The 280,979-nt window shown below is 42.2% G+C and overlaps 19 protein-coding genes, 1 long non-coding RNA gene and 1 gene segment (V, D, J or C); 13 read left to right on the forward strand and 8 right to left on the reverse strand.

Annotated features, from left to right (window-relative positions):
* The first annotated feature begins 1,103 nt into the window (after positions 1–1,103).
* Positions 1,104–5,068, forward strand: med6 (mediator complex subunit 6). Its single transcript, XM_041953566.1, has 8 exons — positions 1,104–1,156; positions 2,372–2,531; positions 2,833–2,924; positions 3,275–3,357; positions 3,489–3,597; positions 3,738–3,853; positions 3,989–4,016; positions 4,336–5,068. Exons 1-8 carry the CDS (start codon positions 1,135–1,137, stop codon positions 4,464–4,466), a joined length of 741 nt encoding a protein of 246 aa, XP_041809500.1. The 5' UTR covers positions 1,104–1,134; the 3' UTR covers positions 4,467–5,068.
* Positions 5,069–6,165: 1,097 nt separating this feature from the next.
* pcnx1 (pecanex 1) lies at positions 6,166–40,898 on the forward strand. 2 transcript variants are annotated; one of them, XM_041953931.1, is made up of 36 exons: positions 6,166–6,448; positions 7,980–8,194; positions 11,002–11,107; positions 13,564–13,600; positions 15,012–15,077; positions 15,178–16,911; positions 19,202–19,331; positions 20,885–21,078; positions 22,828–22,921; positions 23,719–23,776; positions 24,423–24,655; positions 25,409–25,562; positions 25,838–25,870; positions 26,896–27,067; positions 27,691–27,801; positions 28,001–28,092; positions 29,190–29,299; positions 29,753–29,858; positions 30,023–30,115; positions 30,322–30,472; positions 30,700–30,841; positions 32,159–32,336; positions 32,600–32,708; positions 33,033–33,162; positions 33,265–33,323; positions 33,472–33,687; positions 35,145–35,398; positions 35,492–35,722; positions 35,941–36,041; positions 36,295–36,445; positions 36,548–36,778; positions 36,865–37,139; positions 37,296–37,474; positions 37,953–38,383; positions 39,178–39,318; positions 39,630–40,898. In XM_041953931.1, the coding sequence occupies exons 1-36, from the start codon at positions 6,296–6,298 to the stop codon at positions 39,768–39,770; spliced, it is 7,011 nt and encodes a 2,336-aa protein (XP_041809865.1). In that variant the 5' UTR covers positions 6,166–6,295; the 3' UTR covers positions 39,771–40,898. The 2 variants fall into 2 exon arrangements, with proteins under 2 accessions (XP_041809865.1, XP_041809867.1); XM_041953933.1 differs by having other exon boundaries at positions 24,438–24,655.
* Positions 40,899–42,006: 1,108 nt separating this feature from the next.
* lgmn (legumain) lies at positions 42,007–53,755 on the forward strand. The gene is made up of 14 exons (XM_041954563.1): positions 42,007–42,102; positions 42,444–42,602; positions 42,839–42,936; positions 45,185–45,266; positions 45,408–45,490; positions 45,599–45,674; positions 46,669–46,731; positions 46,907–46,973; positions 47,568–47,686; positions 48,668–48,757; positions 48,974–49,177; positions 49,367–49,537; positions 50,644–50,711; positions 51,831–53,755. Exons 2-14 carry the CDS (start codon positions 42,465–42,467, stop codon positions 51,871–51,873), a joined length of 1,302 nt encoding a protein of 433 aa, XP_041810497.1. The 5' UTR covers positions 42,007–42,102; positions 42,444–42,464; the 3' UTR covers positions 51,874–53,755.
* Positions 53,756–54,581: 826 nt separating this feature from the next.
* On the forward strand, positions 54,582–61,110 carry chp1 (calcineurin-like EF-hand protein 1). The gene is made up of 7 exons (XM_041953509.1): positions 54,582–54,984; positions 55,387–55,459; positions 56,687–56,767; positions 57,398–57,525; positions 57,635–57,696; positions 58,417–58,539; positions 59,459–61,110. The coding sequence occupies exons 1-7, from the start codon at positions 54,918–54,920 to the stop codon at positions 59,510–59,512; spliced, it is 588 nt and encodes a 195-aa protein (XP_041809443.1). The 5' UTR covers positions 54,582–54,917; the 3' UTR covers positions 59,513–61,110.
* A 7,115-nt stretch (positions 61,111–68,225) lies between these two features.
* Positions 68,226–72,930, forward strand: LOC121618398. Its single transcript, XR_006007439.1, has 2 exons — positions 68,226–68,509; positions 69,131–72,930. It is a non-coding gene; the product is annotated as an uncharacterized LOC121618398 (long non-coding RNA).
* A 1,466-nt stretch (positions 72,931–74,396) lies between these two features.
* On the reverse strand, positions 74,397–76,918 carry oip5 (opa interacting protein 5). Its single transcript, XM_041954538.1, has 5 exons — positions 76,667–76,918; positions 76,033–76,099; positions 75,596–75,718; positions 75,214–75,295; positions 74,397–74,654 (listed from the first exon to the last, which is right to left on the reverse strand). Exons 1-5 carry the CDS (start codon positions 76,836–76,838, stop codon positions 74,571–74,573), a joined length of 528 nt encoding a protein of 175 aa, XP_041810472.1. The 5' UTR covers positions 76,839–76,918; the 3' UTR covers positions 74,397–74,570.
* Positions 76,919–77,276: 358 nt separating this feature from the next.
* Positions 77,277–80,881, forward strand: nusap1 (nucleolar and spindle associated protein 1). Its single transcript, XM_041953529.1, has 12 exons — positions 77,277–77,430; positions 77,610–77,678; positions 77,773–77,985; positions 78,236–78,371; positions 78,614–78,703; positions 78,812–78,924; positions 79,016–79,066; positions 79,180–79,352; positions 79,710–79,873; positions 79,970–80,086; positions 80,173–80,281; positions 80,404–80,881. Exons 1-12 carry the CDS (start codon positions 77,356–77,358, stop codon positions 80,489–80,491), a joined length of 1,398 nt encoding a protein of 465 aa, XP_041809463.1. The 5' UTR covers positions 77,277–77,355; the 3' UTR covers positions 80,492–80,881.
* ndufaf1 (NADH:ubiquinone oxidoreductase complex assembly factor 1) lies at positions 79,681–84,045 on the reverse strand. 2 transcript variants are annotated; one of them, XM_041953531.1, is made up of 5 exons: positions 83,877–84,045; positions 82,711–83,250; positions 82,128–82,313; positions 81,829–81,903; positions 79,681–81,703 (listed from the first exon to the last, which is right to left on the reverse strand). In XM_041953531.1, the coding sequence occupies exons 2-5, from the start codon at positions 83,245–83,247 to the stop codon at positions 81,563–81,565; spliced, it is 939 nt and encodes a 312-aa protein (XP_041809465.1). In that variant the 5' UTR covers positions 83,248–83,250; positions 83,877–84,045; the 3' UTR covers positions 79,681–81,562. The 2 variants fall into 2 exon arrangements, with proteins under 2 accessions (XP_041809465.1, XP_041809464.1); XM_041953530.1 differs by having other exon boundaries at positions 82,711–83,253.
* A 361-nt stretch (positions 84,046–84,406) lies between these two features.
* Positions 84,407–94,269, forward strand: rtf1 (RTF1 homolog, Paf1/RNA polymerase II complex component). The gene is given in 18 exon segments (XM_041953888.1): positions 84,407–84,607; positions 86,268–86,378; positions 86,564–86,714; positions 87,764–87,965; positions 88,065–88,182; positions 88,831–88,942; positions 89,032–89,170; positions 89,273–89,450; positions 89,591–89,673; positions 90,388–90,475; positions 90,569–90,676; positions 90,765–90,842; positions 91,043–91,164; positions 91,480–91,537; positions 91,978–92,055; positions 92,157–92,258; positions 92,960–93,074; positions 93,215–94,269. Coding segments are annotated over 18 exon segments (2,151 nt in total). The 3' UTR covers positions 93,322–94,269.
* A 678-nt stretch (positions 94,270–94,947) lies between these two features.
* On the forward strand, positions 94,948–100,555 carry golga5 (golgin A5). The gene is made up of 13 exons (XM_041953925.1): positions 94,948–95,107; positions 96,002–96,661; positions 96,955–97,161; positions 97,244–97,463; positions 97,548–97,671; positions 97,771–97,974; positions 98,125–98,295; positions 98,570–98,698; positions 98,797–98,895; positions 99,041–99,260; positions 99,690–99,789; positions 99,956–100,019; positions 100,105–100,555. The coding sequence occupies exons 2-13, from the start codon at positions 96,010–96,012 to the stop codon at positions 100,183–100,185; spliced, it is 2,271 nt and encodes a 756-aa protein (XP_041809859.1). The 5' UTR covers positions 94,948–95,107; positions 96,002–96,009; the 3' UTR covers positions 100,186–100,555.
* A 1,170-nt stretch (positions 100,556–101,725) lies between these two features.
* On the forward strand, positions 101,726–108,041 carry pccb (propionyl-CoA carboxylase subunit beta). The gene is made up of 15 exons (XM_041953211.1): positions 101,726–101,986; positions 102,946–103,065; positions 103,181–103,249; positions 103,346–103,402; positions 103,584–103,697; positions 103,921–104,031; positions 104,300–104,408; positions 104,708–104,828; positions 104,942–105,023; positions 105,122–105,245; positions 105,491–105,598; positions 106,007–106,107; positions 106,673–106,771; positions 106,855–106,954; positions 107,088–108,041. The coding sequence occupies exons 1-15, from the start codon at positions 101,741–101,743 to the stop codon at positions 107,207–107,209; spliced, it is 1,683 nt and encodes a 560-aa protein (XP_041809145.1). The 5' UTR covers positions 101,726–101,740; the 3' UTR covers positions 107,210–108,041.
* Positions 108,042–108,719: 678 nt separating this feature from the next.
* On the reverse strand, positions 108,720–153,132 carry stag1a (stromal antigen 1a). Its single transcript, XM_041953210.1, has 32 exons — positions 152,994–153,132; positions 122,768–122,988; positions 122,347–122,467; positions 121,925–122,080; positions 121,544–121,640; positions 121,389–121,465; positions 120,951–121,155; positions 120,297–120,448; positions 119,758–119,831; positions 119,471–119,594; positions 119,175–119,273; positions 118,955–119,034; positions 118,689–118,796; positions 118,363–118,477; positions 117,917–118,034; positions 117,584–117,687; positions 116,764–116,856; positions 115,744–116,037; positions 115,556–115,626; positions 115,204–115,372; positions 114,164–114,256; positions 113,784–113,958; positions 113,533–113,672; positions 113,018–113,119; positions 112,722–112,870; positions 112,198–112,326; positions 111,910–112,112; positions 111,653–111,821; positions 111,159–111,275; positions 110,961–111,075; positions 110,748–110,828; positions 108,720–110,350 (listed from the first exon to the last, which is right to left on the reverse strand). The coding sequence occupies exons 2-32, from the start codon at positions 122,794–122,796 to the stop codon at positions 110,327–110,329; spliced, it is 3,783 nt and encodes a 1,260-aa protein (XP_041809144.1). The 5' UTR covers positions 122,797–122,988; positions 152,994–153,132; the 3' UTR covers positions 108,720–110,326.
* An 8,264-nt stretch (positions 153,133–161,396) lies between these two features.
* Positions 161,397–166,540, forward strand: slc35g2a (solute carrier family 35 member G2a). Its single transcript, XM_041954596.1, has 2 exons — positions 161,397–161,499; positions 165,159–166,540. Exon 2 carries the CDS (start codon positions 165,185–165,187, stop codon positions 166,538–166,540), a length of 1,356 nt encoding a protein of 451 aa, XP_041810530.1. The 5' UTR covers positions 161,397–161,499; positions 165,159–165,184.
* Positions 166,541–169,425: 2,885 nt separating this feature from the next.
* LOC121618902 (pentraxin-related protein PTX3-like) lies at positions 169,426–171,871 on the reverse strand. Its single transcript, XM_041954540.1, has 2 exons — positions 171,659–171,871; positions 169,426–170,206 (listed from the first exon to the last, which is right to left on the reverse strand). The coding sequence occupies exons 1-2, from the start codon at positions 171,786–171,788 to the stop codon at positions 169,575–169,577; spliced, it is 762 nt and encodes a 253-aa protein (XP_041810474.1). The 5' UTR covers positions 171,789–171,871; the 3' UTR covers positions 169,426–169,574.
* Positions 171,872–175,900: 4,029 nt separating this feature from the next.
* On the reverse strand, positions 175,901–183,112 carry LOC121618503 (endophilin-B1-like). The gene is made up of 10 exons (XM_041954015.1): positions 182,825–183,112; positions 182,469–182,610; positions 180,453–180,581; positions 180,101–180,234; positions 179,826–179,918; positions 179,339–179,422; positions 179,211–179,234; positions 178,844–178,933; positions 178,442–178,542; positions 175,901–177,756 (listed from the first exon to the last, which is right to left on the reverse strand). The coding sequence occupies exons 1-10, from the start codon at positions 182,879–182,881 to the stop codon at positions 177,102–177,104; spliced, it is 1,509 nt and encodes a 502-aa protein (XP_041809949.1). The 5' UTR covers positions 182,882–183,112; the 3' UTR covers positions 175,901–177,101.
* Positions 183,113–184,184: 1,072 nt separating this feature from the next.
* On the reverse strand, positions 184,185–203,810 carry atr (ATR serine/threonine kinase). The gene is made up of 48 exons (XM_041954016.1): positions 203,758–203,810; positions 203,518–203,609; positions 202,988–203,140; positions 201,978–202,891; positions 201,725–201,867; positions 201,006–201,176; positions 200,755–200,918; positions 200,379–200,531; positions 200,009–200,207; positions 199,667–199,923; positions 199,334–199,530; positions 199,051–199,151; positions 198,670–198,841; positions 198,144–198,299; positions 197,790–197,984; positions 197,216–197,311; positions 197,031–197,120; positions 196,337–196,432; positions 196,072–196,202; positions 195,557–195,700; positions 195,250–195,343; positions 194,162–194,287; positions 193,837–194,043; positions 193,466–193,579; positions 193,238–193,353; positions 193,031–193,151; positions 192,675–192,812; positions 192,421–192,589; positions 191,996–192,162; positions 191,299–191,463; positions 191,080–191,171; positions 190,810–190,901; positions 190,513–190,690; positions 190,184–190,369; positions 189,612–189,771; positions 189,206–189,385; positions 188,521–188,663; positions 188,288–188,385; positions 187,903–188,132; positions 187,129–187,263; positions 186,680–186,880; positions 186,317–186,460; positions 185,924–186,074; positions 185,665–185,821; positions 185,406–185,559; positions 185,092–185,243; positions 184,822–184,927; positions 184,185–184,675 (listed from the first exon to the last, which is right to left on the reverse strand). Exons 1-48 carry the CDS (start codon positions 203,808–203,810, stop codon positions 184,502–184,504), a joined length of 7,827 nt encoding a protein of 2,608 aa, XP_041809950.1. The 3' UTR covers positions 184,185–184,501.
* Positions 203,811–205,223: 1,413 nt separating this feature from the next.
* pls1 (plastin 1 (I isoform)) lies at positions 205,224–213,242 on the reverse strand. The gene is made up of 15 exons (XM_041954048.1): positions 213,155–213,242; positions 211,853–212,013; positions 211,635–211,764; positions 210,776–210,908; positions 210,250–210,331; positions 209,071–209,236; positions 208,279–208,421; positions 208,093–208,188; positions 207,225–207,420; positions 206,961–207,039; positions 206,210–206,324; positions 205,950–206,083; positions 205,700–205,823; positions 205,464–205,597; positions 205,224–205,362 (listed from the first exon to the last, which is right to left on the reverse strand). Exons 1-15 carry the CDS (start codon positions 213,222–213,224, stop codon positions 205,224–205,226), a joined length of 1,902 nt encoding a protein of 633 aa, XP_041809982.1. The 5' UTR covers positions 213,225–213,242.
* Positions 213,243–218,661: 5,419 nt separating this feature from the next.
* Positions 218,662–229,576, forward strand: LOC121618897 (glycogenin-1-like). The gene is made up of 7 exons (XM_041954536.1): positions 218,662–218,803; positions 221,925–222,060; positions 222,175–222,349; positions 222,685–222,847; positions 224,386–224,512; positions 225,465–225,702; positions 227,455–229,576. The coding sequence occupies exons 1-7, from the start codon at positions 218,662–218,664 to the stop codon at positions 227,620–227,622; spliced, it is 1,149 nt and encodes a 382-aa protein (XP_041810470.1). The 3' UTR covers positions 227,623–229,576.
* On the reverse strand, positions 229,393–244,945 carry hltf (helicase-like transcription factor). 3 transcript variants are annotated; one of them, XM_041954532.1, is made up of 25 exons: positions 244,886–244,945; positions 242,135–242,337; positions 241,844–242,010; positions 240,372–240,517; positions 240,113–240,198; positions 239,692–239,763; positions 238,562–238,753; positions 238,133–238,207; positions 237,968–238,028; positions 237,795–237,858; positions 237,450–237,517; positions 237,279–237,326; positions 236,996–237,106; positions 236,810–236,901; positions 236,387–236,530; positions 236,014–236,146; positions 235,753–235,888; positions 234,885–235,064; positions 234,605–234,720; positions 232,591–232,772; positions 232,315–232,437; positions 231,685–231,797; positions 231,329–231,509; positions 230,780–230,860; positions 229,393–230,586 (listed from the first exon to the last, which is right to left on the reverse strand). In XM_041954532.1, exons 2-25 carry the CDS (start codon positions 242,330–242,332, stop codon positions 230,443–230,445), a joined length of 2,913 nt encoding a protein of 970 aa, XP_041810466.1. In that variant the 5' UTR covers positions 242,333–242,337; positions 244,886–244,945; the 3' UTR covers positions 229,393–230,442. The 3 variants fall into 3 exon arrangements, with proteins under 3 accessions (XP_041810466.1, XP_041810465.1, XP_041810464.1); XM_041954531.1 differs by lacking the exon at positions 244,886–244,945 and adding an exon at positions 243,618–243,724; XM_041954530.1 differs by lacking the exon at positions 244,886–244,945 and adding an exon at positions 242,791–242,901.
* LOC121618896 (serine/threonine-protein kinase PAK 2-like) lies at positions 243,779–256,503 on the forward strand. 3 transcript variants are annotated; one of them, XM_041954533.1, is made up of 15 exons: positions 243,779–243,999; positions 248,962–249,155; positions 249,249–249,355; positions 250,086–250,233; positions 250,326–250,342; positions 250,452–250,565; positions 250,765–250,888; positions 250,975–251,038; positions 251,239–251,287; positions 251,495–251,607; positions 251,802–251,919; positions 252,931–253,030; positions 253,157–253,353; positions 253,682–253,819; positions 254,189–256,503. In XM_041954533.1, exons 2-15 carry the CDS (start codon positions 248,978–248,980, stop codon positions 254,273–254,275), a joined length of 1,554 nt encoding a protein of 517 aa, XP_041810467.1. In that variant the 5' UTR covers positions 243,779–243,999; positions 248,962–248,977; the 3' UTR covers positions 254,276–256,503. The 3 variants fall into 3 exon arrangements, with proteins under 3 accessions (XP_041810467.1, XP_041810468.1, XP_041810469.1); XM_041954534.1 differs by lacking the exon at positions 243,779–243,999 and adding an exon at positions 247,096–247,227; XM_041954535.1 differs by lacking the exon at positions 243,779–243,999 and adding an exon at positions 248,615–248,747.
* A 10,707-nt stretch (positions 256,504–267,210) lies between these two features.
* LOC121618837 lies at positions 267,211–269,483 on the forward strand. The segment is given in 2 exon segments: positions 267,211–268,798; positions 268,989–269,483. Coding segments are annotated over 2 exon segments (369 nt in total).
* The last annotated feature ends 11,496 nt before the right edge of the window (positions 269,484–280,979 follow it).

The following is a 280,979-nucleotide window of genomic DNA, read 5'->3' on the forward strand; positions in this document are numbered from 1 at the left end:
TATTTTGTGCTCCTTATCTTGTATGTCTTGTATTATTACAGGCAAAAAAAACTAATGAACAATGACTCATTTTATCAGATTTCTCTCTGTCTCTCTGGGCCTTCCATGCAAGTTCATTTGGAAATTGGCAATATTTCAGCCTCCTTAAACAGAATATCTTACAGTAAGAGAACATCAACCCCTCCTTCCACTTAGATATTCCTCTTAGTCTCTTCCTCTTATCTCAGATTGGAGGAATGCAGTCATCTCTACTCTGATGAATCAGATAAAGATCATCCAGCTTGTCGGCTCTTGCCCGAGCAGCCTGCTGTTCCCCCTGATTGCTCGCATTGGACAGACTCATGACAGGCTACAGTCCCTAATGACAGGCTATGATGTCATTTGGACCTGGATTTATGCAGGGTAATAGCGTTATGAACCTCTATTATGAAGGGGAGAGCAGACAGCTAGGTGATGAATACGGCCATTCTTTTTGCCCTGGCAAAAGAGCCTCTCATTATGACCACCATTTCATCAACAACACTGGAGTGCGTGTAAGCTTGTGTATTCACCATGCTTAAATCCATCTGTCCCGTCACACTCACAGGGCAGTGAACAACTGTCTGGGTGTGTCTCTGGAATTCCAGCTCTCTGGAGCAAATGCAGCTGATCAGAAATAAAGTCCATGGACCATGAAAGCTATTACATATGGCTGATTGCGTAATGCTTCATCTGATGCTTGTTTGCAAGATCTTTAATAGGGTTCTAGAGTTGGGCACACATGCACAAACAACATCTCTCTGATGCAATTCAATTTAATGGTTTTTATATGAAATTAGAGTTTGGATACAATATTGCAACAGTAAATACAAAAATATAACAAAAATTAATGATGACATTTGAATCAGTGTGCTCTTGAGTATCTGTGATTGCATGTGTGGCTTATGGGAATATAAAAGGACAGGATGATTATAAAACAGTTAAAATCAGTCCTTTTTGTACACATTTTCTCATTTACTAAAATGCCTTTGATACACTTTATTTACGCCCTTTATTCCGATTTAACTAATCAAAACGTTTGAGATGACGCCATCAATGTACGACCTGAAGCATAGTGAGGATGACGTACTCCTTGTGGGACAATTTGTTTACATCATGGCGGCGGTGGACTTCAGAGGTAGCTAAATCGCCGTTTTTATGTATTTGCTAGAAAGTCATTTACAGTCATGTTTTGTCCTGAAATGACATTCAGCGAACCCGTAATTTACGCGGTCTATTTGAACCCTTGAGATAAAAATTGCTGCGTGTATTGGCTTTTGGCAGGTTTCACATTGTTTAGTGCTAAAAGCTAGCGTTAGCAGCGATTAGCATCTCGTCCGGTTTGATTAGCATGTCGGCTAATTGTGCTAATCCTTGCTGACTAGCGGAATGGTTAATTTCGTATTGTAGACTGCCTGCTCAAACGACGGAATATTGGTTGTATAAGAATCACTGCAATGTTAGTGGTAGAGGGTGATGAATAACATAATACAAACAGTCACTGACAGCTCCGTTACTGTTAACTACATAACCACGGAAGATAGTAACCTCATTTCACTATTTTTTTTCGGTAACATGACTGGTCTTTGGTGTTTTGGTACTGTGCTGCCTAGTTGGTTGTAATTGACGGTGAGTAATGGCAGCAGCAATCAAAGGTTAAGCCGTACCGAGATGTAGGAGGGAAAACTATTTAATTTACAATTTACTTAATGCTGGTAGAAAATTGCAAGAGTTCATTTGTAAAAAAAAAAAAAAAGTTGGAGACGTCATTCTTAAAATTAATAAACCAACACCGGTTTGATATTTTCTTGAAAGCACTCTAAAAACATGATTTGTAGGGGGAAAATAGTTATCAAAACAATACATCACTTTCATTAATATTACGTGAGGTGCACAAAGAATCCACATTTTATTTAAAAAAGTAGAAAAAAAGGGCATCATTTGCACATGAAACCAGTAAGAAACTAGGAAAGATATGAATGCAGTATAAGATTTGATATGGCTTGATTTTGTTCCACCATAAGCAAAATACACATAACAGACGTATTCAGATATTCACAAAACAAAACCAAAGCCTAAAAAAAAAAAAAAAAAAAGAAAAAGAAAAACCAAGACTCAGCTAAATCAAAGCCTTTTTTTGTTACACTTTTGAAAAGAGACCCATCCATCACAACCTGAGGCTGTGATAATGATGATGTGTATAACAACATCAGTGCCTGCTCCATCCATGCCATTAAAGTGTTCAGTATAACCCAAGTATCATTTTGAACCTTGTATGTAACCAGTGTAAATGCAGTAAAATTGACCCGCCATCAGCTCAGGACATTAATTACATTTTTCGTTCAATTTGCAGACAACCTTCTCGGGATATCCTGGGTGGACAGCGGCTGGGTACCAATTCTTAACCCTGGAAATGTACTGGACTACTTCTCTGAGAGAAGCAACCCATTCTACGACCGAACCTGTAATAATGAAGTAGTGAAGATGCAGCGGCTTACCCTGGAACATCTGAAGTAAGTTTATTCTACATAGTGCGTTTGGTGTTACTACAAAGAAAGGTGCACATAAATGAAATTTGGAGCGTCACATTAAACTAGGAGTATAATCGGCTCAAATATGAGTGCATGCATTGTGGGATTCATTGATTAAAAACCATGGAGGTTGTACATTAACAAAACCAAATAAAACACAGATGTAGTTATTAAGATTTGTTCTGTTTTAAAGGTCAAATGTATTTTCAGTAAGAACACACCAGCAAATTTGTGGTATTAAGTGACATTTGGAAAACAAACTTTGTTTCTGTCTTATTTTCAGTCAGATGGTGGGAGTGGAGTACATTCTTCTTCATGCTCAGGAGCCAATTCTTTATATAATCCGTAAACAGCAGAGGCAGTCACCAACACAAGGTGAGCATTGTGGTGTTTGATTGAATTTTCAGAAATTGCAATTGTGGCATACTGCTCAGTCAGTGTACAACGGCATCTGTATCACTGCTTAATGAAGACAACATTGCCTTATAAGCAGCCTATCAGTGATACTGCGGACCACAGGTGTCCTCCCCATCATTAGGCAGCTGTGTAAAAGTATTTAACCCATAGTACAGCAACAGATATAGTTATTTTATTTAAATACCACTAACTAGATTTGTGATTATATGAACTGATACTCATTACTGTCACAAAAATGGTAAGACCCCCCCCCCATCTTGCATATGAGGAGCTTATTGCTACTTCTGCTGTATGTTTTCATACTCCAGTGATTCCCATGGCTGACTACTACATCATAGCAGGAGTTGTTTATCAGGCCCCAGATCTGGGAACAGTTATCAGCTCAAGAGCGGTGAGAATTGATTGTATTATCCCATAAAATACACTTGGAACCATGTATTGTAAAGGCTGTTAATAGTGGATTTTGATGTGTGGAGTTGATAAGGGGTTTATTCTGGGTGACATCAATCATATCTGTTTTAGCTCTCTGCTGTCCACGGAATCCAGTCTGCTTTTGATGAGGCCATGTCATATTGCCGCTATCACCCATCCAAAGGGTACTGGTGGCACTTCAAGGACCATGAGGAGAGAGGTTGGTTTTGGCAGCTCATTTAATATAGTTATAGATGTAATAGTTCCTGTAATGATATCACAGACTACAAGAGCCAGAGCAAAATGTAACTAAAATAGCAACTTCAAGTTTAATGTGATCAACAAAACTCTTCTGTACAGAAAAAGCCAAGCCCAAGTCTAAGAAGAAAGAGGAGCCGAGCTCAGTGTTTCAGAGGCACCGTGTTGACACACTTCTTTTGGACCTCAGGTCCAAGTTTCCACCAACATTCTACCAGGTACGCTATTTCTGTTAAACTGACTGAAGACAAAAATCTTCTTAGTCTTTTAATTTCAAATGTCCTATAATTAAAATTGTTTCATGCTAGTGTGATTGGATCTAAGTAATATTGTTTATCTTTCTGCAATTTCAGCCGAAGCCTGGTGAGAAGCCAATTCCAGGTATGATCTTGAAATAATTAAATTTTATTCCAATCCCAAAGGTACATAATAAAGTGTCAGTCTGTGGGCATGAGCGTTAACACTGAAAAGGCTATACACAGGGTGTATATTTGTATATTCAGTCTTGGTATTTGTTGCTATTATTAAGATGGGTCTATGTATAATGACAGTGTTGTTATTGTGTTGTCTTTCCTTTCAGAAGTTTAGATTTGAAACCTGAAGTACATGGTGTTCACATTTTGATGCTGGTGTGAAGGTAGTTGCATGATATCCCTAAAATCCATTCCTTTTTCTCTAATTGTATGCTCTTGTATTGCAGTTGAGGTGAAGAAGGAGCCTGAACCCCCTGCAGAAACTGTAAAACAAGAGGAAAGGGAACCAGCCACAAAGTCCTCTGCCCCAGCTCCACCAAGCAAACCGCCTCCTGAGAAGAGAGCAAGGCTACAGTGACATTATTCTCACACTCTGGGAAGATGGAGCAAGGACATGTATAGTCCTACAGCACTAACTGAAAGAACAGCTTGGGAGTATTTTTGCTCCCTTTCCACTCTGCTCACTTGATCAGTTTACAGGATGCTAAGAATGAAGTGCCACAAAAACTCTCATGCAGTTGCTTGTCTCAGTGCCAGGACTACTTTTACACTGTAACCTTAGTCTTGTACACTTGATAGTTTTGGCATCATGAACGTTTCAGGCAGCTGTTCTATGGACAAGGGTTAACTGCTTGATGTCAGCAGGCATTTAGCAGTATTTGCTAAGGATGAGGTTTTTCGATGATAAGCTGACCTCAGCATCAGTGTCGGTTTACTGCTGACATCAGCATAATATTTGCATTGTAGTGACTTCAGAGGACAGTTTAATTTCTAGTGTGCTTTACAGGGGGATGTGTCATAAAGCATTATCTCATCTGAAAAGCAAAAAGCGTCTTGACTTGAGCACCTCTCTTTAATCACAAACACTTTAATCTTTTTTTGTGTGTTTTTCTATTAAAATGTATCAGCTACTGTGTCCTGATTTGTTTTGACTGTTGACTAGTAAAAGTCTTTGCTGATCACAGTTGTTCTGTCAATCTGAACAAAACATCATCTGAAATAAAATACATTTGTAGCTGACTCATGATCAACAGCTCATATTGTAAGGCATTTATATCAGGTCTGAAGTTAATTCTCCCTTGAGTGCCTTAGTACTCTGAACAAACATGATCTTCAGTTGTGGAAAGTAACATTATGCAAGTACTTAAAAACCATTTAGAGGTACTTGTACTTTACCTGAGTAATTCCATTTTATGTGCCTTTATACTTACATTTCACCACATTCCAGAGGGAAGTATTGTACTTTATACTCCACTACAAATACCTGACTGCTGAGCATACTGAATTTATAAAGAAACATTTTTTGTGAAAATGCAAACGATAAGCTTATAAAACACATTGCATTCTTAAAAATTAATTTAGTGGTTTCCAAGCTTTTTCATTTGTGGCCCCTTACAAAATAAGCTGTGTCTAGTTAGGGTCCTTGATATGTTTAAGATGTATATGGGTTGCTAGCAGTACCATCAAAGAGACATTTGTCTTCTAAAGTTTCATTTCAACCATTGTCTTACTCTCTTATTATATTGTTTACTTATTTATCATATCTTTTTATTGATACAAAAACAAAAAAGGCAAAGATTGGAGAAAGGTACAAAAGTAAAAATTTAAGTAGTTTTCTCAATACTTCCACCACTGTCTTGGTTTTAATCTTACAAAAAGGTATATATTACGCAGCAAATGGTTTTTAAAAATGAGACCATACGACCAGCAGGTGTCGCCATTTGGTCATATTTGGCTCGAGCTCCTAATTGCTTAAAAATCCATTTTATGTCATGCATCTGTGCTCTTTGAAATCACTGCGTGGGGTCAAGCTGAGGTCAAACGTCCAGAGTCGCGAAGGAAATATGATTTTTCACATCGGAGACTAAGCGGACGACATAAAGGGCGAAACCGATTGCAATCATCATTATAATTTGTTAGATATGTAGTGTGGATAGTAGCTGCCGATGCCACGAAGAAGAACTTTCTCGCAGGGCGTGGTGGGATAGGAGTCTCCTCTGTGGAGGACTGGAAACAGTGCCCCAGCTGGCTGGCTAGCAGCAGAGAAGATGGCTGCAGAGGGGATTCTCAGGCCAGTGTCTGAAAACATAGCACCGTTTGTCACGTTTAACGACGACTAGCCAGCGTGTCACCACGGTTGTTCCGTTGGTCGGTTCCGCTCGGATTCGTTGGAGGGGATAAAACAACATGGGGTCGCAGACTCTACAGATCCTGAGGCAGGGGGTCTGGGCTTCAGTCACAGGCGGATGGTACTACGACCCCGATCAGAATACATTCGTCAACGCTTTACATCTCTACATCTGGCTGTTCCTGCTATGTTTCCCCTTTACACTTTACATGGTGAGCTGTGTTGCCTTTTTAACCCATTTACGGTTCCTTAAGTTCTGTTTTTGTCATGACTGTTGACAACGCAAGTTGCCATACCAAGTGTCCGTTAGGTTAGCTGCCACAGGATACTAACGGTCGGTCTCAGTCTATTATCTGGAGCGCAGACAATGTAACGTCCCATTAAACTAACGAAACACCACGGTATATTTTAACTACACTCAAAATATTTTAGAAAACCAGAAGGTTGTCGGAATTCTAAGCAGGTTAACCGTATGTAAAAGACAAATTTAACAAAATAATCTATAAATGGCTGCCCCCTCAACTGTTACCATCCACCAACTAGATTGGACCAGAATGCTCTTTTGTTAAAATTGTGTGTTTATCAAAGTGATTCGGGTAATATCCGTTAAGACATAAACAGTCGATTACAGTGTGCCAGGCTGTAACGTTAATCAGTGAAATTAATTCCCCCACCCCCTCTTATCTAGTTGTTTTCCTCCTGTCGGTAGTGATTTGCGGTATCACCAGTTTTCAGAAGCTACCAGCTGTGACTGCAAGAGCACAGCTGACAGGGATGTATCAGTAATCTGGCAACTTTAATGTCCGAGCAGCGGACTCAATTGACTGGCTGGCTGCTATTTGCTCAGTCCATTTGCCACAAGAGGTCTTTGTTTGCCTGTTTGTTTTGCTTTGTGTTTGCTTTTGCTCAGTGATAGCTTGCTTCCTCAACTATCCAACAGGGCTTGACAGATCAGTATAAGTCAAAATCCACTTTCGCACGTTACTTATGGCTTTTATGTCAAATAATTACTCGTTATCGGCTCTCGGCTCTCGAATAGAGATACGTTACAGGAGGGGATGAAATGTCAGCGAGTCATTCTTTGTCAAACACATCTCTAATGTGCTCAGGTCAGGAAATGGCTGTTTGCTAAGCATACTAACTTCTATAACGAGAAGCTGATGTTCCAAATCAGTTCGTGGTTTCAGTTCTATTCTTGGATTTGGTCAGCCCTGTGGTTTATATTGAGCCACAGGTCTGAGTGCTGCTGCTGTTTGTAATAACTGCAAACAGATGCAGCAGGATATCTCAAGGACAGCACAACGCAGAAGATGGAGCTCAGACACCTTGTGGTAAAATGAAGCCTCCTTCCTTGGCAGCTTCCCTATTAAAAGCACATTAAAATGATAATTGAATGCAGTAGTTTTTAAAACGCTGCCAGTGTGCATCACAAATAACTGGCACAATGGGCCCAATGATGCATTTTATTTTTCGTTCAGCTGTGTTTGGAGGAGCTAACTTGGGCGCACTAGTTGGTTGCATTTTCACAGGTTTGATTAGTGTTGGCGCTTCATCTGTCGACTGGCATTTTTTTATGACCCAGTGCCCTGAAACAAGACATTATTAAACTGCCTACCTGTCTCGTTGTTTGTCAGGTGCAGAGGTTATTGTGCTTGTATGAGCACAGTCAGCATCAACCTGTTCCCTCTACAGTATTAGAAATGCCCCTTTTAAGTTAACTTCTGCTTCTTTTTCTATTTCCAGGCCCTGCAGCCAACCATGGTGATAGTGGGAATCTACTGTGGTGTAATTGCTGCCATGTTCCTGCTGCTGAAGACGGTGAATTACCGCCTCCACCATGCCCTGGATGAGGGGGAGGTGGTGGAGCACCAGGCCAAGGAGAGTCAGGGCAGCAGAGGTGGCACCGAGGGGGCTAATGATGGCGGTGTCACCCGTGGGGAGGACAGCAATGGCCCGGGGTAAGTTCATGTCTTACACAGCCAAGTGGTGGATTTGATATCTGGAGATGTGGAACAAAGACGTTCCAAGAGTTTGACTAAGCTGCTCAGATGATGAGGCAGACAGAGTATTCTGTAAAGGCTGTGTAGGAGCATTATTAGGTGGAGGACATCATTCTTCTTGATCAGTGATGGTGAGAAGTCACATGGAGCGTGATTGTGGAGTGAGTTGATTCATTTTAAGGTGAGGTCATCTGGAATTGCAAGTATAGCAGAAATAGCAGTTGAGTTCAAAGGTCTAGTCCCCAAGTGGTGACGTGTGAGAAGACACAGGCGGCTCCATGGAGAATCAATGTATTTCTTTAAAGGCATCACAGCAGCAGTGATGGGGAAAGTAACTAGTAACTTTTTTTTGTTTCACCTTTATTTGGTAGAGAGAGAGAAAGAGAGAGAGAGAGGTATCCTATGCAACAAATGTTTTAGGCTGAGTTCAAATTATTCAATGATAAAATACAATTCAAGCTGAACTACCAGGGCACCCCAAGAGAAATAGAAATTTTGGACCACAATGGCAAATGTAAGTTTGGAAAATAAAGGGTGCAGATTTTCATGAAAGAAACACCTCCAACTGTTAAGCATGGGGGTGGATTGATTGTGCTTTGAGCTTGTGTTGCAGCCAGTGGCACGAGGAACATTTTACTAGTTGAGGGAAGATTGGATTAAATTAAGTGGCAGCAAATTCTGGATGCAAACATCACAGAGTCTGTAAAAACAGCTGCCGGGGAAAAGAGAAGGGCTTCTACAACAGGATAACGATCCTCAACACACACCACAATCCACAGTGAACTTCCTCAAGTGCTGCAAGCTGAAGGTTTTGCCGTGGCCCTCACAGTCCTCTGACCTTAACACCATCCAAAGTCTGTGGATAGACCTCAAAAGAGCAGTGTAGATGGGTAAAAAACCATGAGGACACCCTGGGAAAATTGAGTTATTTCCTGTTGAATTGCTGTAAATTCAAAATATTTGTCCACACTATGGCTTGTGCTAAGAAGTGTGTTAATGCACCACAGGAGGGCTGCATTACAGGATTATTGCTTGGTTTTGACACCGAAAAGCTGGCTTCATTTATATGAAGTACCTGAAAGAGTTCTTTAGTAAACAGTGTTTCTGTTTACATTCTGTTACTCACCAAAACATGTTTGTATCCTTGAGGCTTAACAAATGAGTGGAATGCATTTTCTTTCTGATAAAACATTTTCAAAGGCAAGGTATTATTTTTTGTTTTGTGTTTTTTTTTTTTTCTTTTCTTAAACCTTTATTGTGTACATTTGTGTGTACTTGCCTTCATTCTGCTTTTGCTTGTGTGTTGGGGTCTTTCCTGGCGCGTTACAGCCACTTGTAGGCTAGTGATATACTGCAGTGTGCAACAGTTGGAAGGAACGTGTATCATGTCACCCACGTGCTTGCGTGCAAGAACGAAAAAAAAAATGGGGCCCACTCGTAAAAACATCCCTCCAGAGCACTTCTAGTGGTCAAAAAACTCAACAGCGTACCTTTAAGTTCATTTCTCTTTCCGTTGTACCCAGTATGATGCTGGTTTTTCATTTATTCTTTTAACGTTCTACCCTGCTGTCATGGCGCTTGCCATGCAGAACCTAACCTTGTTTGAGTGCTCTGTGTGTGTGTGTGTGTGTGTGTGTGTGTGTGTGTGTGTGTGTGCACAGACGCATGAATATTGTCTCATAGAATTACGTGATAGAATTTGTTATATTTGTTATTGCTCTTATGCGGTAGGTTTCTTTGTAGCATAGATGATCTGAACAAATTTTGGAGCGCTTTAATAGATTCCTTGTTTATTTATGTTGTGTGTCTCATCTCAAATATGAAACAATATGAAAGAACAATAACATCAACAGCTTACGAATTACACATGTTGAAAAACTAATTTACATCAATCATGTCATCAGTTACCATTACACAACAAGTACTGTTCCATATTAAAAACGTACAAAATAATACGTTACCCCAACCCTGAAAGCCAGGCCTCCGTCTTTTCCTCAGTCAAGAGGTTTAGCCCTCATTCAGAAGGAACAAAGGCCAGTGAGGTTCCAGCGTTTCAGTGCCCATGACTCGAAAAAGTGACTCATATTCACATTCCAGAGAGAGTGCTTAGCAGGACGCTGAGAGAGGGGAAAGGCAACAAGAAGAATGAGAGCCTGCGACCACACGAGCAGACGCAGTCGCAGCGTTGCCCACACATCTGGAGTTACATTCCAGGTTGTTTGAGTTTACAGTAGAACAGACAAGCCAAGCTGAAGTTGATTAAGGTGTTTTTGCACCACCGCCCACTCATTTTCCCCTGACTGGTCCTTTTTTTCCAGTCTCCGTTCAGCCGCTCGATGTGTTGTAGTTCATTACTTGAGTGTTTGTGTTGTGGTTTGACCCGTTATGAAACAGTTTTGGCATATGGAAATGATTTATAGACAATCCCTGGCAAGTTGTTTGTTTCGACATACCAACTGGTTAAACAAGCACGTCCGGGCTAAATATAGGCCTGGAGAAAATGTGCATGGATGCTTTCATCTGTTTTCACTCCTTCAGTTAATTTTTCAAAACCCTTATAAAGGATGTGAAATACACGCCTGTTGAATAAAGTTACATGAGTTTTCCTCTGAACTGAGTCAGGACACAAATTACATACAGCACATCATCTGAACAAGATGCATGGCACTTTTCACTGTGTACCATCCGTTCAGACTCAAGGAGGGGAGTGCACTGTGCCTGTGCTGATAATACAAGTCTATGCATGTGCTTGTGTGTCTGTACAGGGACCCTGGAGGGGGTATTGAGATGGCAGACTTCATCAGGCAAGAGACTCCACCAGTGGACTGCAGTTCCAGGAACTCCTATATTGGGATGGAGTCTAATCAGCAGGTAAGCAGAGCACTTATGCATGCTGTATACCACACTGTGTATATAAGATGCCCCATATTATAAGACCCACTGCATTATTTTATTCTTTTTTTTTTTTTTTTTTCATTTTTAGGAAGACTGTCAATGTACTGTTTTAGTTTGCTGTCAAACTGTACATCTTGTCTGCACTATATTCAAGATTCAAGATTTCTTTATTTTCATTGAGCATGACATGTCAATGAAATTTGCATTGCAACCCCCATGTTAGAAACAAGATAATAAGAAAGATAAGAAAGATTATAAAATAAAATTAAGATACTAGAATAAAATAAACCAACATGCAGTAAAAATATTTGGAAATGCAATTAAAAATATACCAGAAATGAAAATATACTAAGACAATAAAAATATACTAAACAATAAACAAACAATAAAATATACCAGTGAAATGTACCAACAGAATAAAATATACTAGTAAAATGTACCAATGGAATAAAATATACCAGTGAAATGTACCGACAGCAACTGAAATATACTAAAATGTATATAAACAATAAAATATACCGATGAAATGTACCAATATACTAAAATGTATACTGAATGCAAATGGCTGACCATTTAGTTAAGCGTGTGTGTACTTAAAGTACACAGAAGGTGCAGGTGCAGGTGGAGTTCTCACAGTCTCTCACTCCAGTGAGGGGCTGCTGGGGGTAATAGCTCTGACAGCTCTGGGGAAGCTGTCCCTCAGTCTGTTGGTGGTGGTGCGGATGTTCCTGTACCGCTTTTCCTGATGGAAGAGGTACAAACAGTCTGTGGCCCGGATGGTTGGGGTCTGTGGCGCTGGATCTTGCCCTCTTCCTGACCCGGCCGTCATAAATAGAGTCTAGGTCAGGAAGGGGGCAGCCCACAATGAATAAAATGGTGCAGAAATGATCAATTCATTAATAATTTGCCCAACAGAAAAGTGATTTTGAACAATATAATTTGTAGATTAATAACTTCAGTCATTGATCAAGAAAAATGTGTCAAAAATTTGTCTTAAATGGCTGTTGCACATGTATGTGCAGTATACCTCAGTAATTTCCATTAATGCGACATCTGGATCATTCAGAACTTCACTTGCTGAATGTTTATTCACAAAATTGTTCTGTGATTCACTACTTGTGTAACAAGTGATAATCAGTGAACTACTGCTACACACTATTGGGAACAATATTTAATTATCACATCAGATCATGCATTGACAATTGAACGGATGGCCGACAGTTGTTTTTTCCTACATCTGTATTAGGGTGATTTTAACTTGACTTATTAGCACAACTAAGATATTATAAAAATGATTTCTAGAATCTGTGCCCTACTGTGCGTTTAGAGATGTTTCTGGTGGAGCGACATGTCTGCCTGCTGAGCCCTCTTAAGCACATGTGACGAGTGAATTTTAAATCCTTAATTACAAACCAGTTTGCCGTCACTTTTCCATGGATCTGACACCCTGCATCTCCGTTCTCCATGAGCCTGCTCGCCAAAGCTCTGCCCTCCGTAAGAGTAGTTATGAATATGATTTGGATTGTGATATTAAAGAAAAGATAATGACGTTAAACAGAACATAATGCTGTCATATTGTTGCACCACTGTCCTTCACTAGCATACATCTATTACATAGTTTGCAGATAGGCGTATATTATCCTCACGCTGACTTTGGCATCTGGGTAAAACCCATAATATCCTGAAACACATGTTTGAAGATATTATGGGTTTTTCTTTGACACTAAGACCAATTCATCCATGCTGGCATTTCACTGGCGGTGCTGTGACGTAACTTTCCCCACCCCCCCTAACTCTTGACACCCCGTGGCATTCAGATCGCCTATCAGCAATCTCGAGTAACCACGATTGGACGATATGAAAATAGAAATAATGGCCCAGCCTTAGTGCTTACTGTGTCCAATCAGATGTGCACACAAATAGCTAAGAGAAACCTAAGGAATAAGAGTGTAAAATTGAACTGTTATTGCCTGACTAGAAGAAGGAGCTGTGCGTGTGCATGCGAGTGTGTGTGTGTTCTTAAGGAATGACCCTCACGTAACTTGCTGTCAGCTGATATCTCCTTTAATATTCAAAGTTATTTAGCCGTTTTATTCTGTGAGATATATTTAACCTCTGAATCCCCATGGGTGCTGTGTTCTCCGTCTTTGTACTGTGTGTCCTTGAGTCGCTAATCAGCCAGCATGTTCTCCTCAGCTGCTGTGTAGTGAGTGGGAAGGGAAGCCAAAACTTCTCTCTGACAGTGAAGAGGCACCGGCTGTTTGTAATACATGAATAGTGTCTTCCTTTGGATGTTGTTTTCTCTGATGATCACATGCCTTGTCAGTTTGCCTTTATGAACATTTTGCTCCAGAATTTTTTTTTGATATCCTTTTTTCATAATCTTTTTCAAAAGACAAATTGCTCGACTTATCTTTTTATTCAAATTTCAGATTGCATCCGCCCATGGAAGAACAACAGTAGCCAAAGGTAACTATAACTGCCTTGTTATGTTTACTTAAATAATTGTTCTCTGTGCGTATGTTTGCCTGTGTCCAGACCTTTGAACCCACCAGCTCCACTGAGTGGACTGATTCACCTGGCTTCACGTGATGAAACAGCGCTTTCATTTCTGAAAAAGCAGATGATCCAATAAGCGCTGCGGGGGACTTAAGATTAGCCAATCAGTGCCACGGGTGGAATCGCTGTTGTCATATTGTTGTCAAGCTGTGGGCTGGAACCAAGGAGGAGTAGTAACAACAATGGTGACTATAGACCAGATAGACGCTGCTATTGAGGCTGTTGTTTGCCCAACATTGTGGTTTGTCTGTATTTATTGCTCTTAAAATCTCAACAAAATCAGTACGTTCACACCGCTACGCATCAGTATTGACTTAAAACGACATTAGATTCAGGCAGATACGTTGGTCTCTAGTGATTGGTCAGGGAAAATTAAATCCCCCTCCCCCATGGAAAACAGTTAGAGTGTCAGACTGAAGATGGAAACAGAGTGGAACAAATTGACAGTTTTGTATGATATTGTCAGTGCCTGTGTAACTCCACTCATTTTAGAGTGAAAAAAACTGAATTGCACATTACGCTTCTACACTTTGGCTTTACAGCCTTCTTTGTGACTCTGATGTATTTCCTTTTTGTGGGATCACCACATCCCTGACCATGATCACCCCAGCTGCCTGGGAGATGTAGTCTGACTCAGCGCTATCATGACCTCAAGAGTCACACCAAGATGAAGCAGCTTTAGATAGACACTGAAAAAAGTAACACAGTGTAAGACCCAGCATGGGATGTCATTCTACAGGAGCTCTTTATTGGAATACAGAGAAGAAGATAATAAATGAACTTGTAGTTTTGCTTTTGGGACTATTGTACTGTGTGTTGAGTCTTAGAGTGAGGTGGCTGTGTCGTCTGAATAATTCAGTGACTCTGTTCGTTGCCATTCTAATTAGCTGACAGTTTGCGATGACAGGAAATGGTCTGAAGTGGGACAAGGACTCTGCTGGGGTTTAGCATTTTAATCCTCTTCCCTTCAAGGATTCCATCCTCTCAGACTGTCCATCACAGACTCCCAGGAAGTATGACCAAGCAAGACTTGCAGGATTTGAGTGATTGCAAAGAACATCATTCTAAACCATTACATCTTTGTACAAAGGTTATCTTGTATAGCCATTAGGGCATTTTATTTCCATTATATTTGGTTGTTCTAGGTATTCAACTTCGTCCACCTATTGCAGTAGGGATTCTGAGAAGAAGGCAGGAGTATCTATTTCTTTATCCTCTGTGGAGGCCAGTTATGTATGGGTTCCCAGGGTTAGTGGTTGGGAATTTATTAATAATTGATTAAACATGTCATCCCTTAATTGCTTTCTTTCTATCTTTGCAGGAGATGTGGGAAAGACTTCAGATGACATCAGTTTGACTCTTGTTGAGAGCTGCAGCCATGATCATGGTAAACAAACGTGGCGTTCACACACTACCAAAAAACGTTCTGTTACTACCTGTAACATTCCAACACCACCCTAATGTGTATTTTCTTTGTCTCCATTTAGATCTGCTATCAGACACAAAGATGTACTGCCTTGTTCCCAATGACTCCTTCGCCTCCTTGCAGCCGTCAACCTCCTTGTGTCCTTCCGAGCTGTCCAGAGAGCCTGCTGATCTCTGTAACTCTGCTGCTTATCACTTCAGCCTGTCACACTCCTCCTGTGACACAGAGGTGACCACTCATGCATCCATGCAATCTCAGACCTTTAGGAAGGAGCTCCGTTCTCGGGGCCTGCCTCGGACCTCTAGCTCAGCGGGTTCTGCTTTCCCTGACCCGTGTCTGCCAGACTTTGCTCTATACCCTCCACCCAGGAGAGGTGGCCTTGACCCTGTGTCTGAGCTGGAGACTGCCAGACCTCACAGGCCAGGGATGTGTGGCCGAGAGGGGGCAGAGCGGCTGTACCAGCAGGACCAAGCTGTGCCCTCCACCTCGGGGATAGAGTGTTATAGGCATAAAGAACCACGCAAAGTAGCCCGCTCGGCCTCCAGGGAGGCAGGGGAAGGTAGCTCAGGACTGTACCAGGTGGAGGTGGGTGGTGGGGGGAAGGGTTCTGGTGGAGGAGGGAAGTCCCTGGGAGGGGAGCGCAGTGCTGATAGCCTGAGGAGCCTGAGTACTCGCAGTAGTGGCTCCACTGAGAGCTACTGCAGTGGCACAGACCGGGACACCAACAGCACTGTCAGCAGCTTTCACAGTGAACAGACCAGTTCTACACATGTGGAGAGCCTGCTCTCACTTTCAGGTGATGAACGTGTACGTGACAGAGGAGATGCTGTATCTGCTTCTGCAGGCGGCAGGACTTCTAGCCTCGGCAGTATTAGCTCTCGAGGTCTTAGTAACCTTCCCTCCAGGGAAGCCAATAAAAACCCTCATGCCAATGAGCTGATTGCTAAACAAACTGCTGACACACCATCCTCTGCAACCCAAGAGCTGGTAGAACCTGGCAGGTGCCAGGAAGAGCCTGGCATTAGGACCAGTGCTGATGGCGCAACAGGTGTAGCTGCTACGGAGCAGGAGCAGACGAAAGCTGACATTCAACCAAAATCAGCCAACATTGTTCAGAGGACTTCCTCCCTGTCAACAGGGCGCAGTGGGCGCCGGCGGACCGGCAAGAAAAGGGCAAGTAGCTTCGATGCCAGCCGTCACCGGGACTACATATCTTTGCGTGGTATGGCCAAGCCTTGTAGTGCTGTGTTTACGGGGGGTGGAGAGGAGGACTCCAGTGATCAGAGTGAACTTAGCTGTGCCTCAAGTCTCCACTCCGCCCACCACCTAAGCACAGACAGCACATCTAGCACCACCTCCCGCTCCTGCCACTCACCAGAGGGCTGCTACAAGGCCCTGAAATCCAAGCACACTGCAGCCAATGCAGCCTCCACCTCCTCCACAGTGAAAGCTGCGGCAGGATCTGAGGCAGGAAGGGAGAGAACCGGAGGGAAGCGGCGCACCTCCCGCCGTATCCCCAGCACAGGCAGTGCCAAAACGCATGCCAGAGTGTTGAGTTTGGACAGTGGTACGGCTGCCTGCCTTAATGATCCCAGCCGCCTAGGAGCTCCTGCTGGGCCTCGGCCCCTTACCACCTCCAAGTCAGACCTGGAAGCCAAAGAAGGGGAAGTCCTGGATGCTGCATCCTTGCTGGGTCGGGCCTCCCAGCTAGAGTCGGTGACCCGCTCCAGAAACAGTCTGCCCAACCAGGCAGCTTTCACTGAGCCTCAGGATGCCACTGCTGCTTCCCTGCGGGGTATGTACCACACACAGCGCTCTAACATACTGTACACATTGCTTTCTGTCTTATTTACTTCCAGTCTTTGATGAGTACTCCACAGATTGTCTTTCTGTCAGTTTAGTGATTCTGCATCTCAAGAAATTTTGTGTTTAACCCTATGTGCATTTAACATTACTGATAACTCACACGCACTCTATTTTGTGAATTATCAGCAGAACTGTATTATACTGATATGGGCCTAGATAGAATATATGCACTATTATTAGCCGGCTTTTGTTATTTTTGCTTGCTTTGCAGATTCGGATTGTTTAAGTGGTAACACACACTTTAGCTGGAAACCATATATCATGCTCGCTTTACTGGATAGCTGCTTTCTGGCCTATTAGCAGGAACATAATGACAGAACTGACTAAACTGATTTGTTTGGGGTGTAGTTGTCCAGACATTAGGCCCCACAAGTTTGTGTGGGGCTGCATAAGAGATGTTGTCTGTCTGTCTGTCTGTCTGTCTTGCTCATTCAGTGTAACCATGGTGAGTTTCCATGGAGTGACAATTCTGACCCAAGCATAGTGTTCCTTGTGTATATCACTATTAGCATGATGGCACAGAGTGTGCTTTGTGCTGAGGTTAGACAAACAGCAGCTCTCTTATTAGTGTCATACACACTGAGTCAAATAGACATTCCCTACGCCATACTCGTTTAACTTGCAGACTAATTTCTTCTATTTTTATATATAGTTCTTGTCATGGTTCTTGATCTTTGGCTTGTACAGTATGTGTTATGGACATTTTCCCTCTTTTTTGTTGATTCCTTCTTAGTTTTCTAGACCGTACACCTCCTGGGATAAACCATATTAGCAGCAGAATATGCCTAGGCATGTCAACTGTTGGCTGGAAAATATTCTGTAATTAGTGTTTGATTCTCATTTGATTCCTGCTGTTTGGTTTTTTATGAACCTGACTTCGGCAAGGTCACAGTCAGTTCCATATGGGGGAATTCATTGGCATTAGAGTTAAATCAGTTAAATACTGTCTTTGACTGGACCTGGAGTTGTCATTATTGGTTATTGGTGGGAATTTTATGGACTTGGAAAATGTGTGTAAAATTAAAAGTAACTACACACCTGCTCAATTTAATATACTTGAGAGATTTGTCACTACAGCCTGACCTGTTGACGCACTCCCAGCTAAATTTAGCCAGAATTAAGTTAGCTTGCATTTACTGAGTCATTTTGATTCAATAGTTTTTCTGTATGTGGTTCTGTTACTCTGTATTTAGCATGTCACAGATGAAATTTGAAATTATCACAAGAATAAATTTCTTCTAAAGTTCTTCTGCCCTTGGCCCCATTCCAGAAGCCCTCCTCCCTCCAGGTTGCCCAGTGGTAATGCTTTAAAGCAAGTCTGCGTAACATTTGCTGAACATCAACCACTGTTGCCACAAGTCACAGTGACGGTATAATGTTAAATTAAAATTCAGCATAACAGAAGCACAAGCGAGTCATACAGTCAGCAGACTGAATCAGTAATGGCGGTTAAACAGCAACATCTATTTAAAGTCTGCCAACATTAGCCACCATGAGCTACTGGTCACGTCAGAACAAGTAAAGCTGTAGAAGCAAAGTCCCTGTGTGTAGCTAATAGGGATGGGGTGTGATTTATTGCTTCTGAATTCAACTTATTTGTGAAAAATGTGTTATTTCTTCTTTCTTCTTTACTTTAAAGGAACTGACTCAGGAGGATCTTGGGTAATTCAATGTGCCATTATCCTTTAATCACCACTTGTGGCCACAGTGGGTGCTGTCCAGCAAAAGTCATAAAGCTCGTTTTGAATGCTACATATCTATCTCAGAAAATGCGTCACAGACATATTCAGACATGTGTTTCAGTACTGTTCTAAGATTATTTGTGTGGGATTTGATAGTGACGGCAGAGACACAGACAGGAAATGAGGGAGGTAGCAAAGGGCATGATATGCAGCAAAGGCCTCCAGCTAGAATGGAATCGGGGATGTTATGGCTCAAACTTCAACCACTAAACCACCAGTACAGCACGCCCTGTTTTGGTGTTGTTCTGTCAGTCATGTTGCAGTGTATGTCTTATTTCTAAATGGCTGCTCCTATTTAGGGGTGAAACTCTGCATTAGCGGTGTGAAGTTCAAGCAGCAGGTTTTGCAACTGCTGTTGCTTTGTTTATATGTCGCTGCAATTCTTCATAGCACATGGAAATACTAATGTCCACGTAAAGCTCTCAAAGAAAGGAAACATCCAATCTGACTGGCCAATGATGTCTCTCACCATGACAGCCCCAGGGAGTGAGGAGACGGTCATATTTCGGCGTGAGCGTAGCACGTTTCGTCGGCAGGCGGTGCGGCGACGACACAACGCAGGGAGTAACCCCACCCCACCCACCTCTCTCATTGGATCTCCTCTCAGGTACGCCATGCACGGAGCTGGGAAGCCTTTCTGTCGTTGTGTTGCCTGGTGTGAGCATGTCACCAGCTGGCGCTCTTTCCTGTCCCACATCACCACCAATTTGCGTCTTCTGCAGTGCATGACATCAAGCAAGACATCATCTATCAGTGGATGGGTGTCTCCACTCTGCATGTGATGTCTGTCGTCCTCCTTTTCTCAAGACCTCACTTTTTTCATCCGGTTATCATGCGGGCTAATCTTTGAAATACCACGTTTTGAGCACGGATCAAAGAATGGAGTGTTTACAAACTCAGAGGCACAAGGCCGCAAGGTCTGACGAATCTGCTTGGCTGACATACTGTCTCCCCTCAGAACTGCGCATGATTCGTTCAATAATACAGACGTCCTGCTGTATCACATTGCTTTGCCCTTTTGAGCGACCTTTCTAAAGAGAGAGATGAAGACGATATTGATCATTTTAAAAATCAAAGGTTTAAGTCTGTCCCCACAGGAATATACTGTGTTTTGTTTTTAATTGTGAGAGTCTTTAGCTGCTCATTGATTGATTTTAAGACACCTTCTACACTAATTTTGTCTAACACAATAATTCACAACAGAGATACTTTTCTACATTTTCACTTATTTATAATGGTGATACAATTGTTTTCCTGTTGTTTCTACGCTCATTCTTGTTGCAGTATCTAAATTAATCTTTTTTTTTTTTTATTGTGGGTATCCTGCCTATGGCACCCTTTTAGTGTGCTACCCTTATCAGTCCATGTCGTAACGTTAAGTGGGATTGAACCTTGAACACCTCAGTCCTCTCTGGACAGACTTGTGTTTTAATCCTTGCCGTCCAAGATGACAGTGACCTGACATGATTGATTGCTGCACTACAGAATCCTTCAAATGTCTCTCCTGGGGTTGTAGCCTTATTAGACAGACCATGTCGTAACAGGAAGGTCACAGGTTCTGTCATGGCAACGGCTAGTATTCCTCTGCTAGGAAAAACATGCATTTGCATGATGTACCCCAAGGGTACAAACACTATTGGTAGATTTCTCTAAAAAATTAGAAGCATGGAGAGTCACTTCTGCACTGCTTGCACTTTGCTTTATAGCCTTTAGAATTCTAAGGAAGAAAAGTTTTCCTCAACATTTTATAAACAGGCTTCACACATCACAAACCTCATCCATACCTGGTGCCATCATGGAGGTCTACCTGTAGTGTGCGTGTATATGCCTCTTCGGCAGATTGCTAAAATTGTAGTTAATGTTAACATTAATTGTAGAAAGCAACATGGTGATGATACAAATGGCAAGAAACAGATCAAGTGTATTTGCTATAATGTCTGTTACATAAAGACACCAGAGTCAACACCTGTTCACAGCCAGGTTGTGGGGACCTCCACTATGACAACCAGCTTGTGCGTCACATCCCCTGAAATCCTTCTATTGTGAAATTGCTCTATGTGTGTCACCCTCCTCCCACCTGTCATAATGTTGTATATCAACAGTACCCCTCTGGCCTCCATCACTTCTCATTTCCTCCCCTTCTCCCTTGTCCCCCTGCAGTCTTCAGGAGGCTCTCAGCCAGGCCTCCCAGCCTTCTACTTCCCAGGTGAAAAGTCAGCCATCCAGAACCCCGTCCCAGGTGACCGTGCTGAGCACAAGCGCCTCCCTGCTGGCCAGGAATGGAAGCACACACCTGGAGGGTTCTCAGGACAAGGCCTCAACCGTGGGCGCTACCAGCTTGCAGGACGACTTCGGTAGGGAGCGCATGAAGAGAGCTGGATGTAAACATAAAGGAATTTCTCAGGGAAGAGATTTGGATTGGTAGTTTGTGCAGAGGTGGATTTTTCACTGTTTTTGGCTGTATGCCTTGATTAGAAAGTTGCTACAATGGCTTTGATGGTTTGGAATTGCTTGAAGAGAGCTGGTCACAGATATGACTGTTGCAGGCAGTCATAGCAGAGCACTATTATCCACGGTCGGTGGACTGACGCAGTCAGTCAAAGCCGAGCACAATTATCCATGCTCCATTTATCTCTGTCGTGATATTGTGTCTGTAGCTAATACTTGACCTCACTTGGATGTTACCCTTTGATCACAGCATTCCCACTCCGACTGCTGACAGCATTGATTATGTTTTTTTTAGGTATCCTTAGGATGTCAACGGTTGTAAAGGCAGAGGTTTTGTAAGAGCTTCCTCTGAACCACTGGTGAATGGATTACGACTCCTACTCATAATTTGACCCAGAGCAGATTGCTGTTATGAGGAACTTAGTGGACGGAGTTTGTGTGTTTCTGTGCTTGTAATCTCAGAGCGTTAAGAATTCTTGTGTATCTGCATATGATTATACTACTTTGACAGGGTCTGAGTTTATATACAACCCTGATGCCTGACATGAGTTTATTCAACACCTCTGGTCACATTAAGCATGTTAAGAAAATATTTTTCTTTCTAGTTCTTTGATGATTTCTGGAGGAAAAAATGCCTTGTGCAAATTTAACTTGGGTCCTTATCAAATATCCTTACATATCTGAAGTAGAGGAATTCTTGAAAGTTCATTTTAAGTTGCACAATCATCTTAGTTATGAAAATAAGGAAGTATGCCTTTATTGGTTTTTCATTTACAGACAGGAGGAAAGGAGTGTTTTGAGATACATTTTCTACTAAACTACGGAATTCTTATAATATTTGCTGATTTCCACATTGGACAATATTATTGGGCAACATAGTTTCTCTTGGTTTATTTATGTATGTAACAGCTTTTGTCATTTTCCCAACATTTTTAATAGCCAAAATGTTATTAACATTAACAACATAAAGAGTTTGGATTGCATTCACGGTTTCATTAGCTGAGTGGGGGCGGTGTTACCATCACAACTTTTTTACATTCCCCCTGGACTGCCAGGATCATGCAGTATATTAGGAATTTTAGAAACCTACTTCAGATGTTTCTCGGAACACCCATTAGCACATTACTTTGGACAGAAAAAAGTAGCATTGTAAGACAACTCAAAAAGGATGTTCTGTTCAGTCAGACAAAGGTGTAGTACCCTTATCAGTCCCTGATAAGGTCAGTAGAGGTTGTTATGTAACTTGAATTATTCTCATAATCTGTGAGGCACTGTATGCAGGATTTGTGTACGTTTTTGTTGAGTTACTATAGCTGTTGAGCTTCATGGCTGCTACATTTAAGTCCCGTTTTTGTGCTTTCATCACAGGACTAATTGCAATAAAGTTCCACTGAAGTAACAGAAATACAATGGGAGCAATCTTATTGCTGTTCAAGACGAGCAGGAAATGACTGACTTGCTTATAGCCTCTTTGGGAGGAGGCACATCCACTCAATGATCCCATTAGCTCAGATGAAGACAGCAGTATTACCAAAGCTATCAAATTCCCTGCATATAAACCTGTAGTTTGATTAACTTATTCCCACAGACAAAATCACTCTTTGCTCATTATTTCTGTGGATTGACTTTGCTCTTCTCTCTCTTTCCTTTTCCAGGAAAGCTCACACCCTCCTTGTATGAGGTTGGCGGGTGTGATATGTCCCTGGTCAATTTTGAACCTGCGACCAGACGAGCCTCCAATAATGTATGGTTAGTGTCAAACTGATAATTCGTCTAATTTGTTTAGAGGGATTTCAGATGATAAAATACACCCTCTGGCTGCTGTAATGAGCTTGTTGTGTTTTCTCTTAACACAGCTGTCTCTGATTTTTAACGTCTGTATAAGTCTTGACTGGGAACAGATAATTCCATCAATAGAAGTAATTTTGTGTTGAGATAGCGTCCACTTGCTAGATAGGTAACATTAATATCTGATCAGCTATACGTCATCGTGGCAGCGGCATGTAAAGCATGTCAGGTTATAGATATAATACATATGGTAGTATTGCAAGGGGTTGCATATGCTGCTTGCTACTTAGCCAGACATCATGGTAACATTTACTGAGCTTTTATGCTTGACTCTTTTGTTAGGCTAAAGCTAAGACAGTTAACTCTTTCACAAAAACATATCCTTGAAATCAAATATGAAACATTGGCTGTTTTTAAATGTGCTCTATAAATGAACCGACTAAACCTTACTTGGGTTTATCTAAATGCACACCAAAAGCCTATTTCTTCTTCTTCATATTTTGTCCAGTAGTCTATCTGAACGTGTTCTCGAGATTGTTGTTGCATGTTTTGCCATTATTTGTGCAGTCCATTCTCCACAGGCTTAAGCTTATTTTTATTAAAAAAAAACATAAACATGCATACAGTACAGAAGCATAGCAAATAGCTTTTTGGCTATTTAGTTTGAGGTCACCAGGAAATGAATCATGATTTAATACAGTAAGTGCGGCAGGTGCTTTTGTCTCATCAGTGTGCTCATTTTGTCTAATGCCCTGCAGGGACACCGACTCCCACCTCTCCAGTTCTACCTCAGTTCGCTTCTACCCTCATGACCTGGTGAGTACCCAACCTGTGTGTGTGTGTGTGTGTGTCTGTGTGTCTGTGTGTGGAAGAGAGCTAGACGTGCAGTGAGACACAGAAGACTGACAGACTGAAACACTGGACATACAAAGACAAAAACAAATAATGACTTTTCTCTTATGCTTGTCTGTTTTGCATGTTCCTGCATATTATTCATGCCAGTCAAGATTGAACACGTCTCGGGTGGTTTTCCCCTCTCCTTTTTCTTGCACTTTCTTGTTACCTCCAACCAAAAGCCATTTTTAAAATCACTACACTGATTACCAGTCGGCTCCAGAACAGATTTTGCAATTGCTTTTATTGGAGGGGGATTTTAAAACCCTTTACAAACTGACACCTACATACTTATATGATATGTTCTATATGAGCAAGAAAGGTGAATATTTGATCATCTGTTTCTTGCTTTTAAACCAGTTTTGCAACCAGAATCCAGATGGCTGGGAGTAGGTGGGGTGGTGGTGGTACAGTCTTTATCCTGTTTAACAGCCAAAACACTCTCTGTGGAATTTACAGAAAACATTTCATTCCAATGCATTCTCTTTGTATCCAGTCTTAACTGTTCTTGTATCGCTATCTTTTAATACATCTGTTTACTGTTCTTGTTTAAATGACCGTGAGACAGATCTCCCTCCCTCAGATCCGTCTGAACCGTTTGCTGACGATGGACCCAGAGCTGCTGGAGCAGCAGGACGGAGATCTGAGCCCGGAGCTCCAGGATGCACCACTGGGACAAGAGGACCCTGCAGCCACCGCGGCCACTGGCAAAGCCAGGCAGTACTATCGCTTGTGGCTTCTGCCCTTCCTCTGGGTCGGCCTGCACTTTGACCGGCTTACCCTGCTGGCACTATTTGACAGGTAAGACCACCCAGCTATCTTCAGGTTTTACTAAGTCCAATGCAGCTTTATGCTAAGGTGCCCCCCTTGAGTGACACCGGGAGGCTGATTCATGTAATGCAGACTAATGTAACAACTAATGCAATTTGTGACAAAAACTGAGATACCATTACTAACACACAAACTCCCATGCATGCTACTTGCAATTACAAAAGTAACGTACATCTCTACTTTGGTCTCAGATTTCACATTTTTCAGCTTGAACCTCATGTTATTGTTTAGACTAATAACACAGGTGCATTTACAGATTCTACAGATATAAATTCTTACCAGCACAACATAACCATTTATTTAATCAGGTCAGACCCACTGAAATTAAGGACAGTCCAAGATGGCTGCGGCACAGTTTCCAACTGATGAAAAGCAAAAGAAACAGAAGTCTGAGACAGCATCATAGAGCAGCCAATTTACTAACAGATTAACCACCCATACTTTTAACTCACAAATACGTACAGGATCCTGAAATGTCACATTTCTCTTTGGGCTGTTCCGTAGAGATAATGGATGTGTAATATAAGCTGTTATATCCGCCTCTGTCTAAGTTTTTAAAACCTGACATGAATCAACAGAAATCATTCATCATCTCACTCAACATTATCATAACCACATGGTGTCTATGTTATTGAATTAATTTCTGTTCAATAGACCTCTTATGTATATATATATTTTTTTTGTAATATCCTCGTAGGCTGACTTTCCTGCTTTGTGTTACAGGAACCGTGAGGTTTTAGAGAACGTGCTGGCCGTTGTGCTGGCTGTCCTGGTGGCCTTCCTGGGTTCAGTGCTGCTGGTCCACGGCTTCTTCACTGACATCTGGGTCTTTCAGTTCTGCCTTGTCATTGCAAGTTGCCAGTATTCCTTATTAAAGGTGAATACTTGACTTAGCAGCACAGCGTTGTTAGATTTGAAACTAAAAAGAGAAAGGGAGAACTGTTGTGTCAAATAAGCAGTTACATTTTTAACTGGTGTTTGATGTGACTTAAAGGGAATTCTTAATGCTCAAAAAATATTTAATCCATTAAATACTCTGAAATGTTTGTATTAAAGTAGGAGTACATGTTTACTAGAAGTATGTCAAGACATTAAGTGTATAATAATCAACATTATTAGTGAATTCACTGGTGTCTTTCTTTATTGTTACAGAGTGTTCAACCAGACTCCTCTTCCCCTCGACATGTAAGTAATTATCACTCATAAATCATTTTTCACACTTTCTTATTTTGGGGAGTTTTCAGCCTAAAGTTTATGCTTATATATTTAGTCTTCTTTCTTTAAAAAAATCAATAGAAAAGAATAAATTTTCTGTCATCTATAATGTGACCCATAGTTATTACTCAGTGTTTTTTTTTTTGTTTGTTTCTGTTTTGGTTCTTGACAGCGATGTTGCTTTTCCCCCGCGAGTCTTGTGCGTCCCTCCTTCCCTTGCATCAGTAGCCTGCTCTGAAACGGCGTCTTTTATTAATGCAGCTCCTACTCAGCTGCAGGCACAAGCTTTAAATAGCTGGCCAGAGTTTGGACCACAGCACACTCTCTCACTCTTTGTCTGCATCTCCCTTTCTCTCCCCCTCTCTTTCTCCCTCCTCCTCTCGCGCCGTCCCCTTTTCCTTCACCTAATCTCACCTCAAGGACTTCTTTCCTTCCCTTTTCACAACAGTCTTTACACATTTTGAGCAAGCCTGGTCTACTTAATCTGATTGTTGGTGTGTAAACTCGTCAGTACACCCTTTGGTGAGAAGCAGGGCAGCTCATTGCCTCTTGGGCTGAGACCTGCACGCTTCTCTCTCTCTCTCTTGTGAAACCTTACACTTGATGCTATTTCTGTTTATACCTGTGTCACTGTCCCGGGGCTCATATGACACTGATACCACTGAATGAAAACTTTCTTTAGGGATAATTCTTAATAGAATGATCATATTATTTAGTTGTGCAGTTAATGTTATTTGTTGAAATGCACAGTGGATCACGAGGGCACACATTTTTAGTATTGTAGGGCATGGTGCGAAGTGACTCCTAATTTTGGCAGTATCATGCTCCAGAAATAAGAGGAGAGCCACTTGTAGTCTGAAAAGTAAAATAGCAGTTTGTTATTGCTCCCTTTCTTCTTATTTAAATGTGCTGAATACTGAGTTGTACTGAACCACATTGGGAAGCCCAGCTTTTATAACGAACCATTTGTTATTATCATACCCTTGTCCCTGCAGGGCCATAATCGTATCATAGCATACAGCCGGCCTGTCTACTTCTGCCTGTGCTGTGGCCTCATTTGGTTGCTCCACTACGGCAGTCTGAGGACCACTTCATCCCGCTTCACGCTGTACGGAGTCGCACTCACCAGCTCCCTGGTCCTCGCCTCTGCCAGGGACCTTGTCATTGGTGAGTGTACACCTCTGTGCATTTATGTGCAATAATGATATTCATAACAACTCCCTTTGTTTGCATGGCATTTTACAAAGTGTGATACAGGGAAAAGCAGACCAATACAATAAAATAGCAAAAATGATAAAGACAATACGAAGGCAGGGTAAAAAAAGAATTTAAAAAACAAATTTAAAGGAAGGCAGTGAGGTATCTACATTTTTGACAGTTTGACTACAGAAAACACAAAAATGATACATCCACTCCTTCACATTGTTTTCCCAACACAAAGACAATTTGAGCTGTGGAAGATTAGAAGTGCATTCACCAAAATGGTTGCAAATTGCAATATGTATATGAGCCAAAATCTCTCTTCTCAGCAATGGTCATTTATCTGAAGAGTATTAAAACCGCCTTTCAAACCGCAATCAACATTAATTGCTGCAGTTGCCCTGGAGACATGCAACTGTGCACCAATATGTACCAATAATATTTGTAGCTTACAGTCAAAAATGCACAACTATGAACACCAAGTCATTGTTATCAGCATGGATCTGAACCCTGATGTATATGAATAAAAAGAAAATCAGTGTTTTCTTGTGTCACACTGACATTACTGACATGTGTGTGTCTCGCTGCAGTCTTCACTCTGTGTTTTCCCATCATCTTCTTTGTGGGGCTGCTGCCACAAGTCAACACGTTCGTCATGTACCTCTTTGAGCAGCTGGACATCCATGTGTTCGGGGGCAATGGTGAGTGACTTATAGATGTGCAACTTCTCTGCAGGAGTGACTTTGACCTTTACAGAATGAGACAGTGACTCTCCATACACTTGCCTTATATATCATGATATGGCAGGCGTCATAAGAGTGCTGATTTGCATTCTGCCTGGCCTAGTGCCTGTCAGGTTGAGTGCCCTCATTGCTGACATCCTCTCTGTGCTCTCTGCAGCCTCTACAAGCCTTCTGTCAGCACTGTACAGCATCCTGCGCAGCATCGTCACCGTCGCTCTGCTTTATGGCTTCTGCTACGGAGCTCTGAAGGTGAGTGCAAAGCAAACTAAGATGCAGTATCATTAACGAAATATATCATTCAACTGTAATTAAATGATAATCTTATGGTAGAAATGCACTTTGAAATTATGCCTTTTACAACCACCACTTCACTTCCAGGTTATAAAATTAGAAGACCTCTACATTATGGCAATGTGTAAAATTAAGGTGTTTGAAGACCCAGCAGAATTCTCTCAGTATTGCTGCTTTAATGATGTCAGAGCAAGTTATTGCCAAGAAATATTCTTGGCAGAGAGCAAGATTTGTTTTTTTCTTTTAACTCACTTTGTTTGCTGTTCTTTTGAGTGATACCAACAGTTTATGTTTTGATGTTTTGAAGATGATAAACAAGAATATCATCTTAAACTTAAGCAGTCTCTGCTAACCAGGCTGTATTTGTTTTACAGTACAGTAAACCTCTGTTCTGTGGATGTAAACAAAAGCTCAGCTATTCAAGCTGAAACCGCTGTTTTCCAAAGAAAATGAACACAACTAAGAGTCTACCATGCTGATTTTTAGCAGATACAATATTTACCATGTTCTCCACCATAGTTTGGGGTGTTAGCATGCTAACATTAGCCAGTTAGCACCAACCATAAGTGCTGAGGCTGATGGGAATATCATTAGTTTGGTCAGAAATTAAAATGTTTGTACAAATAAAAAAAGTGTACCTGTTAGTGGTACTAGATGAAAAATGTAAGGAAACATAGAAGTTCTTGCAAGTCATTCTGAGGGGGACCACTCTACACCAGAAAATATCAGCATCATGGTGGTTCTAGAGAAAACTCAGGGGATCACCAAGGTCATAAGGATACATTGTCTGGGACCATGAATGCAACATTTCATGTCAATCAGTCCAGCAGTTTTTGAGCTGTTTAAGCCTGGAGTGGTTGTATATATGTTTTCCAGAAGTGATTATACACAAAAAAAAACTTAAGATATCCTAAATCATATGTCCGGCCACACATTTCTACAATATTTATGAAATCTTTTTGGCATGATTAAGTCCTACAATCATTGTAGTTATTGGCAAAATAGAAAATTTAAACATTCTCTTTCTTAAAAGCTTCTCATTCTGTGTTTCTCAGGAGACCTGGGAGCCTCATCACATACCTGTGTTATTTTCTGTCTTCTGTGGCCTCTTGGTGGCAGTGTCTTACCACCTGAGCCGTCAAAGCAGCGACCCTTCTGTGCTCATGTAAGTTCACGGCTGTGCACGACCTTGATAGTCCTAAATAGTATTTGCAGTATCTAAATTGCGGAGACTTCCCAGAGAAATGAATAATGACATTCGGATATTTGCCTCAGTCTGTGTTAAAAATTCTGCCACTGATACTCATGTGGTGAACTCACCTGTTTGGCACAGAAGCAGGCAAAAATAGATCATCAAAACTATTTTCCATTACCTGCTTGACCCACGTCCACTGGAAAGAGTAATCGTGACTTTTCTACTTACACATAAAGCTGTGGATTCCTTCAGACAGGGATTTTCTAAGCATTTCAAAAATGCAAAGTTCAAATAGTTTGAAGCTGCTTCACACAATGGTTGCAGTGTTGCCAGTGAGTGATTACGCATTCCCTCTGAGATAAATCACCCCCAGGAGATTCATGCTGTTTGAGCCAGCTAATATTTTTGTTTCTTGCTTTATAGTTCGCTGATACAGTCAAAGATTTTGCCCAATTTAAAAGACAAGAACCCAGAGGATCCTCTCTCAGAAGTGCAAGACCCTTTACCTGACAAGCTCAGAGCCTCGGTGGTGAGTTGACCTCCATCATTTATCTAATTAAAGCCATGACTGAGCAAGTATACTGGAAGTGGGATCCGGTGTACAGTTACATTTCTTAAAGCTGCTACAGTAAAGGGGGGTTAGTTTTCCCTTTTTTCTAATCTGACGCCCTGTGTGTTTTATTGAATGCACAGAATGAGCGTCTGCAGTCTGACCTGATTGTCTGTGTGGTCATTGCTGTCCTTTACTTCGCCATCCATGTCAGCACAGTGTTCATTGCACTGCAGGTACAGTAAACATTTTCTTATCATTCAAAGAATGATCTCGGCCTCTTGTTTTCAAAGAAACTTTCAGTTATTTTTTATTGATCTGACACTCACACAGTAACAAATGATCAAAGGTGATGTCTGCTGCTTTAGCAAACAAAAATTACATATGGTTACATAAATACTGTACATAAGGGTTCATTTCCATTCACTCTGTGTTCCCTCAGCCTTTCCTCAGTTATGTCTTGTATGCACTGCTGGGGACGGTGGGCTTGCTCACCCACTACCTGCTGCCTCAAGTCCGCAAGCAGCTGCCCTGGTACTGCTTCTCTCACCCTCTGCTCAAAACGAAGGAGTACTATCAGTTTGAAGTCAGGGGTAAGTACACTAAATCACAAGTAGTGACCAGCAATACCCCTCAGTATCACTATAGTGTTTCCAAATCTGAAATTTTATTAAGCCATGATGATGATGAACATCTAACTTTCTGTGCAGTGGAGAAGGGAGACACTAGGTGTTCAATTACTTTGATGTTTAATGTCAGTTGTCAGTATCAGCTATGGCGTATCTCACAATATGTTAACGTCACCTGTCTCTCTCATCAGATGCGGCTCATGTGATGTGGTTTGAAAAGCTTCATGTGTGGCTGCTGTTTGTGGAAAAGAATGTTCTCTACCCGCTCGTCATCCTTAATGAGCTGAGTGGCAGCGCCAGAGAGCTCGCCAGTCCAAAGAGACTCGACACTGAGTGAGAATTGTTACTATTTTCAAACATATTTTTATCTAAGCTAAGCAAGCCAGCTGTTGGCTCTGGCTTTATATTTACTGTGCAGATATGAGATTCATATAATTCTTCTCATCTAACTCTCATCAAGAAAGCAAATATATGAATATTTCCCAAAATACTGGGGGTCCTGACCCCACTAGTCTCCAACGTTTCACAGAGGGTCGTAAGACCTTCTTGGTGTTAAGGTGTGTAAGAAAACCTTTTGACAACACTTTATATAAAGGTACACATATTCACCATTAGCTAGTTACTTATCAGCATGCATATTAGTAGCATATTAGTAGCATATTGGCTCTTTATGTCGTTATAAGCACCGCTTAATGTCTTTGTCTGCATGACCACATGCTACAATTAATATGCCATTAATTAAGAGTTTTCCCTCAATACCCTCCTCATTACTGCTTATTGATAGAAAGTGAGGAAGTTGTTGTATGTAACTTACAATCTTAATAACCTATCCCTGAACTCCAGAATATAGCATTAATGACTGCTTTATCATGACTAATAACTTATTTGCATGCTAATAAGCAGCACAGTTAATGGTGAATATGTGGCATCAACCTTTTCTAAAAATGTACAGCAGGCATGTATCTCAGAATTTCACTAAGTTCGGTGAAGAAAACAAAAATAAAATGTTGTTTTTAAAGTTAAGATTATTATTTAACTGATAAACTGAACACAAAATCTCTCAGTAGCCTCATCCTGCATGATAAAAGTACCCCCTTAAAACAACCAAAGAGCTTAATAGAGCAACAGCCAAGCAACAAGAAGATAACACTGAATTTGTCACAATAGAAGCCTATTAAGTATGTATAATTGGAAAACAAAACAAAACAAAACATAATACAGGCAGAGAATCGTCTAAAAAGTTCCTAAAACTGTCAGGAAAACTCATCTATGATGCAATATTCACATGGAATTATCTGCTCAGAATTAATCCAAGTCACTCGTTTTACACAAACTTCCGGCAGTCATTTCATTCAATGTTTGGGTTAATTGCACAGTTTGTCAGTTGTTCTGTACTGTTATTGTTATGCATCGAATATCTTGTGAAATATCTCTAAAATATGTCACTCAGTCAGGGGTCAGGGGTTTACTCAATGATAGAAAATGGGTCTCTTAAGGAGGAAGGCTTAAACCATTGCTTTAATTGACAGGTAGCTTACAACTATTTTATAAATAGTTCAGAAAAGCTTCTAATATATTTGTAAGGTCTAATGGTTTCATCATGACACACGCAACACCCACACACTGACGTTGTTCAAAATCGTCCTCCAGGGTCGGCGCTCTGATGATCACCGTGGCAGGCCTGAAGCTGCTCCGTTCCTCCTACAGCAGTCCTACCTACCAGTATGTGACAATCCTCTTCACCGTCCTCTTCTTCACCTTCGACTACCGCCATCTGTCCGAGACGCTGCTGCTCGACCTCTTCCTCATGTCCATCGTCTTCAGCAAGGTGAGAGGAATATATGATGAGTTCTGTACTGATTCTGTATAAGAGACATTGTCATCTGAAATATTGTAACGTAATACAAATAATTCATACTGCCCACATTTGTTTGCGCTAGTCAGGCCAAAGTATGAGTCTTCTTATTATGCAATCAAATGTTTTTGTAGTTAAAGTCTTTATATGCAGCCCCTCGTATCAAAGCAATTATTTGTACTGAAGTTCACTGCGTTCTCCTCCTGATTTATTTATTTGTGTATTTTTTGTTACAGATGTGGGAGCTGTTCTACAAGCTGCACTTTGTCTACACCTACATCGCCCCCTGGCAGATCACATGGGGCTCAGCCTTCCACGCCTTTGCTCAGCCCTTTGCTGTGCCTCGTATCCTTTCACTGCTGTTTTTTTTTACCAACACATATACTACTGTACACTGACTCATCGGTTTCTTGCTGTACCACTGTGGCACTGCTGTAAATCCTGCCTTTGTGAGGCTGATAATGTTTTGGTTGATGCTGTTCCAGATATGTTTTCAATGTTGTGTTTTTGTCCCTCTTCATGTATGGAAATGAAGGTTGACAAAACATTAGAAATCCTGTTGTGACTCAACTGTTTATTCAAGCTCACCTTTAACATATGGATAGCAGATGCTCCATATAGCAACGCTGACATATTTTTTTTAGTGCTCCTTGACGTGAGCCCGCACAGACTCTGCCATGCTGTTTGTCCAGGCTGTAGTGTCAGCAATCTTCTCCACTCCCCTCAACCCCTTCCTGGGCAGTGCCATCTTCATCACCTCCTACGTCCGTCCTGTCAAGTTCTGGGAGAGAGACTACAAGTAGAGAAAAACGTTTTAAAATATTATTCCATGTTCAGTTCTAATACTTTTTCTGCGAATATGCTTCCAAAGTTTTGGTTTTTCAATCTCCTCTGTTTACAGCACCAAGAGAGTTGATCACTCTAACACTCGGCTGGCCTCTCAGCTGGACAGAAATCCAGGTGAGGGCATCATTGTCCTGTTGTTAAGCTTATTTTAGCAGCACAAAGCATCAGATACTGTTTTCCGCACTGTTACACTTTAAGTTGAAATTACTATTTTTTTGCCTTTCTTCCTCTCTCCTTTTTTCATCATTCTTTCCCTCTCCAGGCTCTGATGACAACAATTTGAACTCCATCTTCTACGAGCACCTGACCCGTTCCCTGCAGCACAGCCTGTGTGGAGACCTGCTCCTGGGCCGATGGGGTAACTTCAGCACCGGGGATTGCTTTATCCTGGCCTCCGACTACTTAAACGCCCTGGTGCATCTCATTGAAATCGGCAACGGCCTGGTCACCTTTCAGCTCCGAGGGCTGGAGTTCAGAGGTGAGACGGTCTGTGTGTGGCACAGATAGAAGAACCTGGTAACAAATTTACCAGGACTCCAGAGTTTGGCTGAGCTGCCTGTGTAATGAATGAATAAATGTGAGGTAGTCAGATAAGTAGGTAAAATATTTAAGAATTGGAACAAGTGTCAAGGTGAGAGAAGTGTCCTATCGTGCCCCCAGTTACCTCCTATTATTCTGTACTTTAGCCAGTGCAATCAGTCTCACTAGATATTTGCAAGTAATTAAAATAATTATCAGGACTGATTTGAACCACCTATTTGCAAATCTGTGACTACGTTTGTGTTCTTCCTACATTCTTAGTAACAACTAACTTGTTTCGAACTACTAGGCACTCATTAGGTTTTAATGGTGCAACCCAATTTAGTAAATTAGTAAGGACTTGAGTCATGTATAAAATCGTAGCAATACGCAATAAGTCACTGTGGCATCACAAGCTGATCTGAAATAACAGTTAAGGCTAAATGACATACTAAAGTGAACTGTTAATTTCATGTTGCCATTTCATGTTGCTATTAAAAAGCATTTTGTCATGTACTATCATGTTGTCAGGTTAGACGTGTCAACCATATCCCATTTAGAGTTTGTTTGTAACTCTAAATGGGTCATACATTAGCAAGCTAACGTTAACAGTCACACCTAGCAGTTACTGGGTGTAAATATTTAGTAACTACTAATCCATACATAACAGCTGGTTTGTGTGGTGCAATCAGTTTTAATTTAGTGATGCAATATGTAAACTACATTTAGTAAACCGTTACTGAACGTAACAGATTCTGTTTGGACAGCAGGTGTAAAAGGCTTCTGAGGTATGTTTTTTTTTTTTTTTTAACTTTAAAGTACTTCAAAATCAACTCAATACTCTTCAGCTTCAGTCTCCAAATCATATTTGTACACACTTAATAAACTTCCAGTACCTTTTTACCTAGCCGGTTGAACTTGAACAGAACAGCTTCGTCATTCGTTTTGGAAGAATGAGGATCACTAACCAGATGTCCCTCATTCCAGCATATTAACCCAGTCGTGCTTTATCTTCCTGTTAAAAACACCTGTGTGTGCTTTATCAGCATGACCTCAGCCACAACAAACCTGCTGATGCAGGTGCATGTGACCCGCTGTTAACTTTGTGCAGGATGGGAGCCAATCTTCAGAGCATGACATTCATCCCCAGCCTGTCACAAACTTCTCAACTGACACTGTTGAAAATATAATCCGCTTGTCTTTTTCTGTGTCAGCATCTTTATTAAACCAGTTTATATGTTTATCATTCAGACGGCTCAGTGGAAAAATTACTCTGTGGAATTTTCTGTCAGTCAGCCAGTTGTTATAGTTGCTGGACAGTTTACAGAAATAACCTGGATTCTCCACATAAGTTTTGATCTGACCTTTGTTGTGTATAATATTCTGTCTTTATGAATCTGTCGATATTTCCCACAGGAACCTACTGCCAGCAGAGGGAAGTGGAGGCCATCACCGAGGGGGTGGAGGAAGACGAGGGGTGCTGTTGCTGCGAGCCGGGCCACCTTCCTCACATCCTGTCCTTTAATGCTGCCTTTGGACAGCGCTGGCTGGCCTGGGAGGTGCTGGTCACCAAATACGTGCTGGAGGGCTACAGCATCACCGATAACAGCGCCGCCTCCATGCTGCAGGTGTTCGATCTACGACGCATTTTGACAACCTATTATGTCAAGGTTAGTGGGTACCGTTGTAACTTTGTCACTTTTAAAATGGACCACATCTTATTTGTATGTGATCTAAGTGTATCATCCCTCTCCTGGTCCCAGGGTATCATCTACTATGTGATCGCTTCACCCAAACTGGAAGAGTGGCTGGCTAATGAGACCATGAAAGATGGCCTGCGGGGATGTGGAGAAAGGAACTACGTCGACCTGGATCCCACCTTCAATCCTAACATAGATGAGGACTATGACCATCGACTCGCAGGCATCTCCAGGGACAGTTTCTGTGGAGTCTACCTGGGCTGGATCCAGTATTGCAACTCTCGAAGGGCCAAGGTAATTAGTGGATTATTGTTCCCTGAGTGGCAACGGGAATACTGTGGATTAGTCCATTAGTTTAGCTGCCATTAAAACAGATAACACTCAAAAGTCAAGTGAAGAAATAAATGAGTAAAGAAAATAAATACACGTTCTTAATAGCGTTTTCTGTTAAACATCAGCACCAAATGGTATTTGAATGTCATGAATCCTCCTTGTCTCTTCTTTGTTTGTAGCCTCTGGACAGTGAGAAAGACTCAGCTCTGGTGCTGCTCTGCTTCGGCCTGTGCGTGCTGGGAAGAAGAGCTCTAGGGACAGCTGCCCATCATATGTCCAGGTTATTTAGTAATCTTCATCATAATAAGTTAACCTTTTATAATGCTTTAAGGGCTGAGTGAGAGTTCACTTATGTAGGCCAACAAGAAGATGCATGGTTATCTGTGCTAAGCCACATATACACGCATGCAGACACATACACGTTTTCTTTCCGTCTTTCCCTTCTGTCTGTGCTCTGAATAAATGTTTTTTTAAAACCTTATGAATAATGACTAAATTATATGTCCTCCTGCGACCTCTTCTTTCCATCACAGCAATCTGGAGTCTTTCCTTTATGGACTTCATGCATTATTTAAGGGAGATTTCCGCATCTCCTCAGTGCGAGACGAGTGGATCTTCGCAGACATGGAACTGCTCAGGAAAGTGGTGGTGCCTGGAATCCGAATGTCTCTCAAATTACACCAGGTGTGACGCCGCAGAGCTTATGATTGATGCCAAAAACTTCCTTTAGCCTCATTCTCACTGTCAGATTTGATCTGTATCAAAATGTTGCACTTGCTCTTTTAGGACCACTTCACGTCCCCAGATGAGTACGATGAGCCTGCGGTTCTTTTCGAAGCCATCTCCACCCACCAGCAGAACCTGGTCATCGCTCACGAGGGCGACCCGGCCTGGAGGAGCGCTGTGCTGTCCAACGCCCCATCGCTCCTCGCCCTGCGCCATGTCCTTGACGAAGGAACCAATGAGTACAAAATCATTATGCTCAATCGACGATACCTCAGCTTCCGTGTCATCAAGGTAAGAACTGCAACAGATGAATATTCATCTATGCTTCTTTGATTGTCTCTATTTCTCAGATGCGATACTTGACCTCTGTGCTGCAGGTGAATAAAGAATGCGTCCGAGGCCTTTGGGCTGGGCAGCAGCAGGAGTTGGTGTTCCTGAGAAACAGAAACCCAGAGCGTGGGAGTATTCAGAACGCCAAGCAGGCTCTCCGAAACATGATCAATTCTTCTTGTGACCAGCCCATCGGATATCCCATCTATGTGTCTCCGCTGACCACCTCGTACTGCAACTCGCACCCCCAGCTCGGACACATCCTGGGAGGCCCTATCAGCATCGGGAATATCAGAAACTTTGTTGTCAGCACCTGGCACAGGTTTGTTGCTCTCTGTTGTTCAGTGTGGTGCTCGCACAAACACAAACTTAAGTGGTAAATGTAGTAAAGTAATGTTTTCATACTGCCTCCCTGTGACCTGCTGATGTTTCCTTTTTTATCTTCAATAATAGATCATGTTCAAATTTTCTTCTGTAGGTTACGGAAAGGCTGTGGTGCTGGCTGTAACAGTGGAGGGAATATCGAGGACTCGGATGCAGGGGGGCTATCCTGTGGCAGTGGGAATGGGACGGGAGGCGACTCTCAGCAGAGCTCGGTGTCGCAGGGTGGGACCCCTGGCCCTGCCCCCTCGCACTCGTACCAGCCACACACTCTGGGTGAGAACTGCTGAGCCTGACAACCAATAATACTATGAATACCATGACAAAAACCTTTTTGAGTTCTGTTAAACTAAATATATGCTTAAATTTCACCGCAGCCAACCTTAAAAATGAACTTAGATATACTTGTTTTGAGTTGTGCCAAGTAAATTTGCATCTAGGAAACCTCAGGGACTCTAAGAGGCAAGTGTCTGAATTTACACATACAAGTTGATTTACTCATCAAGATTAGTACTACTCAGTTTAATGAATTTAGGATGTGTAGTTTAAAAGATGAGGGTATTTCATAGGCACAAGCCACTGAGTTGCATGATGGGACATATAGGGTCCAGCATTTTTGGAGCTTGACTCATACAAGGGACTGAAATTCAGGCCTCTGCTCTATCAATGTTGCCCTTTTTTTTGGCAAAAGCTAAATCACTGGTGTATTCCTGTAATTTCATGTGCTCTATGTCTGCCCTCTCCCTGTGTCCAGGCACCAGTCAGAGTTCCCAGTCTGTTCAGTCGGGTTTGGTACGCCACTCTCCTGCCCGAGCGTCTGTTGCCAGCCAGTCATCCTCTTACCGCTACAGCAGCAGCCGCCACTCCTCCCTGCGCACCTCCACCACAGGCCTGGAGCCCTGCCGACGTTCCTCCACCAGCCAGCTGTCTCTGCGCACGCTCCCCACCTCCCTGCAGCTCCGGCTGGGCTCCACATCTGACCCCGCCGGCCCCTCCGCCTCCCTCTCCAGCCACAGCATCCCTCCCTGCAAACGCCACACATTGGTGGGCCTCCTGGGCAACGACGGCCTGTGCAGCACAGTGACCGATCCCCTCAGCCAGCATCATCACCATCATCACCACCCGCAACAACACAACCCCACCGTCTCCACCGTGCGCAGAGATGACATCTCCTACAGAGTGCAGGTTTGTTAATATTATGCAAAAATAAGATGGAATGAAATCATGTCCAGAAAACACAGTTAGAAAGTGAAAGTTAACAGTTTTAGTGTCACACATTAATCTGAATCACATACATGAATCTGTACCTCATTGAATGAAAACAAGTTCAGCACCAGCAGCACTGTTACCTCAAAAAATGTTTTTTACATACATTTACAGCCTTCACAGTATATATATTTTACGGCAATGTATAAACTCTTGAAAATGATATGACTTCAATTATTAAAATACAGTAAGTCAACAGACGAACAGAACAAAGTGAACTAGTGGAAAAATACAAAAGACAAAATATATAAATACAAAAGAACTCTGTTACAGTTTTAGAAACTTCAGTTTTCACTTACCTGTGAAATATCTAATCATCTACTCAGTGGATTGAAACACACTGGTGCAGACATCGACGGTGCATTGACGATGTATCCTACTGACTTTGGTGATCCCAGCTTTTTATCTAGCGCCACCATGAGGTCAAGATTTCATTTTCATCCTCATGATCCTCGGCTGTAGTCTGACTTGAGTGCGAGTCATCTCTCTCACTCTCTCTATCTCAATTTCTCTTGCCTGTTATGTCCCTAAGATGTCAAATAAAAGCAAAACGGAGGTTAAAAAATACTTATAAGACACCTGTGCACTTGATCTTATTATTGCTTTATCATACAAATATGTGCAGGTCAGTCATCTCTTTGAGTAACTACCCTCAGTCCTGCTGTGATGTGGTTTTGGTGGTTTTATTCTCATGCATCTGTGATGTTGCTCAGATTGTTGATGTCTGTCATGTCCTGGAGAACATCAACTTGTCGAAGCGGAAGGAGCTGCAGTGGCCTGATGAGACGATGAGACTGAGGGCAGGACGGACCTGCTGGAGGGACTGGAGCCCCTTAGAGGGCATGGAAGGACATGTAAGTCAATATCAACAGCTGCTCACACATCAGTGTGAACATATTTACAATTGCTTATTTTGGACTTATGGACAAATAAATATAAATGTTGCTGTCAGCTCACACACACACACAGAGACACACACAGTGCCGCTCTCTGACCTCTTATATATGCTATAAATGTGATTTTGTTACGATTATCTTGTTTGTTCTCGTGACCTATTTTTATGCTGTTAACACCCTCTGTGACCTACCTGCTCCGTAATAAACGCTTCATAAATATGATTGGATGCTTCCTTTCACAACGCTGCCTCCTCTGTTGTCCTCTGCAGGTGATTCACCGGTGGGTGCCTTGTAGCCGTGACCCAGCCAATCGCTCCCATATCGACAAGACCATCCTGCTGGTACAGGTGGAAGATAAGCTAGTGCCCATTATTGAGACTGGGGTCATTGAGTTGGGTGCAGAGGTTTGAGACAAGCAAGCATACACACACATCGCACGCACGCTTGCACGCACACACATACACACACACACACACACACACACACACACACACACACACACACACACTTTTGTGTGAAGATGAAGCCAGACCTCCCTGGCTTTCAGCAGGACGCAGGAGCCTGCAAACAAACAGGAAATGGGAGCTCTCCCCCCTCCCCTGTTCCTTATCGCTGAGGGGGAAAGGAAGCCAGGGAAAAGTGCAAGCAGAGGCAGAGTATACATTCATCCAAGATCCTTTACTGCATCAATACACATCCACAGTATCTGCCTTGCTTTGCGTCTCAGAAATGCTGCATGACAGTAAACAACCCTTAAGTTAAGTTAGTTCTTGCTACTGGTAAATAATTTCTATGCATTTCATCGACTATTATGTTGGCAATTCTGACAGGGCTGAGTGTAAAAGAGCGTGTGGAGATTTTTTTTTTGTGTTTTGATTGTCTTTAAATAATTTGCCAAATTAAGCCTGGTATTGAATATCTGCCATGGTTTCATACACATGAAAGCTTTTTTTTTTTTTCGCTGCCAAGACGACAGAGAAAGTTGTGGTGCAGAACAGAGTGAAGTCGGAGACCTGACGGTGCTGTGCTCAACAGACTCCTCTGTTTCATTGTTGTCATTCCGTTTGGATTACTTTAAATTTGCAAGATTACTTTGCGCAAAGAAAAACAAGAACTTGCACTATAATTTTTGTTTTTTAAGTTACAGTGATGCACTACACTCTTTAGATAATATCACGTTTTATTTATTACAGACTCTGAATGGCCATGGTTACCGATGCCTTGGGAATGAAAAAATGCAATCGTCATTCTGTTTTCAGCCATTTTTATTTTACTATTTTATGTTTGATAAACTTGAAAATAACGTTTTACTGTATATGATTATATCTATATCTATATATATATTTACACAAATATATATATAATGTCAATGTATAAAAGATTTTGTTTTCAATATTTATTACTGTGAACATGGTATTTACACTTTGTTACTTTTTTTTTTTCCATTTTGGGACAAAGGATAATGTATTAAGGACCATTGGTTGAAAACAAGATGCCGAATTTTTTGATGGACTGTTTCACTATTTAACTTAATTCTTTTCTATATGGAGAAATAAAAGTTTGATTTATTGCTGACATCTTTAATACGTCTCTTCTGATTGTCTATTTATAATTTTACTGAATCGTCATAATTTCGGGACCAGTGCACAGTGAGCTCAGTCATCAAAAGGGGCTTCTGGTAAATATACAAAATGTTGCAGGAGAGACAAAGTTTAAAATGGAAAATTCGAACCTGTGATTAGCAGGTGCAGTGACAGTGATAGGGGATTTTATGGGTCATCAGCTGTGGTTATAATATTTTTATGGCACAGTGCATCGTGGAAATCATATGACATTTCTTTATTGTGTGCTCTTTGAAAGGTTATAGGGAAGTGTGTAACATGCTGCAAAATTGAAAAATCATGCACCACAGATGTAACGTAAATCTGTCTTACAACTGTTTTCTAAGAGTATTTTTCCCCATTTTATTACAGCCCTAAAAGTAACAGCTGGCCTCTCAAATTCAAATAAGCTCCACTGGTGTGAATGTGACAAAATTCTTCTAGATAATCACCAGATAACAAATACACTTTAAACAGTACAATCCATCATACACAAACACTAAATGATTTAGCTCCATAGAATAAATGAGGAGACTTGAGTTTTCTCTCAGGTTGCCAAAGACAGATACATCTTTTGTTGCTTCCTCCCAAGTTGTAGGGAAGTTTAGCCTCATATGTATGCTGGAGGGTTTCTGGACATTTCTCTGAGTGTCTTCACAAAAGGTAAAGGTCAACCACTTAAGACTGAGATTTCTTCAGGAGCTTTAGCCAAATCTCAGACAAACATCATCCTCTAAAGAAGGCCATGAAATGATTCCTGAAGTCCTGCGTTCAAAGGCTCACTAATGTATGTAAAGTATCAGGAATAAAAGTTTATTATGCAGAAAAAAAGCTAATTGATGGCGTTGTATTGTACACACATAAATATTATATTCTATGATTATTATTAGTGATGCATCAATGTGTAAGTAACATTTTACTGTTGCAGCTGCTCTCAGTAAACATACAACCTCATACATGTCAACCACGTGACTGTTTACAGTGAAGCACCGCCTCCCGAGCTTTCTGATTGGCTGCTGCCGGAGAATTCCTATCAACTGTTTTTCCCGACGTCAAATATAAATGTCCCACAGACTCCTGCTGAGCATGTCCAAGTAGTTACTTCACGGCGGTCTCTTTCGTACACCACAGCAGAGGAAAGGTAAAACAACATGCTTGCGTCTGTTTTAAATGCCGCTGGGATTCATTTCGGATATTTTAAAAAGCTTTGTCGCATTCTTAGCTTTCTTTAAAAAAGACCATCGCTTTGTTAGCTTGTTGTGCTACCAAGTAGCTAGCTAGGTTCCGAGAATGGGTATCATCATGTGATATCCAGGCTGTCAGGTGGTGTGTTTGTGTTTTGTTTTGTTTTTTTGCTAACCTGTCGTTATTTGTCGCCACCTCGCAGTACAGCAACAACAACGACCACAACAACAACAGCAACTTCATTCTAAGGTTGACTTTAATAAGGGGAGCATTTAAGTGTCCCTGTCATCCATACAGGACTCCCACACAGGCGAGGACATGTCCCGTTCGGTCTTCCTCCTCCTCGGCCTGAGTCTCGGGCTTGTCAGTGCGTTTCCTTCCCAGCAGCCAGAGGGTGGGAAAAACTGGGTGGTTATCGTCGCCGGCTCCAATGGCTGGTACAACTACAGACACCAGGTGAGAGGTGTGAAACGGGGAAACTACATGAAACTGTTGCTACAATGTCACCTTATCGTGTGCAAACTGTGTATGACTCAGTTGTTTTCTTTCATACTCCGCATTGGGTTTTGATAAGATCCACTTTACCTCCAGATAAGCCACTTCCCCTTCACCATGCATGCTTTCCCAGATTTTATCCAGCCTCTGAAAATGTGCAGCTGACCTCCAGTTTAATGCTCTTTTCCGTCTCTCAGGCCGATGCCTGCCATGCCTACCAGATTGTCCGCAGGAATGGCATCCCGGATGAGCAGATAGTGGTTATGATGTACGATGACTTGGCACAAAATGAGGAGTGAGTTGACATTTTTGTTTCAGACAACAGTTGTTTGTGATAAGACACTTCTTCTTTCCCCCGAAGTGTTCAAAAAAAAAAAAACCCACCGTAGTTTACTTCCTTTAGTTGATGACTTTTATTCCTCCCTGATTGCAAGTTAGCAGTATATGCAAATAAATGTCAGCCTCAGTTATACAGAACATAGTTCCTAAATGTGGTATAATCCATGCTGGATCATGCGTTTCAGTTAAAAGGTTTTAATCACTAATCTTAAATTCTTTATTACTGTTAAAGCGTTGTTGTGTGTGTTTTTGAGGTGCTGTATAGAACTAAGCACTAAAGTTGATGAGAATGATAAAGACCTTTTTAAAGGCATTTTAAGCAATCTTTATTGTTGGTTCTAGTTTATTTTTTTTGCTCTGAGTCCTTTAATATTGAGTATCTGCTGATGCCAAGTCTGATCCGGTAGTTATACTTACTGAAATGTTGTTTAAATATGTATCTGACACACTGAAATAACAGCTCTAGCTGACTAAATCTGACACACCTTATTTTCCGGTGAGCTGACTTGATCCAAATAACAGAGGTCCTGGTTCAAATCTAATCATTTCATAAGCTTAATTATTGATATGAAAGATGAATGTATAACTGGATGATGACATGATTCACTAGAGAGGAGATGTATCACTCTGTCGGAGCTGTTGGAACTGCAGAAACACTCAATGCAACAGTGTACAGCAGTACAACAGAGTGGAGGTTTCACCAACTTTGGCTTTGGGAAACTGTGATAGGCATTTTTCTCTATTTTCATTGACCAAACAATTAATCAAGGAAAACAAATCAGCAGATTTATTGCTAATGAAATTGTAGCCCTATTTGTAAACCACAGAATAATCACACACGTGTTGGTATGTCTCATGTGGCTGTGGCATGTCGGCCTTGTGCGTTGTCAGGCCAGCACCAGTAACAAGTGGTCAAAGAGGCCCAGTGAGAGGAGTCACAAGGAACTAATTTTTGTGCTCCATCCGGACTTAGACTTACATTACTGACATGGTGACTGGACAGAAGCGCAGCAGTGAAAGCAGATTCATCCGTTTCAGTCACTGTGTGTAACAGTGATCCATAGTAAGACAAAGAGGTGTCTGACTGTAATGATTGGCTACTTCTGCAGGGCCAGTGTTGACATGGGTAAGTTCACTAGTCAGTGCCCCAGCTGGACCAATTAATTCATTCTCAGTCATTTACTTTTTATATTTCACTATGCTACTGTGTATTATCAACTTAAACCTTTCCTGAATGATAAATTCCTGCTCAAATTTATCAAAAGTTAATTATATGTGTCGACGAAGGCTTAAGCAGAATTTAGAGGCAAGAGGGAAAACGATATAAGATCTGCATGAAAACTCTCCCCAAATAGTTGCCAGGGTTGAACCCAACATTAATTTCCATCATGTATCAATCAGTCTGTATGGCTGTTCTGATGTCATTGACTATCTACACACTTTAGTGTTGGCTGATGGGTCCATATATTGAAATACCTCAACATAATGTAGGTCAAGTTTTAGAGAAGTTATGTAACATTTATTGTTTTACATCCGTACCAACATGACGTGATTGTCAACGATTATAGGGTTTGTGGTTAATAACTAACTTGTATGTAAAACGATGCAGGCAAGAGCTCGACAAATCAATGACCGCTTATACTGATATCAGAGGCTTTTTCAAGTTTTCACAAGAATGATTTTCATGGATTTAATGCAAAATGATGCTTTCTATGATGGAAATAATTTTCATGAATTTAGGGTTGCAAGTATTTTCATTATCGATTAATTTGTCAACCTGTGTCGCTAATCGTAATCTGTGTATTTTCTCAATTAGTCGTCTACAAATTAAAAAAATAGTGAGAACAGTGTATCATGGTTTCCTGAAGGCCATGGCGGGGTCTTTTAAGGTCTTGCTTTGTCTGGCTAACAGTCTAAAACTCAGATATGTTCTGTTTACAATCATATGAGGCAAAGGAAAATTTCAGCTGTGCATTACTTGTAATGTTACTGTAACAGACCAGATTCTTACACATTACAGTCATTTGTTGTTGAGAGTTACAGACAGCAATCCTGCAGTGAAAGGGGAAAACATGATCTGCCGTGGAGCTGTCACCTGATTAGTGAATCATTCATGTGCCGTCCTGTCATCATTCCGTTCTGCAAGTGGTTTGTCAGCCTTTCGCACTTCCTTCTGCAAATATGAATCATACTTTTGTTTCCAGGAACCCAACCCCTGGAATAGTGATCAACAGGCCGAATGGCTCAGATGTGTACGAAGGAGTTCTTAAAGACTACACTGGAGATGTGAGTGCGTCGGTGCTAATGTTTGTACAACAACAAATCAAAGCTGCTTGTGCAGTGCTTTTGACATTCTAACAGATCGTTTGAACAGACCTTGATGTGTAAAGCAAACTTTTCTGACTTCTAACTGGGTGTTTTCTGCAGGATGTGACACCAGAAAACTTCCTGGCAGTGCTGAAGGGCGACTCCTCAAAGGTCAAAGGTGGCTCTGGAAAAGTCTTAAAGAGGCAAGAGATGGTGTAGTGAAACTAGAGATGACACCAGACATCAGAACAGCACAAAATCTGCTTCATCAAGATTTTTTTTTTCTCACCAAGCTCTCTTTGTCTTGGCAGTGGCCCCGACGATCACGTGTTTGTGTACTTCACTGACCACGGGGCGCCTGGTATTCTGGCCTTTCCTAATGATGATGTGAGCACTTTTCTACTTCCTGCTTTTGCTAATGTTTACTCATGAGCGTACTGCACCAGAAAGATAAGGTAGTTTTCAACCATTAAAATAAACCAGGAACTATTCTTATGTTGAACCTGTTTTCTCAGATGATTATATATTTGAATACCTTACTGTGTGGAGACACACAGTAAGGCGACATAGTCGACAATGACATGTAGAAGATCAAGAGCCACATAGTCTCCACATCATGGGTATCTTTTGGAATTTGTTGATAAGACACCAAGACAATTTGTAATACCAAAATTGTCCTTTTTTGACACTTATTTTAAAAAATATAAACATGATTTTCTACAGAACTCATTCACTTTGGTTGAGACAGAAATATATTTACAGCTGCCATCACGAGGTTAACTTTTTTCTGCTCAACATTTATTGGATGGATTGGTGTGAAATTTGGTTCGGACACTCAAGTCCCCTTCAGGATGAATTATCAGCCTCAGCTGCAGTTTGTGTTTAGTGCTAATTAGCAAATGTTAGCATGCTAACACGCTAAACTAAGATGGTGAACAGGGTAAACATGACACCTGCTTAACATCAGCATGTTAGCACTGCCACTATGAGCATGTTAGCATGCCTAAAGTAGCATTTAGCTCAAGCTAGCTATGTCCTAGCTAAGTACAGCCTCACAGAGTGGCTAGCATGGCTGTGGACTCTTAGTTAGTTAGTTCATTTAGTGCCAGCTTGGTACTTGACAGATTTTGATACCAAAAAAGTGATGAGGTCTAAATCAAATGTTTGTTTTTTTAATCACTTATAATGTTTGTTTTTTGTTTTTTTAATGTCCGTTTGTTTGCCTAAAGAAACCTACTGGGCAAAGAGACATAACTGTAAAAGTGTGCGTTTAATTATTCACAAGTACACCAATTATTGTACATGTGTTGCTTGTATGTGTCTGTAGGTACCTACTCTGAAACTGTGAAATTAACTGTCTTTTTTTGTCCTTTCTTTGCAGCTCAGCGTTAAAGACCTCCAAGAGGCCATTACATACATGCACGAAAATAATAAATACGAAAAGGTACATGTTGTGGTGTTGTTTTTTAGACCTTTGTGTGGATTTCATGACCCACATACTTTGGGGCACGTATACAATCAGGTTATGATGTAGTTGTGCTTACAGATTAGATAAAAAAACCTGTTATGGTCTTTTTTTTCACAATGCAACATCCTTCCTCCTGCACAAACATCCACAGATGGTGTTCTACATTGAAGCATGTGAGTCCGGGTCAATGATGAACCACCTTCCTGCTAACATTGACGGTGAGTTGAACTTTACCTCATCTGAATCACTTTCCAGTAAAACCAAGAGATAATGAAGCTGCACCGATCAATACAAAGTGTCAATCGATGGACTCCTGAAACCCCCGACAACATGAACTTGACTTTTAATCTGCATTTGAGGTTGAACTGAGAAACAACTAAAAAGAAAAACTCTGCCAAGAATCACCAGTGTATCCTCATGGGATTTCTGTAAGGAGATAAAAGACTTTTTTAGCTTTTACCTAATTTTTTTTACATCCTTTGTTGTGTCTGAAGAGACTGAAGCCAGCACTGCATTGTGGTCATTTGTGAGCCCATTCACTTTGCCACGTGCTTGGCCTCATGGACTGCAAGGTTCTGGTTTTATCCTGTGTAAAGAGTTTTTACACACTTCCCTCTGTTGAAGTTTTTTTTTTTTATTTATTTTTCTGGACTATATTCACTTTTGAACATGCATTCACCTCTGGTTGAGTTCACAAACTGTCCTTTTGAGCCTCTCAAGCAGACATGTGAGTCGTGTTCAGGTTTGCCTACTGGAAAATTAAAATGTTCTCCCAAACTATCAGCTAAGATGAGAATGTCTGTGTTTTTCAGTGTATGCCACCACAGCAGCCAACCCTCATGAGTCCTCTTACGCCTGCTACTATGACGAGAAGAGGATGACATACCTGGGAGACTGGTACAGTGTGAACTGGATGGAGGACTCTGATGTGGTGGGTGATGTTTCCGTTGTTGTATTCGACTTTTCAGTCTTGTTAAAATTATAAAAAGTTGGTCATATTTCACATTAATTAGAATAATATTAATCATAATCTTTAAGATCTCACTGCTAACCTCAGTGTCAAATGCAAATAATCTGCTGTGATGGCTTCACAATAAAGGCAACCTGTTGTGCAGCAGAAGAAAATGAAGGATTTACGATAGCAGCAACTTGTGCAGCTTTCACACACACACAAGAGCAACATGAAGCAGTGAGGCTGATATCAGTGAAATAAGACTTCAATCTGTAATACCGGATTACTTGCATGTCTCATTGTGAGTGTGAAGGCAGTTTGAATCCAACACAGAAAAGGCTGACTCCACCACTATCTATTATTTAACAGCAGCTAACCCTTTAACAGTTCACCTCCCTTTCAAGTACTTTATTTTTTTTTTAAAGCAACAGATTAACTGCTTTCATAGCTTACATTGACTGATATTTCTGCTTTCTACAGTCCAACTGACTTCTACTGCATTCAGCTCCTAATCGTTTCCATTGCATGCAAAGATGTATTTTCTAAAAATTAAACGGTAGTCATACCACTCTGTTGCAGACTGATATCAAACAGTACAACAGCAACACAGACAGTATGAAATCCATTGAAGGTGTATTTGCTGTTCCAAACACCTGGTGTCAAAACGGCAGGAAAAGGAAGTGGTGAATGTTTCCAACAGCAGCTACAGGGTTTGTTTTTAACCAGCAGTGTGGTAGCGGGTAGTTTGCATAAGCAGTGATGGCCCCCGTGGGCCTCTAGTATACAGTACAATCATCCCAAACCAGAAACTTCATGAACAGAACACAAATAAGTACCAAACACACTGTTTAATTAGTGATATCTGAAAACTTGCTGTGTGTTTTGGTACTATTTCATTGCTTATTTTATCAAACAGTCCTGTTTGTGATGTCTTTTTTTTTTCTAACATTGTGCTTCCAGGAGGACCTGACCAAAGAAACTTTGCTGAAGCAGTTCAAGATCGTGAAGAGTCACACAAACACCAGCCACGTCCAGCAGTACGGAAACAAGGTAAGAGAACGACTGAAAGAACACATGAACTTCCCACTATGAGCTAAATACTGGTGATTTTAATGTCTGTTGCTGGTGAGTTTGTGTGGCGGGAGGGGGAGCTGCTGTTCTATTTGACGTCTAGATGACTGGCAGAATTGTGACGTGGAGGAGAAAAAGAGGAAAAAAATGTTTCTGCCCTTATTTTGATGCTTGACTTTCTTACTTTCTCTACAGACTATGGCCCACATGAAGGTTATAGCGTTTCAGGGTAAACACAACAGCCAACCTGCTCCTCCAATGACCCTGCGGCCAGTTACAAATCCTGATCTGACCCCGAGCCCCGACGTTCCTCTGGCCATCCTCAAGAGGAGGATGATGGCCTCTAATGATATTAGAGTTGCAAGGGGGTTACTGATGGAGATCAGCACCCACCTCAAGGTAAAGACTCACAAAGCCCTCTGCTGTTTTAACTGTCGTAGTATGTTTCAGGTCCTCTGTGGATGAGGTTTCAGGCATACCATGGAAATCAGATTTATCAGGAAGATTCACAAACTGAGCCTTTACCATGGCGGCTCTCACGTTACAGACTTCAATGTGTGAACATTGTGTTTGTGTGTGTGTGTGTAGGTCAGGGAGATGCTGGCTGACACTATGCGCCAAGTGGTTGAGAGTGTGACCGGCAATGTTCTCAAGGCCGAGGAGGTTCTCAACGAAAGAGCCGAACTCTCCCAGCATGAGTGCTACAAGGCTGCCTTCACCCACTACAAACACAACTGCTTCAACTGGCACAAGACTGAGGTAGAGCTGCACACAAGGATCCCTTCTGCACACTTTAAACCAGACCAGGGCCATCTGGTCCAGATTGTGAAAGTGTTGGCTTTCATTGTGATGGTTGATTAGTCACAGTTTTGGCAGGATTCATCTGGAGCTAATGGTTGAAATTTACTCACATGTCCAGGGTCTAGTTCTGCTTAAAATGAGGAAAGGCCAGATCTGTTTCACATGCTATTCATCAGTGGGTATTAGACGACCTACATTCTTTTTTCTGTGTTTGCATTCAGCAAGTGCAGAATGAGTTGGAGTTCGTACTTCATGGAAATGATGTTCTCAGGTGTTACGCCTTAACACATTAGGCCTCGTGCAAGAACATTTTTTATCTTGTTATAAACTCTTTTCTGCGAGTGCCTGTGTCCTGAGTCGGTTTCACTAAGCTGTCTTAACTACACAGACTTGGAACTCTTAAATCATTCATTTTGACCTGATAAATGCCGCCTATTTATGAGCTTGTGCGTGTATAAAATAAGGATATCTCACAAAAATGTAATAAAGTAGTAAAAAGAAGAATTTCTCACCCCAGAGTATCAAATCCTGCTGTCAAATGTCATCAAATGAAACCATTCAGTAATGTATCAGTGTTAGTGGTTGTACTGGAAATATGAATACAGCTGCCAACAAGCTATCATCAGAGCAGCACTGTGACACACGTAAAGAGGGAATAGTGTGACATGAAAAAAAAATGCAAAGATTTGTCAGAATGAGCCCTGTCAGTGTTGTATCACTATAATATTGGACCATTATTATTGAGGCATTAACATGTAAACAGTACTTTAATGTTATAGCTGTTTGAGGTGCAGCTGACATTAAATGCTTTTTACACTTTTGAGTATTTAAATCTATAACACAGCACCATATTTTCTATACTTGCCACGTGTTTTGTGTGTAAACTCTTGATCTGAAAAGTAGCTAATATCTATAGCTGTCCCTATTCCCTTTTGTCTGGAAGTGTTTGACATTTCGAGTGCCACAAATACAACAGGGGAAAATAAACTGTGGTTGTGAACATGTTACTGTCACCGGCTGTGGGGATATTTCTGACACATGTGACATCCTTTTTGTGTTTTCAGTATGAATACGCTCTGAGACATCTATACGCTCTGGTGAACTTGTGTGAGAGAGGATACTCCGCTGACAGGTACAGTATGGTCTGCTTCCTACTTAATAAACCACTTTTGTTTTCCTATTTCTGTTGTCTTTGTGGTTTTATGATTGCTCCATCTCATTCCTCTGTGCCATTGAGCTCCATTGTTGTCCAAAAACTATTAAAAACACATCAGTGAGCCACACTGTTATACTGGGTAACACGTTCCTTTATTTAATAAAGGGAACTACTGTAGCCATGTTTGTTGTAATAAAGTTTATTACAACAAACATGGGTGCCGTTGTTTATTTTGAGTCAGTCCCACATACGCCATCCTGCTGAGTGAAATACTTGCTAGTGTGTATTACTCCACAGCTGGAAATAGTCCCCAACAACACCTTTTTTTTTAGATACATTTGCTCAACCCCACAGCGTCTGGCTGTTAAAGGGAATTCATTTTCAAAAATAAAAGTACATATTCATGACCTGTTTTTAAAAAGGTGTACATCTTCAGTAAGAATGAATGTGCTGAGAGCTACAGATGTGCTGGGGGAAGTGGAAAGTACTGAGAAATGGACTGACACATTGCAGGTTTTGGTTTCTGTATGGGATTGTGACAGTAAGAAGAATATAGAATATCATCAGCCTTATCCTGCAGGAAAAACATTTGCCCAGTGTTGACTTTGATAGTACACTGCTGCTAAAGTGCCAAATATATGCCAAATTTATTATTATTAGCCGTAGTCTGAGTAGTCGTAGTAGTCGTTGTTGTTGTAGTCAACAAATTCAAGCTAAGGTAATATCACTGCAAGGGCAGAAGTCAAGTGTTCAGTACAATAGAGAGAGAGGGTGAAAAAATATTTCTGATTTCATCCTTGGACATACTTTACAGATTGTAATCCCAAAAATAACAGTGTCTCAGTGATTCATTCATGGTCACAGACAAAGCCTATAACTTTTGCATTAAAATCCACAGAACTGTAACAACACAGGTTGTTACTGCTGGTCAGAGAAAAAAAAATCATTTGAAGGCATCATCTTGGGCTGTGGGCATTTTACATGCCATCCCCAGTTAAACTAAAAGCGATTTCTAAGGCAATAACAATGTGAAAGTCTTTTTGTTTTTGTTACTTGACACAGAAGCCAATTGTGTTTTGTTGTTTCACTCTGCAGCATCCAGCTTGCCATGGACTCAGTGTGTCATTTCCACAAGTAAAAGGGTTCCTGCAAATCCATGAAAAGAAGTCAAACTGCTCCTTCCAGGTCGAGAAGACGGAGCTTCTCTTTGCACTGCTTAAGAATCAATCGGATGTGAAGTCGACGTTATTTTATCAACACACTAACACTTGTGGGTTTTTTTTTTTTAAACTTGTTTTCCTTTTATTTTCCTGAGAACTTTTAAACTTGTTTTATGATGAGTTGCACTGTTGCTGAAGGGCTTGTGGATGATATTTTACTGATTCTGATTTATTTTTAGGACCATAAAATAGACAATTATAACGTGGAGTTCATGTAAATTTGTTTTGCTCGCAGCATGAATGAATGTTTGATTGACATGTAATGGACAAACCACTATAAACATTGAATGTTTGTCGAGCCTCAAGAGACTTTGTTGTCACATGGGGATCTTGAAATAAATATGACAGAGCAAAAGCGGAAAAAAAATGACTCATTTCCAATGGTTTTACCTTTGTGGATGTGTGATGTATTATACCTTACTATCAAAATGACACATTTTTTGGGATATTCCACTGGAAGTATTCTTTACACATTACAGTGTTAGTCTCCGGAAGAGGATTTGTATGGTGACCAAATAATTCTAGCTAAGCCTATTTTCCTGTGATCTAAACCCCTTTTTTAAGTGTGCTCTCCTCTTCCTGACAGACAGTTAGACCCACACACATCCTCGAATACCACGAGCCACTGTCAGCTTTATGGGGATTTTGGCCTCCTGTGAGCTTGTTTTGTTTAATACCTGATACATTTAACAGGATATTTTCTTCTGTGAGAAGAGTTTTAAAGAATATTTAGTGCCTGATCCAAACTGGGAATCATGCTTACCCACATGATAAATATCCTCTTTTTCCCCTTGACACAGTGTGATTTCTTGATTACACCTTTAGAAGTAAACAAAATACATGGTGAATAGTTTCCTCAGACAAGACATAATAATACATGTATACTCCTGTGATTGCATGGTGATAATAAGAATAACCACCAATATAAATGAGATTCAAATGAATATGAAAAGGCTTGCGTTGGATTAAAATGTGTTTGCTTTATAAGTGTTTGGCCAATCGGCACTTGAAACTAAGTACAGCAGAGGCTCAGATGGATTGGATTTTGGAATTGGAATTTTTTTAAGGTCCCTATGATCGTTTTCCTCTAGCGCCACCATGAGGTTCAAATCTATGGTTTTGAGTGACACGTGTCTCGACTGGGTGAATTGCTGTGATATGAGGTTCATGGATGTCAGGATTAATTGTAATAATGCTGGTAGTTCCTTAAGTTTTCATCTAGCACATCAGAATTTCAACCAGTCTCGTAAATTTTTATGATTTAAACTGTTACTTTTGACCAAATACTAGAAAAACTAATGCCATTCTTTACTAGTTTACTACTTTGTGATTAGTTCTTGTGCCACAGATTTGGCTGACTGGAGATTTTGATTGACAAGTCCACAGCATCACACACGTCAAACAAATGCTGTACTGAATAATGAAAGCCCAGAGGAACTAATGAAACTGCGACATCTAGTGACGACATTTTGACCTACAGCTTAAATTTTTAAAACAGCATGAATCTGTATTGAATTTAAGTGGATGTTCTGTTTTTTGGACTTTCATTTCATGTTTGGTTCCATCATCCTACCCCTGTATTTGTTGGTTGATTTTTATTTCATAATTTTTCCTGTTTATTTATAACATTTGCCTTTTAATTACCTGCAGTGTGTAACGGATATTTCACGTTTTATCATTACATATGGAAATTCATTAGTTGATGTTTGCCTTTTCATTATTTGTCCTTAATATTTATTATTTGATGATGTGGATATTCATTCACATAAATCCCCACTCAACTCAAAAATATGTTTTGCTTATATGCACTTCAGCTGCGTACATTGTGTGATATGAATAGTACAAGAGTGGACTTCTCAGTGAAAAACAAGGACAACAAAGCTGAACAAAGATATGTAAAAAATACACATAGAACTATACATGCAAGTATGTGAAAAAAGTTGCATGTATAAATATATGTAAAAACAACAACGACCAACAAGCAAACAAATAAATACTGAATGGAAATACATGAAGTATGTAGTTATGTAAAGTTTATGTATATATACATGTACTGTAAAACTGATTATCAAAATTGCTTTCAATTCATAGATTCTATATTTCTAAATGAGGGATTTGTAACTTTAACTTGTTGATGGAAAAACCATAACAGACACAAATTATTATTAGTAACAGGGTATTTCGCCTGGAGTGGAATCTTTCATTGTTAAGGTAATGTTTTACTTGAAGAGCTTGAGTTTTTATCATTAGATGCGATGATCGACTGTTGGAACATGAATTTCGTTCAACATTTGAAATCAACAGCCGACCAGCTGTTACGGTTTCGATGGTCTCCCTGGCAGAATGGTCCCCCACTACGCAGCTAGCTTCTCTTTAGCATGACTGAAGGAAGTCTATGAACTTTCAAATGGACGCTGGAAACCACTCTTTTGAATTGTAATTGTTATTATAATTTGTAACATTGCGGATAACGTGGTATTTAAAATTAAAAATATAGCTAGCTATAGACAAGGCAGCTGCTTCAAATTTTAAGCAGGCAAACGACTCTGCTACCCAACTCCGTAAAGACCGCCCTGCAAGGGTGGCGGCCTCATTTAGTACCTGCCCTTCTCTTAAATCAGGAAGACAACCTGACCGAAACCTGGGTTGGTAACATGAAAACACGACCCAGCGTAGTATCGTTAAATCTCCACTAGCACAACAGACTGTCCACCGATATCACCGGGAGGACAATAAACGGCTGCCTGGATTAAACTCGAGCTGTCACGGCGTTGTTAGTGCCCAGCTACCTCACAGCAAGTCGACTACTACGAGTGGAGCAGCTTTTTTTTAGCTCGCTACGTTAACGTTAGCCTGTTTGCTAACTTTAACACAGGTCCGGGTCGAGACTTTTCACAGCTGGCTAGGTTGCGCAAGACGGCTAATAGGTCTGCTGGTTTTCAACACCCTTGAACATTTCACAATGGGCTCCAGAGCGTCAACGTTACTCCGAGAAGAGGAGATCGAAGAAATCAAGAAGGAGACTGGCTGTAAGTTGAGCTCGGGCTAATTCCTGTGATGAAGAGACTGTCACACATTAGCTGCCGACTGTACTTAAACATCTGTTAACCACCATTCACTGCTGCTAGCCGGTTAGCTATTTGAAGCCTAACCTTTTTTTGTGTGTGAAATCCCTGAATCACGTAACGCGATTAAAAAGGAAGTTGGTTTTAGTGTTTTTTGTATTGCTTCCATCACTGCTGTGCCTCTTGGCTGTGTAACAGGGTAAAAGTGCACACATACTAACTCTGAACATGACAGTTATTATCAATGACTTCTGGAAGTGTAATGAGCTCCAGTATTTAGGTGAAAAGTAATTTCGCCTTGAACACTATATACCTGCTATTTTCTGGTCGTCTCGTGGTAAAGTCTTTGTATCCTCCTCCCCGCAGTCTCCCACAGTCAGATCACTCGCCTGTACAGCCGCTTCACCAGTCTGGATAAAGGTGAAAACGGCACACTCAGGTAAGCAATAACATGACCACCGTTGTGAAAATAAACACATTAAACACCAACCACAAGCTGTGGCTGATTAGTTTGGTTCTTTTACCAGCCATTTGGCATCTTACAAGCCAAGATTAGCAAAGAGGACAGATTTGTTTCTTTTTAAATGAAGAAGGCTGCAGGTTATTCTTGCATCATATTGACTTTGTGTGTGTTTCTTCCTTTTTCACTAAGTTTTTGCAGTCATCAACAGGCAGATAATTGTGATGTTCAGAATTACAAATACTAGAAATAAGCTGGCACAAAATGCTTTTTTTTTAATTAAATTGTGCATTAATTGGTTTTAGTAATTTTAATAATAGTTGTAGTAATTCAATAGAGTGATGACACTGTATTGTCATCAGATCAATGATGTCAGCCCAAAGGCATCACTCATTCTCACATGGCTTTCATTGTGATCGATAAGAGAGCTTTGATGTAGCTTCTTGTCTGAGGGCAATCAGATTTTGAGTATTCAGTTGCGATCTCAGTGTGCCATTTCTGCGGTTTGTGATTAACTTCTTGCTCTATGGTTAGTCTGAGTAGAACAAGCAATAGGTGAAGAAAAAAGTAATCATTAAGGCTGCTAACACATTAGTTTAAAACTTGGTTTGGCACAGCCCTCTGATTTGGCAGCAAGGGTCCATTTGCAGATCAGTCTCTCAGGGGTTAAAAAAAAAAGATCTCTGTACAGATCTTCTGAAAGACGTTGTGTTTACACATCACAAATTCTTGGTTCCGCTTGTTCTTGCTCCAGTGTTTAAGTCACAGCACACAGTTGGGTACATTCTCATTTTTCCCCAAGGTGACTTTCTTAACATTCATTCGGTTCTTCACTGAGAATGAATCCTCTTTTTGAGCACAAGTATCTTGTGTTTAAATTAACGGTGTCACAACAGTGAGATTTTACATACACCTCAACTGACCAACTTCTAGTCCCACTGATGCACCAAGGAACCCTGACTGACAATTTCCAGAATAAATTGCTTATTAAATAGATTAATCACCTCCTCCTGTTTTCATTAGTCTGGTTTTAAAGAATGATGTGGCCGTATGACCATTGTAGTGTAGTTTCTTTTCTTTTTGAAGTTGCTCACAGTGTTAAGATCTGTGATGAATTGTTTTAAGGTTTTAAATGAACATTTCTTTTGGTTTCATTTCTTAAAACACGTGTTGGAATTATATTTTGATCACATCTCCTGTCTGCAGTCGAGAAGATTTCCAGAGGATCCCAGAGTTGGCCATCAATCCGCTGGGAGACAGAATCATCAATGCATTCTTTCCTGAGGGGTGAGCTGCCCCTGTTATTTGTTTGCTGTCTTTGGAAAGCTTGTTGTTGTTGTTTTTTTTCCGCAGGAGTATGCATTATAGGTTTGAGTCACAACCACTACAAAGCTGAGCGAGGCCATCAGGCTTGTGGCCACTTGAATGCAGACTCAAGAGGCCCAGTCTTTTCTGCCAATTCCATGTTTGAAAAAAAAAGTCACCCGGGGTTTTTGACCACCGCTGGTTCTGTCGGTGCATTTGGCAGTTGCTCGGCCGTTTTATCAGTCTGAAAGTTGAAAACCAGATGGTTTCAGATGTATCATTAAAATCCAAAAAAGTCAGATGTGTAGGCGTCTTAATTTTAGCTGTGGCGTTTAATGGTTTTTGATGTGTTCTTTTTGCTCTGCTTTTGGCTTCCTTGCTTCAGAACAACATAGGAATAGAGTTGGAGCGTTTTACTCTGTAAAATGGTGTTAGGTTACAACTTGTGAGTTTTCATTGTGTTGCTCACACAGCTAATAAGTATGAAGGTAATCTGAGCTGCCACAAAGAATCAGTGGTGGCTTCTTTTGTGTCTGTTTTCCAGAAAGGCTTTTTCTCTCTCTCCGTTTGATGTGCTGTGTAGTTATATTATTCTCTGTCACTGGTTTTTAGAGAGGACCAGGTAAACTTCAGGGGCTTCATGCGGACTTTGGCTCACTTCAGACCAATTGAAGACAACGAGAAGAACAAGAACGCAGCTACCAGCGAGCCACTCAACAGCAGGACAAACAAGCTGCTCTGTGAGTGTAGAGCTCGGTCACACGGGCGTGTACGGGTGGAGATGGTGAGCAGTGACATGACCATTCACCGGATTTCATGAAGTGACTTCCTTATGTTTTATTTTCCCAGTTGCTTTCCGTCTGTATGACTTGGACAGAGATGACAAAATCTCTCGGGATGAGTTGCTGCAGGTGAGTGGATTGGTTTGTCATGTCAATAAGAACAACTGGCTCACACGATAAGTTAATCAGCCAGATGTTGATTAACTAGAATTGAGAGATGTCTTCTCTTCATGGAAATTCATCATTACTACCTCTGAAAATATTGGCTGTTCAGTCATGTCACGTGGTTAGCAAAGGAAGAAATGCTTTTGTGCAACATCCATGTCAAAATGCTGTACAGAGAGAGGGATTTCCATGTTGATGACAAGACTTTAACCTTGTGCTGATAATGAGGCGACATCTCACCTTAACTGCAGGTTGATTTCCCAGACAGTCTAATATCCTGTATTTTGGCTTCCCTCTGTGTTATTTGTTGTCCCTCTGTGAAGCCATCTTGGTTTCGGTAACATTGTGTGACCTGTAATTACTATAAGCTCGAGGTTGAATGACTCAGACAAATCTCTTGTTTTGCGCAAAACACTTGTGCGTGGCATGCGTCATGTGATGCACAAACCTTTAACACTGAACATGCAACTCAAAGTAAGGTTTGTTCGCCTGCAACTTCACTGTATTTCTAATCGTATAATTCCTACAGTCAAGCATGGCTGCTGTTTACTCGCCATTTAACTGTAATAACTACAAATTATCTTGTCTAGTGCTTAAAGCTTCAGCTTTAACATTATTTGGAAAACAGGAAGTGTTTACTGGTATTCATTAACCATGAAGGGACTTTTTGTTCATTCTTTACAGGTCTTGCGGATGATGGTTGGTGTAAACATTTCTGACGAACAGCTGGGCAGCATCGCTGATAGGACCATACAGGAAGCGGACACAAATGGAGATAACTCAATTTCCTTCAATGAATTCATCAAGGTGAGTTTTTGAGCATCTGTTGTCTCTGGTGTACTTATTTATGCTACCGCTTCAAGTGTTTCTACTAAACTACTAACAATATAACAAATGCTATTTGAAGTGTGCTTTTAATGAAAAGCTCCGACCATGTACCACTACCACGAGCACTTACTGTACATTTTTAGCATTGAAGGCCCCAGTGGGACATAAACTAGAGCCCAGTAGTGGCTACAGATAAGAAAAAACATATTCCAAGGACGCATTTTACACAGTACAGGATGGCTTTGCATGCGCACGAAGTAGAACGTGTATCCTTGTTTTCGATTGAATGAGGGATGTTATTGGGAGCAGTGAGCGGAGGGAAAGCCAGGTAATAATCTTAGTTCTCCTTGTTTAACAGTCAGGACACGTCAGAGGAAGAACGAGGTCCTGAGGTGACGGTTTAATTCAGAGGGCAGTCTGATCTCATAGTTTACTTCAGTTCAAACGTGGGACGCTTCCTCTAGTAACTATATTTTGGGGAAACGTACAGTTTGTTTGATTGCCGATTACAGTGAAGAGATGTTTATTATAGACAGACTTCTAACATTAGGTTTCTTGCTTAGATTCGTAGAGTCCCGATGTGGAAACCTGATTTGTGCGTTGTTTGAAATTGTACTTGGTTTGATGAGGAGTTATTTTCGGTTGATTTCGGTTGATCCAAGCTTTGGTTTTCATTATTTTTTGTATTATTTTCAACACACAGTTTCTTCTGAATAACTGCTAACAAGCAGAATGCAGAATGTTTCAAATTGATTTAAATATTGAGACTGATAGAAGATCCACGTACTGTTGAGTTCTGTTTAAGCCTGCCAGTAAAATTGTCATTCCACGTTACAGGACCCCAACATAAGACGCAGCAATTCTTAGTATCTAAACTCTCCTTTGATTGTCTCCTCAGGTGTTAGAGAAGGTGGACGTGGAACAGAAAATGAGCATCCGGTTCCTGCACTAAATAGCTTTTTTGTTTTCCCTTCTTTTTTGTATAAAAATTTGAGTAGAGCTTCAACACAACAGTTGATGTCAGAACACAACCTCATCCAGCTTCTGAGCAGGCTGCTGTGGCCCACACACTACGAGTTCACGCTGTCAGACTAAGCATTAGGTAGATAATGTCATAGATCTTGAGTTTCTGCCTTTGCACTGCTCTGTAAACAAAGGGAAAAGTTGCGTGCCTTGGGTTGTTTTATGCAATGTCACCTCCCTGTGTATTTTTTTCCCCCCTGTAATGGAACATTATTTATTAGAAAACTTTTAGAAGGTCACAGTTAGTACCACTGCTGTTCTCCTTTCACACGAAAAGTGATTTTATAGCACGGTACGTTAAGGCTTTTTGCTATTGCAGTGAGTACGTTTATTCTAAGTTTACTCATGCTATTCCATGGATATTTAGCACATGCTGTGTCTTTGTCCATATACATATGCAATGGTTCGAAGTAAAACTTGAAAGATGTGTGATTCCACTTCGAGACAGACAGTGTTTTTAAAGCTAACAGGATTTTATGACTCCTTTTCTTTGACTTGATGCAGAGCAAGTCAGAGCAGCCAGACAGGCAAGTTTGTCCCTTGAAGCAAAGCAGGACTGGCTCCACAGATTTTTGTGTTTAACTCACTGAAGTGCCATGACTTTGGTTCCCCTTTGTAAGTTATTATCTGAACAGTAAACAGGAACCTATGGCTGTTTGTTTGTTTTGTTTTGTTTCATATGGGTTAACCTAGCTACTGCCGATAGATTCTAATCATCTGTTTCAATTGTTGGACTTCAACCAAAGCAAGTTTTACCCTGTTTCAAAGCCTGAAGCCACCCGGGGCCTGTTGGAGCCACCGCAGATTCATCATTCATCGTGTGAATAATGTGATATTCATTTACAACTAAAAAAGGATTTCACAAAAAGTTCTGCTATCTCTTTGGCTAGTGTGTGCGTCTTACCTATCACCTGTTCTGCCAGGTAACCATAGAGTGCTTTTGTAAAATGGTATCATGAGGCTATTGTGCCCCCCGTGGCCTGCTTTCAAAAAGTTTTTACCCTGATTAAGTCGTCATAAAACCCCGGCTAGCAGTGTCAGGCCCTGTGGTGGAAACTGGGCTGCGGACCAGTTAGTTTGTAGACCTAAAACAGGTAAACTCATGATGGCGTGCTATGCTTCTATTTATATGATCAGTCTCCTGTGGCTCAGAAAAAAAATGTGCTTGTTGATTTATGCACTGCTTGACATCTGTCTTTCGATCCCCCCCCCCCCCCCCCCCCCCCCCCCCCCCATTGACTAATCCTAAATGCTAAAGAGAATCAAATGCATTCAAAATATATTTTCTGTACAGGCTAGTGTACATGAACTGGTGGGCAGATGTCTGACCCTTTAATGTTTAATGTGAGTTTGTTAAATCATTACAAGGACACCCTCCAGCAGCGGAGTGCAGGAAATACAGCGTGACGATTTCATCAATCATTATGTGATTATCAGTCGGATATGATTCACATGTCTTGTGACGTTGGTCTAGGTATTATCAAAGTAATTCATGAATTTGATTTAAATAAAGTAAGTGCCATGCTTGCTTTGTGTCACTGTTTGTAGCTGTGGTTTTTGATGGCCTGTTTTTTCTTAGTCGTCTGCATTTGGTTTTATTTTAGTCTTTAGGCTGCGCGAACACTCATTATGTTAGGCCGAAGTCTTGAATTAATCTTTGAGATGAGAGAAATTCAGCTTGCACAATATAGACATGAAGACATGTAACAAATGCAGGCAGAATCCAAAGTTAGCATGCTGACATTGTGGTGCTTTTAGGTACATTAAAACCCATGGGTTTGTAGAATGCGAATGAATTAGAATAGGGTTGCAAAGTTGTTTCCATTATTAATTGATAAGATTTTAAAAAAAGTTCAATTTAGTGAGTAAACATTAAAACGGTGGCCAGCAGTCCAACAAGATATTCACTTTACAATTAAGCAGCAAATTCTTATATCTTTAAAGTGAGAAGTAGCAAACTGTTGACAGTTTTGCTTTACATTTTTTTTGTCGATACACTTACCTACGCCACACTTAAAATAACTTCATTAATGCACGGATTTTTGTTCATTTCGGTCACACCTGCGTTCAGTTAGGGCAGGGGTCGGGAACCTTTTTGGCTGAGAGAGCCATGAACACCACATATTTTTGAATGAAATTCCAGGAGAGCCATACAATATGTTTAAAACTAAAAATACAAGTAGGATATTTCGATGCAAATGCAGCATGGCGTGTGTCGAAGTGCCGCTTTATATTTGACCGCTTCATAGATGCAATTTTATCATTGCATATTAGACCCACAGCAGAACCAGCTTTCTCCACAATGGCAAATTCCTCTGTCCATTCCTGCTGAAAAGTACGATACTCGTCGTCTTTTTTTCTTTTAGCCATCTTCTCAGAAGCGTGTCAAAAATTAGTTAGCTGACAGCGGGATTAACGACACTGTAGTGCGCCCGCTATCGACCGCTATTTTCGACAGCAAAATACGGCAGCCTCACTTAAACAGTGCCTGTCACTACCCGATCTGCGTTGCCTCATCTGCGTTGCCTTTGAGATTGATGGATGGATAGATAGATAAATAGATAGACACAACGACATGTATGTTTGCCACTTTCCCACTGAAATGACTGCGACCGGCTTTCTAGTCGCTGGCTCGCGCGTGCGCAAAGGATTTGTCTGCGAGCCAGATGCGGCCGTCAAAAGAGCCACATCTGGCTCGCGAGCCACTGGTTCCCGACCCCTGCTTTACAGCAACAAAGAGGCATGATCACAGGACCTCTGTGCTGCCTCCCTACACTGGCTCTCTGATAGATTTCCAAATGGTTTAAAAATGTATTGCTTACATTTAAAGGTCTATAATGGTCTTGTCCCGAAACCCATTTCTGATCTGTTGACCTGGTACGTGCCCCCTTGATCATTAAGACTGGTGGATGGAGCCCTGCTGGTTCCTCGCTGGTCTCGGTTTATAAGTGAGGGTGATGGGCTTTAGCTATCAGACCCCCACACTATTGGCACAACTTGCTGCCTCCCAATGTTCCCTCTAAGCTGCGCGCTTGTGCAATCGCGCACTGCGTGAACATACTCAGCGCACAAGAAAATCTATGCAGCGCACAAAATAAAATTCAACAGAAACGTATTAATTAATATCTATATTTAGAACTGATATAATGTAGTTTATTAGACCAATAATATTGTTTTCTGTACCATTTTGCAACGTAACTCAATGAGCGACAGGTGTCCAGCCAATAATACCATACAGTTCACTTACGCTACGCAGCCTATCATAGCATTGACAGTGTTTGCATCATGTGCCCTGCCCAGCTAACAACAGTGCAGCGGAGTGAAGAGACGCAAATGCTAAGCCCTTATCATGGCGAAACGAACGGGCAGCGACATATCAACTCATCAAGCCAAGGTAAAAAAGACATGCAGTTCTTTAAGCATCCAGAAATCGTCTTGAAGTGGCACATTTGGACCAGCTGATGCGCACAAAGTCAAAGCAAGAAGCAGAGGAAGTCATCGACTTGGACAAAGTGTACAAGCGTTGGAGAAGCGAGAAGGACAGACGCGAACAATAAGGTAAAATTTAACACAGATTTGTGCATATTCTAGTGACATATATGTATTAATCATTAAATGCTGCTACTATTTGATAATGTATGGGCAGGGTTTCCGCTACACGTAATTCATCGTGTCGCACCGCCACGCCTTCAGAATGATGATTTTTTTTCCAGATTTAAAACAATTTTAAATGGATATATATGAACATATATGTATATGTATATACATGATGCAAAATGTGAGTGTTTTAATGTGAATAAAACTTTATGTCTGAGAGGTGTGTGTTATTTCTTCCAGAACATGACCCTCACCCATGCCACAACTGGACCTTACCCAGGCCACAGCAAGACTCTTCCTATGGTTAAAGCAGGACTCTCACATATAACATACACATCTCATGAACAACGATATTTTTGTCTTTTTCATTTTATGTGGGCAAAATCAATTATATTAAAAGTAAACTAATGAAAATTGCTGCTGTAATTTGATTCTTTTAATAAGCCATGTAACTTGCTATGATCCAAGGTTTTGAACAGGCGTGATACTGGTGTGTGGCCACAGCGTACACATCTGATGTTGCTCACGGTGGTCCTCAGTGTGCTCGGGGAGCTTGTGTGTCTGCTCAGACACATGAAAAATTAGGGGGAACTTTGCTGCCTCCTGAACTCTTGATTCTTTTAAATCTCATCTTCAAACTTTTCTTTTTGTGGAAGCTTTTGGGAATGTTTGATACATTTCTGCCTCATCTGGTTTTATTTTGAGTTTGATTTTGTAAAGCTGTGTGTAACATTGTTATGAAAGGTGCTATTTAATAAAGTTAATTGTTGTATTATTATTATACATGCATTTTTTCTGTAGTGTGGAAGTCAGTGTCGTATGCCAACACCTCTGGCATCTTAAATCTCCTGGACTTTTACCTGAAAGGCAACTCCTTGCTGACATCCTCACCTTCTCAGCTTGTTGACGTGATGATATTATGATTACAGCTCACCTTGGGACGACACACCTATTGCAATAACTGAGCTGATCTATAAGACTCAGTGTTTTCCCCCCTTTGTCTTTTTTGCACCTTTCATTCATTTTGAATTCTGACCTCCATCCAGTTGCAATGAGAGTAACTCATTCATGTCGACTTGGTTGCGACCTAAGCAGTGTGCATGTGTTTCAGCTGAAAGACTGTGAACTCTGCTCTAAAATGTCCATGCAGCCAATCACACAGATGCTGTCATTAACCTGCACTCGTGCTGATTTGGTCAGCCGGGCTGTCAATCACCGCTGTTCTCAACACACCAAAACAACCACTGGAATATAAAGTAATCACATCTGTGACCTTTTTCTTCCTCTTTATAATTATAAGACACACTTTGGTTTTTCTGCTACAAGTCCAATAGCTTTATTTCAGGCTGTTAACAATCCTATCTACACAAACAAGACACTTTTGCCACCACCTAATTCCATCAAGTCAAATACAATTTGTATTGGGTTTATTTTAAATTTGTTTATTTTATCGAAATGATTCGTTCTTTGGAATTACATTTCATTTTGTTTTTGGAAAAAAAAATCATCAAATTTCAAAAAATAGCCTCCTGCAGCTCTTCTTCTTTGTCTTCTTCTTCGTCGTGAGTTGGATGTTTTCTTGCGTCGGTTGTTGGATGTCTTTGTTCCTTGCTGCCTCTTCGTGGGCCCATATTTGGTCTTTGACCAGCAGCATCCGTTCCAGCTCTTTCTTTTCTTTTTCCCACTGCTCTGCTCTTCTGGCCCAACTCTCTGACAGTGTGGACAGCTCCTCTTTGCACCTGTCTCTGTCGTCTGAGAGCTCCTTTCTAAAGCTCTCCTCTCTCTCAGAGAGCTCCTTCTGGTGGCTTCGTTCTTCTGCTGCCAGCCGCTCTCGTAGTTCTTCGCAGGTCGCTTTGCTTTGATTTAGAGCCGACTCTGCGTCAGTCAGCTGGGCCAAGGTGACGATGTAAGCATTGGTCCGAGCTCGTCTTTTCTTGGTGGCCCTGCTGATCTGTTTGTCTTTCTGCACGAGGACCTCTTTCAGCTGGCTCACTTCTGCCTGCCACTTCTCATTCAAGGCTGTCACTCCACTGGAGGCTTCGAGCTCTTCTACAGAGGCTCTCATCCTCTCGGGTTCGTCTTTGAGGAGGCTCTGATTAAGAGAGACCAACTCCTCAGCTCTCTTTTTCAGGTCCTCCTGTAGCGCCCTGCGCTCGTGGTTCCAGCTTTCGATGGCTTCCTCATGTGTGCGCTTCAGATCGGTGACACGTTGTTGCAAATAGCCGATCCATTCGTCCCTCTCGCCGATCCTCTTGATGGCATTCCGGAGATCGGCCTTTAACTTTTTGTTCTCCTCCTCTGCGCTGGAGAGTTTCTCCCGCAAGGTCCTTCTGTCTTCCAGAGGCGACTCCTGAGCAGAATGAGCAAAAGGATGCCGCTGTCTCTGGTTCGAGGTGTTTACCCATCTGCCACTGTCCTGTCTACTTGCCATTGCGGTTAATGTTGTTCTGAACTGATGATCTGATGTTCTCAAAAAAAAGCTAAACTGTCTCTTAATCCAACTAGTCAATATTCCAAAAGTGAGGGACTGGCTTCTTGGCTCTGGGGTGCCTAAGTATAGACAGTGACAGTGACATCAAAGATCAAGGTATGCCCATATATGGAAGTTGACTCCGCCTTAAAAAGAATGCACTTTTGAAAAACAAACAAAAAAAAGTGCATTCTTTAGACAGAGGGACCTTGCGGGAGAAACTCTCCAGCGCAGAGGAGGAGAACAAAAAGTTAAAGGCCGATCTCCGGAATGCCATCAAGAGGATCGGCGAGAGGGACGAATGGATCGGCTATTTGCAACAACGTGTCACCGATCTGAAGCGCACACATGAGGAAGCCATCGAAAGCTGGAACCACGAGCGCAGGGCGCTACAGGAGGACCTGAAAAAGAGAGCTGAGGAGTTGGTCTCTCTTAATCAGAGCCTCCTCAAAGACGAACCCGAGAGGATGAGAGCCTCTGTAGAAGAGCTCGAAGCCTCCAGTGGAGTGACAGCCCTGAATGAGAAGTGGCAGGCAGAAGTGAGCCAGCTGAAACAGGGCCTCGTGCAGAAAGACAAACAGATCAGCAGGGCCACCAAGAAAAGACGAGCTCGGACCAATGCTTACATCGTCACCTTGGCCCAGCTGACTGACGCAGAGTCGGCTCTAAATCAGAGCAAAGCGACCTGCGAAGAACTACGAGAGCGGCTGGCAGCAGAAGAACGAAGCCACCAGAAGGAGCTCTCTGAGAGAGAGGAGAGCTTTAGAAAGGAGCTCTCAGACGACAGAGACAGGTGCAAAGAGGAGCTGTCCACACTGTCAGAGAGTTGGGCCAGAAGAGCAGAGCAGTGGGAAAAAGAAAAGAAAGAGCTGAAACGGATGCTGCTGGTCAAAGACCAAATATGGGCCCACGAAGAGGCAGCAAGGAACAAAGACATCCAACAACCGACGCAAGAAAACATCCAACTCACAACGAAGAAGAAGACAAAGAAGAAGAGCTGCAGGAGGCTATTTTTTGAAATTTGATGATTTTTTTTTCCAAAAACAAAATGAAATGTAATTCCAAAGAACGAATCATTTCGATAAAATAAACAAATTTAAAATAAACCCAATACAAATTGTATTTGACTTGATGGAATTAGGTGGTGGCAAAAGTGTCTTGTTTGTGTAGATAGGATTGTTAACAGCCTGAAATAAAGCTATTGGACTTGTAGCAGAAAAACCAAAGTGTGTCTTATAATTATAAAGAGGAAGAAAAAGGTCACAGATGTGATTACTTTATATTCCAGTGGTTGTTTTGGTGTGTTGAGAACAGCGGTGATTGACAGCCCGGCTGACCAAATCAGCACGAGTGCAGGTTAATGACAGCATCTGTGTGATTGGCTGCATGGACATTTTAGAGCAGAGATCACAGTCTTTCAGCTGAAACACATGCACACTGCTTAGGTCGCAACCAAGTCGACATGAATGAGGTGAGATTTAAAAGAAGCCAGAGAGTTTCATCGTGTTGAGGGTCTGATAGCAGAAGCCCATCACCCTCAGTCATAAACCGAGACCTGTGAGGAAGCAGCATTTCTGCAAAGGCCCACAAATAAAGCAGAAATAGTCACTAAAAGGTGATGTTAACTGTAAATTGACTGGCTGTTGGAGGCATACAGCCACGAGGTGGCAATTCCAAGTTTGTTCTGTTGTGATCAGCACAGAACCCGATGTTAGAAGCTTCTAGATGGGCTTCCCTGTGGGTTGAAATACACGATAGCTGAGGAATTTCATTTATTTTCCTTTTCTGTAATATAACAGCTCCTTTTTGTAACATAATTATTCATGGACGGGCCTGTGGTGATGTTGAAATCTCTTTTTAAAACTAGGAGCAATTGTACTCAGTTAAGAGTAGAAAGTGGTTCAAGGTTCAAGGTTCAAGGTTCAAGGAGTCTTTATTGTCCCTGTGGGGCAAATTGCTCTACAGCCAGCAGTAACAAAAACCGGCAACAATCACAAAAAAACAACAACATATTGCACAGAGAAAATAATAGATGGGACAGTACATTAGTCAGTCACTTGTTCAGAAGACCTATGGCAGCAGGGACAAAAGAGTATTTAAGTCTGTTGGTCCTGCATTTTGGCAGGATGAACCTGCGGCCTGACGGGAGCAGCACAAACTCACCAACCAAAGGGTGACACTCGTCAGTGAGAATCGAGCGGGCCTTATTCAGGGTCCTGAGCTTGTACATGTCAGCGAGATCATTGAGGTGAATGCCTGCAATTTTGCTGCACACTCTCACTATTCCCTGCGTGTGTGTTACATACGGAAGCAAATCAAATATTACTTTAACAATAATAATGGTAATAAAGGAAAAAAAGATTGCTTCATATGGCTTTTCACTGTATTGTATAATGAAGTAACTGGCATGCCAAGCTCAACACTGTATAGGGGCAGTAAAAGCACCACAAAGTTGATTGATTAACTGTCACGAGAAAAGAAGAGGCACGTCCGGGGCGGGCTTTAATTTTGAATGACAGGTATCTGACACAATCGTCGCACTCTTCCGTTGGCTCGTAGTAACAGAGCGAAAATGGCGTAGAGCGGAGGGTGTGCGGAGAAGGGGACGAGGGGACTCTCTCCTCTCCGGGATGTAAGGAGGGAGGAAAGCGGGCCCGGAGCTTTTCGGTTTATTCTTATCGAAATGTGTCCTCACACGGTGCCCGGAATACAGCCGCCATGCGTCCAGTTTGAGAGACCTGAATGTGTCACCGTAGAGGAAGAAATCCCCCCTGGCTTTTGTTTACCATTATGAGCGTCTGCGGCTCGAACCACAGTGAAATACCTCTGCATCGTTTCGGACCAACGCTTCACACCAAGGTCAGTGCTTTTCTGTCATGCCAGACCTGTGGACAAGCTTTAATACGTTTTTTTTCTGCACATTTCCTCGATTTGGGAATTGGCAATACACTTAAAAGGGAAAATTCACTCTTACATGAAATATACATAACGCTAGTCCAGTGATTTTACACACTAAATTCAATACAACATAAGGCAACTCTCTTCCCTAGCTGGACGTCTTCTTGGCCTATGACCAATCGATATCCCCACTTCCATGTTTTTTTTTAAAGATTTTGGATTTTTGATAAATGATAAGTTTTTGAAGTCATTTTTCAAGCAAAAATACCAAACATCACCTGGTTTCTGCTTCTTCATTGTGGATATTTGCTGTTTTTTGTATTCCTGTTTATTTAATTTTATTTTATTTGATGGAACAAGACATTTGAAGATGTCACACTGGGCTTCAGGAAATTGGAACATGTATTTTCACTATTTTCTGACATTTTATACCCCCAAGCTGTCACCATAGGCAGATATCTAGATGACATAATTTGTATAGTCTTGTCTGTCTGCTCAGCTGTGGGAGAGACTGGTTCAAATTCACAAATGAAAACTAAACTGTACAATGATATAGAAAATATGTGTGAATTTTTATTCTAGGATGGGTTTTCCAGTCAGTGCAGTCATGAAAGCAGCTGAAGCTCCAACCGGAGCAAGATCTCCCTTCAAACCGGCCCCAGCACCAACAGATCACTTCCACGTCCGCCCATACGTGTGGAGGTAAAGAACAAAGAGTCACGGTGGAGATGACCCCTTTTGGGCCTTTGGGACACGGGTGCCCTCCTTCCTGCTCTTGCTGGGACATTGGCCCTCTCTCCTCCACAGAATCCCCCACTGTCCTGGCCTGTTTCTGCAGCATGATTATCCATCAGGACATCTGCTAAAGATGGTGGGCTAATGTGACTTCCATCACGCGCAATATGACTACGTCTACATGCAGCCAAATGCCAGCTTTGCTGTCACTAAGTTGTCTGAAAGAAGAGATGAACCGGTCCATTTTTTTCAGTTCTGATTCTGATTCAGTTACCTGAATGTGGATATCTGCTAATAGCATTACCAGAGCTGTTGTGTGTAAGGTTGCATGAGGCTGTGTTAAAACCACACAGCACTTCTTACTGAAAAAGAAAAAAATACATAGAAATGCAGTCAATTAAGATTAATTTAAAACAGTTTTAATTGAACTGTAGGTTAAGGAGGCCTCTCATTCCAACAGGTATAGGAGTGCAAATTGCTGTGGCAACTCCTTTATTTATTTTGACAAACTGGAACAAATGCACAGAATTGCATTATCCCCTATTAGGAAGTAGATTTCTATTCATTCAAAAGTTCAGAAGTATTAAGAAAAATTCAAAAACAGTGCAATGGTAAATTGACAACTTCTTCGTAAGGTTTTTAAAGTGAATATTTTAAATAAAAGTGCAAGAGCTGTGTAGAGAAACAAATATCTACACTATCAAAAAAAAGTCCAATCAAACAAGTGATCTATAAGTAGGCTTTGGAATCTGGATTGGTAGCTGGATCAGTGACGTCAGTCTGATATCTGATGAGTGAATTACACCAGGACCAGGACCAGACACCGATATTGAATCAGTTTGCTTCCAACTCGATCTGAAAGGCTGCAGTGTTTGAAAGTCTCCCATCATTTGGTCATTTTCTGTCGGATTTGGGTTAGATTCTTATCAAGCTGCATATAAACGTAGTCACTGATGCTTCCTGAACAAATCCCCACGCGCTCTGTAATTAGATCAGAGCGCTTTGATAATGAACAAACTGCCCCCGTTTCCTGGGAAGAAGGTAACGACACAAGATACTGTAGCAAAGATCAAGGCCTGTGATTAAATTAGTTTCATAGGGTGGCTTTTTTTTTGTTTGTTTTTTTTTTTGCACTACCTCATCACCATGACAAGTCCAGCAGGAGCGAAAGGGATCGCGATCAGTGCAAGTAACTGAATGGTTGTCAAGCGCCACAGCAGTTTAATATAGTACATGATTTCTGGATGAATCTGGCTTTAGTTTTAGAGCATTTACTTTCAGTTCAACCATTCTGAGGAAAACGCTCAAACTGTGGTCCCCTATGCATCTGTTCTAAAGGAAGGTAGTAAAGATGGTGTTTTTACTCCATGCTTTTCATTTTTGCACTTTAGGTTTATTGTGATCTCCTTTGTCACGTCTGCAGGTTTATTCACAAATTGCAGGTAGAAGCAGATTTGGCGGTATTCCCCCTGTGACTTAATCCTTCAGATTCCTAAAAATCTGCGTTCTTACAGTATTTAAAGTTAGACTTTTATTTTGAAAGTCTAGTCCACTCTTCCTCCTTTAGTATTGCTTCATTTGGTCTTTGTCTTTCTTCTCCTTTACATACCTTTATTTAGTCTTTCCCCCAGATATGTTCTCATTTTGTCCTTTCAATGTGCCAACATGCATTCTTTACATGCTGCAGGTAGAGACTGAATTAAGCATCTGAAATAGATCAAAGAAAATAAATTAATCTGGTTTTCCCAGCAAACTTAATCAAACATCATGCTTTGTCTCTACCTGCCATTTCTATGTGTCCAGTAAGTTGGGAGATACCAGTGCTGAAATAGTGACTTTTATTCCTTTAATCGAAGCTTAGAGTGGATTCATCCGAACCTGAAGGAAACCCTGGTCTCATTACTTTATTTTGGCTCATTTTTACATGATTTTTATGAAAAAAAATACACATTTACCGGGATTTGTGCAATATTTGATCTTAACTGTCATGTTGTTGACCAAACTGTATATTGTATAAACAAGTGACTAGTTGTTTGAAAGCAACAAAATCACCAATGTCTTCCATTAAGATATGTATAGACTCATGTGCATTAGCTTATTTAGCGGGACTGTGGTGCCAACATTATAGTAGCCATGCATGACCAGTAGTGATGCTTGCTTCATGAAGAATAGTGAAATCAATTTCTAGGCTAAGCTGGAGCGCAAGAAACCATTTCAGAGAAATTAAGGGCGGCAGACTGACGTACTGCACCTTTAAATACGCCACATTTAGACACAGCCTTGCCCTAAAATCATAGACTAATGCAAGATCTCCTTTTTGCTCAATGTCTTGGGTGTAGAATAAGTTGCATGATTAAAATACAATGAAAGTGTGACACAATCAGGGTATGCAGTTACTAAGTATTGATTCCAGTGGCTTCATACAGGCGTATATACTCAATATAAGTAAGAGCTTTCTAACAGAAATGCTGTGTGTTCTTTGGATTACTTGTCTGAAAAAAAAAAAGCTTAAGAGGTGACCTAAATTGTATTCATGCACTCTCAAGCATCAACAGTATTTATTATGCAACAGCCAAAAAGCTCCCATAAAACGAGTCTCAGATGTGACAACGATAGAACCCTTTATATTAAGAGTAGTACTGCAATCTTAGATTTGGATATAACTGCTCGGGATCCGACGTAGTGTTTTAGTCCTAGAATTCAGATCTCACCATGACATTGTATTGTACATAATACCTCATAGTTTGGGGATTCAGAGCGATATATTTTAATCCATAAAATTGTATTTGATTAGAGTTTTAGAAGCAATAACCTACAATAATGCATGAGTTTAGTGCCAGGGTGTAAGTGTTAAAAGGTAGCGTGGAAAGGATTTTCCCTCCCTCTCTTTTATGCCTACAGTAGCTCTATCTATTAGTCTCTTTTGTTTTGGGAGTCGTGTAATATTTGGCTTTAGAATACAGTATCACTTATGAAGGTTTGGGATACTTCCTGCAGAACAAGGTACATGTGAGGACAGCTGTAGCATTGTGTTATAACACTGATATAAACTAAATACGTATATTTTTCAGACTAACTTCCCTGCCTTGTATTCTCTGAACACCAAAACAATAATCTAAACCAATCGGTACATGAGAAATGCTTTAAATATCAGTTCTTGTAGCATTTTTACATCAGAATCCACCCTTCCTGTAGAAATATAGACTTTCAGTAACTCTGTGGCTGCAAAGGACTTACTGAAGGAACTTGAGACGCACTTTCTCTCTATGTACTGACTTGCACCGTCATCGTCACCATCCTGTCTTGAATACTGTGTTCTAAAAACCCTGTAATGCTCTCTGTGGGGATTTATAATCACGATTTATAAGCAAGTAGGCGTCTAGCAACATGAATATATGGGTTTAAAAAATATGCATGACTTAGCAGAATAACGAATGATTTGTATTGCATGCAATAATCCAACTTTGTAATGTGAATGAGTGTAATTAGGCTAATGAAATGTTCATATCAGATGTTCTGTGGCAAGGTGACAACTTGGGGAAGGTTGTTTGACACAACAGCAAGCATGCTGAAGTAGCTTTGATCGTCAGCTGTGCTTTTTACCGACTAAACTGCACCAAAAAAAAAAAAAAAGAAGTAGCAGAGAGTATTTTAGAGTTTTAAGTGTTTCTGCTCTCACTCTCTGTTGTGACAAACATGACCATGGCAGTACAGCCACAGTGCAGCTGAAAGACACCACTCAACCTTTGTTCCCATGAAAAAATAAATATCAAAAGCTTACGTAAGATGATTAATGACATTACTTTGTTGATCAACTTTTCCACTGAGGAGGTGGACTGTGTAGAAACTATGCACTCCAGAGGGAGGATATGGGCATGCTTATTATGTGTGAGCCTCTTGTCTGGTTTTGTATTAACTAAAAAAAAAAAGGAATCTGTATCAGAAATTCAGCAATAAAATGCAGCATGGTGCCAGTTGGATGGCTGCGTGTTGATGTTTCCTTTCAGTTCGGGTGCTGTTATGGAATGAATGACTTAAATCATCTATGCAGGAGAGCAAAAGACTGGAGCATCAGGAACATCCATGTGAGGCCGTAATGCTTGTTACACTCCAGCAAACAAAATTAAATTATCATTAAATTGTTTCTCCACACTAATGGAGCACAAACATATGGCTATGTTTGTGCTCCATTAGTGTGGAGAAACTCACAGCAGCTCGCAGCTCACGAGTATTTTCATTATCGATTAATCTGAGAATTACTCTCACAATTAATTGATTTATCATTTAGCCAAATTGTGAAAAATGCTCATCACAATTCCTCAGAGCCCAAAGTGACACCTTCAGATTACTTAACCAACAGTCAAAAACCCAAAGGCTCACCGCTGTCATAAATGATGAAGAAAAGCAGCAAATCTTTACTTTTTAAGAAGCTGGAACCAGCAAATGTTTGAGATTTTTGAAAAAAAAAAACAATTATCAAAATAGTTGCCAATGATTTTGCTTTCGATCAACTTACTTGCAGCTTTACACAAAATAAAGTTTGAGTGATTCTACAGGAACGTCTGAATATATTTATGTATTTGTATTTTGAGTTCAAGATTCAGGGAATGATGCTTATTCACTTTCTTTGTGAGAGTTTGCAAAGATGAGAAGACTGTTCCCCTCTCGTGTCTGTATGGAGCTGGAGCCAGGAGGCAATTAGCCTAGCTTAGCACAAAGACTGCAAGCAGGGCTAAACAGCTAGCCTGGCTATCGTAAAGCCACAAAACGTACCTACCAGAACCTCTAAAGCTTGCTAATTAACACGCCGGCTGTTCAATCCCATCACAAAATCAAATTGTGGTTTTAAGGGGAGTTACTGTGCGGAGATGCAGATAAAATCGGATATATGCTCCTCAGTCCATACATCAAAATGAGCACATATTAACAGTGATGCTGTAGTTCCTGTGTTTCCCAGTGGTGCCATAAACATATCAGTTTGTTCTATGGTTTGAGAACCTGCTGATGTGAATATCACATTGACCAAAAATTAAAAGCAATTTCACTCTTTGAAACCATCCTTCCAAACACAAACAGAACAGTCAGAGTTTTTCCAACATGTTTTAGTGGAGGAGCAATCCCAAAACAGATCTCATCACATCTTTAAAAAAGCCAGTATCTCATATCTTGTTTATATACAGATGACTAATTAACAATAATTTACAACACAAACTAGTCCAGCAGAGGGGTTGGAGAACACATGCTCCCTAAACCCAGGACTTGGTTCAGACTTGATCACTTGTGCACACTATTGACTTGTTCCACTCTGATTGGCCAGTCTGCTCTTGATGTGGGACATCTGATCCAACATCACTTCAAACTGTTGTCTCACCTGCAGAGGAAAGAGACAGATTTGTGCTTTCAGAAGAAGGCATTTGAGTTTGTTGCCCAAAGCCTGCGTCATTCCCGCGTGCATTTTCTCAGTCACAGTCGTCCTTTGTCATGCTCGTACTTTTGAACACGTAGGAAAACATCTACAGGTACAATTCCAAGGGAACTGGCTTTGCAGGAATGCTGTTTAGCCACTCAACCACAGGGCTTTTTCATTACAGCCGAGGCTGATGGATTACAGCCTAAAATGTTGCTCTGGTGTTAGACTCAGGCGGAACTTTCACACTTAATTACCTGTTTCATCAGCTCGTACGCCTCAGGGGGACTAAATTAGTCTTTTGAAGTACTCATCATATACAATTATTTAATTAGTTGCATAAAAATGGCCAGATCACGCCGAGTAAATGACCCTGTTGTAGAACAAGTAAGTGCTTATCATACATACTGACAGTACTCAGGTTATTAGATTACTATGAAGAAGAAAATGAAGCACCGCAGTTGTACATGCAGGTATTGATCCTCATCGTGACAATAAAGAGTATCAGAATTTGCCGTCTCACCTCATTAATGCTTTCTCTGACAGGCTTAAGATCAAATGTGAGCGTCGACGCCTTCACCATAGAGCTGCTGTTGAGGATGTAACTGCAGAGAAATATATGAAAAGGGAGCTTTGAAGGATCAAGTGATGTGGCCTAAAGTCTTTTCACACCAACAGTATCTGTCGAATGGGAAAGAGGAACAGCTCAATAATGCACCGTCTGAAAATCGTGAGGAAATCAGCTGTTTGATTTCTAACCTGGGCTTTAAAAAAAAAAAAAAAGCAAGTCACAAAATGGACAACGCTCATACGGCTCTTGTTTATTTTAGCCTCTCCGGACGGCAGTAAGCCTGTACACAAGAAGTCAATATGCTTTGTGTGCTCACAGAAGCAGCAGAGCTTACCAACTGATGTTTGCTTTGTTGAGGAGAAAGATGGAGCGAACCACGGCCAAACGCGGAGGGGCCGAGTGAATAACTTTCCCCACAGCAGCTTTGCAGCCGCGGCATTTTAGAGGACTGTAGATGCTGAAAGCAAACAACAGCAGTGAAAAGAAGCAGGACGCTGACATAAACAAGCTGACTCAATCACAGCCAGTAACCTGGAGCTGACGGGGGAGGATAGAGGGTTTATGTGTGAATTATGCATACAGTAGACTGACGCATGCAACCGCTCACTGTGTGCCTTGCTCAAGGGCTAAGTCTAAGGTCCTTCCCACAAGGTCCAAGAAGTTGCAAAACAGATTCCCTCTACAAGAGCATAAAATTTTATCCAGTTGAATATATATTTGGATATATTTGCAGCTCTCCAAAAGCAAAAACAATATTGTTTTCTGACTCACCAATTAGCCATTTCCCCTTTATGTCTTGACTCAATTGGATCACTGATGACCACATCATTGGTTACTCCTGAAGGGAGACAAGAAGCAGGTATCGATTAATGTGCAATTGAGATTAAACATGATTATCACTGATGCGGGGAGGGTACAATAACCCTGCAAAAGACAAATTAAAGAACATACCAGAAGACAATTTAGCAAAGGTAAATACAAGAAGACATTTCACAAAACAAAGTAGCAAAAATACAATAGGTTTCACATAATAAAACAAAATCATAAAAAATTGCCAAAAAACACCAGTTAATTGAGGTACCTCCATGACAACAAAGCAAAGTCCATCTACTGAGAAAGACCATAAAATGTGGTTTCAAACTGCAGAAAAATCTAGTAAGTGGACCTTGAGTTAAGATTTTTTTGTCAGAAATGTCACTTTTCTGTATGTGTGTATGTATTTTGCTCCTCAGGGCCACCATAATCTCGACCCGCCCACCAATAGTCCACTCACTAAGTTACACTACAGACACATAACAGGCAAATTTACCAACATGAGCCTATTTCTTAATATCTGAAATGCGCAAACAACTCGTATGTTGTTTGATGAGTCAACAGTAAGCGATGAGAGATGAAGTGGACTTACTTAGACACATGATAGAGTCCATGCATTTGATCTCCCCACAGACGCCGAGGGAGTCCCCCAAAACAGTGTTGCACTGCTGACAATGGAGACTCATCCGCTGTTTGTGTTCCGTCTCTCTTGCCAGCTTTACATCGGCGATAAATTGCATTAAGAGGCTCCCGTCAAATTCCATGTTAGTAATGTTTTACGGAGCCCAGCTTGCTAACCTTATTTCCCCGCTTGTGAATTTGAACTCTGGCTGAGAAAGCGAGCTCTTTCTTCTTCGATTGTACCTCTGCGAGCTGTGACGTGACGTTTCTCGGTGTAACACTGCCACCACCCGGAGTAATGTGAGAAATGCCGAATTACTGCCAATTAATCGTCGTTGTTAATATTCAAACCAATGCGAGTGAGTGCTAAATAAGCTTATGCTTAAACAATTATTTATTTTACTCATTTTAAACGAAACATTAACCGTTGGAGGCCAGATGGCTCATTACATTATGGGCAAAACGCTAAATGTTTCTTCGTTCTGATTGGCTGATAGGCACATCCGGTCGCACACAGGAGCCAATCAAACGGCCCTTCTGCTGTGTTTTGAATCGGGGACGTTGTAACCGCCAGGCGCCGGCACAGCTCACATTGCGAGAGGATCTGAACGTGTGTATGCGGATTTCTTCTCACGAAACAGAGTGAACTTTCACAACAACATGGATTTGGACTCCATGAAATATGCAGAGTTGCGAAGCCTCGCCAAGGAGCTCGGGCTTAAAGCAAACATGAAGGTAATGAATTTGCCCTTTTTAAATGAACGTAGCGATGCTTGTAGGTTGCTGTGAACGGTTGTTTGATGGGGTTTGTCCAACTGTATTGTGTGAACAGTTATTGCAAGATAATGTTTGCGTTTGCCTGTAATGGGGGCAGAATATTGTAGTAACTAGTTGACATTTTTGCTGTAAAACAGGCCGACAAACTCCTGAAAGCCATCAAGCAGCATTATCAACAAGAAACAAAGCAGGAGGAGGAAGGGCAGGTAATCCTGGTCAATGAGCTGTTTCACTTCAAGATCATTCTTCAACCATGCGTTTGTTTGTACGTATTTGATGTGTTATTGTGATGTTCTGCAGGGGCAAGAGGAGAGTGTCACTGCTGTTCAAGATGATGAAAATGCGACACAAGACAACACTCAGGAAGATACAGATGCTTCTCGCCAGGAAGCAGTTTCCAGCCCCACTGTGTTTGTCACACGTCGAGGCAAACGAAACGGTTCCAAGAGAAAGATCTCTGATCCCGAATCAGTGACCGAGTGTGATGCCAAGTTACCTCCAAGTGCTGCAGAGGTATTACACATCATAATGTGCTCAACACAAATACATGACGATAACAGACGCATAACTAAATAGCATGTAATGAACTCCCTTTATGTATTAAAAACATCCTAGCATCCTAGTGCATGTTTTTATGCATGCATATCTGGTTCAAATATGCAAAGCTGGTACCAGGATCCCTATGCTTGGGGTTAATTTGTTGCAGTGTCAGTGTTTTGCATTCATCAGGACTAAAGACTTACATGACTGTTCTTCCTTTAAGGGTGACACTGAAGGGGCCACTGCATCCCATGGCGCTAAGAAGAGAAAAGTGTCCTCTTATCAAAGTGGAACTGAGGCCACTGGTGGTGGACAGCAGGCTGACACCAAGGGTGAAGCATCTGTGCATGGCGATGCAGGTCAGTAGTGTGGTTTGGTGAAAGAGGATACCGACGAAATGATTAATCATGAAAAATATTGGCAGATTCATCCATAATGAAAATAATCATTAGTCGCACCTCAAGTTAATGTATTCTGCTTTGAATAGCTTGTTCTTTTTTAAGCTCTGTGTGTTTCTGTCTTTTTCAGAGATTCTTGACTTTAACAGTTTAAGATCATATACCAATCCTTTAATTGACATATTTTAAATGTCTGTGTCCAGAAAAAGCATCAAAAGTGGCCAAAGCCTGTAAAATCCCTTGTTACCAAGGCCTCCATTCTAAGACTAAGACATTGAAGCCCGTCACTCCCAGTAAGTTCCTCAGTTCTTGTAGCTCTCAATCTCAGCTCAGATCCGTAAGGACGTGGTTTTCACCCTAAAAAAAACCTCAATGATTTTTGTAAATTGTCTCTTTTGTAGACTTCAAAAAACTCCACGAGGCACATTTTAACAAGATGGAGTCAATCGACTCGTACATCCAACGGAAGAACAAGCAGATGGAGACTTACAGAAGTTCAGTTAAAGAACTGAAGGTACTTTATTAAGAACATTTTAAATGTTATATCTGTAAGAACTCGATGGATACTTTGTTTTTTTTATTTATATTCCATTTTATTTTTTCAGAATCTCTCAGACAAAACAAAACTGCAGCAAGCTGACGGCAAAGCTCAAGTGGTAAGCATCACCGCCTGCTGAACGTCCATGACTGTGCAGACACCACAGCTGTAGCGTATTAACTCCTTCCAGAGTACAGTGAAGGTGAACACCTGTGTGCGTACATTCTACAGAAGGCGACCCGTGCCTCCATGTTCAGCCCTGTCCCGGTGAATAAGAGAGCAGCTGAGGACAAGCGCAGACACACTTTGCTCTCGGCCAGTAAAGCTCCTCCACACAAACCTGCAGGGAAGGAAGTTGTTCCATTCAGACCGTCTGTCCTTTCTACTCGCAGGATCAACGTTCGGTGAGTCACTCTTTCTTGATCTGGGGCAGCAATTAAGTTCAATAGCCAGATACTGATCACTCTTCCAGGAGCTTTAACAAGTAACCAGCCATTGCTGCTAAAGTTTTTTTCACTCGCTTGGCTTTAATTCTGGTCACTTTAACAGATGCATATTTAATTTGCAATTAATTACAAATAAAAGTATAAAACACACATTTGTATAAAAGCCTCTCCTTTTCTGTATATTATCTGTATATTAAAGACTCTTTGTCTGTTGATCACTGTCAGAAAAGCTAAGGCAGCTTGAATGCTTCTTACTGGCGCTTTATTTGCAGTAATCAGTGTGACGCTTCAATAACCAAATGTTTTCGTACGCAGGTTCTCAGAGGCCACTCATGACAACGAGTACAAGAGGTCTATGGTGAAGACGCCAGCACGCATGTCGCCCTGTGTGACCTCGAGCACCCCACAGAAACAGGTTGCTGATGGAGGAAAGCCCAACACTGTCAAGACCCCGTCTCTCTTTGTCACAAAAACTCCAGGTACCTTTTGTATTTTTGAATGATTTCTGCATTTGCCCACCGATGTTAACAGAGTGAGGAATGATGTTTTTATTTTTTCCCCCCCGAATCCCAAAGGACCATTCGTTTTCACCGGCAACACAAGTACTTCCACAACCCCCGGAACACAAAAGAAGCCAAACTTCGATCTGAAGGCGAGTCTGTCTCGTCCCCTCACCTACAAGCCTCATACAGGTACAAAGCCACCTTTTGATTCCTCTGCTTCTCCTAAATCAAGCAGCAGTAGATGGACGAATTTGTGATGGTTTATTGTTTTATAGGAAAACTGAAGCCGTTTGGAGAGACCAAAGAAAACACGGAAGGAAAGAAGCCGCTGGCCGGTGTCAGCTCGCATCAGAAAAACTTCAAACAGCACCAAGTCCAGACAAGGTACGTCTAAAATGAAAGCACATACCGGAGGATATTGATTCGCCTCCCGTAACAATTTAGTCTCACATCATCTCTTACCATCTCCGTCATCGTCTCTTATGGATAATTGTGCCTTATTTTAGGGGTGACAGGAGAGCAAAACACATGGAAGACAGGAAGCAGAAGAAGGAGAGCATGCTCGGAGCAAGAAGAGGCCTTGTCATGATGTAAAAATGTCGCGCTGTTTGTAGACATCTGTACAGCATGTGGTTCCAGTGTAAATATTTAGCCATCTGCAGCTGACCCATTAATTTCTCTCATTTTAGGGAAAGTAGAGAAGCTCAAATTTTCTGCTATCTAACCTACCATGCCGTGTTTTTAGATTTGTCTCAGACATTAGAATACTAACACTTTGTAGCTCTGAATGATGCTTTTACTTTCATGTGTAGAGAATCGATGTCTTTTTGCTGCATTTCAAGCTGGTACTTTCTTTCTTAAAGATTTTATGTCCTTGCTGTATTTTTACTTATTTTTGGGGGAAAGACTGTTAAAAAGACATTTATGTACAAGAGTTTCCTTGTCTGCATTCTCTTTTTTAAATTAAAAGTGTTACTGCAGATTTCCAAACCCCTGTGTCTTAATTTTTGTCCCTAAGTGTGATTTGATGTTGAAATGAGGATCATAGAAGGAAGTCAGAAGTCCATGTTCATAAAGCATTTCAGTATATGGAGAGAAACTGGAATTCTCTGGATGATGACTTAAAATATTGCTCAAATATTTAAGAAAATTCATACAGGAAAAATAATGGAACATTATGAAATTGCAGTTTTTAAGCTAAAATGACTCTTACTGATTGGATTTGAGTAGGCAGAACAAAAAAAAGTTATTTATTAATGTTATTAGGGAGAGTGCAGGTAAATATAAGTTTTTCCTTCTTCCTGCTCTGTTCTCAGTGATGGAATATGTTGATTGGTTCCAATGTGTCTTTTTTGGGGGGGAAATTACACACTAAAATGAGCGAAGTAAACTACATGTGACTAAAATTAACAATTTAATCACATTTGCTTATTTTTATGACCAGAAACACAACTTCTGTCAGGTTTTTATCCAAGTTCTGCAGGTATAAAATGGCTCACAGTCACTGAAGTGTCAAAGTAGAAGTCCAAGAATCCAGACATGAATTATCAGGAAGCATTACCAAGATTAATTGATGCCGTGTAACTGATGGTCTACCACAAGAAAGTGGAGGGTTTCCGTATAATGCAGCAATTATTCAATAACAGTTTGTCTTCAATCTGCCTCTCAGACTTCGGGATTCCTCTTGTACACCTCATAAGCAAACTCCTCAGTGTGTGCGTAATCTTTGCAGACACCAATGAAGTCAATCTCCAGCTGGAAGGGACCTTCAGCTTTATCTCCCAAGGTAAATCCAATGGTGTTTACCTGTAAATACAAAAAGGAGTAAATATAAACTAAGCAGGGCATAAAAAGTTCAAATTTATTAGAATACCACAGTTACAGGTGAAAAAAGATCATTTATTTATGTATTCAGGTCCATGTCAGTTTACCTTGTCCAGCCAGACAGGATGCTGATCGTCCTGTATCCTCCCACGATTTGTGAGGAAGAACTTGGAGAAAGGAATCTGTAAACGAGAAACACGTGAGTATTACAACGACTGCTTTCACTTCATGAGACTAAAGAAAGCCATCAAATATTCAGCAACTTTTCCTAAAAGTGCAACAAAAGGCCTTAAGAATGTTCTCCAAATCCTGTGAAGTTTCCTCTGGCAAATCAACATACATATATCATGGCACCTCTTTGTGTCAGACCTTTTGTTTTTAAGGGTTTTCTATTTTTTTTGCTCACCTTGACATCTTGCCAGTAGGGTCCTCCCCTGGTATACAGGAAATAACAGTACATGTCATCTTTCTGGTGAGAGAAGTACGTCTCGGTTGCAATGGTGATCATCCATGGACGGCCATCGCCACGCACACGCAAATGCAGGGTGTTGAAGCTGGTCCAATCGTAGTGTTTTTTTCTATCAAATGAAGCCTAGGAGAGACAAAACGTTTGGGTGTTAACTTTGAGAGCTGAAGAAAGTCCCAGCTACAGGCAAATGCAAATTTAATTAACTCTTTAAAACTGTGTCAATTTTGTTTTCCAAAGCCTGTTTTCAAAGATGTCTCCTCATTGGCCAAGAATACAGTTCTGGTGGAGAAAAACTGCAGCCCATTTATTTAAATACTAAAAGTAGTCAAATTTAATCATATTGAGTCATGAAATCAGCCTTATAAAAACATCTTCAAGGTTGCTAAAACCTCCAGATTTCCAGAAAAAATACCAAGGACCTCCTGAATGGCCCCATGGCACTATTACAGTAACAACCGCATTAGAAGTGAACGTATGATTCCACAGAGTTTCGGAAGAAAAATAAAGCAGAGCAACCAACCAGCAGCTGCTGTGAGCGCATGGTGCAGTAGCCGCTGTAGCGTGTTTCCCCGTCCCGTGGAGGAGTACAGTTCAGAGTCCCATACAGAAAACAGGTGTTATTGTTTTTGCCAAGCTTCAGGTGAACCTCACTTTGGCCTCCTATCTCATGGTCTGAGGACAGCGTCCACTGCTTCAGGCACTCTGGGCCTCTGAACTCCCATATCACTTGGTTCTGCTCCAACATGTGCTCAAGGATCGGTTTGCCCTGTGGACCAACCCAGCGTTCAGAAAACTCCTTTGTCAGCAGAGTGATGTGCTTCTTTATCCCCTCCAAACCCTTTGAGAGGTCGAAATTAATCTTCTGCCATGGAAACTTGTCTTCTTTGGGCTTGCCGGGGCGTCTGTATTCGCCCTGCATCACAGCTCTTGCGGGCACAGTGAGCGGAGTGATGGAGTCGAGGAGCAGCTGCTGGCGCTGGTGGACGGAGCTCAGCAGCCTCGCTGAGGGGAGACGTGTGATCTTTGTCAGAGACATTTCAGCTGCGAAATGGACCATTCACTGCTGGGACACATCACATGGAAAAGTAGCATCATTACACTCGAGTTACAGGGTAGTATTGGATTATCAGGTTTCTTAAATTTACAAAGAGAAGAAATGTTACTCAAAGTCTTATTCAACTGGTTGAGAGGTTGTGATCAACATGTACAGTCCTACATTGTTATGTTGTTAAAAGAAACATATTTCAGACTTGGTGTTCAGCCTATTGATGGTCTGCTTATTTCATTGGCCCTGATCACACTTGCATCAATTCTGACTGGACTCTTTGTTAGTGATCAAATGTATTAATTGTTTTTCTTTATGACTTACTGGGTGGCAGACTGTTCCGCTTCACTATTTTCCTCCTGAGTTATGTGTTAGATTGTGTGTTAGTCATGTACTGGGTGTCTGACTTGAGTCTCTTTGCATTTGCTGGTCTGAGCTTCACACATAGCAGTCACACAATTATTGAATAATAATGACAGCAGTCGTCAATTACAGCCATGTTACATCACATGTTACAAAAAATTTAAATATGTAGCTAACGCTACAATGCGCGACCATGGCCGTCTGGCGTGAATTATTTTGAAGACCAAACAGTTAATGTGACAGTGAATACAGTGTTAGCATAAACTGTCTCTACTTACTCTGCCCATGTTGTACCAGAAGATATTTGGATATTTCGCCAACTTCGATTCTTGTTTTGGTTTGACTAAACCATCAAATTTGGTCTTCAAAAGACGATTGTGGATTGAACCGACTCACAAACGGCCCGTGTAACATACTCATTTACAAATCCAAGGTTGTCCGGATCCGCACAGGAGAGCCAGCAGAAGTACTTGTGCTGCGTTCAGCATACATTCAGAGAAAAATGTAAGCCAGGGAGGCGAGTCAACCACATGGGACAACAGATTTACAACAGTACAACGTTAAATTACCGAGGCTCTTGAATGCAGCTCTCGTGCACCAAAGATTCCTGTCCTGACAGACACACTCACTGCCAATATGTAGTTCTGCTCTCGGCTAACTGTCAATGTCCTCGCAAGATGGCTCAATGTTTTTCTTTACTTAAATTACATTATTAATTAATATGATGAGCACAAGCATAAATATGCATTTTATTTCACAGACAGATATATAAAATCCAGCTGTAACTATGGCATCAATACGAGCGCGCATGCTCAGTACTGCCTTTGTGTGGTTGACTGCAGAGCCAGCTAGCTAGGTAGCAACGGCTAACCTCAAACATTTAGACGACACAGAGGTAGCTAGCAGGTTAGCCGTGCAGCTAGTCATGGTGAATGTAAAGAAACGGAAAGGTCGGGTCGTGATTGACTCTGACTCTGAGGACAGTGCTAGCGACGATAATTTAGATCAGGTAGGTGCGCATTTTTTCATTCTGTTGCCACGGCACCGCATATTAAGTTGTCAACAGTTTGAGGTGAAGCTAATGTATGCTAACTGATTGCGCTGTGTTTGGCCTCGCTTGAACAAGCTGAGAGTGGGCCCGTCTTATTTACAATCCTTGCTTCCTTTCTCATGAAATACGCCGTTCCCAAAGTCAAATAAATTGCTAGGTTTTCTCAAGTATTTCTTGGAGGTACTCAAGACCGATGGAAGTGTATATGGTTGTACAGAAAACAGTGTCTTAGCATGAACCAGCTAAGTTATGCTAACGTTAAGGTTACATTCCGAGAGGTGCACTCAACGCTAGCAATCATGCAGTATTATGTTGCCACGAAAATGCCGCGCCAATGGCCTTTTACTGGTTTCGAGTATAAGCTGCTTGACCATGGATTGTTGGGGAATGTGATTGTTAGCTCACGGACTACACGAGAACGGGATATGTTTGCATGGACTGGAGCCGTAGTGGAGTCGCACTTGATTTAGCTCGAAGAACCTTATCTCCCGAATGACGTCATGGGCGCAGAGCTGAAGTTCTATTTCGGTGTTGTTGTCAAACAAGCGTTGGCAGGCTGACTGAAGAGCTCTCCAGTCTAACATGTCGGGCTGAAGAGCTGCACAGGACTACTGTGTCAATAACTTTGATCACCATTAAACCCCCATGTACATTACCCGGCAGTACACTGTGGCACCAGGTGACAGGTGTTAGTGCACAACCAAATAGTTGGTGCTCAGAGACAGCCCAGACACAGGTAGTGAAAAACAGATGACCACAAGAATTGAGAGAAGTTCAGCCAGCCTTGTTTAAGCTTGGTTGCGCAATCATCAGTAGGGTTGTTCTGAAGAAGAGCTTTTCAGTGCTCTACAGTTGTGTTTTGAGATGCATATTCAGATCAAATGTTTGCAGTATTGAATACAGTTAAGTGCTGGAGTAGTGAATTTGAGGTATGGATCCAACTTTGTCTCTCCCAGCCAATGCACAGTACCTATCTGACTCGAGTGCTCGCTTTGTGCACATACATTTTATGGGCTTTGTTATTTAGCCTCATATTCTTGCTTTTTTCTATGATCTTTTTCAGATGTATTCAGGCCCTCTTCAGAACTAGCATTGTGAACCATCATTCTGCATAAATCCCCATGAGACAAGTTGCTGTTCACACCTGCCACCAGAATGTGTTTTAATGACCACTTATGGCAGGATTTTGCTTCTTTGCTCATATGTTATTTTACCTGTGGGAAGCTGAGCGCTATGAAACAAAAATACTCACTCAGCTAGTCAGGGAGCTTTCAAACCAGTGTCTTGCAAACCAGCTGTGTTTTGGAAGATTTTCCTGCTACATGCATATTACAAAGGTGATTAGGCTGTGTTAAAATATAATCAGTGGCACCTTCACTCTATATATGCAGCCATATGGATCTCACTTCTGAATTTTCCTTGCCAGTTGGATACCAGTGCTTCCTCCATGTGGTTTGGGTTTGTTTACACCTGTGTTTAGAGATGCTTGCTCGGGATTGGATCATCCAGGATGTGTTTAATTGTCAACTGTGAGCAGGGCTACACATTCCCGCCTTTTCCACTTCATACTTTTACCGGGTTCTTTTTCTGAACCATATCACCGTGATCTCATTTTCAGGAGCTCTTGTCTTTGGCAAAGAGGAAGAGGGTTGACTCTGGTGAGCAAGAAGAACCTGTTAGCAAACCTGCAGCTTCTACAGACTCCGAGACATCTGATAGTGATGATGAGGTATGACAGTCCAGTTTGGGACATAATCTAACATTGAAAATACAGTTTGAACATCTCACAGTTTTTATTTAGCTATCAAGCACTTTGAAGTTTACCAGAAAAACATTCAAAAGAATAGACCATTATTCTTTTTCAGTTGGTGCTAGTTGTTAACCAAACATTAATTGTTCACTCTTTTTATTTAGTGGACTGTGGGTGGCACCAAAGGCAAAAAGAAGGTCAAGCAAGGGAAAGGGTCTGACAAGAAGAACGCTACAAAGAAGAAGGTTAATAAAGCAACGGCGTCTGGCAGCTCAGATGGAGACAGTTCAGCAGAGAGCTCTGCACCAGAGGAGGGTATGTTTTCAGTGTTTGTGTGAAAAACATGCTTCTAGGCTTACTTAATTATTTCAATCATTTTATTTCAGAGAAACCACAATCATTTCAGTAACCAGGTACGATAACAGCTGAGCTTTTTGTGGTGGCAATTGTACAGACGTCAGCTAACATCTCAGTTTCACGCATCAGAAACCGGCACACATGTCCTCAAGTTAATGACATTTTATGTAAGCACATGTGCAAGCACACACTGGCGGAACATATTCTGAAGTGTGGATTACACATATCACCAGGGTGCCATGTCCAGGTATTTCAGGTGGCTGAGATTAGATGACTCACTCACTCATCCTCTTTATCCCATCTTGCACGCAGTGTAATATCTAAGATGTTGTTTCTGTTCCATTGTTCTGCTATACACTGGGTTGACATGGTAATGGAAAACCTGGAAAAATCTTTGAGAGAAAGTTCTGGAGATTTGGTCAAAATCCAGTACAAGTATTCAAGATGATTTAAGATGTGGTTGGCAAGAAGAAATAGCCTGTTTATGTTAAATTGATTTAATTAATTTTAACAAAACAACAAATAACGCAAACTGTGAAATTTAATTAGCTCTGTAACATATTTAGGAAAATATTTAATTTAAATTTAAATCGCCTTCAATTTGTACTCCATATTGGTGCCTTATCATATTAGTCATGTTGAAAAAAGCTGTTTTCACCACTTCATGAAACTTGGTCATCGTTATCATAGCAAGTAGCTGTAAGGCTGCCTTCACTTTTCAGTTTATAAGCAGTTTGACGTCAGTACCATTTTAGCCACTTGTTAACTTTTTAAAATTCATGTCTCACCACCAGAAGTAGTACATAAAATCTTTAAGGTGATGTCAAAAAGTGATTTAAACAGAGCACAATAGGGTAAAATACAGGATTATAATTTGGTTGGGCTTAATGGAGCTGAGATGGGGACACCTCTACCCTGTAGTGTCGTGTTGGTGTTACTGCACGCTGCAGAACTGAAGTCAGCTGAACGACTGCCGCTTGTGCCAATGCATCGCTCTTTATCTTTAGGTGAGGTGTCCGATTCAGAGAGCAACAGCTCGTCGTCCAGCTCCGACTCGGACTCCTCTGAGGACGACGTGTTCAGGGACGGCTACGACGACGACTTGATGGGAGATGCGGAGGACAGAGCTCGGCTGGAGCAGATGACGGAGAAGGAGAGAGAGCAAGAGCTGTTCAACAGAATCGAGAAGCGAGAGGTGCTAAAGAGACGGTAAGTGGTGGTGCAAACAACAATTATTGCAATCGGTGGAATCTCATCTCTCAACAAAGGACTTGCCAAAAAAACAGAAACGTTTGTTTGCTTTGACAGTTTTGAAATTAAGAAGAAGCTCAAGACGGCAAAGAAGAAGGAGAAAGAGGAAAAGAAAAAGAAGCAGGAGGAAGAGCAAGAGAAAAGGAAGCTATCTCAGGTTCAAGACACACAAGTGGTGAGTTCAGGGACATTTTAAACAATATTAGACGGATATTGTACAACCCCAGCTCCAAAAAAGTTGGGACGCTGTTTGAAACATTAATAAAAACAGAATACAATCATTTGCAAACAAACTGTTCAGCAGCAGCAGTTTTACAAAGTCTTTCTGAGCTCATGTGAACGACTAAGCCTTTCCAGGATGATCATGATACTGTCACCTGTTTCCAATGAACTTGTTTACCTGTAGAATGTTCCAAACAGGTGTTTTTGGAGCATTCCACAGCTGTTATATGGCTTTTGTTGCTCCTGTCCCAACTTGTTTGAAACATGTTGCTGCATCAAGTTCAGAATAAGCAGATATTTACAAAATCAATAAAGTTGATGCGGTAAAACATTAAATATATTGTCTTTGTACTGTTTTTAGTTGAGTCTGCGTCAAAAAGGATTAGCAAAATATCACATTCTGTTTTATTTATGTTTCACACAGAGCCCAAGCTTTTTTGGAATCAGACTTGTGTACCAGAAATGTGTGTCACTCTGCTTTTCTCAGTACTCATTGCATTTCTTTTCTTATTGAATCAACATTAAGGTCAGGCTAATGTTGTGGCAGTATCACACCTTTTCTTTATCCTGTGTGTGATTGTAATATCTCCCCTCTCTCCAGGTCATGTCACACAACAAAGAGCGACGGTCCAAACGTGATGAAAAACTTGACAAGAAGTCCCAGGCCATGGAAGAACTCAAAGCTGAACGGGAGAAGAAGAAAAACAAAACAGGTGGGTGTGATTTTACATCTTTTGTGACATGACTGATGTGACGCGTCAGTCAGGTCCAAACGCTGACGTTTCATCTCTGTGGTGAGCAGCGGAACTGCTAGCCAAACGACAGCCCCTGAAGACGAGCGAGGTTTACTCTGACGACGAGGAGGAAGAGGAGGAGGACGATGACAAGTCATCAGTCAAAAGTGACCGGAGTTCACGTTCATCGTCTTATGATGATGACGAGTAAGTTTGATTCTGCTCCTTGTGTTTTAAGCAGCACATTCATTGCAGGACCTCCCTTTTCTCTTGATGTAAAGTAATGTCTTGGCTGTGTTCCGCTAACAGAAAAGAAGAAACTCCACCAAAGTCGCAGCCTGTGTCTCTACCAGATGAGCTCAACAGGGTCCGTCTGTCCAGGCACAAGCTGGAGCGCTGGTGCCACATGCCTTTCTTTGCTAAGACTGTGACTGGCTGCTTTGTGAGGATAGGGATTGGGAACAGCAGCAGTAAACCAGTTTATAGGGTAAGCTCGGCTTCTGGGTAACATTTCTTGCACAGTGGTCAATATTGGACCGCAGTGTGCTCTTGTGTAATGGCGATGATGAAAATCTGGGCCTCTTTTATCTTGAAGTTTGATTTAACATTAGCCTTTGTTGTTGAAAGGTTGCTGAGATCGTGGATGTGGTAGAGACGGCGAAGGTTTACCAACTGGGATCAACGCGAACAAACAAGGGATTACAGTTAAGGTAGGTAAACAGTTACGGATACTTATACATAATATATCAAGAAGCAGAATCCATCTTCAGGCATTGATTAAACCCCTAGAAACTCATACCTGTTGATCAAAATTACATTAAGAAGTTTTTTCCATGAAAAAAAAAAATCCCTTCATGTCTGACCTTGGCTTGGTTGTAACTCTACACCTTTGCCTTCATGCATTATGCATGGTTCTAAGCAGTCCCCGCCTTTATCTCCACCCACCCCTCCACCTCTCACCTGCAGCTTTGTCTCTGCTCATCGAACACACAAACCTCATCAGCAGCTGATCTTAGCTGTCTGTAAAACTGGTATGAGTAATGTTTGTAGTTACTTTCTTCAGGGATGTTCCTGAGTCCTGTCAGTTTAAGTTATATGTCAAAACAGCGCTCTGGAAAAAGGCGCCTGCAGGAAACCGTTTGGCTCTCGGGTTTCCAGATCCTTCAGTAACACATGAAGACTCACATTTCCCCTTTTAAAACCTTGCAACCCAAAGCAGAACACGTCTCTGCTGTCGTTCTGAAAATGGTGAAACTTAGCTTGCAAAATACAGATGCATAGCTACACCTGGCTTCTCCTCTGATACCCCTCGTTTGACTGTAGCCTCACCCTGCAAGTTAACAGGATTGGCTCTTCGGGTACGTTAGTTATTAGTTAGTTAAAAACATCATTTTCATTGGAAGGTGATTGTGTGTCTCCCTCAGGCATGGTGGCGACACGCGGGTGTTCAGGCTCGAGTTTGTATCGAATCAGGAGTTTACAGAAAGCGAGTTCATGAAGTGGAAAGAGGCGGTAAGTGAGTTTTAATAAAGCAAAACATTTCATCTGTAATGTCATACATGATACAAATTAAAATTTTGTGTTTTTTTTTTTATTCCTTTCCAGATGATGGTTGCTGGAATGCAAGTACCGACTCTTGATGAAATCACCAGAAAGGAGCAGTCCATCAAAGAAGCTCTGAACTATAAGTTCAATGACAAAGACATAGAGGATGTGAGTCTGTTTCTCCAGCTCTTCATTGATTTCTCTGGCTTAATGTATTATACAGTGTAACAAAAACGTTTGTCTTTGCATGCTGCAGATTGTTAAAGAGAAGGACCGATTCCGAAAAGCACCTCCGAACTATGCCATGAAGAAAACGCAGTTACTCAAAGATAAGGTAAAGGAAAATAACAAAATGAAAATGATCATTAATATGTTAATATGATAATCCACACAAGTCATGAAAAAGTATCCAACCAACCAAGGTTGAACATACACAGTGACACCAGCTGTACTGTTCACAAATCCATCATAATCCATCAGGTTTATGGCTGCCCGACTGCTGTTCCTTACTCATTTTATTTGTTTTGATTGAAGGCCATGGCAGAAGAGAGTGGAGACGGTGAAAAAGTGAAAGTGATCCAGGATGAGCTGAATGAGCTTGAGGAAAGGGCAGAAGCACTTGACAGACAGAGGACCAAGAACATCTCTGCTATCAGGTACACCGGCTACATCTATGAATGTTTTTAAAATCTCTCTGGAGGTACTCTTTCCAATAAATCCAGTCCCAGGCTTCTGATACGTGGAAACGTGCGTACTGGAAAAATGGAAAGAAAAGGAAATTACGTAATAACTCTTCCACAACATCTCCCACATTCAAACAATACAATACAAAGAACATGGGACAAAAATATACCTGAGGATTGGTTCATGTCATATTGTTAATACACAGCTGTTAAAGTCTTTGATTTGTAGCTGACTGTGTTTTGAGACAGAATTGTTGTTGACTCTTAAATCTATTTTTCATCATCCAGCTACATCAATCAGAGGAACAGAAGCTGGAACATTGTTGAATCTGAGAAGGCTCTTGTGGTGAGTGTCCACGTTTATGCTTGTTTGGCTGTAATGATTTTTAATGTTGAGCCTGGAATGTTGAAAAATACGTTGGAATTTAAAAACTGTAAAAAGTTGCTGATTAATGTACGTATTTGTGCTTTTATGAGCAAAATGAAAGCTGTGTTTTAAAATATAAGATGTGTGACAGTGTTCAGTCATGCTGTGGTTCTCTGTGGTGCACTCACAGCAGTGTATGTGTGGAGTTCTGCGTGTCTTAACGTAACATAAGCACCTGGATGTTCCTGTAACATTGTTAGCTTAGCACATTGCTAAGCCGTGTGGTTTCAAACCACCTCACCTGCTGTGTATGAAAACAGTTCTTGTATCAATTGATTTTACTGCAATTTTGATCATTATGAATCCTTTGGTGTCTGTTAAATAACCAAATTTTTATTTTCTTGTTTGTTTTATGACAGGCTGAAGGACAGAACGCCAAAAACCAACAAATGGACCCTTTCACTCGAAGACAGTGCAAACCCACGATGGTGTCCAATGTAAGATTTCTGTAATTATTTCACAAAGCATGTTCTATATGAACAATGTACTGGACACTGCTGAATCTAACTTTGTCACCCTGTTCTTTTTGGTTCTTTAGGCCAGAGACCCATCAGTCCATGCAGCTATTCTTGCTCATCTGAATCAGAAGTATGGCTCGGGGTCAGCAGCAGATCCTTCTGGCGCAGAGAAGAACAAACTGGTAAGCAGAGCGACTACCAAGGCCTTTTTCAGACGGACTGATTGTATCTGCATTGACTTTAGATTTCAAAGTGTCTTTTGCATCCCTCGCAAGGTGACACATAATGTTAAATTCAGAACATCAGAGCGGCTGAGCAGAATCCATGCTGCTACTAAAAGAGCGATACAGAGGACAACACAGAGAACGACAGTCCTCTGTGTTGCACCATGGTATTTTTTTGTGGGGCGAGATGATGGATCTTCATTTCTCATGATTCCATGTTTGAAAGCTGTGTCACCAACATACATAGTTACAGACGTAGCTATGTCGTTACCGCAGCAACCCATGCAGATCGGATTTGCATGGCCAGATGTGGCCAAAGTAAAAAAAACAATGCAGACACTTTGTCTTAAAGATCTGATTTGAGAAACAGATCTGATTTGCGTGCAGTCTGAACAAAGTCTAAGCGACTTGTGCTTTCCTATAGAATATTTTGGAGAGTGAAAGCTGAAGTGTTTACTTCTTTCACTTGTTTGTCAATCGTTTGTCAAGCTTTAATATCAGTGCTTTTGTATGAATAAAGACATTTTTAACAGAGATTTGATTTAATATAAAGCAAAGGAATGCGTGAATGCCAAGCAGAAAATCGCTTTCTACTTTGGCAAAGGTAAGTTTTCTTCTATTGAAAGTATCTAAACTTGCAATTTTTACTCTGTTTACAGGGTCAAGCAAACCCAAAAGACAAAGATGTCCCCAAGCCAACCACTGACCTCTCAGAGGACTTGTTTAAAGTCCATGATTTTGACGTTAAGATTGACCTACAGGTTCCCAATGCAGGTGAGATGATTTTCCCAATGCATTATTTCACTCGCTCAGCCTGGATGTAGGTTTTCCTTCGCTGTAATACAAAGGTTGTCGTTAATGTTAACCACGTCACTTTAGAAACAAGGCGCATTGATATTGTTCTCGTTCTGCAGAAGCAAAGTCACTGTCTGTGAGCTCCAACGCGCTGCCGGTGAAGGACGGCGCCCCCCGGAGGTCCCTCAACCTGGAAGACTATAAGAAGAGGAGGGGGCTGATCTGATGCGGCCAGTCCATCATTAAGAATCCACATTGCATGTGTAGTTGGCTGTGCAAGAGTGTGTGCGTGCGTGTGTGCGTGCGTGTGTGCGTGCGTGTGTGTGTGTGTGAGAGAGAGAGAGAATGTTTGAGAGTGTGAATGGTTGAGAGTTTGAGAGAGTGACTCCCAGAGGGTGTGTGTTTGAATGTTGATACAACAGACTGTTTATCCAAACACAGAGGAAATACTGATTGAGCAAAGACAACATTTTTCTCAAAGGATCTCTCTTGGTAAAAACTTGTCCAGATATTTGTTGTTTTGTTATTTTTGCATATTCACACACATACTCGTATACAGAGTTGTGTTTTTTTTATGTATTTAACTTCTTTCCCCCTCTTTTGGATCTTCTGGAGCCCACTCCTTTGTTTTTTTGTTTTTTTATGTTTTTTTTTTTTCTGAACGGACACAGCGCTTCAGGATTATTACTTTGAACAAGGACACTATCTTAAGAGTCTTAGACTTTTGGATCATCTTGATATTACTGGACTGGATATCTAATGGAGCTGACCGGCCTGTCCCCACCAATAACAAATTACTGGTGTAAATATATCCTTATTTTTAACAGCCTCGTGAGTGTAGATGATCACCATTTCTGACTCAAACGTGATGCCGGCCCTCTATGACAGATGTGACAAGTTTGGTACATGTCAACTGGACATTTTCCACTTTTTAAGTCTTTGAAACAACCCAATTTAAGAGGAACCATTTTCTATGGCTGGCCTGGTTATAAAAGTGTTGCCTAATTTCTGTTATCCTCTGTTGGTTGTTTATGGAATTACTCCCCTGCCCTTAACTCCCAGAGCAGATTCTATGTGTTATCGATTGTGTCCATAGTCAGTTCCTGTATTGATGTGGCATGCCATGTAAATATGCATTTTGGAGTGAGTGCGGAAAAAATAAAGAGGCACTGTTTCATAACTTCTTTGTCAGTCTGTCTCGTTTCTGATCTAAAGGTGAGACTGCATTTACACAAGTCACCTGCTGAGGTTGTTATTTTATCTTTTTAATTAGCTGGAAGCATGGAATTTAATTAACCACACTGAAATGGCCTAATTTCATTTAACTCATGCTAATGTAATTGACTGCTTTTTGTCTAGGTTTTTGTTTAAATGTAGGATTTTCTTCATACTCGAGTTGTATTCTACTTCACTGTAGTTAACATAGTATCCATTACTGCACTAAAAATGTCAACTTTAAAAAGCATGAAATATTGTATGTGTAGAGACATTAAAGAAAATAGTTCTCAGGCTTTGTGTGCAACTTCATTCCTATTCAATTCTAGCATATTTTTATTAAGTATTTTTGCTTCTAAAATACGAGTTAAGTTTTAATGCAGAAAGTATAGTGCTCAGTCTGCTACTGTTTCCATTTTATGGCTCTTGATAATAAAATAGTTTTTGAAATAGTGAACTGACTCTTGCAACAGGATTTTGTATCTGCTTGTTAAGTGACAAAAATGCACTGAACACCACATCAGCTTTGTTTACCAGTGCCTATACTGGCTACTCTGCATTTGAAACCTCATTGGTTAGTTTTTGATTAGGCTTTTGTGAGGTCGCTCTGTTGTGGGGTCCTTCCTTGCAGCGCTTCCGGGTCCACGTATTGAGAAGATCATCCATATCCTCTTCGACATATAATGACATTTGGCCGTATTAATCCAAACAATACTTCTCTTACATGTTCACCGGTTAAACCCCGGCGGTAGCCAAGTGACCTGGGACATTTTGACATTTGGACGTCGTTTCAAACGGTACGTTAGAGTCTTTCTTTAGTGGTCAGCTAGCCTGTTAGCTTTAGCTTTAGATGGAGTTTATGCTGTGTTGTTTACATTCGTTTTATGATAACGCAGGCACAGCAGCTAATGACTCTTGTAAGAACTTTTATGTCCATATATCTGTACCAGAAACAATGCGGTGTCGTTATAATAACTTGCTGTTAGACTAGTTATGACTGTTGAGTTTTTGAGCGACCATGCTAGCTTTGCTGAAATGGTGTATTCACTGGGGAATTTCTGTCCTGAGTGGAGTCTCTCAGGCTGCTTACAAAGCCTGCAAGATTCTCAACTTAAGCTGTTGCCCTAACGTTATCTTAACCGTATACATATGCTATCGTTGTTCCCACCCTGTTTGCTTAAAAGGGTTACACTTCCAGTGTTGGGTAATATTTTGTTCTTGCCCCTACTTGGTAAATTTGTAAGTTCTATGAGTCACTTTGGACGAAAACGTCTATTAAATGAATGTAATATAAAATTAGATGCATAAAGAATAGATGTAAACTGGGGATAATTCACGGTGCAGATTTGGAAATGGCATGTTGTTAGGCCCAGAGACAGTCAATAAATACAAAATATAAGTATATATAATATAAATGTTTTTCCATGTTATTGGTTAAAAAAAGTTTTTTGTGCCTGTTTATGTTTTATTTTTTAACCAGACTTTCTACTGCAAATTTACTCAGAAAACAATGTTACTACTTTGCAGCTAACACGACTCACTGATTTCTTAGGGACATACTGTTAATATGAGTGTGGAAGTTGTGTACAGCATGTTTTGGATATATTGAGTATAACCTTTATTTATGGGTTGAGGATCTTGTTCAAGCGCACCTCAGTGGTGGTAATTTGTTGTTATGTTTCTGCCATTAGGATACAAAATGTCTTGGTTTGCTGACTTGGCTGGGAAAGCTGAAGACTTCCTGAATAAAGTGGACCAGGGAGCTGCCACTGCCCTGACCAAAAGTCAGGCAAGAACATCCTCCTTTTCGTCATCGTATGAAGAAGAATCAACTGTCAAACATGAATACAATACTGCAGGGTACAAGACCAATGCAGCTGTGACACATCACACCTATGCATCCTCTGATGATGCACCGAGCTACATCTCTGCAGCAGCTGGCAACATCAAGAGATCCAATGCAACCCTGCTGGCCAGTAGTGCCAACATAGCCAGTAGCCCCTCTGGTTCTAGCAGTGCCCCCAACTCTGCCAAGACCTCATCTGGCTTTGTGAGGCCCAAAAAGAGCGAGGAGCATGTGGACGACGACATGCTCTTTGACTTTCTGAACAGCTCGGACCCTCCAGTCAACAACAGGAGGGATTCAAGGAGAGAACTTGTGAAAGTGACAGTTCCGGTTGCGGAGGCCCAAAACCCAACACCTCCTCTTTCCACCACTCCCCATACCATCCCCTCAGCCCCATCGACGCCCCCCTCAACCAGGGGTGTATCCAGGGCGTCTAGCATGAGCTCACTGTCTGCTCACAGCATCAAAACATCAGAGGAGAGCTCTGCTAAAGAACAAAGCCACGGTATGACCCTACATATTACAGTTGCCATTGTTACATTGTTGGTGTTGGAAAAAGGGTTTCTGTTTATACTGCCACTCTGTTGTGATAGTGATATCGAAAGATTATATTTTGATAATATATGTAGATATTATTACTGTGTTATTATTATATAATAATATACACAAAAGAGTCCCACATGCAGCCATAGTTCCTGTCCTTATGTACATAGATTTTATGTCCATATTCTTTTCAGATGTTTATATGTGAGTGGTATTTTTGTGTGTTTTCTCTTCACACCCACTTGGCAAACACAGATACACCTGAGAGTTCCGACTCAGGCTTGGCTGTCCCTCAGGAGTCCAGCAGCCAGGAGCCTCCTCCTCCTCCTCCTCCCACAGAGGAGCCACAGAGCCAGATCTTGTCCAGTCTACGTCTGGAGAATCAGCTGCTACGCAGTGAGGTGGCCTCCCTTAACCAGGAGATGGCTTCAGTCATCCAGAGAGCAAAAGACTTACAAGATGGTAAGAGATAAAACAAGACAGGATGGCCTACTTTTCTGCACCTCTCACTCTGTATTGATTAAGTGGTTTTCTTCTAACGTAGAATTGAACCAGACGCGTCTCCGTGCAGACAAGTGGAACTCAGAGCAGTCTCAGACTGACCGGATGATACGGGAACTTCGGTCACATGTTGATGACCTCACAGAAGCCCTCTCTGCCAAAGACAGTCAACTTGCAGTCCTGAAAATCAGACTTGATGAGGCCGATCAGCTACTGAAGTCCCGCTGTGCTGCGCTGGATGAAGCCCAGAAGGAGAAGTCAAGGTACACGCCTGTGACCACCTTTTGAAGTAAAGATCAGCTTTTTGTGAATTGCTTTAGATAGTATTTTCCTTGTTGGGTTTTTAGAATTATGCAAGACCTCACAGAAGGGAGCAGCATGCAGTCCCAAGCTCTTGAAACGATACAGGAGAGGCTGCGAGAGGCTGAAACGGCTCTCAGGAGGGAACAGGACAGCTACAGGCAGATGCAGGTGCACGTGATGCCATTCATCTTTCTTTATATATGATAGTTAGGTCTACGCTAAACACATTATTTGAATCTTCCTCTTAATTCTTCTGTTCTTGTGCAGAGTGAGTTTACTGGCCGCCTGTCCAAAGTGGAGGCTGAGAGGCAGACCCTTGCAGAGACGGTGGCTGCGGCAGAGCGGCGAGGTGGAGAGGAGAAGCTCAGGGTCGACGACCTCCAACAGCAGCTGAAAAGTGCCAAAGCTGCAGCTGAGTCTGCCAAACAGGAGTTACATGACTACAAGCACAAAGCCTCACGCATCCTTCAAGTAAGACTTGCTGTCTTTTTCACACGTAGCATCAGCATTTATTAAACTGTTACAATCGTTTTTTTGTCCTTTTGCCACTCTTCCTTTTTTTAGTAGGCTTCTTTTGATAAGCTTAAGCTCTATTTGATCATGTTTTAAATGGTCCTCTAGTCCAAAGAGAAGCTGATCAGCAGTCTGAAGGAGGGATCTGGTCTGGACACCCTGGACGGCAGTGGGGCCATGGCTCTGGAGCTGGAGGATCTGCGTCATGAGAAGGAACTGCAGAGGGAGGAGATCCAAAAACTACAGGGGCAAGTGCATTCACTTAGGACAGAAATACAGGTGAGATGCTATAAATGGCAGAATGTGTGAGCAGAGAAAGTGTAAATTCAAAGTAATCTGATACTGTATTGATCCCTGTGTGAAAAATCCTGGTTAATGGCTCCACTGGGAGGTGCCTGCATGATGTAGGGTGCTGTGTACCTCCTGCAAAAACAAGCATTTATGTCTATTGTCTAACTGTGGTGGAAGGTTATTGTTTATGTACAGCTGCAGCACCTGCAGCTGATCTGCCATTGATTCAGCTGGACAAGGGAGACATGTTTCTCTCTCCCAGGATTTGGAGAATCAGGCCCTGACAGAGGCAGAGACATGGCGGGAGCAGCATGTGCAGTTTGAGGAGCAGCAGGCCTCACAGAACAGAGCTAAGCAGGAGGTGGAGGCTGAGGTCGAGCGCTACAAACAGGTAGGAACAGAATGAGGATTTCTTAAAATGGCATCTATAGAAAAATACAAACTCTCACTGACTTTTTTTTCCTGAACTATATTAATATTTGATCATAGGAGCTGCAGTACTTAGAGGAAGAGCAACATCGAGCCAAAACCACTCTGCAGAGCAGAATCAAGGACAGAGAAGATGAAATTCAAAAACTCAGGAACCAGGTCAGTCACTTTATAATTATTCAGTGCATGTAAATGCAGATCCCCCTGGCCAGGGCTTGCTTTGGGAGAGAGAGAAGCTTGGCTTATGGAAAAAGCTTCTGAATTTACCAGTTTGACAAACAGCCTTGATGATGTGCTCTTCCAGCTGACCAACAAGACAATTAGCAACAGCCAAACAGAGCTGGAGAATCGTCTCCACCAGCTGACAGAGACCCTGATCCAGAAGCAGACGATGCTGGAGGCTCTGGGCACAGAGAAAAGCTCCCTGGTCTTCCAGCTGGAGCGTCTGGAACAGCAGCTGAAGAGCACTCAGGGAGGAGAGAGTGGAGGTCCAGCCATCAACATGAGTGGTCTAGAGGGTCCAGGTAGGAGAGGGTTAAAGGGTTTTGTATTTTTAACACAGGTGATTTTCAGGGTAGTTTCATCAAAATGTTAAAATTTGAACAGTGCTATCATTTAAGAGATTAAACTGATATTTAAGTTTTCAGTACATTCACAAGGCCACAGCAAACCAGAAAGACTTTTAGAACATATTTGATAAAGAGTTGACAGTTACTTTGGGAATTGAGTATTAAAATTCATCTTTTGCAGATGTTTTCCACAATTTTGATGACTTTGGTCGCTTCTGATTTGCCGATCTGCTCATTATTGCTGCAATAACACTGGAATATATTAACACACGCACATTTATAAAATGGACATGCTTTTCTTTTGTCTTTCTGTGTTTTATTTGGCTTAATAGTTCATCAGATTTCATGACTCACTGTGTCTTTTTCTGCGTGTTGTGTTTTCAGGGGCACGACAAAGAAACACACCAATCCTCTTCAGTGATCACGACAGTCCAGGAGTGTATGGCAAAGTACGCAAGGCAGCCAGCACCATTGATCGTTTCAGGTAACGTTTCCCAGGAGTGTTCCCCCCACGTCCCCCCTCATCATTACTTTAATTCCACTGTTTTCCTGTGTGAGATATGATCCTCCCCTCATCATTACTTTAATTCCACTGTTTTCCTGTGTGAGATATGATCCTCAATGATAAATGGAAAGTGTTGTCATTTCAGCATCAGATTGGGCATCTTCTTAAGGCGCTACCCTATGGCCAGAGTTTTTGTTATCCTGTACATGGTGAGTATTTGAAAAAAAAAATCATTTTTTATGTTGAAGGACACTGCTTAATCAGAGAAATGAACATTTCAACTTCTTTTTGCAGGCGGTACTGCACTTATGGGTCATGATTGTTCTCCTGACTTACACACCAGAAATGCACCATGGTCATCCTGATGGACGATAGGACGCATGAATTTTGCAGTTGGGTGTTAAAAGATGTTTGTTGTACGGCCTTCAATGTAAGGATGATACAAGCTGCTAGAATATGGGCTCCTGGTCCTGACTCTTTCCATTTTGCACAGAAATGCTACAAATTAAAGACATTTCCTCTGACATATTCTTTATTGTTTCCATCTTAAGATTGACAGCGGCATTGGATTTTAAAATAATTATAAAGTGACAGGTTTATTGTACTGGTGGACTGCTGAAAGGACATTAAATCAAATGTGATCTCACATCTTTTTTTCTCATCATCTGCTTTCAGACCTCTGTTCTCTTGAGAGATTGTATTTAACACTGTGTAAAAAAGTAAATCTTTTAATAAACGAGTTAGAAGAAACAACACAGCCTCACACTTTTCTAATTAACTGAGCCACAAAACAATGGAAAGGGGAACCAGTTTTTCTCATAGAAGTCAGTTGTTTGCACTATTCTTATTATTGTATTGTGGGTAAAATTTGTGTCAAGGAACTCATAACTAACACATTGAGGAGTGGACAGAGTCAATAAGAATTATGCAGTGGGGCAATCCTGAAGCCTTCATCTCAGAATTATCAGTAATGTTATTGCTAATACTCATATATGTTTACTTAATTAATAACTTAGAGTATTTATGGTACAATTCCACTAATATAATCATTTTCTCCATAACTGATGCACGACCAGGGATCGTACCGCTACTTAAGTAGAAATCCGTAATCACAAAAATGTTCTAGTGATTAAAAAACCCCCACAAACACTACAAATATAACATCAATCAAGTTAGGCATGCCCAAACTATTCCATCAGGGGCCATGTGGCTGCAGGTTTTTGTTCCAACCAATCAAGAGGTCACCTAAGTATCAAATTATAGGCTATTTAGTACATAAACATCGGTCAGTGTTTATTTCAGTGACATTCCAGAGAAACTGAATTGCTCCTCAGAACAAAATGCGTTGATTTCAATTACAGTGTATTAGAACAACTTTTCTCATTGGTTACAATTTCTGTCCTGCTTTTATAACCTTATCTATATACTAACATGTCTGTTTAAGTCATTATTAACACAATTTACATCTGGCTCTACAGGGGAACATATTACTCTCATTAAACATTGCCAAAGTAATTTAATGCTGGTCATGTGTTGGAGAGTTTATGCCCTGTTTTTAACCTGTCAGGCAGCCCTTACTCCACAGTCCCCAGCGAACTCTACAGATAAAATTGCGATATTCCCTTGTATTGTACAGGGTTAGGGAATTGTTCGGAATTGAGAACTGGATATTAGTAAAAGAGGTCCCAATCTAAGAACAAGGTGTACCTGACAAGCGAAATTCAGGGAACCTATATCGCTTACATTAACTTTCCAGACGACAGGCCACGATGAACGACAGGAAAACCCGATCCCCTCCAGGTCCCGCCCATCCGGCTTTGCTACGAATTCCTTCTTCTTTATTGGTTGTGAGAGCTCGCCCCCCGTTCGCTATTGGCTCAAATCTCTATCTTTCACTTCCGCCCGCTGTCAGCGGAGAACACGCAGGGCAATGATGGCGGCTCTCAGTGTGGCTCGAAGCAGTTGCGGGCTGATAAACGGGTTGAGGGCATCTTTCAGGAGTTTAGCGCCAGTGAAACATGGCGCAGTCGCCGCCGCGGTGCCGCAGACGAACCTTTTACGAGACTGTCGCTGGTATTGTGTCAGCCACCTTTCCGTCAAGGAGAGGATTGACAAGAAACGGAAGGCGGCGCTAGTCGGGGGAGGTCAGAAGAGAATAGATGCACAACACAAAAGGGTAAAGTCAGCTAACATTTTTTTTTCTTTTTTTGCCAACCTGCATTTATGCTAGCAGGTGTCCGTAACTTGAAGTTTTAAATACTCACACAGCTGGAGTAGTTGAGTGACATGTCTGGCTCAAGGGCTTTAAATCAATGGTTGCTGCTGGAGTGTTAATTTTTCTCCTCACACACTTTTAAATGACCTTTAAAATCCCACTTTCTAGCCTGGCGAGGGTTAACTGTTGCTCGGTAACCGTTAACCCATCGTGATGAGTTCCAGTGCCCTTGAGAAAAGTACAAATCCTGACAACTTCAGGAAGCTTTCGTTCGCAAGATTAATGTTGATTCTCCTACATATGTTCCCGCAGTTATTTATGGAATACACGATGGAAGTATCTGAAAATAACATTTCCAGTGTCCAGTGTGACAGCCCAGCGTAACCTAACCTTTTCCACATCTGTATTGTAATATATTACATTATGATAATAAAGTTCATGTTACAGTTATAAGGATGTTTGGATGTTACTCTGTTTTCCTCAGTGAAATCCATGAATATTGTCAGTACACTGTAGAATTTGGTGATAAAAAACTTTGTAGAAATTTTTAATTTGACATTATAATGTCAAAATATGAAGTGATGTAGTCGGTTTTGCAGGGAAATGTTGGATAAATTATTTCAGGATATAAAACAGAATAAAATGTCTGTTTTTGGGTAATCCAGCAAATTAAATACCTGGAAAAACTCATAAAAATGTGATGATAATATTATTAAGCATCCATTCTAAATGATACAAAGGGGTCTAATACAACCAGAGGTATTAAAGGAACAGCATCCGCGGTTTAAACAATATGGCAATATTGCTGACAGTTGATAAATCGGCATTGTGTCATGGTGTATCTGCACAACATGCAACCGTAGTGTTCTTTCTAGTGTTTCTCTCTTCAATGTGTGGTATCTTGGTGGTATGTGTTGCAGGGTAAGTTGACAGCAAGGGAGCGACTGGAGCTCCTGCTGGACCCCGAGTCCTTTGTGGAGTCGGACATGTTCGTGGAGCATCGCTGCTCTGACTTCGGCATGGAGCAGGATAGAAACAAGGTAGCGGGTCGCACGACTCAGCAACATGACGCTTTATCCGCTGAGAACGAGAAACCGTTCCCTCCTCTGGGATTTGAAATATGTATCGTCACATCTTTGTCTCTCTTTGTCATAGTTCCCGGGTGACAGCGTCGTGACAGGCCGAGGCCGGATCAATGGCAGGCTGGTTTATGTTTTCAGTCAGGTACGATGTGTAATTATGTGCAATTAAGAATCCCTCATTGTGGCAATACCTGGCAGCTTGTTTTCACCTGTGTCGTATTCTCTCTGTTTCTCCCAGGACTTCACAGTGTTTGGTGGCAGTCTGTCTGGAGCTCATGCACAGAAGATCTGCAAGGTAAACAAAACTGAGATGCTATTTTCCCAAAAAGCAGCACTGAACGTCTTTTCCTTCAGTAAAGTGTTTGTCACCGATGACAGTATTACTTAATGTCTCTGTGTGTATTTGTATGTTGTCAGTGGTTCTTCCTGTGTGATCTCAGACTTTCCAAACACTCATTTAAACTTTCTGTGCTCAGATTATGGACCAGGCCATGACAGTTGGAGCCCCGGTCATCGGGCTGAACGACTCTGGAGGAGCTCGGATCCAGGAAGGAGTGGAGTCTCTGGCTGGTTATGCAGATATATTCCTGGTTTGTAAAGAGCCTCTGCACGTCACCGCTCTTTGACTGAAATTTTAATATCAAAATCCTACTAATCAAGCTGTCTGTGATCGGATCTTTGTCCAGGCCTGAGTGACTCACATTGATTGTTTTAACATATTCCCAATGTTGATATATTCAAAATTCACATGGCTGAAGGGGTTTATGGACACCAAAAATGAACAAGTCAAAACAAAGCTTTCTCCGTTTCCAGAGGAATGTGTTGGCTTCAGGAGTCGTCCCTCAGATCTCCCTCATCATGGGTCCCTGTGCAGGAGGAGCTGTCTACTCCCCTGCCCTGACAGACTTCACCTTCATGGTGAAGGTAGGGAGCTGCACAAATACAGCTGAAATACCGATCCAGATTTGTTTTAGAAATATTAATACAAATCAGCACTTAGTTTGATTTGTGCCACAGCAGATATGCAAAATTAAATGTTTCAGTGTTTCTAAAGTGTTAACATTCTGCTCATTTTAGCTAACTGTGGGCACAAAAGATGTACTGCAAGTTAATCATGCAGTTATACGTCTTAGATGTATTCTTACACACCTGACATCTGTGTGTGTGTCTCTCTGTGTGTGTGTGTGTATAGGACACATCATACCTGTTCATCACAGGACCTGATGTTGTGAAGTCTGTCACCAACGAAGACGTAACTCAAGAGGAGCTCGGCGGAGCCAAAACTCACACCACCGTGTCTGGTTAGTTTGAGTCTAAATGCTTTTTATTACTCCTGATTACTTGTTTTCCTTCTCTGAGCAGTTTTTGTTGAATCCACTTCCAAAATCAATCTGTGGGTGCTGCCATGTAAATGTTCAGCTGTAGTCATCGGCTCTCCTTACCAGCATCTTGCCTTTGGCTCTTTCACGTCCCGCTTGCCACATTTCTAAAACTTTGAGTGTGTGAAAGATGACAAACTGTTCCGGTCACATCAACATATAAATTGGGCAATAACTCAAAGAAACTCCAGTTGAAAAAGTGTCTAATTTCTTGTTCTCAGGAGTGGCTCATCATGCATTTGAGAATGACATCGAGGCCTTGCTCAATATGCGAGAGTTCTTCAACTTCCTGCCGCTAAGCAATCAGGATCCCGCACCTATCAGGGAGTGCCACGACCCCAGGTAACCAATCAGCTTTACCTGCACTTTACAGAACAACCCATCACCTATTATTTTTATTGGGAGAGTATCTGTTTTTACTTCAACTCATGTCTGATATTTCGTTCTCTTCTCAGCGATCGTCTGGTATCGTCATTGGACACCATCGTCCCGTTTGAGTCTACTAAAGCCTACGACATGCTGGACATCGTTCACACAGTATGTTCACAAACACAGATGCACACACACTCTAATATGTGCAACTTCGTCATTTAATTTCCTAACGGAGTAAAGCTTTCTTTTCTTCATCTCTTCAGATAGTGGATGACAGGGACTTCTTTGAAATCATGCCCAACTACGCCAAAAACATTGTGGTGGGATTTGCTCGCATGAACGGACGCACTGTTGGCATTGTGGGTAACCAGCCCAAAGTGGCCTCTGGTAAGTAAAATAACTGAATGATGAAAAAGAGGCAGGGCAGTCAGAAGGGCTAAAATGTTAGTCTTAATATAAATAGAGTCATTTTCGTTTTTTAAATTGTATATGCAAACAAACCAAGCTCCAAACAAAGATGGCACGGTGGGAGAAAATAACTTGAGATCAAAGGAACCGTTCATTGATTATTAATCTCCTCTGGTGTGTTTTAGTCTTGTTGGTAAATCCTCTACTTTTGTCTCATTGATCAGGTTGTTTGGACATCAACTCCTCAGTGAAGGGGGCCCGCTTTGTACGCTTCTGTGATGCTTTCAATATTCCCATCATCACCTTTGTGGATGTTCCGGGCTTCCTGCCAGGTATTCTTTGAACATCCCACTGATGCAGTAATTCATACCTTAGTCACGTTAGGATGTTTAGCTGTGATCCCCAAGTGAATCTACCTTCTGCCATGAATAATACAGTTAGCAGAATGTTTTTGTCTACCTTTTGAGTCTTGTTTACAGCTGGAACAATCCACATGCCCAAAAAGCTGGAATATTGAGCTGCCAGCTCAGGGAAAAGAAATAAAAAGCTCACAGTTATAGTAAATATATACTACAGTAGTGACCTTTCACTGGCTAACCTGGGCACATAATGACCTATAAACACAAGCCAAAAACTGGATTAATGTACATTTATTTTCCTGCATTAACATGTAGCTACTGTCGCATCTGTCATTGCACATCACACCCATTATTTCTAAGTGCTGTGATGGTTGTCCACAGGTACCGCTCAGGAGTACGGGGGCATCATCCGACATGGAGCCAAACTGCTGTATGCATTTGCAGAGGCCACCGTCCCGAAAATCACCGTCATCACCAGAAAGGTGTGTATGAACAAAAAGAAAGGAGATAGATGTGCATAGTGACGGGGATGCAAGATTAAGGTTAGATTTATTTGTGATTAAAAATGTGATTAAACTTATGGAACTAGTGGAAGTTCAGCCTCAACTTGAGGCTAAACTGGGACCAGTGTAAATGTTAAGTTCCTGCTTACCTTGATTGTGTGTTGGAGGTTTAACAAACACCTGCAGCTCTTCACTATATAAAACTAATCCACTCATCAAAGTGTCACAAAAATGTTCATATGTAGATTTAGAACTTCAAAACTAAGTTAAAACCTGATGTTAGAATAAACCAAACTCAGTGTTGGTGTCAGTGTCAATCTCAACACTTCCTGCAGTTGCTTCACAGTAAAAGCCATCATACTATAAATCTCTGCACTGGTAGACGTCCACTGTGAAGCAGCTGCACTCAGTGCTGAGCTTGCGTCAAAAGAAGTATTGTATATCAGTCATCATGCGTTAACCTCCACTTGAAGTACTCTTGTTGTAAACTGTGTTCATAGATAAAAGACATGTGACTCAGAGTGCTTGTGTGTGTGTGTTCCAGGCTTATGGAGGAGCCTACGACGTGATGAGCTCCAAACACTTGAGGGGAGATGTGAACTACGCCTGGCCCTCAGCTGAGGTCGCCGTCATGGGTGCCAAGGTACAAATACACCATTTATTTTCAGTTTCTCTCTCTTTCGATGTGATGTTGCGTACAATCTGCTTCTTTTCTTCCGTCCTCAGGGTGCTGTGCAGATTATCTTCAGAGGAAAGGAGAACCAGGCTGAGGCAGAGGCCGAATACGTGGAGAAGTTCGCCAACCCCTTCCCAGCTGCTGTCAGAGGTGAGCTTTCTCACTTCTTCATGGCTCTCTAAGCATCTGCCGCTCTCGTCCACACGCGGCTTAAATTCAGACACAAATCATAACAGCATCAATGCATTCGACACTTTCTCACCGGCCAAATGTGTATTTTTAGGTTTTGTGGACGACATCATCGAGCCGTCGACCACTCGCAAGAGGATCTGCAGAGATCTGGAGGTGCTGGCCAGCAAGAAGCAGGTCAACCCCTGGAAGAAACACGCCAACATTCCTCTGTGAAACGCGCCCAAGCCGTTTCCACATTAACGCAATCTGAAGGCTCTCGCTGTGGGATTTTCCTGATACTGACGTCACATTCAGATGAACGGTACACTGTGGCGACAACTTGCCTGCCAAGCGGGCGTTTGTGGTCATATTTAACTGTCATTTACCACTCCGCTGAAAGCACCACATAAAGATACACTCCCTGATTTTGGAAGTGTTCAATAGCAAATTTCCTTCCAGCTCTCTGCTTATGTTTTAAATTATAAACTATTTTAAAACTGTGGAGCTGTGGAGAGAGTTTTGGGAACGATCAGTGCTCTGTAAACAAAATCAGCATGTGTATCTTTACATCTTCACCACTGATACACCGTATGTTAACAGGAAAATCCTACACACATTTTACATTACCTGAACAGTACACTACAGCCGTCACACACATTTAAGGTCGTCATGTCAGTAGTGGCCATATTGGTGACTATTGTTGGTATGATTTGACCAGAATATTTGAGAACAAGAGTGTATCTGAAAGGGCAGATTTGGTGTCACCACTGAGGCAACTGATGATCGTTTTAGTGGAAAATGCAAACATACTGTAGTCTGTTGCCATGTGTGCTTCCACAGTTGTTAATGTACTGTATTTAGTTATAAAGGGTTCTGGTTTGTATAGTAGTTTGCTCTTTCAGACACACTCCCTGTGTTTGATGTCCTCCGTTAAGGTCAAGAAAAAAAAAAAAAATCATCCCTACAACCTGGAAGTGTGCCTTTTCTTTGTCCGGCAGGCTCTGCTCTGCCATTTGTAAAATAAATCCTGGACTCAAAACACGTGTTTTGTTTACTTTTAGCAATGCAGTCATTTCTATTTGTATACAATTATGTTTTTCAAATAGATACAATGTAATCCCCATTGTATTGGTTTTAGGAATGAATGCAATAACACATTTCAAACAAGTTTAGACAGTAGCAACAAAAGACTGGGAAAGTCATGGAATTCATTTCAGCTGTAAAGTCCTGGTCCTAAGGGAAAATATAAGTTTGACATCAGGTGTCACTGAGAGTTAAGGAAAGATGTGCAATAAAATGAATTTGCATTGCGTTCATTTCCTCCATCTCAAATTGACTGAAACTACAGGTTAATTTCAATATAATACTGATTTTATTACACTGGACAACATTAACTCCTCATCAGCAGATTGAGTCAGCCAGGTTTCTGTGGAACATCAGAACATTTCAACTGTCCAGCTCGACTTTTAAGTAAACACGTATGAGAAGAATTAGTGGAGCTGAAAATCATGGAAAGTTTGAACACCTGCAGTTCCATGACGGCTGATGAGGATCATGTGAAACCGCTGAAAGCTCCAGAACCAGTGAGAAATTGAACCTGGAGCTGAGGTGGTTCTGTCAACAGCTGTTTCCAAGGTCAAAAATCAACCATCAAGCTCTACACAGTTACAGCCCACCATTAAAGTGCAGCTGGTTTGAACGACGCTGAGGTAGCGAAACAAAGGCGCACACGCAAACACTGGTCCATAAATCGATTACAGATTTTATTTTATTAAAAAGAATTTAGGTTCACAGAAAAAAAACAAAACAAAACAGGCTTTTAGAGCATTTTAAGGGCGACTGATGTCAACTGCACTGCAGAAAAGATCCAATTGTCTCTGATATTTACAAGAGGACTGCCAAGCCAGCCGAGGGAAAAGGTAACTGATTGATAGACGGTGGGTGAACGACGATATGGCTGGAAACATTCGAAACACATTCAAACAAACCTGTCAGACAGAGAACCATCACTGCACTGGATATGATAACAACAAATCTTCAACTTCTTGATTCAACACTCTAGGCATGTGCCAAAACTTAACTTGATCTGGCCTGTAAAATGAACAAGCCCAACAGATAATGTAATACTGTACTGTGAAACGATTACAATCTGACCATACAGCGCTTGAAAAGCTGCTATCCCACAGCAACAATCTGAGCTCGGTAACCGTTAGATATGAGTCACGGGTGTCGGGGAAGGGGCTGGAATATACCGTAAGTATGTAGGCCACAATTTGGCAACAAACAAGATACATATTCAAGAAAAACCTGTACAAACATCAGACAAAAACAAAAACACACTTGATTTAAAACTTTAGTACTAAAGCTACAGAATTCAAAATATGTTTATTGTCTTTTTTTTAAAACCTTTTAACTTCAAAAAGCCGTTATTCGAGGGTGTGTGCAGAACATGTCCGAGATGTAAGAGGGTGGGGGGCTTCTGTCCAGGGGTAGGTCTGCTAGGGCGGGAGGGGGGGGCGTGGCTTCCCCGTTAAATGGCAACACTTGCTCTGCTTTGACGTCACACACGAGACAGTTACATCACTTCCTCCAGGTCGGCGAACCGCTGCCGACCTCAGTGTGCATGTTCTCCATCATCATCATCATCATCATCATCACCACCAACACTTTACACACACTTCACACACCAGCACCACCGCACACAAGGACTCAGATGGCGAACAGAGGGAGGGGGGGTCGTTGGGTGGTAATAAGAGCAAAGATATAGAACATTTAGTACTGAGATCCTCTCTATGTTGGATTTAACCAGACAGATTGAAGTGCGACACCAAAAGAAGGGGGGAGGGGGGCTGTACAGAGTGTTATGCTGCTCTGCGCGGCTGATCGGGAGCCGAACCAAACAACTGTACATCCGTGTACCAGGGGGACCGTAAAAACTGCGAGTATTCATCGGCCGGCAGTCGGCGCGCCATCAGAGCTACCGCTAACAAGAGCTAAACCAACAGGCTGTAGAGGAGGAGGAGGAGGAGGAGGAAGATTAGGAGCATGACAAAGCTCTCAAGTAATCTGAACAAGACTCTGGAGAATATTCTGGATCCTCCGGCCCGCCTGAAAGAACAGAGCCGATCCACGCTTCATGCTTCCAGCCGACGCGGGATCATCAGTAGATCCGCTTGACAAACATCCTTCCATCACGTCTTATAGAAAGAGAAAAGTACTTCAGCAATGTTTTTTTTCTTCTTCTTAAGAGTCTGATTGGCAGGTTATGCGGGTGACGACATCCCAACCCCCCCTCACGTGTGTTTACTCCTGATAAGGATCCTGATCTGAGGATCGTTGCCTTTTCCCGGATCAGAACATGGGCATGCTGAAACCCTGGAACAGTGGAGAGGAGAACGACTGTTTAGACCATCTTAGAGTGAAAATGTCCCGGCCGCAACCCTGCAGTAAGCAGCATGCGTCGCTATCTGCCGCGGCGTCTTTTCTGATGGCCACTAGGGGGCGCCAGAGCTGTAAAGTTCACATTCTACACAGGGTGCCTTTAAAATCTGTAAACAAACCTAGCTGTAGTTGTAGTTTGAGATTACTGATTTATGCATGTGGCTGTAACTAACTAATGATGATTGTTTTATTGTACACTAACCTTCAGGTCATTTTCTCAATTAATCATTTGGTCAGAAAATAGCAAAAATGTCAATCACAATTTGCCAGAGCCTGAAGTTACATCTTAAAACTATTTGTGTTGTTTAAAGATACAAATTGTTTTACATACCGACTCGTCCTCAATCATCGCTGCAGAGTCAAAGAAGTCCGGTCTTAATTCCGCTCTTTCACGTCTGTTCCTCGATGGCGGCTGGGAAGGACGAATGCCAAAATTCAGACATTTGATAAAGAATGAATTAAGACAATGAATCCTGACGAATCTTCAGGTCTTTCTGTGGAATTTCCCAAATCAAGCGCAGTGAGAAAAAGCGACTTCACTCACCAGGTCGATCACCATAGTGTCTTCAAACTCCTCGTTCATGTCCTCCAGCTGGCCCCGCGATGACATCATCACATCCTCGAAGATGGGCTCCGCGTCATCCTCCATCAACCCACGCCTGATGGGAAAACAAAAGAAAAACAATCAGAAAGAATCTGTGTATCATCCTCTTTCTCTGTGGTGGCTCTCCAACACACTTACACAGTCTGCCGGACGCCCTGATTGCTGCGTGACTTGATGTAGTTCATGCCCGTCCGGTCCTTTCTGTTCACCTCCTCCATCTTCTGCTGGCCGAGCCACGACATCTGCATCTGAGGACTGAGGACAAACAGACGGTCAACGTACTCCGGTCTGATATCACCTCTGAGTGCTTTCTTTTACCAAAAGGACGCGTCAGTTCAATGTATGTATTCATAAGTGAACAGAAGACGGTGACTGATACAATACAATACATACCCAGCAGTATGTAAAGTAATTCAAATTAGCTCCACCTTTACCAGCTTCAATATTACAGTGATGTACACATTAATGTATCACTAATTATAATCCAGTAATATAATATATGATTCTGAATTGGGCCAGTCTGCATAATGAGTACTTTTACTTTTGGTACTTGTAAGTATATTTTGATGCAAGTACTTTTGTGCTTTTACTTGAGTAAATATTTGAATGCAGAATCATGTGTGCACGCTCACTTGTGTACGAAGTCGTTCTCTGATCCGGGTTCTGAGTCCGGGTCTGGCATGTGTTCTGCTGGTCTGTTCTCTCTAAGGACTGTCGAGGTGAGCTGAGGGGTCTGCAGCGCTCCTGGTGTCTGAAGAGTGTCATTACGCAGCATCCACGAGCCCTCAACGCTACTCTCCTCTGAAAAGGAACACACAGAAAGTTCAGTTCCAGCGTTCAGTGCAGCAAAGGCGGCCCAAACCGCTCATCTTCGCGTCTGTCTCCTCACCCTCGATGCGTTTCTTGTGTAGCGGCGGTCGTCCCTTCTTGCTGCGGACTGAGCCGGTCTTGCTGCTGGAGCCCGATGTGACGGACATGTGGTCCTCGTCTCCTCCCGTCAGCAGGCTGTTCCTGTAGGAGATGAGCGGCAGCCACACGTCCTCCCGGCGCTCCGACATCGACTCTGACATGAACTTCTCCAGGTACGAGTGGCTGAAGGGACATGCAGTATTTCAGCATAAATTCATCTATTCTTCATTAAGAGCTTCAGGTGAAAGAGATGGAAGGGAGTACTTACACTGTCTTTTTGTCTTGGCGGATTAGTTTGGAGGAAAATTCGCTCAGAACCTCCAGGAAGGCCAGGTTGATGGGAGGAAACTCTGGTCCTCGAGGATTCTGGTACTTAAAGGCAAACTCTATTCCATCCCTGATATGAAACGAGACAGAGAAAGAGGCAGGAATAGAGACAGAAAGAGTGACAAAAATGAGCAAAGACAAAGAAATAAAAAACATACATGGAAAAACTTCTAGGACTTGATAGGAGAAAATATTTGACTCTTGACTTCAGTTAACTTAAATTCTGATAATGTCCACTTTCACCGGTGTTGGGTTTACTTTTCCTCAGCACAGGAGCACCTGCAGCATCCTGTGTCCAGATTCAAATTAGCATCACTAAAATGTAGCACAGTCATTTGCAGACTCTCCAAACCCTCATGGTCTTTAGGTTCACTTTAACCTCAGTTTAAGCTTCCTTAACTTCCTCCATGTCTGAGTCCAGTCTAGCGCCCCCCTTAGAGAAGCACACAGCACTCATAGTCTTACTTGTGCAGCGTGGCAACAGCCTCTCTGGTCTTGATCTGATCCAGGCCGAAGGTGAGGGCGAAACGGCGGGCCAACTCCTTGATGCCGCTGACGTGAGACGACGTCCGGTCCAGGTTGGGTCCCTGGTCCTGCAGGAGCTCGTTGAACAGCTGCAACACACATGTGAAAAAAGGTTTGTTAAAACAAGAGAACTCGTAACTTAAAAAACGCACTCTCATGTTTTTTTTATTCTTGACATGCAGTACCAAAGAAAGCAATATTTCAAGCCAGACAGGTTGCCTTCATCTGTGTCTCACCTGCTGCAGACTGAGGATGAGGGTCTTGGCACAGAGAATCTTGTCGGTCTGTCTGGTTTTACTAAGAGTTTCCTTGATGATGTCGCCATAATCATTATAGTACTGAGACAGAGAAAGAAAACAATTAAAAACATGCAAGAACACAAAGTTTAGCACAATTTGTGTTCATAAAATCTGACATCCTAACAACTTGGGTTACATGTTGTTTGTTTAAAAGGAAAAAACACATCTAAAACTTCCAAAGCTCCTTATTTTTCCAATGACTTCCCTCATTAAGCAGTTATTTCCTTCTCTATTTAATTATCATTGTGCATATCCACTTTCGTCAGTTCACTTCTCTGCCTCATCTCACTGATGATTACTAAGATGAATCTGCTACATCCTACAGAAATCTCATTTTCTCATGTAACAACCACAAACTTTACCATAGGAAATCAAAGCTACTGCAGAATTTGTTCTGCAATCAAGACAATCATGTCACTATGTTGAAATGTAAAGTACACATTCACAGCCACCTTCATGTAGTGTTTGAAGATGTCGGCAGCAGCGGGCATGTCCACGATGTCGTAGATGATGAGCTTGCAGAAAGCTGCGAGCAGATTTCTCCTTTTGTGGAGAGCCTCGATCTTGTTGGCTTCGTCCTCCTCGTCTCCCTCTGGGGGGAGAAAAAAAGAAGGAAAATATCAACTTCAGCTTCAAGCTTATCTCATTCTTATGTTATTCCTAAAACAATACGCACAGACCCAAAAACAGAGCGGCCTCTCACCCATGCTCTGACTCTCATCGTCCTGGTCGATGAAGACGTGGTCCAGGACGAAGTTGAGCAGCTCGTTCTGCAGCGTGCTGTCCGGGTTAAAGACCAGCGGCTGCAGGCCCTCCCTGCCGCCAGACGTCAGCTGGTGACTGAAGATCATCAGCAGGTCGCAGAGAAGCATGAACGCCTGTAGAAGAGGCGCAAGTGAAGAGTTACGATTCGATTAAAAAGAAGTTGACGTTTGTACCTTCTCCCTCTCCAGGCTTTTAGAAAACCAAAATACATTTGACTGTGTGTTGGATTGTCATAGCACATCACACACTGAGGCACGTCTCTGACAATAATGCACACAGTTTGATACTGAGCGTGTCATGTCAGGTGTGTGTTCTTACCTGTTCTTTGACTGGTGTGTTGACGTTGGACAGGCACTGCTGGCACACAGCCAGGAAGGACTTTACTACTCTCCTGAGAGCCACCAGGTCATCCTGCACACACACGTACACGTGCACAAATGTACACAAGCACAAGCACAAACACGCACCCGCGCGCACACACACACACACACACACCATTAGCCACACTTTAACAGAAATCGATAGTAAACAGTTGAATCAATCAGGCTAAATGTCTTGCACCAGCTAACTAATCGAAGTTTAATGATTTCAATAAATCATCATCTCACTCCGCTGAGGCACAAGAGTCAATACACCTTGTGTTGGCCTGGTGGAGTCTGTCAAGGGCTCACAGAGCAGAGTGGGACATGGGCGACTGATCAGCTAATGAAGATCAGGTTTCGTTTCTCTTTTTATTGTCGACACACTGCCAGCCCAGGTCACTAAAGCACTGAGTTATTTTTCAAGCAAAACTTACCAAAAAAAAAAAAAAGATTACAGGCTTCAGCTTCTCAAATATGAATATCTGTTTATATATCTGTTCTATTTCTGACTTTTTGAATATATCAGCTCAGGCTGTAGTAAATCATGATTGTAGGTATTTCCCTTTTTCCTATATCTTGTCTTATGTAAAGCACTTTGAATTAATAGTGGAGAATTAAGTGACATATAGTGGGTGCACATGGGAAATCTTTAAGCTACTGTTGGTCAGACTACAGAACTATTGAACTTGAGCTAAAAAGACCTTCGGCTTAATATGCTGCGCTGTAGGATATTTCCCAGTAATAGAGGTTAAACTGTCTTGGAGGTTTGGGCTTCAGTCCACCACAAAATAACAGCCTTGGGATCTGATGCCTCTGTGCCATGTGTTTAAGTGTTAAATGAGATAGACTGGGGGTAAAGACACTGAATCGGGGGTGCAGAAATACAGATAAGCTCCTGTCCCTCTGTAGTCTTATCTCTGAGCCCCTGATTCAGGATAAACCTGGGATCTGTGAGCGTGCGGTGTTAAAGCTTTGTCAATGAGGTGAGTCCAGTACCTTGCTGGGAGCTCCCTCTGTGATCTTGACCAGCTGCCAGAGGATGGAGTAGTGGGAGCACTGCAGGGCCTGGACGGCTATCTGCTCCGGCATGGAGCCCTGCTCGATGCCTGCCTTCAGCAGCCGGTAGCAGTTTCCAAATAAATCCCACCGCGTCAAGTCGTGGGCACTGAGGAGGGAAACGAGCAAAACACATTCCATTTCTTACAGTATGTAAGTCATCAAGTTCACTTAGTGGCCTGTTAGTGGAATTTACAGATGTTCTGGAGTGAATTGCACATGGTGAGATGCACATAATGGTTAGTTGCAGGCCTAAAAAGATGGAAAGTAATAAGTGAAGAGAGAGTGTTACTTGTGGAAGGCCGTGAGTCTCTTGAGAGTAGATAAAACATTGTAGATATCGTCATCATCTGCCTCCTCAGCCTGCAGAATAACAAACACCTGTTAGTGCACAAAGACTTTCTGCTCCGCACTGAAACACACAAAGTGAATAAGACAAAACACTGACATGCAACTCGTTTAAATGACTTTCCCTCATACCTCCTGCAGCAGCTCCTCCACAGAGTGCGTGAAGCGGTCCGTCATCTCGTCGATGAGCTGTGAGCGGGCGATGTCCACGCGGTTCATGATGGTGTACTCCTCAGAGCAGAGGATGCTGTAGGTCTTGCTGCAGGCCTCGAGCACGTCGGTCTCGATGTGCTTCTCCACCACCAGCCGGATCTGCTTCAGCAAGGCGTCCAGGTGCTTCTCCATGCGCCCGGCGCTGTACACGTCCAGGTCAAAGTACTGAGGGATCTGCAGGAGGTTAGCTACCTTCTCCGAGTCTGCCTGGTACTGTTGTGGAAGGAGACAGAGACGGGAATACGATAAATAATAAAGTTAAAGCAGATGTACAGAGGCAGAAAAGAGAAAGAGAGAGCCATCAATTCTTGTTCCTATAGTTTAATGTTTGAGCAGAGTTTGAATCTACAAGGCTGTTCTCACATTCATCTGCTGAAAGTGGAAAGTTTCTCTGTGCTCACTGAACATCCAGTATTAAAGAGGCATGATTTGTGACATCACAAACAGTTTGGAAGCCAATCCTGGTCCAATATTTGACTTCCACAAATGTGATGTGAAAACCTGAATCCTTCAGCGCACAAACCCTGAGAACTGACCTGCTACAGCAAAGAAGGAGATACCTATTGTGAAGTAGTCAAACTTTTGAAGTGATACATCTTTGCATTCAGGAGAGAGAGGAGAAAGGAGAAAGCGTAGATTTAGAAGAATTTTAAGATTATAGATCTTTTTTTGTGGAAAAACCATACCAGAAGCACATTATTAGTCAAAGTTGTGTTTTATATATGTCTTAAAACATGTCTGGAGGGGATCTTTAAGTATTTATCCAGCACACTTGCCCAGAGTGGCGCACATTTAGTAACACTCAATAACAAAAGCAATCAATTATTTTGACAATTAGGTCGACAAACAGATCAGTCACCCGGCCCATGAGTCATTATTGAGTGTCATCAGCCTGTCTGTCGCAGGCTCTGTGCAGCCTGGCATTCAGGACGGTCTTACCTTGGACAGAAGCATGGGCAGAGCCATGATGAAGTGCTCTGTCAGTTTGTTCTTATCATCTATCTGGGTCTTCCTCTCCTTCGCTGTCAGCACCTGGACACACAGACACAAAACTTTAGGTCAAATGAAGCAGCGGGTGTAAAAGATTTTTTGTTGGATGGAGAATTCTGCCCTCTCAATGTGACCAGGAAAGTTAATGCAAGGAAAAATTATTCTGCCCCAATGCAGAAACCTGCAGGGGAGTCTGTGCCTTGCTTACAGTATCATTTACCTCACCTGTTTCTTTCATTGTCAAAACCACTAGCCTATAATTATACTCTTCAACCTGATCTCCTGTCAAACATAAAGAACACTGTCTTAACATGTTGTCGCATGAATCCATTTTTGAAATTGGCAGATTGTGACAACCACTTCTAAACTGAGTACAATTACTTCTGTACAAGGGGCAAATGGCAAAGAAAGTCTTAACCAGCAACTTATTCTACTGAGGTTGATTACAGAGCTCAACATGAACACTCTAAGGATCAATATCCTCGATTCTGATGTTTACCTGAACCTTTTTGGCTGCTGTTGCCTGGCATCACATTTAGACACAGTATTGCACACCTCAGTCCAGTCCTAAATCTCAGGGTCGAGCACTGTTGACTTCCTGGGAGCCAATTTCGTTAATAGATTAGGTAAGTATTTAAGTAGGCGTCTGTTGGCAGGTGCGGTCATTGCTCTCTCATCTCATCAGTCTCACTTTCAACCCATCTCACCTACAATTCAAGGTGAATGCTGACAGAGCGGTGCTGGTGTCAAGTGTGTTTACTTGACCTACCCGTTTGCCGGTGCCTCTGCCGACAGGTGGGTGTGCCTCTGCTGCCTGTCGGATGGTGCACACCATCAGCTCTATCAGAGCGCTCTCCTGTCTGTCTGACAACACTGCAGAGACAGACAGACGGGTTCAGAGCAAAGGAGAGAGAGAGAGAGACAGAGAGAGAGAGAGAGGGAGAGAGCGCGAAGGTCAAAGACAGAAAAAGTTTCAAGGAACAGGATTTCGTTGCATCACCTCTTCTAGCTGGTTTTCAGCTGACATGAGGTAACACCGCGTCATAGACTAAAAGAGACAATAAGAACTGTGTGTGTGTGTGTGTGTGTGTATGAAACGTACCCTCCTCTCCCTGCACAGGCTCCTCCAGCAGAAGTTCAGTCATACACTCCCAGTCTTTCAGCAGCTCCTGAGAGCTTTCCCACAATGAGTCCACCAGGTAGGCTGCGTGCTCATGGAGCTAAACACACAGAAAGAAACTTAGTGCATGATCAGGTTTTGCAGCCTTTTTTTTTTTGCAAACTTACAGCTGAAACCTTTTGTCACCGTTATCTATGAAGATGGTGAGATTTTGCATGAGCCGAGCAAAATGACATTTAACAATCAAACAGCTCAAATTGAACAAGTGTTTTACTTTACTGCACCATTAAGGTTAATTAATATTTACTTCCATCTGCACTGCTAACCAGGAAAGGACAACTTGACCGTCATTTCCTTCTCTCTTTATTCTCTAATGTGTGCATCATGTGCAATAACAGTGACATTTTGTCTTTAAGTGTGAGCGTTACCTCGCTCTCCAGAAAGAAGAGCACCAGCATGCGGATGAGATTCCCGTTGGGACTGCTCCTGCCTCTGCGCTTAGCCAGCGCCTCTTCAGCCTGTGGGTCATGACGACTGAACAACCTGACAGAGAAAGAAACGAGGAGAGCAAGATGTAGAAAAGAGAAATAGACAGAAGAGTGGAAAAGGAGGAAAGACAGTGAGAGAAGTATAGAGACGAAACACACCACTGAATGACTGACTGAAACAAGATCCAACTAAAAGTACAGCTCAGCACTATTTGAAGTCAAACTTATTTTTAGATAAATTAGGAGAGAACTCAGGTTGAACTCACTTCCTGTGCAGAAACTCTCCAGCAGCAACTGCTACTGGTCGATGGGCAGAGTAAACCAGGTGGTAGACGTTCTCACAGTCCTCATTGGACAAGGCGTCCTCACTGCCCCTGCAGCAGATCATCAAAAGGAGTCACACTCAACACATAGATTTAAATCAATCCCAGGGTCTCCTCACAGTACGAGAGTCAGAGATAATAAGAGTTACATGAAACTAAATGTATTGAACCTATAAAGGGACAAAGTTGAAAGCATGAACGGTACTCACTGCAGGATTAGTGTGACCAGTCTGATGGCTTCCACAGCCACATCGTACTCCTTATCCAGTGTCATTGATACTATACGGTCCTGTCAAGATAGATATAATTAACAGGGAAGGAGCTGAGATAAGTAAGCAGAACACAAAACAGAAAAGAGAAAATGTCAGTGCTGCTGCAGAGTGGCTTAAAGGCAGTCAGGGTTCTTGTTGTCATTCCTGCAGCTGTTACCTTGAAGCGGTTGGTGAAAAGCTCCAACTTGGGGAACAGTTCTCTGTTTGTGTAGAGGTTCTGCAGAGCTTTCAGGCACTTCAGACGCACCTCTCCTTGCTGATATAGATGGAGAGAGAAAGACAGTTCAAAACCCCTCAAAGAAAAGGAGATCCTGGTGGGCTGTCTTTGTGTAAATATCATCCCACCCACTGTATCAGTTCCGTTGCAGTGCGCCAAGACACCAAGACAATATCAACCAAGTCTTGAAGAAAGGTGAGAAAAACAGTCAGGTGGTGGTGCGACTGTGTGCTTACTCTGTCGTGTAGTGTCCATCCAACATATTTCAGGTAACTATCATTAAGAAAAGCATCGCTGTACATCTTCATCCACACCCCGATCTCCTCGATACAGATGGCTCGGATTTCAGCAATCGCATCCCTGGAAAAAAAGAGTCCAATCACCAACGTTATCATTATTATTACTATTAAGATATTATTATCATCAGGGCTGCTGTTAATAATCAGCACAACCGACTGATGAAAAATAATCTTCTAAAAACTTGCAAATAGTCATGATCAGCATCAAGCGGCACAAAGTGTACCTGTAGCGATGCACAAAGATTCCCTTGAAGATGGAATTCATCATATTCTCTATTTCATCTTGGTTTTCCTGAAGCTGCAAAGAGACAACACAGAGTTACAGACAAGACAGTCGGCGGCCATTTAGATCTGCCGCACAGTATTCCAACAGGCTAAACAGGCACTTGGGGTTAAATAGCCTCCAATTTCTCTGTCTTTCTCAAAAAAGCCCGTCTCTCAGCCTGTGTGCAGGCCATGTGCTCTCAGCCTCACTCTCAGTAATCTTCTCGCTTGTTGCAGCATCGTTGCAGTCTGTTTGTTACGTTCCTGCAAGACGATCGCACCCACAGTGCAGGCTCAGATTTAGCGCTTCATGCAAGTTTATTTTGAGCATACCTCACAAAACGGTGGGTTAGTTATGTCACTTTCACTTCAGCTGCTGGAGCATCAGTCAAAGTATTTGCTCTGGCTGCGCTAGTGCTATGCATGAAATCCTGCACATACAGCTCGAGATTCAGCTCAACACTTAGAGAAATGCCTTTAAATATCAAATCTGACCGACCTCCTTCCTCTTCTGTAGCAGCAGTTCCAGCTTCTCGTTGGCTCGTTTGCCGGCGATCTTGTTCCTCTCTGCCTCGTACTGTCTCTGGGTGTTGTCCTGGTGAATGCTCAGGTTCAGCGCCACATTCACCAGCGCTGTCATCAGCTTCATCGCTATGCAGAGAGACAAATGCACATAATGAGACTGAGTGATAAATACACAATCAAATGCTTCAGACTTTCCACGCAGGAAATTTGTTTTTGAATGTGATATTTTCTATCTCTTGTAAAACACTGGTGCAATCTAGAGTAAAATGTATGATTTTAAGATAACAACAGAGGAATCTTCAATGCTAACAGTGAAGCCTCACACATAAAACATGTTTCCTCAAATGAGACAATGTTTGAGCAGGAAGTGGCACCTCTACTATTAATCTTACTTGTTTTTAACATCTTCATTATCTTTGAAGACAACTTGTTTTAACAGGAATGAACACATTTTACTTGCTGTCATTACCTAGCTACAGCACTACCAAAGCGACATCGTTCACTGCCAGCCAATTAGGAGGGGTGTGCGTAACTCATTTAATCACTGTTCAGCAACACGCTGGACAAATAAATGTCTCCTTGTTAGTGTAACGATAAGACCTGTCTGTCATAAAGCTGGTGTCATTACCTGCTAACGTGGACGTGTGTCTGAAGGCTCGCACTTGAGAGTCGGACAGCCCGGTGAGGAGGGAGATCACCGTGTCCATCATGTACTCGTCGTAGATGATGCTGTACTGACACTGGCGGATCAACACGCTGATGAACTCGCAGAAGTTGTAGCGGAATTTCTTCCACATGGGCCCCGGCATGGTGAGAGGATAATCCCCGCTGTCCTGTCGACACAAACACAGAGAGGCTTCTTTACTGATTATCAGTCATCTGGTTCAAAATCTGCCATGTGAGGAGCAGTTGGTAGAAGAATAAAAAGTAAAAAATGAAAACAGATGTGACAAACCGTTGAGCCAGGGAGGAGGGGCCAGTGTGTTTACAAACAGTTACTGACTATTCCTGCACAGTAAACCTTTGAGTGAGCATTAATAACTCTCTTACTGATGCAGGAACTTACCTCATCAAACTCTTCAGTCATCTTGCGGATGATCTCTGCATTCTGCATGTTCCTGAACATCTCAATCCTCACGGTGCCTGGTTACAGAATAACAGGCTTTAATCCAGTTGTTGACACATGAGCACAAAACCGCTGAGGGGCTTCACTAGTCCTACCTTTGCACCCTGAGCACTGGATGAAAAAATTGATGAGGTCCAGCAACGCCAAGTCTCTGTCCTGTTTGTATGACTCGATCCACTCGTCCACCACAGACTGTACACAGAGAGAGAGAGAGAGAGAAAAAGAAACACACAGTCACAACAGTAAGATTTTAAAATGTCTTCTCCACCTAAAACAATGCTTAACAAAGTCTGTTACACACGAGAGAAAACAGATTTCAAACAACAGCCGCTGAGGTGCAAACAGAAATATGGTCTGTTCGAACAAAATAGATGGGTGCTACATACATATTTACAAACAGATATATGAGCAACAACAATGGAAGTTACCTGCATTTTGAGTGACTTCTAAAATAAAAAAAAACTTCTTTCACTCACCTGCATGGCACTCTTGCCCAGTTTGACAACTTCAAAAAGAGTGACCGGGTCTCCACCGTCTCCGTTATGTTGAGCCACACCGTTGGCTTTCCCCCGCCCTCTTGCTACACCCACAGCCTTGTCCGTCGGTGACTTCCGAGGCTTCTTATTGGATGTCTGTGGGTGCGGAGATGTCATGAGACAGGAAGGAAACAAAGCACCCAAACACTCATTCATACAAGAAGCAGAAATATGCAGTCAGGTACACACAAACACAGACGTACATACACTGAGGGTCATAGGGGCCAGCAGCTGAGGGTTTACTCACCTCTTTCAACACACACATCCATCCACACACTCATACAACCAAAAACAGAGCCATGCACACAAAGTCTGCTTGTTAACCAGGATTTACACAAACTTCCACGGACACAGACTCGTACCGGGGGTTGTTTTCCAGGCCTCCCTCTCTTCTTCTTGCCTTTCAGCTCTGGATCGTCCATCTCACTCATGCTCATACTTAAGCCCACTGCATCTGTTGCCCCAGACTCATTGGATGAGTCCCTAAGAGACCAAAATTCACATGACTCACGTGCATTCGAAAGCTTTTACTCATCCACAGAGTAGAGCGAATGTTAAATTCCAAAATGACAGATAATGCTCTTCACAGAAGTGGAACTCTGAGGATGAAGGGCAAACCAAACTGCTTGTTTTAGTGAAGTATAAACATGTTGGGAGTTTTTTAAAACTAAGGTTTAAGCTTCAAGTGCATCATTTTTGTAACTGGGGATTCAAAGTTGTTTCTTCTTCTGTACTGTAAATGCATGCAATTTTCTCTTTCTGCAAATTGTGTTTTTGACTCACTGGAGGACGGGGAGCTCCGAGGTGATCATGCTGGTAGGTGGGGGTGGAGGTGAGGTGTGTAACCCTGTCTTATGTGTGTCTTCAGGACTGAGTGTGCTTCAGGTCCAAAGATGGAGGCACAAGACAGCAGCTCGGCTGGGGGAAAGTTCAGGAAAGAGGAGGGAGGAGAGGCCCCAGGACGGACTGCACTCAACTTGCTGGCACTTAACTCTCTTCAGCTCCTGGAAAGACAAAACAGACAGAAAATGATTATTTAAACATGTATTTCAAAGCAAATGCAACCGTGCTCTTTTGCAGATATGCTTTTGCAGCAGTGAGGCATGTGCTCATAAACAGAAACCTGATCTAGATATTAAAGGGGTCAAGTTATTAAGGAGGTAATGGAGTGATTGCATCAAATCCCTGGTGATTTAGTAAATAAAACCGTGACAAATAGCTGCTTTGAGAGGTTTTTAACATTAGCTAACACCTAAGAGGTTATATGATGCGTGTAGCCTGAATGTCTACAGTGTCAAAATTGTAAAATGTCACTGAAAGCAGAGAGAGACAGTTCAATCATTCACTCTGGTCGATCTGGCTGGGGAAGTGGAAATGGGGAGAGGAGGACACCAACTGGCCACTTTGAGAACTACAACTGCAAAATATTGTGGGATGTAGTGAGGATTTGTACACAGGAGTGTTGTTGTTCTACAATCTGAGAAATACCCCTGAGAAATGTTCAGATGTTACCAAAATGCCAAAAGTAAGTAAAATTCCTTTATTATATTAAGAGTAAGATGAGCTTAAGTCTGACATTACACCGTTTTAATCTTTGTGAAAGTAGGCTCAAAGCCTTAACATATGGTTAAAAAAAAAGTCTTTGTTAGACAAAAGTTGGAGAAAGATATGATTTCCAGGAATCCTATTCTGAGTTGTGAAGATTTGTGAAAGGGGCCACAAACAATGCAAACTCAATGAAACAACCCCATAATGCCTTGCAGCCACAGCTAACAGTTAGGGTAAATTCCCATTCACAAAACGGGCAGCTAAGGTAATTATAATATTAGTTACTGACCTGTTCATATGCTAATGAAGCAGAGCAGAAGGGGAGTAATGCCGCTCTTCACCACAAGAGGCAGTATGATCCACAAAGTCCTCTGCCCAAAGTCTATCTCCAAACTGCTTAATTGAGTTTTAACTGGGACAAGTGGGCTTAGAAAAATCATTTAACACTCATTTAACTCACAGCTCAGTTCCAGTCCAGTTCTGTTCATCCACAAAGTGTTTTAAAGGTATTATTTTCCCCAGAGTGTGTGTGAGTGTATACGTGTGTGTTTGGAAGTAGGTCTGGGCAACAGTAGGGGGCAGGCTAAGAGAGTGTGTATTTAAATACAGTCTTCCACACAGTGTTTGTACTGAGGAATAACATGGGCAGGAGAGCCCCCTGTTTCACCACGCTGAACTGCACACACACAGACAGACACACACGCACACACACACAGTCAGTCATCTGTCTGGTTCACTGTTCTCACACAGTCAGGCTGTCATCTGAGCAACACCATGAGACTCAGTGAAGGTGAAGTCATCATAACAACCACAGAATCTATTTGTAAAGTCACTAATCCTGCATGGTGTCTAATTAATATTTAAGAAAATCAAAAATGGCCTTTTTCAAACTTCAACAGGCAGGGCCCACAGGCTGGGATTTGACCTGCTCACATGCACATAAGCTTCCAATCGATCTTGGTGCTTAATATTCCTGCTGCACTGATATTAAACCTACATAAGGATAAAGGGGCCAGATTCTGCTGACACGGCTGCACACATAAATGTTGAGGCAAATAATCCTGGCCGACTGAGGCACAGCATGCAAAAACCTGGACGGACAAAGCAGAAATGTCAACTTGCATAAAATGCTGCAACAGAGATGACAAATCCACCTGCCTTCTAAAATCTTTACGTTACCCGAACATGTTTTTTCCTCTGCACACATCAGCTCCGTGTCAGCATAAGAAGGATATTTAATGAAATGACAGGGAGAATGAAATATTCAAAGGCTGACATGTAGGAAAACAAACTTAATAAAAGGAGAACTCTGAGACCTAACTGAAGTTTTAAGTAAATGTCTTTTTAGGACATAAATGTCTAAATATAATTTAGATATTGGCATGTGATACGAGAAAAGGGGCAGAGAAACAGACATAGAATACGAGAATAAAAAGACTAACAAGTAAAATTTCATCCACATATAAATAGGTGAATAAAGAGAAAAAAGCTTCGGTGCTGTGTTCATCTTGTACTTCCAACTCTGAAGTACATGCAGTGCACAAAGGCTTTTTCTCTTTTTCAAATTTAAGCTGATTTAAAACTTTCAAATATTCATTTAAATGGCTATAAGAATAAAGAACAAGCCCCTAATTGATTGTAAAGCATTTTAAAAGAAAGTTTAACGACCATTAACCTTTAATAAAATACTGCATACGATACATGCATTCAATCTCCTCAAACAACACTACAAGATTTTTAACACTTTAACAAATGAAGAATTAAAATGTGATATTTAACAGACAGTAAGACAATTAATTTCGACAACAGCTATTCCACCTGGCCACAGGAGAAATCCCTGCTAAAAACCATGTATAGCTGTAATGGAGAGAGCGCTTCAATAGGACCCACAGTCAGAATTTGAACCAGGAAAAAAGCAAACAAAGAAAAACCCCAGAGGAGACACATACGAAACACCTGAGGGTCTAAATTACCTGTGTTGTGGAGACATGGGAAGAGACTGTGACTGTAATTTGCAGGGCTATGACCTGGCGTTCATGAATTATCACCTCATTTAATCTCGTCTAATCATCTCAAGTGATTTTGATTTGCGGACGAATCCCACTAAAACACTTCACACATCATTTGGAGAGTCAGCTGTAGCTGAAAATAGTCAAGATGTAGCTAGAAGACACCATATGCACAGTTAAATGATATTTCTCCTCCAATCACAGACACTTGAGACTGGTTATAACTAATTAATAATGAGCCATGACTGAATGTAGCAAAGCAAATGGATTAAAGCCGCAGTCGTGCCGGTTCAGAGCACAAAACAGTGGAGGCATGCCTGCTCTTATTATGTAATTTCACCACTGTCCCATCTGCTAACTCTTTCCTCCACTGCTGGAGATGCCACCCCCACCTCCACCCTCATCCCTCTGTACTGCAGACTGTTGTATCTCACCTGCTTGCTCTTATTTATTACCCTGACGTGCCTCTGAGTCCCTTTCATCATCAGATTATCTTTCTCCGAAGGCACAGAAGCCAACTTCATTTGAGTCAATCCCTGTGTCATGTTATTTTCTCGGTCCTGAACTACACCCAATTAGAGGAAGAGAGAGAGGGAGAGAGGGAGAGAGAGAGAGAGAGAGACAGAGAGAGACTGCCTGGCCCATTATCGACCAACAACTAAATAATCCTCAATGCACATTGGCTTTCCTCATTTTCTCGCCACACTGTTACTCCCTCTGACTTACTCACACCCGCACAAACACACACACACACACACACACACACACACACACACAGACTGCAGCAGCTTTCAACAGGAGACTATGAATAATTTGCAGTGAGTCTCCTGAACTGTTCCTCAGTTTCAGAGGACAGGATAGAAGCTGCCACTTGCATTTACTTTGCACCTCTTGGCCTTTTCTCAGTTTAATACCATTTACTTGAATGGCATGAATGCAAATAATCTCTCTCTCTCTAAATAAACCCTAATTTTGAGATGAGTTACTCCCAGAGCAGAATAATGAATTATACATGTCGAGCCACTTACCTGTTCACTCTGTTTAGTACATTTTGGCTGTGCTGTGACAGTCCCTGAACTGAACTGAGCTTTGTTAACTGATTGTGTGTGGTCATGCAAGCTTAGAGAGGAAATCCTAGTTCAGATGTCTTGTTGCCCAAAACCCACAAGGTATAATTTACTATCACAGAATAATAAGGCCAGAGACATATTTGATTTTTAACCACATGTATGCATAGACAGCCAGCTGTGCTGCAAATCGTAACTGTACGCGTATTTGCCTATGTGTGTTACTGGAGGATACCACAAGAGGGCGCACCAGGGACCCAACAGAACTTCGGGATTCACTCACACTTCCAGATTTGCACGATATAAACAATAAACATGGCAAGACTGAAGGAGGTTACTCTTTGGTGAATTCTGAGATCATGGCGGAAAAAGCAGCAGTTGTCAGAGATGATAAGTCGTGACAAGATCGAGAAATTGATGATGAGGAAACACCCTCCATTATATTCAAACGTACACACAACACACACAGTGAGCCAGAGCAGCTCGCCATCACCATCTGCTTTAACGGGCATCTGCTACTATCCCCATACTGCCCCTATTGTTCACGCACGAATTGCATCTTGCACACGCCTACCGTGAATTTCTGAGGATGTGCACAACCAGTGCTTCAAACGGATGCAGGATTCATGAGGCAGCCATCACGCGCACACACAAATGTAGTTAAAAGCAAATATATGTCCAACGAAGTAAGGTAAGAAAACCAGCAGTAAGTGGTGAATTTTTGTTATTTTGGCTTTAAAAAACTGCACGAACAGATCAACGGACAAATTGGCTCATCTCTAGATTACTGTAATCTAAAGTAGTTAGCTTACATGTTTTCTGATTCACTGGACCAGTTTTAAATATTGCATGGACAAAAAGTAAAAAACATGATGAAGAGGGGAAGGCAAGAAGTTCAAACCTCTAACACATCATTAAGAAAAGTTTCTCTGAGATCTGGGTCCAATCATATTGACACCACTCGAGCTTCTCATGGATATCCCAAATGCCTTTAAATACAGCATTAATGAATGAAGACAGGTAGGAAAAATTAAGCATTTACATGAAATAATGCAAGACAGGGCTAATGTTCTCACTAGGTAACACTTTTACACAGTCACTTACAACCCTGCCACTACAGGAGTTTAGTTCTGGCCTCAGGAATGCAGACAGTTGAACAGCTGGTGGCTGGTTGGTCAAAACATTCCAGGTGGTGTCACGGGCCACGTTTGTGTCTGTACATTTCTTCTCAAGGGGTGTCAAAGAGGATCAGGGGAGCTTGATCTCTAATAAAACTGCTCAGTAACCTCACCTGGGCAAAAGCCACTATAAACCCCAAAATAAATAGAATTTAATTACAGCCTAAATCGAATGACTTGAAAACAGACAGAAAAGCAGCATAAGTATTTTGCCGGGATGTTCAAGAACAGTACAAACTTTTAAACTGCTTGCTACAAATGTTGCACTATTGACATATGTCAAGCAGATGAGTTTTAGTCTGATTTTACACACAAAACTTTTATAGCACTGTTTCTATTTTATGGTAAGAAGCAAATTCAATGTTGAGATATTCAACAGTAAACTGTAGCCACTCATGCTTGAACAGAAAGACTGGGGGTTAGGCGGTGCAGTTATAAGTGCTGCTTCAGAGGCACTAAAACAAACCCTCATGTTAACTATCTCTGGTCTGCAGAGTCACTTCATCATCTCTGTGTGTGTGTGTGTGTGTGTGTGTGTGTGTGTGTGTGTTTAAGAGAGGAGAGAGTGCAAGACAGAGAGACAACGAGCGAGCATCTGAGAACCACTTAACATGCGTGACATGTTCTCTAGGAGGCAGGCCGGCGTTGCTATAGCAACTGGTGTGGGTCATAAGCCCGGCGGTGACGGCATATTTGATTGGCTGAGTGGAGACAGGAGGGACCGTAGTAGGGGGGAGAGAACGGAACGGGACCAGTTACAGATCCAATCAGTGCTCCATGAAATCTGACTTACAGACTCTTACAGGACTCCTCCAGCGCTGGAGAAAGTTAATTTCAGATTAGTTTCTCTCTTCCTAAAACACACACAGTTGTCACATAGCTAGCTAAAATTAGCCTGTTGTTTCCTTCATGACAGTATTAAACCTTTGGAAGATATCTTGACCTTTAAACAGTGTAGTAACATAGTCCATGGAGGAGATTTGTTGGTAAAATGAAAGCAGGGGTGTGAAAACCAAGGGGCTTCAGAAAAAAAAAGGCAGACATACCCTCCTAAACAAACCTGCCTCAACAGCAAACCTTTGCCTCAATGCATTGCAGTTTCTGGTAGATTACTTGTTAACGTACACAGTGTGTATTTAAACCCCTCTCAAACTCATCAATTTATGACTCAAACTGGACTAGTTCATCGTCTCACTTGTACAAACTGATTCCAAAAAAGCTGGGATGCTGTGTAAAAGACAAAATACAGAACGTGATCATTTTTTACATATACTCAATTGAAAATAGTACAAAGACTATATATTTATTGTTTGATTTCATCAACTTCATTGATTTTTGTAAATATCTGCTTATTCTGAATTTGATGCAACAACATGTTTCTAAAAAGTTGGGACAGGAGCAATAAAAGACTGGGAAAGTTGTGTAATGCTCCAAAAACACCTGTTATGAACATTCCACAGGTAAACAGGTTGATTGGTAACAGGTGATAGTATCATGATTGGATATAAAAGGGGCATCCTGGAAAGGCTCAGTGGTTCACAAGCAAGGATGGAGCGAGGTTCACCACTTTGTGAACATGTGATTGTATAGAGGAGATTACTGCATGGGCTCAGGAACACTCTGTAAAAGTGTTCTCGGTAAACACAGTTTGACTGCAAATAACCACACAGCTCCCTCATTAATTTCAATGAGGCCTCGACGCAGAGGGTTCTAAGACAAAAAAACAAAAAACAAAACGGTGTTGCCAACTAAAAATGTTGAGCCTAGCTCACCTTTGGTCCAACAAATTGCAGTGTGTTATCCAGTAAAGCACCACATTTCTGCTATTTACTTTGTGACTGTAGTGGCAAGAGAATTAAGTTATAGAGCCATTGTTTTGGCATCTGATAAGCCTTACAGCTAATAGATCTATTACTCAAACACACCTTCCTGGAGTGTATATCATCATGTCACCAGAAGTTGAAACAACATATAATATTGCACAAATAGTATGGATATGAGCGTAGAATAACAAGCTCAATAGCTTTGCCAAAAGTACCATGAGAAGGAGGAAAACGTTATTGATCGAGCACACAACAAGCAGCAGGTTGAAAATAGGCTCAGTGACGCTGCACATATTAGCATTTTGTGATCTTGCAAAGCCATTTCAAGTGCAGAGTTTCTCAACAGGTATGTGACTATTAAGAAACAAAGTAAGAAACAGCATTACTTTGGCTACAGAATGACTGCATGGCAACAGACTCCTTTTCTAACACCTAGCCGAAAATACAATTTGCTTTCAAGTAGGCAAAATTGTTTCCAGAGGCAAACCTCTGCCCTCAGGCTTCATCACTAGGCTAATGATAGAGTGTAAACAGAAATATGCTATGGGTATAACACAGCCTGATTATGTATGACGCATCCTGCTAGCAATGCAGTGGTGCTGTGACAGTAAATGGGTGAAATCCTATTCAAAGTAATAAATCAATTCCGGTGCCAGAGGCTTGTACGGTGACGCAGCCAAAAGACCTTGACAGAAAGTCATAAATCTGGTTTCACAAAGTACTTCTCACTAAAGCTAATGTCTTTCATGGTCACATCCTTCAAATGAGGAAGAGATTTTTTTTTTCTTTGACTGGAAATAGTGTTGAATAATCTGGCTTTCTCACGTTCAAAGGAAAAATAAAAACAGCAGCAATGACATAAAGGGAATATACCAACTAGCAACATGACACCTTGCAGCACATCCTGACAGCTCTGTACTAAAACAACAGCTACACCATTATAGCAACAGGGTAGAAAATAGTATACATCTTATTATTTTGTGTTATTTCACTGATCTCCAAAGGAAACCTCTCTCCCTTCTTCTACAGGGAGATCAGAGGGTGCAGGGTCAATGACTCTACAGTGCCACTGCAGCTGGTAATGATACAGCATCACTTGTAACGGTGACACTTCAGCAAGGTGGATGCCAGTAGCCGTGGGGACTCAACATTTTCATTACAGGTAGAAACACAGCCCTGAAACACAATACTTGAAGCACTGAGTTGCACTTGATACTAACTGTTCCCTTTAACTACTTAAATGTTGTAAACTGCCACAAATGAGGTTTGACAGGTGATAACAATAAGGTGGTAATTGCAGAAATAGCTGATTTTGCAAATAACTCTCAGAAAACTCAGTTAACACACACACACTTTGTTGCTGTCCTGGTCCCTGCTGGCTGATTCTTCTGACAGCTATAACCTGCACTGCATCTGCTATAATTGGCCGTTATCTCTAGAGACTGAGCCCCTGTTTCCAGTACTGTGGGCTACAATTGTGCTGCGTTCGAGACAGAAAAACCCCAGTCTGGATTTTCCACTGATAACATCAGCAGGGAAGAATCACAAGACTTTAAAAAAGGATGGTTGCAAAGATACTGTACATGTGCTCCTGTATGTGTTGCCATCAATAAAGCCAATCGATACCACTGCACTCAACTTGTCTATAGATGGGATATCAGTTGAGAAGGTCACTAAAACCAAATCACTGGGTCTGAGATTAGATGACTTAGTGTCTAGGCTTGACCAGATTGATTAGATCGTCTCCAAGATGGGAAAGGACGTCGCTATTTCAAGGAAATGTTCTGTATATGCCCTCTGTGATCACTGATGTTGTCTGGACACTCCACCACTCACACCTGGAGTACTGCCCGGTCATCTGGTCATGTTTTGCAGAAAAGCATCTAACAAAAACTTACAAAATACAGTACAGAGCTGCCTGATTAGCTTTACATTGTTCTCTCCATGCTGGAAGCTATATTAAAATTTATTTTCCTGTTATTCATGCAAACATAAATGGAAAAATACACCACTCTTCTTTTGCGAAAAACTTGTATGTACTTGTATGTATCAAGCGAGGAGTGGTCATCTAGTACCAAGTCCACAAACAAATAGCTGATGATGAGAACTGTTAGAGGTTCTGCCTGGACTACGTTCCCTTCTAAGATCAGACTGATTAAAAACCCATTTTCTTTCAAAAAGTCACTAAAACAAAAACGTATTGTCTCATCTTCACATTTGCCTTTTACATTTTCTTGTCTTAAAGATACAGCGATTATAAATGATCTTTTTTAAGTGTTGTTGTTTTTGTGTGGATGCCACGAAGACTAGCGACCTCTTTGTGGAAGGTAATGGTGGAACCCAAATAAATAATAAATCAAGTATAAACTGAAACTTGTCATTTCTGTCTCTACTGTCAATATTTCAGGATGTGAGACTGTAATCCTGCATTGGTGAGTAAAGCTAGGTATTAACACCTCCCACTGCGTCCACCTATCAGAGGAATATGTACAATTATGAAACACGATTAGAGCAGAACAAAGTAGAAAAACAGACAAAATAAAACCAACAAATAATGGGAAAGATTAACTGAATAAATTATTTTTAGGACTAAGCCACAAAAAAATGTAATCTTTGTGCAATATATTGGTCATTTATATGGAAATGACTTGCAAAACAACTCAAGACAACCTGACAGAGATAAATGTATCCTAATGCTGTGAAATCCACAAAGAAATATATATTTCACTTGCTGTACTGGCGTATAAAGGCCAAAGAGAAAAGATGGCTCGTAGTGTTTTGTCAAAGAGTTACCAGCTGTTTCCAAGTCAGTGCATTTATTGTCATGGTAATTAAGCTACAATGCATAATTAGCCTGTTTTTCTAATGTTTGCGTGGCCTAAGGTAAGTAGCCGGCACAAAGCAAAACATTAAAGTGTGCTGCCGCTGAAAGCACAAAGAGATTCAAGCTCGATAAGAGGTGTCAACAGGACTCTCAACAAGTTCATTACAAATGCTGGAAACATAACATAAAGAGACATACAGATGTTTCAGCAGAATATGCTACCTTTAACGCTGCCAAAGGGACATTTGTAAATCAGGATTAGGAAGGAAGTCATAATCATTTTCACATGCAATGACTCAGACTGGTGAAAAATCGCTTTTCCTTAAATTAAAAAAAAAAAAAAAAAGATTCCCCAAAAGCCAAATGACAACCAGCTGCAGAGTAGCAGGGCAGGACAGGAGTACTCTCAAAGTCAAGATTTCTCCAGGAACGGACCTGATAACTTCAAGAGCCGGCAAGGTGGGTAATAATTCTATGAAAATGATCATCTGTGGTTCCCGAAACCAAGTACACATTCTTCTTTGGTTTCCATGTGGCATGAGTGTTATTACCTCTTTTAGTAAACCTTCACAGAGATACACAACATTTACTTAATCTGTGTCCCATACACAAACTGCAAACAATCTTAAACCTCAGACTCATTCGTTAAAGAATTTCTCAGATACTTGGGTAATGGACAAAAAAAAAAACCCAACTAAACATTTCCATAGAGCTAAGGAGCAATTTCCCCTCTGCCACAATATCATGCATCATTGCTTCCACTGCTCAACATATCTGCAAAATAATTTTACTCCTATGGGCCTCTTAAAGTAAAGAGCCCGGTCACACACAGATAACAGCGCAACCAACTTCCATAGGGAAGCTTGTTTCCTCAACATCTCCTCCACTCTTCAAACACACAAGCAAAATGGTAAACTTAATGTGCCATAAGGAAGATATTTAGGGAGATTAGAAACCACGTCTCCAGACAAATATTCAGTAATAGAGTAAAATCACTGTCCTTTAAGCAAACACAAGCTGGGCAAGAGTAAAGGGTACTTAAGAGAAAACTACCCACTTGATTACTTAATGAACTGCTGAAGGGTCGGACGGAAAGAAAATTCAAGTTGAAGAAAATGGGAAAGTATTATTCTGTCTTTATATCACAGCCTTAGCCTCAGCAAATGTACTGCTCTGTAGAGCTCAAACTGACTGGCACAAACTAAAGCTGCTTAACTTTGTCTCTCCAGTCTCTTCACACTATACAGCTGCTGCTCACTTGCTGAGCTGATGTTACACCCAAGCAAGTGGATTAACTTTTACGCCTCTCTCTCTCGCTCTGTGTGGCTACATTCAAGCATAGCCTGCACAATAATTTGGCATGCTCAATTATTTAAAAAATGATCGAACGTTCTGTCAGCAGATATGGATGCAAAGCACTCATCTTTACAAGGTTGGTTTCCGTAGCAACATACTTAGTACAGTCCTCAAGTCATTTTCTGCTCAATGGCGATTCACCACTTCCATTATTTTCTCCATAACGGTCTATCTTGACACCTTCGCTTGCGGAGAATTTAACCCAAATCAGCCTCGGCTGTTATCTGTAACTGGAAACCATGCTGCGTTATCTCCTCACACTGTGGTCTCCTCAATGTACTTTCACCCCCACACTTTGTGACAGTGTTAAGATGTTGTAAGGGGGAAGAGGCAGAGTCAGGTGTCTGCACTCATTTGTGGTTTGCCCCTGAAGAGAACCGGAGCAGTGTCAGGGGTGAACGCTGGGCGCTCAAGGCCAGTGGACTAGTTTAACCCCGATGGATTTAAGCAGATTCAATTTACTTGGATCTTGGCTGACCTGCTGGCCTGACGGATCATCCCATTACTGGAAAATGAGAGGGTCAACTCTCCAGACGGCAGGTCAAAGTGACACAGTGACCTGAAAGCACAGAGAACTTAGCAAAGCCTCATACTGTGCTTTGACCACTCTGACTGTATGCGTGGTATATGTTCGTGTAAGAGTTTCAAGGAAAACCGGCCTGCATGAAACAATGTGAAATGACTAAAGGTGATGGGACAAAAAGGAGGAAATGATATGGGAGGAAATCTATTTATCTATTTCAGGGTATAAAATCCTGTCTGTCAGAGCTGACTAAGTTATTTCCTACAAATGCCAGAAGAACCACCTGTTTATCTGTCACACAGCCCTCCAGCCATCTTCAATATGTGTTGTAAAATACATCACAGCAGCTGAAAGTAAGACAAATAGCCTGCGATCAAGTCAGACAGCTGCATGTGTAATTCTGAGCTGCAGAACAGCAACAGCCAATTTCTTCACCGCTACCGCTGCTTCTGATAACAAAACACTGTGTTATCTCACATCTTTGCATGTAACGCCAAAAAAGGGCTATTATAATGAAACGTCTGCTATCAAACTTCACACTACTTAGGACAATGTTATTTTCTTATTGAGCCTTCAAAATTCTGATATACCCTCATGACCTTTAAACCTTGTTTTAACGTTGTATCCAATATATATTTCAGCTTGCAGTTGCTGGGATCATGCAATATTTCCAGCAGGTGCACATGCAAGTACTTTTCTCTCTCTATGCTCACAATATTCAGCAAAGCGAACGAGCATCTCATACATGAATTTACTGCATCTGCTACTCAGCAATCACATAATATTAGGCCAAAATTTTTTACCCAAACGACAGGACAAGCATTTAACATGACTAACAAAAGTGCAATTTCACTGAACAGCTTGGTAAGTTTTTACAAAAAAGGATTGATGTTTAAATAAAATACCCAACTCTAGTCAGAGGCGATTGAGTAATTGCGTTTGCTGATCATTAATTACATCAGCAGCCTATATAATCAAAACTGAGTCTGTACCAAAGACAGAATTTTAATTAATCAGTTTCATGGGTGTACAAATGCTGGTACGTCCCTACCAAAATATTCAAAATTACACCAAAAACTAATTTCTTTTGACAGCTTGCAACAATTACAACACCCTCAGGCCATACTGTATATTATGGCTTTCATGAAATGAAGTGGCCAAGGCCGTATGCATTATGTCAGTAAGACTCAGTGAGAAGCTTTAAGGTGCTACATAAATTAAAGCAGAAGCACTCACAGGAAGGACTAGCAGCACAGTGAATGGCAACCAGTGGTTGTAACTGACATATGATTATATGTCATAGTATAGTGCCTGTCATCACACACCACGAGAGAAAAACTGGTACATCTGAGGACTTTTCTGTGCTACAGACACTCTGGCGAGAGGCCAACATCGAGTCAGCAGTTCAACTCTGAATAAGCTGCTGCTCAGTTTTAACATTCTGGGGCTGCAGGGCCAACGAGGTCCACGAAACGGTGTGATTAGTAAAACATGCCATCTTTAAATATTTCAGTCATTCCAACCCCTTTCTGCTTGTCATACTGAGCACCAGCTATGGTTTTTACTGAAAATGCTTCAGCCAGGAGTCCTGCTGCATCAGATAGGGCAGTGCTTATTCTACATGTTGGTATTTGATTGCAACAGACCGGCGCTTCCACAGTTCAGATCTGCAAAATACATCAAAGGGGAAAAAAATAATGTAGGGCCCTATGATCCAGCAATGCAGGAAACAAGGACAAAGTCGCAGGACTTAAAAAAACAGAATCAAATGTAAATCGCAGAATATTGTGGAAATTTTCCAGAACGTCGATGCAATTTAGAAAAATCCGGAATTTCCCGACCATTAGAAACATTTTTTCACAGCACAGAAAAAATGAAAACAGATTTCATAGAGCTCTAATGGTGGGAAACGTGTGAGCCTCTTTTAAATGTGCAGAAAGAGACTATAATACTTGCAGAGGGAGAAAATTAGTGAGCTAAAGACATTTTCACTAACTGCTTTTTGTTATTTAACATTCAGGGATAACTGCTCATTCAAAAAGTCGGCCAGCTGACATGCACCCGGCTATAATGACTAACCACATACAGATCATACTGCGATTAAAGCCTTTACGGTTCACAGCGCCATGATTTCTCCACCCACCTTACACTACATGATTTGGTGGGTTTTTTTAAAAGACTCTTGCTGTATTTGTGATAGTGACAGCTGCAGAGAGACGGTAGGGAAAGGTAGGGAGAAAGAGAGGGGGGATGCCATGCAGCAAAGGGCCAAAAGAGAAGGAAACAGAGAGCGGAGTCTTTGTTTGTGGTGATGAATATACACAGTGTTTAACACGAGTCCTATTAGGTAGCGTGTTCAGAGACGGCAAAACTGACCTTTCTGGAGCATGTGTGTTAACTCAAACCACAGGATGAAGCTGGAAAAAAAACCAACATCCTAAAAGTGTTAATAGAGCATTGCTTTTTATAGCCAGAGTAGAGCCTTAATTTAATCAAAATAGATTCAATAGTGCAAATGAAGCAAACTGACCATGGGCAGAGTTCATTTGCAGAAAGGGCTGATTTAAGTCAGGTTTAAAGTCATATTGTCAAACTATGCATTCGGTTTAGCCTCAAAGCCAACCTGCCATAAAGAGATCAGCCACTGATGTTCACGAGTTACACAACTGCGACATCTGTCACAAACATGCTTGAAATCTGCAATGCTTTGCCAAATGTGTCACTCTGACGAATGAAAATTGAGTATGTGTCACCAGCGCTTTAACTGAGTGCTGCTTAGAATATCATTTTCCACTGCACTTAATTCACTACAACACCGATTGGGTATGAAAGGGGCATCCTCGAAAGGCTCAGTCATTCACAAGCAGGGATGGAGTGAGGTTCACCACTTTATGAACACATGGTTGAATAAAGGAGATTACTACATGGGAGGGGAAAACTTGCTGTCGATAAAAGACTATTGCTTTTATTTACATTTTACACAGCGTCCCAACTTCTTTGGAATCGGTGTTGTAGCTAACAACAATGAAAAAAAAAAAAAAGAAGATTGAGTTTCTGTTTCGATTTTAGCCTCTTGTGATATTTTCTTGACTAAATTAACTGGTTTCAAAAAGGAGGCAAACACAGAAATCCTACTTCGTGTTTGAGGTGAGGTGTAAAGAGAGAGAAAAGCAAGAACATGCGTGATTTTTACACAAGCATATGCACCATCAGTCCAACTGCATCTTGTAATGTGCAATACTATCCCTTGAGCCCTTTTCATACATGGAATATGTAACATCATCTGGCTTCATCTTCATCGTCATAAAGTGATGGCATTTTCTCATCCAGACATGCAACATCACTGTTCTTCCACAGGCTGCTGTTAAAGCTGTAATAAATTAATTAATGAGCGCAGAACAGGCCGATTGCTTGGCCTCAGCTGTTGCGCTCATCCAAACTACTACTACTAAACACTTGTCACTCATTGCGTAGGTTTATCATAACGTTATCATGAAAAATCAAACTAGTTGACTCCTCATTTGATGTTATTTGATAGTGAATTCTTTGGCTGACAGTACACATGCATCAAATGGCCGCATGTTAATCCATTACCATTTGCTGTAAATAAAGCATCAATGTACTGTATTTCCATGAATAAACCTGGAAATACATAGAGATACTGTTGGTCCAATTATTATTGTGAGAGGGATTTTAACCTCTTGTACTCCAGTTACTCCACCATGAGGAGAAAACTGTAGATCGATAGGGAAGATCGATCTCCTCAACTCCTTAAAATTGGCCCTTTTCACAGTGTTTTCTGGTTCATTCCCCTGCGTTTGTAAATAAGAGAAGATAATATGTTTATTAAAGTCATTTTTGAAGGCGGTACAAGACGTGCATGTAATCTCTCTCTCTCTGCATGCTTCACCTTCTGCTGCTGCAGGGTTTACGTTAATCTGACTGCGTTCAATTCAGACTTGTGCCATGATGAAAGCTTAGTAAGTCTGCCATCGTGACTGTTTTATATAAATGCAGCCAGGATACTTCTTCAGACATGAGACAAAAATGCTAGATTGCCATCAAAATAATGTAAAGGGGCGCATGTCTGAAACAGGCTTTAAACTCATATCCCATTCAGCACACTGCCCACTGTCAATGCATGGACAACAATCTGAAAATTGCTTCAAATGAAATGTTTACTAGTCAGCACAGAGACAGAGAAGCAGCCAGGTAAGAAATATCAAGACAGACGTGACACAAGCAGGTACTGATACACTGAAGATCAGACAACCGATCTGCCTGTGAAAAAGGAACAGAAACAGAAGGCGACAACTGCAGGCAGTAACCTGCATGATCTGTATGCTGCACCGATAACCAACTACAAACAGGAAGTTCTTGTAACTCAGCAGAACAAGGCATATGTCACATACTAGCAACACATCTAATTCATATCCACTTTCTACCTAAACTGCATGATGCCTTGCATACTTTCTCACCAAGGCTCTCTGAGGTTGCAGAAATTAGGTACTGTCAACTGCAGAAAGGCAGCGCTACAGCTTGGCCAGGCGATGCATTCAATCTAGCACCTGCCAGCTCAAATTAAAATGGTAATGAAGTGATGTTAAAGTCTTTACAGCCCAGGGCAAATAATGGTGCATGTCCCTCACTTCTGCTCAATTCAAAAACATGTAGTTAAAACTGATACAAGGCGGACACATGGCTACTACTGCCAATCATTCATACTGATTTTAAATTATATGGTATGCACTTTACTGATCCCTTTACTGAACCTTCATTACAACCGTTTATACTATTAAGAGTGCCTCAGTAAATGCCACATTAAAGACAGTATTTTCTGCAACTGCAATCATCCAGCTGCCACAAATGCATTCTGCTCTCTCCTCATCCCTGGAAAATATGCAACACTCAATGTGTTTATGGCCAGGTGCGTGAAGCCGGAAGTGGGGAGTGTGCCATTACTGGTGCTTGACTTTGCAGAGGGAAAACATTACTACCTTACTCACTACATTACTTACAAACACGAGACACATGTGAAGAGACAAAGTCACATCATTAAAGGTAGTATTTGTTTACCCTTGAGCGTACAAGAGCTGAGACAAGGAGTCAATTAATCAACTAAAATCACTTTGCACCTCTCAAACATACATAATATTTGCTGTTTTTGTATATGTTAGTAAAGTGAATATATTTGGATTTTGACTGTTGGTTGGGAAAAAGCAATTTGCAAAAACATATTTTTGGGGGGCAGCAGAATCTGTGGACACAAAACTGATGTACTATCATCATATAAAGTTGATATGGCTAACCTGCTAGCATATTTGTTTGGAGTTGCCACCTGCCACCTAGCAAATGTTAAATTTTTACTCTCATTTTATTTCTGTTTTTGGTCTCCATCAACTCCAAAGGGAAATATCTGTCTTTCTGCCCTTTGGTGCTGAACAAGTAGTGTATAGTGGGTATTTCAATGAAAACACTGCCTGCTGCAGCCAAAAATGTTGATTATGGCACTTTAAATATGTCCACTTGGACTCTTGGAAATTGTGATGAGAGACTTTTTAATTGATACAATTAATTGAGAAAGCAATCAGCAGATTAACCAAAAAATAAAATATTAATTTGCAGCCCTGGCACCTGGTGCAGCACCAAGCTACCGTGTGATGAACTGAAGTGTGAGACCACCTGGAATCTCAAGTCCTGACATGTAAGTCAAAGTCAAGGCTGTCATAAAACTCTGAACTACTACAAGGAAAGAATAAAAAGAATCAGCAAGCTCTCATGCTTTTAAAACCTCGCACAATGAAAGCCAACCAGAGTCTGACTTGTGAGCTTGAACCACAATCGGTCCCTCTGGGCCGCTGCTACAAGCCGAACCACCAAGACAATAATTGCACTTTATCATGCTGCCAGCCTTCATACATAGTGAGACCAAAGAGCCTTGGCCTTATAATGTGGAGCAGCCTTGAGGCCAACTGTGGCCGTCTGTTTTAACCAGATTATGATTATGTCACACGGGAGATTACCCATCCGACACAGAGAGTCACGGAGTCAGAAACATCGTCGTGTTCCAGCGTGCATGCACGCGCGCGCACACACACACACGCACACGCACACACACACAGGCAATGCACAGCCATCTGTTATTGCCACAAACTACTGTATGCTCATTCTCTGCAGCACACAAAGCCTGATCTTAGCAAAGAGGAGGGGAGGGGAAGGATGCTCTGTGAACTACACAAACTGATAAGATCTCTGCTGAAAAATAGATTTTTTTTTCCTCCAATCTCCTGAGAACCACCTCTGTGAATAAAGGATAAATAGATCATAAGAAAAAAAAGTGCAAGGCTATGGAACGACATAAAAGAGACAGAAGAGGCAGCGGATGTTTCTCTCCCTCTCTGCGCAATGGCTGCCTGCTCGGCTGCAGTTGACGCAAAATGGAGCCGCAAGAACAAGGAGGGATGGTGGCGGGGGGTTTATGGGGAACGAAGGGGCAAATGGGAGGAGGGGTAAGGTGGGGAAAGAGAGGGAGAAAGTGTGACAGCAGCACAGAGGGGAAGAGCAGCAGGAGAGCAGAAAAAGAGAAATAGACTCATTTGTTCTTCTCTCATCTGTCTCGGCTCCCTCTCTCACCTTGGCCCTGATTTTCAGTCTGCCTCATATTCACTTCTAATAGGGGTGGAGAGAGAGAGAGGGAGGCTGGAAACACACACTCATAAACACACACGCAGACTTACACACAGCCCTCGCGGAGGCCATTAGTTCTCACACCCATTATTACTTCCAAATGATCTAGCGGCATGTCGAAGATTTCACAGGAGCGGGAGAAGCCTGCTAATCTGAGGAGGCAGATGTCAAAGCAAAAAAAAAAAAAAAAAATTAAATAAAATAGAAATGCTGTTATGTAGCAATACTGTAGAGGCAGCTGAGAGGAATAATGACCGCCCAGATAAAGACTGAGGGAATCAGACGGCGGGGCTAGTGACCTTTGAATGAAGCAGATGGCTGATTTAAAACAATGCTTCAAGGAGGTCATGTATGTAAATCCCAGCCAGGTGTCTAGGACAAATGGCAAGACAAGGGGGGGGGGGGGGGGGGGGGGGGGGGGGGGCGAAGACAGCAGCATGTTGGATTCACAGTCGTAATGTTTTGAGATGAACCTCTCTTGTGCTGAGGGACACGCAACAGTTTGGTCTGTTGTTTGAGCGCTTTAGACACAACAAAGACATAAAGAGAGATGAGATATTTAATCATGGACAGTTGTACCTAGAGCTGAAAGGATACGGATTAGTGATCAACATGAAATCAACAGGCACATATTGTGATCAATGATTCATCGTTTAAGTCATTTCTAAACGTAATATCTTTGTTTTTGCGAGGACAAAAACAAACCATATGAACATGTCACATATGGCTTTAAAAACTTGTGGTGGATATTGTTTTGCTTTTTGACAGATCCAGTGATTAATCAATTAGTACTAAGGCAAGCATATTAACAGTATGAAGCAGTAATGAAAATAAATGTTAGTTACAGCCCTACAGCTTGCCCCATTGAATCTTTGGCAGCATTTTGGGAGTTGCTGGGCCTGGCTGGGCTAAGAGCACAGAGCCAAGCAGGAAAGACCAAACAGTCAATCCCATTCAAAAAGCCCAAGCATCTACGCTGCTGCTATCATAATACCAAGGCCATGATCAAACTGAAACAATTAGTTGTCAGACAGAAATTCCACAATGATCTTGATCATAGATTTATCATTAGTCAAAGAAAATTGGCAAATATTGTCAGGTTCCAGAGTCATAAATGTGAAGATCTGCTGCTTGTCTGTATTTTATGTTAGATAACTTTCTTTTTTGGACTGTTAGTCAGACAAAATAAGAAATGTCAAGATGTCACCATGCTTTTTCAGAACTTTCAATGTGCATTTTCTTCTTATTATTTGACATTTTATAGTCTTAATGAATGACGAATGTTAGATGCAATCCTAGTCTACAATAACAGTGGCATCTTGATGAACACGCATTCGTCATCTATGCATCGACTTCAAATTGTTTTCTGACAAAAACTGCAAAGATGACTAAATGTATCACATTAGTCAATTAGTAATTATGTCCGCACACTGTTAACATCCATCAGCCACTGTGTACGGTGTCCAAACAAGGCTAGTCTAACCTTGACTGCAACTGTCAACTGTTATTGGAAGCTGTTTGCAGCGGGCTTGTCTGACACTGTGTCAGACTGTTTGGTTTACACGTTGACAATGCTGGCAGGATAATAAGCAGTCAGTGGGGAATAAGGAAGGAGGTTTATGGGTAAATAATCTGTTGGAGTCAGCCAGTGTGGGCAGGGAAACCCCTTAATCCTCTGTACACAGGCTGAAAGAGCAGATGGGGTCTGAGTGATACAAAGTAATGATGTCTCAGGGCAGAGCTGTGAGCATATCTAGCCACTTGCAGGAGAGCTCGAAGGGATTCATCTTAAATCCATGAAAATATGTACACTAGATAACACACACACAGTCCCAAAATGAAACCAACTTTCAGGCATGAGATCTTTTTCTGTTCTAAATTACCTTCCCAGACCTTCGCGCCTATGCAGAGACTCTTTTGTGGCCATTTGGGGTTTTTATTTCATGGTGAAAACTTTTTCATGACGTCTGTCTCCAATAACAATAAATATGTCTATTTAACTGTAACATTACATCTTGCAGACCTGTGAGAAAACCCTGCCTTGTAGCTCACTTTGCTGAAATTTCCATTCTTTTTGCGACCACTTCATTTCCACTCTGTGCAACCACAGAACTGGCTTGGCACAGGCCAGTGAATCAATATTAAATAAGAGTGTGTACAAATAACACTGACCGCTGAGACACACACTGCCACAGCTGATGCTGAGGAGGTGGTATTCGCTGGTGCTTGAAGCTGCTTGTTAACCTCGCCTGTATAAATGACACTTAGAGGATTTGCGGGTCTGGTCTGTTGCCAAGTTTAGATGTGGCTGCTCCGGCAAACGTAAATCGAAGTCAAGTCAAAACCCTCCAGAAGTCAAGGTGAGAATTTAACTTCACGCCTCTATGAGCAACATGTCAATCTCTGTCTTTGAAACTGGAGTCAGTCCTTCATTCTCCACAAATAAATCAATGGTATATCATAATCTTGCTTTTCCATTCATATAAAAAAACAAAACAAAACACTGCACTACCCGAGGAGTCACAGATACAACTCACATATCTCAATCAATGACCATGCAAATCCAGGATTTCACTTCACGACCACACTACTGGCCAATGGTCCAAGAGAAATTCTTTCCACCCAGGAATTAGGAAGCAGACAAATGAACAGCATTTGGTGAGCTGGCTTTTGGTTTTCATGCTGGAGCAGCCTGCCAGATGTTCTGGAAGCAGCTCTTTAGCCTTCAGCTCTTCATTCATTGTATTTACATTTTCTATTCCCTCTTATTTCTTACTGTCTTTTTTATCACTTCTATTTTCGTGTGCATTAAACTCAAATTATTTTGCTGTTTAGCACTATAATAGCACTAACCTAAATGAAAGGTGCTATACACAGCCAAAATTCAACAACCCTCCTGATTTTGCATCAATAAAGATCATATTAACATTTAATAACATACTATAATCTGGTTCTATGCAGATATAGGGATATGTATTTATGTGCAGTATTTATCAGCAAGTGCAGCTCATATAAAAATAAACCTTGCATTCTTATAACTAGGGCTGAAGACTATATTGGCGATGGCTGGGCCCATCGTTGGCTGTTTTGATTGGGCGACTTTTGCCATTTTATTTTGCTAATTTGGTTGATGCCTGCGGAGTGAGAGTCGCCGCTCTGCGTCAGACTCTCGTTCAACGAGCTAACCCAGCAGCACAAAGAAGCAACGGCAGAGAGAGGCAGCGGGGAAAACAGCGTGCAGAGGCAGAAAATTTCCAGGAGTTTATTTCGACGAAACTAGAGTTGATGATGGAGCAGTAGAAAAACTAACCAAGACGGTTTTGGTGAGTTTTAGTTATTTTCTGTCAAGTTTGAAAGAAGTGTGATTTACGATGATTTGATGAGACAACTCAGCTTGTTTTAGTTGTGTGAAGGAGAGAAACTTGAATTTAGAAGGTTGTATTTTTTTTAAAATAATCTTTTTAAATAACAAAAATAGTTGTATGAATATTTCCTTGAGTGACTTTTTGTGAGTTTATTTTGTTTGTATACGAATATAGCAAACGCATCGCTCACACTTATCTCCAACTGAAACTAGCTGAGGGGGTTGGGGGGGTGTGAATAGATTGCTATTGTTGGAATATATCTGCAATCGCTGGCTAGAACATTTGAATATGTCCTCCAAAACCCAACTACAACTGTGTTTTACTATATTGCCATTCATGATTCATTCATACACCAGCTACACCTACGGATGCCTCACGGGAGGAGTTAAAGTTGCCAATAAAAACATTAGCAAACACTTAAAATGTACTTGCATCCATTTTCAACTACATTATAATATGGTCTGAACCGTCATCTTATAAATGCTAAATATTGACATTTTTATACACAATGTCGTGACAATGTAGTCTTTTCTCGTGCATTTACAGAAACTTGCATGTTTCTTCACACAAAGGCTCACTGTTCACACCACCTTAAACTCTACCCTGTGTTCAATGTGAGTGAAGCGCTGGTGGCAGCCTTTTCTCTGAGCCATCTGTCTGAGGCTCAGTCTTTAATAAGGTGTTCCAGTCTACAAAGCTCCACTTTACAGCACTGATGTAAAAATGAACTGCTGTCAGTCTCAACAGAGCAGGCAATTCAAACACAGGCAGGCGCAACACTTCCTCGCTGTCCAAACAGCAGAAGGCAGATGAGATAAACCAAAACATTCATCCAAACATCCTGTAAGAAAGTGGGGAACTAGACTTTTTTCGCCTTTCAATAATTTCACCGCCTAATGTGACTTATTTTATGAATCATTTTCATCAAACACGAGCTGTACAATATTTCTGCACTACCTTCTTTCAACTAACAAAAGAACTGATTTCATTCTTTTATATAAACTGAACTGTAAAGGGAAACACACCACTGCTTTGGTATTTTAATTGGATGTTTTTCAGGTGATGGAAGTGTTTCACAGATTTTGCTGCTGATGAGAGGAAAGTTCGTGGTTGCAGTCATCTTAAAACGATCAAAAGACACCAAATTAACACGTTATCACATTCACACCATTCAGAATGACAGCAATTACAATGTTTATTTTTGTGTTGTGTTTCCATGGAGTTAGAGACTTCTATGAGGGCACAGAAAAAGGTGGAGAAAATACCTGTACTCAAATACAAGTAGCAAAACTCCATGTAAAATTACTGCATTAATTCCAAGTCTAAAATGCAGTCAAAAAACAGTATTCTGAGAGTAGCAATTTGTGGTTAACATGGGTTTTCCACAAATAATCTGGTTAAAATTCTTAAATTACTTTTAGCCTACTGTGTCTCCTTCACTGAAAAACCCAGAATCTATGAATATGCAAATACTTCTCATTTCAAAACAGCCTTCTACTGTCAAATCTGCACAAACATCATTCTACACAGCAAGGGTCAAACATCCAAGTGAAGCAAAAATCAGCATACTGCAATATTGACTGATTTATTGATTTAAGAGTCAAAAGTAGAATTTACTGTTGATGTGCTGTGCATACTGCAGTTTAACCTCGAACAAAAGTTTATGAGCATAGGTTGCAGCTTTTGAATAATATCAGGCACCTAACTGGACAACGGTGACGTTTCCACATTTGCTACACTTACATGCTGCTGAACATCCTGCAGCTGAGCAGCTAATTAGCCATCTAGGCCGCAAACTGACAGTAGTTAAGACTAATTAGTAAAGACTTTAACAGGAGAGCTAATGTGGTTTGTTGTTGAAAGCCTGTGGCTCCTGTGCTGCATAGCTGCTGTCTGGCTCAGTGTGACCGCCTAATCTGCCTATGATAGAACGCTGATGCTACTGCTTTCTGCAAGATTTGATTGGCTGTATTGAAATTAAATGTCTCCATCTTTGTAGACAGAGAGCTAATTTCATCCTGTCGAATGAATGCAAACTAGGAGGCGCCATCATGAAAACAGAAAAGTATTAAATTCTCTTAAGTTCTTGAAGACAAGTGACCTACAGTGCAGTATGTGTATGTTGTAGCAGACAAAAAAAAATGCAATTTAATTTCAGTTGGACTTTTAAGTGTTAACTTTCCACCTTTACATCTATTCAGTGAGATCAGAGTAAAGCTAACCACAGATTTTCAAGGCCAGAGGAGTTAGATCAGCCAAAACAGGAAGCTTTGTTGAAAAAACCCGACTTCAAACAGACTTAGTAATGAAGTCTGCAATATTATAAACATCATGAAGCTGTACAAGAAACCAAGAATCCACTCAGGAAGCTAACTCCAAGTATTTCAGTGAAAGAAGTGAGCTGATGTTGGAAAGTGAGGCTTTGGTATTGTTTTCCCATTCTTCACTCTTTATACAACTAGTAATAGCCAGTGCCAGCTGGTAGCTTGGCTGCATCAGCAAACACACTTGTGCTTTAGCTGCAGGTAAAAGCAGCTCGCTCAGCCTAGCAACCACTGAGCCATGTAGGAACACCAAGGAGACATCACAAATCTCTGAAACACACACACACACACACACACACACACACACAAATGCACATGCACACGTCATGACGCACTTCATCTCATTACTGCTCAACCTGACAGCTTGAATAGGATTACTTTAACAAATACCCCCCGACTACAGATTCTACCTCTCTTACGGTGCTGAAATAGAATCGGTTGCCATCACGTTTTCTGACCCATCATCGTGTCAACACTGCATTGCTATGATGTCTGGCAATGCAAAATTTTCCTTCCCAATCAGCCTGGCAACTTCCAACATACTTGGCTTAGTAATACTTAATGTTATATTACACCACTGGTAGTGTGGTAATAGATGGGCTGCAGCCATCTGCAAAGCACAGCTAGCATGCATTATCGCTTTGAACACAAGCCAGAAATCCATGTAATCCATTTTGATGAGTGCATAAACATCTACAGGGGAAAACTTCCCAGCCTGTACACATGCTGTGGTCACCAGCTGGTTCTGAAACCTCGTTGTCCTTTTTGAGTTATGGAGGGCTTGCTGACTATACTTGAATGCAGCTTTATGCTTCATATGCTTCTACCCTGTACTAGCACTAACAGACTAATTGAGGTGATCACTATGACCGATAAGGACTTGTGCATGAACAATTCATGGCATTGTGTATAAAAACAGGGACAATGTTGTCGCATATCAAACCTACAAATAGGCACTTAGTGAAATGTATTTCTTGGCCAGCAGCTCTTTGCACTTTGGCACCTCTTCATTGACAATCGCAATCTGCCGTGCGTAACATTTCCAAACAATCAATATTTAACTTAATGGCGCCTGAGTTTTCTGTGTAATGTCTTTAAAAAGGTCAGAACAAATAGGTGAGATCACTCTAATGTCTGTGTAATGAGGCTGCAATGAAATAATATAGTGTAAGAGAGGCCAATGAATCTACAAATTCTGTTGAAACAGTGAGTGTGAAAGTATACAAAGACCATTTAGTTAAACCACAGAAACCTGCGATTATTAAAAAATATCATCGCTATTATTGCCAACAATTCAATTTGTCCAGCTCCAAGTGGAAAAAAAGAGCTGTGACTCTCGGTGTTCAAATTTAGTTTCATTCATTTTTGTTTTAATGCATCTAATTAGGTTATTCATATATGTATCTATTTTGCTGATGATGCTGCTTCTCTACAACTGCAGATTAACAAGAAAGGAGAAAATGCTCTGAACTACTGCTGCCTGGACCTCATTTCAGTAGCTTACAGTTAAGTAAACAAATTCATCTTGGATTCACAGCTATCTTACTGCTGACCTCAGTTGCTCTGCACAAAAAAAAAAAAGTGACAGACAACAGTAACGCAGCTAATTACATAACAGGAAACCACAAAACAAGGAACGCCTCAAACCAGCCAGGGGTGACAAAACTATTTTAGGAAGCTTTGCACAGGTGTGTTTTCACATTGACATTAGCAGACTTCAGGGCAAATAATAATCACACTCCTGCAGCACCGTTATGTAACTTGGAAAATGCAAATGCTTGTGTCATTTTAGCATACAATGTACATGTTACTCTACAGCACCATCACAGCATTGAATTAAAGGGAGACCTCTGGGATTTCTGTTATGTTAAATGCTTTTATAGAGCACTGAACCAATGCACCTATGTATAGTATCTCTGCCTTACTCTGTTATTTTCATACACATAATTATGAAGAAAACTGTATTATATTGATTGAGTGCAATTATTACAAATCATTCTGTTTCTCCTCAGTCAGTTTCATTGGTGAAAGACGCGCAGTATTATTAACATATTAATAGACCAAAGAGATGGCAGCAATAATTGTTTTTTCCTTCCTTTGACTGTGTTGAAAACCACTAAAGGCTGGACAACAATAGGAACAGGAAGTACTGTTCTTTCTATAGCCAACATCTTGAATTGAGGTCACCGTGTAATAGGCTCTGACAAATGTCAAACCCGTTACACACTACTCAGCCGTGTCATTATAAGCATATGGCTCTAAGAAAAAGTGCACTGCACTGTTGAGTGGTGGGAGCCTCTGGCTTAGGAACTATTATACAGCACAACTCATTACACGGAACCCAGGCCTGCTCTATTCAATTTGATTAATGGTCTTTAACAATACTCGTTAGTAAGGACTGTACTGAATGTAATTCTTTTTCTTTTTACATTTGAAGGTTTTCAATGAAGCGTCGAATGAACGTCGCCATAAAATAAGAAAAATCCTCATTTTGAATAAAGTGACTCATCAGACTAAATGAGCTATGTTTTAAAAAATCAAATCAACTCTGTTTAATGATTAGAACTTGTCAGTTTCGTCATCATAAATACAAGCTGGCAGCAGGCTACTCCGATCAAATAATGGGATAAAATAATGATGAAATTGTAAAAAAAATAAAAATAAAAAAAATTGCAATAATGGAGACACATAATACCACTTTTGGGGGTAACAACTCAAGTAATTTACTTCAATAGCGTTAGAGCTGAAAGAGATTTTTGCTACTGTGGTTATGTAAATGTAGATACGCTGCTGCTAGATTGCTGCCGCCACGTTAACACAGGCGCGAGCCTCCCTTTGTGTGCCGCAAGTGGGAGTGCGAACACTTTTCCGACTGCAGTGAAAATGTTGCTTTTGAAAGGCTAAATGCCAACAAACGTGGATTGAAGCATTCAATTTCGTGACATTGAAAGATGCTGTGAACTTTAGAAATTACTACATCTATGGCTTTTCAACAGATTTTGACTTTTGGACTCTACAATGCTCTGGAGTTATTGGAAATTGGATCACACCAGTCAGAAACAATCCTACGTAGCCACCACTGGATTCAAATTCAACAGATAGTATAATATTAATAATATTAGTGCTGTTATAAGCTTTATCTGCAAATGTGCAGAAATACCGGTTTTAAACAGATTGAACACATGCAAAACAATAAGAATAAAAAAAAAAACCTGCAGGATTCAAATGTTGATTTAACATGTCAACATTATGAATGAAGCTTCGGAGTTTCGAACTATTCCATTCAGCCCTACTTGATAATAACTTTATGTTTAAAACAATTAACAGTATCTTCCTTTCATTAGGAGACGTTTCTAGAGTAAATTCTCTTTGTGGCAGATGGACGAGCCATTTGCTTTTCTTAACCGCAGCTGCCTGAACCAATTCTCTTCAAACAAATACCCATTACATATTCCCTATAACCCATTATTACCATTTAGATGACAACAAACTCCAGTATGTGTATATACGATGAATAACTAACATTATAGGATTTTCAGTCTTTTATAGGCTTACTATGAGAAAAGACAGGGCAAAGAGCCAAGCAATTCAAGGGATAGAGGAAGGAGGGGGGATTTGTCACCATTTCTGTTAACCCTCTATGTTATCTCAAGGTTTACACTATGACATGCTCTTCACATCAGCCACCTTCAGAGAGTTATGCAAGAAATGCCACTGAATGTCAACTTCAAACGGTTCCATACCCAAACCCAAGGCAATGACAGGCAGTTGTGTAACTGAATATTTATTACTTTCTTCCACAAACAGATATGAACATTGTGTGGATAGTCAGAAGCAATGTGGTTTTAATCTTCAGGGATAAAGCCATTTATGATTATCTCATCATAAGAGGATACAAGCCAAAACACAGAGCACTCCTGTAATGATATACATTTCTATTAACATAGATATATCTAAACCAATAATTTAGGAGCCAAATAAAGTGTACATTCCTTAATAGTATATGTCTATAATAAAACTGTAATTGTGTGTTTTAGTGAGCCCAAGTACTACAGACAACGGCCTATATGTGTGTTCCTTGCTGAAAAAGTAAACAACCTCTGCCATGTAGTCTGACTACTACTTGCTCTAGCATCAAAACATGAGCCCCACTGCACATGGAATAGGGGCAAAGGTCACAGTGTGTGTTGTGTGTAGGAGGGGAGGACCTCAAAATTATACCTATCACGCCGAAGTATCATGATGATGCAATAAAAGAGCACCCAAGATATGTTCAGTCGTCCACTGTCGACTGTAAAACTTCCAAACAGAACTGCATTCAAATTTAACCTTGTTTTCCATTTGTACAGATGTACATGACTAAATCCTTCCAGCAGCACTTTCACACACAAAACAAAACATTTTGAGGCAAAAACATAATGATTACAAAAATATCTTTCTGGGGAGGGACAGATCTATCTGGCTAGACCTCCTAAATTACATTCTATGTATGGGAGAACTGGACCTGTTATAATAATCATGCCAAACAGTAGTTGCCCTGCTGCACTTGACTGAACAGCAGGAAGTGATCCAAGCTCAATAAATAACATTACAGTGTGGTAAATAAGCTCATTTCAAGATAAAGGCAATATGAATTTGTCAACCATCGCAGATATTGCCATACCGTTTATTCCATGGTAACTATCCCTTTCCCTTCAACGTCTCAGGGGGTATTAGACTATTTTGGCCAACGGTGTAAATCAATGAGCAGAACTTCTTATTAAGTCATTCATTTTGTCAAAACCAGATATTTACTTTCCCAACTGATGATGCAGAGAATCATGATAAGATATTGTACTATAAAATTCCATATATCATGACAGAGGATCATATATCGGCCACCCCTGTATTAAGCTGTTTCATCCCATACAATCATAAATAAACGGCTTTTCACATGCATGTTGAGAACGTGGTTATGAAGACGTTTGCTACCAAAGATTTTAAATGACAGACAATCATTCATAATATATTTTCATCAGCCATTTGTTTAAAAAAAAGGTCAAAAACAGCAAGAAAACTGTTACCAGAGAGCAAAACTGTGCACAATGGACATCATGAATCTCATCAAAACATGCAAATGCAAGTCTTGCAACCAGTCTTGACATGGATTGCTCAACTTCTGCAGGATAAGTGAAATATGGCTTGTGCAGTATGGGGTGGAAACACTGAGCCATAATGGAAGACAAGTTGGCAGGCAAGCCGGCTGCAGATAGCAATCCAAGACAGCTTGGATGAGAAAAAAATCACATGGCTGACTGTAAACAAAGCAGTTACGCAACAATCTGAGATTCATGCAGGCTGCCAGGAGGCACTCTGACCCACTATGAACTATCCCTAGCTGCACTGCACAGGGTGAGCCGCACATAGGTCAGTGTGGGAGGGGAGGGACGGCCAGAAGTGGATCCCATTTAGACCTGTGGGGACGGCTGGTGGAACCCATCCCCCCCTAATGTGACTCATGTTTCCCCGCTCAGTGTTGCCTGCTTCCCGCACAGAAGGGGGCGGGAAGGGGAAAGAAGCGCCATAATAATGTTGTGAAACATGCACGAGTGCAGCCTGCAAACATTAGATTTCAAAGCAATCACGTGCTGTCATTCATTAAGAAAATAAAAGCAACATGTTTATTAGCCGTGTGAAAAGTCACCACTACTCTGAAAACTTGAAGGCAGCTGGGATGCTGATGTTGACACGGGAAAAAAGTAGCAACAAGGAAAACGCTCACATCTCACATTGTTCACATCTTAAATATGCAAAAAGAAAAACTGCCAATGGACGGTGACAACTAAGTCAGCGACAACGTGGCATTTGCGCTGATGACAAACCAAACCAGAGAAAGCACCGCACGGCAGGAGGGCAATACTGTAACGTACAATCATAATACGGCTGAGCAGATGAGAGAAGGTGATGCTCTGAATCCTGCCTTGCAAAGAGCAAGAAAACACGTCACACCGCATGGCTCTTTATTTGTTGACAAGCCAAACTCCAGCGCCGGATGGAAATTGGTGGCAAAACAGGCCGGCGCTGCGGCAACCACTTGCCCCTGTAGCAAGTTGCCTTGCCGAAATTTTGGGGGCTAGCTCGCAAGCTAACGGCTCTGCTAGGCTATAATGTAACTGAGGAAGAGAGAGAAAGCACATTCACCTCCGTTAGCCGCTAACGCCCATCCCCCAACCAACCAGTCTTCCCTGTCTGTGTCCACCATCTTTAATCTGTGCTCCGTCTCCCTTCCCACCGCACAAAACACGACAAAAACACAAGACACTCACCTTTAGCAACCATCCCCGAATCGATTATCGCCTTCCGAACTAATAAATCGATTTTCGTTTTAATATTGTGCGTATTTTAATATTGAAAATTGGCCGTGCGAGCGGAACCGCGCCTTGAGAGAAGAGCAGCAATCCTAAACCGCCATCTGGTGGTATTTTCCTCTCTGTGATGCAGCGGGAGCGGCGCAGCCTCAGACCGAGACACAGCTGCCCCCTGGCGGACACAATGGGCCGCGGCGGACACGCGCCTCGGGGAGGGCGAGCATCGGAAGGGAGGGACCGCAAGACCCCGCCAACACAACGCTCACGGGGACGCGCACTGGAGCACAGATACTCCCCCTTTTCTATTAGTTCAATGATTAATTTGATAAAACTGTCTAATTAAATTAGAATATTAAAGCACTTTGAAGGGTGTGAGTCCCCCAAGACAACACAGATATTACTGATTACCTTGCATACACATATTCAAATTTACAACCACTATGAATATCATAATGTCACAGAATCATTGAGAAATATCATATGAGATACACTGATAACATATGGTAGAGCCAATGTGTCTAAACTACAGGGCTTCAGCTGATTATCATTTTCAATTTTGAGGTTATTTCCTCCATTCAAGCCAAAAAGTAGTGAAACACATGTGCCACAATTTCCCAGAGGCCACAGCGAGGTCTTCAAATGTCTCGTTTTGTCTGACCAACAATGCAAAACCTCAAGAAATTTCATTTAACATCATATGTGACAAAGACAAGCAGCAAGGCTTCACACAGGAGAAGCTGGAACCAGTAAATGTTTGGTATGTTTTGCTTGAAAATGACTGAAACGATGTATTATTTATCAAAAGAGTTGCAGATTAATTTTTAATATGCGATCGGCTAATCGTTGCAGCTCAACTCATGTTTGCACAGAGATATTAAGAGTGATGCTTCCAAAACGGAGCAAAACCATACAAAGTCAGCCAGCAGTGATGTAGTATGAAAGGTTAATGACCTTTGACCTGGGGTTATGTTTGATGCTTTCTCTACCTCTAGCTACCTGTTTTTCCATTTCTGCCTCTCTACCTTAGGTAGAGAGACAGAAAGAAAGAAGAGAATGTGTGCCAATGGCTAAACTCCTGTGCCATTTGTCTCTGCGAAGTCTATGGGGTGGAATTGGATGAACGTAAACCCAATTACAGAGCCTGGATGCATGCACATTACTCACTCCTGCTCACTATGGCCTGATACTGCCACAAAGACAGCGATAGAGACAGAGGCTTCACTTAATTATATTAGTCCCACTTGAGAGTCATTAAGTGGATATCAAATACCCGCATTACGTGTGCGTGTGTGTGTGTGTGAAAAGAAAGGATGATAAAAATTATTTTTTTAAATCCCAGTAATTCATAAGGCGGCAAACACACGCGCAAATGTGGTGTTTCATTTGACAGACGCACCGTTGTTTGCCATAGCAACAGCACGTCTTCCTCATAAAAAGCTGCAGCCAGATCCACCCCTCAGGGTTATTTCACGAACACAAACACACACACACACACACACACACATTGAGACATTGTTATTGTTTGCTGTAGCAAAGCATTCCACAGGTGCCGAATGCATTGAACAACATCAAGAGCAATAATGAAGCCGTCCTTTTCATAATTCCTTTGAAATAATCCTCCGTGAAACATTTAGTTAAATTATGTGTGACATTTGACAAAACAAAATGAGGAAAAAAATACGTAAAACCTTTATTGTTTATGTATTCGCATGAATTAGCATTAACATTCAAAGACTGTCAGTATGTGAGTAATATATGAATAAAATAATCGTCATGATATTTGTGTAGTTGTGTAGCGCCTCGCTAAAGGCCACTTCAGGGAAAGCCTCTTCTGCGTCTCCTCAGCTGGTCTAGAGATGCAAACCAGTGGAGTGACTCACATGTCTGTGATTCCCATAGAGAGAATCTTTTCTCATTCCCCCTGTTTTACTGAGAGGTCAGAGGTCAGAACAGCAACAATGGAATAAGTAGGAATTCAGTGTTTTGTTTTGTGTTTTGACCCCAGATAAATTCAGCAGGTCAGAGTCTTGCATGGTGGATGATCTGTGTACCAGTAGCATGTTCCGTCAGTTTATTTATCAGGTTATATGATTCATTAAAGCTAGAAAATAGTCAACAAGTTTCTTCTCTAATGCTCAAATCTCGAGGTAGGTGCTCCTGTTGTCCTTCTCCAGAGTATGCTCAGATATTACCAGCATTAGACAAAGGCGTCAGAACTGGGTCAGAACAGCAGGGGCTACCATGATGTCTTTGTCCATAAAAAACATGAACATGAATGACATCAGTGCCATATTGCAAAGCAGGAGGAGGATCTGCTGCATGTCGGAGCATCACTAGTGGGATGGCAAAATGTCTTTGCATCATCTGTGTCCAGCAGCAATCTTTTGCACGCAATTCTGCCAAAATGTCATTTACAACAGGTGTAGAATTGACCCTGGTTCAAGTCTCTGAACATGCATTAATGCAGATCATGACTTTGTACTGTGTTTGTTCCTCCAGGCCTCCACAGTGATACATCACATCTGACCCCAACAGTAACATTTTTGTACCCTCTGGCTGTTTGAATTGATAAGTTCTATATGTAAGATCATACTGACACATACTAACTCACAGCAGGGATGTAGTATGAATAAACATACATTCATGAACAGATTCATTGCTGATTTAAAAATTTGCATATGTAAGCTGTCACATTTGCGCTGAGAAATGCTGAAACGTTTAGACTGTGTAAACAGGCAACAAGCACATTGACCCTACATGCACCACTTATGAGATGCTGTCCGACTGATTATCCTCTTGTCTTGTACATTATTTTTCAGTTCATGTTCAGGCAAACTCAGACAAGGGGTGCTGTCTGTGCAGGTTGTTGCAGTGTATTGCAGTGTTTTGCAATGTTTTTTCGTCTGTACTTTGAGCCAAAATCCTTAACATGAACAGTCTCTTAAACTCATTCTGCAGACGCTTTTCCAGGTTAATCTGACTCAAATCCACCCAGCATTTTAGCTCTTGTAGGTGTTTCACTTAGACTACACCTTACTTTTTAAGCATGCGTGGTGCAGCTTAGCGTTACATAACCAGCAGACTTTCAAGGCGTCTGCATCAAAACGTCTGGATCCACGTTAGTGTTCCCTTTGCCCCACTTTTTGCAGTTTTGACGCAGATCTCTGAGAAACTGTGGCAAACATGGCCATACTTGGGCTGCAAGCACGCAACACGCTCAATGAGAGCATCCTCCACAATCTAAAAACTTATCCCAGGGCTGTAACCATGGCAACAGAGGCTGTCTGGTGCGGCATCAGCGCGGCAAAGCCATTCAGACTGTCGAGGTAATCGCAGGTTATCACTCCAGCAGTCAAGAGCACTGACTAACATCTCAAAACACACATGACCCGGGGGGGCTTTGTTGACGGCTCATTTCTAACCTTCCCTCTTCACTGATGCTGAAACGTGCTCATTTGACGTATTGAGAGCTGTGCAACAAAGGTCGGTTTTATCCTCGGCTGTGTCTCATCCCTGCCGGGGCTGCTGACTAACACAGAAGATTTACGTGGCTGCCTTACGTCCGTGCACCTGCTCTATTTTTAATTTCCTCTGACCTCGCTCGCAGCGTTTCACTCCTGAGGCCTGTTCTTTTTTTTTTTTTGCCCACAACCTCTCTGACACCCCGTTTCTGACTCTCTTCACATTTTGCCTCCCCTCTGTCTCTTCCTGCTCATACCCTCCCTCCCCTCCCCTCCCTCTTCCTTTCACTGCTGTGGTGATGCAAAATGTATGAGAGACAGAGTGCTATATTAGCTGGAAAAAGCCATTACAGTCTATCACAAACCCCACTTGTGAACCAGGCAGTCACATCCACCTCCCTCAGTGGACACACACATATACGTACGGAGCTTTGTTTGTTTTCACTGCTTTGTGTGTGTGTTTGTGCTAAACAACACTGGCCCAGGCTTCTAATTTCCATAAATCCTCATTTTAATCCCCATCTTAATCTCATCAGGGGTGTTTTGTCCACTTTTCTTCCTCTCCTCCCTCGTTCCTCCCCTCCACCGTGGAGGCCCGGTGATGAATGCGTCCTGTCTGCGGTTGTGGTTCGCTTATTTCTGCTCTCATCAGCTCCTGCTGTAATGAGAACAAGCGCTCAGACATCCAAGGACCCTGGCTTTGAATAACGACATCCTGTTTGTTGTTCATAAACACCAAACGCCGCCAAAACAGACCCACTTAATCCCCCGAGACAGAGCGAAGGGTAGTACTGTGAGGAATATTGATTGATGCTGATTTCAAATCCACATCAGTGATGGCTTATTTATCATAGAAAGCACCAAACTGTTAACTAAACTGTCAACAAAATAATATTTTAATGTCCTTGAATGATCTGACTGACAGATTGAGAATCATGATGCGTCCAAAAAGTGTGAAACTGGCGGAGAAGCATCCCAACCTACGTGTGCTTAAGTGTGAGTGAGAAACACACATAGATGTTTGTTTGAGAGGGAGATCGAGGAGGAAAGATTCACGCATGAAAACACAGATGAGGCTGCAGCAGATATAGCGAAAGACACTAAATGAAAAAGCCAAATTTAGCGCACTCAAAGTCTCCCTTCCAGCTGCCACTCTGTCCTCCACCATACTCCATAATTCATTTCATCATGACCGGGCATGGAGCAGGAGAGGCTGACAGCACAGAAAGCTCCTGGATCCTGGTACTCTCGTGCTCACCCTCCCTCCTACACTCCTCTCAACTCCCTCCTCTCGCCTCCCTCCTTCTCCACTTCCTCCCTGCTGTCAGCTCATCTCAGCTTCACTTAGCATATTCTTATCACAGCAAGTCACCAACGCCTCCCTGGAGGCTGCACCTCCGAGTCTGGATATGATGAACATATTCCCGAAAACCTGGCCACGGAGTAGTTGATGGGATTTAAACAGTGCCCTAAATAGCTGGGTCCGATGTGTCTCTTATTCACTGTAACCATGGAAACGCTAGATATTCCTCCTCATCCTCAGAGAAATAGCTGAAGGCAAATGCATGGAGGAGATAAAGAAAGAAATGTTTGTCAGGTAAATTCTGGACCACCATGCATCTCTCTGAGGAGCATTGCCACTATAAAAATAGCCCCATGAACAGTTCACAAGGAAATTCACTTTTTCCACCAGTTCACCATTTGTCCATATTGAAGTCATTCCAACAGCCAGTGCACGGCGTTTCCAGGGCAGCTGAAAACATCATGCCGGTTGTGTTAGATAAATAAAGAGTCCAACTGTAGAGTCTGACATCCCTGATTTGCATAATGCTGTTCGTGATTTTTAAAGAGAACAGGGCTCCTGAGAGAAAGCTCAAATTCAATTCAGAGTCTTCTGAGTGGGATGACGCAGGTTTGTTTATGAGCATCCGTAATCCCTGTTGTATTCCAACGAGACACCAGATTCTGATAGCACTGCAATCCCCATAGACCCCCATATTAAAATGCTCAACTTTACGTCAGAAATAAACATGTTTACACCCTGGTACAAAAAACCTGTTTTGGTCTCTGTAGCTAATTTCCTTGTTCATGACAACTGTACTGGGCTCCACCTCTTTGCCCATTTTTGGATTAGCCTAGAGTTTGGCGAAGTCAGGCGCTGCCAAGATGGCAACGGCTGGAGCCACTGACACTAAGCTTCACAAAGGCCCTTCAAAAACCTGTGGTGACGGCACAGAGACTACATCCGTGTTTTATACAGTCTATGCTTTGCGCTATCTACTCGTCAGATAGACAAAGTTAGCGACTAGCTAAGCAATTAGATGTTAAATTAGATGTTGTTTGGCCAGAGACGTGGCTCTAGATAAATGCTAATATTGCTGTGTGTCCTGTACTTAATTAGGCAACTGTTTGCTTACTGCTTAGGTTAACTAATTACAGCTGTAGTCACTAGTCTGCAGCACAGATTAACTATTAATTGTTTACAAGTATCAAATGGCACTGTTGACAGTGATATCTACGTTATATCCTCATCACAGAGTAAAGAGCTTATTAGTGAAATCACCAGCAATTGGTTGGCAAGGCAACCTGCCCACTCTCCATAGCACTCATTTGGACACTGCAGATATAGAAAGAGAAAAACGTGTAGCACAGAGACTGGTCACCTTTGTTCCATCAAGTGTTGCTGATATTTATTGGCTGTATTACTCCCACAGTCGAAATATCTGGGGCAATTAATGAAGATGGAGAGACGCCTTTAGCTTCCCATCATATGCTCATGGGTACATACTGTATTTGATCTTGATACTGACCGCTGTGCATCTCCAAGCGGTCCCAGTGGAGAAGTGAGCCAGCGAAAAAAGGAGCAGCAGCAGCTGGAGGCTTCTCATTAACAGTACGATGGTCCAACCTAACAACAGTGAGCGCAGCTGCATTTGGCAAAGGTTAATACAGCCCGAAATGAAGCAGAGCACACAGGTGTTGTGGCAGCAGAATGTCAAAGCAATTACTGTCAGCTTGCAAATAGATGAGAGAGTGAGAGGTTCTGTGGCGTTTGTGAGCCGAGCAGAGAAAAGAAACTGCACGAGCTCCTTCAAAATGTGCCTTTCTTTATGTAATCTCTTCTCACCATTCTCACTACTGCTGTAGCCATTAAAGTGAATCAGATTTTATTTGTATAGCCCAAAATCACAAATCCCAATTTGGCTGAAGGGGCCTATTGTGGAAAGAATGTGGATCCAGTGTCACCGAGTGGGGCCTGAGCCATACGACCTGGAAGAGGACAGGCCACACAAAGAAGGTCAGCAAAATATCACAAAATATGCAAATGAAACGAAAAAAATGCAGATTTGTAGACTGTAAAACATAAGCGAAGAGTAGTGAGAGCAGCTTCAGGTGCTGCTGTCCAGGTAGAACCTGAGCCTCAAGACCTCCACCCAACCATGGAGACCTGGCTAGAGGAAGGAGGACACACAAACACAGAAGAGGCAGCACAGTGTTCACACAGAGAGAGAGACATGATGACATGCACATTTCATGCAGATTTAAACTACATCACGTAGACAATAATGTGGACAGACACCCAAACTTGACGCACTTTTCCAGTCTTATTACTGTAAAGGGTTTCCACAAGATTTGGAACGTGGCAAATCTTGCTCCCATTCAGCCACAAGAGCATAAATGAGGTCAGCCAGTGATGATCAGGCCTGGCTTGCAGTTGTCATATCCCAAAGGTGCTGGATGGGGCTGAGGTCAGGGCTCTGTGCAGGCTGGTCAGGTTGTTCCAGAAAGGGCATTATCATGGAAATGGAAATAAGATGCATCCTTCTCTGAAGAAGAAGAAGAAGAAGAAGAAGAAGAGGGCATAGTTTATTAATCCCTCCAATCCAAACATGCACCAACAGGACTTTTACACATGCATTAATGTATGGAGAGACAGATCGCGCAGTTAGGCATTCAGTGCCTTGCACAACAGCACATTGTCAGTGCAAGAGAGCTACCTATTTTCTAAATAAGAAAGAAGAAGATTTAAGATTTTAACTTCTTGATTTTATATGTTGTGAACCTGCTTTGTCAATACTGTACGTAGCTAAGATCATGGCAATCAGGGCCGGATAAACCCACATGAGGGCTCTGGGTAAAGATCCTGCCGCTTTCAAGTGAATACATTTGGCAGATTTAGATATACATAGAAATCTGCTTATTATATCCACATGAGCACAGTGCAGTCTTAAAAAATGAAGGTATGAGATATAGTGTTTGGCTTGGGCCCTTCTACAAATATGGGCCTCAAGATTAAGTAATAATGCAGGACCTGGTGTAAAGGCCCTGCTGTTGGGATTTAATGGTGCATATTCCCAAACTAATTAGCAATTATTAAAATTGCCACAAACCATTTACATTAAAAAAATGGGACTTTTGGGAGAGCTGATGTAAGTGAGTCCCAGGGCATGATGCCAAAAACTGAATAATTTGAATAAGAGAGAAATAAAAAAAATCTATTTCTATTTCTACAGAAGACACAATACACACACACACACACACACACACACACACACACACACAGTGGGCTGACAGATAATATACAAAGATCAGGGAGATATAGTGCTGGTGTCACGCATGCTCAGACGTTATGATTAGTCCCCCTCCTTCTCTCTCCCTCTCTGTCTCGCTCTTTGGCCGAGCTGAGGAGGAGCATCTGTATCAGTGCTCAGAGGGATGGACGTGCGGCAGCAGGTCGCCACAAAGCCCACATTTCCCCCCCGCAGAGCGAAGTGAGGTGGCCGCAGGTGCCGCGGTCTGGCCGTGCTGAGGCGCGTCGCGGTGCCCTTGAGGAGACTCGCCGCAGGACAGAGAGGAGGAGAGGGTGGTGGCAAGAGAAGAAGAAGAAGAAGAACAAATGGCCGAGATGAGGTGATGGAGCGCTGGAGAGGCTCGGTGAATGACTGAGGTTGACCGAGAGTGAAGTTGAACCCGGCGGGATCCGCTGGTTTGCGGGAGAACAGGTGAGTTGAGGCGGATGAGGCTTTTTTTAAAAAAACACTAGGTGAAGGATGTGAAAAACCCACCTGGCGGCTTATTGATCGGACCACATTATGCAATAATACGAAATTGCAGCAGATCACTAATTGGGGAAACATTCTGCGCACTCAGCCGGGGTTCATTGATTGAACGAGTTGCCCGCGTGCCAATCTGCGGGCGCATGCAGAGCGCGAGCGCGCGCGCGCGATTCTCCCCATTCAAGAATTCGTCATGGGTCACGGGTCGGGCTGTCATTGTAGGTTACAACATAATACAGACATGCTGTCTGTGGATGCTGAAAAAAAAAAAAGCCTCAGAGGGTGCCGGCGATCGAACCGCCGAACAGCGTCGGTTCCAGCACAGATGTGATGTTATGTCCATGGTAAACGACTGTTTGATTGAACCTAAGTGCGACAACACATACAGCACAACCCTCCTGTTTCCCACCGTGTGTGCGCGCGTGCGTGCGAGCGTCTGTGAGCGTGCATGTGTGTGTCAACCCTCTGGCGTCACAGGGGCGCATCACCGAGGAACCTAGATAACCTTGAGAATCCTTTGGGTTCCAGACGCACCCACTCACTTAAACACACATGCACTTGGATTTACATAACAACATACAACAGCCTTAAGCAAAGAACACACACCCACTTCTATATTTGTATGTATACATTTACATCCAAAGTAATATGTTATACAATATATTAGATGTGATCAGTCTTACTTTAAATGAATAAGCCATGACATCTGCATAATGCTTTTAGGCTGTTCAATTAATAATAGTGTAGGAGAGCCATTCATAAAGTGATTGTCCTATTAATGCTCCATATCAAAGATGGTATTGCTTTGAAAAGCTTGTAAGTCTTCAGAAGATGCACATAAACGCACCAGGAGGACAGGGAACAGTTTTTTTCTGTCCGACTCAGCAGTCAAAGCTTTATCTGCTGCCGGCCGCACTTTGTGCAGGTTCAGTGTTGCCTCGTAGCGCCTCACTTTAGGGTTGTGTAAGGTGTGAAACAAGCTTTTGAGAGCAGCAGCAGTGGTGGCAGCGGCAGCAGCAGCAGCAGCAGCACTGCAGGGGTAGGCTGCACCATCCAGAACAGTAAATATTACCGACTGAGAAGAGTCAGACAGGAACATCCTGATCTCATTTTGCTCTTTGTGGTTTCACAGAGCTGCAGATCAGGTTCCCATCTTTCTATCTACTATTCGGTGAGCGTAAATAGATCTAGAGCTCCTCAAATGTCATCGGTGAAAGCTCATGCCTGTGGTTATTTTTTACTTTTTTTCAGCGGGCTGTGGAGTTGTGAAACCAAGCCACAGATTCAGTCAACCCAGATTTAAGCCTCATCATTTTAGCGCAGGGCAGATTTACAAGTTGAGACAGACTTAATTGAGGCTCAACATTTGGAAGAATAATTCACTTTCAGGTCTTTAGTGCCATTTCCTCTAAACTCATATTTTAGAGTGAGTTTGCCATCGGCCAGAGAGAAGCGCACCGCTGAAGCCAGCCCTCACACCGCGACCCCTCGAGCTGTTGTAATTTGTAACAGGGCAATTCAGGCTGATTTGTGGGAATACTCAACATCTCCAGGGAGGGTAAAGGCCTTGCAGCCAGCCACAAATTCACTGGCTTGCCGTACTACTACCAAATCAAAAGGACTGCACCACCAACGGAGTGAGCAACAGCAGCAAGCTGCCAGAACTGCTGGCTTTACTCTGCCTGCTGCAACCCGATCATTCATCCAGACCTTTAAACTCAGGAAAATATAATGAAACTGAAATGCTGCTCATGGCCTGATGCACCTTTGCCATGCGTGTATGGTTATTGTTAGGGTTGGGTGATGTGAAGAGGTGTTTGGTCATACAGGTTACATGGTCGTATGTGTAAGGTCATTGTGGGCGATCGATGTCTGCCTTTTTTTCTTTAATGTGCTGTAGCCTAGTTTGTCAGGTGTTTTATTTGCTACGATCGATTAGCTGCAAACTGACCTTGACGTCTACTTATTTCATCCATAAATTATTTCCAGAAAATGTCTCTTTCGTGATTAACATCAATATCACATATAACATTTGTTATGCTATAATCAAGGATTTTATCCATGTTGCCCATTGGCAGTATTTCTGTGTTTTTTTATTCAGTTTTGGCTCTGTCCTTGTGATTTGGCAATGTCGGTCAGTCTATCACTGTGGTTCAATCTAAAATGACTCGACAACTATAAGATGGATTGGAACAAAATGTGGCGCAGACATTCGTGGTTGCCTAATGATGTATCCTAACAACTTTTGATGATCCCATGACATTTTCCTCTAGCGCCACCAAGAGGTGAGAGTCTCAACAGCTATCTGATGGACTTGACATTTGGTACACGCATCTGTCCATCTCATGCCATCATAGGTTCAAAGTTTCTTCCAGTAATTTGGTTTATAAGTAAATACCTGCAAAGCTAATGACCTCAGCTGCACTTTGTGCTTAGTGCTAATTTAGCATGCTAACACGTGCAGTAAGACAGTAAACATGGTAAACTGGATAGCTGTTTAAATCAGCTTGCCTAAGTAGAGTCTCACAGAGATGCTAACATGGCTCTAGACTGTTAGTCCTGTTGCTAAATCACATGTTGTGACTGAATTGCCACTTGAGTGTGTAAATAGTGACCATGTGTTTCCCTCGCTGTGATAGTGTGACATTCAACTCTTAGCAAATAAAGTAAACAGCTTGGAAATTCTTCATTCATACGAAATATCATAAGAAAGAGGACCTTTTATTATTATTCGGCTTTATTCAGCTGAATATTGTTTATGCAATGTCTTTGTTAATAGCAGTTCTACACGAGTGCCACAACAACTGAGTGCTGTGATCCACATGCCTCTGCATGAATAAATATTACGCCGTATGAAAGTATTCCACATTCCCAAAGAAGCCAGAGGGCTGCTGAGCGTTTTACAACCTGAAATGCAGCAGTGGGTATACGGCGCATATAGCACCTGCATGACCATACTGTTCTGCTGCAGGGAGATATGACTATATCAGTTATAGGTTAGTCATCCGTGGAGCAGGACCTTGAAGGGAAAAGTTAAAGAGATGCCTGATTCAAATGGCTGTTATTTCTGCAAAATCTGACATATCTAATATTTTGACAGACAGAGGACTGATGTGAACTATACTTTTATATTTCCCCTGCTTGAATGTGTTGAGTGAAGGAGAAGAAAATAGAGACAGAGATAAAAGACAAATGAGGCAGGCAGGACTTGCTTATGTAACTGTCATTGGCAACAATCTCTAACTACCCTTGAAGGTCATGATGTCCAAGGAGACTAAAAGGAGCGATAATAGCTTCGCTAATCAGCCATCATGCTTCTGTACGATTCTGCTACTGTGAACTTTATGTGAACTCTAATCACGCAGGAAAAAAACAATTAAACTGGTGATTGCTGGGATGGGATGGGAGCAACGTACATTCGCTGCCAAACACGTGGGGCACATGGGAAGATGTGAGTCACTGCTATTGTTATCTGGGATATTAAAGATATATGAGATATCAAGCAGTATCCCAGAGAGAGGCAGCGTGAGGGAGAAAAATGAGTGTGTGTGTGTAAACTATATATTTTATGTGGCTCTAAAAGTGTTCCTTCTCTTCCCTCGCAGGTGTCTGTCTTCATTAAAGTTTAAAAATGGAGTCCACTCACCTCCTGGGCAGCTCTAAGAAGAGAGTAAAGATCCACCCCCACACCGTCACAGCCAAATATGCCACGCACACCCCCTACTCCCCACAACCCGGGGTACACACACACTTCCCCCAGCCCGGGGATGAAGGCTACGACGACGCGCCGTCTTTTGAGGACTTTGGCTCCTTCCTGGAGGAGACGTCCGACAGGAAGCAGCTGACGGAGAGCAAGAGGTGGCCTTTGACTCTGTTTGGCTCCAAAGACAAAGACGCGGCCACTAAACCTCAGGCTGCTGGGGGAGGAGATGGGAGCGAGGGGGGAGCCAGAGCAGCAAAGGGGTCTGGGAGAGGGGTAGGGGAACAGCTGGCTAGTTTTGGGGAGGCTTCTGTGTCTGCGTCTCGGCTCACCTGGGTAGGACTGGTTGGTGCTGCGCTGGCTCACGGCTGTTTGATCGTCCTGACCCGCCTGGCCTCCGAACACTTCAGCCTGGGCCCCCTGTTTCTGCTCTTGGTTCGCTCCATCGTCCAGCTGCTCTCTGTGGCTGTACCACTGCACAGGGGGGAGAACCCATTCGGACCAGAGGGGTATCGTCTCCGTCTGCTCTGCTACGGCATCGCCTACTCTCTCTCTCTCTGCTGCGCCTACTCCTCCTTAACCTTCGTCTCTCCTGGAAACGGCATGACGACCTGGCGCCTGGCGACCACGGCGCTGTCGGCGACCCTGGCCTTCCTGCTCCTGGAGGAGAGGCTGGGATTGGCTGATGGGATCACCATAGCTGCAGGACTGTGTGGTTTGGGGCTTGTGCTGCTTCCCACAGAAGAGGAGAGCAACTCAGATGCACCGACTGACCCGGTCGTGTTCTGGCGGGGGGCGTTTGGCTGGTCTCTGTCGGCTCTTGCCGGGCTGTGGATGGCTCTGGCACTGGTTGGGTATCGTTCCCTGAAGGAGAGGGTGGGAGTGGGCACAGCTTTGTTCACGGTAAGCTGGACGGGCTGCTTGCTCGCGCCGGCCTCCTTGGCTCTGCTCCAGGAGGGATGGTCCTGGCCCGTGAGCGCACCAGCCTGGGGCCTGGTCCTGGGCCTGGTGGCCTGCTCGGTGGCAGCCTTTCTGGGAATGACGCACGCCCTCACCCGACTCCACCCGGCTCTGGTCTCCGCCTCTCAGAGCCTGGAGGTACCCGTTGCCATGCTGCTGCATCTGGCTGTGCTGCCGTTGGCTCCCACTGCACCGGAAGTCGTCGGGAACGTGTTGGTCATACTGAGCGTCGGTTGGCTCGTGGCGATGAAGCTGCTCCCCTCTCGCGGGGGAGGGCGCCGCCAAAGGGAGGAGTACGAGGAGATTCTGGACTCGCCCATTAAATAGACAACTCTCCTCTGCACACCGTCTCTTCTCCACACTCCCTCCTTCATGACATCAGTTCCAGTGTACATAAGAGACTGCTAAATGTTTATTGGAGCTTTATCTATTTTGTATTGTCCTTTTTGCTTTTGGGAAAGTGCCAATATTGTGTTGTGTGTTATAGTGACTATGTGACGTGATATTAAAATCTCTCTGATGAACACAACCCATTCCTGAAGCCAGTATCTCGCCTCCTTAAGAGTGTTTGCGTGTGTGTGTATGTGTGTGTGTGTGCGTACATTGGCTACATAATGTCAGTCGCTTTTACCAGCCAGCTGAGGGTTAGCCAAGGATTGATGCCATCTATTTGGCTGCTGGCGAGAGAGAGAGACAGAAAAACAGGAAATGGGAGGAAAGAAAAGAAGTGCAAGAAGATAAATGGAGGGTAGAGAGAGAGAAGATGATGGGATTGGCATACAGATAAGGAGCGGAGAGAAAGGAGAGTGATGGCAGATGACGAAACGGAGATGAAAGAGAAGGAAGCCAGGGCAGAGAGCGAAGGCCGATGGCGGCTGGGTATTGTGCTGTCTGGCCAGCTGGCTGATAAAAACACTGGTCTGTGTGAGAGGAACAGTCGTTATGTTTAATAACTACCTGTCAGACACACAAGCACCGCCACTCGTCTTTCCTCCTCTGTTTTCCTCATCATTAGCCTCCTGCTTTCCTTTTTTCCGTTGTGTCACTTTTTCTCTGTTTTGCAAATGAATGAAGCAACAAAATGAAATCTGAAAGATCTTCCATTCACTAAAATCCCCCCACACACTGCGCAGATGGAGATTTATTATGATAACAAGTTCCACCGCATTGAACAGACCAGCGCGTGTGTGTGTGCATGCTGAATACCATGAAACAGGTGTAGCAGGCAGTCTGGACATGAAATACAACTACTACTACTCCTTGTTAATCCACCTCGACACTGATTCTTGTTAGTTGTGATGTTTAAGACATAAGCTAAAAGAAAAAAAACGTATTCTCCACCCAGCTGCAGATTTACAAGGAAAGGTGCGTGCGTGCACGCACACACACACACACACACACACACACACACACACACACACACACACACACACACACACACACACACACACGTTTGTGTTTGCATTCAAGTTTGCATTCATGCCACGGTTTTGCGCGTTTCATTATAGAAAATACCCGTGTGGTGTCAGCTTGCTGGCCTAATTAAACTCACATGCACTTTGTTGCTATATTTGGCCCAGAGGAGGACTGTGACGACATATGTACATTTAGTCACACAATTTTAAAGTACTTGTACCTAACTTGTGTACCTCCATTCTATGCTATTGCACATTGCTACTGCTACTACATTTTAGAGGAAAACATTGTACTTTTTACTCGTTACTCTGCAGATTCCGAAGATTTTAGATACAATCTATGACCATTTTATGAAGTACAATATTTTGTTATATATAAAACTACCTAAATATAGACTACATAAATTATCTCAAATCTCAAAACACTGAAATGCTGCTTACAGGTGAATATAATAATTTTAATTATACAATATGTAATAATATATTGCCAACTGGGGTCTTGCTGCTGCAGAACACCTTGGGCAAATTTTGCAGATAATACTTGTAATGTAGTATTTTGCCATTGGGGTACTTATACTTAAAGGACCAGTATGCAGGATTTAGTGTTATCTAGCAGTGAGGTTGCTGACTGCAATACAGTGGCCCATCGCTTTGCCCCCGTTCTTTCCAAGTGTGTAGGAAAACCTAAGGTGGCCACAAACTTGTGAAAAACATGAAGCCCTCTCCAGAGCCACGATTTGGTTTGTCCGTTCTGGGCTACTGTAGAAACACAGCGATGCAACATGGTGGACTCTGTGGAAGAAGACCCAAGCTGTCTGCAGAAATAAAGAGCTCATTCTAAGATAACAAAACACAACTCTTATTTTCAGGTGATTGTACACCCGTGAAAACATATGTGTATATTCATTTCTGCCAAAAGGTTCTCCTAAATCTCACACATTGGACTTTTAAGTTTAGATCTGAATACTCCTTCCATTGCTGATCTTTTTCTCGATGCATCTAGATTTTTCTCTAAATATCTTAATAATGAATGAAGAGGTGATCTGGGACCAAAGACCAAGACTGTAAAACACATGGAAAGTACCTTCAGTCACCACCAGCCACTGCATGCTTTATAACAGGCATGTCAAACTCATTCCATAAAGGGCCGTGTGGCTGCAGGTTTTTGTGCCAACCAAGGAGGAGCACACCAGGCCAACCAATCAACATCAAGGGATCACTTAGTTATCAGCTGAAGACTGAGATCAGCTGATTAATTGATTCCAGCCAGGTGTGCTCCTCCTTGGTTGGAACGGAAACCTGCAGCCACACGGCCCTTTATGGAATGAGTTTGACATGCCTGCTTTATAACAATGAATGTGTGTGTGTGCGGCTGCAGGAGGGCTGGGCGGCAGTGTAACAGCTGTGGCAGGGTTTCAGAAATCATAAACACTCGGAGCATCGTTAAGTTGCGGCCTCTCAGCATACAGACTCTTAAAGTAGCTAATGAGAGAGTGAGGCTTGCCCAGAATTAATCACGATCCAAAACCCTTCACACAATATCTTGCGGTTGCGGGTATTTGCAGACATCACCACAACTACACAAACACTGAGGTAGTGGTGTAAACTCTGGCACATGCAATAAAGGATGGAGCGCATGCACTGACTCAGACAAATGAAAGTGTCGGCATGTGCATAAACACATGAAAATGAGTTGATTACTATGTGGGAGGAGGGAGGAAACATTTCCATGAGGCTGATTAGGTTGTTAAGTTTTTTAAGTTTTTATTCATTATAGTAAACCCACAACATTTATGGTACATTTAAATTCATTGTCACCAGACATAAACAAGCTCTATTTAAAAAAAAGGCCCTTTAAGAGTGAATTAAAAAAACGAGTATGTGCAAAATCATTATCACTGGTGTGCCCCCAGTCAATCATTTATAATTTTTTCCCTCTGGGCAATTCATGTGTCTCCCCTGCCCTTCCTCAATGTTCCTCCCTGCTCTATCACTCTGCTCAGCTGCAGGTGAACCTTCTGCAGCTCTGTTACCAGGGCAACCAGGGCTCTTTCCATTGTGGCCGTGTCCAGAGGTGAAGTCACTTCCTGTTCCTTCAGGACAGATGGGAATGGCTTCACCCCCACGCCAAATGCTGCCTCTAAACTTTCAGGTCTCAATGTTGGTGGGTGTCCCATTCTGCTGTCTGCTGCTCCCGCTCTGTGGCCCCTGCCGTCCTCCAGCCGCTTCAGCCGGGCATTCCCCTCATGGCTGCTGTGCAGGAGCTGCTGCAAGGTAGCATTTAACCTCCTCTCCCTCTCTGCTTCCTCCTCCCTGAGCTCCACCAAGCCTTGATGCAGCCTGACTCTCACCTGCTCTGCTTGCGCCCTGCATGCTGACTCCAGGCTGGGTGGACACTGCTGGCCTGCCCCCCTTGCAAGCTTGTCCACCTGGGCTCTGAGGGAAACCATTCCTCCACAGCACTGCTCCAGAGACTCCAGCAGCATGTTCTGCCTCATGTGGGAGTCCTCCAGAGCGATGAAAAGCTTGTCCCAGCGAGAGAAGTCTGCAGCCTGGCATGGTGTGGTTGGAGTTTCTCCTGCAGACACAAACCACCAGTTATTAACATTAACATAAACCAAAAACATCCAAAATATGAACATTTATGCCATTTCTTTAACCTGTTAACACTTTATAATACAGTGTATTACAACATAACTCCACTGGATGAATCAGGTCCTAATTTAACACCAACCAGCTCTTACAGGGACTTGAGTTTAAGTACAGTGGAAGAAAAATACCTGATGGTGCAATATGGGGAAAAAAACAGAAGCTTGGGAAAAACTTCAACTACGCTGCTATGCTGTGCACACCATGGAGTGATTATGGTGGATCGTATTTCACAGTTACGATGTACAACAAAAACTGCAGGGGTACAGTAAGATAATGAAAAGGGCTTCAGGGAAATCTCTCTAAACTCAGATGGAAGGTTATTGAAGAACATATCAAAGTATACCAGTTACGTTTCCGACAGTGATGACAGGGCTACTCATTAATGTTCAGCAGAGAGCTGTAGTTTTAGGGTATGAAGCTCAAAGCAAAGGGGTATAAATCTTGGAATACAGATGGACTTGTTAATCATTTATGGAGTGCAACAACTTACTTATAATGGATTTAATAGGTTAAATGCTAGCCCAGTCCAAAGCTTTATGTTTTTTGGACTGACTTTATGTAGGTGCTGTTCTATATAAATGAAGTAAAATAAAATCTGGTTTGCCTTGAGCTCATGGCAGCTATTAGTTGAGGTTTCCCCGCCAGAAAATCAGGTGTCCACCTGACAAAAGCAAGTGATCTAGCTGTTAAAAAGAGCCCTGAGCAGCTTTTATGTATGGTCACAATATAGCTGCAATAAACAATAAAGGACACAAAATACACGTTGCAGTTTCACTCTTCTAACATGCACAATTGTCGCTCCCACTAGTATAAACACTCGAAAAATTACAAGAACCTACAGTTTACATACACACCACAGTGGTTCCACATTTAAGGAAACATTAGATGTACAGGTAGGAATTGAGGGATTTTAATCTCCAGCATTAGCATTAAGAAACAGATTTCCCTTGCTCTGTTTGAACATGCATGAAAGCTAAAAGTCAAATTGACCTGTGACCCACGTGACGTTACACTCATTTGTTATAATGTGATCATAGAGCAGCGTTTTTTAGATCATTTAGAATGCAAATGTGTTCTCTGATGGCTAAAGACAGCATCGTCTGCATAAAAATATACATTACAATGTGGGCTGGCAGAAATGTTCTTTTCTGTGCTTGTAGTGAACGGAAGTGGACAAACAATAGATTCTCGCAGGACTCATTTCATGAGCTAATCTAGACTAATAAATCAGTGTGTGTTGATGAATTTTTAATCAAAACACCTAAGAACGATTTTATTGGCTTAATGAAATCAGACATGGCAACAGGGAACAAATTCTTCACAATGAGCCATCTGTCCAAATAAGTAAGGAACAAAAGGATAGATAAACAGAACTCACCCTCCTGCTGGGCCTGAGAGATCTCATTGTCGTAGTTGTCGGCGTAGTTCCCTTCATACTCATTCACACACAAGGATGCACCCACGAAGCCAAGCACACACAGCACTCGCCAGGTCCTGAACACACGCATGACGCAGCTCTGAGCGCGTTGCTTTTCTTAAAAATATCTGGTAAGATCAGGTATTTGTCACCCGGTTTTCCAGCTGCTCTCTCTTAAAAGCTCTTTGCACTGAGCCGACTGCTGCGGGTGCTGAGTTTATAGCCAGCGAAGAAGGAGGGGAGTTAAGGAGGGTGGGACGGAGGTGGGGGTGCTGTGGAGTTTGGGTGAGTAATGTTTCAGTGGAGGTAATGTGTCAAAAGTCAAAGTGAGCGGGAAATAGGGGCATTATGGGGAAAGAGAGGGAGAGTTACAGGGGTACGGGGAACGCTAGGCTGAGAAGAAAAGGATGGAGGGAGGAGCGAAGAGAAGAGTGAGGAAGACCCACCAGGTAGAACAGAAACTGTTCTAACATGTGTGTTTCAGTTGCTTGAAAGAACTTTCTTTAAAACAAGGCTGTTGGACATTTTAGAAACATTCATCTCCCATGCTACTGTACAGCCTCACTTACAGGTCAGGTCAGTAGGCCAAAACCCCCAAACAGACAGAGATACATATCCATTTACCAAAACTTCCCCCTTTAACACACCGTTACAAATTTTTACACATGGTGCAGTCTTTCTGGAGATTTTCCTCCAGTGTGAGGTCATAATCACACTACGTTAAATCTCTTTCAGAAATTGCATTAATAACACAAAGAAATCAGATCAGAACAGTTACACAGAGACAGCAGAGAACAAAGAAGGAAAACACTTCAGCAGCAGTAATAATTAAGGAAAAATACTATTTACACAGGAAACATAAATGTATGTATATACCTGCACAAAAACAGGCAATATGTACAATATCAACTGATTTTTTCTTCTTTAACAGTAGCCAAATTTGACCAAAATCTAATGATTCCTAAATATAGATAATCTTTCTTCAATGCTATAGGGATACCATTACAATGGACTCATTGTTAAATGCAGCCATATTTACACTGTGTACACAGGACATTTCAATCCTCACGCTCTCTATAAGGTCTGTGTGCCTCTTTAACCTTATTACTGATGAGTCAGAGTCTCTCCCTGCTCTGTCCAATGACGACAAATCCCTTCACCAAAAGAAGCTGCAACATTGCAGAATCAGTGTTATATTTTAAGCTTTTAATTAGTTTGTTTTTACCAGTTGAAATAACATTTTGTTGCCAAGCAACACTGGCTGTGATTGTATTTTGTTTTGTTAAAAATTGTGGGAGGGAGAATTAGGAGTTATTGGACTCTTAGCAAGGCCAGATGACCTTACTGTTAAAGACAGAGGGCTCTGGTCAACAGGTGTTAAGAAGCAGAAGTGGGACATGTCAAGGTCAGAGGAAAAGCCTTGACCTCTTTACTCTCTGCAGACCTCCAGACTGACTTCCCCCTGCAGACGTCAGCATGTCTGCCACTGACTGTGCTTGATTTTCTCTGTCTGGTAGGCTGAAATTGTAGCAGAGGGACTAATTGGGATGGGAGCAGGCAGGTTTATCTCAGGAAAAGAGAGAACCTGCAGAGGAAGAGATGGACAGAAAGCGAGAGGTGGACAGTTGGTGAGGAAAGGTGCAGAAGGACAAAGGAAATTTGTAGGATTTTTCCTTTCCTCATCGCAACAAAAATACCTCACTGTGAGCATAAGTGTGTACATTTCCCTGGCCCAGTTCCATAAAAATGAAAGTAATTAGGATCCCATCAGTGTGTATGCATGTCTGAATCAGGTAGTGCGGTCATCTTCTTCTAGTTTGTGCCCACCTGAGGCATCCACCTTTTATTTCTCTCTATAGGTCATCTTTCTATTTAGGTCACCATGACCCCATAAAAGAGGAGCTACATTTATCAGCAGCCACCAGACGCTGTTTACCACCCCCACCTGCGCACCACACCTACAACTTAGCTGTCACACACAGCGCTCCCAGCCGGCAGTGAGGGGGAGGAGTGATGACAGACGAAGGAGGAAGGAGATGGAAAGGGAAAAGACAGAGGGATGGATGATGAATGTTGGATCGGAGCGTATTCCCTGTGCATTTGCACTAATTTTATTCAGGGAGAACTAGAAGAGGAACAGATCCTGTCGTCTGGGTTGTCCTGACGAAACCAGAGAGCAAAGGAAATGGGACAATGGGTGTTGTCAGCAGAGCTCACATTGGCTAAAAACAGACGGTTTAAAACAGCAGCAGGACTTTAATGATGAACAAACCACGTACTAACACAGCAAAGTCAGCCAACACAGGCCAGTTTTATGAGAACTGGGTGTATCCCATTTTTTATCCCCAATATGTAGGAAGGAGAGGAAACCATGGAGATATGACTGAAATACAGTATGCTGTAAAACAATAGAGTCATTGTTAGAATATAGCCCACTCATAATAATGTATCACATTAAAATGGGTGTATCAATTGATATGTTATAGCTTAATGCTTTTCTAAAAACAGTGCAGTGACAGACACAGTTAGTGGTCAAAATAACAGATAAGCGTTTGATACTGTGGAACATGGCCTACTGATGCTGAGGTTGTTATAAACAGGGTTATATGATCTCTCAGGTAGGACTCAATGAGTCAAAGTCACTGAGCACAGCTGAAAATGGCTTACAGTTCCAAATGAAGTACCTCAAGACTCAATTTCTCTTTACATAAATAATTTAGGCATTAATGCACATGGAAATAATATTCATTATTATGCAGATGATACAGTTTTGTATATCTTTGGATTTTCTTGCACAGATGCACTTTAGTATTTTACAGTCTCAGTTTACTTAAGTCAAACTTGAATGCTGAATGTGCTTCACTCCATGCTGAATGCAGATAAATCTAAGCTAATGTTGTTTTCTAATGCTAGGATGAAGTCTATAGACACTGTGGGCATTGTTGCAGCTCTGGGGGTTTGCTGACACAAATATTGTTTTTCTTTTTAAGCTTAGAGGAAACAGGTTGCCACCGTCTTTTTAGTGGTTTTTAAGAATGTTGTATTTGCTGTAAATGAATATATCAGGACAGTGTTTCCACATGTTGGACCATGGACATTGCAGCACATTGAGATCAATTAAAAACCCCTCACAAATTAAAGCTGTCATGTTTTTTGCTCCAGCCACTTGGAAAAGTCTGGAAAAATAATTAAAGTGGATTCATTGGTATTTCTGACAGAATTCAAAAACCAGTGTGGTGAAAACTCTATAGTAAATGACCTCGTACAAACATTGTCTGTCGATGCGCCTCAGGTAGACTAAAGGACCAAGCCAAATATAATTAGAAACATCCCAATTTCCTTTATCTGATTTCATAACTCACTCATGTTAACCAGACCCGCAAAACAACATTTCAGCTTCCGCTTCCTTCCTGTATCACACATGAGCAGGAAATCTCATGGAGACCAGAGAGAGCGAGGTGCTGACAAACAGGGTTCACACCGGAAATTATAAAAATAAGTTGGAAACATACCAGAGAATTGCTGTATCAGTGTGGTTGAAAAGCACTCTTTTGTTCTTGTTTTGCCGAATCATAGGAAAGCTACAGGAACGAAACACGATTTAATCTGTTTTTAAGCACCGGCTGTGCTTCCTGTGAGGCCCCTCGGACACACAGAGCTGATATAGCGGTGTAATCTGAGTCTTTATGGTGTTATTGAACCGCGGGCCTCCTAACTGTACTCAGATCAATATCACATAACCTGAGCTTAATCGATTTGATCTGTTTGTGTAGCCTCAGACTGGAAGGAGGTGAAGAAGAGGGAGCAGAATAGATGCACATACACATCACATGTTTTTAGAGTGTGTGTGCGTGCATGTGTAAGTGTCACACACCACCAGAGCCCATTATGCCGTTAATATTATTAATAATACTACCATCAGTGAAGCAAGTAAAGCTTAAATGCAAGCTTCACAGTGTGTTAGCATGATTTTAAATATTACTGGACTTGGCCTGGGAAGCCTGATGAAGACCTCAACCTGGAAATGGTTGTATGTGTGTGAATCTAGGTCAGGAGGTTTGGCAGGTATGACAAAACAGATGAGCGAAAGGCCAGCAACAGATTTGAACGAGGATTTAACAACAGAAACACCTAAACTAGAGAACAAAGAGAGGATACATACTTGATTTTTGACTGACATGACATCAGTGTTTGCATATTTATTTCCACAGCTTCACATGGATCAAGAGAAAAGTCCAAACTCGCACTGACATCAGCTCAATGTGCATGTGACTGAGTAATGACTGCATTTATGCGCTTTAAAACTGGCAGCATCTAGAACTGTGAATACTGCAGCGATCCATACACACACGTATTTACGTATTGGGACAAAAGCGTAGAGCTTAGAGCTGGAGGGTGATTACACCATCCAGGGTCCCTAGAGCGGACCCACACCACAGCAGAGCATGCCTGCCCTTGCAAAGAAAATTAACAACATCTGGACATGGAAAGTTCTACCCATTTCACCTAGTGGAGGCTTTAAGGGGGAAAAGGGTAAAAGTGAATATGTGATTTGACTATGTGTTGGGAGGGGAAAAACACCCACACTATGTATGAAGAAACATATTTTATACCTCAGCATAAAGGCTCTGTTCAGCTTGGTGTTTAGTCACCTTTCTGGACTTCCCAACACACACAAGTAACAAGCTTCATATGGAAAATGACCTCAACCTGTAGCAACATGAGTCAAGAGGTGGCAGAGTCACATACGTATACACACACCTCTCTGTAAAGGTGTCACAGGTTTGGGGAAGCTGTAAACGCAGCTGAGTGCACGTGGGTCACTGACAGACTTGGACACAAACACACCGAGACACTCACATGTGAGCTGATGGTTTCACACCAACTAATACACACACACACACACTTGGCACAAAGCGTTGTTAGTTCTCTCATTTAGCTAAATGTAAAAAATAAGGATTTGGTTTCAGAGACTGACGACGTTTCACAATCGCTCACTACAAATGCAACAGTCAGTCAGGCCTCGTCTGCCAGCCAGAGGCGAGGAAATATTACACATACACTGCCACAAGAGAGACTGATACTCAACAGTTTCAATTTTCATACAACATGAATAATATATGAATATGGCTAAAGGCTAATTATTGTGGCACTATATCACGTTTAGAAAAATAAGCACTTTTACAACCACTTCACATTATCTTCCCTATGGGATTAATTAAAGTTTTTTTTAACCTTACCACATGTTACAATAATTGTGTATCCGTTCTTTCTAATACAGTTCGTATTCGTGGATCTACGATGTCATTTACCGCCGGTCTAACTCAGCTGGAGCTTCGATCAAAGACCATCCCAGCTCACGTGTCTTTGGCCTGGTGCTAAATCCCCTGCCAGACATGAATCTCTACTGACCCACAGCCTGACCGTCTGATGATGACTCCTGGACATCTTCTCCATTGATGGTGGGCAGCTCAGCTGTTTCATTGGTTGTTTGGGACTCAGCTGCCATTCCATTGGTTGTCAAGGTCTCAATAACCATGCCATCGGTTGTTAGGGTCTCACTACCTACTGCGTTTGTAGCGTGAGACTCACTTGAGGTTCCACTGAGTTCAGTAGGTGCCCAAGGTGTTGTTGTCAGACTATCTGCACCGTTGCTTATTGCAGCTGCTGCTCCGTCAGTTGTTCGGCTGAGTGTCGAGATCTGATCTGTTGGGTCCCTGTCTGAATTTGATGTACAGGCGTGATCAAGTGCTTGGTTGGCCACTGAATGTTGGCTGGCTGCCTGGCCATCAGTGAAGAGGTTGTTGTTATTGTTGTTATTTGCCTGATCAGGTGGCTGTGAGGTTACAGAGGAATCTGTTGCTGTTTTAGTTCCGGGTGGTGGATTTAAGGTCCATGAGTCCTGGTCGAATTCTGGAAGTTGGTGGACGACTATGGGAAGTGGAGTGACTTGATTTAACCCGACGGGCTCATTGGCTTCATGGTTGCTTGTTGATGGCTGATTAACTGCATTACTTACTGCCGACTGCCAGTTATTGGAGCAGAGGACAGCTGGAATGCTGCAAGGAGAAACAAAACCACAACAAAGCAAAATTAATTTGCTTTAAAAAATATTCTCAATAGTCTTATGTTCTTTGTGAAACCAGATGTCCTGGCTCCCACAAATACATCTTTCTAGTAAAGTTGGGCATCTCCTTTGCCAACTGGGTTATAGCTTTGAATAATAAAAAAAATGGATTGCACCCCCTGTTGCACTACAGACGTACATTTTGCAGTGGTATTTGGCTGCTCAACTGACCGTTTCTGTTGAAAATAGCTTTAAACCATTTTCCCTCTATCCTGAGCAAACAAACATAAAAAAGCCTGTGACCTTAATGAAAGTTCATTCAGTGTGCAGTTTTTTCTCCACTTATATCCAAAATATTAACTATTATGATCTTAGGAAAAAAGCAGCGTTTTCAGTTTTTCAGATAATCCAGCAGGCTTTTACATTTTTTTAAAATAAAGATTAAGAAATAGTAGAATTTTCTCAACCCATTAAGGAATGTTTAATTAAAATCCCCATAATTGGTTTTCACTGGAAAGCTTGATAGTTCTGTGTGAAAAAACTGTAAGAAAACTTTACTCTCAATTCAGATTAAAAAAAAATTGTGTGTGTATTTCATAAGCGGCGTGAGATTTTCATGCTTTAGTTTAGCGACATCAAGATTTAGTCTTTTCCGGCTGTAAACCAGCGAAACAGACCTGGCCAGCTGTCTCTGAAGCTCCTGAGCATGTTGGTTACACTGGTCGAAGTAACAGGCCTGAGCCTCCACAAAGTCAGTGAGGCACCGCATGTGGTTGGTCTGGAAAACAAGAACATAGAACATAAAAGCATAGAGGGTTTGTGGTTTAAAAAAATTAAAGGATCTAAAAAATGACTGTCAGATAAAAACAAATTAAAGTGATTTGCATCCTTTATTGATAAACTGACATTTTAACATACTGGATTCTCTCCATTTGAGGAGATACTGATTGGCACATTACAGTAAATTTCTATTTTCAGAAAACAATAGAGTTGGCTGGGCATTGGTTATTTTGTTGTGTGGGTATTGTATGTGTATACAGCTCATGTTATAATTGTTATTATATACATCTTATACATACATGAGTGTTACTGATTCCTTCCACGACTTGTCTTGTAATTTCTGACTGCCGATTGAACAGACTCTGACAGATCCTCAGCTCCATCTCTGCCTACACGCACGCACACACACACAGACACACACAGACACACACACACAAAATAAACCTTTTATGGTCTAATTATGCTGAGCTTTTTTTTATGAAAAAAATCCATTACTAAAATCCAAATCCCTGAAGGGCTTAAGTCTAAATGAACTAAATAACAGAAAGAAAACAATTATTGCAACTAAAAATACCAGTGCTATACAATTCTATAACTGTTACAAGTGTGAAAATAGTCTCTATTACAGGAGATCCTGCATGCATGCAAAGATAAACATGAACTCACCTGAGAGATTTCCTGAGCCCATATCTGAGTGGATGAGAGAGAAAAAAGAGGACAAATGACTTACTCAAAGACCAAACCACAAGCTTGGTAGTGCCTGTCAATGTTCATGTCCCTTTAGCATCACTGACCTTTAGCCATTTAACACGCAGGAAGCTGAACATGTAGGAGACTTGAGACAAGTAGTCATCTTCCAGGGGGTTTGCGTTCAGGTTCTGACAACAAATGTGAAAAAGCAGGAAAGCAGAATAAGAATATATAATATGTACTGCATGATAAAAAAGTATTTGTGGTGTGTTTTTGGATTCATGCAGGTATGATAAACATACTGAAGATAACTGAAATGCATTTAAAGCAGGCATCTCAAACCGATTCCATAAAGGGCCGCGTGGCTGCAGGTTTTCATTCCAACCCAGGAGGAGCACACCTGGCTGGAATCAATTAATCAGCTGATCTCAGTCTTCAGCTGATAACTAAGTGATCCCTTGATGTTGATTGGTTGGCCTGATGTGCTCCTCCTGGGTTGGAATGAAAACCTGCAGCCACACTGCCCTTTATGGAATCGGTTTGAGATGCCTGATTTAAAGCCTGTGTGAAGTTCAAGACACCCTAACTCACTCTGGCCTCTCGGTCGGCCTCATGTGCTTTCCTCAGTCTGGTATTTGCTATGTCCAAGTCCAAACGCTTATTCACCAACATCCTGCGCTCATTCTGTGAAAACACACACACAGACACACACTTGAAAAAAACATGGATGCAAACAATTTATACACAACAGACTGGGCCTTAACTAAAGAACAAAGACACAGAGAGTAAGACATTCAAATTGTTCATTCAATTGTGCCTCAATCACAATGGTGTAGGGTGTGTGTATGTGTTAATGTGTGTGTTACCTGTATGGTTCTGTATTCCTCCTCAGTGAAACTCCTCAGAGGGGTGAGAAAGTGGATGTTAGTGCTTTGGACAAACTTTTTCTCTGCCTCGCCAAGCCGCTTATGAGCCTCTCCACACCTTAGCAGCGCCATTCCTGAACACAAGACGCAATGCCGTCTAAAAAGAATACACGCTGACAACATTTCATTAGAAAAAAACAAAACAAAAAATAATGAAAGGAGGAGTTTGTACATATTTTACCTGTTTTTTTAAAATGTGCATTGTTGTTACCCAGCATCTTTGCAATGTATTTACTGATGATGTGAACCATATTATTCAGACGAACATTATCTACATTAATGTGTCACTCACCATAGGGTGTGTTGGAACCCATCTCCAGACCAGCCTGGGTCATTTGGTCCCCCAGGGCCTCATGTGCACGAGGCCTTGGTGGGACGCTCCAATCCAGATGCTCATACAGCCGGTCCTCTAACCGTGCTCCTGTTCATCATGGATCAGAGAGCTCAATTCAGAATCCAGGGGGTTGGGCCTTGTTTAAACCTGGCATGAACCTGCATCTTGAGTGATCTGATCACACGTGGACAGATCGAAGTACAGTTGTGAATGCACCCACGACGCATTGAGATCCAATCACTCAGACCACATTCAGAGGCGGTCTGAGCCACATATGGCCACATTCTTTTAGCAGCATTTACATGAATGTGTCTTAGACCATCTACTCAACTGACATCCTCCTGACTGATTTCACCATTTAACTAGTTACCCCCAGACTCCCTTTAAAATAGCTCAATTTTGTTTGTTTGTTTCAACAGATTTCACCATTTACGCTAAATTTCTGAAAGAGGACAATTTCGTTGATGGTAGGTAGATAGATAGATAGATAGATAGATAGATAGATACTTTATTAATCTCCAAAGAGAAATTTACTCTCTTTTTTTTAGATAGATATAAACAAGTCAACTTTAAGAAATACAGTCAACAGTAATGAATACAGGCTACTTCTCTGTCACCTGTGGAGAAAGTCCACAGACTCCACAGAAGAAGAAAAAAAAGTTGAGTTAGGACAAACTTTATAAACTACAACAAATTCCAAATTCTTAACCTTTCTTAAAATTCAGCATTAAATGCAATACATTAAGTTATTTCTTTCTTTGCATAAAAACCATTAAACATTGTTTCTGCTTGTCCCACTATGTTGGCCACCACTGTTGGTCCACAACAATGAGAACCTGTTTATCTGCAGAAGCGGTCACTCGAGATGCATTTGGAAACGTATTGTAATGCCAGGTGTGAACTACCACCCTTACAGCTGTCCACTTGTGACTGGATCACCCAAGATGCATGTTAATACCAGAGGTAAACAGGCTCTGACAAACACTCATGCAACACCTTAAGATTGGTGTCAAAAACAGGTGTCAGGATAGAGCAGTTTAAAAGGACATTAACAGTCAAAGCATCCCATAACATACCACTAAACAGAATACTTAATCTCCTGCCTATATTTAATATGGTATTGTAATAGGACAATCAATTAAAAATGAAATTTTATACAGCAGTGTGAAAAGGTAGGCAACTGCTTGCCATAAGCACATGAGGTAAACCTAAGGAAAACAAAAAATATTCTTCAGAGAGACTAAAAGCCCTCTGTAGATAAACAAGACATGATCTGGAAATATTCTTGACGAATAAACCTATGACATGATTATTTCTGGCAGATGAATGCCCCCCTTATCAGATAGTTACAGGCCACATCCACTCATAATTCCATTAACTGAGGTAATTGGATTCAAACAGGCAAAAGAAAGACCATCCCTACTCATCTGAACAGGCCAATTACAGCCAAAGCAAACAGAAGAGCACAGACTGTGGGAAGGCAAATGGAGCTGAAACATGGGGTCCCAGAGGTAAATACTCGCAGTCATCATTCAGTGGTTTTAAGTAGACCATAATGGCTGGCCTAGAGCCCACTTGTTGCCGATGTCTGCAACCGGTTGTGATTTGGTTCAAACATGATGATGGTGTGTTTATCAGGGCAAAATGTTTGGCAATTCAATTCATCTGCAAGTTCAGTACAACACACTAAATGTACAAGTATATAGTACATATGTAGGAAATATTTTGTTTTTAGGCAGCTGACTTTTGTTTATCAATGGTATACCAGTGCATCATTATATACAGTGCATCAGAGATGTAAGGTATGAAATGTGTATTAGGGACTTAGTTAAGACATCAACTAATTCTGACAAAAGCAGAAATAACATTGGGTCACGTGGCAGTATTTAAACGGAGACTTCATAAATGAAGTATTTCAACTGACTTCAAGACATTAAATAAATACGACTAAATAAACAATTTACTGTCGCTCACCGGGGTTGGGCTGCAGTAAAACCTCAGTCTGGGAGATTATCTTGTCCGTCCAGGTCTTGGTTGCGTCTGCCCGGGCCAGGAGCTCATCTAGCCCGGGGTCCAACTCTGTCTTGTCCGCCTGGCCAAGACTCTCCTCCGTGTACTGCGGTGGAAGAATAACACTTGAACTACGCACTTACAATTTCATCATTTTATGAAAGTACTATAGCAAAGACTCGATGTTCTGACACCGTCACCAGTACTGTTTAATAACAATAAATTGCGGACCACACGTATTTTATTTAGTAATTAACGTTAGCTAATTCTAACACACCGTCGAGTACTGGCATTTTTGTTTCTGGTGTTTTTTTTTTTACCTGAACAGCCCGGTTGATGAGCTGACCGGCATCCACAGCCAGCCGCGTCAAATCCATGGCAACGTCTCCAAGGTCGCGCGCTGTCCTCGGTGGTCCAACAGAACGTGAACGGTTCAGAGCTAACGTTAGCGTTAGCTAGAAAAAGCCCGGTGACCAACAACAGCCAGCTGACCTCGTCATGGCCTCAACTGTCAACCTCTACTCTCTGTTAGCCAGATTACGGTCCGTTAACGCCGAGCAGCCGAGCACATGAAGACGAGGCAAGGAAGCACCTGCGTGAGCTGCCGGCAGTTTATCCTCCGGCCATGCTGAGCGCCCCCCCCCAACAAGTTAGCTTCGTCTACAGCTGGTATAACGTTACAGCTTCGGTTTGGTTTGTAACGGCGGACTTTCAGAACATCAATGTATATTTATATATGCGATTATCTCCATTTTCTTATAAGGTTCTGAGTTTGCTCAACCGCTAGCATCACTGCACCATGTAACATGTAAATCTGCAAACACTAGTACATTAGACACCCAGCTAGCCGTGCACATATGAGCTTTGGTAGCGGTCTTAAACCGGGTGAAAATACTGGCAAAAATAACAACGTATCTGAATGATAGAAAAAGAGGAGCGCCCATACTTCCTGTACTGACTTTCACAATAAAAGCATAATCTCTACAAGACTACGCAACGAGACTAAACATTCATAAAAACAAGATATTTAGCTGCAAAATATAACTCAACCGTCGGTAGCTCTCTGTATTAACTGTTCTGATAAAAAAAACTTTGTCAACCAAAAACAAAAAGCGTTGTGCAAATCACAGGAACAGTCTGTTTGATGCTTTCCCAAGTAGAAGCTCCAGCACAATCCTGCAAAGATAATCTTGCATGCTGCACAATGTAAAAACACAAAAGTCGGTCATAGACGTCCTCAAAAAATGCGCGTATCCAGTGCTGGTTTGGAAAGCAACTATTGATTAGAAACAAATATTAAAGGCTTCTATCCAAAAAAAAGCGGCAACAGCAGCCACACATTGACAAAAATGAGAAAAGTAATGATAAAAAACACAGTAAACTTTTGAGTGTCTGAATGCATGGCTGGACAAAAATCTTGCTCACTTCAAGAAATCCCACGTCAGTTACTTCCTACCACTATCCTCACCCAGTCTTCTTCAGCCTCTTACGGCTTTCATAAGCACACGCTCTGCCCCAGTTGGTGCTCCTGTGAGAAAAAGGCGAGTTGATTGGATCACTGGGTAAGTGCAAGAGGAGAAAAACACACACAGAAGGGATTAAAACAGGGATCTGACCGCTAAAGAGAATCTAAGGAGGGTTAAAGGATTAGAAGACACACTTCTCACAGATACATTTACCTACAAAATCAAAACACTTCCTTTATTACAAGAGAATGCACAACACACAATAAATATCCTGTGTTACCAGAAAATGGGCAACAATACAATAATGAGAGTGCTAGAACAAAAAAGAGCTTTTTAACAGTCATGGGTGTCGGAGCGGTTTTTGCATTATTACAACTTCATGTGCAAATATTTCTTTGCACTTGTTATACATGCTTGGGGCCACAGCTGGGCACTGGAAGTTGTCCCGTTGAAGTATTTTATCAAAGGAAACCATCTTAAATTGTCCTTAACAGAATGCTTTCTTCTGTTTTTGAAACATTGATGCGCATTCTACAGGTAGGGCCCCCAGCCCAGATACATCTGACAGAGCAGTTTGTCGTCTGTGGCTTCCTGTATGAGGTAGTGGACGTGTCCCTCTATAGACAGCGGTAAACCCAGCACTTTATTCCTGCTCTTTATTACTCCCTGCAGACGCTGCTCGATGTCACACACATGGGTTTTAGCCTGGCAGAGAAGGAGAGGTGAAAGATGAGACGATACAGTAACATGAATAACAAAAATGTGACATTGATAGCTTGTATTAGACATGCATGCTGCTCTAAATGGATAGAAACATACTTCCAGAGGCAAAATCCAAGAGATGCACACACCTTTTCGTTAACTATCTCTCCTGTTTCGTTGGCCTGAGCTTTACAAAGTCCTTTGGCTTGTTTGCTCCACTCCACCAGCGGGTCATGAAGGAAGGTCTTAAGCACACTTAAAGGGAAAATTAAAAGCAAAAATTTTGGACTTGGAAACTTTTTTTTAGGAGAGAGTTGCTATAAAAGTTTGTGACAGAGAAAAACACAATCTGAATTTGCCTGTGAGCATTGTCATCAGATATATAATCATTATTCAGCAAAGTATTTATGTGTGTGCACCTCATGAGTGGTTCTCTCTGGTCTCTCATTAGTCTCAGGGTGACCTCACAGGCCTGTCTGAAGAGACCCTCAGTGCCCATGGGCCCCATGGCGTGGACCATATTCTGGGTCAGGCGGAAGGGAACCACCTCAGGCACATCAAATGTCTCCCCCTAGTGGAGAGGGAGAGAAGGAGCAACAGAGAAATATGTGAGAAAAGGGAGATGATATAAAAAGGTAGTACATAAAAACAATATATAAATAAATTTTTATGATTCCTGTTGGAAGATTTATAAAATAGATGGCTCCTGATTAGTTCCTATTTTAACACAAACCTTGTTGAAGAGGCAGTTGAAGTCGACATGAACACATTCCCCGGTGAAAGAGTCAAAGAGGATGTTTTCTCCGTGGCGATCTCCCAGACCCAGGATGTAGCCCACCATAGACATCACTGCGGTGGAGCGACAGTATGCAGAGCGACTGCTGTACCTGTGAACACGCAACAAAATTAGATTATTGACTTTGCATGTGAGACAATGGCCACCATGAATGTAGTTGTAGGAGAGTTGGAGGTAGGTAGGTTGGAGGTTGCACCATGATGTGGGGTCAGGGAAGGTCCGGAGGAACCACTCATAGAATACAGGGGGGTGTCGAGCGCACAGCACCTCCTTGTGGATTCGCAGCTTCTCCTCAAAGGGAGCCGTCTTTGGTAGCATAAGCTTCCTGAGCTCTTTGCCTGACAGATAGATGCCTTGAACACACACAAATATGACCAAATTAAATGATTTCACCACAATGATTAAGCTGACAGTTTATCTCTTCCTCCATTTTCAGGCTTAATGTGGGGTGATACCTCTCTCCTTATAGAGCTTGGTGAGAATGTGTCGAAGCCCGGAGGTGTTGTTGACCCATTCGATGATGCCGCACTCCTCGTTGAGGGGAATCACAGCATAGGTGCAGATATGTAGCTCCCTCCGCCTTGACTCAGCATCTTTACGCAGGCACTACACACACGCACGCACACGCACACACAAAGAGAAAGCATGCACACACATTTTTACTTCTGCCATTGTAAAGGATGTACGTTCCTGTAAAGTATGAAATGTCTATTTATATATATGAAGGAACACATTATTACGTCTCAACACACCAGTAGTATAATCCAGTATAAGAGGGTGAGACAAATATACCTTGTAAACCCATGAATCATGCTCTGTTATTTTATTTTTAGTCAAATGTCACACACCTTGTTGATGAGGCAGTTGAACTCCATGAGTCTGCAGTCCTTCCTCAGGTCATCTTTAGGTTTACACATCATGGTGTAACTCCGCCCATCTGAACCCTTCAGACTTATCTTCTTAGGCTTCTGTAAGGAGGCCAAGATCTCCACCTATACACACCAACACACAGGCAGGTTGTGTTTACGAGGCATGTACCAAATCGAGATGATTTTTGCTATCGTATTATCTGATTTTCTACGATTATCTCGTTGACTGTTCTTTGCCTAAAAAATTTGGTTGGTGAGACAGAACCATAATGTATTCTCAGACACCTTCCTGCCAAACAGACATAAGACAACAATCATCAGCTTTTTTCTCTTTTCTCTTACACTATCTTCAAAGCCGTCCAGGTATGCCCAGTGTCCGGGGAAGGCGTCGTGCTGTGTGTTTGCCCCACCAGTAGAGGGGAGCGTGGGAATGAGGACCGACTGCAGCGGGATCAGGATCTGGCTGAAGGTCGGCTCCTCCACCAGACGTTTCAGCTGCTTGAAGTGCACGCTCATGCTGAGGGTGGTGCTGTTACCATCCACCTAAAAAAAAAGGGCAAAGAGCATTTTCTAGTGGCTTCTATATGAACCACTATTTTTTCCATGAAACAACATGAATTTATCAAAGCACATGTCACACAATACAGAAAAAAATACCGTGAATAGTAATCCATATTGACAATTATAGAGTTTGGAATTGTAAACTTCATTCTGATTTCATGCAATATATAATGTGTGTTATACAACGCGTGTGTGTGTGTGTGTGTGTGTGTGTGTGTGTGTGCATGTACCGGCTTGTTGCAGAGCTCCAGCAGCTTGTCAGTCAGCCTGTTGGCGTCGCCGATGAATTTCTCCAGAGACTGTTTAAGACTGATGGCTTTCTTAAGGATCTGATTACAGCGGTTCATGCGCATGGGGTAGGATGACTGAACAAACAAAACAGAAGGAACAGTGAGGGCCGAACGATTAAAAAAAAAAAAAATCTAAAAAAAAAAGCAAGCTGAAATATGATTTGAAGGTTAGTGTCACCAATTCAGTACCTGAGCAAATGTGAAATGTGGTCACAATCTGCCGTTCTGTTCCTTAGCTATGGTTGAATAATGGCCAGAAAAATGTTTTTGCAGAACATTATGATGTCACAGTGAATATGACCTTGAAATATGACCTGAAATGTTGTCACAAGTATTGTATGACTTCCTGATATTGTAATTTCATAAAATTTGGAACTGTTCAGCCTAGTGAGGAGAGAATGTAAGTTTTTTTTTTCATAAATGCAAATTAGTAGTCCTGTAAGATTATACAGGTGCTAAAACATCTGGTCATTCAATGACAGAAAACAGAGTAAAAAGGATTTGTAATATTTGTAAAGGGAAATTAACACATCCACGCACAAAAGTCAGAGTTCACACACAGTGGCATGCATATAGTATATACACTAAAACAGTAGATTAGCTAGAGAGGGTTCTTGACCATGCCTTACGAGATCAAAGTGCAGAGAGTCAGTACTCAAAGCCCTGACTGTTGATCAAGTTGACACACACGCAGACACACAAACACACACCTACCTTGGAGACAGCAGTCATTAGCCACATGGCCTGTTGCGGGTACGCCAGGAAGACTTTGGCCACGATGGTCATGAGGACGGTGAAGACCTCGTCGCTGGAGTGACACACCCTGGAGATGAGCTGGGAGAAGGCGGTCAGGAACTGGTACGGTGCCAAGTTGGCACAGTGCTCGCTCACCGCTGCGTTGATTTTCCCCAGCTCCTGTCGCATCAGTCTGTCTGCTCGCCCAGCTGCGGTGGAAGGATATGTGCATAGTATATGAATGTGTTTACATGTTTTTCTGTTCTCATGGTTAACAACTCCTAAAAAGCTAAAACTGAACTGCTAGTGCGTTAGTGTTGAGCCAGTGTGTGTCCATCTTTATTTTACACTAATGGCCACTCACCTTTCTCACACTCACACACTCTGGCTCCAAAATCCAGCCAGAGAGACAGCATGCGAGGCATGGCCTGGTAGATGTACTGGTTTCCAAACTGCAAAGCTCTGGGAGGGAAACAACCATAATTAAATGAAATGGCTAATGATGACAAATGAGTCTATGGTGGAGTAAAGCAGTGTTTTCTCCGCTCTGATCACAGACTGAAGGGCTGGATATCAGCAGAGAGAACAATAACTTACTTTCCAAAGTATGTGACGATGTATCGGATTAGGTTCCCCTGTTTCTCCAGCTTGTTATCAGTCACCATTGGCATCACTTTGTCGTAGTACTTGGCCAGGTAGAAGTTTCCATCTTCCCACTCAGGTAGAAGGTTGGTCACATCCTAAAAAACACACACACACTTTTAAAGCAGGGCCACAACTAACATTTACTGCAATATTGGTTAATCTTTCATTTTCTTCTATTAATCGCTTGGTCTAAAACTGTGTCAAAAATGTGTAAAAAATGCCCATCACAATTTTATAAAGACACCATAAGACAAAGAAAAGCCACAGATCCTCATAATTTACGAGATGGAATAGGAAATGTTATTTTTGCTTGAAAAATGACTAACAATTAATCAATAATCAAAATAGCTGCCAATCACGTTTCTGTCGATTTATTGACTAATCTTTTCACCTCTACTTTGAAGACAGTGACAAACAAATCAATTTCTGATGGACAGCAGCAACCAAAGAGACTCAAAGTTTCAAACTTAAACTCAGCTGGGCAGGAAGTCTTCATAATAATGGTGTCCACTTTGTTAATGTGTTGGTTTTATATGCAAACTGACTGATCGTGTCCCATCAAACAAAAAAAAAAAAGAGGTTAACATTTATTTTCCTGAAGTGGTGTTTTTTCGTCTACAGAAATCAGAGCTGTTACCTTGTATGCCTTCATGATTGCATTGGATTCGAAGTTGGCTGTCTCCTCCATGAAGCGTCCCACCAGCAGCATGGCCTTGCCTTTGGTCTGCAGACTTCGAGGGTCCGTCAGGGGCTGATCATCAGGGAAACACTGGGCGACGCCCTTCTGCAGGACGATCAGGGCCTGGTGCACGTCGCCCTGATGACGGACCAACACTGAAGGTTATTTTGTGAACACATGATTGTATAAAGGATATTTCTTATATGGGCTCAGGAACACTTTGTAAAACTGTTGTCAGTAAAAACAGTTTATTTGTAAATGACTGCATTCTGGGTTTTTTTTTATGCTTTACACACCTTTTGGCATCAGGGATGTATAACCAAGTCTTACTATGTATTGGTTGTAATTTCCAGGTTGGTTTTACCTTGGACCAAAGCCACTTGGCCTTCTCGGTGACCAGCTCTGCCAGATGTGTGTTCTCCGCGTTCAGCAGAGCATTAAAAGCAGTCTGGTGGTGTCCTGCTTTTCTGGCCACCCGGGCACTTTGCAGCCAGCACTCCCCTACCAGCTCCTTGCTTATAGGCCTGCAGAGCAAACACAAGGCCTGATTGATGATGCTGTCTTGCTGACTTGGATAACTGACACTGATTTTGTTCAGATTTGCATTTCAATCAGGAGCTCAGATGGCTTTTATTTAACAGGAAACAAAACAGACAGACATAGTAGTCTGAATTAATGCACAGGAGGAAGATGATCTTTGTACTGTCCCTGATTTCATGGTAGGGCAATGTGCACAGAAGTTATTTAAGATTAAGTTACTAAGAAGTATAAACTGAAAAGTTCAAAGTGCAAAGCCACATTGTTAATAGATCCATTAGGACACATGAATAAATAAAAATGCTAAAGGGGCAAAGCTAAGGGAGAGCTGGACCATAAAAAAATAAGGACAAATGATAACATGTGCCTGCTTGGCTGCAGGTGTTTCTGCGTCCTTACTGTGGTCCCAGGCTGAACAGGGCCCGTCGGAGGGCAAGGATTGGCTCCTTGGCCCTGAAGGAATTCTGGGTCATCTCCAGTCGATCTGACCAATGAGGAGGCAGCTGGCTGAGGCTGGGGGTGGAGCATTCCCCCTGTTTCTGCAGCTCAGTGAAAGTGTGCTCCAACTCGCTGAGCATGTGGAGCCTAATCAGACATACATACAGACAGACAGACAGACAGAGCTTTTAGATTCACTCATTCAAGTTATCGCTACTGACAAGCAGGAATCAGCTCTAACGAAAAAAAAAAAGAAAGAAAAATCCAAGAATACACAGACACACACAGACCTGACGATGTACTCATATCCTCTCTGGTAGGTTCCACACTCATAACTGGCTGCAGACAGAGGGACGACCTGTTCCTTCCTCACCAGCTTCAGCTTCTCGTAGAAAGTCTCTGCATCCTGCTTCTTCGCCGACAGCAGCAACTGGCCGAGCCGCACACCCCAAGTACTGGACTGACGGTCTGGAGCACCAACGGCAGTGCAAAACATGGTGATTAAGTAGTTATCTATTGCTGCCATATTTCACCACCAACATTTCGAGATGTGGCAGCTTCCAAGGATCATCAGCGTATTTTATTACCTGAGCTCAAATAATCCTCCAGCAGGTCCCACTGTCCGAGCTTCCAGGCTGCCTCCACTCTGTAGGTGTTCAGCTCCGACTTCCACTGGTGCCTAAATGTGTACATACGAAGCAAAATTCACTTGACCATACCTGACTTGCATGTTATCTATGCGTCCATTAGCTCAAATCACAAGATTAACTGGAACATAAAAGGAATGTTAATTAAAAACACCTTTCATGAGAATGAATGGACCATAATGTGTGTGTGTGCGTGTGTGTGAGCCTCACTTGTTGGCCAGTACTCCATTGACCTGAGTGATGACTGTTGACAGCTGTCCCAGGCCGAGCATAGAGGTCATCACCCCATGATAGTGACCAATCTATACACAAATGGACAATGATGAAACAGGGACATACTACAGAAAGATACAGCTCACAGCACAGTTATCTTTCATTTTAATGTAATATATAGTATACAACTGTGTGTGTGTATGTGTGTGTATCTACCTGGTCTGACTCCAGCTGTATGGCCCGGTCGTAGCAGGCGGTTGCGTCTCGTAGCAGGCCGATGCTCTCATGCTCCAGTATCTGTTCCCGTAGCGACGGCTCCTCCCTCCTCAGGGCGTTGACCCCCCTCACTCCATCGGGCTCATGCATCGCAGCGTACAGCGTCTGCAATAGCCAATCAGGAGAGGGAGCTTCAACGTCTCCTTAACAAGAGCTGGGCGATAATTCTTCTTATTGTTTATTGATTTTTAGCACCATCGCAATGTGATGATATAATCTTAATACACACCCATGGAGCATATTTCATTGCGCTGAACAATGAATTTATGAGGTTTAGCTTTTATTTGCCATATCATGAATGATAAATCAGAAAATATACACAAAATATAATACTGTGATTTAGATTTCAGCCATATTGATCTATTGTGACACGTTAGTATTTACAACAAAGATGAACTCAGCAAATCAGATGTTGACCAAATTACATTTTTCAATTTCTTGTAAACCAAACAGTAACGATTATTTTACCGCTCTTTCAAACGATTTCTAAAAAAAACTTTAAAAACTCTAATATAATAAAGCGATAACATGCTACTAGGCAACCAGTACCATGTTTTTATTAGTTTAATCTAACAGCAGAGGAAATGAGCACACTTTATCAAAGAAATCAATTTAAATGGCCGTTAACTTGTCAGACCTGCAGGAAGGTGAGATGGTCCTGGATGTTCTCCTTGTTTTCTAAGATGTATGCTTCAAAGTGCATGAGGGCACGAGTGTACGCTTTGGATCGCAGCGAGGCCTTGGCCAGAACGTCCTGTGGAATACCCTTCAGGAAGGCTACCACACGCTGATAGTCGCCACTCTCTGCAATAAGACATGTTAGTTTTTACTTGAAGCCTTAATTAATCATGCAGGTCAGTGAACAACAAGGATACCTGCATTTACAAGGGTGAAACTAAGGTGTGAATATTTCTCAACTAATCATTAACTATTTTACATTTCCATGTAAATATTTGTCTAATGTTGCTGATGAAAATTTTTTAAACATTCTTTAATAGTCTCAGATCTGTTGGAATAATACTCGACATATGAAGCAAAATAGTCTTTGTTTTTGTCACTAACCGTTGCTTTTGGATTTGGAGTAGAGGATGTGGCGGCTCCACTGCGTGAGATGAGACAACATGCTGAACACAGTCTGAATGCTGAGCTGTGATAGGCTGGAGGCTGTCTCCTGACAGCGCCCTCCTCGTCCATCACCCTCCGTCAGCACGGCCATCATCTCCTCTGTTACCTGGAAGCAGGGGTTTTTATTACCAAAATCCAGGAGTCAACTACTTTAAGTTGTGCAAGTTCAAGTGATACAGATGTGTTCTCACCTCCTGTTGCTCTGCAGGTGTGCAGCCCAGCAGCATGTAGAGCAGAATATGAGGCAGCAGGTAGATCGTGACCTTGTAGTCGTGTTTGATGATGAAACTGCAGCAGGTAAACACTCTGCTGGCCAACTCATGTCTCACCTGAAACACATAAAACCAGGTCCCATAACTTCTGATTTGAAAGAAAAATGTGTATGTAAATTGAAATATATTTTTTGTCTCGAATTATCTCAATTTACTTAAAACCTTTGCATATTCCTGTAAAAAGTTAAGAATGTGACAAATTGGAAGAGATGAAGGCATGATCCAATAGCTGTGTATGAGTTTGGCTCAGCAAAAGCAAAAATAAATCAGCTCACCTTGCTGATGAGGTATCCGGCCCAGGTGGCTGACCAATCAGAGAATTTGCTGCCTCTCTTACTCAAGTACACCGGCTTCCTCAGTTTCGACCAGTTAACCTCCTTCTGACTGCTCTTATACCTGGAGATGAAGAGGGAGGAGAGAATAAATGAGAGAGAGGACAAAGAAGAAAAATAACTTGAGAGTAGATCTTGTGCTGTAAGTACCTGCTGTTGAGGTGTGGTTCCAGTATTTCTTGAATCTGCTCCGGGAATCTCCTCCACAGACGGCGCCCCGATGAGTCGGTTCGACCCTCTCGACACTCAAAGATGGACAGCAGCTCCTGCAGTGCACCAGCACAAACACATAAAGCATTATATATAAGATATGAGCCACAAAATGAGACAGACCGGCACACACAGTATCGAGTGTGAGTATGCAGCACGTGTGTGCACCTGTATTGCATATGCAGCAGAGTCCTGCGCTCTCACGTCATCAGCGTAAGCCAGAAATGTTCTGATCAGTTCGGTCAGGAGGTCGTAGGCGAAGTTGGGATCATCAACTCCACTCTGTTCACAGACAAATATGCTTTTATCCTCAAACAGGAAGTCAAGTAACCTTATATGATCAAATTTTTCTTTGTTAAATTAATACAATGTGTTAACTCAGACTTTGAGGGAAGTATAAAAAATTAAGAAATGGATAAAAGTGTAAATTTGTAAATTGTGTGCATACTGCCATAGTTACAAGCTACATACTGTTTTGTATATACATTTTTTTTATATACACTTTTACACATGCACAGCTTTGGTCTTCTCTGGCTTACCACAAAGGTGTTGCGGTCGCCATGGGTGTGTGTGTGCGACAGGTCCAGACGTCCAGGGTCCACAGCCCCCAGCTCCCCCAGACACTCCCCGCAGAGGAGCCTGGCCTCTGGGGACGAGTCCTGGCAGCCCTTCAGCAGCACTGACACCAGGCTGGAGATGACCGGCTCCACCGCCTCACTCGCACACACCTGCCGCAGCAGCCACTCCTGCAGTCCACAACACAAAAAGAAACAAACATTACGGTAAGTTAAAGTAAAGTCAGTAAACTGCAGCTCTGGTCCTTTCAGAGGTAAGTTATCTGAGGATGTGTGTGTGTTTGTGTACCTGCTTGCTGTGCATCATGTCCCTGAGGCTGGTCAGTGCATGAATCCTGACGTCGACGTTTTCATGTTGAACGGCTCTCATGGAGAGCTGCAGCGCTGCAGCGAGGTCACTGCTGCTGGCTGTCAGCTGTGGGAAACCAGACGCAGTATTAAATCATTTAATCATCATCTTCAACATCACTGACGTTGAATGATGACCCTCTTCACCATCTGCATCCTTCATTTTTTGATTATTGATTCTGATCTGAATTTTAACAACCATTTAAAGCTCATTACCAAATCAGCCTACTGCCACCTGAAAAATATAACCAGGATTAAGGGATGTCTGTCCAAAGAAGACATGGTAAAGTCTTTACTGGCCTAAACAAAAAGTCAATTCGACAACTACAGCTGATCCAAAATGCTGCTGCAAGAGTCCTTACAAACATCAGGAAAATGGGCCATATCACACCAGTCCTCAGATCACTACACTTGCTTCCCATGAGTCAAAGGATAGACTTTAAAATTTCACTGTTGGTCTACAAAGCATGAAATGGTTCGTACCAAAATATACTCTAGATTTATTAACTCCATATGAAGCATCCAGACCCCTCAGGTCATCAGGGACAGGCCTGTTGTGTTTCCTCAGAATCAGAACCAAACAAAGTGAAGCAGCTTTCAGTTATTATGCTCCTCACCTGTGGAACAATCTCCCTGCACACCTGAAGGTCTGCACCGACTGTCAGTTCATTTAAATCACAGTTGAAAACGTTATTTGCTACAGCTTTTGCTTAAATTTTAATCACTCTAAATGCTTAATTGCTGTATTTTACTGGCTTCTTTTTAATTTTCCTTTAAATGTATTTTCCTGTTTGTAATTCTATAGTATTTTATCTGTATTTTTATTTTTATTCTCTTCTAATTTCTTTCTTTCTCTCTTTCATTATTTCTTTGAAAAGCATTTCTATTTATGATTTAATGTATTTTTATGTTTCTGTAAAGCACTTTGAATTGCCTGATGTATGAATTGTGCTATGCAAATAAATTTGCCTTGCCTTGCCTTGCCTTCATTTACTTCATCATTGTGATGATCCTCTTGGTTGTACTGACCTTCTTATAGTCCTGCAGAACAGTGTGGATGTCTTTCAGCTCAGGGTGGTCTGGCAGGAAGTAAATCTCATGGAGATAGTCGTTCATTTCTTCCCTGCAGGAAATCAACTGAATTAGATTGCAGCTGGAATTAAATTCTGCAGATTATTTTTTTTCCTGTAGATAAAACCCAATTTCTATTTTTGAGGTTATAAAAATATTATTTTGACGTAAAGGAAAAAAAAAAGAAAATTTGGTCATGCAGTTTACAGGTTTTGATAAGTAACTTTCTGTCCAGACCCAGTTTGCTAAGTCTTAAATTTGTTACCTGTTGTCCAGTATCAGGAAGCGTATAATAGCAGCGGTTTCTTTGGGCTGCAGTGGGATCAGGGGGAGGAGTGCAACAATAACATGACTCAGTAGAGGGCCCAAGTGTGCCGGCTCGACGCTCCTAACAAAACAGTCCCACGTCCTGTCCACACCGGAACAAGGAATTAAAACACAGAATCACACACAGTATCAAACGAACGGTTAGAAATTGGGTTTTTGGTCAGTTTGTGGTGTAATACAGATAATAAAGACAGTTAAAGAAGAGTAAATACAGTAAATAAGTCAGGGTAAGGATCCGGGAGGATGGTTAGGAATTAACATTCGCCTTCACGCAACAGGGCTGCCCGTCAGCAGGTCAGCAACACTCTTATTAAGGCTTTGTAACTGTGCTCAGGGAGGCCGGTGTGCAATGTGCATTTATAGCAATAGTTTTTACTAAACTTTAAAAAAAAAAAAAAAAAAAAGGTTACATGTCAGTTTTGAGAATAGTGTGAGTGAGTGAGAGTGACTGACTGGCAGCAGAGCAGAGGGAAGTCATCTCTGTATCGGAGGCCTGTGCGGAGCGTCGCCATCATCTTCACCCTGACAGAGCTGATGTGTTTGGAGCCCATCAGTCGCATTAGAGCCACGACACTCGTCAATGCCTGCACACACAAAACAGGTGGACACTTTTACACCACACGTGCTGAGTAATACTGAGAACAGCAGCTCTGTGAACTGAGCCGACACATTCTCAGACAGCAGCTATTAAATGAGTTCTCAGTCATGGGTCACACACCAGCTTCTTGCGGTCCTTCTCTCCTGCGCTGGAGCTGAGCAGCTGCATGTTGAAGAAAGCGAGGATTCCCAGCAGCTTCGGCTGCAGGTAGTCGGCCTGTCGCACAATGAGGAAAAATACAGATTCATGCTAAAAAAAAAAGAAGAAGAGAGAATTCCCCCCAACCTTCACTGCATAGCTGAGAGATCTAATGAATCATCTGACGTTATAGGAAATTAAATCCACCACTAGAGGCAGTGCAGGAAAATTGTACACTGTATGGCAGCTCCTCTTTCACGTAGAAAAGATGGACACTGACGTTTCAACTCTACAGCCCTTTCTTTTAAAACCTTTTTTTTACCATTACTATGACAGTATTAGAATGATTTATTTAGTTAGTTTGTGTCTGGATTTGTGCACTTTGAATCTTGTGTAAATTTGAGGTACAATAAGACTGCAGCCATGGTCGAATAGTCTTTCTTGCTTGAGTGAAATGACCTGGAAGTATCTTAGCGATGGCCACGACAAGAGCTGACTGAATTCTCTAATTGCTTCAGAATGATTCCTCAGTCCTTCCCATAACCTTTGGCAATGGGTACATCCTTGCAATTCCTTGCAGCAGCAACATTTAAGACACCCGACTCAACATCAGCCGTCGCATATTTAGTCAAAGCATGTGATGAAGCTGTAACATTGTATAAATTCTGACTCGTACCATGCGCTCTGGGGTGGTGATGTCTCTGGGACCCTGGTACGGGTCATCATTGGATGCAAAGGAAGCCAGAATTGCCAGACCATTGAATACCTGCAATGGTAAAGCACAGAGGTGAATTCATTACTGACATGCATGCACTCAAGCACAACGAGGATTTCTACTTGTGCTAATGTGCTTGTGTGGACCTGCTGGTAGTGTTCTCCCAGGCGCAGCAGCAGCTCGTTGTGAAGACCCTGGAAGTCTTGCCTCAGCAGAGAGCCCAGTTCAATCTCTGTCTCTCTCTGGGAGAGCATTAGGAAAACAAACACAAATCAGTCTGCCAAGCCATTTCAGCCACTTGCTTTATTTATCAGCTGAGACTCACCCCACTGCCAAAGTGTTTTATATTTGATTAATACTCTTGACTGTTTGACCAATCTTAATATTAATTTCCTCCAAAGGTTGCTTTTGCCAATACGGGTGCTTTAAATCATATACGTTATTGAATTAATTTGGGTGAGGGTGACCTTTAATGATGGAATATGTCTTTATTCCTATTATTTATTGTTTCCATTCATATGTAGGTTATTTTGGAATGTGGTGAATCACAGCGCTCGGAGATGCTCATAATGTGCTTGTGTTGAGAAATGATGATTCAATCGATAATGCAAAGTACATCTAAAGTCAGCGCCTACCACAACAACCATGAGTTGGAAGATGTTCACAACATGAAATGCTCTGTAGTATTTGCTGTAGCGTGAATGTGTAGACAATAATTACTTGTAGGTTGTGGAAAGCTCTCTCTAGCTCCTCCTTGGTGCAGGAACAGACCAGATGGCTGAAGATGTACTTGAAGTTGTTGATCAGGATCTCTCTCCTATTTGCCTTCAGCTCATTGGCCAGGGTACGGATGAGGGCGGAGCCAGTAGAGCTCGCCTTGGCCGCCAGGTACGGTAGGAGCACCTGGAGAGTCCTCTGCATATACAAGTACACATAGAAACATACATGCTTAGAAACACACAAGTGCATAAACATAATACAGTGCCAGCGTACTATCAAATTCATACTGCACACTGTATATTCTGTGTACTTCAGAGTGTGAATGTGCTTTCTGTAGTTGCATGTATGACGTACAGTGAGGAAGCGGTGGAGGTCTGGGAAATCAAAAGCGTGTGCGATCTGAGCCAGGATATCCAGCGCCAGCTCTCTCTGATTGGCGGACTCGCTGCCCTGATCCGGTGTGCTCCGCAAGGCCGACGCATGACGCGAATGCAACGACTCCACCAGGAACTAAACACAAAGCAAAGCCAGTTTGTCCTCACATCACTGAATCCTAAAAACTAATTCATCTCAATGTAATTCAGGCGAGACATTTGAAACAATGCACAGAACTGTTGGTGAAAACTAAATCTGTGTAACAAGGTTTCCCACCTTGTTACACACCAAACCTCTAATAGAAAAAGCCAAATTGAAAACAAAGCACTACAGACACATTGACACACACTGCACATTTTTCATTATTGAGGAGTGTTAATATATCTTATTATTATTATTCATAGTATCTCGGACAGAGAATCTTAATCTTCAGAAAAAAAAATTTAGTAAAATGAGAATAGACTTATAGCCCAAGTCTATTACAGCAGCATTAAAGATTTCCTACCTGACAAATAGGGTTCTTGTACTGACTGAAGAGGGTCTGTAGTTTAAGACCCTTGGCAGTGGCCAGGGCTCTGATCTGGGTGTAGGCAGCTACAGACACCGGGGACGACTTGGACAGCAGACAGTGGAGCAGCCGCAGCAGAGAGAACGACACCAGACTGCCCTGAGACGCTCTTTCAGAGGCAATAAAAGATGAAAGCCATGAGTTAAAAACAGTGTATGTATCGCTTAAACGGCCAGAATGAAAAACGGACCAGAACAATGAGACAGGAAACATGCTACAGAAGAACGTGTATATATTAAAGATGTATTTAAAGATGTGCAAATGATGACAGTAATTTTGCTAGCTAGTGGTGCTACTCTGAGCTCAGGTCACCTGTACCTGCCAATCTCTCCAGTGGTGAGGATGAGAGTGTTGCGCAGGTCGTCGTCTCTGCTGAGTTTAGCGTTGTTGAATGCCTCTTTAAGACGGACAACCAGGAGCTTGGATAACATAAAACTGAGATTAATATGCATGTTTTGCTCAGTAACCACCTAAATTAAATTTTATTGAACATTTGATGCTCTTTCTGTGTTACAATAATACATTAAAAATGAAAATTATGGTTTTTAGATGTTCGAAACTGAGTGTAAAGCACAGATGTTTCAGTATAACCACTGCTCACCTCACTCAGAGAGCTGTGCTCAGAGTTTCTGGTGGTCTCTCTTAAAAGGAAACGCACTGACTGGCTGAAGCTTATTCTGACCGCTGGATCGGAGTCCTCCATTAGACCAATCAGAGCACAGAGAACTGCCCGGGAGTCGCTGTTTCCATCAACCAGGTTCACATGTTGGCAGAGGTGAGGCAGAGCTTCCAGGAAAGCTAAGAATGTGAAATAAATAAGTAAGAATAAACAATATTGCAACTGTGTATCAAAGTAAATTAAATCCATTTTAGGGTCTGCATGTTGCAAAAGCTCATTATGGAACAAAATAGCAAACAAAAAACCCCAAAAGACCTTGTTTAACACTACTTGGAGCTTGCTGTCTGAGCAGGGGCAGGAAGGGTCTGACAACAGTCGCCCTGAGGGATGGAGAAGTGCTCCCAGCATGCTTTGTTGCAAGGCAGAGTTGGTGGCAGAGGATCTCAGGAAGAGGAGTGGACTCTTTGTGGGTGTCAGTGAGCTGGGAGAGCTCTGATTGGATACAACTTAGCTGCCCGATGGTCCTGGCGAGCTCCTTCTTCACCTGCTCTGAACTGTCCTCCAGCCTGGAACTGCAAATGGTCACACGCACACCATGAACATGACAAAAGTCAGCAATAGTGCGCATACTGCTCATTGACATACATGTGTGCTTACAGGAGAGCAGTGTCGATGAGGGTGTGGTTTGCCTTTCCCAGGCGGTGAAGAAGAAGAGGGAAGGCCCTGACCGTCGCCGCTCTCACCACCTCATCTGGACTCTGCAGCATCTTGGAAAACACACACACACGCCAAGTCTCACACACACCACGACGCAGGAGGGCCAGCAGTGACACACAGTCCGCCTGGATCTCAGGTGCTGGAAAAAAAAACACACACAGCTTGATGTCAATCCAGAGTTTTCACAAAGGAAATGACCTCAAAATCATTTTATAGCAGTTATGAAAGTTTTTTTTAGGCCCTTTACAAAAAAGATGCAGGTAGCAGCTACATGTCGCCAGAGAAGCTGCGATGCGGAAGAAATACTCACAGTAACAGAAGCCGAGTCTATGAGCGAAGGCGGGCAGCCAGGAGGGGAATCCTGCACTCTGATAGGCTGAGACAGACTTGTTCTCACACACCCAGGGAAGAGACAGCAAAGCACACACTTGTCGCTGGAGGCCGTCCTCACTGGAGCCGCTCACTAGACATTTACACAATGACACACGTGATCAATATACTGTGCCTAAAAGGATGTGTTTTGGGGTCGATTTCGGCCACAAATTTCAGAGTAAAGCTTGTTTTTACACTGAAGAAAGGTTTTGTCGTGTATCAAAATAAATCGTAAATAAACATCACACCGAACGGATATGAAACACAGGAACAGTAAGTATAATGTGTGTCTTTGTGGGTGTTTATATCCTTACTTCTCAGGTAGAGAACAGAGTCCAGGATCCGCAAAGTGGCCTTGACAGCAGACTGAAAGTAGTCCTGGTTTGAGACAGGTTGAGCACCTCCTTCCAACACTGACCGACAGCTCTTCAGGGCCCTGTCCAGAGTCTCAGAGGACACCCAGAGAAGAGGAGAGGGACTGTCAACAAGGAGACAGAGAAAACACAATCACAAAACTGCAGCACCAAAGACAGAGTGACAGCATGTGTAAGTGTTTGAGTATTACCTGGTGGGGGAGGACCAGAGGGCTGCCAGGTGGAGGATGAGGGCCAGACCCTCCAGAGCAGAGAGAGTCTGTGTGGTTTCAGGTTTGGCAGAGTCCAAAAAGGTGAGCAGCTCCTCCAGCCGGCTGTTCACCACAGCCCAAACCTCACTGCGAACACGCATGTCCACCTCACTAAAGACACACAGACACATAAGCATTTAAATACAAGTAATCTGCTGCATTGATTTATGATACAGCTTTACTATCAATTCCTACAACCCACTGCGTGAGCAAAATCAAAATCAAAATCCACACCACATTTCTATGCATTTTCACTACAGCAAGTATAAAACTTTCAAATTTAACAATGGACCTGTTTACAGAGACTTCTTAGCGTACATCTCAGGTTTATCTGGCATGCTAGGAGCTAAAGACACACCCCTCTCGCTCCTGTCCATCATTTCCTCCTGTCACGTCTCTACTATCATTACCAAATAAAGGCAAAATGCCTGGAAAAATAGATTAAAACGACAGATAAACACACGGTTCTTCAACTACAGCGCTGCATTTTTCAACAATTTCTTCACACGTGTGAGAGAATAACAAACAAATAACCATATGTGCTGTGCTGTACTTCACTGTATGATGATACAATGCACTATGGCGTCTTTTACACCACTAAATCAGACCTCTGGACTTCTTCTATAATCGAACCAATTACTGAATGTTTATGAACTCACTCCGATGATGTCTTTGTTGTTTTGCTGACTGACTTGGTGGCAGATTTGCAGGGTTTCTTGGCAGCAGTCTCTCCATCTCCTGACTTCTGCACCACCGTTGCAGTCTCGGCCTTCAGTGCAGCCTGGAGAAATCCCTCTGCACACTTCAAAAGACAAGCACCGCAGATATTATAAAGAGGGCGAGGGAGAAAAGATGGGATGTAACAGTAAGATCGAGAGATTTTAAAAATAAAGGCAAAGAAGGGAATCGTACTTCAGCTTGATTTTCTGTTCCAATGGTGCGCGCCAACGTCCTGCAGACCTCTGTGACTCGCTGCCTTCTTAACGATGCAGTACTTTCATAAACTATGACAACAGATAGCGAAAACCCGAACAGCAGGCAGAGTGATTCGGCCACCTCTGTCCCCAACCTGACACCTGCCCCCCCAAGAGCACAAACACATTCGAACATCTGCGAGAGATAGATGGGCTCAAAGTGTGAGTGAGAGACTCCAGACGACTGAAACACACAGCGAGTCAAGTGTAGCAGCTCTCCTTCATAAGGATGTTTCTCATCTAGGTTTGTGTTTGCTGTGTGTGCGTAGGAGTGTGTTTCCAACAAGTGAAGGTAGGCTGTGAAGAACTCTTGGCTCTGCATCTCAGGAAACCCCCTCAGCTCCACCAGACACCTCAGCATCACCATGGAGAGCTTCCGCAGCTTGGTGTTGCCATTGGCCAGGAAGGAGCAAGCCGTCTCCCAGGCGATACTGAGGTCACGGCGCGAGACAACTCCTCTCAGGGCATCGGTTATGACACTGATTGTCACGGCAGTCAGTGACTCCAGGGCAGCAGGTGAGGAGAGAACAAGAGGAGAGGGGGTGAGGTACGAGGAGGCACAAACGGGGGAGATCCTGAAGCACGCGAGTGTCACGGGCCATTGGCTCTGTGTGTGTATGCTCAGAGTATGTCCCTTTCCTGAGAGCGTGGCAATATGTGCATACAGGATATCGCCGAGGTCCTGGGCCAAAAAAATTAGGTCCTGAGTGAGGCGGCTGCAGATGAATGGCACCCTGGCTCTGAGAGTATGAAGTAAAGAGCACAAGACGGCAGAGACCCGCCCGTGGATGACGTCACAGTCTGGAGCTGCTGCCACACGAAGCAAACGCATCGCCACCCACTTACTGAAGTCTGAATGGAGGGAGGAAAGAGGAGACATCAGATGTGGAGGGGAGAAGACTTTTTTTTTTTACATTTTTAATCTGATTTTGGAAGAGCAATTCGTACCAGTACAGCTCTGTGTGGTGTCTGGGTACTCGGCAGGCTGGCAGGCAGGGTTGGCGAACATCAGAGATGAGGATTTGATTATATGCTGCACAAAGTCCAGCAGCATCACACAGGCTGGTTCAGAACTGGACTTCTTATTCAGACCTAGAGCAACTGGAGGACATATAGACAACAGCTTAGATCAACCAAGCAATAAAATGTTTAGAAAAAAGACACTGACTTTTCTTCACTTTAAGATGTCACAAACTACTTCATTAACCTCTAACTGCATAGAGCTGTTGTCAGGTCAATCACTATAAAAACATGATGTGCAGGTATTAGGAACTGTTTAAACTCATAGAATGTGTTTTTATATGCTTGTCAAGAGATTTGGGAGACCTAAAACAGAATTACAAAGTGTCAGACAGTTGCTGGCAAAACCCAGATCTGACTGTATATTGCCAAGCTGTTTAATACTGTATTGTGCAGTACTGTCAGGTGTTTCTGTTACTGTGTCCACCTTCTGTAAGTGCTTGAGATTCTGCACTTACCGACATCCACATCAGTCAGTATCCTGTCAATGAACTGACAGAGGATCTGTCGAGGTTTCTGCACCGCCTGGTCGTACTCAGCCGCGCTGGCACTGCAAATACCAACATGGCAGCGAAGGTTTTCATTTACTAAGTAGTTTTTACATAAAAAGAGAAGACTCGGTTCAACCTAAAGCAGTTTCAGATTCTGACATAACTTACACTAACAGGTTAGCTTAGCCAGCTTTAGCCGGTACTCACCTTGCTAGCTCCTGCAGAGCCGGTATCATCGCAGACATCTCCAGTCCCTCCATTTTTACAACAGCTTGGTGTTGTTATTGAGCAATTTCTTCAAAATTCCCAAACAAAGAGTCGTTAAGTAATTTTAAGCAGCACACCTCAGCACGCCCGGTCCATCCTATGAAGCCTTTCGAAAACTTTCGCTCCAAAATGACGTTTGTGTTTTGGTACGGCAGCCAACAAGGATCAAAACACCTATCTACGTAAACTCGAAGTGCAGACTACTCCCCCTAGCGAAGGATTTGTTAATTACTTGACGTTAGTTGATTACATAATGGCGGAAGTAGTCAGACCTTTTACTTGTCTAAAAATAGCAATATCACAGTGTTGAAATACTATATAACAGGTGAAAGTAATACTAAGTAACACTTAATATACTTTTATTATAACTACTGATGCATTAATGTGCATAGGTTTTATGATGATGGGTGTAATTTTATAGCATGTTAATCTAAAAAATGTCTTTGTTTGTCATATTTTGTATTAATAATTTGGAATCCCCAAAATAACTAAAAACTAAAGCCTTAAAATAAATGTGGTTGAGTAAGTACAATATTTACCCCTGAATGCAATGAAATGAAAATATAAGTACAAATACATTAAAATTGTACTTAGATACTTTCTCCCACTGATTATATACTATTTTTTGTCAAAGCAATTGTTTTTTGCATGGCCTAATGTTAATTGCTATGCTGAGCAATGCTGGGTTTGATTTCCTTCATGCTGTGTATTTCAAAAACACATATTAGTATGTTGCAGATACTGACTCAGTCATTAAAGAAGAGAAAAGCTCATTTGTGTGTGCACTTCACAGCATTTCTGCCTGTTTTTTTCACTCAGCCTTTTGAAACACTATGCATGCACTATTCATTGTCTGTTTTAAGAGACTTATTTCTACTGTTTAGTCACTTTATCAATGGCTTCACATATGCTGTTATGGACTAACAGATATACTAACAGTCATAATCTCATTGGTTTAAATGTCTGAAAGTTCTGAAATAATTTGTATCTAAAGACAACGAACACATTCAAGGCTGTTAAGTGCATTTAATAGATTATTTTAAAGGATTTAATAGCAATAATCAATGCACAACATTTACAGACATAAGGGGTGAGTGTGTGTGAAGGACTCTGCCTTTCTGCTGTATCTTTTTTTCTGTCATATAGCAGAAGACGTAAACAGATGTAATGTCCTGTTAAATATAATGTAGGCTATAAAATCACAGATAACAAACAACTGCAGTGGCTTTGCTGATGACAAATCATTTCCAACTTTTCTTTTCATGAATAACAGAGAATGACAGTTTTTCTTGTTCTGCTTGGTGATCACACAAAGGTTAAAAGTCAAAGAAAAGAAATTACAACGCAGAGAAAAAGATGTAATGTATATTGGTGGTTGGTTTCCAGGTGGTTTGTTCGTGTCTCTTTCACTGGTTGACCTTTTTCAAACCGTGACCCATGAGGTTGGCAAACAGCGTCAGCACCATTTTGGGATTCACTTCCACCAAATCGTCCGGCAGTGCATAGACACGAGCTCCGATCTTACGAGCCAATGAGATTGCGTACCTGGAAGAGGGACAGGAAGTGAGAGGAGTCAGGAGACAATGACTTAATGACAAATACAAAGCTGCAGGAAGGGGTAAAAAAAACTAGATTTTGTCTTTTACTTGGCGTTGTTGAGTTTATCGGCATCCTTCAGCACTCCTCTCTCGCCTCTCTTCACCATGTCCCACCTGACGGTACCGGGAGCGATGGCGTCGATCAGATCAATCACTGGCAGACTGGTGCTGATGCAGTTGTCCTGCAGAAAACAGGGAAACAGCGTCAAATACAAATGCGGCCTTGTGTTTACTCAAATACACCACGCACTCACACACACACACACACACACACGCACGCACACCTTAAAGCTGCCGATTTGCGTGTCCTTGTTTTTCTGGCTCAAGGTGGTGTTGACCCAGTTGAGGATGACGTGATCTCCAACCTTCTCTCCATCACCCAGATCGGACAAAACCCTCACTGTGTACCTGAAGGAAAACAGGCAGGAAAGACAGCTGAAACCACTAAAATCAACTCAAAATGGACACTTTATCTTTCCCAAATAACATACTACAGCTGGTGTCATGTCCCAGAGCCTCTGGTGGTGCATGTACCTCCTCATCAGCTGCCAGACCAGTGCCAGGGTGTGGATCTGACTCCCCTCGTTCAAGTTTTCTCCCCCAATGCCGACAAGAGAGAAGTGAGCGACATCTCTGCCCAGCTCCACAGCATAATTACAGTTCTCCAGCTAAGACGTGAAGACAAACAGCGTTACGTTCCTTTTACTTTCCCATTGAAATATTGTGTTTTTGTTTTTTTTTTTGTTTTTTTGTGCTTGCCACTTCTAGATTTTGTGTGTGCATAGTATGCACACCTTCTTCATGTTGGCTCCCAGGACAGGATAAGGCGGATGGTTGACTTTCTTCCATGTCACATTCACATTAATCTTCTCAAAAAGCTGCAGGATCACCAAACCATCACACAGGTCACTGCAGAGGACAAAACACAGATACATATTCGCATACATATATACATCTTTATACAGAGTTAGATTACATTACATTATGCACAAGTATCACTGCAGCAACAGCTGCTGGAGCGCACACAAAAAAACTTGAGAAAAAAGACATAATGTCGTGGCTCTGTGAGTTTGGTTCAGTATCACCATTTCTAACTAGCTGAGTTATAACTAATTCTGGCTTTTTGACACTGAACCTCAAAGGGTTATTTTCAAGCTTGTGCACAAAAAAATGGGGTTCTCTTTAAGACATCTAACATTTGTGGATATTTCCAATATAAATCCAATCCAAATCCAATATATTTTAGACTCAATGTTTACATTGGATTACTCTTGGGCCAAAAAAATCAATAAATCAATACAGGATCCAGTATTTCAAAGGATCACACGGCCTCATGGCCTCAGTAGTTTACTACTAGTACAGAGAAAGTAAACTGATGGTTGTAGATTAGGAGGCTGATAAGAGAAGCTGTAAAACCAGGTGCTTGCTCATGTTGGGTCTCTGTAGATTCAGATTGTGGTCCTGACCCGCTCTATACTGTCCTAAGACCGTGTGGTGGCCTTCCCTGATAAGGTTAAGCACACTGATGTGTAACTGATGATATACCTGTACAGGTGGTTGACATATGGAGACACACCCAGAGAGTTCATCCAGTTTCGAAATGTCTTCTCTTCTTTGGACTCACCTGGACAGACATGAAGACATGATAAAGACCAGCTTCTCTGTTCCCGTACAGTTACTGTCAGCTGATAGGGTGTTTCAGCTTCAGCTATATCCCACATACAGAACATATAGATTTATGGCTGCCATAACTTGTCACACCCTGACGCATTCATTCTCTTTTTTTACTGGGTCGTGTCTGCGTCTCACCCTCTATGTGTGCACCCTCCACGCCGTTGATGTGGACCCTCTGCAGGGCAGGATGCATGTTGAACAGGTTGGCTACAAAGGCCAGGTTGAGTTTGCTGTTTCCAGATGTGACGTCATGAGGAGAGACAAACTGTCTGCAGTCCAGCCGGGCCGCCTGCTGCAGCATCAGCTCGGCCCTGTCGTCCAAATCGTGCTCCTGCACGTACACATGAAGCAGACATACATGTGATCAGACTGTGATCACGCCGCCACATCTTACATCAAATTAACCCTTAAAAACACAGTTTCAGTTGCTGGTTTACATTTTCCAGTTTCTCACTATCAGTGGTGGAAAGTAACTAAGTACATGTACTCAAGTACTGTACTTGGAGTATAGTTTAGAAGCACTTCACTTGTGCATTTCAAGTTTCTGTTATATACTTGCTTATACTTGTCCTCCACTACAATTCAGAGGCAAATATTACTGCAACACTAATTTGACAACTTAAGTTACAAGTCACCCTGCAGATTTAGTTCAGCAATAATACATTTAATGAACAAATAAATTCTGAAGTAATATTACAGATTAAGATAAAATGTTATTGATCCCAGAGGTGAAGTTCACCAGCTGCCCAGCAGATAAAATATATAAAGTAGTTAAACCACCTTTACCAGCTTCAGCATTAAAGTGATGAACACATTAATGCATCAGTAATTGTAATCCAATAATATAATAAACATCATTCTAAAATATGCCATTCTGCATACTGAGTACTTCTACTTTTGGTACTTTAAGTATATTTTGATGCACTACTTTTGCATATATACGAAAGTAAAATTGTAAATGACTTGTTCCACCTCTGCTCAATGTAATGTTAAAACTACTCACGTTGAGGCCGCTCATGTCGATTTTGACGCTCATGCCGTAGTCGTTCTCTCCGTGAAGAGCGATCTGGTCCAAGAGGTGGAAGTAGGCTCGCGAGTCCTACAGCGGCAGAGTACGAGAAGTGGTTACGCTCATCTGTTTGTGTAATCCTGTGCGTATGCGCGTGTGTGTATGTGTTCTGATGGGGACCTTAATGTCTTCGCTGAAGTTGCTGATGGTCTTTGTTCCTGCTTTCTCCAGGTGATAGTTGACCCAGCGGAGCAGCATCTCTTCAGGGGACAGAGACAACAGATGGTCCAGGCGTTCCCCGTCTGTCAGGAGGCTAATCAGACCTAAAGACACACATGTCCACATGTTAGGATCAAATGGTGAATGACAGAAAGCATCAGTGGTGTGAAAGCGGCTGCATCCCCTCCTCTTTTTTGTTTGGATTTAAAAGCTTCTGATACAAAAATCTAATCTAAAATAAGACAAAAACGCCCGGATCCCAACCTCACAACCTCACATCACAGGTTGGATGTCTATGAATCAGTAAGCAGGTTGATTAAGGAGAGATTTTCCTGTCTCATATGAACTTGACATCATACTGTTAATTTCTGCCCCCTCACACCCTTCCACTCTACCTCCTGAAGGCCCTGATCTGACTCTTTCTACCCCTGTAGTCCTTCCGGACACAGGCTTGGCACTATGTCCCCAGTGGGTGAGGGTTTGACTGTCACCCCTTCACCTGAGAGTGACTCTACATGCAAGTGAAGGTTACGTTGCGCAAGTGAAGAAAGGGGAGTAAATGATTACTAGAACTGAACTAGAACTATTTCTGAGTGTCTTTATTATCTGATGAAAGAGATAATTTTAAAAAATGTGTGCACATTGAAAGCATGAATCTGATTTCATGTAGATCAGTTAGTTAGATTAGAATAGTGTATCTGAGAGGTTAATGTGAGTGTGAATGTGTGTGTGTGTGCACGCGTGTGTGCTGACCTTCGTTCTTGCTGATTTCTATATCAGCAAAGAGGCCGACCTTGATAATCTGCCACAGCAGTCCCAGGACCAGATGTGGTTTCCCAGCCATCAGATCATGGGCGTCGATGCTCACCACCATACAGCCGATCGCTGAGGCTGAGTTCAGTGCCAGGACCAGGTTCTCCTACAAACCACATGTCAGCGATTTAATGTCTGAACAACAGCTCAAAGACACTGTCGCCTCAATCCTCCAAATGATAATAATAAATTAAATGCAGCACTCTAATTGGATGATTGGATAACCAGTAAAAAAAATAAAAGGCCAAACATTTGAGACTTTTTTTTCTTTACTTCTCTACAGAGGAGGCAGCTACAGAATCATCAGCGATATAAAAGAGAAAAAACGCTGTAAAAGTTAATATATTACAAGCTCTTTTTGCATAGTTCACATATTTTGTTGCACAGATCTGCATGTATAACAGTTACTGTCCTAGTTTATATCCATGTATATGTATAGCATGCTAGAATTTACTACACAATAAACTGTGAAATTCACTCATTTGCTTCTTTTGCAGAGTGTTTGACGAGAAGATTGATACGATTCTCGTATCTGCCAGTTCAAAATGAAACTGGAGCCAGTTAGCTTAGCCTAGCATTAAGATTGGAGACAAGTGGAAACAGCTAGCCTGGCTCTGTCCAAAGGTACAAAATGTACCTACCAGCACCTTTAAAGGTCTCGAATTAACACAACAAAAGCGAAAGTATATAAAAAGTACAGTTTCTGGAGTGACCTCACACAGTGACAACAACCCTGCAGGAAGTCACTGCGTCCAGCCAAGAAGTAGTCCCGCAAGTAACTCTTTGTAAAAACCACAAATTGTTGCTATTTCGTGTTATTTTGTCAGTTAGAGAGTTGCCGGGTGTATTTTGTTACCTTTGGACAGGATCATGCTTGCTATTTCCCCATTTCCAGTCTTCACGCTAAGCTAAGCTAACCAGCTGCTGCGGTAGCACTAACAGTCAACACAAATACATACACATATTTCCCCTAATGCCAAACAATTCCTTTTGTTGATGATACAACTGTTACACATCTGATGCTTGTGCCCTTGCTAACTTTATCATAAACATACTTCCTCTTCTTTGCAGTGTGAGGGTGTTCTGGGTTTACTAAACGTATGAAAATCAACCACTCACTGTCATTTTGAAGGTGGTGAGTTTCTTAGTGTTGATGACCCTTTCGTCAATGGTGTCAGGCTGAGACTGGTTGATCATCTTGCTGTTGGAGAACAAGGTGGGTGAGTGAATCAGCATGTTGGCTAATGTGAGTTTGTCATGTGGTGAGCGCAACAAGGTGGAGGCCTGAATTACTATAAAAACTACAATAAAACTGAATCACAGCATTCCTCCTTTAACCTTTGTAGCTACAGAAGAGACTAAAACAATCATTGTCACTCCGTGTTTCAGTGTATGACAGTAATGTGTTATGTTTAGAAGATAAAACAAATGAATTCACATTTCTGGTACAGTAGCTTTGATTTTACCCATTTATCAGTCGAGTTTATCTGTTTTCTGTTTTTATTTGCAAAGAATTACAGGAATCAATAAAACAGAAGAGAAAGGGCACCTGAGGTAACAATTATATGAAGGTTTGTCAGAAAGCAGATGAAACCTGTTTGTTAACCTGCTAATCAAACTGTGTGTGTGTGTGTGTGTGTGTTACCATAACAGGATGCCATCACAGACAGACTTGAAGAGGCTGTCATCGTCAGGGTCCATGGGCAGCAGATGTTGGCAGTCTGGATCCTTCGCCAAGGCTTTGTTGATCCAGTTGACAAAAGCCACCTTCTCCTCGTCTAAACACACAAACACGCACCCACACACACCCACACACACACACACATTAGGATGAATCTGAATTTCCTGAAGTTTAGTCGACAAACAGAAAATAATCAGCCGATTAACTGATGATGAAAAGGTGTCCACAGGTTTACAGCTATATTACAGTGTGTTATAAACCTGTCATTAAATGTTTAGATTGATTAGATGTTCACTCCTTATGGATGATAAAGTGTATATAATATGAGCAGAGGGAAACTGCTTCCATCAATCCAATCATAAATTAGCCCACTTTTGGCCTCCTGTTACATCCCAGTGGGGTCATGAGTTTTGATAAGTGTTCACCAACAAGTGTGACTTTTCCGAGAGAGTCACAAATTTCCCCTCACCCAAATTACAGCCATCGAAATCTTAATTCTAAGGGGGCGCCATGTTTGGAAACAGAATAAAGCAAGAATGATAAAAATGTTGGGAGCAGCAATGAAGCTGAACATCCCAATCAGGTCAGAGAGTCCGATGGGTCACAGAAGAGTTTTTACACCTGTTTCCATCTGTGCTTGGATCAAGACAGAGAGACACAACTCTGCAAACATGCAACAGACGCAATATCATATAAACCAGAAAAAAGGTGCAGACTAATTAAACATGCACATGTGGGTCAGCCACAGACGCAGTAATGATGAACCTACAACACACACACACACACACACACACACACACACACAATGCAGACTCTCTCGCACCAGAGTAGGAGTGCTGTGTCCCCTCGCTGGAGTTCCCCGACATGCCTCCGAAGGAACGGATCCCATCTCTCCTTGCGATGCTCTTCCTGAACGTCTCGCTGAACTCCTTGCTCTTCAGCTCCTGATAGATCTGTGCACAGACGGGCCTCGTTACTCCGTGCACGGCTGCACGAGAAAAGTCGCACATTTGCTGCCATACGCCTCGCATCGGAACTCACAGACACAAATTCCTCGAAGCTGATCTTCTCGTCCTTGTTGGTATCTCCGGCGATGAAGGTCTCGATGATCTCTCGCACCCTGTAGCCGGGCAGAGAGAAGCTGGCCTCCCTGAACAGCTCCTGGAGCTCAAAGTCGCTAACGTAGCCGCTGTTATCGATGTCTGAACACACAGAGCAACGCACACACAGATACAGTGAGTCAATATGCTTCACAAATATCAATGCGAAACCCATGAGCTCCATATTTATGGGCAAACATCACACACAGGTGATAACAGCAAGGGCAAACAAAAGGCTGATAATGCTTCATTAACAGGTTTGTAATTCCTCATTATTGCCCTTAAAGACTAATATTTGATTTTAATTAATTTTGCTTTTATAATCACATATAGCAGAACTGCTCCACTTAAATCTCAATAAATATTCATTCATTTTTCATTTATTAGTGTAAACTTTCTTCTCCAAATATGTTGAATCGTATTGATGCAGAGAAATTCCTGTGACCCCCGACACTAAGCAACATCTGCTTGTCTGACCCCTCATCTTGTGCTCTCACACAGGCAAATACTTCATGTCTAAATGTTTAAAAGATCATATTTCTCTCGCTGATTTTTCCCATCTTTGCTCACCCAACACTAGATTTAACATGACAAAACCTCACACGTGACAGAACAGATTGACCTTCCTGCTCCTCATGCAGCTAAACTGTGCCACACTTCAGAGTCTGATGCTCAAATACTGGCAGTTAATGGGAGTAAATTTAATTGGATCAAATTAAACACTGTCTTCATTTCAGTTAAAGTTAGTGCAAAATGACATAGGCCTCTCCAGACCCTTTCTATGAATTAACGGTTAATAGGTATAAAATTAACTAGGACCAGTAAAATGAAGTGTTACGCATGATTTTAAAGTGGACAAAATCTCTGTCTCACCCACTGTTTACCTTTTGTGCTTTGTACGAGATCACACTGTAATATGAAACTGTTCGGCCAGTGCCTTAGTTATATTGCTCTGTATCATCGGGTTCATTTTGTAATTATACACTCATCAGGATTAACTGATAAAATCTGTCAGTGTCTCACAATTACCTGTGGATATAGCTCACGCAGGAAGTACATACGCTCATCAACCAGAGCAATAAAAATCTCTTACATAAGAGTCATACCTTACGGTCAGCTGTAAAACTCTTACTTCAGCTCAGAATTCCCTGTCAATACAAGTGCAGCGCCAGGTGTGTGCCTGTGTGTGTGTGTGTGTGTGTGTGTGTGTGTGTGCGTGTGTGTGTGTGTGTGTGAACCTGACCAATTTTATTAAAGGCCTCTCTGAGATCATCCAGGTCCTCTCGGGAAATATGTGTGACATTATCCGCCATAGTAGCTTCTGATTGGTGTACCTGAAACATGGACACACACACACACACACACACACACACACACACACGATTAGGACTCAAAATAGAGGCTGATTTTGCAAGATTCAGGAATATGTCTTCAGAATAGGTAAAAATTATCCAACATTTCACAATTTAAAAAAGCAAAGATTCAAGTCCAAAAAAATAAAAACTTGAGTATCAGATCTTGGTATTTTTCACCTTTACTCTCACCCTTTGGACGGGCCATGACCTCTGGGTTGGGAACCACCTCGAGCAGCCACAACAGTAAAATGATGCTTACACATTGATGCATCAGCACTAACAATCCAGTAACTGAGTATATAAGACTTTTTCAGTCACGGGGGATTTTACTGCTAAGTAAGTACTTTACTTTCTACTCTGAATAAATTTTACAGCTGAAACTTCTGCACTTTTACTTAAATATGATTGTGAATGCACTACTTTTACATGTAAGTGTAGATAAAAGACCTGAAGGCTTCATTTTAATGCTGCAAACGCATACTTTCATTTAAATGTAGAGGTTCAAAATTGCTTAACCTAAGAAATGTCACTAACAAAAGCTGTTTGATGAGAGAGAGAGAAGATGATTAGGAAGCGTCAGGTTATATGCTGGAGTTTGTCCAGGGTCTTCTCGCTGTGAGCAGAGCAGAGTTATTTTTTTACTCTTCCACGACTGTTCACACTCATACAGGCACATTCACACACCTTAGGTTCCTCATCAATCCCTGGAGGTACGAGCATTTTGCAGTAACATATCTCTTTGGGAAAGACAAAGGAAAGACAACATGAGACCAAGACAGAGACAAGTACCTTCATAAGAGTCTGTGTGGTTCCTGTTAGCCCTGTCTTGGGTTATGAGCCTCTCGGTGTAGATCCTGCTGGACTGGCTACACAACCTGAGTCTTCCAGAGCTCCGCGAGGCTGCAGAACGGGGCAGAGCGGAAGCTGGATCCTGGAGAGTGTGGAGAGCTGGTTATCTCTCCGAGGAGGAGTCAGTCAGTCAGGAGAGGCACGGAGTGGACCTTTGGCCTGCCTGGACCCAGGGAAGGGCGTAGTTAACATTTAACACCTCAGCTGTGTCATCATGTTATTGTCTATTGAAAGAGGTTCATCTGTTTGTCTCTCCTGGCCACTGATTTGCAGTTGAAGTGCAGAGGCTTTAAATAATGGGTGCACGGGGACAACAGGTGGGAACAGAAGATAAAGATAAAAATCAAGTACAGACAAAGTAAAAGAAACACACAAGAAAGTGCAATTAAATAATATGTGCGGCAAATCAACAGTCTGCAGTGTAGAGGTGCAGCAGGTGCTGCTATGGGGCTATTTTGCCCTGATCTTAACCTGCCAGGTTGTCATATCTTTTAAGCTGTGAACACATTTGCTCCCTTTTGAGGACTGACCTTATCTCAAGCCCTAACTGCTGCAAAGAGTTAGATGGGAAGACTAATACCTCTCTCACGTCTGTGTGAAATATGAAGCTACAACCAGGAGGTGGTTAGCTTCGTCTAAAATAAAGACTGAGAACAGGTGTGTTATTTGTTCCCAGAAGAGTGTTTTGCCCAGTCCTGCCCTACTGTGCTGTGATTGGCTAGGAGCTTACTACTGTGCTGTGATTGGCACAGAATCAGAAAGCAGAAAGCAGAAAGCTCCTTCAGCCAGGAGACCACTGTTCCCTAACTTGACTAGTTTAACACAAATCATGATTTTTTTTCCTAACCAAGTATTTTTGTTTCCAAACCAAACTGCCTCGGAAAACTGAAAAAAAAAACAACAAAAAACAAAAAACAAAAAAACCCTGAGCATTATCAGTTGGTTAAGTCTAAAAATAAAAGCTTTCTGGCAGAAAGGCTTTCCTAGCCAATCACTACAGAGAGATTCCTGAAGTCTCTCCTGGCAACTGATCCTGCTCAAGAAAAAAATAGCACATGACCTCCTCTTTATACTTTGGCTTTTTCATGGATGAAACAAAGCAGATATAACACGTTAACATGGTGCTAATAGGCAAATTTTACTACCATTAGACTGAGCAGTTCGCTGTTTCCCCCATTTCATTTATGCTAAGATAAGATGACCATGTCCCGTCTCTTGTTTCATGTTTTAATGGCAAACACTTTAGCTAGCTTATCTGTTGTTTTGACGCTTTCTGCTTCTTACAATTCAGTTATGAAAATTGATGGCTAGATGGTTTGAGGCTTTACTTACTGCTTGCTCAATCACACAAAAGCTAAAACTCAACAAAACAAATATAGATGGATAGAAATAGACTAAGCGTATTGCCCAAAATGTCCAACTAATTCATTTAATAATTTAATTTTTTAAGAACTATAGGAAGTATTTTGCACTGTTAATTTTTTAATAATAATAAAAGTAATAAAAAACAAAATAAAAAATAGCATTTTCCAGTGTTGTGATGTCTTTTGTCACATGCTCCCATTCTGCATTTCTGTCAAACATGTTTAAAACATGAGGCCTGTGTTTGCCTGAATAGTTTGCCTCACTGCCACACAATGCCCTGTAACCTGAGGCACCGAGCCAACTGCATCACTTGGATCAAACTGCCCCACATCACAGCAACACCGCCGCTTTACTGCAGCGTCGCTCCTTTTTCCAGCACACGGTAGCACGGTAGCAAACCGGAGACGATCATGCTTTTTTGTTTTCTCATCTCCATTCTTTTTTCATCCTAAATCAGTGCCGTTTCACCTGTGTGTTTAAGCGAGGAAACATCCAGGCAACAGCTTTCTGTCGCTACAGTGAAGTAGAGTTTGCCAACTTTACACTGTGCATTTGAGAATAGTTACAGTTGTAATGTAAGGAAACAACAGAAGTAAGGAGCTTACATTCAGTTTCAGGCAGGCTGAAGGGCTTACAGTCCAGAGCAGAGCCAGTCCAAAGTAGAAAATCAGCTTGTTGCAGACTCAGAATCAGTTTTGGGCCCTTTTTCTCCTTTCCCTCCTTTTCTATTAACCCCTTTCACTCTCTTCTTGCCTCCTTTCTTCACCTCCCCTTCTTTTCTCTGCCTGCCTCTCCTTTCACGTACTGCCGCTCAAAAAGACACGCACAGCCCCATAATCAGGCTAAAACCGAGACAAAAGACTGTGCATGACATCTCTCTGTTGGCTCAGACAAACATACTAAAGGTATTTCCATACCTGTTCACTACAAAGTCACAAAGAATCTTAATTTTGCCTCTCTAACCCACACAGCTCCAGGGCTCCATCTTTCCATCTCCCCTTCAGGTCTTTCTTCCTCGGACACCTGATCAGCCTGGTTTCACTCTGTGACTCTGAGGTGCTCTCCGGTTACCCTCTGCCCCTAAACGCCGGTCTCAGGCAAGCGCTCCACCTCCAGCCGTTGACGCATCAGCCACAGTTTTGCTTGTGGACCCTGAGCCAGGATCAGTTGTCGGCGTAAAAGTTGCAGCAGCCGGTCAAAGACTTTCTCATAAGCCTCCTGCATTATTCAGTGGCTCCTTAGAGCACATGCGCAGGAACACACACACACAAGCATACGAGCACACAAACAGACTGTAACAATGATGGTGTTTCAATGATGTGGATATTTCTATTATTGGAGTTAGAGGCCTTTAATCTAAAGGATTGTTGTCATACTTATTGCACAGGTTGGTTTTCAGTTGAGCTAAAACAATTTCCACTAAGAAAAAAGAAGAAATACAGACGTTTAAAGACCAAATGTGGGAAATATTGGAAGAAACAAATGAGAAACAAGCCCAAAGAATCAAGACCAGCACTCACAAGCAACCCTCTGTTCTTGCGGACCTCTTTTCAATCCATTTGTCATCTTAAGCTCCCATTTTTTAAAAGTTTGTCTTAAAACTATACTCATATGTACGTTGAAGGAGTTATTGAGTGCTATAATAAACAAAAATACATAAAAAAAAGACAGTGAATCGAGAAAGACATGCACTCGTCTCATGGCGCTGCGACAGTGAGTTCCCCCTGGACACACCACCGTGCATAGATGTAGAAAATTAACATGAATTAACAATTCAATAAAATGTGACATTTCCATGCAGTGCAGCAGTATGAGCAGCAGTTAGTGAATGTATGGTTACGTATGATAAACACTGTGATAAGTGCAGGAAGACAGAATTGCATTGATCTCGTAATCTTGATCTAACATTTTACTTGTGTGACTCAACTCAAACTTCTGAGGAAGAGGATGAGTTTGCGGTGCTTTCACTGCAGCTGGGCAAGGACACGCCGTGTAAGGAAGCAGAAGAAGAAATTTGTGCTAAACAGGCTGCTCCTCGGATTCACATTTCGTCTTCCATCTTTTGTTATTTATACTTAATGCTGTAATAATCTGGTGTGAGATTCAGCAGATTCCACCTGATGATGCTTCTCTGAGCTGTAATGTGAAGCCGTCACCACTCAGAGGCAGTGCTGACTCAAGATGGCATTTTCCTGTTTTTGTTTTTGGTGAGAAAAATAGGCCAGAGAAGTGAAGGTCATCCTGCTGCCGAGTTGTTGCAGACGACTTGTTGCCAGACTTAAACTGAAGCCAAGTTAAATGCAGTATAGACAGTAAAAGTACTTATTAGGTGGACTGAATGGCCACTGTCAGCTTTGTAGCGTATACACTGGACACATCATTACTATACATACAATACTGATACATTAATGTGTAAGAAAGCTTTTTCATGCTGTACCTGGTGAAGTAGACCTGATTTTAACTGTTCCATGCTGTTGGTTGGTTTAGATTCATACATTGTGCAACAGTAATCGTCATACTGCATTTGCTCTTTACAGGTTTTTAAAATCTTAACGTGCAAAGTAACTTTACCTGTCAAACAGGCAGTGGAGGAAAAAGTACCACTTGCATTTCCACTTTTTAAGTAGAACATTTACATACTGAAGTTACAAATTCAAATACTCAAAGAACAAGTAACTCAGAACTGTACAGCAAACTTCACCATTGTATCATTGTGTCATCTGCACAACTAATTCTTAAAACACGCTTAAAATTAAATTGAAAATAACAACTAGACTGTTGATACTTACACCTTATAATGCTTAACCTGCAGAAAATGGAATGTAAATTAGACCATATTCAAATGCAAGAATGGAAACAGCGCCCCCTGTCTATTGCATTTTGACATAATGCTAAAAAAATACATTTTTCATTTTCAAAATTTGCATTATTGTTTTAATTACGTCCTCTATGGGCTTCCATACTGATGAACTTTTCCCAAAATAAGAACTTTAAATGCATTATTTTACTCGTAGCACAGCATTTAAACACCGTGGTACAGTTTCAGTGACATTTCTGTAGGATCTAGGTCTGCAGGTGTTGTCCAATCTGTAATTTTTCCAATCAGAGAAACAATAAAGTTATAATGTGAAATTTGGAGAGCGAGAACACGCAGGGGGGCGTGTCAGCTGTCACCGGTCACATGACCCGGAAAATGTGGGGCTTAATTCCTGTGTTGGACTGCTCACAGCTGCTGAAGCTCTGTCCTTCGCAGTGCAAACCTTCCGTCTGCCCCATCACGACCCCCGCGGCCCGGGCGGACCCTCCTCAGAGCACCATGTCAGGTAAGACACACCGGGGCTCAGCCGCCAGACTGACACCGGAACACGGCCACTCCGGACCGTGACGGGGGCTGCGCGAACTACCCTCTTCTCTCGAAATATCGCGAATTTATTCAACGCTGCAGGAAACAGCGGCTGTAGCGCTCACTGCTGCTCTGATATGGGCACAGGTGAGGCAGTCAGGTGTAATGTTGGTGCACTTGTTTCTGTGAATATTTGAAAGGTTGTGATGGGTTTGATTTAATGAGTTGCTGCAGTGGTTTGGACCAGAGTAAAGCTGTCGAGCAGCAAAAAGAGCACATCCGGTTACGTATTTCAAAATCAAACCGTGTTGAACGCAGCTACTGTTGAGTTACACTAAAATGTAATAGAAGGAGAAATCTGTTGAGAAAGATAATACAGTACATTTTAAAAAGTCATATTTTTAATTGATATTTATCTTTTATTTCCTCTTTAAGCTTTGAACTGATGCTGGATTTTTTGATGCTGCACTAGTAAATGACATCCTCTCTGCTGCACATTTACAGCCGAATCCGTTTATCTAGTAAGGTATTAATGGCCGAGCTCTACTGTTGAGGTCTGGTTAGTATTTGCACAGTCAAAGTGAAGTCAGAGTGAAGTCAAAGTGGAAGTGCGGATTGTGACACTGCACATCTGGGTGTCACAAAGTCGGTAAGTGGAAATCACTGACATTGTATTGCCAACACTGATGATTTCTCCATGTAAATCGTAGCCAGTTAGCTTAGCTTAGCATGAAGACTGAGAGCAAGCTGAGAGAGTAAGAGATTGTCCTTCTAAGTCCTGGCAAGGAATTGAATAAGCAGGTTTCCCTAAATGTCGAACTATTACTTAAAAGTGACACCAGCATTAATACATTAGGGCCCTTCTTATAGAGGAGCCCTTAATTAAAATCTAGTTTTAAGAACTTTATTATTTTAGATTATGTTGCATTTACATGGTTCGTTATCTCTAAATAAATGTCTGCTTATCAAATTATAAACTAGAGACCAAACGATGAGGTGATAGATGTCAGAAAACTGGCAAAAATGTCAAACGTTAAGTAGTTAAGCTTCTCCAGTGTGAGTATTTGCTGGTTTTCTTGGTCTTCTTTGGTACTAAATTAACTTTAGATGGCTTGTTTGACAGGAACACACAATTTAAACACGGCACCATGGGCTTTGGGAGATTGTAATTGATATTTTTTTGCTAAATTTTAGACCTATTGCCAGACCTTCTATACACCAGCTGAAAAATTAAAACTTCTGTCAGAAGTTGAAGGTGCTCCAAATATCTCATACCTGCCCTAGTTCTTAAAACTTAACTTTAAGCAATGGCTCATGTGCACTTTTATTTTTTAAAGAAGACTCTATGAACTTCCTGGGTCAATGTGAGGTCTTTGGCTAGCTTGACTAGTTGTTTCTAAGTGCCTACGTGCGGCACACTGTGTGGCCTTTTTTAATACTCCCATAGTGTCACACGTACATAGTGTATTACTATTAATGTAGCCCCTTGAAAAAATACTAAAAATGTCACTTTATAATAAAAAACTGGTAACAGTAACTACATGAAAGAGAGTTCTAACATTTTTGCTTCATATTACTCTGAAATTACATACAGGAAAGGTATGTGCCTAATGTGTACTTGCATTTTATTTGTATGCAACTACATATTTGACAGTATAATATAAACAAATTTTTTTTGCAGATTATTCATCAATTTACTAGTTCATATTTTAAAACCATTATTGCCACTGACTTGCATTTTAAACAGATTTATCAGAATGTGTTATATTTGTAAATGTCTGTCTTCACCTTTTTGAGGCATGTCAGACCCTGAGGTGTGTGGGTCATATGGTTTTATGTGCAGCCACATACTATAACTGTGTGGGAACACAACACGTGCTTCCTGCACGGCCTTGTCGGCGAGACTGATAGTCACTTTACATTTCCTTGAAACAGCTACCGTACAGCACTGCCTCTCCGATCAGGTTTCCCAGAAGCCCCTTGCGAGGCACACATTCAGCTTGATGAATACTATCTGCTGGCTCTGGGCCTACTTTCGCTCGAGTGGCAACACAGTGTGCCCCCTGCTGTCGCTAATGTATGCATGGGGGCACTCATCAGACACTGAGCCTCACACAATAGGCCTGCAGATGCATGCTGGTCCTGGTGCAGTGGGTTGTACAGTATAGACAGGACGGGACTGTGGACTTGAGTGTTTGGTTGTTATGGTGGAAAAGTGGAAAAAGGTGCATTGATTTAGTGTAGTTTACTGTCAAACTAAGAGACAGAGGCAACAATGGTTTGAAAATGTTGCTGGACAAGATCTGTTAAGGTAAGACAACACAGACAATGATATATTTCAACAACTGGTGTTCTCTTTGTTTATCTTAATCACCAGCATGATTAATAGGTCACTCATTACTTTAATACTACTGCGTATAATATTAGCCTTAACAAAATAAGCAGTGTGCATGAGAGTTGGGGAAGCACCATGAGCTCTCTTACATAAAGTCTTTATTAACCCTTTAAATGGTTCTTGCACATGAACCGACTGGTGTATCTCGCTGTCAGTCAACATGCCGTTAATCCTGGTTCATGTGAGCAAAATGAATTAGAAAGCTTGGCTTTATTTGTGTTTTGTTAAGGCAGTCTTAGCAACACCAAGTGTGGCTGTATCCCATTGTCCTTAATGGAGGAAGAGTGCTTTAAAGTTAATTATGGTTTTATTTATGTTTTATTCAGAGTCCCAGTTATGAATCGGGGTTGTGTTTGACTATGTCAACATTCTAACAAACTTTATTTTGTAACAGAAGTTTTTGTGACAAAGCTAAATTCTGCTTAGAAATTATCCACCTTAAGAGTTGTTAGCAGCAATTCACATGAAAGAATTCTTCATTTTCACACTGACACGGTTATTCTGATAAAGACAATATACAGTGCATCATTTATTTCATCATCATTTTTACATAATTTTAAGCTAATAAGAGGCTTTGAAAGGCACATAAGTGGTCCAGTGTTTGGCCTGGAACTGGTTTTAGACAGAAGAGACATGAAATGATGAGACTAACATGAGAACATGCCGGTCATATGGCTGATGAGTGTGTGTGTGTTTCTCCATGCAGACCAGGCTTTTGTGACGCTGGCCACAAATGACAACTACGCCAAGGGAGCGATGGTTCTCGGCCAATCGTTACGAAACCACAACACAACCAGGAAGCTGGTTGCGCTCATAGGGCCTCATGTTACAGAACTGTGCAGGTAACGCACATCGTTGATGTCGGGTGGAAAAATCCCAACTCTTCTGCCTTTAATCAGACACTAATTACATCCAACACACACACACTGACATAAATCATACTCTTTGTGTTGTAGAGATGCACTGCGCTCCATTTTTGACGAAGTGTGTGTGGTGGACGTTATGGACTCGGGCGATGCAGCTCATCTATCCCTCATGAAGCGTCCGGACCTGGGAGTGACGTTCACCAAACTGCACTGCTGGACTCTCACACACTACAGCAAGTGTGTGTTCATGGACGCAGACACTTTGGTGAGGGAAAAAAACCAGACAATAGCAGAAAACAATGAAAAATCACATTAGAGTTTAAAAAAGTTTTGTCTTTTCTCTTCCAACTCATTGTCCTGTGGTTCACAACATGGAACAGTCAAAGTTTTATTATTTTTTTCTTTCTAGTTCTATTTGAGGTTTTACCCCTAAAATGTGCAATAATAGTGATATCATATTTCAGCTATGGCATTGATGCATGTTTCCGCTGCGTGTTTGCCTCAGACTTCTGCATAGTTTCAAATCACTATTGTGGAAACATGACAGATGAAACTCAGTATCTCTGAGTAAGTAAGTAATAGTCATTTGAATGTATTCAGGTGCTGTCAAATATAGATGAACTCTTTGAAAGAGAGGAACTGTCTGCAGCGCCAGATCCTGGTTGGCCGGACTGCTTCAACTCCGGGGTGTTTGTCTTCACACCGTCCAATGAAACGCACGAGAAGCTGCTCGCCTTCTGCAGCGAAAACGGCAGCTTCGACGGTGAGACCCGAGTGTTGTTATTTTTTCTTCTGCCTTTCAAAGGCTCATTCAAAGTGAGAGCATAATCTGAAGAGACGAGAGGAGATAACGACGAAATGCAAAGTTTTTTAAGTATAGGAGACAGATGCTGATATCTAGCAGTTTTGAAGCATAACTCGTAATGGGTTCTTACTGTTGCAAGTATAATCTGCAGGGTTATTTTACCACTCACCAGCTTTAGTTTTTAGAAGCATGAATTTGGGCAAATTGCTTGTAAAACACTTGACATAACCAAGCAGCAGCCACACTGAAGCTCTCAAAGCCTATATTACCTATTCAGGCAGCCAAACACAACCATCTATAAGCCTTGATGTCATTTGGGGTTGCTATCTTTACCAAGGACACTTTGACAAGACTGGAGGAGCCTGGGATCGAATGGCTTTCATAGCCACCACTGCAGTTGAAAATTAGCCAGCAGGCTAACATCTGGCACATTCACAGAAATGTTGATTAATGTGTGTTGTCCTTATAAATAAGTAGCGGAAATAAAGCATGCTAACATTCTCACAATGACTGACAGTGCCAACATGCCGATGTTCACCATTAGAACTTAGAATGTTAGCATGCTAGTGTTTGCTAATTAGAGAAAACACAAAGTACAGATGAGGCTGATGGGGATGTTTTTATGGTGTTGGGTCATAAACAAAATTATTTGACTAATTAGTCAGGGGATATTGTCATGACGAATGTGTCATGGCTAAAAATAAGTAATTAGTAGCATCAATACAGGTGTGAACCCTAAAAAAAGATATATAATATGAAGTTCCTCTTGCTTTATTAAAGTTACAGGGACTTTGATTTTCACTTGACTCTCTAACTATGCAAGAAGAGAGGTTGGACTGTGTTTATTTGAATAAGTGAATTCTAGGGTATATGACTGTATTCCGCTTTTGTTCAAAAGCCCTGGACAGTGTGAGCATGAACCAAACACAAGACAGCACCAAACATTTCTCTCTCTCCACACACACTGACTTGGCCTAACCTTGTCCTTGCACTGCTAGCTCACCCTTGCTCTTTGTCTGCTGTTAGCACAGTGTCACATACACCTACCATCTGTTTGTGAGTGAATTTCGTCACATGCTGTCATTCACTGTCTGCAGCAGCGTCTCACAATGTTCTCAGCACTTTTCAGATTCTATTTATACTTTGCTGAAAGGAATGTACAGTGTGTGTGTGTGTGGTGTTGACCATTCAGGTATGTACTGAAGTGTGTCTGGATTTTAACAGCCAGAGACGCCAGATATGGTAAATGTTACTGGAATAAAAATAACATTTCATTTCATTCATTAGCTTGTTGCACGCCCCTCCACCACTTTGCTCATAGCAAAAACGTAGAGTCATTCTCACATGGCTACTACTGTCCTGAATGTGGGCTTGTTTATTTTTACATGCCAAAGCAGAGCTCTGGGCTATCTCTCACTTTGCTGTACCTTACCAAGACATGACATGTAAAACTAAGATTCTGAGCATGTGTGTGTGTGTGCTGTCCATGTCTGCAGGTGGAGATCAGGGTGTTCTCAACAGCTTCTTCAACACCTGGGCGACAGCAGATATTTCCAAACACCTTCCCTTCATCTACAACCTCAGCAGTATAGCCATCTACTCCTACCTGCCAGCTTTTAAACAGTCAGTACACACAAACACACACACACACACACACACACACACACCCTAACAATAATCGTTACAACTGAATGCCTAACCCCAACCTGTGAGGACCTTAACTTGGTCCCCACATGGACAGGAGGTCCTCGTAAGTTGGTGTGCAGTCAGGTTAAAGTCCCCGCCGGGATATAAAAACATGCGTACACACACACACACACACACGATCGGTACATCCAGGGTTTCTTCATATGTTCAAGTGTGGCTGACTTATTGCCCTGATTTTGTAGCTTTCCTTGTAAAACTTCAGGGTGTTTGTGTCTTCGCTGACATAAAGCTTATCCAAGATCAGTTCAAAGGTCGTGTATTTTTGCGTGTGTGTGTGTGTGTTTTTCTGTGGTTGGGTGTTGAATTTCAAGAAGCTGCTGAAACTTCACACAATGCACATTCTCCCACAACCTGCCTCAAAAAAGAGGAGCTACTGTAGCTACACTTGAAAAGTTTGTTTTATTTAAATCTGTACTGTATGTGTGCTCCTGTTGAGGGGTTTGGTCCAGTAACTAGAGTGTCTGTATTTGGATGAGAAAACAGAGGCGGATGATAAAGTGAGCACCCAAACTGTCGGTTGTGAATACCAATCACAGTTTACAGACAGATTTCCTGGTTTAGATTTACCATACATCCAGTACTTGTGTGCACACAGTTTTCCTACACAATAAAGAATTATTACAAGCAATTATCTTATTCTGCAAATTACATTGCGCATGCTGCAGATTTGCTGAAGTGAGCCTCTGGATTTAAGCAAGTGCTTTATAGTTGCAGTGTTGAATGATGACTGGAGGAGTCATCCTTTGATATCATAAGGCAGAAATTACTTTAGTACCATGTTTTACAGTCATCAGTGTTGCCCCAACAACAATTAGCAATTACTTTGGCTGTTAATATCTCTTTCTCTTTCCCTGCTGTGCTTTTTCAGTTACGGCCATGATGCCAAGGTGGTGCACTTCCTGGGCAAGGTGAAGCCATGGAACCACTCCTACGACGCTCAGAAGGGCGAGGTCAAAGGTCATTCCCTGTCCCCTGACCTGTGCCAGCTGCACCCCGACTACCTGCTCATGTGGTGGCAGCTGTACGCCAAATCCGTGCTGCCTGTACTGCAGCAGGTCTACGGGGACACTCCGTTCAGCAGCGGCTTCGTAGAGGCGAACGAGGATGTATGTCAGCGGCTGTGCTTGTGCTGAAACATAAATGGGGGCGGCTGTGACTGTGTGTGATAGTGTGTTTAGCCTGTTGCATAATCGTCCTGTCCTGACTGTGTCGAAACCTCTAATTACGAGGTGATCACTCCTTTCTCTGGCTCGTATTTAAAGTGCGGAAATCTACCGTGGTTTGCAGTTACCAAATGGTGGAAGTGCCACATGTCAAAGCTTTTGTTCATTTTCCTTGACTCTTAAGCATCAAATCAAAATGCTGGCTTGTGTTAGTTGTCACAGTAACAAGGAAAAGGATTGGTTCCACATTTCTCAGCACCAATCTGTTGCCAAAAGTTGTCTTAGTTGCAGTTGGTATTTCCAGTCCTCTGTCGTGTCATGACTGTATGAGTAGCTCGCTGTTGTCAGTGAAACCTGCAGGGTGCCAGGCCCCAAACAACTGTTCAGAACTTCACATTGTAGCAGGAAGTTGCCTCGCTGTCTGTTGTAACAGGGCAGCAGTGAAATAGTTAGTCAAAAACTGGTTTTAGCTGCCAAAACCTGTAGCTTTGCCCAATTGCCTGAAGCTCTGCCATGTTGTGTCACACTGACAAGTTAATGCAGGCAGCACCCTGGTTTCATGGAGACATTTTGAAGTTTACACTGGCTCAAGTTTTTTCAATCTGCGTACCAACCCTGAAATTTAGGACTTTTTTTTTGTACTGCTTAGTGTCACACGATGACGCTTCTGCTCAACAGTGGCCAAGTGTGGCAATTACACGATATATTAATCAACATTTAATTTCCACAAATTCTCTTGTTAGTTAGAATTAAATTTGCTTTAAAGACGCAAATATAAGTTAACCTGATGGAGACAAAAATCAGTGAACTTACTCAATAATCCACCGCAGTATCTATGTTAAGTTTGTTAAAATTAGCCAGCCCAGGTTGGACTGTTGCAGCAAAAAAAAAGCGTACGGAACTACATAACTGTGTTTTATTTCTTATGAAATCAATTTTTCATGTGGAAGCAGAAAGTTTTGATCATTCGAGAGTCGCCCCTCCACTCAAAATCCTGTTTTAACTTAGATGTTTGACCTTCACCGTGCAGAATGATGTATGTACAGGCAGTCTGATGACGTTAGTTTCTCTTAGCTCACCTTCAATCTGAGTTTAAGACGTGTTTGCATTGCCACGATTTCATGGCATCACAGCCTGATGTGCAAGTTACATTAGTGAGATGCGGAAGCTTAACGTCTGCAGTGCACACAGACTGAAAACGGACTTTTCAGTGACGTGTGAGACATGTTTTGTCTGGTTAAACTTTTGAAATGAAAATTATTTGCGTGGTTAAAGATTCTGGGGTTTTTAGTGGAGGTAATGTGTTCTTTTTGTGAAAAAAAAACAAACAAAAAAAATCATGAAATTAGTATGACTGGCATCGTTCGTTTTTTTTACGTTAATGTTAATTTGCTCCCAACTCACTAGAGCCGTTATGTTTTGATTGGTATTGACTTACTGAGTGTACCTCTACTATAGGAGGCCAAACCTTTCTTACTCTTCATACTAGAAACATACTCAGCTCTTATCTGCCGAGTGTTGCAAAATGCCTTGTTTGTACTTTGACTCTTCTGACGAAACACTTGAATTGTGTCTTAAGAATAGAAAGAGTGTTCAGCCAAGCAAGGCTGGTCCTGGAGAAACCTGTCCTTATAAAGCCTTGCTCCTGTACCGTGTAATAATGATTCATCCATTCTCTCCCTGTCTGTCACGCAGTGTAAGCCTCAGGAGGATGTGAGAGAGCAGCCGGCTCCTTGTGCTCCTCCTCCCCAGAAGGTGTCATCAGAGGAGCGGAAGCAGCGCTGGGAAGCGGGCCAGATCGACTACATGGGTGACGACTCCTTCGCCAACATCGAGCGAAAGCTTGACTCCTTCTTAAAGTAGCGGGCAGGCGGGGGGGAGTGACAGACGGAGGGAGCACCAGCTGAAGCTCTGTGTGGGTGAGGACCGAAGCACTGCTCAGCCAATTGCAGGGGCTTGATTAGCAGGTGACTGGATGACTGCCTCTGTGTAACGTTCAGCCTCACTCTCTGCATCCTGTCAGTGTGTGTTTGAATGACAGAGAGTATAAGTTTAACACAATTCCCATGTACTTTTACTGTTCTTTTTTTAACTCCCAAAGGACAAGTTTGACATTTATAGGAAATGTGCTCATTTTCTTTCTAGCAGAGTTGGGTGAGAAGATACCGCTCACATGTTGGTAGGGTTAATATGAAGCTATCGCCAGCAGCTGGCTAATTTAGCTTAGCATGAACACTGGAAACTGCATAAATGCTGGACATAAAAGTGTTAACTAGTTAGCTGCTTGCTGACACTGTCCAAAGGTATTAAAATCTGCCTACCAGCAACTTGAATCTCGTATGAAAATGAAAACATCAAGACAGAGTTTTATGAGGGAGTTCAAGGGCCTCATTACATGACAATTTCTCTGTGAGACCAGTAGCTAATTTCCTGTAGTCTGAAGGTTGCCTAGCAACTAGTCTTGGCCACCAGGAAGTTCATAATGGCCTAAGTTTTATTAATTTTAAAAGCATGACCTGCCCTACTCTGATTGGCTTACCCTAATATTCTTACCTGAACCAATCTCATTAATCATGCCTAAACATAACCAACTCACCCAACACAGGCAATAAGCACTAACCAATCAGCGGCAAAGCAGGCAGGTCAAGACTTTTGTGTGAGAACAACCCGAAAAACATCAAATTTTACAGTATTTACACAAGTGGTATAATCTTTTCATCCAGCTCTCAGGAAGAAAGCGAATAGGCATAACGTTACTTCCCAAAATCTCAGACTATTCCTTAAAGTTTTCTTGTGCACCTGATGGAAATGTATTCAGTCTTCCTAACCTGTGGAAAATTTAAGCAACAACAGAAACTGAGGAAAATGGCCGTGGGCAAAGCCTGTAGCTGAAGGGCAGTCAGTAAGTTTAGAAGTTGTTTCTGGATTTTAAGTTACCACAGCTCCTTTCCTGCAATAACTCTCTAAACCACTTTGAAGCAGATATGCAGAAACTGGCTCACTTCCCTCTTACAGTCCCTGCTCTCCTCTTCAGCCAGTTGTAAAAACCTTGCTGTAATCGGTGTCTCCTCACCTGAGTACATAAATAAACAGCCCTAGCTGTGCCTCTGACACTCACCAGCTTCCTGTGACTTCAGCGTTGTAACGTCTGGTATTGTATCAGGGTCAGGGCCCATTTTGTGTTGTATTTGCATGGCACATAGTTCAAACGTGGGTCAGGAATGAAGTACTTCCACCCACATCCTAAAGTGATGTTGACAAGTCCGTTTTGTATGTATTCTTGTGCTTCTCAGACATGGTATCTGTGCACGTGCCCTGCATGTTATGTTCCTGCCAGACCCACATCAGTATATCTTTGTGCCATGACCTGTTTCATCACTTCCTGTCTGTAGTGTTACCAGCTGCCTTATTGCCGTTTACTGTTTACAGAACCTCACTTACTGTAACTGCTGCTAGTAGCACAACAAATTGAACTTTGCTGATCGCTCCTTTCCTATTGCCAATACCTCCTTTTCTTCACTCCAGCTGTGTGCCCTTAAACTATGATCTCTAGCTCCTAACAATAGTAATAATACTCTCCTCACTCCATCAAACACACTCCTAAAAGAGGCTGACAGGGTTAAGAGAAAAGTCCATATGCAATTATTTCTAACCTTGTCAGCCTGCTAAATCCTGAATATGCATAAGTGTGGAAGTGGAACATAATTGTAGTGACATTGGTTAATGCAGGCCTGTCCTGTGACCCAGCTGTTAACTGTACATCCCTGTTGAAGTGCTAATAAAGAACTGGTGAGGGGGAAAAAAATCACCACTTATCCATCCCATATTTCATGAGTTTCACTTTTTTTTTTAACTCTGTAATATTGATTGGATATAGGGCAGCAATTAAACATTTAATCTATGAAATGTCACAAAATAGAAAAAAAGTTTTGAGGATGACCTTTTTAAAATATGTGATTTTTTCTGACTTGTTTGTTAAAACAGAAAAGCAGCAAATCCTCATATTTAAGCACTTTCTAACCACAATTCAATGCTTATCAAAATTGACTGATCTATGGGTAGATGCACACCATTATGTAAACAGATGACTTTTCCTTATTCTTCAACTTCATGCTTTTCTTAGAAAACCTCTGAAAGTTCTGAAAGCTGCTCTGTGTACAGTAAGTATAAATGTATATCAGTAGTCTGCCTTTCTTTAATCCAAAAATGGCCAGGAAAAGAAAAAAATCTAACATACTGAACATCTTAATCCTTACGGTGACAAGTTAAGACTTAAGCTGCTACAGTAGGTGGGTATTTCCACCCAGTCTTCATCTCAGGGTAATAGCTTTTGACAAACTCATCCACCTCCATGCATTAGTACAGTTTGAAATTTTTACGATCAAATCGTAAATCCAGACAAACAGGTCCGAGCAAAAATCAAAGCTTGCATCCTGTAAATGAATCGGTATCGGAAGTAGAAATAAAACAGAATTTACAACATTAATAAACTAAAGAACAAAAATATAATCATTGCAAGAATTAAACACAACATTGGCCACGTGTGCAAAAAATTCTCTCTTGCGCTTCAGATGTGAACTGTGAGACCCCCCCAAAAAAGAACATGTTCAACTGTTAAAACAGTTCAAAGAGGACTCAAGTGTGTTGTTTGCAGTACATCAGCTCAGGTCCAGTGACAGACATCTACAGCTCCATCAGAGCTTTGATGTCATCAATCCGAGATGTTTTCCTATCAGTGTTCGTAGAGCCAAAAGCCTTCTCCACCAGGTCCTGCTTCTGCCTCTGAATCTTCACCATGCTCTCCTCCACTGAGTCTTTCACAATGAACTGCAGCAACACAAACACACACACAAATTAAAAATCCAGATACAAGCGAAATATTCCCGTCAGTGATCTGTCTCATGTGCCTCTCTACTATGGACTAGCCAAATAGCTTTCAGCCTAAGAATATAATATTACACACAATAAAACATCAATAACAACAACAATACAAACACAAACGTTTTCTTAATTTTCTGACCTTGGTGACGAAGACTTTCCTCTTCTGTCCCAGACGGTGGCAGCGGTCGATACACTGCTCCTCAGTAGCAGGATTCCATGCCTAAAACACAGATTTAGGCATGTGCAAGTGAAAATGCAGTTCAGGAAAGTCCTGAAAACATTTATTATTCAGTATCTCTCTGTTTTCATCCGTCTTATGATCAACATTAGTTTCTAGTTTAACGTCAGGAGGTGGTCTCTATTTAAGGCGAGTTGGCCCACCTCCGCTGTAAAACACTGCAGGAAATATAGATACCTAATAAAATAAGTATCTAATAATGAAACTCTCATTGTCTAGTGTTAAAGTATCCCAATATGGCAAAGGACATTCAGAAAACAGGTAAAAATTGTCAAACCAAAAAAACTGTAATGTCCTGTGCCAAACAGTGTATGCATCGTATGTAACAATACAGAAAACCAGCTCACAAACTTTTGTATCTTGCCTCAGGCAAAATCCCTTCAGTGTGCGCAATCTAAAATAAGCCGTACGTGTGGATGTAGCTGGTTTCTGACCAAAATCAGTACTTACAGGGTCCATGAGGAAAACATGAGAGGCGGCGGTCAAGTTAAGCCCCACCCCTCCAGCTTTGAGTGACAGAAGCATGATGGTGGGACTGTCTGCTGCAGAGCTCTGAAACTCCTGGATGACCTGAGTCCTCCTCTTTTGGCTCATGGTGCCATCCAAACGCACAAAATGGAAACCATGCTCTCTGGTGAAGAGGAGGCAGGACAATAATGCCAAGAGGAAAGTCATAAAATAACATCACGGTCAATAAAGTGATTTAAATCTAGAAATTCTCCGCTGAAGAGCTGCTGGTGCTGCAATGCTAACAGATCTCCAGACCTCTAAAAATCCTGACCCTCTACTTTGAATGTGTGCATTACCTGAGTGGAGTCTCCAGTATGGTGAGGAAGCGTGTAAACTGAGAGACGACCAAACACTTAACGCTGCTGTCCTCACATCGCAGCCTGAGCAGGTTTCCCATCAGCGCCTGCACCTGAGGAGACGATAACGGACTTTAAAGGAGGACCAACACATGGTAGCATACTAGCCCATTTTCCATCACTGTCAAAGTGCTGAAGAAGACTTTTTGAGTGAAGTTGAGTCAAGAATTAGGAAAAGAGTCAACACCTCGATCAGAGGAGCTACTAAATGGGCAGTAAGTTGAGCCTCTTTTTAAAGTGATTCCAATAGGACTCTTGCTTGAAGCCTTTTGGAGTTAGCCCTCCTATTCGTAAGTATGGAATGATGGAATTCAAGGCAGTTATGTTTTATTTCATTTTCCATTGAGAACTTAAAAAAAAAGAATGTCAAAGGTTTGAATGTAACACTAAAATGATTTGTAAGGAATTTAAAAAGAAAGATTTTGTAGAGCATCATGCAAAAGTCCAACTCAAGCACATTTCCTTTTAAGGTTTAGAAAAATATTGTCCTGCATTTTTTAGAGGTCTACAGAGAGTTTTTACTATTTTTATCTCCCGGTTCATTCTGCAACCTCTGTATGTGCAGTGTACCTTCGAGCTTGTTCTCCACTTCTCAGAGTTGGTACTGTTCTCTTCCTCCATTTCCTCCTGTGGAAACTCCACCAGTTCACTGGTCTTGATCTCACTGCGACAGAGAGGACAGCGTGCTGCTTCCTATGCACAGACATATACACAGAGCACAGGGAAAGATGGATCTGTAATAACCAGCAGATAAATAATTGATTATATATAATGAAAACTTGCCTTTTTAGTTAACTGTCAAATGAGAATTAAATCACAAACCCCTGCTGAGGGCAGCACATGTACCTGCTCAGTGCTGATAACCTGGGCGATGCAGGGCTGGCAGTAAACATGGGCACAGTGTGTAATAACTGGCAGACGAACAGAGTCCAGACACACAGAGCACTCCTCATCAGAGCCGCTGGCCAACACCAACCGCAGCTTCTCTATTAGACGCTCCCGCAGCTCTGCAGGCGTTGCTGCAGCACCTGCACAGAAAATATTTGATACATTTACAAATGAAAATGATGCCTGAGGAAAGAAATCTTTCTGAAACACCTACAGAGGCCAAGACTGTAGCTACAATTGAGGAAACTGACGTCATGTCCTCTTTCATTTTGGGAAGTTTGAGGGTTTGTAATGACATGAAAACGAGTTTATATTCTACGATTATACACATGCTGGGTTGTGATTACATATTCACCTCACAGTTTATATGTTCATGAAACAGGGCTGGTGATATGTTGCTGCAATGTTAACTTTTTCCCCATGTTACTAGCTGCAAGAGGTAAACAAGTACCCCAGTCACTGCACAGAGACTAACATGCAACAAGTCATTTTGGATAAAAATGAAGTGCGTTGGACCAGCAATCACCATAAGAACAATCTATTGAAAACAATGCAACACAAAAAATTCTAATTTTAGTACTTGCTGCTCACCTGTCAGGGCTCCAGGCTAGCTTTTTACAATAGGAGCACTGGTGTTGGGAGCACCATTTAAATCAACATGCAATGTGAACTGAATTACTGATAAATGACTTGGTAATACATAGGTAGTTTACTGAAATAATAATGTGCTGTTTTATTTCAAAGGAAAAAGTCGGAAAGTGAAGTAGTGTTTTAAGAGAAAGTCATTTTCCATTACTTTTTAAAGGAGGGGCTGTGGCACGTCCTAAAGCCAGCTATTACTAAAAACGGTGAATTGATAAAAAGCTGAACAGCTGAAGTGTTTCTCCCTGTCTGACTGAGACACAAGCTTTATGTGTAGTACACAAGTACTGATGGTGACATTTATTATTGTTAGATATTTCAGTCCACGATTAGATTCCTGTTGACTCTATCACACACAACAGACAGCCCCCCAGAGAGAGTTTGCAAGGCAACGGCTATTAATTTTTACAATGGGATGTGAGATTTGGTTACAGCTCTTGACTATAAAATAGCTCTGGCAACTGGAGCTTGCCCTAAAATACAAAGGTGTTGGCAGACTTAAAAATGTTTAAAACTACAAAAGGGTGTGGGGGTGGGGAGCCCATGTGGACAAGGCAGAGGGAGTGCGAGACATGCAAGTATGGACACAAGTTTAGATGCGATACAAAACTTTGTAAGCCCAATGTTACTCTAAATCTCTCTGATTTATCCGTTAAGTGTATGAACTACACTGTCTATATGTCTCATGTGTTAAATGGCTGTATCTTCACCACGCTACAACAATGGGTCACCTCTCTTGCTCACATCCAGGTACAGTCTCGCTCCCTCTTTGTCTCCTCGTAATGCACTGGGTCTTGCAGCTAGAGTAACAAACATGTTGTGCAGCAACAAGCACCGCATATGTATTGAGGAAGTGGATCAAGCTCCTGGAGAGAGGCTGGACTCTCCTGTTGTGGAATTGCCCAGGGTGTGAAGCAGCAGGCAGGCGTGGGGATATGTACCAGCCCCTAGCTGAGCGCCGCTGTGTTGGCGTTATCAAATCAAGAATGAGACCATCCCTTCTATGTGACTTGTCGCTGAGGGGGCAGCTCTGACTGTTGTGTGTTTATACACTGAAGAACAGCTCAGTACTCTGCCTTTTTGTAGTCTCTGGGTGGCGTCCTGGAAGCTACATTCTGAATTCTACTATGGTGAACAGATAATCCGCCTTACTCTGCCTCTGACTGGCTAATACTCGTTGACTTGGATAGGGTTGGATAGGTTTAGAGATGAAATAAGTTGTTACTGGACTTCTGTGCTAGTCATGGATTGGTCATAACAAACACCATCAATAGAATCTCCTGCCTGTTTGCATCTGAAGGGACCCCAGCGTTCAGAAGCTCTACTATACCCTGGTCTGATGATGTTTTTGCCAGCAGATCTGGGTGGCAGCAGTGCTGTCGAAGCCTCATCAGGATGGCCAACACATCAGCGTAATTCCTCAAGACTGTACCTTCAGCTACGTATCTACACACACAAACACAGTTTAGATGACTAAAGGAAAATGAAACAGATTATAGTAAAAAAACCCCAAAAACATTCCAGTAATATCTAACATGTATCCATCAAAATGAAATGGCCTCATCAGTCGATTCATGCATGCACTTGTACTTTCACACAATGGCACATACCTGCTGATTGTGCTTCTTCCCTCTTTCCGTGCCAGCTCATACTCCTCTCTCTCTGACTGACTCAGCTCGACTTGCTCCACACACACTGTCTTCTCTGGCAGAGACACCAGGGGGCGCCCATTCACCTCACTGCTCTTGGTCCGCCGCAGGGTGATACACTTCACCAAGGTCTGAAGGTTCCTGCATACAGTATCAATTACCTGAGTTTATTAATGTCTGATTATCAGTAATATAATATGCCTGCATATTGACCAGAATGACAAACTTTCACTCAGGTTGATACAGTGGGGGCATAGCTTGTTAACGCATCTTGTTACCTAATCAATTTTAAGAGAACTTCTGAATGTCATTGTTACGAGTGTCACGACTAAGATGTCTGGCACATTATTTACACATATACATGAAATTAGAATTTGAAAGTGTGTGCTTAGACTTCTGTAGGGTTTAAACTGGCAAAAAGGCCAGCCAGCACAGTCACTTGGGATTATAAAACCAATTCGGCAACAAACAAGAGGTCTATCATCATCTCCAAAAGCTGTGATTAACTTCAAGTCAAATATAATTACGTCACCCTAGTCTGACTCACTGGATGTTGACTGGAATAAGCCTGCCATTGGCCGCCTATTTCAGGCAGCATTCTCCTCTCCTTCCGCTATCTGTGTGTTACTGTTTTCAAATTCCCTGTCGCTACAAGAAACAACAACCTCTATGCTAGCAACCTACACGCAAAAAATTGAAACGTTACCCAAACATACAAACAAGCCATGGCATACAGTCAGACTGACTGTGTCACTGCTCACTTACAGCAAATAGCACTGTCTGGTGTATCATTACTATACTGCAGCAGTATGTATCTGTTGACACTTACTGCAAGCCGGCCCTGTCTCCTTGAGTAACAGGTCTCTGGATCACTCTGTTCCACCACTCTCTCACATCGAAGGGCTTCAGACGCAGGAAGGCCAGCAGCATCCACAGGTCCTTCACGCTGTTCTGGATAGGAGTACCTGGACAGATGAATACACAGTCAAAATGAGTATTTGTGGTGGACTATTATCACCATGCCCAAGTACTGTATGTTTGTATATTTATATGTTGGGCCATCTGTGTGTGTGATAAGGTGCAGTAATACCTGACAAAATCCAGCGCCGCTGAGCTTTTAGATCGAGCACAGCCTTACTCATCTGTGCATTGGGATTTCTTATGATGTGTCCTTCGTCCAGCACAACCCTCAGCCAATTGATCCCATGAAGGGGACTCTTATTCTGAAAGGCAAACAAACACTTATTTGTTATTTTAAAAAATGATCTCTGTGTACCTACATTAAGAAGCACATCTCTCAACTGAACGGACATGATGAAAAATACAGTCCATGTTCAGGATAGACATTCATTTGTCGCCACTAGAGGATTTTGCTCATCAAATAAATCAACGCACAGCTTGCACCACCATATCAACTTAGCCTCCCATGTTGTCTTACAGCTACAGAACGGTTCTACACTCACCCCAAAGTCGGCTGAGAGGACGTTGTAGGTGGTGATCACCACGTCCTGAGAGGACAGAAACTTCTTGCTCCTGTTGCGATCTGAGCCATAATAGAGATACACGTTTAGCTTCACGTTAGCACGCACATGCTGCTCAAACTGGTCCTGCACACACAAAGGAGAGGAGGAAAACATGACACATGCCGACTCCAGGGATGAAAAGGAGCCTTTTTTTGACAATAGTAGTTATAGGTCAATTATTCAGTTGCTGTTCAGTGGGGCCCTGTGCTGTAATGATACGCAGTTTTTGTTTTTTTTTTCTGAGGAGCTTTCCTTTAAACCACCTGAATCATCAAGCTAATAAGCTGGACAGTATGTAGCTGAAGTTCACTGACAGGATGTGTCTTTTTGTGTGTGTTTTGTTGTGTAACACTGTATTCCTACCAGCCAGTTGCTGAGCACAGAGAGTGGGGAGATGATGAGAGTCGTCCTAGCTGATAAGTCCTCTGCACTTTCAAGGATAGGGGATTCCACATCTGCACATACAAAAGGTTTAATATTGCTACTGCATAGATTAATACAGTATGTCAAACAGAAAACAGCAGGTAAAAATATACTACCAGGACTCACTGAGTTTGGGAGTGGGCTTCTTGTCAGTTTTCTTCTTCTTTGATCCTGTATCTGATGCTGAGCCACCCAGCGCTGCAGCAAAGTCCAGATCCTCCAGCAATACTGGGGCCTCTGCACAGTAAGATTAATGATTTACTTCATTTAGTGTATACAAGCCACATAACAAGGGAATTAAGTTGTACCGCCCCAGTAAAATTCAAAACATCAATCACTGGTCGTTTCAAGAAGGTTCTCTGTCACACAATGATTTCAACACAAATACAAGAGTTTACAGGGCTTGTACCTTTACTGGGCTTTCGTTTTGTAGCTTTCGTCTTTCCTTTGCTTGAACCTGTAAGTGGAGTCAGGTAAAAACGTATGTAAGCCACAAAATCCATGGAAGAAAAAACAAAAAAAAAAGGCAAATAGACATTTCGAAGTTAATCAATGATATACATGGAAACAATCATCTTACTTTTGTCTAACTTGTCCACAATCTCCACTACGTCTGGCGAATCAACAGAGATCGCCTCCACCTGAGGACTGACCCGCACAGGATAATATCATGTTATATAAAAAGAAACTTAACTGATTCCTCTGAAGAAATTAAGTCATGATAAAGTAAAATACAGGAATCAAAGTGAAAATTAATACCACTGATGGGTCAAACATTACATTTTACAGAGCAAGTGTTCACGTGTGACATATAGACTGACAGAACAATGAATGGAAATATGTCCATATGCAGTAAGTTGCATTCTTACTTTTACATATGATCAATACTATCAAAGCATGTGAAATTCCATTAAATCACACTTACAAGTGTGAGGATAGAGAACCAGCAGCTGCATCGCTAGGTCCTGCTCTATCTTCTCCACTGTCTCCTGAAACAAAGACACCACATCACCTCTCCTGTTACTGCTCTTTTTCTGTTTTGCATGTGCGGTCTTCCTCCAAATCTGCAGCAGCTAATTTACTGAAAGGTGAGAGTACCTTCCAGCTTAGAGGCCACCTGTGGTTCAGTTTTGGCTTTAATAGGCGAAGTCTGCTGCTCCTGCACACAGGTAAACAAGCACAAACAGCATAATTGCTGAACACGAGTCATTCAGACTGCATACTGATTGAAAAGAATTTCCATTCAAGCACAGCTACACTTACACATTTCTCCACGGGCAGAGGCTTTCCTTTGTGAAAGTTGGTGAGGATCAGAGCGATGGTTGTCAGAGTCTTTCCCTGGAAAACACAAACAGATTTTAGCATTGACTCATGTCTACTTAGATCACATTAGTGTGAAGGCTGATTTTGTGGTAAATGGCTTTTTAAAGACATGTTATTGATAAAACAATTCATCACTTTATCAAGAAAATAACCAGTAGATTAATTAATGATGAAAGCAATCATTTTTTTGCAGCCCTTACTATTGACTTTATGAAAATATATATCACTATTATTAGAATGGTCTACTATAGTCTATATATTAGCAACCATATACAAAATTCTCACATTTTTTCTGTAATGATACTTCATCACATCAGTCAGCAGCACATTTCACATGTGTGCAGTCAGATTTGTATGTGTGCTACTCACCAGTCCCATGTCATCTGCCAGTATTCCCCCACGGACTCTCTCTGGTATTTCTTTGGCAGAGAAGCACGTGAGGCTGTTATAGTACAGCTCGCCTCTCTTCTCCCAGAAGGGTGGCAACGCAGATTTGTTTTCTCGAGCACACATCCAGGACAGAGCCTGCCTCTGGTGAGGCAGGAGAGGAGTGCCCACAGCCTGCAGAGAAAAAGGGAAGCGTGTTCACTTTAAAGCTGCATTACTATTACTTTAACTCAGAGGTGAGAAGAAGTGTCTTCAAAAACAAAGGAACACAAAGAGGTTAGAAGGGAAGAAGAAAGGTCCAGGACATGCATGGTTTACTGACATCATGCCATTGACCATCATGACACTTATCTGATATTCTAATCCACAATGAGCTACAATGAGTCCAACTGTAGAATAAGCTTCAGTTTCTAAATCAGCAGTATTACGAATGACCAGTAGTCTAACCTGAAGGGCTCCAATAATGTTCTTGTGAAACAGACTTTGTTTTCCATTGAGCAGACATAAAGAAATCTGAGGTTAAAAGTAATATTTAAACAATAAGATACAAAATGCTGGAAGAAGAGACACAACCTCTCAGCATCCCGATGGCTTTACCACTCGTCTGAACACATGACGATGGAAACATTCAAAGCAATAAGGAAACAAGCTGATTAGTTTAACTGCCTTTGGGCCCAATTCACCTCATTCATCAGTTCCACAGACCCACTAGTGTAAAAAAAAACAACAACCCTGTTAAGTAACCAATAGTGCAATCACTCCCTCACAGTCACATATAAACATGCTGCAAATAACAGTCTCCACCCTTTGCTGGTGAAGCCAACAACTCCACCCACACAAACCTCACATCAAATCCACAGCCCTACCCCAACGATGAATTGTGGAAAACAATCAATCAATCAATCATCTAAATCCTTGCAAGACGAACCTCCACTGCATCCCGCTACATACTTCTACACTTCAATTAACGCTGCCATACAAACACTTACCCACCCCTCAACTGGCAAAATCATTAGGTATTGACGTGCTTGTTGTGAGAGCCATAAGAAAAATAGGCATGAAGATAAAATGTTGACCACAAACACATACACAAAACGCAGAAAGATACATACCTTGGCTGCTTCTTTCTCTCCATCTTTACTCTCCATCAAGCCTTCAAAAAGGTTGTCAAATGCATTCTTTAGCTGAAAGAAAGAAAAAAAAATAAAAATGCTGGCCTTATTTGCCTTTTTTTGACTGCGAATGTATAAACATTCAACATAATTGGTATAAAAACAACAACAATGAAATCACTAAGCACTAAAAAGTCCTTGCTTGCTTAGAAATTCAGTACAGCACTGACACCAGACTTACGTTAATTATCCACATATGGGAGCTCAGTAGACATTGTAAAACATTAAATATAATCTCTTTGTACTGTTTTCAATTAAGCATTTGTCAAAAAGAATGAGCACTTTATCACATTCTGTTTTATTTGTTTTATACATCGTCACAACTTTTTTGGGACTGGGGTTGTATATGTCAGTAGATTACCTCCTCTGGAGTTAATGGGATGGTCAAACCTTTTTTAGACGCCAGTGCACGAGCACCTTGACTAGCATACGGCCCCTGATTTGCACCTGAAATAAAACACAAACAGGTGTAGACACACACAGCATAAACAGTGAAATTAGTGACAATGACTGCAAACTGACATCTTTAATGCAATAATGTAGGCTACGTGGTTAAATGTGAGAGGTTGTCCATCAGGAGGAAAGCGAGATCAGACAGTTGAGTGCATTTGCGTTTGTACCTGTTGCCGTGCTTCCTGCACCTGTGTTCAGTTTATACCCACGACGTGCCATTATCTGAATCACGGCAGTTTTGTTCTCTTCTTTCCCCCAGAAGGACAGCATCACTGGCATGGTGAATTTGTTTTTCGTCCCTGAGTGTACCACCCTGACACAGGAACAAGACGACAACACACACAAGCATAAAATATCACACACAGGTTTCATCCCACTGTACTAAAGTCTCATTTTTCTGTCTAAACCTGATCTGAGTCTGAGAGAGTATTAACCCAACGTAAGATGTGAGTGTAAGTGTTCAGCCTGCATCCTGCACCCTCTGCCCACATGTCGGTGCCAGGCTGCATTCCCAGTCCTCTAGCTGCCACATCTCATCCGAGTTTTACATTTTACATAACCAAGTGCTTTGTTATTATCTGCATTGATGACTAAATCAAAATGTCTCCATACCGTAGAATTCCCTGCATATTTTCCCGGCCTATATTTGCTGAAAGCACCATGTCCATGTCGCACCAAGAGGGCGAGATCCATCGCCACGGACCCCAGCCACCCGGGCCACAGACTGTTTGTACCGCTTCCATCAGGAAAGCGGTACAGGAACATCCGCACCACCACTAACAGACTGAGGGACAGCTTCTTCTCCAGAGCTGTTAGAGCTATCACCCCCAGCAGCCCCTCACTGCAGTGAGAGACTGTGTGAACTGTGAACACTGCACACCGCACTTTACACCTACACCTACACCTCTACCTCCACCTGCACCTTCTGTGTACTTGACTTTTATGTACACACATACTATAATTATATACATTTTAGTATATCAGCACATTTCAGTTTCATTGGCATATTTTATTCTGTCGGTACATTTCACTGTGTATATTTTATATTTTATTCTGCTTGTATATTTTATACTGTTTGCACATTTCACTTCCATATTTTATTGTTTATTGTTTAGTATATTTTATTGCCTAAGTATATTTTCATTCTGTTAAATTGCTTCACGAATATTTTTTTTTTTTATTGCATGTTGGTTTATTTTATTTTATTGTAGTTATCTTAATTTTATTCACTCTTTCTAGTCTTATCTTTCTTACCATCTAACATGGGGGTTGCAATGAAAATTTCATTGACATGTGCAATGACAATAAAGACTCTTGAATCTTGAATGTCAAGTAGGCTACCCCAGATGATATGACCCAACTCGGACATCAATTTTGTGCATCAGGCATGGGCCGGGTATCGAAACTGTATACCGTAATCACAGTGGAATTGAGCTTACAGATCCTCATAAATCCCTGAACAATAAAAATATGAAAAATTAGAAAATAAGTAGAGAAAGTATGCAATAATAAAAAAAGATGTGATACAAATAAATACCGATATTTGTGGGGAGAAGCTTTCATTTCATCTTCCATTTCTGCCTTTCTGACATTCGGCACGTCAGCAAGGAAGCTGACAGGCCAATAAGAATGTACTCACCCCTCTACTTTAGCCAAATTTCTGTCCATGATGCAGGCCATAGCTGATGCCAGCTCCCGCTTGATGTGACCCACTTGGTTGCCATAAACGTTGGCAACCATCACTGCATTGGAGTCGTATGGATTCTGTGGCTCTCGCACTAAACCGACCATTTCCCCTTGATTCACCTATCCAGAGAGACAGACACTTTTAAGGTTTTGTCAACCAATACCTGCACTGTGGCAGTTTTGTATTGTCTCCTTTGTGAATCAGTGCACTAGAGGAGTAAATGTGACCCTGATTGATCCTCACCACCCCTGTGTAATATCTGAGGCCGACCACAGTGCCCTGCAGCTGGCCAAACAGCACGCTTCCGTCTGCGTCCGGCTCCTCATGCGCTGCAGCTCTGATGGCCTGGGAGAGAGTCTCTGCGTTGGTCTCATTTAGGTCTGCGAAGAGGTTCACTTCGCTGTACCGGTCCGCACCAAACCTCCACCAGCGAGAAAACATGGCACCTGGAGCACGCACACACACAGATACATACAAACAAAAACACATCCACACACAGACAAAAATAAGGAAATAAGTTAAGATGGTAGAGAGCAGCTTCAACTGACAATACAGCCATGAAAACCTGTCTTCTGGGTGCACAGAGAAAGAGCTGCAGGTTGTAAATGTTGCTGAATAGCAAAGCAAGCTAGCCACACGACTAGCCTAGGTCTCCCAACGGGCTTATGAGCTATTTAATTCGTCAGAGCTCCGGTATACTCGTCGCTTTATTACATAACATTAACATACGGTACTGAACTTCAATGTGAGTTGGGCAGTTAAAGAAAACTAATTACAGTTAATCCTAACGGCTGGTTTGAGTTATTAAGCTGTTAGCTGCTGGTCGTACGTTATCTTGTAGAGTAATGTGTGTATATAATCTGTAATGTGTGATTTATCTGTAATTAACAATTTCGTACTTCCTTCTCCTCGGCGGCTGTCGGCTTTCAGAGGGGATTTGTTATTTTGCGTCTCTGCTGCGTTGCTGTTTCAGGTATTTCTGCTAACGTTTCTTTCTGATGTTTTGTAAATCAGGAAATGTCAAGTCAGCTGCACTTAATGTTGAACTTCTGGTAGTAACCTCCAAAATAAACTCTTATTTGTGACATTTTATGATACTACTACAAATTGTTGTCTACACATGTTTGTAGTTTAAAATATTAATAAATGAATAGTAAATTACGATATTGGCCTGTTATTAGAACATGCAATTCATATCTGTTATCATAACTTAACTTAAATAACCAGATTACAATTATAATGTTCACTGTGTGTAATGCTGCTGCTGCACTGCAATTTCCCAGCTTGGGATAAATAAATAAATAAATAAAGTCAGTCAGTCAGTCAGTCTGTCTGTTCAAAATAGTTGATATATGATCTGATTTCTCACAGACACAATTAAAGCCAGATGACACGTGGTGTATATGCTTTGCATGACCATTTTAGTGTTTTATACAGCTACAGTCTACATTACAGAGATACAATTTACCGATTTATTGATTAATTGATCGTCTGGCAATAATTAATTGGGGGAGTTGCATTTTCTGATTTTTTTTGCCAAATTCATTCATCACTTTAACAAGAAAATAACCTGTAAATTAAATAAGGATGAGAGTAATCGTTTGTTGCAGCTTCATTACAGACTTAAAAGATATATTACAATTATTAGAATCCTCTACTATAGAGTGTATGTTAGATTGATTTTATTCTGAAAAGTCACCGTGTTTCCGGTGTTGTGTCCGCTTACCTAAACAGCTCGCGCAGCTCACACAGGCTACTGCAGCTTTCTCACAGCTGCATTTTACGCGCCTTTTGAGTTCTGGCCAATGAGCTCTACGGAAGCCGCGAGGTTCCGATTCCTCTCGGTTTGATCCTACGACGTTCCGCTTCCTCTCCGCCAGGCTCCTCCCCGGGCCAAGCAAAGAACCAGACTGAGAGTACTCGGTGAAAGAGTCAGGAATAAAGTTTGTCTGATTCAAGACGATATCGTTTTTCGTATCCCCGGGGAAGTTGGTGAAATCTCAGCGACTAATCTGGGCTATAAACGGAGAGGAAATCAGCAGTGACTGGGCGGAGTTTCGGGAGTTAGTCCGGAGTGCGGTAGATATTCTTGCGGTTGACAGCAACCGGTGAGTTTAGATTTGCTCATTCAGTTGTCCTTCTCACATATAAGTTGACTATTAATAGTTTAGCTACTGTTAACTTTTTGAGCGTTCAGATTGAGTGACGTCCTCCTGGAGACCCTCGTTTAGCTTTTAAAGGGATATAAATAAAGTACAGCAGGCGAGAGATCCAGATCCTGGTGTTAGTGGGATTTGTGGCCTGCCTTCTTTTTAATTTAAACCAAAGTAATGACAGTCTACAGGGACACTATAGTATTGTAATAACACGTGATGTTAATACAAAACATCTGCAACAGCAGCCAAATGAATCTGTTCTGCTTCCCTTAATTGATCTGTACATATCTGACAAACAGTTCAGAAGCTGGTTTGCTAAAGACCAATGTACAACATATGTACAGTATGTGATATATGTCTAGTTACAGTACACACCTGTTTTCATTGTGATTTTTTTAAAGGGCTTTGAAATCATCACTTTCCTAACTGTCTGAACATACTGTACATGCTACTTATTTCACAAGCATTTAGAAGCACTGAAAATGTAGCTAAACATGCACCCAAGTTTAGTTGCTTGTCACCTTTCCTACCTACAAAATGTTTAATACCTGCCACTGAGGATACCACAGCTTTGTATTCCTGGCATTTTTTGAACATCTTGCAGACCATCATGTAGGCAGATAATAGAATGGCACAATGTGGGTTTCACTGAGGAGGTTTGGACTCATGGCCTCTGGATTTCTGAAATCTTAACCATGGCCTCGCCTGTAAATACATCATTGTATAAACCTGTGACAGTCCAGAGAGGTAATCCTGCAGGAACACAGCACCAGTCATTCATGCACAAGACCCTGAAGCTAACAGACTTTGACTGTGAGCCCTGAGGCTAGTTTTGTACCTGGTCCAAGTTGTAGAGTAAACTTCTGACAGTGGCCTGGGACTTCAGGTTGCTAGGTTGGTGATTTGATTTGTCCAAATGTTGACACAGGGGTGAGGCAGCTGTTTGAATAACAGGATAAGGTGTTCAGTGTGGGTGTGCAGCTGTGCAGTGTGTGTTTACACTTCATTCACCGCCAGACCAATAATCTGTGAAGTGACTGTAGAAGGCAGTGAGCTGAGCTAGTGAGTGTGTGTGTGCACATATATAGTACTTGTGTTTTTATTTCTGTCTGTGTGTATCTCTATGTTTCTGTGTCAGTAAATGAAAGGGGATAGAGTGTGTGTGTGTGTGTGTGTGTGTGTGTGTGTGTGTGTGCGCACGCTCGTGTGTCGGCTTCATCGCTCCTTCCAGGAAGTCCTCCGCAGAATTTCCTTTTATAGAAGCTGAATACAAAAGGCTTGCTGTCCACTTCCTGTAAACAGCTCAGCGGCTGTGTTCGCAGCGCTCTGGTTGGCTGGCCCGGTCCTGTGACCCTCTGGGACTCGGGGAGTTCCAGGACGAGGAAGTGGGCTTCCCTTGATGGCGGCCAGCCACAGGGAATAGAAAGTGCTCTGGTGCAGCAAGAGAGAGAGCAGATTGAGGAATAGAAATTATAAGGGGCAGAGAGGGATGTGGCAGGCTCCGAGGCACAGCCATGATGACAAGAGAGTTTCTGTGAATTGAGAACAGATGAGAGAAGCAGTTTGATGCTGTCTGGATGTAAAATAGCATGTGTGGTAAACAGGAATGTGAGGGAAAAGGAAACATGTCCACATCTGAAACTATTGGTCAATAAAGTGAGTAGCTGTTTGAGAGGAAAATGACCAGCAACAATTTTGATGATCGTTCCAGCTGCGTTAGCTACTTTTCTTTGTTCCTCCTCGGGCTCTGAGAACCTGTGGTCTGCATTTTTGACTTTTTTTGACGATAATGAAGACAATCATTAGTTGCCTCTCCACACAACAAGTTTGCAAAACAAAAGAGTTGTCTTATGATTGCCCACTTTTTCAGCAGAAAACTCAAATATCCACTTATCAATGTTTTTTCAACGTCTAGCTGTCCATGATAGCTACCTCCCTGAAATGCTGCTTCCACGCGTGTAGTGTCCACACAGACAATGTTGCTGCTGCTTCCAGCCCCATCTTTCTACAATATAAATATTATATAAATACAATTGAAGGGATTCTGTCCACAGAAACATTAGAGGGCTTTTAATTTGAAACGGACACAAATTATTGACTTAAATTCGATTTTTTTCATGTGTGTGACATATTCTACAGGTAAAGACATCGAAACTGTAGTGGTATGATGTCAGCATGACTATCAGCAGATCATTTTCACTGTGTATTTTCGCACATCACATGATAAAAATTAGTGTCACGCCGAATTACTAGATAACGTGCCGCTGCAGCCGCGTCTGAGCCGCGCCTGGAAACCACTGCACTCTCGATTTCTTGAGAACAGCAGCAAGGAATTGTTGGTGTTTCTGTTGTTGACACTTCTGTAACCAGCAAATCTTTGGAATTAGTTTCTTGGTAAATGACTTAAATGATCAGAATTGTCTGTTGATGCGGACAAATCATTTCAGCAGTAACAGGGAGTGTGCGCTTATATAAACACGCAAGCATGTAGCCTGCAGCGCTGATGTGCGCACCTGCCTGTTCCCCTCAATGTTTTTTCTGCTGCGCTCAGTGAGCTTAGCGCGAAGCTACATAAAAGATGTTCAAGTGCTCACAATGGAGCCCCTGTTGGCAAGGGGAGTGTGTGTTTAAGGGCAGGGAATGTGTGTGAGAGACGGGGCCTGCGTGAGGAAGAACCATGTGTGTGTGTGTGTGTGTGTGTGTGTGTGTGTGTGTGTGTGTGTGTGTGTGTGTGTGTGCGCGCGTGCGTGTGTGTGAGATGAACAGAACACGCCCAACCCCTGCAGCCCTGTGGCTATGGAATTCCTACTGAGAGACAACTTGTCTCTGCCTGGCCAGCCAGCACCCAGCACTGAGTCAAACACACACACACACACACTCACACACACACACACACACACACACTGACTTTGAAAATGCACATTAAGGCTGGACTGGGACTAATTTTATCCTGTCCGGGCATGAATACACTTGTCCCATCCAAGATCGCTGAGGAATGAGGCAGCCTGCTAAGACCTGCCCCGAGAAGAGAGAGAAAAGAGAGAAAGACGGGTCAGGAAACAGTGGGAGCTAAGTAGACAGATGAACACTAGAGAAAAGAGCTGCATACACTTGCTGGGAATACAGCAGTTTTCATTGTTTACCTGGTCTTCTGTGAGACGCAGAAGAGGCTACAAACAGGTGAGTACGTAGCAGCTTATATGAAGGAGGTGAGGGCATTGAAAAGACGCTTGGGGGCGTAAAGATTGGTAGGGCAGTGTGTCATTCTCTAGCTCACTGGGTTGTGTTTATAATGATGTGACCCCTGCCACCTTGGAAAAGTTTGCAAAATTTAACTACTTGCACAGACAAGTCAGTAGCAGCGATAGCTGGGATAGCCTCCATCATAAAGTGTCATGCACACAGTGCAAATAATGTTTTAGAAATTGTGCAGGGAGGGGGAAATATACCATTGAGTCTAGACACTGCTGTCTTCAGCTTGTGTCCTAGACTTGGCTATTAAATCAAATCAGCCTGTGTGAAAAGGCTTTTTCCATAAACTAATGGTGTGTGTTGTGTTCATGTGTTAATGAAAAGAGTCTGTATCAGGATGTCTTCACAGGCCTGATTTCATTCATTTAGTGGTGTTTTTGTATGAGAGGTGTGTCAGGTCAGTAGAGCTGCTGCAGGGTCTAGCTGTGAAAAAGAGGTCACGGGCATACCTACCTGAGCCACGTCTGCCATCCGGGTTTGATATGCGCTGTGTCATCAGCAGCCAGACACAGGAAGTGAGGAAACCTTTGTTTGCTTCCTGTTTCCTGTCTGTGATGTCACCAACAATGCAGGCTGCAGCTCGGAGTCGATCGAAGCGCTCGCTCTGCAAGACAGAAAGTGGTGCTTTTGTGGTTGAGGCTTTCGTGTGTGTGTGTGTCTGTGTGTGTGCCTGTGTGTGTGTATGGTGTGTATGTCTGCATCTACAATCACAGTTTTCACCATATTAGGGTAATTGATAACAGTCAGAGTGTCTACCAGTGGTGGAAGAAGTGCTCAGATCAGATACCAATACAAAAATGTTTGTGTCCTTCACACAGAATTATATTCTATGATTGATATATTATTATGTATGACATTATGAGGTTATTAGTACTGACCTATCAATAACTAAGTAACATGATAGTGTTGCCATCCTTCTCATCCGACCCCCTCCAAAGGGTCACAAGGTCACAATCTGAGTGGTTGTGAGATGGTTAATGGAAGGGAATTCTGCTACACACTTTTTTTGTTATCGTTGTGAAATATTGGATACTTTTATCTCTCTCTCTCTAACAATATAGTATTTTACAGTACAAGCTTGTAAATATAGAAAATCACAATGTGAAAAGTAGCTGGTAGCTTTCAGATAAATCTGGTGCAGTATAAAGTAGAATATTTCCCTCTGCTCTTAAGTATAGCACTTGACTCTGCATCATGTTTCTGAGGTTTCACTCTTCCCAGCTCCTTCTTAACGAGCTCCTCTCCCTTTAACTCCAGTTATCATACCTCTCTCTCTCTCTCTCTCTCTCTTTCTCTGCCTCCTTTCCTTCCTCATTCATTTGTAACATTGAACGAGACTCAACACGTCACTTTGCCCGTTCAGCGTTGCTTCCTGTTCACACTTTCTGTTCCCTTCACTCCAAAACTCAGCGGTGATCCAAAGATTGTGCCATGGGTGGATTATTTAGGTCTGTGTGAGTTTTTTCTTAATTTGTTGTTGAGTTCATTGTTTCTCTGCATTGATTTGCAGCCAGAAGCATTTTTTGGCTAACATGTAAAGCTTTGGCTAGCATTGTGAAATATGAAAAAACAGGAAGAAGTGAACTGGTGACTGAGGTTGCAGCAGACTTACTGAGTTTCTTGTATGCATTGTGATTTGTGCGTCTCATCCTGTCTGTGCAGGTGTACGTGTGTGTAGATGTGTGACAGCGGAGTGTGTGAGGACAAGCCCCCCGCCCCCCCTGTCAGGATGAGCAGCCAAGGAGGAGGACCCAAGGACTCACAGTCAGCCAATCACAGCTCTCGGCCGCTGCCGTCTGTACCGGAGGAGAGGAAGTCCAGAAACAAGATCATCTCCATGTTTGCCTCTGAGAAAGGTGAGAAATATGAAGAGTGGACATACAGAATAAAAAACTCCACATGCAATGCACTGGATGACCAATGAACTGACCTTTGATCTTTACCTGCAGGAGGCAGAAAGAAGGACCGGGACAAGGACAGACCTGAAATCTCCTCCCCCTCTGACTTTGAACACACCATCCATGTGGGTTTTGATGCTGTCACCGGAGAGTTCACTGTAAGTATCTGGCCATAATCCTGTGCAAAGTGGGTCAAATAATTCCCTTAAGAAATGTCTCATCTAGTAAAGACTTAAGTAATGTGTAACAAACTGTTAGGAAACATCTTCTATCCAATCAAAATAATCAGCTATGTGAACAGGAAGTCAATGCAGCATCACAGGCTATAACATAACTGAAAAAATGTCTTCATCATCATTGAACTTGATCATTAAATCTAGCATTTCTGGCATGACGTTTAGTAACGTGATGTACAATATGGTTATATCATCAACAGTATTACACCTTGCCTCTTCTATTCTTTACAGGTCGCACATTAGCTAGCTAACGTTAGCTTTGTTCGTTTTGTCTAGTTTGTACCCTGCAACTTGTTTTAATATGGTGATGTGTAAATCTTCACTTAGTAAACACTTGTGTTATAAATAATCTAAGTTTGAACTCAAGCAAAGCTGATGCAACAGGCTTTAGATGACTTCTGAGTCACTTGTAAAAAAAATTGTGAGATTATGAGTGGCAGGTCTAGTTTCAGGTCTAGTACCATGAGATTATTGCAGCTGTTGTATTGGTGAGTCCAGAAAGGAAACATGAGCATACGTTTGTGATTCTTTCACACACACGCAGCAGTCATCAGATTTAAGTTGACACCTGTCTACAGGAGCTTCATGTATGTGTTTTGTGGATAAACCTTTGTACGTGTTTTTCAATGTGCGTGTGCGTTTGTTTGTCCAGGGCATGCCAGAGCAGTGGGCCCGTCTCCTTCAAACCTCCAACATCAGTAAATCAGAGCAGAAACAGAATCCTCAGGCCGTCCTCGACATTCTCAAGTTCTACGACTCCACCAGTGGGAAACAGAAATACCTCAGTTTTTCCGCCTCGGGTCAGTTTTCTATTGGCCAACAGATATACAAAAAGCCAATGTTGTCCCTGCACAGACTCACTCCTTCTGTCCTTACACTTTATCTCTTTCAGATAAAGACTCACAGTCGGTGAGTAGTTCCATTCACCCCTTCCACTCTCATTCACGACATTGCATCGAATACATTCTGCAATTCCTGACTGATATTTTGTGTATTCTCCGTATATTTGCTGTTGCAGCCAGGCAAGCAGGGTACGGCGACATCCCCGTCAGGTGGCAAGGATGTAGACGATGACGACGATGACGATACACCACCTCCAGTTGTGGCACCGCGGCCAGAACACACGAAATCAGTGAGTCAACATAACAATATTGTGTTTGTATGAAGCGAACCAGGAAAACACATTTCTATTTTGAACAATGCTTAGAAAGTTTGATTTTAGGCATTAAGTTGCTACTCTTAGCCTCTTTTAGAGTTTTAGTCCTTATTGTACTACAACAAATTGAGAGGGCAAAATCCAGGTGAATTTTGTCTTTCTTGTGTTGTGTAAGGTGTACACGAGGTCGGTGATAGACCCACTCCCTGCTCCGGAGGGAGACGCTGCCTCTAAAGCAGCTGACAGACAGAAGAAGAAGGGAGGCAAGATGACCGATGAGGAAATCATGGAGAAACTCAGTATGTAACACTGGAAATGACACATCGCAGGCAGAGCCACAGCTATTTTTGGCTGACCTAACATTTTTGTTTTTTTTTACTCCCAGGAACTATTGTCAGTATTGGAGACCCTAAGAAGAAATACACTCGCTATGAGAAGATCGGCCAGGGGTGAGTCAGAATTCTGGATTATTCAGGGTGTTGAACTAGCAGGAACTAGAGGGAGGCTGTTCAGCGGGTTGCTGTTCCAAACTGACCCAAATGGGAAAGTTAACTGACCATGAATCGTGTAGGATGGACAATGGAAAAAGTTGTCCAAAAAAATAGGAACAGTCTTTTATTTCACCTCTTACTGTTTTTTTCACTTTCAGGGCATCTGGCACAGTTTACACAGCCATAGATGTTGCCACAGGACAAGAGGTAACGTTACTTCATCTTGTGTCTCTGGCCACAGTAAAAAAGAATGCAATGCAATGCAATCATCCCTCAGATTAACAGCCCAAAGTGAAAAATAAGATAAAAGTATAGACGAGAAGCAATGCAACGTTAAGTAGTTGTGTCTTGTAATTACCCAGAATGATCGTGTGTACTGGTGGCACCACATTTACAGGATGTTGTGCTCTACAGGTGGCCATCAAACAGATCAACTTGCAGAAACAGCCAAAGAAGGAGCTAATTATCAATGAGATTCTGGTCATGAAGGAGCTGAAGAACCCCAACATTGTCAACTTTGTAGATAGGTAACACTGATCTGCCACTTGCTGTTCAGACAAACATACAGTATACATACATACCACAGTAACGACTGTGAGCCGACTGCTTTGATGTGACTTTGTGTCTGTGACTCTGTGTGTGTGTGTGTGTGTGTGTGTGTGTGTGTGTGTGTGTGTGTGTGTGTGTGTGTGTGTGTGTGTGTGTGTGCGCGTGTGTGTAGTTTCCTGGTAGGAGATGAGCTTTTCGTGGTGATGGAGTACCTGGCTGGTGGCTCCCTCACTGATGTTGTGACAGAGACGTGCATGGACGAGGCTCAGATCGCCGCCGTCTGCAGAGAGGTAGGACACTTTACACAGCTGAGCTCACTAAAGTGGTTAAAAAAAACGTTCAAAACACCTGTGTCGCACAATCCAAGTCTCACATATCCAGTAAAGGATAAAAATCGTGTAGATCCCATGTGATTTTATAGGACAGTGGAACACATGCATGTTTACTACAATATGATTGATAAACCACGTACATCCTCTCATGTCTGCCTGTGGCTCAGTCATTGGCTGTGTTTATCAAGAGTCAAAGTAGGAAAACAGGTGTAACTGGTCAAACACTCTCTGGGACACATTTTGGTTCCAGGTTTTGTACTAAAAATAAAATCCCTTTTTAATTAATAATTGTCTTAGCCAATGTTAAGGAGAGCTCTGGGGCTGATATATTGCTGTGTTCTTTTGTGCATTACCGCCACCTGTAGGTCAGTGGAATAGTGTGAAACAGTAAGCAGGAATGTGTCATTCACACATGTGTTTATTTAATTAACTCACACACACTTTTTTGCATATACAGTAAATCACCTTAATGTGTTACATAATGTTCTTATTTGATTATAAAGGCTGCACATAAAATATTGGTATTTTCTGCATTAATGAAGTGGTAGTGCAAATGTAGGGAATTTCATAGATTTGTATTTTTACTCCAATGTCCACTTTCAGCCTGATTCGGACATACTTGATAAATACCTGAAGATTTTTTTGCTCACACTGGCTAATGTGACATCTTGTAGCCATTGGTAGCCAGTGACTGACCATGTAGCAGTGATTGATTGTCAGGGTAGTCAGTGAATAAGCATTCAGCTAGCAGTATCTGCAGGCTTTTAAAGGATAACGCTAGTGTTGCTTTACTTTATTTGCTATTGTGAACAAATTTCATGAAATGAGTCTCTCACTTCTTTGCATTTACCGAAACATATAAAAACTAAAAAAATGCATGTATATTTTTTGATGAACAGAAATTGTAATTCTTGTGAACATAATCCATGAATTTTCGGGGCCTTAAACTTCCCCCCTTTCTTTGCCCAGGTCCTCCAAGCTCTGGAGTTTCTTCATGCCAACCAGGTCATCCACAGGGACATCAAGAGTGACAACGTACTGCTGGGCATGGACGGATCTGTCAAACTCAGTGAGGGAGAGCACATGCAAACATGCACACACACACATACTGTACATTTCTGACTGAATACCTAACCGTGTTTTAATTTGCCACAAATAAACTGATCTCAAACGATGTTTCTACCTCTCTTTGCAGCTGACTTCGGCTTCTGTGCCCAGATCACCCCAGAGCAGAGCAAACGCAGCACCATGGTGGGGACCCCGTACTGGATGGCTCCAGAGGTGGTGACCAGGAAAGCCTATGGACCCAAAGTGGACATTTGGTCTCTGGGGATCATGGCCATTGAGATGGTGGAGGGAGAGCCTCCATATCTAAACGAGAACCCTCTCAGGGTGAGTGCATGCTGGTATAAAGAATGATTATTTTTTGGAAAATCATAAATCTTTTGAATGTTTTTGTCTTCAAAATAATCTTTTAGTTTATATGTCAGAAAAAAATATGATGTGTAGTTTGAAATGCATTTTTTGCTTAATAAATGTCTTGAACAATGAATCATTTCAGCACTATGTGAAACTAAGCCTTCTTAGACCATCATCGCATCATTCATGCATGGCACATGTTTCTTGATTGAGTTGATAGTTTAGTTTCTGTCTACATCAGCGTACACATTGGAATACTTCAAAGTAACATTTTCTTACATGCTATTGTGCTGGTTTTTAGGCGTTGTATTTAATCGCCACCAATGGGACTCCTGAGCTGCAGAGTCCAGAGAAGCTGTCCCCTGTCTTCAGATCCTTCCTGTCCCGCTGTCTGGAGATGGACGTGGAGAAACGAGGATCTGGCAGAGAACTGCTGCAGGTAGAAGAGGCCGACACTCTCATATTGCCTCAATATAACACCAAACATTATGGCTGCTTTTATGGATTAATCTGCAAAGTTTTTTCTCTATAGTTAAATTGTTTTGTTAAGGAAATGTCAGAAAATAGTGAAAAAATGCCCATTAAAATTATGTAGAGCCCGAAATGACGATGATTGAAATTGTTTGTTGTGCCTGACCAGCAGTCGAAAATATAAAGATATTACAGTTACGTCCATGACAAAGAAAACACACACAAACTAAGAAGCTGCAACGTTTGGCATTTTGTGCTTGTAAAGTTATTTTTCTTGTCCCGTGTGTTGGTTACTGATGTGCACATATTCACCACTCCTTTCTCTGTCTGTCTGTAGCACCCATTCCTGAAGCTGGCCAAGCCTCTGTCCAGCCTCACCCCGCTCATCCTGGCGGCCAAGGAGGCCATGAGGAGCAACCGCTAAATCCTAGTCTCTGAAGACTACAAGTGCTAATGACAGCCAAAACAGCCATCATCCTCTACTGGTCTACGTACGATGACCATCGGCGACCTGCTCGTGTTTGTGTTTTTTCAAAGGGTCACAAAATGCCTCTCCACTCCTCCCAGTGTGTCTGCACTGATCTGTCTTACCTTTGTGCCTTGTTCTAAAGCCTCACACAGCCATAATGTGGCTTCTATTTGGTGCAGCCATAGCACATGTGTGTTATTGATGTTGACACTGGTTACCACAGTGTGTATACCAGGAATGCTGAATCGCTCTTGCAAAGGTTGAAGACTCTTTACACGATATTCACAAAGAATCTTATCTTACCACTAGGAATCCTCATAAATGGCGACCGAGAGCCTGCTCTTAAAACCTGTTCACAAGGCTGCTGAGCGCAGGCACCTGGTTGACCCTGTTGCTATGGATGACGTCATGTTTAATGAGTGAACTCACTATCTCTGCAGTGATTGATTGACAGGTGACTGGTCTGTGCCAGTGAAATACATTTTAAGGAAGAGATATTCCAGGTTCTTCAGTGCTGCAAACTGTATTTGTCCAAGTAGTGGAAAATTTGTGCAAACCATCAACTCTGCTGTTACTGGATTGTTTTGATTTGTTGGTGAGCTGATTGAATCTTAATTAACTCGCCAGCAATCAAAATACGGTGCATTATTGCAGCAGGTAGTTACTTAGGAGTCTTCTGCCTCTTAACTTCTCACAGACTTGTGAGCTACTGTCAGAGCTGAATTGCTCTGTGAATTACTGTTAGACAAAAGCATGGACAGACACAGCACTACTTTATAGTGTCTTCTAGCTTGTTCGCTTTGAAGATTTTTAGCCTTCGGATGTTTTGTAAATGAGGAAATCATTAGACAGTTTTAATGTAGTGTATCAGAGAAAAGATTTATGAATCGAGCAAACATGATCATGTTTAGAGATGAAGATCGTGAGGATTCTTGGATTTTGTTGTGTGAAGAGCCTTTTTAACTGGTTACTATGGTTACACATGTGCAGTCTGACAAGGTCCAGCAGTTCTAAAACTGGCATGGAAGGCCAAAGTGTACCAGTACAGTGCTGTACTGTGGCCCAGCGTTGGACAGTGCAGTCTTTGTTAAGTGGAGAAGCCATACCAGTGTCCTTGCCTGACCCTTCTATCACTGAAAATTAAGGCATTTCAGTAGATGGAATGGTATTTAAGTCTGTTTTTGTACATGAAACTTTCATTTATTTTATAATAGTAGATAAAAACTTCCAGGCTTTTTTCTGTAAAGGGTTTCAACCCTCAGTTTAGGGTGTTACCAGGCAGAAAAACGAACTATCTAACCTAAGTCACACTTCATACACCTCTGCCTTTAACCTTTCTGTGCAGGCTCTTCTGTAAACTATGCAAACCCATCTCAACACTGATGTTTACTGCATCAAAAACTGCCTTGAATCCTTGAGCTTACTGTACCCAAAAGCCACATTTCTGTCACTATGATATTTCTTCTAGGTGTTCTGTTTGTATTTAGCGGTGCCTTTTGGTGTGTTGGTGCGAGTACAACACAAATACTGTATAAAATTGCCTGTCTGAATGTGTTGAACTGGAGGAAGACTTTTTTTTGTATATTATGTATTTGTGATGTCCTGTATTTTTAATGGCTTTTAAAAAGTATGTATATCATTGTTTTATATTTGTAACTAACACAACTGAAGACACATTTGTTTTTCAGCTTGTTTTTGTGTACCAGTTCATCCTCAATTCCCTGAACTGTGCATTTATGGACTCAAGCCATAAAATGTGTTGATAAGCCTGAGACACTCGAGCCAGACCTGAGTCAAGCAGTATTTAGAAATTAATGTTTGTTTAATCTGCTTGAAGTACCAAATGAGGTTGGTTTTCACCTAATGTTCCAACAAATATAGACAATCAGTTGAAAACAGTTAAAATGTTTATTAAATGTGCCTTAACAGATGTATGATACAGTAAAACCCACTCATATGGTACTCAGCAGTTTGACTCAAGTACTGAATATTTGCAATTACTAGGCTGGAATACACTGTTATGTGACTTTTGACCGGAACACACATTCCAGTTATATGTGTAATGAATGAATGATTGCACAGTTCAAAATGAATGTGTTGTTGTTCATCTTTAAACCAACAACTTCTGGCATTAAAAAAGCCATATAGTGTGTAAATTATTATTAAAGGTTGACCTAAATAGGCTTGTGTCTGGATCACTGAATGGACCTGTTGGGTTGAGGGGCCCAAAGTGCAAGAGCTTCTGTTTAAAGTAACAATTAGCATTTTTCTGTTAGAAAGTCAACTACAATGTGATGCCAAAAGTGAAGCAAAATCAATTACAATGAGACACAAAACCAAAAATATGTATATTTTTACCTGAAGGTAAAAATATACATATTTGTGTGCTTTGGTTTTTGTAGTCTGCACTATTCAGTATTAGGCAAGACTTCCTTGATCCTGTTTTTTTTTGTACTTCCACCTGCACCTCAAGTGCCTGTCGGATCAGTCATCAGAGCTATGCTGCGCTGCCTTCCTCATTTGTAAACTGCCACAGATACATAGAACGACCACAAAGAGACACAAAATGACCGCAAAAGGACAGAATGACTTCAAAATGGCTTCAAAAGGACACAAAACAATGATGCACAGATGCAAAATGACAACATACAAACACAAATTGGCCACAAAGAAATCCACAACAACCATAAAGAGACACGAAATAACCACAAATAGATGCAAAACGACCCCAAAGAGACACGAAATGACCTCAGAAACAAAACAACCACCAAAAAACAACTTCAAAGATACACAAAACAACTTCAACAAGATACAAAACAACGACAAAGAGACACAAAACGCAGTAGTAGTCAGCAAAATTACCTCAAAAACAAAAACAACCATTAATAAAACAAAAAACGACTTCTAATTGACTACAAAAAGACACAAAGCAATTTCGAAGAGATATAAAACAACAACAAAGAGAAACAAAACAAGTTAAAAGAGATGCAAAATGACTGCAAAGACACATAAAACAATTTCAAAGAGACCCAAAACAAGTAAAAAGAACCTCAAAATGACTTTAAAGTGATACAAAACAACTACAAAGACATAGAACTACAAAGGGTCTGAGGGTCTTTCTCTCGTATAAAGGAGGGAAGGGGGTATTTCACATGTCTGTGTCATTACCGATCCATGATGTGATTCAAAAGAATTGACCTTTTCCCATTTTGACACAAGAGAGCAGCATCCATCTTTATGTGGCAGAAACACACAGACAACTCTCACAGGCAGGAGACATCATCATTCCAATATCTCTCCCTGCACGCCAGGTGTTTTTAAGGCCCAAGTCTTGTGCCAGGCAATAGACAATTTTATTCATTTTTGTCTCACACATATGTGTGTCTATAATGTAGATGTCACAGGTTTTCCAGCTAATACTGGCAGCCCACATTCAGGGTGAGACATTGCTTTGTTTGATTTGACTCAAGCACATTAACAAACCTTTCTTTAACTGATACAGAGTTGGTTACATTTTCCCAGACATTTTTCCAAGACCACTGTTTTACACAATAACTAGCCATCAGTCTGGTACATTCAGTTGCTTCTGCAGCAGTAGATCTGAACCTGAATTCAATCTGACAATCAGTGGATTTCAGCCTGAAGATGCAGGAGATTTCTTGTGTATGGGAGCACTTATGGGCCTGCAAACACTGATATTGAGTCACACAAACACCTCCATTAAATTAGACTGCTTACAGATTGCTGTGCTGCAGCTCTGACCTGTTGGAGAATCTCAGATGCGCCACTGTTCACCTGAACATATCACAGTCACCCAAAGCACAACCACTACTTGCAGAAACTTCAGGAAGTTCATCCCCAGTTAAAGGGGAAGTGAAACTTTTCATGTCCCTGACAGTCAGGATTTGTTCCCTTTTACAGCTGCAGATGTTCAATTACACACCCAGTCTTAGAAAAAAAGGCAGCCTGGGTCAGAAATGAGTGTAGAACACGTTCATATCTCTTTGAAATCAGAGTCTAAAGTACACTTTGTGACACAGTGTTGTACATTTTTGAGCAATCAGGAAGTAGCACAAAATGCAGAATGCATGGTAGATGGATTTCTTATGTGTACGAAGTTAAATTGAAAGTGAAACTAAAATCAAGAGCGTGGACCTTAACAGACAGGCACACATGTAAGACGTGTCTTCTCTGTTGTGCTTTCAGCACTGTATGTCGTGTTTCTGCTCAGTGGTCTGTTTCCAGGATATTTAATAAAATATGGTAGTATCTAATATATCCCACAATCTTCAGGAATTAACAACATGAGGAGTTTATAGCTGAGCGTTTGTGTTAGCTGTAGTTGACTTTCAGTCAAATAATAAAAAAAAAAACACTTACTAATATATGGTGCTTTATTTAAAACCTGTACCTGTTTTCTATGAAGTATAAACATAGAGGCTATGAGTTATTGTCACGGATCAGGTTCAGAGGCCCAAACGCGGACAAAGACACAGCAGACAGTAGCGTCCAAATGAAAATATTTATTTACAATCAAAATGTTAACACAGGGAGTGGTGGTCAAAACTACAAAACAAAGCTACCTGTGCTCACTAGCAACTAGTCGAAAAACTACCAGAAAACAAAACTAGAATGGAGAACTGAACAGGTTAACAAGGCTAACAAACTAAGGATCCTATAAGGGCTTAACTGAAACAATCAACAAGAGATCAGAGCTTGCTGACAGACAGATATGGGGAATGAGAGGGGGTACACCCAGGGCTGGGTGGCGTGGCAGTGTGGTTGTTGCTGGCTTGTAATTGAAGGTGAGTGAAGGCAGTTTCCAGGCAGGTCAACCAGAGGCAGATGAGTGTGGCAGGAGGGATCTTCAGGCGGCAGAGAGGGTCGGAACTAGGCAGAGAGAAAACAGGCTTACCAAACAGAATTTTCAGAACGCGAGTCAAAATTACCAACAGAGCCAGGGTGCACTGACTGGAGGTTGTTTACGGACTGGTGTCGAGTAGTGGTCTGCTGGAGTCTTATATACAGGCTGGAGAATGCTTCAATTGAGGTGACCACTCCCCGCCGCGGCTGGAAACATTCTGGTGATTGGGATGAGCTGCACCTGCCCTCCACCAGCGTGGCAGTCATGCTCACACTGCCAGGGAAAGAAGGGAGGGAGAGGTACTGGCACTAGATGGTGCCAGAGGTGGAGGGCATGACAGTTATAGCAGCTGGAGCTGGGCAGCCCTCCACGAACGTGACAATATAACACACTGAGAGAGGTTTACATCCCTGACTTTCTGTGACTGTTCTTCACCCTCTTGTTTTCAATTATTATTATGAAAAAACGGCGGACCTGGAACCATTTTATCAGGATGACAAATTATGAACACAGAGAGGGAAATCACAGTGAGTCAAGCATAGTTTGTTGCTGTGTTCAACAAAGGAAATATTGAAAAATAGCATGAAGTCAAATTTTTTGGGTGAACTTTTAATGTCTAAATGATCCTCTGGATGATGATGTCTCGCTCCACCTCACCTCTGCTGTTTCTGTTTCACATGAACAGGTGTGTGTTTGCCTTCTTCACTACATTTACATCGCTTTAATGCATCACTGCTCCTCACAGTTAAAGTTCTTGTGTCACAGAGAGTCTGAACTGTTTTCATGCACTCACACTGAAAAGTGCATCAGGATGATGTTGCCAATAACTCTGATTGTCATGTTGGGTTTTCTGAGTCAGGGTGAGAGATTTTCAACATGTTTACAGCAAATTCAGTCGGTTCTCTGGTCTTTACTTTAGCTTTGAACATGTTTGTTGTTGTCTTCTTTTAAAACCTGAGCTGCTGCTTCAGATGCCTTCAAACATTTTATTCTCAAGACTTTTTTTCTTTTCTCATTTCAGAGACTTCTGCCAACAATTTTCTGACTCAGACTGACGAATCCAAGTCTGTCAGTCTTGGAGGGACTGTGACCATCAGCGCCACAGGGAGTTCAGATATTGGTCCTTATCACAGTTGGTTCCTTCAAAAACCTGGACAGGTGCCCAAACTTCTTATACACTACAAATTAACTCGCTTCTCAGGGACTCCGTCTAGATTCAGTGGCAGTAGATCTGGTTCTCACTACACTCTGACCATCAGTGGTGTTCATTCACACAGTGATTAAGAGCCGTACAAAAACCTCCTTCAGTTTGACTGCAGTGAAAATGGCCTGCTGCAGGTGCAGAGGGTTGGTGAAGAGACTGTGATGAGAATAACTGGTCCAGTGAATACAACACAAGAGTCATCAAGCAGAACCACAATGAATCTAAATGAAACTGGAACAAACTCACAATTTCTCAAATGCAGCTTTAAGTTAAATATGCAGAATTTATTCTTTTAAAAAAAAGAATTGTTGTCAGAAAATATCCACTGAGAGCAACAAATGCAAAACAGTCTTAACACTAATAATTTTGCATTTAGCAGCATAAAAAATCTGCTTTAACAGCGACATTCAGAAAAGATATAAATTCACGTTGGCTTCAGTGTGTTGAGAGCAGAGAGATCATTTCCATAGAGAGGAGGCTTTGCATGGTCAGCTGATCCTCCAGTGAACTGAGAAGGTTTATAGTCCTGTGAGTTCAACACTGCAGGACTCAGATGTGTCAGTCAACACAGCAGAAAGCAGCAGCACCATGACTCTCATCACCATCCTCATCTGGACGCTGGCCTGCTGCTGTTTTACAGGTTCATTCACTCAGCAACATTTCAAACATGATGTGCTGCCTTTTCTCTCATTTCTTTCTGCTGATAAATGAATGATTTGTTTTTGTGTGCAGGATGCAGCGGTCAGGTGACTGTGACTCAGCCTCCAGTAGTGACATCGACTGCAGGATCCACTGTCACTCTCACCTGTAAAACCAATCCTGCTGTTTACTCCAGTTGTACTGGTGGTCAATGTATGTTCTGGTATCAACAGAAATCTGGACAAACTCCAAAGCTCCTCATTAGAGCTGTAAGCACACGAGAGTCAGGAACACCAGCTCGGTTTAGTGGCAGTGGAAGCAGCTCTGACTTCACTTTGACCATCAGTGGAGTTCAGACTGAAGATGCAGCAGTTTATTACTGTCAGAGTTACCACAGTAGTGGAGTGTTCACACAGTGATTTGTAGCTGTACAAAAACCTCCCTCAGTCAGACTGCAGAGACACTGAGCTGTTACAGCAAGAAGCGACTGCAGCTGCTGAAGAGGAAGAGACTCTGACACAGACCACTGAACACAGAGCTGACAGTCATCCTCATTAAGCACAAACTTTATTCTGATCTCTGCTTCTCTCTTCTAAGTTTTATTTTCACCATTTTCATAAATGAGCAGGGACCTAGTTTACAGTTTGTCAGTTTCCCTTGACACATTGTCCATTTTTTAAATACTTTTTCACCAACTAAAACCATAAAGTCTGAAACCAGTCAGCATTTAAATTGGTGACACTTTGTCTGTCTCACTTTGTTCCACAGAAAACTTTGGAAACATGTTCTTAGCAGCGCTGTAGTCGCTGGTTTCAACAAATCTCTCACTCCTGCTCTGATACACATCCAGACCAATACAAATACCAAATATACTGTAGTGACTGCTGTTACAGAGAGAAAGTATATCCAGTTTATAGTACCAATCATTATGTGGCGGTTGGTATTGTCTGTGCTGTTATTTTGAAGGTCCATTTCCTGTGTTCTGTTTTGTGGGCTGTAACTTTACGTTTTGTTTTCCTGAGGCTCCCCTCCCCCCCGATGCGTCGAGGAGTGTTTGGGCACACCTGAGTTCACTTCAGGAGATTAGGACGCCTATTTAACCTCTGCGGAGTGACTCCTCGACGCCAGAGTATACTTCCACGTACCGTGGTATCAGTTGGTCTCAGTCTCCTGTGGTATAGTACGTTTTGATAGTTTGCTGAACTGTTTTGATTAATTGTTTGTCTCTTCTCTTTTTGTTCCAGTGCCTCCCTTGCCCACACAGCCCAGCACTCTCTGGACCTCTCTGAGTTCGTGTTTTGTTTGGACCTCACGCTGCCAGCGATTGTTTCAGTTATTGCCTGTTGTTGCAAAATAAACTTTTGTTAACCTTCTCCGTTTCCGCTCCTGGGTCTCTCTCTGCACCCGCCGTCACAGAATACTCTGGCCAAACATGGACCCAGCGGATTCGGACCCCTTTCGAGCGGCGCTCGCCCATCAAGGACTACGTCTCGGCCAGCACGAGGACATGCTGCGGGGAGTAATGGAGGCAGTACAAGGTCTCAGCGTCCAAGTCCGTGACCTCACCGCTTACCTCAGCCGCACGGACACCCGTGGTTCTCCTTCCTCCCCAAGTCCCACACCAGCGCCACCCCCACCGGCAACCGCTGCAGCCCAATCTACCTCTCTGTCTGTCTCTCAGCGTGAGCCGTATGTGCCGGCCCCCGAACCCTTTTCAGGTGAAGTTGGTAATGCTGGGGGGTTTATCTTGCGCTGTTCACTAGTATTTGATCAACAACCCCTTAGTTATCCTTCTGATAGAGCTAAGATAGCTTATACAGTTAATTTGTTACGGGGCAGGGCAGCGCAGTGGGCTACAGCGTTATGGGAACAGCACTCCCCCATTCTCTCGTCTTTCGACAGTTTCTCGAGGGAACTTAGTCGTATTTTTGATCATTCACGACAGGGGCAGGAAACTGCTAAACGCCTATTCTCCTTGGCGCAGGGAGCGAGATCAGTGGCAGATTACTCTATTGACTTCCGTATCGCAGCTTCAGAGAGCGGGTGGGGGGAGTTAGAGCTACGAGGTGTTTTCTTACGGAGTCTTTCTAGTGAGTTAAAGGACGAATTAGCTTCCAGAGATGAACCCGATTCCTTAGAGTCATTAATCTCCCTCGCCATACGCATAGATAACCGCTTGAGAGAAAGACAGAGAGAGAAAGCCCAGACTCGCCTCTCTCATGTTCACGAGCCAGCTTCCCTCGCTCCCCCTTCAGCCAGTGGCGGATCCTCCGGCCACTCCGCTGCTCCCTCCACGTCCTCCTCTCACCCTTCGGAGCCCATGCAGTTGGGTCGGACCCGTCTCCACCCCAGCGAGCGGCAGCGACGTTTCAGCCAGCGGCTCTGTATCTACTGTGGCCAGGGAGGTCATTTTCTCGCTAACTGCCCTCAGACGCCAAAAGGGCAGGCTCACCCGTGACGGAGAGCGCACTGGTGAGTCAGACATCCCCTAATCCCAGCTCTCCCTCCCGTATTACCGTGCCCTCCTGTCTGCTTTGGGGTCGTGAGTCGCTTCCCATGAGGGTCCTGATTGACTCAGGGGCAGACGAGAGCTTCATCCACACCGAACTAGCCACCCAGCTTAAGCTCCCCCTTGAATCCCTCCCGGTGCCCAGAAATGTAACCGCCTTAGACGGCCGACGTATAGCTCAGGTCACTCAACGTACGGTCCCGGTCACGCTCATAATCTCTGGGAATCATAGAGAAGACATCCAATTCTTCGTCATTCCTTCCCCTCAGATTCCCCTGGTGTTGGGCCTCCCCTGGTTGCTTAAACATAACCCCCAGATAGACTGGACTACAGCTAGTATCTCCACCTGGAGCCCATTCTGTCATGCCCACTGTCTTCGTTCGGCCAACCCCTTTTCTTCCCGTGTTTCTCCACCACCTCCCACGCCCCCTGTCCTTACCTCCGTGCCTCCCGAGTACCATGACCTAGCCCCTGTGTTCAGTAAAGAGTTAGCCCTGTCCCTGCCTCCTCATCGCCCCTACGATTGCTCCATAGACCTCCTCCCTGGTGCTCCTCTCCCTTCTAGTCGGCTGTATAACCTGTCACGCCCCGAGAGGGAAGCCATGGAGACATACATCCAGGATTCTCTAGCCTCTGGACTCATCCGCCCCTCATCCTCTCCGTTAGGGGCTGGCTTCTTTTTTGTTAAGAAGAAGGACGCCTCCCTTCGCCCTTGCATCGACTTCCGTGGACTTAACGACATCACCGTTAAGAACAGGTACGCTCTCCCTCTCATCGACCCCTCCTTCGAACCACTCTGCTCCGCCACCATCTTCTCCAAGCTTGATCTGCGTAACGCTTATCACCTCGTCCGGATAAAGGAGGGTGATGAGTGGAAGACAGCTTTCAACACACCGTTAGGTCATTTCGAATATTTAGTCATGCCTTTTGGTCTCACCAACGCCCCCGCTGTCTTCCAGGCTCTTATTAACGATGTCCTCAGAGACATGTTAAACCGGTTTGTTTTCGTTTATTTAGATGACATATTGATTTTCTCTCGAGATCTAGAGGAACATAGACAGCATGTAAGACTAGTGCTTCAGAGACTTCTTGAGAATAAATTGTTTGTTAAAGCGGAGAAGTGCGAGTTTCACTCTGACTCAGTGGGTTTCCTCGGCTATATCATCGCCAAGGGTCAGCTAAGACCCGATCCTGCCAAGATCCAAGCTGTCACGGATTGGCCCGTTCCCACCACCCGGAAGGAGTTGCAGAGGTTTCTCGGCTTCGCTAACTTCTACCGCAGATTTATCCGTGACTACAGTAAGGTAGCTCTTCCCCTCACTAGACTTACTTCTGTGAAAATCCCCTTCCAGTGGTCTCCCGATTCCCAACAGGCTTTCGCCCAGCTTAAAGCACTGTTTACCTCTGCCCCGGTGCTCAAACACCCCGATCCCACTCGTCAGTTCGTGGTCGAGGTGGACGCTTCCGACTCCGGTGCTGGTGCCATCCTCTCCCAGAGAGACCCTCAGACTCATAAACTGCATCCCTGTGCTTTCTTTTCCCGCCGCTTATCCCAGGCCGAGCGGAATTACGACGTCGGGAATAGAGAGTTGCTGGCTGTGGTTTGGGCGCTTCAAGAATGGAGGCACTGGCTGGAGGGCGCTACGGTTCCCTTTTTGATCTGGACTGATCATAAAAACCTCGCCTACTTACGCACCGCGAAGAGGCTTAATCCCCGCCAAGCCAGATGGGCTCTGTTTTTGAGCCGGTTCAATTTCACCCTCTCCTATCGCCCCGGCTCCCGTAACACTAAGCCCGACGCCCTGTCCCGTCTCTATGCCCCTCCCCTGGACTCGGAACATCAGGATGTCATCCTCCCGCCGGCTTGCATCGTGGGGATGGCTACATGGGAGATCGAATCCCTCGTGCTCCAGGCGCAGAAGCAACAACCGGACCCTGGTTCCGGTCCCCCCGATCGCAAGTTTGTCCCGGATTCGGTCCGGTCGCAAGTTCTCCAGTGGGCTCACTCCTCTAGACTTACCTGTCACCCTGGTTTCCACCGCACCCTCCAGTTCCTCCGTCAGAGCTTCTGGTGGCCGAGGATGTACCGCGACACCCGTGCATTTATTGCCGCTTGCTCAGTCTGTGCCAGGGGAAAAGCTTCTCATCATCCCCCTGCGGGGTTACTGCACCCCTTGCCCGTCCCAAGCCGCCCATGGTCTCACATCGCCGTGGACTTTGTTACTGGTCTTCCTCCATCTGAAGGTAACACTGTCATCTTAACTATTATTGATCGCTTTTCCAAGTCTGTGCATTATGTTCCCCTGCCTAAACTGCCTTCTGCCCTCGAGACTGCTAGTCTACTCGTGACTCATGTGTTCAAGCTTCACGGAATTCCCCTCGACGTGGTCTCGGACCGGGGTCCACAGTTCGCTTCCCAGGTGTGGCAGGAGTTCTGTAAGGCGGTGGGGGCCACGGCAAGTCTGTCCTCTGGTTACCATCCCCAGAGTAACGGCCAGACAGAGCGAGCTAACCAACATCTGGAGTCCGCTCTTCGCTGCGTGGCTGCTCATCATCCCGTCTCTTGGAGTACACACCTGCCTTGGATAGAATATGCCCACAACTCCCTCTCCTGTTCGGCCACAGGTATGTCACCGTTTCAGTGCTGTTTGGGTTATCAACCTCCCTTGTTTCCCGAGCAGGAGACTGCGGTATCCGTCCCTTCTGTGAAGGAGCACCTCCGGAGGATTAAGGAGGTATGGCAGTCTGCCAGAGCTGCCCTCACCCGCTCCACGGAGAGGAACCGACGGCTGGCCGACGCTCGCCGCGTCTCCGCCCCCGAGTACCGACCGGGTCAGCAGGTGTGGTTGTCGTCACGGGATCTTCCGTTGGATGTCGAGTCACGTAAGCTCTCTCCCCGTTTTGTCGGTCCTTTCGAGGTGTTGAAGATCATTAATCCGTCTGCCGTCAGGCTCAAGCTACCAGACTCTATGAAGGTCCACCCCACCTTCCATGTTTCCCTGTTGAAGCCGGTGCATTCCAGCGAGCTCAGCCCGCCGGCCGCCGCCCCACCTCCCCCCCGCCTCATTGATGGTCATCCCGCCTACACGGTGTCACGGATCTTGGATGTCCGTCCACGCGGCCGTGGTTTCCAGTTCTTGGTGGATTGGGAGGGTTACGGTCCAGAGGAGCGTTCCTGGGTCTCCAGGGGACTCATTCTGGATGACTCTCTCCTTCGGGACTTTTATGCCGCTCACCCGGACAAGCCGGGTAGAACGCCTGGAGGCGTTCGTTGAGGGGGGGGTACTGTGGCGGTTGGTATTGTCTGTGCTGTTATTTTGAAGGTCCATTTCCTGTGTTCTGTTTTGTGGGCTGTAACTTTACGTTTTGTTTTCCTGAGGCTCCCCTCCCCCCCGATGCGTCGAGGAGTGTTTGGGCACACCTGAGTTCACTTCAGGAGATTAGGACGCCTATTTAACCTCTGCGGAGTGACTCCTCGACGCCAGAGTATACTTCCACGTACCGTGGTATCAGTTGGTCTCAGTCTCCTGTGGTATAGTACGTTTTGATAGTTTGCTGAACTGTTTTGATTAATTGTTTGTCTCTTCTCTTTTTGTTCCAGTGCCTCCCTTGCCCACACAGCCCAGCACTCTCTGGACCTCTCTGAGTTCGTGTTTTGTTTGGACCTCACGCTGCCAGCGATTGTTTCAGTTATTGCCTGTTGTTGCAAAATAAACTTTTGTTAACCTTCTCCGTTTCCGCTCCTGGGTCTCTCTCTGCACCCGCCGTCACACATTATACAATATAGTAGAGCATCACTTGTGTTGTTTAAGTGGAACATTTCTCCTCTTAATCTGGCCCCAGCTTGAGTCTCTCCTCTGGTGCAGCCAAGAACAGTTGATATTTGACCTCCTGCTCCTCTCTGCTGACACCATGAGTTCTGCTGTAAACTTGGATTTGTGGTTTGGTGTTCTTGTCTTGTCCTATTCTAACTGATGGTGACAAACTAACCACAGCGATGATTGTACGTTTTACGTCCACTGGTTTTCCTTTGACCTCTTTTTGGAAGAGAGCTGTCTCTGTGCCTGTCTCAGGTCTGCCACACCTGTCTCTGGTTCCTGGATCAGCCACACCTGAACTTCATCAGATCGTCAGTGGAGCTGCATAGCAACCCTCAGAGACCTCGTTCTGTGCCATGTGACCACAGAGCTGTCTGTTGGTTTGGTACTCTTGTTGACTTATTTGGGTTTTCTGCCATTCATTTTGCTGACTTTTCCCCTCTTCTAAGGACAGTTAGTGAGCTGTGAAGTGTGTTTTTTGTTCTGAGGCCAATTGATTTTTCTATCCAGTTAGTGTGGCTTTTTTTTTTATTTTGGCCTTGGAGACCCTGAAACCTTTTACTTCCACTTCTGTGACATGAGTTGGTGTTCCTCTGTTGATCATTGCCTTTCTGTCAATTAATGTCATTCATTGTCAGTCTTTTAATGTTTCAGAAAAGTTGTTTGGTTGAACTTGTTATTTTCTTCCTTGTGTTCCCCCTTTGAACCAACAAGGAAGGAAAAAAAACTCTGTTCTCTGATTGGTCACACTCTTTGAAAGTCCTCATTTGCAAAATAGACAATTTGACCAATAGTCAAACAAATAAATTGCATCTAAAATACAGAAATAACAATTTATGAAATAAATAAAGATTAAAACCTGACCTCACTGTGATTGAATTCAAATTGTCCACTTTGAGCTCCACACTGAGCTGTGTATTATGTTCCTCACTGAACCCATAAAGAACACAGCAGCTCCACTGATATGAGGGAAACTGATCTATTATAGCATGTTGGTACAGTTTCTGATGTGCTACATTAATCCTGCTGCACGGTGGACTTGAGTGTTTTATCACCACATGACAGAAGTGCAATCAGAGGAAACTTGAGTGAAATGACACAGATATTATAATGGAGTCTGGTCATGTAAAGATCAATATTAAAACAAAGCCAAACATGTTTGTGTGAATGCGCAGTGGGAACAGATTTGACCTGAAACTGATGTAACTGTGCTGACGGATGATTTTCTTTGGACTCTGAAACAAACGTTTTGTCTCCTCACACAAACAGCTCTTTGTTTGACTATGAAGGTGGAGTTTTGAATGGCTGCTGTGCATCACTGCTCCTAAAGCAGTTTAAGATGAACCACTGAGACAAGTCTGTGCAGTCTGTCTGACAGTGAGATGAGCCATGATGATGATGTTTCTGACTCCACTGCTGACCACGCTGCTGTTCGGACTTCAAGGTGAGAAGTCGTGAGTCTCTTTTACGACCTGTTCACTGTTGTTGTGGAATCTTGGCTTTGAAAATGTCAATAAATGTTTCATCAGTTCTCCACTTACAGGACTGCACTTTGATGGTTTGTCTTTTTTATTGTACTTGACCTCAAACTGTCGTTTCTTCTAAATGTGTTTCAACTTTCTGTTGATTTGCAGGATCAGGTGCCAGTCCATCTGTGACTCAGTCTCCTGCATCAAAGGCTGTCAGTGTTGGAGAGACGGTCTCTCTGAGCTGTACAGCCAGTAGAGGAGCTGATGATGATCTCAGCTGGTACCTGCAGAAACCTGGACAGCCTCCCAAACTGCTGTTTTACAAAATAAGCAGCCGTGAGACTGGTACTCCGAGTCGGTTCAGCAGCAGCGGATCTGAACCTGAATTCACTCTGACCATCAGTGGAGTTCAGGCTGAGGATGCAGCAGATTACTACTGTATGGGAGTGTATGTTGGTGCGTCACACAGTGATTTGTAGCTGTACAAAAACCTCCCTCAGTCAGACTGCAGAGACACTGAGCTGTTACAGCACGAAGCGACTGCAGCTGCTGAAGAGGAAGAGACTCTGACACAGACCACTGAACACAGAGCTGACAGTCACCTCACCAAGCACAAACTACACACTCACATTAATAAATTGATTAGAAACATGGGTAAAGTACAACCATTTAAAAATAAAAAATATGAATACTGATTCTTGTCTTCATTTCAAGCTGACTCGATGACTGTGACTCACTTTTTACTGGCCTCAGTCATCAAGCAGAACCACAATGAATCTAAATAACACTGAACACAATTTCTCAAATGCAGCTTTAAGTTAAATATGCATAATTTAATCTTTTCAAGAAAAGAGTTTTTGTTAGAAAACATCCACCGAGAGCAACAAATGTTGAACAGTATTAACACTAATAAAAAAGCATAAAAAAATCTGCTGTAACAGCTACATTGAAAGAAAAATACAAATTCCCGATCAGTGTGTTGAGAGAAAGAGAAATCATTTCCATAGAGAGGAGGCTTTGCATGGTCAGCTGATCCTCCAGTGAACTGAGAAGGTTTATAGTCCTGTGACTTCAACACTGCAGGACTCAGATGTGTCAGTCAACACAGCAGAAAGCAGCAGCACCATGACGCTCATCACCATCCTCATCTGGACGCTGGCCTGCTGCTGTTTTACAGGTTCATTCACTCAGCAACATTTCAAACATGATGTGCTGCCTTTTCTCTCATTTCTTTCTGCTGATAAATGAATGATTTGTTTTTGTGTGCAGGATGCAGCGGTCAGGTGACTGTGACTCAGCCTCCAGTAGTGACATCGACTGCAGGATCCACAGTCACTCTCACCTGTAAAACAAACAAACCTGTTCAAAGATGGTCGAATGGCAATGAGGAGATGCACTGGTATCAACAGAAATCTGGACAGACTCCAAAGCTCCTCGTATACTATGTCAGCACATGACATTCAGGAACACCAGCTCGGTTTAGTGGCAGTGGAAGCAGCTCTGACTTCACTTTGACCATCAGTGGAGTTCAGACTGAAGATGCAGCAGTTTATTACTGTCAGAGTCTCCATCAAATAGGTAGTGCTTGGGTGTTCACACAGTGATTTGTAGCTGTACAAAAACCTCCCTCAGTCAGACTGCAGAGACACTGAGCTGTTACAGCAGGAATCGACTGCAGCTGCTGAAGAGGAAGAGACTCTGACACAGACCACTGAACACAGTATCAGAGCGCTCAGGCACAAGGAGGCTGGACTCAAAAGCAACGACTCTGAGACACTTTAGTAAACAATCAGGCTTGAAGCCGGTTTAATAAAGAAAATCTCTCAGTTTACAAAAATACAACTAAAGGTGATCAAAAATGACGAAAAGCACTCAGAGTCATTTATGTTTCGTGTTACATTTTCAGAAATATCCTAAGTCTACACTGCAAGGCACAAGACAAGGTAACAAAGATAGGACTGACATGAACCATGGGTCATACAAGACAACCTGCACAGCAGAAACGCAGACAATATATACCTGAGGTAACAAGCAACAGGTGGAGACAATCAGAGCAGGGCAGACAATCAGACAGGCAGGAAACACATCAGGAAGTCAAGGACCTGAAACGAGAGGGACGCAAGGTTTCACAATAAAACAGGAAGTGCTGGACACAACATGACGCCTGTGAACAAAACCTCAACAAACACGACGGGACATGACACACAGACCTGAGAGTCAACTCACCAAGCACAAACTGCACACTCACATTAATAAATTCATTAGAAACATGGGTTAAGTACAACCTTTAAAAATGAAAAATATGAACACTGATTTGTGTCTTTATTTCAAGCTGACTCGATGACTGTGACTCACTATTTACTGGCCTCCTGTAAAAACCACCGAGAGACTTCAGCTCATTCAAAGCTCTGCAGCTCGACTATGAACCAGCAGCAAGAGGAGAGAGCACATTAGTCCAGTTTTAGCTGCTTCTGCACTTGCTTCCTGATACGTTCTGAACCTATTTTCAAATCCTCCTCCTTTTCTATAAAGCCCTAAATGGACCAGGACGAACCTACATTGCTGACTACCTTCTTCACTATTTGTCTTCAAGAACGCTTCGATCATCTGCTACTGGTTTATTGCAGGTTTCCAGCAACAGCTGAAAGAAAATGAGGGATGCAGCCTTTGTCAAATCTAGCCTAAAGCTCTGGAACACACGACCTACAGATATCAGGGACACCAGCTCGATGAATTTTTATTTTTTTTTTAAAAGATAAAAACTTATCTCTTCACTTTAACTCTGAACAAGCAATGACTTCCTGATACAGGCCTGAAACTGTCTTGTTTTGCCTCACACTTATGCACTGCTGCACTGCCTTTAAACTGCTGTATTTTACTTGATGTGATGCATTCTGTGGCATCTATTTTTTCATCTTTATTATTTTATTCCATGGATTTATTTTCCATGTCATGTTATGCATTGTCTTTATTTTCATCATTATTGTATTTACACTTTTTCTATCATCATCAAGAAGGTTTTCTTCTCCATCTTCTTGTACGTTATTATTTTATCTGTTTTTATGTCCATTCTGCCTTTTCTGTGTGAAGAACTTGGTGCATGTGAACGCACTTAATTTCTTGCTACCCTTCATCAGATAAAAGACCAAACACTTGATCAAGTTATTGATCAGTTCAAGCTTTATTAGCACAAACATCAACCATCAACATGACAGTTATGAAGCACACTCACGTCTCGCTGCTGAGCTACACACATTACTCTCTAAGTTGTTGCTGTCCAACACTTTACAGCAGTGCTGTTCTCTGTCACACAAAGCTTTAGTTTCCTCTACAAACATTAAAAGTCATATTGCTGAGAGCAGCAGGTGTGTTCCTCCCGCTCCCCCCACACACAGCTCCCGTCCTGGGCTTCAGCCAGCCCCTCTAGGCCTGACACTGGCTCCTGTGGAGGGACTGGGTCTGGCTGTGGTCGTGATGGAGGACCTTGCAGGAGTACAGCTCTCCTTCCATCCAGCGCTCCTGGCTCAGGCTCAGGGTGCTGCTGCTGCTGTAGCGTCCGCTCTTCTCCTCCTCTGAGCTGGTCAGGACCCCCTCCGTCACCTCCGCGCCGTCCACCTCCCAGCTCACCACGGCTCCCGGAGGAGAGTAGCCGCTCAGCAGGCAGGCCAGCGTGGCCGAGCCCCCGGAGAGCTGCTGGGAGGAGGGGGGAAGCAGAGAGACCGAGGGCCTGACCCTGGAGCCGGCTGGAGGGGAGAGCACAGACACACAAGGAGCAGATTAACTCCCACTGGAGGACAGACAGCTGAACATGAGACACTGATGATACATGACAGAGGTCCACACTACTGTGGATGAGCTGTGTGCACGATCCTGTGATCAGACAGAGGAGAGGAGGTGACAAACGGGAGGAAACCAGGCTTCAACAAATCAAACTAAATGCTCACACTTGATCTCATTTTGACTCTTAAACTAATGAATCTTCTACTGAGGCACTCATCATAAATCACTAAGAATCACACAATCACATGCAACATGACATGAGTGTAAATATGATCAAATATTTAGAATAATGATGATGATGAAATGAAATCTTCATGTCTAATTTCTAATGTGTGACAGTAAATAATTCATCCCTGCAATGATTTTCTTGTTGATAAAAATGTAATGTCTGTATCCAGATAAAGACTTTGTCATCTGTCTGTTTCACTTCCTTTTCAGCACTTTAAACTAACGGACTGTGAACACAAACTACAGCTGGACTGGATGTTCATATAAACTCACTTATTTGTTTTATACATACACTTCATTTCATTTTAATAACTGTTTTAATGAAAAATTCAAGAAATCTCATGTAATTATTATTAATCATTATTAATGAATTTAGCATTAAACTTTTCCTCAGGCCAATTCCAAAAACACATGGTGTCCACCAAAAAATCAATTGAAAACAAATTATATTAAAATGTAATTTCTTTGGCAAATATTTAACCTGAATATTATTTATAATACACAATATTAATCTTTGCACAATTAAAGATAAATTACAGCTGTAAAAATAACAATAAATACACATAATTAAAACACCTTGAAAAATTTCTTATGTAATTCGCTTATTTTACATAATTAAATTTGATCTTTCATGTTGTAGAAATTATAAATCTGTGATACTTACAGTCAATGATGAGTTTGGTTCCTCCACCAAAAGTGTACCACAGTGATACAAACTCATGAAGTGGTCGTACAAAAACCTCCTGCACTGTGAACAAGCATCTATACACTGAAAAAACTCTCTAACAAAAATAAAATGATATTTTTCTGAATCTACAAATCTTGTCAAATGAGCTGGATTGAAATTATTGTATAAATGAAGGTTATTTCTTTCATTTTGCTTTTGTTTTCTACATCTGACAGAGAAACGATTACAGTCTCCATGTAACAAAATCATTTTTTCAGTGTTTTCTATCAGTTGATACTTGGTTCAATGAACATGATGCCTTTTAATGATAATAATTCATTAACTCATAATCAGCAGAAGTGATATTATTTATGTGCAGTGAACCCTGTCAGTAAATGAAAGGCAGACAAACACACATATCATACCAACCACAGTGGACACAAAGTTCTCCTTAAATCCTCAACTGCACTTCTAATGTAAATATTTCCTTATGTTCCATTAAGATCATAGATGGTGTGAATCCAAACAGTATTTCTCCTGATTTTGTGTCCCACGTTGGCTTCAGTGTGTTGAGAACAGAGAGATCATTTCCATAGAGAGGAGGCTTTGCATGGTCAGCTGATCCTCCAGTGAACTGAGAAGGTTTATAGTCCTGTTGTGGCGTTTACATCATCAAGTAACGCGACGCGGACGACATTGTATTAATAACGATGGTGTTTATTGAACACACTTAACATGACATCGTTGACTCGCACAGACTGCTAGGCTGACTGACATGAGTGTCTCGCGCGTAGTGCATCATGAGACTCAGGGCTGCGTCACACATGCGCAGTTGGCAATATTATGCACTTGAACTTTAACCATACATGACATCTCCCCCCCTTTTCAAGTATAGTAAACATACACTATACAAACATTCGCTGTTGGCATTAAACTTTAAACTATACGTTCTCTTGTATACTCACTTAACTCAGTCATTACTTAATAAACAAAATTCTTCCAAAAGTTTCTTGTTTTTTTTTTTCTTACAACAGTTTTTTCACAAGTTTTTTTTTTTTTTTTTTACAATTCTTTATCATTTTTTTTTTTTTTTTAATGTCCTGTTTTTTTTCTAAGGGTGTGGGTAGACTACCACGGACCCTTGAGATGAGAAGGGATTTATTCTGCCCTTTTGTTCATCATCTCAACTAAGTAGCATACCTTGGGTTTGGCTTAACAGTCCGACCAAACCTGGTGACGACCGGAGTTGGGTGTTCAGGAGAATCAGGGACGTCAGCAGGAGCGCTGGCGGCGGGTACGTCCAGCTCTGCTGGCTCATGCTGTCCATCTTGCTCCGTCGGCTGAGGAACATCCATCTTTCGAGGTGATGACAGCTCCTGGTTGACCAGCCGGATGTGGCGCCGGTTCCGTCGCGGTGTGTCTCCTCGCTCCGTCTCCAGCGTAAAGGAACGCGGCGCAGCCTCCTGGCGCTGCACAGTTGCTGGTGTTGTCCAAGCCTTTTCTCCGTCGATCTTCACTCTGACTTTGTCACCGATGGAGAGTGGTGGTAGGGGCTTGGCGGAGTACCTGCGGTTGTAGTACTTCTCGTAGGACTGCTTTGCTTTTGCGTCGTTTTTCTTTACAGTCTCTAGATTTGGCCACATTGGCCGCAGGCTCTCTTTGAGTACGGGAAGTGTTGTACGGATTTCTCGACCCATTAGCAACTTGGCGGGACTCTGCCTAGTTGGCTCTGTTGGTGTTGAGCGGTAACTCAGGAGAGCAAGGTGAGGGTTGTCTTGCTTGAGAATCCACTTTGCCGTCTTCACAGCTCGTTCAGCCATTCCGTTGGATTGTGGAAAATGAGGGCTTGAAGTAACATGCTGGAAGTCATACTCAGCAGTAAAGTTTCTGAACTGTTCGGCTGAGAACTGAGGACCGTTATCTGTCATGAGCTCCTCTGGAATACCATAGCGTGTGAAGATGCTTTTCAGTTTCTGTATGACTGTTTCTGAGTTTGTCTTCGGTAGATCTAGGATCTCGAGCCATCTGGAGAAATAGTCTATCACGATTAAGTAGTGACGACCTTTGAACTCGCACAGGTCAGCTGCAAGCTTTTGCCATGGTAGATCAGGCAATGGTGTGGAGATCAACGGTTCTCTGTTCTGGCTCGGTCTATGAATGTTGCAATGCTTACATGACATCACAAGCTTCTTTACATCACTGGCGATGCCTGGCCACCACACAGCGCCATTGTACCGTTCACGGCACTTGGTAAGGCCTTGGTGACCCTCGTGAATCTTCTGCAACATGTAGTTTCTCATACTGCTGGGAATCAAGATCTGCTTGCCACGTCGCAGCAATCCATTGGCCTCACTGAGTGAGCCACGGTCTTTGAAGTAGGTGGTTGCTCTGACAGCTACACCCTTCATGTGTTCAGGCCACCCCTTATGGACATACTTGAGGACACTCTGGAGCTCGGCGTCTGTTCTTGTTTGGTCTTTTATTTGCTCGATAACCGGCTTCCTCACTCTCAGGTCTTCCTCCACCGAGTCCACGTATGCTTTCACCTCCGCTTCTAGGTCACCTGGATTGGTATCTGCCATGGGTTGCCTAGACAACGTGTCCGCGACAACTAGGTGTTTGCCTGGAACATATTCTGCGACTGGGTTAAACTTCATTAGCCTAATGAGCAGGCGTTGGCAACGAAGTGGTGCTGTATCAAGGTCTTTTGAGTTGATTAGAGTTACCAGTGGTTTGTGGTCTGTAAGTAATTTGTACCTCTCTAGGCCGCAGAGATACTGGTAGAAACGCTCAGAGGCCCACACTCCCGCAAGGCACTCCTTTTCGATCTGAGCGTATCTCTTCTCAGCATCACTCAGCGTACGCGAACAGAACGCAACAGGCTTCAGGGCCCCATCATGGCTCTGCAGGAGGACTCCCCCGAGCCCGTAACTGCTTGCGTCTGCACTGACGACGGTTGGCTTTGCCGGATCGAAGAACTCCAAGACTGGTGCTGATGAGATTAGCTGTTTCACTTCTGTGAACGCTCTGTCTTGCTGTGGACCCCAGCACCAATCTCTGTCGCTCTTGAGAAGCTCGTTGAGCGGCTGTAGCACGGTGGATAGATTTGGCAGGTAACGACCCAAGTAGTTCACCATGCCAAGAAGCCGTCTCAGCTCACTCACGTTCTGAGGTGGTTCCATTGCTGTTATGGCTTTGACCCTCTCTGGGTTAGGGGCTATGCCGTCCTTGGTCACAACCTGTCCCAGGAAGTCCAGCGCTGGTTGGCTAAGCTTGCATTTCTCCTTGTTGAGTCGTAGACCTGCGGCGGCGATGGTCTCCATGACTTGCTTTAGCCTCTGATCGTGTATTTCTTGTGTTTCTCCAAACACCAATATGTCGTCCATATACACGACTGTCCCCTCGTGCCCTTGCAGTAGGTCAAACATCTTTCGCTGAAATATTTCAGGCGCCGATGTGATCCCAAACGGTAGCCGCTTATAACAGTATCTGCCCCAGGGCGATATGAAGGTGGTCAGACGTGCACTGTTCTCTTCTAGAGGAATTTGCCAAAAACCGCTCTCAGCGTCTAAGCTGGAGAACACAGTGCTGTTTGCTAACTTGGGCAGTATGTCATCCAAGGTAGGTAAGATGAACTTCTCACGTTTCACATTTTCGTTAAGCTTTTTCAGGTCGGCACAAATCCTTATTTTGCCACTCTTTTTCATGACCGGTACCATTGGAGCGCACCATTCAGTCGGGTCGGTTACTTTTTCTATTACGCCCATTGACTCCATTCTCTTTAACTCCTTTTCGACCCTAGGGAGTAGTGGAATCGGTACTCGCCGTGGCGCAGCGACGCTGTATGGCTCTGCGCCTTCTTTCAGTGTGATTTTCACTGGTTCACCTTTCAGGATGCCTGGGCCGCTGAATATGTTAATCTCTTCAATGCGCTTTATTAGGCCCAGCCTGGTTGCCACTGTTCTGCTTAGGAGATTTTCCCCATTAGTTTTGACAACTACTACACGAAAGCAGCAATTTTTCAGTTGCCCACTGACATTGGCTTTTAGTTTAGCCATAAACTGCCCCCTTGTGGCCACTGTGCCACCTGGGCTCTGCAGGGTGTTCTTTACTTCACTAAGTAGAGGCTTGCTTCGTAGTGTTTCGTATGTGGCTTCAGACATAATTGAAGTGTCTGCACCGGAATCTATTTTAAATGAGACTGGCGTATCTGCTACAGTTAGAGTGGTTCGCCATGGTGGCTCATCCTCTGCAATTGGTGCATCTTTTTGTTTTAGCTCTACTGAGCCCAAGAACACTAATTCCTCATCATCAGCTTCTGTTATTTCCTGCACAGCCTTTGAATAGCATACTGCTGCAAAGTGCCCAATTTTATTGCACTTCATGCATTTTTTTCCTTTTGCATGGCACTGCTCGGCCTCCATGTGATTACGCCCACATCTTGTGCACGCTCCTTTTTTCGACTTTTTATTTACCTTTGTCATGTGCCCATATTTCTTTTGTTCAGTTTTCCTCACCGACTTCACATTGTCCACGTGCTCAGCGCCGTGCCCCCTCTCAGTATTCTGAGACTTGATCAACTCACAGTGCCTTGCTGTTTCAATGGCAGTTTTCAGTGTTAAATCACTTTTCATTTGCAGTCTTTGTGACACTTGTTTATCACGAATTCCAATCACTATGCGATCTCGCATTTGCTCTTCCTTTAATGCTCCAAAATCACAGTTTTCAGCTAGCTCATACAGTTGCCTGACGAAGGCTTCCACACTTTCGCCTGGCTGTTGAACTCTTGAGTGAAACTTAGCACGCTCATAGATCACATTTCGTTTCGGAATGAAGTGTTCGTCGAATTTAGCCATTACCACGGCGTACACATCTGCATCTGCTGCATTAGTAAACGTGAAAGCCTTGAATATGTGCTCAGCCTCCGCTCCCATGGAATAAATCAATGCATTTACCTGCACATTTTCCTCTTCCTCCGTAAGCCGTGAAGCTATGCGATACCTGCCGAATCTTAGCTTCCAGTCAGGCCATGCTTCGGGCTTTGAGAAATCAAACTGCTCCGGTGGAGTAAACTTTGCCATGGCGATGCACAATTCGGTTTCTTTTTTTTCTCACGTCCGACGTGTCGCTTCCATCCAGTTTTCTTCTGACACCATGTGGCGTTTACATCATCAAGTAACGCGACGCGGACGACATTGTATTAATAACGATGGTGTTTATTGAACACACTTAACATGACATCGTTGACTCGCACAGACTGCTAGGCTGACTGACATGAGTGTCTCGCGCGTAGTGCATCATGAGACTCAGGGCTGCGTCACACATGCGCAGTTGGCAATATTATGCACTTGAACTTTAACCATACATGACACCTGTGAGTTCAACACTGCAGGACTCAGATGTGTCAGTCAACACAGCAGAAAGCAGCAGCACCATGACTCTCATCACCATCCTCATCTGGACGCTGGCCTGCTGCTGTTTTACAGGTTCATTCACTCAGCAACATTTCAAACATGATGTGCTGCCTTTTCTCTCATTTCTTTCTGCTGATAAATGAATGATTTGTTTTTGTGTGCAGGATGCAGCGGTCAGGTGACTGTGACCCAGCCTCCAATAGTGACACCGACTGCAGGATCCACTGTCACTCTCACCTGTAAAACAAACAAACCTGTTTACAGATGGTCAAGTGGCTATGAGGAGATGCACTGGTATCAACAGAAACCTGGACAGCCTCCAAAGCTCCTCATTAGAGTTGTAAGCACACGAGAGTCAGGAACACCAGCTCGGTTTAGTGGCAGTGGAAGCAGCTCTGACTTCACTTTGACCATCAGTGGAGTTCAGACTGAAGATGCAGCAGTTTATTACTGTCAGAGTTACCACAGTGGTGGAGTGTTCACACAGTGATTTGTCGCTGTACAAAAACCTCCCTCAGTCAGACTGCAGAGACACTGAGCTGTTACAGCGGGAAGCGACTGCAGCTGCTGAAGAGGAAGAGACTCTGACACAGACCACTGAACACAGAGCTGACAGTCACCTCACCAAGCACAAACTTTATTCTGATCTCTGCTTCTCTCTACAAAGTTTTAATTTCACCATGTTCATAAATGAGCAGGGACCTAGTTAACAGTTTGTCAGTTTCCCTTGACACATTGTCCATTTTTTAAAATACTTTTTTACCAACTAAAACCATAAAGTCTGAAACCAGTCAGCATTTAAATTGGTGACACTTTGTCTGTCTCACTTTGTTCCACAGAAAACTTTGGAAACATGTTCTTAGCAGCGCTGTAGTGGCTGTTTCAACAAATCTCTCACTCCTGCTCTGATACACATCCAGACCAATACAAATACCAAATATACTGTAGTGACTGCTGTTGCAGAGAGGAAGTATATCCAGATTATAGTACCAATTTTTATACGATATAGAAGAGCATCACTTGTGTTGTTTAAGTGGAACATTTCTCTGAATCTGGCCCCAGCTTGAGTCTCTCCTCTGGTGCAGCCAAGAACAGCTGATATTTGACCTCCTGCTCCTCTCTGCTGACACCATGAGTTCTGCTGTAAACTTGGATTTGTGGTTTGGTGTTCTTGTCTTGTCCTGTTCTAACTGATGGTGACAAACTAACTACAGCGATGATTATACGTTTTTTTGTCCACTGGTTTTCCTCTGGCCTCTTTTTGGAAGAGAGCTGTCTCTGTTCCTGTCTCAGGTCTGCCACACCTGTCTCTGGTTCCTGGATCAGCCACACCTGAACTTCATCAGATCGTCAGTGGAGCTGCAGAGCAACCCTCAGAGACCTCGTTCTGTGCCATGTGACCACAGAGCTGTCTGTTGGATTGGTACTCTTGTTGACTTATTTGGGTTTTCTGCCATTCATTTTGCTGACTTTTCCCCTCTTCTGAGGACAGTTAGTGAGCTGTGAAGTGTGTTTTTTGTTTTGAGGCCAATTGATTTTTCTATCCAGTTAGTGTGGCTTTTTTTTTTATTTTGGCCTTGGAGACCCTGAAACCTTTTACTTCCACTTCTGTGACATGAGTTGGTGTTCCTCTGTTGATCATTGCCTTTCTGTCAATTAATGTCATTCATTGTCAGTCTTTTAATGTTTCAGAAAAGTTGTTTGGTTGAACTTGTTATTTTCTTCCTTGTGTTCCCCCTTTGAACCAACAAGGAAGGAAAAAAAACTCTGTTCTCTGATTGGTCACACTCTTTGAAAGTCCTCATTTGCAAAATAGACAATTTGACCAATAGTCAAACAAATAAATTGCATCTAAAATAAAGAAATAACAATTTATGAAATAAATAAAGATTAAAACCTGACCTCACTGTGATTGAATTCAAATTGTCCACTTTGAGCTCCACACTGAGCTGTGTATTATGTTCCTCACTGAACCCATAAAGAACACAGCAGCTCCACTGATATGAGGGTAACTGATCTATTATAGCATGTTGGTACAGTTTCTGATGTGCTACATTAATCCTGCTG

Source organism: Chelmon rostratus, chromosome 15 (assembly GCF_017976325.1).
Source record: "Chelmon rostratus isolate fCheRos1 chromosome 15, fCheRos1.pri, whole genome shotgun sequence".
NCBI classification, from domain to species: domain Eukaryota; kingdom Metazoa; phylum Chordata; class Actinopteri; order Chaetodontiformes; family Chaetodontidae; genus Chelmon; species Chelmon rostratus.

Excerpts from the sequence above, each read along its gene's own strand:
- med6 (XM_041953566.1), top strand. The coding sequence starts at position 1,135 with ATGGCGGCGGTGGACTTCAGAG. Across the intron at positions 1,157-2,371 it reads GGCGGCGGTGGACTTCAGAG|ACAACCTTCTCGGGATATCC; the intron begins GTAGCTAAATCG and ends TTCAATTTGCAG. Across the intron at positions 3,854-3,988 it reads TTCCACCAACATTCTACCAG|CCGAAGCCTGGTGAGAAGCC; the intron begins GTACGCTATTTC and ends CTGCAATTTCAG.
- pcnx1 (XM_041953931.1), top strand. The coding sequence starts at position 6,296 with ATGGGGTCGCAGACTCTACAGATCCTGAGGCAGGGGGTCTGGGCTTCA. Across the intron at positions 19,332-20,884 it reads CTCATTGGATCTCCTCTCAG|TCTTCAGGAGGCTCTCAGCC; the intron begins GTACGCCATGCA and ends GTCCCCCTGCAG. Across the intron at positions 36,446-36,547 it reads TGTCTCTCAAATTACACCAG|GACCACTTCACGTCCCCAGA; the intron begins GTGTGACGCCGC and ends TTGCTCTTTTAG.
- lgmn (XM_041954563.1), top strand. The coding sequence starts at position 42,465 with ATGTCCCGTTCGGTCTTCCTCCTCCTCGGCCTGAGTCTCGGGCTTGTC. Across the intron at positions 42,937-45,184 it reads GACTTGGCACAAAATGAGGA|GAACCCAACCCCTGGAATAG; the intron begins GTGAGTTGACAT and ends TTTTGTTTCCAG. Across the intron at positions 49,538-50,643 it reads TCAACTGGCACAAGACTGAG|TATGAATACGCTCTGAGACA; the intron begins GTAGAGCTGCAC and ends TTGTGTTTTCAG.
- chp1 (XM_041953509.1), top strand. The coding sequence starts at position 54,918 with ATGGGCTCCAGAGCGTCAACGTTACTCCGAGAAGAGGAGATCGAAGAA. Across the intron at positions 55,460-56,686 it reads GGTGAAAACGGCACACTCAG|TCGAGAAGATTTCCAGAGGA; the intron begins GTAAGCAATAAC and ends TCCTGTCTGCAG. Across the intron at positions 56,768-57,397 it reads AATGCATTCTTTCCTGAGGG|AGAGGACCAGGTAAACTTCA; the intron begins GTGAGCTGCCCC and ends ACTGGTTTTTAG.
- oip5 (XM_041954538.1), bottom strand. The coding sequence starts at position 76,838 with ATGGAATTTGACGGGAGCCTCTTAATGCAATTTATCGCCGATGTAAAG. Across the intron at positions 76,100-76,666 it reads GGACTCTATCATGTGTCTAA|GAGTAACCAATGATGTGGTC; the intron begins GTAAGTCCACTT and ends GTCTCCCTTCAG. Across the intron at positions 75,296-75,595 it reads AACAAAGCAAACATCAGTTG|TTACATCCTCAACAGCAGCT; the intron begins GTAAGCTCTGCT and ends ATTTCTCTGCAG.
- nusap1 (XM_041953529.1), top strand. The coding sequence starts at position 77,356 with ATGGATTTGGACTCCATGAAATATGCAGAGTTGCGAAGCCTCGCCAAG. Across the intron at positions 78,372-78,613 it reads ATCTGTGCATGGCGATGCAG|AAAAAGCATCAAAAGTGGCC; the intron begins GTCAGTAGTGTG and ends GTCTGTGTCCAG. Across the intron at positions 80,282-80,403 it reads CAGCACCAAGTCCAGACAAG|GGGTGACAGGAGAGCAAAAC; the intron begins GTACGTCTAAAA and ends GCCTTATTTTAG.
- ndufaf1 (XM_041953531.1), bottom strand. The coding sequence starts at position 83,247 with ATGGTCCATTTCGCAGCTGAAATGTCTCTGACAAAGATCACACGTCTC. Across the intron at positions 82,314-82,710 it reads TGCGCTCACAGCAGCTGCTG|GCTTCATTTGATAGAAAAAA; the intron begins GTTGGTTGCTCT and ends TGTCTCTCCTAG. Across the intron at positions 81,904-82,127 it reads CCTACTGGCAAGATGTCAAG|ATTCCTTTCTCCAAGTTCTT; the intron begins GTGAGCAAAAAA and ends TCTCGTTTACAG.
- golga5 (XM_041953925.1), top strand. The coding sequence starts at position 96,010 with ATGTCTTGGTTTGCTGACTTGGCTGGGAAAGCTGAAGACTTCCTGAAT. Across the intron at positions 96,662-96,954 it reads TGCTAAAGAACAAAGCCACG|ATACACCTGAGAGTTCCGAC; the intron begins GTATGACCCTAC and ends TGGCAAACACAG. Across the intron at positions 98,896-99,040 it reads TTCAAAAACTCAGGAACCAG|CTGACCAACAAGACAATTAG; the intron begins GTCAGTCACTTT and ends GTGCTCTTCCAG.
- pccb (XM_041953211.1), top strand. The coding sequence starts at position 101,741 with ATGATGGCGGCTCTCAGTGTGGCTCGAAGCAGTTGCGGGCTGATAAAC. Across the intron at positions 103,698-103,920 it reads GTTATGCAGATATATTCCTG|AGGAATGTGTTGGCTTCAGG; the intron begins GTTTGTAAAGAG and ends CTCCGTTTCCAG. Across the intron at positions 104,829-104,941 it reads AGGGAGTGCCACGACCCCAG|CGATCGTCTGGTATCGTCAT; the intron begins GTAACCAATCAG and ends TTCTCTTCTCAG.
- stag1a (XM_041953210.1), bottom strand. The coding sequence starts at position 122,796 with ATGATCACCTCGGAGCTCCCCGTCCTCCA. Across the intron at positions 120,449-120,950 it reads ACACACGTCCACGTTAGCAG|CGATGAAGCTGATGACAGCG; the intron begins GTAATGACACCA and ends CTCTCTGCATAG. Across the intron at positions 119,274-119,470 it reads GATGGACACTACACGACAGA|CAAGGAGAGGTGCGTCTGAA; the intron begins GTAAGCACACAG and ends CATCTATATCAG.
- slc35g2a (XM_041954596.1), top strand. The coding sequence starts at position 165,185 with ATGGAGTCCACTCACCTCCTGGGCAGCTCTAAGAAGAGAGTAAAGATC.
- LOC121618902 (XM_041954540.1), bottom strand. The coding sequence starts at position 171,788 with ATGCGTGTGTTCAGGACCTGGCGAGTGCTGTGTGTGCTTGGCTTCGTG. Across the intron at positions 170,207-171,658 it reads CTCTCAGGCCCAGCAGGAGG|GAGAAACTCCAACCACACCA; the intron begins GTGAGTTCTGTT and ends TTGTGTCTGCAG.
- LOC121618503 (XM_041954015.1), bottom strand. The coding sequence starts at position 182,881 with ATGGATTTGACGCGGCTGGCTGTGGATGCCGGTCAGCTCATCAACCGG. Across the intron at positions 179,423-179,825 it reads AGGCCGACCGAGAGGCCAGA|AACCTGAACGCAAACCCCCT; the intron begins GTGAGTTAGGGT and ends ATTTGTTGTCAG. Across the intron at positions 178,543-178,843 it reads AAGGAATCAGTAACACTCAT|ACCAACCACATGCGGTGCCT; the intron begins GTATGTATAAGA and ends CTTGTTTTCCAG.
- atr (XM_041954016.1), bottom strand. The coding sequence starts at position 203,810 with ATGGAGGGACTGGAGATGTCTGCGATGATACCGGCTCTGCAGGAGCTA. Across the intron at positions 195,701-196,071 it reads TTCCCTCTGCTCTGCTGCCA|GACGTGGGACTGTTTTGTTA; the intron begins GTCAGTCACTCT and ends CGGTGTGGACAG. Across the intron at positions 194,044-194,161 it reads ACATGATGCACAGCAAGCAG|GAGTGGCTGCTGCGGCAGGT; the intron begins GTACACAAACAC and ends TGTGGACTGCAG.
- pls1 (XM_041954048.1), bottom strand. The coding sequence starts at position 213,224 with ATGGCGGATAATGTCACACATATTTCCCGAGAGGACCTGGATGATCTC. Across the intron at positions 212,014-213,154 it reads AGAGGCCTTTAATAAAATTG|ACATCGATAACAGCGGCTAC; the intron begins GTCAGGTTCACA and ends CTGTGTGTTCAG. Across the intron at positions 211,765-211,852 it reads GCTTCGAGGAATTTGTGTCT|ATCTATCAGGAGCTGAAGAG; the intron begins GTGAGTTCCGAT and ends GTCTGTGCACAG.
- LOC121618897 (XM_041954536.1), top strand. The coding sequence starts at position 218,662 with ATGACCCGGAAAATGTGGGGCTTAATTCCTGTGTTGGACTGCTCACAG. Across the intron at positions 222,061-222,174 it reads CATGTTACAGAACTGTGCAG|AGATGCACTGCGCTCCATTT; the intron begins GTAACGCACATC and ends TTTGTGTTGTAG. Across the intron at positions 224,513-225,464 it reads TACCTGCCAGCTTTTAAACA|TTACGGCCATGATGCCAAGG; the intron begins GTCAGTACACAC and ends GTGCTTTTTCAG.
- hltf (XM_041954532.1), bottom strand. The coding sequence starts at position 242,332 with ATGTTTTCTCGCTGGTGGAGGTTTGGTGCGGACCGGTACAGCGAAGTG. Across the intron at positions 240,518-241,843 it reads AATTTGGCTAAAGTAGAGGG|GGTGGTACACTCAGGGACGA; the intron begins GTGAGTACATTC and ends TTCCTGTGTCAG. Across the intron at positions 232,438-232,590 it reads AGGTTATCAGCACTGAGCAG|GAAGCAGCACGCTGTCCTCT; the intron begins GTACATGTGCTG and ends GTCTGTGCATAG.
- LOC121618896 (XM_041954533.1), top strand. The coding sequence starts at position 248,978 with ATGTGTGACAGCGGAGTGTGTGAGGACAAGCCCCCCGCCCCCCCTGTC. Across the intron at positions 250,566-250,764 it reads GGCCAGAACACACGAAATCA|GTGTACACGAGGTCGGTGAT; the intron begins GTGAGTCAACAT and ends GTGTTGTGTAAG. Across the intron at positions 251,608-251,801 it reads ATTGTCAACTTTGTAGATAG|TTTCCTGGTAGGAGATGAGC; the intron begins GTAACACTGATC and ends GCGTGTGTGTAG.